General features: G+C 41.4%; 6 protein-coding genes across 8 annotated transcripts in view; 5 read left to right on the forward strand and 1 right to left on the reverse strand.

Annotated features, from left to right (window-relative positions):
• Positions 1 to 1,741: 1,741 nt before the first annotated feature.
• Positions 1,742 to 8,836, forward strand: LOC146374552 (placenta-specific protein 9-like). The gene is made up of 3 exons (XM_084948598.1): positions 1,742 to 2,039; positions 7,981 to 8,072; positions 8,410 to 8,836. The coding sequence occupies exons 1-3, from the start codon at positions 1,976 to 1,978 to the stop codon at positions 8,557 to 8,559; spliced, it is 306 nt and encodes a 101-aa protein (XP_084804724.1). The 5' UTR covers positions 1,742 to 1,975; the 3' UTR covers positions 8,560 to 8,836.
• An 84-nt stretch (positions 8,837 to 8,920) lies between these two features.
• stk32c (serine/threonine kinase 32C) lies at positions 8,921 to 105,808 on the reverse strand. Its single transcript, XM_084948596.1, has 12 exons — positions 104,764 to 105,808; positions 68,602 to 68,657; positions 45,636 to 45,787; positions 36,758 to 36,931; positions 28,370 to 28,407; positions 27,393 to 27,482; positions 26,878 to 26,981; positions 26,632 to 26,748; positions 22,162 to 22,287; positions 21,749 to 21,877; positions 18,006 to 18,073; positions 8,921 to 13,726 (listed from the first exon to the last, which is right to left on the reverse strand). The coding sequence occupies exons 1-12, from the start codon at positions 104,843 to 104,845 to the stop codon at positions 13,519 to 13,521; spliced, it is 1,344 nt and encodes a 447-aa protein (XP_084804722.1). The 5' UTR covers positions 104,846 to 105,808; the 3' UTR covers positions 8,921 to 13,518.
• LOC146374554 (uncharacterized) lies at positions 72,124 to 76,914 on the forward strand. Its single transcript, XM_084948594.1, has one exon. The coding sequence runs from the start codon at positions 72,415 to 72,417 to the stop codon at positions 76,309 to 76,311; it is 3,897 nt and encodes a 1,298-aa protein (XP_084804720.1). The 5' UTR covers positions 72,124 to 72,414; the 3' UTR covers positions 76,312 to 76,914.
• A 608-nt stretch (positions 105,809 to 106,416) lies between the features above and the next one.
• LOC146374555 (leucine-rich repeat-containing protein 27-like) lies at positions 106,417 to 114,117 on the forward strand. Its single transcript, XM_084948597.1, has 11 exons — positions 106,417 to 106,538; positions 106,690 to 106,985; positions 107,105 to 107,235; positions 107,661 to 107,719; positions 108,212 to 108,364; positions 109,136 to 109,331; positions 112,318 to 112,458; positions 112,553 to 112,658; positions 113,154 to 113,233; positions 113,710 to 113,830; positions 113,920 to 114,117. Exons 2-11 carry the CDS (start codon positions 106,773 to 106,775, stop codon positions 114,031 to 114,033), a joined length of 1,314 nt encoding a protein of 437 aa, XP_084804723.1. The 5' UTR covers positions 106,417 to 106,538; positions 106,690 to 106,772; the 3' UTR covers positions 114,034 to 114,117.
• Positions 114,118 to 114,556: 439 nt separating this feature from the next.
• pwwp2b (PWWP domain containing 2B) lies at positions 114,557 to 123,003 on the forward strand. The gene is made up of 3 exons (XM_084948595.1): positions 114,557 to 115,177; positions 117,329 to 119,057; positions 120,768 to 123,003. The coding sequence occupies exons 1-2, from the start codon at positions 115,038 to 115,040 to the stop codon at positions 119,055 to 119,057; spliced, it is 1,869 nt and encodes a 622-aa protein (XP_084804721.1). The 5' UTR covers positions 114,557 to 115,037; the 3' UTR covers positions 120,768 to 123,003.
• Positions 123,004 to 174,473: 51,470 nt separating this feature from the next.
• Positions 174,474 to 224,879, forward strand: part of inpp5a (inositol polyphosphate-5-phosphatase A) — a 156,235-nt gene continuing 105,829 nt past the window's right edge. Inside the window, exons 1-3 of one of the 3 annotated variants that reach the window (XM_084948699.1) lie at positions 174,475 to 174,735; positions 174,879 to 175,031; positions 218,574 to 218,615. In XM_084948699.1, the coding sequence (XP_084804825.1) occupies positions 174,954 to 175,031; positions 218,574 to 218,615 (120 nt within the window). In that variant the 5' untranslated portion in view covers positions 174,475 to 174,735; positions 174,879 to 174,953. Of the gene's footprint in view, positions 175,032 to 218,573; positions 218,616 to 224,879 lie in introns of all 3 variants that reach the window. The other 2 variants (XM_084948700.1, XM_084948698.1) reach the window with 2 other exon arrangements.

Consider the following 224,879-nt stretch of genomic DNA (forward strand, 5'->3'; position numbering starts at 1 on the left):
TGCTGTAGTTCATCTCCTTCAAGTTGTGCATTCACAGATGTTCAATTTAATTTTATTTTATTTATACAGCGCCAAATCACAACAACAGTCACCTCAAGGCGCTTTATACTGGAAGGTAGACCCTACAATAATACATACAGAGAACAACCCAACAATCATATGACCCCTATGAGCAAGCGCTTTGGTGACAGTGGGAAGGAAAAACTCCCTTTTAACAGGAAGAAACCTCCAGCAGAACCAGGCTCAGGGAGGGGCGGGGCCATCTGCTGCGACCGGTTGGGGTGAGAGAAGGAAGACAGGATAAAAGACAAAGTTCTTCTGCATACTTTGGTTGTAACAAGTAGTTATTTGAGTTACTGTTGCTTTCCTATTTGCTATTCTGTGATGCCAACGAGGCATTTTCACCCAGAGAACTTTTAACTCACTGGATATTTTTTTCCTTTTTGGACCTTTAAATCCTAGAGACGGTTGTGGGGAAATCACAGAAGATCAGAAGATATCAAAACACTTAGTCCTGTGTGTCTGCCACATTCAAAATCACTTTAATCACTTTCCTTCCATATTCTGATGCTCAGTTTGAACTTCAGTATGTTGTCTTGATCATCTCTAACAGCCTAAATGCACCGAGTTGCTGCCATGTGATTGGCTGTTAGCCCACCTGACGCTAATGGTCGATTATGTGTCCTTTTTGCTGAATAACAGCCTGCAGTGTCTTAGCAGTTGTCTCCTGAGCAATCCCAGCCCGTGCTGCCGTTGCGTTGGAAGACAAAATCAAATAAAGTCTTCATATATCCTTCTTTCTTCATGATTCCTTCAAACTTTGATGAGATTCCCAGTTCCAGAAACATTGAATAATCCCCACAGCCTAATACTCCCACCACAGTGTTTCATTGTGGGGACAGTGTTCTTCTGATTGTTCTTTCTCCAAACATAAACAGTTTCATCTCATCTGATGAAAGGGCATGCTTCCAGTATGAATACCCTTTCTCCAGGTTGTCCTTAGCACACTTTAGTCTGGCTTGAAGGCGTTTCTCTCGGTCTGTGTCTTCTTTGAGACTCCAATTCTTGACTTCCTGACTTGACTAAGTCGTTCACGAGTGTCTTAGCAGTTGTCATTAGACACGTCTCTCGCTAGTTTTCTTTCCAGTCTTTGAAATCTTTTGCTCCCTCTGCCAGGCTTCTTCTATACTGTGTGGCTCTCTTTGAATTTCTTGATGATATTTCTCACTCCACGTCTTGATGCTTGGAAATGCTGTGATAACTTTGTGTGTCTATCTCCTGCTTTGTGGGCATCACCAATTCTTTTATTAAGCCTAAACTGTGTTTTATTTTGGTGCTTTCTCATCTCAGAGCTCAAACCTTTGCTGAAGTTTTGGGTGTTTTTCTGAAATGATTCTGATATTTGTGCAAAAAGAAATCATTTATGCTTTCTAAAGAAAACTCGAATGCTTAGAAATACTGTGTTGAAAGTCCCTTGTTCTCTTAAAACAGCAGTTGGGAAAATTTGGTGGGGGGGTCTAATAATTTTGTCCTCATCTGTACCTAATAAAGTGGCTAGTTTGCTATCTTCCATATAAACAAAAACAACAAGCCACCACAGGTACTTTTTAGGATGAATGCCAGTAACTCAAAACTAAATACAACCTTGTTTAAAGGCTTGCCAGTGTGGAGCTGAAAAAGAGGAGTCCCCTCCCCAGACATCTCTCCCGCCCCTTCCCAGAATCTGAACTTTTTGTCCCGCTTCTAATGTTTTCATTAGGAAAGTGAGCTCAACCAAGTCAGGGAGGGAAGGATTAGAAAGCAAAGGACCGAACACAGAGAGGGAGAAGGGAAGAGCTTTATGGAAGCAGAAATCTTTGGCTTTTTATCCTAATTTTGAGTTAAAAGAGATTTCGGGGCTCTCACTTCTTTGTTTCTTTTCTCTCACACTCCTCACTCTTTGCCACCAGCTGCCCGCCAGGTTTCTGTCTTCATCATGAGCTGGACCTCCGGCTCCTCGATTGGACTCCTCCTCCTCCTGATTGGCTATGCCGCAGCAGGTAAGTGTGGTGTGTATCGTGGTGGAGGTGGGGGTCACAGGTCAAACAGGAAGAGTCAGAGAACGCAGAACAGAGATCAGCGTTTTGATTTGCTAAAACTGATTTATGGATCAGTTTAGTGGAGATACATCCGATCAACTCCATCCTACTACATGTTTGTAGCACAGTGCAATAGACTTTAGAGGTTTACAGATGTGTGTGCGTCTGTGTGTGTGTGTTTGTGTGTGCGTGCTCACATGAGCGCCAAACTGACATCATGCATGTTTGAGTGTGTTCGGGATTTTGCCAGCACATCTGTTACTAATTTAACTGCAGCTCTGGCTACACTTGAGCGAATACGTTGCGAGTATTTCTCAAACGATCACTTCATGTATCGTGTTCATCTGCCGCTTCAAACCAGCATTTCTGAGCTCTGCGTGTTCCAGTGTCACCGAAATCGAATGGAAATTCAGAAATATGTGGGACAATCCCTCAGAGCCAAATCTGTGTGTGACAGCCTCAGAGTGTGAATTACACTGACTTCATACTACAAGAATGGCCAACTGCAGGAAGCAAACAGAGTGAACGCACACAGACCACAGTTGATGTCATCTAAAAACTTCGTTTTTATTTCACACACTAAGTATGAAAAGATAATGGGGTCATAGAATAGTTATAGACTCGTGTGTTCGGTTTTCTTGAAAAAAAAAAAGAAAAGATGTAAATGCTACAAAAAGAAAAAGTAGTGAAAACAGTTGAACTGTCACAGAGCAAGAGGCAAAAGCAGTGGACGTGACAGTTGACTTGTAAGCACAGAAACCAGATGGCTTTTCTGATTAACTTAACACGCTGAAAATAGTTCAAGTTCGTTTGTTTTTACATGAAAGAATGGAAGCGTCAGTGAAAAGTGAAGTCAACTGAAATCAGCTGATTATATTCAAGCAAAGCAGGGGTAGTGCTGTCTTTAGTTATTTCACAGTCAGCTGAAAGTAGCATTCAGCTGACTGATGTGTCAACTAAACTGGAGTCACTGCATGCCACCAAAACAGCCACCCATCCATCCATCAGCCATCCATCCATCCATCCATCATCCATCCATCCATCCATCATCCATGCATCATCCAGCCAACTATCCATCCATCAAGCCAACCATCCATCCATCCATCATCCATGCATCATCCATCCATCCATCCATCATCCATCCATCCATCCATCCATCATCCATGCATCATCCACCCATCCATCCATCCATCCATCCAGCCAACCATCCATCCAGCAGCCAACCATCCATCCATCCATCCATCCATCCATCTAACAGGCATCCATCATCCATCCATCCATCAAGCCAACCATCCATCCAGCAGCCATCCATCCACACATCCATCCAGCATCTTGTATGCCCACACCACAACCTTCCACACCATTCAAGTCGTTGTGGTATGCATCGACCCGGCGTGTAGTTACACTTCTCAGGAGGTTCATGTCAGGTTACATAGAAGGCTGTTAAAATGGGGTTCTGGTTATGGTGTTTGTTACAAAGTAGATCTGACGCAGAAGTATAATTCACGTGTAAGCAGGGATGACCTCCCGCTTCCCAGCCACCTCCTCCAGCTCTTCTGGTGGGCTACCAAGACCAAGCCAGCCGAGAGATGTATTCTCTCCTGCTTCTGCTTCTAGGAGGCTTCCAGGAGGCTGTTTTACTCTGAGCCCTTTCCAAATGTCCAAGCTTCTCACTCTATATCTATTTGAGAGTACTACCACCCCAGAGGAAGTAATTTCATTCCTTCTGTCATTGCCAGAAGCTCGTGACCATGGGTAGAAGTAGAAATATGGGTCCACTGGTAAATCACCAACTGTGCTTTTATGCTCAGCTCTCTCTTTACTACAACAGACCAGTACTGCAGAAGGTTTTAAACTGAAAGGAGAAGGTAAAGTTACCCAACCAAAGTGTCATTTTGGATGTCAGCAGTGTGGAGTAAGGAGGAAAGGTCTGAAATGTCAGCTGACTCATAGCTTAAACTTTAAAAGTAATGCGGCTGTCGGTTAAACAGTGAGCTCTGACCTGTATTGACTTTTCAATTTTACACTCAGCTGAACTCCTGCTCTCCTATAGAGAGCCACGCAAAGCATCACGTACAAACACGCTCAACACACACACCGGGTCGTTGACCTTTGTCCTCAGCTGCAGCACGGTGCTGTGTTAGATCGTCATATCTGTGTTTGCTTTTCCTGTGGTGTGTTTTCTTGATGTGTGTTTACGTGTGCATGTGCATTTCTTAACCTCTTGGAAGAGCTCTGAAAGAGGAAAAACAGTCTTCAGCGAGATGGCCTGAAAGCACATGCCAACATAAACAGGAACAAATGCCTTCTTGCCGTTTGTTAACACAAGCTGGCGATTTCGCATCCGCCCCTTTTTATTGCATCTGCAAAAAAAGGCAGACTCAGTGGGCGCCACATACATCACAAACTTCAGCATGTAGCTCCCCGTTGCAAGTTTTACTCTAAAAGAGCAGGCTGCGCTGTGTACACGCTGACACTTAGATGGAAGCGCAGCTGTGGTTTGGAGGGATTTCAGCCCCCCTCACTCCCAACTAGATCCCTCCGTTTCTTCCCCCTGTTGTTTTTGATTTTGAAACCAGCAGCACATTCACTACAACAAAAGATTGTGGCTGTTGTGAGATGCAACAGCGAGAACCGCCACTTTGATAAATTCACATCTGGCTCTTTAGTGTAGATCCAGTGTAGGAAAACTTCATGTCTTTTGCAGACTTTTCATAATTCATCTGTCACTGTCAAATCAAAGCAGCGAGCTTTGCCAAGTCCTCATACACAAGAGTGAGTGCAACAAAACCCCCACTGCGGAGCACACACCGAGGCAGACATCTGCTTAGTCCGCTTGCTGGGAAGCCTGATGAATTTAATGTACCTTCCATCATCCATCGCTTTTTCTTGGCCCGATTCCTGCATGTACTGAACTTGGCACTCTCTGGACACCATAATGGTGCTTGTAAAAATGTTTCCATGAGAGGCTGTGGTAAAATCAGGGCAGCTTGATGTTCAGGTACAGCTGAACAAGGGAGTACAACTCTTTGTGTGTTGGCCACAAAAGAAAAAATGACTAATTGACCCCTAACTACAATACTTAGTTAGGGGTCAGGGTCAGCCAAACACTTCATAAAGATCACTAATTCTCAATAACTGCGCATGCTGTCAAGCCTTAGCCGTCTACATTCACACCAAGTGTTTCGTTGTTTCTAAATGAGAGTGACTTCACAGCTGCAAGCATTCAGCCAGCGGATGAGACAGTCACTTTATAAAGAATAAATACTATCAAGGGGAGCTTGGCCTGTCGCCGATAAGAAGACGTTAAAAAAAGAAGCAGAGAGCTGCAAGTGAACGGAAGCGTCCCCCAAATACCCGGGCTTCAAAGAGAAACAGATAATTGGAAACTTAAGTGTGAGAAGGGAAATGCCTGGGACAATGCATGTGGCCCTCTCTGGCCTGCTGAAGCGAATTAACACCAAGCATCACGACTGTCTCCTCAGCATACTAACTGTGGCCTTCAAGTATGCCTGATCAATCGGCTGCTGTTTAACTAAAGAGTCACATAATTCAAGAAAATATAAACTGTTAAAAGGAGCATTGCATTTGGAAACGAGCAGATAAGCAACATAAGCTAAAAGCACATTTCCTCTGGTTAGTTTTCTGCTCTACATTAAAGATGTACATCAGATGGCAAAGACTTGTTTCTTTATAAGGACATGTAACAATAATATGTACTTTGATATTTATTTGTTTTCTTTGCAAGCTAAAGTCAATCTGCACAGAAACCTTTTCAGTTTTAAAGACAAACTAAACCCAACGTGTAATTCTTGAGTTTGTTTACATGGAGTACTGTTATGTTTGCATGGCCAAACGCTGCATGCATTTAACATATAGATATAAAAGACACATTCAAGGGGCTTAGGGACACAGCACCGTAATGATTTCGTTGGTCAATAACTTAAAATCGCATTTATAGTACACATGATTCTGGATTCACATCAATCTGAAAGTTTTATCTGCAGGCTGATTATTTAACCTTCAGAATAATTCATTTATATTTGAAATATATTAATATTCTCTATAATATGAATGTTAACGGCACAGAAACAACACAAAAAATTAAAAACGAAAGGTTTCACATAGTTTTAGGAGTACTTGGCGTAGGGTTTAAGTCCCGTTTGTCAAAAACATCTTCAGCTTCACTAGAAAGAATTATCGTTTGTTACGCTGTATGTCTATGATATATAAGGACTTCAGTTCTAATTGGTCACCATGTTTTTAGTGTTTAGTCAAACAAAACTCTGTTGACTTTCGTGACTGTAGATGCATATACATTCATATGGTACGATCATTGTAGTAAGAAAACTTCAAACTACAGTCAGTTGTTTAGCTTAGCTTGATAGAAATAGTGGAAAACATAAGAAATAATTAAACTGGCTTTGTCTGAAGGTAAAAAAAAATCAGCCACAAGCTCCTCTAAAACCTCTCAGACAGAGCAGGAAATACATTTTCATCCTCAAACACTCAGTGAGACAAATGTAGAGATGATGATAGATGCAAGCTAGCTAGCACAGACGCCAGTTTGGGAGTGTTTTTTGTCCTTAGACTAATTCACCTCACCATGAACTCTTCTTCTTCTTCTCATATTTCCCTCCAGTCTTGTTGTCTTTTAACTCCTCTTCTCTCTCGGTTTTTGAAACAGTTTGACAAAGCCCCGAGCTGCCACTCAACCTAACAAACCCAGAGCCTTTTTGGTGGCATGGATGGAAAAAATATTAGCGGGTAGCCACAAAATTTTGCTTCACCACGAGTCAGTAATACATGAGAATGTGATAATGAAGTCCTGACCACAAGTTAATAAGGCACTGTGGCAACATCTTAGTAATGCATGGCCACAAGATACGAACTCTATTGTTTACCCACCCGTCAAGTACGGCTATTATCTCACAAAGCAGGAACGAACTGGATTTAATTGGATTTTGTTTTATTTCTGAATGATTATCAAGACCCATCAAGATTTTCATCAGACTGTTAACATTTCCCATGATGTGGTAAACTCCACAGGGTTTGCCAACAAAGGGTTTTAGGTTGGAAAATATTGTGTATAAAAAACACTTTGGACCCGTAGTTATGAGCAATGTTGACAGGAAGTGCCTTTATTTCTTATTTAGTGGTTACAATGATGTTAGAAACAAGAGGCAAGAGTTTGTACATTATTCTTCGTAAAGCTACAGTATGTTGGCAAGAATATTCAGTTTGAACCACACCCATGTGGTTATTATTTGAGGCTTGCTCTATTTTTTAAATGTATTCATGCTTTGGGGGGATAACAGCCCTATTAAGCCCAGAGTTGTAGGTAAATGGCAGATTTCATATCTTATGGCTATGCACTGCTAAGACACTGCCATGTTTAAATGATATGCTTCCCGTGCATAATTAAACTGTGACCAGCAGCTGCATGCCACCATGGTGGTCCTGTAAAAACATGCCTGCTTTTGCATGATCTTTGCATGCAGTTGCATTGTTCTAATTTACCTCCAATTCTGCATGAACACAGTGAGCCTAGGATTACACAACTCTGAGCTGATATAAAACAGATGAGTGATCCGTCTTTTAGTTCAGCTCTCCTAATCAGCTGGCTGCATTGTGGCGTGACAAGGCACTGATGTTAACTTCTATACCTCAGTAATAATGTGACCTCTCTCTTTAACATCCCATACTAGAGCAGTTCCTTTAGTGTGTGACTAAAGTTTTGTTAAGCTCACAGGAATAAATACATCTCCTTATTCTCGTCTCTCATACTGTGTTAAAATCAGCATATTATTAAAGCACGAGTACCTTTCATGATTCATTATTACATCTTGTTTGCTTATACTGTGCATCTGTAACACTGAGTATACATCTAATGTGTTTTCAGGTCCTGAGCCCCACCTTCTGCCTCGAGCGGTGCGTTCAAGCGCCTGTCAGGAGCACACGAATCTTCACCACCGCCTGGATGTAGTGGAGAAGGTGTAGTTTCTAATCCAACCTCACATTTAGGCCTCAGTGGTTTGAAACCATCAGGGTTTGGAAGCCCCTCCCTCCTTGGTTTTGACAGAATGAATGCCCAATATTCCTCAACATTTCCTTTTTCATAACTTTATTAATACACTAGTGATCAACTCCAGATCTCTACATCCAGCAAACCCCAGTCCTACTCAGACCTTACCTTGCGTTACCAGCTGTTTTGGGAAACTGTTTTATTCATTCAGATTCATTATTCATCAGTGGTGATTCTATTATTCATACTACAACTTATTAATGTATTATTTATTTGTCAACCACGCATTTCTCACGCTTCCTGCAGCAAGTGGAGGACACAGTTGAAAAGTTGGAGGTTGAGCTGGCTGCTCTTCTGGATGCCATTGAGGCCCCAAAGTGGCGCCACCTGATGGACAATGTGGGAAAGACGGCTGTGGACATCCTTGAAGATCCAGTGGAGAGAAGCCAGTCCTGAGCCAAGCAGACATCCATATAGGGTGGACTTTGAATTTTCTTGTTAAAGAGAAACTGTCTATGCATTTATTCTATATTTTTCCATATGAAGTTTGTATCATACAAAAAAAAAAAAAAAGAGGAAATGTTTTGAACAAAGCCAAGCCTCTGCATTATGTATACTTACAAATCCTGTGACAGCCTTGTCTCTATTCTAGTCAGTCCTAGATTCCTCTTCACTGTACACTGCTATTTAGAGATCAGTTCACCAGGGACGCCTCTGTTCACCCAGTACATGCCCCTGCTCTTCACTGCCCCCTACTGTCTGCAAACAAACTTTGCCATTAAAGCTGCATTTGGGTAAAAATGACACACACACCAAATTACTGGAAGGAGATTTATTTTCATTATCAAAGCGATTGAAGCAGCATGTTTTCTGAACACACGGAGCAGTTTCAGTTTCAGCAACAAGGCCTTTTACTGATTCCCTGTAAAAATCCTGCAGCACAAGAACATTATGCAAAGTAGGATCATAAGGGAGGAAACGAGTGGCATGGATCACATTTTTCTTCTTGATTTCTTTTCTCGACGGGGCACTGAGTTTCAAACTGTAACCACAGACTTAAGACACCTACAGAATCTCAAAAGAGTCGGTGAGAAAATGTTTGAGACATGCTGCTGCTGGTCAAACCCTATAGCACGATGGCTCGTTTTAAAACACAGAACATTAATACATGAAGAAATATGTCGGTAGGGTTTGCAAGCACGATCCAAGTAGGAATGATCACTGACATCAAGGAACGAAAGTCTAGATTAGTTTGGTGTAACTTTGAGAAAAGTTACGCCTAAATCAACTGTTAAAATCAAATATTTTCCATTTACATAATTAACACATTGTTCCACACACTCCTCAGGCCTACGGTGAGTCTGATGCTGTGCCGACAGTCTGAGAAATAACCACAAATGGAGACAATCAGTTTTGTTTTGTTTTTTTTCTTTTTTAATGCAGCAATTTCTGTATTGAGGTGAAGTGAAAACATGCCCCAGTTTCAAATCTTCATCTTCTGCTGCAGAGACAACAATGCAACACTTAATCCACAACAGACACACAGCTGCTGACCTCATTCCACTCACCATGAGGGTACGAGCCTGTATACTTGGAACAAAGCATTAAGACAACCTACAGGATGTCAAAAAGGTACTGCATATTATCTAAAATATCATGCCGTCCATGTAACACTGGGATTATACAATTTGTACAGCTTAAAGTAAACAGTCACGCAGGCCGGTTATACTCTGATTTTGGACTGTGTCGATAATCAGGTGAGCGTCGAGGTATGCTATTACCAAAAGCTTGTGCATGCACAAATCAGCCGGTAGGGCTCAAGCTCCAGGCTTTGGCAAAAAACAGGCTTATACTGTAAAGGTACATGCAAAAATAAAAGCACAGGGCTCAAGACTATTCAATTTCTCACACGTTTTGGCAGACTTGGAAGATAACATTTCATGTCTCTTTAAGAAAGCTTCTTAATCTAATCATAATGTAGTGTTTTAAAGAAACAGCTTACTTTTGGGAAACACACCTATTTGCTTTCCCTTTGGGAACAAGGTCAAAGCATCTGTCACGTTTGAGCGTCAACTGTACAGCTAGAGCTGGGGAACCGTTAGCCTAGCTTAACAGTGGAAGTTACGTAATTTTATCAACTTCCTACTTGTCTGAGTTTTATTGGAGGTTTAAAAATTCAACAAGCACTTAATAATAGATCCATTTTATTAAAAAAAAAACTTTATCAAGCAGTCAGCCTGCGTTTTGAAAGTATCAGCTATTAGGTTAGCTTAAAATTAGCTATGGTGACTACACAGCAGCCATTTTGACATAAAATGCTAAATAAACATAGGTCAACTTATCACATTAATTAAAGCTTTTCAAAGTTAAAATAACAGAACGTTCATTAATGTCATTTGTAGAACATGTTTACCTGGTATTTCATATTAAAAAGGCTGGTGTGAAAAGGCTGTAATCACAAGTCTCCGTATCCTAGCGTCTAATGTTAGCAAGCTAGCTAAGAGCAAACATGTCATAAGCCAAATATGATACTGTCTTTTGTCTCTTTTGCTAGAGGTTAATGCTATGTTCACATCATATCAGAGTTACTGTGAACACTGTAAATATTTTTCAACCCTGCATGTGCGAAACTGTAGTAAAACGACTCTGCTCCTAGAAAAAATATTCACTGTGAGCTAGGCTAACACATCGATCTGTCATATGAGACTAATAGTGAAGAAGCCCACACCTGAACTAATGAGCTATGTATTATTACAGTAGACTATACGGAGCTCTGTGTGCTTTATATTTCATGTTAGATTGATATTCAAGTTTCCATTTGAAACATGTCAACTGGTAACACTTTACTATCAAGTGACATTACTTGAATAAAATGTATCAGAGTTTGGCTTTTTTTCATAATTATGTTAGAACAATCTGTTACTAGGCAACTCTCACATTATAACACTGAAAGAACATTAACACAGAATTTATCAAGTTCTTATTTGTAGCTTTAAAAACAGAAAGACGTTACAAAGCTAGAGCTGCCCTGCCAGCAAAATCACAACTCTTGCCTGTCACATGACCATCAGCCCGAAATCAAACCATTGGTGGTTCAGCAGCCCAGTTAGTGGTGTAGCTACATGTGAACGTTTTATCCATCCTTTAAGGACCACTCATTCACTACATCTAGCTGTTTAACCAGCAGAGCACATTAACACTACATTAATATTTATATAAGAATTAATCACACAAGACAAATGCTAACTTCTAAGCTTTTACAGGTTTTGGTAAGGTGTTTTGCCCTGTGGCTACTCTTTATGTTAAGCTAGGCTAATCACTACCTGACTCTAGCTCTTTATTTAAAACAAAGACATGAGTATCGATCTTCCCCGGAAAGCCACTGGGCCTTAATTAATCCCCCTGTTGGGCACAAGAACAATTTTTTTTTTTTTTTTTAAATACAAAAGCTTCAGTCATCAAGTTGGTTAATAGCTGGGCATTAACTGTTTCTGTTGGCGGTTTAGGCAAAAGAAAGAGTGAAGCAAATATTGTAGCTAATACTGTTTTACCTGTTCATGTGATATTTCACTCATGTCCTCTAATTACACTGTGGAGGCTAGACCATTCGTTGACCGAGCAGAGTGGGAGTGCAGAGATGCACTTAGGCCAACACTGTTCTGTCTGCACCTCACAATTAACATTACAGCAGGCGATGGCACAAAATTAACTGAGTGTAACATTAAATTGTGGCTCCAACCCCCAAAGGTCAGTCAAAGCTGCCGGGGTAAACAGCTTTACTGGTGGAAATGCTGCATCAAGACAGCAAACAGGTGTATTTCCCAAGATGCATTACCTGAAATAGACAGTTTGCACATCATCACATTATGATTGTATAAATTACGATGTCTTCACTTGCAGAAATAACTGACTTTATGTTATCAGAGGGATAAAGAGACATACATTCACACACTCAAAGTTCCTTAGAAATGGTTGCAAATGGTAGAAAAGCTTTGGCATATATTGCCTACAAGTTGTGCCTGCACACTTGGAAAGAAGAGCGGGATGAAGTGGTGTGAAGCTTCACACAGCTCTTCCTTAAGTTTACACGTCGAGTTAGCAGTCCCACATAAAACTGTGGTCAGTTTAATTACCTACACTGTATGCTATTTACATGGTTTTTCAATTTGTTAGGCCTTCGGGTTTTTAAGGTGGTCTTTTGCTACATATTCTCAGACTGAGATTAACGGCGCCACCCTAAAATGTACCACTCTCACTACGACAATCAAAGAGTAGCTCATCTATGCAGTTTGACGTACCGACAGGGCACAGCTACCCCAAACCAACCTCTACAGGGAGATGATCTTTATCCTAAACTAAGCACTTAACAAGATGATGAAGTCTAGTAAAGCAAACAGAGCTTTCTTATAGATTTGTAAAGGATGCCATTGTTGGCAGTGAGCTGAGTTTCAGAACCCTCTTTGGGTCAGAGCTTGGTGCAGGGCTAAAATACTAAATCTTCGTAAGCATTTTGGACACAGTGACAAGCACAACTTTTCATTCTGATTGCTGGACTGATTTTAACTTCAGTACCTTCTCCTCCTAAAAAGGCCTGAAGGGGAAAAAAGAAAAAACAGCTAGCTGGTTAAGACTTAAAAGAGGAAAATCTGCCCTATAACGCATCCATGGCTACGGTGTGATTAACAAATACCAATCATCATCGACAGGCACAACTTTAAACAGGTTTACAACATGAAACCAGTCACACTGTCTTTGCTGACTGCAGACAGCCATCAACACTTACTGGAAATGTACCACAGGAAGGTGTTGCAACAAGAGGAAGGCGCTCCAGGAGGAAAAAAATGTTCCAAATTAGGGCACACATCACATGAAAGGGGGTAAGAGTGAACTGAAGACACAGGCAATAAAATAAACCGAGTGCCTTCGAGTGCTGAATAATTCAGTCGTCCCCCATCGGATCTGGAACAGGGATAATAAAGGGAGGCACCTCCACCAAAACCACTAACCTTATTCAAAAAGCCGTAGACTGCTATTGCTCGGGATGTCATCATGCTCGTGTGGCTCTCTGCTTATGGAACGACACCTCCTAGTAAGTGATACCTTATTATTTTGTCATGCTATACTGTAACATTGCATAGAAGTTGGAGCTTACTCTAGGGCGGTAGGTACAATAGGCAGGGACTCTCTGGGATTCCGCTTCATTCATGCCTTACCAAAAAGATGCTATGGGGGGCGGGGGGTGTAAATGAGGGGAACCATTATGGGAGCTGCTGCTGTGCGCCAAGTTGCCCCGCTGTCATTTTCCTCCGCTGTAGACTACGACATGAGAGAGAGGTGAGAAGATATCTGTTGGCATGGCACAAACACCGCAGCCGCCAGAGAGAGCTGCCATCGTCACTGTGAGGCGATGTGGCGCTAGCAGCTGCCGGGGGAGGAACACACTGAGCCGCACATGCTCAGTTTGGAGGCAGACTCGGGCGCCTGCTCGGGATCAGCTTCCGGTCCTGGTTCTGGCTCGTTCGCGTCCTCATCGGCGGCTCCGCTTTCTGCCTCTCCGTCCCCGTCGCCGCTAGCGTCATAATTCCCGGCCTCTGACTGACCCTCCTCCTGACGCTTTTTCAACCTGAGGAACACAGTGACTCCTGAATATGTGTGCATGTTTGCCAGGTGCACTTCTTTTTGTTCTTCTCTTTCCCTTCACTCTCCAATCGCCTGCTACAGGTGGCTGCCTCTAACCTGGACGTCTCTTCCTGTTCTAAGGTAGTTCTTCCTCCCCGCAGTCACCAAGTACCTGCTCAGAGGGGATACATCTTATAGTTTGAGTCTGTCTTTAATATTATTATCTCACTACACAAACCCATTCAAGATAAACTAACTGTGAACTGGCTCTATATAAATAAAACTAAATCACCACATTTATGATGGCAGCCGAGATATGCCCCCATGTTGTGTAATTAAATTATTTTTCCAAACTTTTGAGCTATGAAATCCTCAGAAAAATCGTCAAGAGGCCTTTAGACTTTACTATATAATGCACATCACTGCACATAATTCTAGACATTATGCCCTCTATTATAAATAGAAGTAACATGCCATTAATCAGACCAATAGGATATAATAAGACATTTGCCACAGAGGAGGACTGCAGTAACATTGCAGCGGCAGGACCTGGTCAATAATAAATGAGGCAATAATTTAGAGCAGCACTGAACCAATGTTGCTCACTTTACATACAAAGATACATTCTATGATAAATGGACTGTAAAGTAGTCATTTATGTTGTGCGGTGTGTATTCTGCAGATGTAAAGAAAACATTAGATGCATTATATTTAGCTACACTCTTAAAAAGCCTCCTGTCATCTCTGATTTACATAACCGAGCCATTTCATTACAGAAGCTTGGCTGTCGTAAAGGTCTGGAGTAATATGTAATGCTTTTCTTCCTATACCAGTAACTCTACACTGCATGCTCTCAGAGGATTAAATTAGCATTTGCTGTACCTGTTCACATATGGCAGCCCTTAACTTTCCGTATCTGACAGCGTTCCCACTGCAATCTTACGAGCATTTCCAGTGTCAGCCCCACATTCACCAAAGCAGTCGTGGTATAAGTAAAGGTGACAGTTTTTTTTTAAACTCATCATTATGACTGCAAACCTTTCAAGTGCAGATTTATTTTTATAGATCTGACTATCATCATGAATTGTTATTGTGCCGCCTTAGTTTTGAAAGTGCGTGTGGACACGTAGGGGGGAAAATACACTGATATCGCTGCAGCAACGTCTGACAGCAGGAGAAACTGGAGCAGTCAAAACAATCAGACGGGTCTTAAACAAACCTCCAGATTAGTCAAACAATCAGTATGCACAGTCAGAAATGTTTGATTGTGTGCTGTATCTGCAACGTAACAAACACAACGGAGGGGAAAAAGGTGGAAAAAATAAATGAAGTCGCCCATACAGAAAAGAAATGTAGTAAATATTTATGTATTATGTGTCTCATACAAGGTACATTCCTTATACTATCGTATGAAAGTGGCATCCTCAGCATTTTGATCATACAAGATATTACACTTGATCCAAATTGTTGTTGTTATTGATATATTTGGGAGGTTTTTACGGGTTTTAATATCGAGCAAATTGTTTACCTATCAATCTAACCTTATTTTCTTCTGAACAACACCTTGTTTGCTTATGCACAGCTCTCTTAAGATCCTGCCAAAGCATTTTAGTTGGTTTGAGGTCTGGGCCATAGTAACACCTTGATTCCTTTCTTTTTTAGCCATTCTGTTGTAAATTTGATGGTGCACTTAGCACCATTGTCATGTTGCATGACCCAGTTTCTGCCACGCTTTAGCTGACACGATGGTCTCATTTGACTCTAGAATACTTTGTTTTACAGAGCAGATCATGGTCGACTGTGAGGTATCCAGGTCCCATGGTTGCAAAAAAACTCCAAAAACCAAACTCAAATCATCACCCCTCCACCACCGTGCTTGGCCGTTGTTATAAGGAGTTTGAGCTGATGAGCTGGTTTGGGTTAGGCCAAACATGGCACTATCCATTATAGCCAAACATCTCCATTTTAGTCTTCTATGTTTAAAAGACATAATTACAGAAGTGTTGTAGTGCAGCGGTCCCCAACCTTTTTTGCGCCACGGACCGGTTTATGCCCGACAATATTTTCACGGACCGGCCTTTAAGGTGTCGCGGATAAATACAACAAAATAAAACTAGTACCGGTACCAAAAAAAAAGAAGATTTATTCATAACACACGTGAAAAGACCCAGGAAAACCGAGTTAACGATAAAAACGATAACAAAATAACGCTGAAAACCGATAGAAACCATGAAAACCATAGATTTCACACCTGAGCCTCAACTCTCGCGGCCTGGTACCAAACGACTCACGGACCGGTACCGGTCCGAGGCCCGGGGGTTGGGGACCGCTGTTGTAGTGTGTTCAGATGTAACTTTCCAAAGCAAACCTTTGCATCCAGTGAAATGAAGCTTTTTCCTGGCAACCCTTTTTAACAAACCATCCCTGCTCACTCGTTTTCTAATCGTACTGTCATGAAATGTAACATTTAACATTCTAACTGTTGCCTGTACAGTCTGAGATGCAGGTGTTTTGCAGTTTCGCTGAGCATTGCACGGAAGACTCCTTGAACGATTGTGGCATTGTCACATACGTGAATGCTCCAGACCTAAAGACAGGCGTCCATACTTGCTGATGCCCAATTAATCAAGTGCAGCAGCTACTTATACTCTTAATTCCTATGGAAGCAGTAAGGGTGTACAGTGGTCCCTCGCTATAACGCGGTTCATCTTTCGCGGCCTCGCTCTTTTGCACATTTTTTTGGTGCAATTTTGCATGCTTTTTTTTTTTTTTTTTTAACAGCACATTGTGTTCTGCGTCCTGATTGGCTGTAGACCATTGTCAATCAATCTCGTGCTGTATCTCCTGTACAGTACAGAATGTGTTCAGCTTGTCAAATTTACATAAATCTTCTATTGCTAGCAGTGTGACTGTGAAGTGCTGTACTGTATGTTTGTAAGTTTTCTCCCCAACAAACAACAATGCCGACGAAACGCTTTGCACCGTCAAAGTCACCTGCGGTAGCACCCAAAAGGTCAAGGAAGATGCTAACCATTGCACAAAAAGTTGGACTTGTGGACATGTTAAAGGAAGGTAGAAGTTACCATCTGAGTTACCCATCTGAGAAAAGTGTATAAAGTGTGTAGTGAGGGGTTTTACAGTCTTAAAAAAATCTGTAATAATTGTAAAAAATAAAGCTGGCTACTTCGCTGATTTCACCTATCACAGGTTTTTTTTTTTAACTTAACTCCAGCGATAAACGAGTGAACAATGTACTGAGCTTTTTATAGGACTGCAAAGAGTCCTTTGAAACTTTTTTCACACGACTGTTTATTTTCACAAGTCAGACATTGCGTAAGACTCTACTTTTTGTCCGTTTCCTACATGAATCTTATGAAATGAGCATGCAAAAAAATCTGCATGGGGAAAAATGTAAAAGGAGACACTTTCATGATTAAACAGTAAAGGCGTTTAAGTTTGATATAATATCTACAAGCATAGGTTGTGAGAAATTTGTATTTTTTTGCATTTTCCCCCAGATGTTTCTCAGCATCAGTAGCACCTTGGAAAACAAGAACCTTAACATATTTGAAACGATGTATTATTACAGGACTGAATGCTAGCATACTGGTTAATGCTGACACTTTAGAGCAGGAAGACAGCACCAGCTTTGGTCCTCCTGATCAACTGAGCCTCTTATATGTTCTCCCTGTGCCTGCACTGGTTCCTGATTGACATGATTGTGACATAACTGTTAAGCTGTTGATTCTAGCAAGGGAAACAAGGACAAGGACGAAGATGCTTTGCTACCTTAAACTGCTATATCATTTTAAAGTCTCAATTTGTCTTTTGTGCATGGATTTTATGCAATTTAATAAAAGAAACAGTAAAATGTGCTGACCTCTTGTCTCAGGGGTTTATGGGCAAAATATCTAGTTTTAACTGTAAATAAACTAATTTAGCTAAATTACTGCCGTTGGTTTTCTAAATATATGATTGCTGCCCCCCAAAAATAAGAGGTTGCGAGATAACTAAGATCAAAGACAAATGAACCCCTATGTTGCCTCACAATCTAAGAAAAGAAACATGAAAGAAGATTAAATTTAGCTCCAGCTGAGGATATCAATCCGATTGTTTAAAGGGCAAACAAGGCAAGTGGCAGGAATGTTTCTGTCCTTTGCATTCGTTCTAAAAGGATGACACTAATGGTAGCTAATTTCATTCTGGCTGCGTTGAATAAAAAAAAAGAAACCTCTGCTTTTAGCCCGTGTTATAGACGGTCTGCTGCTCTTCTGTTCTCTTACTTCTCTCGGTTGAAGATCATGAACTCTTGCTGCACCACTTCAAGGCACTCCTGTAGATAGTCGTTCTCCTGCAGGCAGATGACAGACAAAGCACACTCATCGTCACCTTACACATCGACCTCATCATCATCGGCATCATCAAGAACCGCAGATTAAAAAAAACACAAAACAAAACTTGACGTCAACTTCAATCTGTCAAGTGCGTGACCTCCCAGGGATATTCATCCTTCCCCCTCGTTGCTCTTTTAAACAAGTCATGAATTGTTTGTGAGCTCTCCTCAAATTGGATGTTTGGCCCAAGACGAAAATAGAAGCTCATATTTCCAAAAGCACTTGGGGCCATGACAACGGCACCGAAGGCTTCATAATTTAATAATCTCAGTAATAACGCAGTATGAGTACACGCAAGCGGGCACACACGCATGTATGTGCTCCACACACAGCGTCTCACAACCCTATTGTTAGAGGTGCACGCTCTTTGCACATGTTCATCAGCCCTGATAACATGTGACACACGCACACGCGCTGATGTCATGAGGAGCGTCTGATGGGTGCAGGCTGCTTTTCATAAATACAGAGAGGACGTCTCCCGTCTGTGGTAAATAATGTCTCAATCAAACATAACACCAAGGCAAAGAAACAGAGACTGCACTGCTGCAGTTACACTCTGATCCTGCCCACAGCACACACAAATCAGACAGCAGACCTCATCACGCATTAAGGCAAAATGAGGGGGACATTTATATCTTGCTTTGCTATTCATCTGCTACCTCAAAATCCTTTTGTTTTGCTGTAGTTGTTCGAACTGAAATTGAAATTGGTAACATTTAAACTGCAATAATTTTTCTTTTTTGGGGATTATTCATTTCATCCTTTTAACAGAACAGCCTATTAATTCAATTTTAACTGTACAGTGGAAAATCACAACAACAGCTCTTTATATTGTAAAGTGAGAAATAGAGAGAGGCTACGTTCACGCTGCAGGTCTTAATGCTCAATTCTGATTTTTTTGTCTGGTTGTTCACACTACAAATAAAACGTGACAGCAAACGCGCTCTAGTGTGAACGGTTCACGGCCCTCAAAGCGGCCCGCATGCGCAAAAGAAGACACGCAACGCGCTCTGTTTACGGAAGTAAAAATGGCGGCTACAGAGCTAGTAGGTGTTGTTGCAGCCGTCTATCGATTTCTGCACAGTCGTAACCGACAGAATTTTGACAAATTAATTAGAGAAAGAAGGACACTGAGAAAAAAGAGAGCAACAATGGCCGCCATGCTTTCCCGTTTGTCTTCTCCAGAGCTGATAATCGGCGTCCGTCTTATGTCAGTGACGTAAAAGACGGATTTAATGCGACATGAACATTCACACAGCAGTCGCTTTCTAAGACATCAGATATGTATCGGATTAAACCACATATGAAAGCGACCCAGGTCGGATTTGAAAATATCGGATTTGTGCCGTTCAAACTGTCATACCATGATCGGATATGGGTCGCATAGGGTCAAAAAAGTCGGATTTGATGCGCTTTCGCCTGCAGTGTGAACGTAGCCGAACAATCAAGTTAGTACTTGGTGACAGTGGAAAGAAAAAAATCAGTTTTAGCAGGAAGAACAGGCTCAGGTAGGGGGACGCAAACTGCCGAGACTCCAAAGATCAACAGCAAGTATTCAACGATATAGAAACTGTACTGTATTGCCTCTGTGAGCATGATTACACAGGTGTCTCACTTTATCCTTCTACTGTATCACAGAGCTAAGAGCACAGGTAATTCACTACAGCTGAGGAAAAAAAATGCCAGCTGGCTCACTGCCAATCTAAAAATATACAGTTTTGACAGGATGTGACAGAGCGGAGACAAAGGTGAGCCTGAGCTGCATTGTTATCCTGGAATGGCCCAGGCTCTTTATAAAAACTGTACCAATGAGTAATGCAGTGGGTAAAAATAATTTACACGACTCTTCTGGTGTTCCCTTCATAATCTTTCGCTTTTAGCAATGACAGTTAAGTCTGTCTGTAAGTATCTGGACAATCAAACACATTTTGTAATTTTGTTCAGTGAAATTCAGACTTTCACCTTTAATTAAAGGGTTATGAAAAAAAAAAAGCTTTGGATTAATTGTTTAGGAATTACAAGAATTCATATTTAGAGGCTCAAAAGTAAGCAGGTTACTGATGAGATGTTTCGTGCTCTGTTCTCTCATTATTTCATGAGCTGAAGCAGATGAACGATACGGAGCTGATTCCAAGTGTTGAACTTGGAAGCTACTTGGTAGTTTTTCACCCTCAAGGACCAAGCAAAAACGTCTCAAGGAGGCAGGCATTTAACTTTCATAGGCTACAACTGAGAGATGCTTTCATGAATGGAAAAACACGCGACTGATCACAATATGCAAAACCACCATTTACACTTGACAAGAAGGCCATTGGGTGACATCCATGGTTCTAGGCTTCATCCAAGTACTAAAAACAATCTTTGTATTTTCAATCTCTAAAAATAGAGACTGTGTATTCAAATGACTGTAATTCCTAAGCAGTTAATGCAATGCTTTTGTTAAACCCCTTTGATCTTAAGTTGAAAGTCTGCACAATCATACAAGGACTGTGATTCAAAGTCTACTGCAGTGCTGCACAAAGGCCACATTATAGAAGATGTGTAATTGTCCAAAAGTTAACAAAAACCTAACTGTACAAAGCAAAAACCACACTAATCTGCTGGAGGTAAGGCTACAAAGATCAAAATAACAGGTAAACAGCAAATCATATCGGTGCCTACGAGAAAATAACTCTTTTGAAGATGAAAAAACTAAAATTATCCCTTTGTATGATCAAAGAGAAGAGGCCTTTTAACAGATGCAGTGACAATTCCACCTTCATACTCGTGGCTCCAAAATCATCCTCCTCAACAGAACATAGTGCTTTTAATGCAGAGGTTATATAACTACTAAGAGGACTTCATCTCTTGTTACTAAATATGAAAGAAGATGGAGATCATTTTGCCTTTCTGAGGACTGGGATCCTTTTTATTATTTTTATTGACTTTTCTTTGGTTACAGTGTTTACCAGTTCTCCGGTTTTCACTATTCTTTAGATCAGGGAATAAAAAACATACACCTTGACACCTTTCTATCAGAACCAATCAGAGGCTTTCTGTAATTTGAGCTATGGTAGCTCGTCTGTTGGATTGGACCACGCGGGCCAACCATCGCTCCACCTGTCACAGTTCCTTCCTTGGGCCACTTTTGAGAGATACTGACCACTGCAGACTGGGAACACATGAGCTGTGGTTTTGGAGATGCTCTGACCCAGTTATCTAGCCATCATAATGTGGCTCTTGTCAAACTTAATTAAATCCTTGCACTTGTCCATTTTTCCTGCTTTTAACATCAACTTTGAGGACAAAATGTTCACTTGCTCCCTAATATGTCCCAGCTGCTAACAGGTGCCATGATGAACAGATAATCAGTGTTATCATGTCACAGGTTGTTATGCCTGATCATGTATATTTTAAGCATTATAATCAAATCAAAACTACCAGCAGCTACCAACACACTGCTTTAAAAAGTTTCTTTAGTGGTAGCGCTCACGACTCACTAAGAAGCACATTAATTGCAAACTAATGGTTTAGTTTGTGCCCTCTATGCATAAAAGTCAAAGCTGTTGGTATCAGAGGTATCACACTAAGTGTTGCTTTATGAGATAAAAGAACGGACACAGCAGCTCTGTGCAGAGCACCGTGTCACTTACAGACTGTGAATCCTTGCTGTTGTCTCGTGATCGGTTCTTTGCCAGCCTCTTTTTCTTCTTGTGAAGAGGACGTGACTCCAGGATCATCTCCTCCAGCTCGAAGGTGGGGTCGCAGTGCAGGCGACCTTTCTGTGTGAGCGAGATGCACGCGAGATAATTAGAAACAAACACAGGAGCAGCATCCATCGTAAATGGACCACAGAGTGCACACGGTCTGAGCATCAACAGGGAACAGCACACATGAATGCACTGACATGCAAGCAGGAATATAAGGTGAGTGCACTGCAAAGACGCTGCATGCCAGCGTGCATTATTTAGTTGCCAAAAATGCTCATTATGATCAGCAAGCATGAAGGAGTGCTTCAGTCTGTGTGTGTGAGAGAGAGCGAGGTATGTGATGGCTTTACACTAACATTGGGAACAAATCCAGCCTCCATTTTCTTCTCATACACAGCGTCCCAGTTGACGTCAGCGAGGTAGGGAGCAGTCTGCATGTCAGACAGGCTGGAGAAACGATGCTCTGGGTTCACTGTCAGTAGCTGGAAAGAAAAGACACACACAAGCACACACTTCATCAACATCACTTTCTGAGTAGCAACATCACCTTCGCAACTTCTCTCCTCGCTCACAGCCAGGCTGATCTCCATGGGAGGTGAAATAAAACCCTTACATGAGTTGTTTTTTCCCCTCCTTTCCTTTTTACCACCTGCCATCCCTTTTCATCTGCTATATCTTACTAATATGCTTGTATGTGTTGAACTCAATGATATGTTAAACCCGCAGGACTGTGAACCTTACATTGTTTTGGTAGAGTCAGTTATGAAGGTGCTGCCTTGTGTGAACGCAAGAGTTAAAAAAAAAAGACTATAAATAAAGATTATTAGCTTTAATAAAAATGATCAAACCCAAGAGGCTGGAAGTCTTGCATTAATAAAAGGAACAGATAAAATGGATCATCTCTTCAAAGGGAAGAGAAAATGGGAGCGGATATGAGGGTGAGCTTGAGCAACCATTCTCAATGTGACGAGCAGTTCATCTCACTTATCATTGGAGACCTATATTCATTTTTTTTCTCTGCTTATGACTTTAATAATATAAAGCAATATGATTCACAGGGCTGTGCAAATTTCCAAAGTCCACAAGAAACAAGACAAAACAACTTTGCACTTTAACCAGTCCAGTTTCAGAACATTGTATTTGCACCACAGTACAGACATCAACCAAAGTGCGAGTGCTTTGTCTAAACCAGGGGTTTCCAACTCCAGGCCTCGAGGTGTCCTGCAGGTTTTAGACGTGATCCATCACAGCTGATTTAAATGGCTAAATTACCTCCTCAACATGTCTTGAAGTTCTCCAGAGGTTTGGTTGTGAACTAGTCATTTGATTCAGGTGTGTTGACCCAAGGTGAGATCTAAAACCTGCAGGACACCTGATCTTGAGGCCTGGAGTTGGACACCCCTGGTCTAAATCCTTATGAAAACTCCTTATGGAGATTGGATTTTTGATGCTTTCCATGGAGGATTTGGAAAATCGTTTAAGAGATATAGGATGTGATTTTTGGTCACTATTCTAAAGCCGGAAACTAGTAACTGTTTTTCAGTTACAACAGCACGAAAGCTAAAATATTTTTTTTTAATAAACACGTATTCCCATTGAGTGTCCCAGTAAACGATGATAGCGTGCCAGCCTGCACACTACCAGGACCCTGTATAGGTTTCATTTTTGTGCCCCAACTATCTTTAACGTCTGCTGTCAAAACCTTTTGATCATGCATGTTTATCTAGCTAATAGCAATTGTTTGGCTTTCTGACATGCAGATACAGAAACCATGAAATCTGCTTTTTTGGTTTTGCGTTTTATCACTATACATTCTTATAATCTGTCTGTGTAGGTTTTCAGATGATGGTAGTGTAAGAGTCAAAGGCAGCTTCATTTCTTTTTGAAGAGCCCTCACCTCAAGTGGTTAAGACTATTCCTACAATCTTTCTTTCATTTATAAAAGTCTTTCATTTATAAAACGTCTGGTACTGACTCTTGGCTGGTGTCATTTTTTAGATTGGATGGTTGAAGCCTGAAGAAACACAATAAAGAGATATTGGCAATTTAACAGTTTATTCTTTTAACAAACGGGGGCTTGGATGGCTGGTCTCCAGCCTGGTCTCCAGCCTGGTCACACACTGCTGTGTGATGACATCCTATTCTTCATTTGTCACAAATCAGCCAATGTGGTTGTGTTAGTCACTCTGGCACAAACAGCACATCCAAACTGATCCCAGTGGGGTTGAGGTCAGGACTGCAGGCAGGTCATTCCATCCAAGTCAATGATAAGCCTCGCTCTGCGGAGAGTGTCGTCATCTTGGAGGATAGAGTTCGGTCCCAGACTGGGGAGATATGGGATTGCCACTGGCTGCAGAATCTCATCTTGAGACATCTCTGCATTGAGATTGTCTATAATAATGACAAGTCGCATTTTTCCAGTGAGGGAGACGCCGCCCACACCGTCACCGCACTGTCTCCACTAAAAACTGTTACCTTACTGTTACCAGCAATCAACACTGCAACATTTTGACCGTACGACCCAACAGGTGTAGAAAAACTCCCGACTCATCGATGAACAGGACCAATCAGGCCCCCCTACTGTCAGCACCCGGGGTACCAGGAGCTCTAAACAAGAGCCAACAGCAGAAAAAGCTGTTTGGCACTAGCAAGAGAAGGTTTGGCAAGTTTTTCATGGGCGCAACCCACATACTCAACTCTGCTGCTCAATCTACAAATGTGTTATTATTTATGGGGAAACAAACAGACTTCCAAACAATAAAAGAATTATTATTGCAAAAACAGAAATAATTGACCAAAACACTATTTTTCTTCCTTCTCTGTAGAAAACTAATAATTATGTTGCCACTACATTTGAACAGGAGGACGAATGCACCTTTTCTTAGAAATCCACCAACAGGAGGAATTGTTAATCAAATCTGACTCCAATCAGGTTGAATCAGAATTGTTGCACTGATCAGAACAGATGGACACCACACATGAATGGAGTCGCACAGTCCAGAGAGAAAAGAAGAGCTGGTGCTGATACAGTTGTGTTTTTAAATGGAATGCCATCTGCTTCATTTTTCACCTCGGGGGTAAAACGCTGGAGATGACAATGGGATGTGGTTTTTGTTGTTAGCTCGCTTCCTGCGCTTTATTTTCTTCTTCTTTTGGTCACAGGCTGATTCGGTTTTCTCCTGCAGGGCCAGTTAGCTCAGTCTCGGTGGAGTCCAGACACGGTAATCGATCAGCAGCAGAGCGGAAGAGACCGTCGCTCCGTCCAGAACACTCAGTCATTCAGACGCAGAGCACATGCACGCACTCCTGCTCTGCACTTACACTCTGACAAAGAGTATCCTCCTGAACAAGCCACAGCTTTCCTTCCCCACTCAAAAATCTTGTCTTCAAATAACTACAGAAATATCACCAGAGGGGAGGAGAGGACTAGTTTCCAGAACAGTTTTGCTTGCTTAGATGACAGCACGCTGATGCAAAGCAGAATAAGGTGGGTTTTTATTGCAAGGAAAGTTTGGAGCAGAATTATTAACATTTGATCCAGAGGGAGTTATCTCATCCAACTGGCACACTTTCACTTTTAAGAAAACATTTTCAGTCTCAATATTAGACTAAAACACTCGTTATGATAAGTTAGCACACAAAGATACACATGCACTGTTTCGTCTCTCACCCACACGCTCAGTTTCTGTGCTTTCATCCCATCTGTCATTTTCTTTCTCCATCCCTTCTTTGCCCTCGGGGTCTCGGATCATCCCCCCTCCCCACAACACTCACGCACACACAGAATACCTGCACTCTTTCTTAGGAAGACCATCTGCACTCAGGCAACATGGGTCAGAGTTAATCTGCCTTCACTTAATTAAAAACTGTAACTTTAGTTTCCTGGGACTGGCATTCACATTCCTAACCTTTCCATTTATCAGTTAGCTCATATACATTTTATTAAAATGTCCAAACCGAATGTTTATAGCTTCTCTCCTAAACCTTGGATGAAAGCGATGCATACTGACATAGTGAAAGAGATGTTGGCACAAACACCAGCTGGTAAAGAAGACGTGAACCTGATTAAAAACAAGCCATAAAATTAAGATTACAAGTTTTTGCTAGCAAGGCGAAGGCCTGAGCCAACTAAAAACACTGCTCTTTGCTAATAATGAGAGATAATGGACTCCTTGCTGAGAGCGATCAGTGAGCTTTGTCGTTACACTGTGGAAAACAACAGTTAGAGATTGCAATACAACCAAACGTTAGCGCAACTGTGTGCAACGAACGTGCGAACTCGCTGCTTTTGAAATGGTTGCTTCAAAGACGAGTCAGCGACCACTCGCAGTGAGCTCGCCGTCTTCAAGGCGACAGCAATAAGATGGACTCAGTCAAGTTACACACAATCATTTTGTGATAATACAGGAATTAGCAGTGATAAATCGGAAGTTACTGACTATGTATATAGAAATTCACATTAACTAATTTGATTTTCAGAGTCCAGACAGATCCTTGCAGATCTAGTAGTTGCTGCTGGATGGAGATTTAACTGAAAGATGACAGACGTTCAGAATACAATCAGATGACTTGAGTCCCTTATTCCAGCAGTCCCCAACCCCTATTTCAAAGAAATATTTACGCGTCACCATAGCGACCAGAGACCATTAAGGGGCAGAGAGGAGGGCGTTACTCTCAATGTTGGTGGCACATTTTAGGAGGACGTGTTACAAAATAACACAAATTTTTTGGACATCAAACTGGTCCGTGGTGCAAAAAAGGATGGGGACCTCTGACTGAAGTGTAAAAAAGTGGAAGTTAATAATGCCCCATCGTCCTCCACTCACCTTCCTCAATAGTGAAACCAGATCCTTGGGCCAGGTTGGGCTGTACTGGACACTGACGGTACTGAAGAGCTGAATCAGCGATTCCACCGAGTTACTGGCGTGGATGTCATACGGCCTCTAGCAGAGAGACAAGGTGACAAAAGGAGGAAAAGCAGCAAGTTGAGGAAGAGAAAGACGAGCGAATGAATGGAGGCGAGTTCGTTTTTGCAGCCCGATAACATAAAAACTGCAATTTCAATGTCTCACCCATCCGCGCAGCACTTCGAAGATCGTCACCCCTAGTGACCACCAGTCTACTTCAAAGGCGTAGCCCGTCCCTCCACTCACAAAAGACTGGAAGATCTCTGGGGCTGAAAGCACAGCAGAGAGACACTGAAGAAAAAGCTTGTATAATGACAGCCTGTGCATGGAGCATTCCTTTGCAAAAATGTCATAAGAAAAGCACATTTTTCCTCGGCAATCGCATAATACAATAGTGGAACATTTGCCTCCGATTTTCACAAATCAACAGGATGTTTAATTTCTTTGATATCATTTACACACGCCTGTTTAGTGATAATGAGAGCGTAAAAATGTATTCAGAAATTGAAGGAACAGCGTCTGGCACCTTCTAGCAAATAGTTCTGCGAGCTTTAACTAACCGAGACAGTTAAATGGTACAACTGAGCATTTAAAATGATAAAGAAAAGAATAACTTAATTACGCTAGGCCCCCTTTTCTTGTAGCTTTCTTTTTCATGCACAGTATAAATGTTTAGTTACCCATGTAGGGCTTGGTTCCAGCTAAGGCCGTGGCTCTCTCTCCGTCTTTTATTATTGTTGCTATGTTGAAGTCCGTCAGGTGAGCGTGACCTGAGGAAACACGAAAATCCATCAACATTTTCTAAATAAACGTCTGCGCTCACATCAAAAGGAAACATTTTCACATGTGACAAGAGAAGGAAACAAATGAGGACACAACGTTCCCTGTCAGTAAGCTGGAATGTGATATGTAAGGACAAAGTATCCTCATTATTTTGTGTGTCAGTCCGATGTCCCCGACTCCTCTGACCTTCTTGGGGTCGTTTCTGGGGTGTCGTACTCGTCGCAGCGGATTGGGAACGTCACTGCCGTCTTTAAGATTTATTTATTGTACAATTTCTGTTTTCCCCTGATGATCAAGCACTTTTCAAAATCCCTCCGTCAGCTTAAGCTGATAGAAGGATTTTGAGAAACACAAATGCACGACAGACATATTTATTGTATAGATAGGAGGAGAAGTACAAAACACAGACGCACACACACAGGGAGGTACAGACAGCATTAGAATCACATGGAGTCGAAAAAAGAAACACAGCTTAAAGTCATCCAATGTGATAAGATAGTTGGGCTCTAAAGCTGCTGAATACACTCCATCGATACGACACAGTCGGTGGGGGCTTTTCCTAACATTGCAGCTTTTAAATGACATGGAAATAGGAGGACCTGAGGAAAATGAATGTGTGCATATAGCAGGAATACATATAGTATAATCAGAATAAAACTCATTAAGAGCCACGTGACAAAATATATCAGGTATCTGACAATAAATACATAAATAAATAAATAAACAATGCACAAAGAATACTGTGATATGCCCTTCAGACAGGTCTGTGGTCTAAATGTGCTCTTATACAACTATGATACATACTGAAGGCCTAAAAGTCCTGTTTTGTTTTACATCCTGTCTTATAAACAGAGCAAACTGTTCACACCCTTACCTTGTTCATCCAATAGGATATTGTCTGGCTTGACATCTCTAAAAAAGACAAAGAATACGTACACATTAAAACATGTTGATGCAAATATTAGTAGAGGATATTACTTGCATTTTAGTAGCACATCACTGAGTTTCTGCTGTGTACAGGTAAACTGACCTACAGCTTTCTAAACCCCTATGGATAACATCACATAGACCTTCGGAGCACGTGGGTTATCGATGCCGCCTTTAAGCTTCTCCATTTGGATTTCTGTGGAAATTAAATGGAACCACTAGAGATTGGAAACATCTCCACATGTGGCTCTGGGGCTGCAGATTTGAGACCTCTGATCTAAGCTATCCAATGGCACCGCAGCTTCAATTTAAACAGCCTCTTATTTATTCCTGACTGATACAAAGGTGCTGATGTGATCATAGTTGCAATCATCAAGCAAGTCTGAAGTTATCTAATGATTCTGTGAGCAGTTCAGGAAGTTTTAAAGATTTCCTACTATAAATGTTGGAATGAATTAATCAGGGATAAATTAGCTGGAAAAACTCCATGATATAAGCTTGGCATGCGTCTCTTGCACAACTTGAGAATTTGAAAACAGCCTCTCTCATACATCTCTCTTAAAAAAGAGAGTCTATTTCATTGTGGCCCTGGTGGTAGCTATTCTAGTCTAAAAAGACCTGTAATCATGCCAGCTCCAGTCATGTGCTAGATTTTATACAGCCTGAAATCAGAACTGAGAGGACACCCAGTAGACCGAGCTCCCCTTTAGACCATTTTACTATGAGTAAGGTAATTATGGACTCCTCCCCCTCCGAATATGGCCGAAAACATTTGCCAACCCTGGCGTCATTAACAAAAACAAAAACTGCAGTGTTCATGCTAGAGTTGTTAAAATGTGCGTTTCAAAATGCACTTTATAAGTTGTTGTTATTAGTAAAAGTGCTCGTGCGTTTAAGCATTTGCTAACTGTCTAATCTGCTCCCATAACTCTCCATTAACAGCACCTCCCATCATCATAGTTTGTGGTCAAGTGGGAAAGACCAGGATTGGACGTGTACAGTATGTGTAGATGCTAAAGCGTGTGGGAGGTGTTTTGAAGGCTGATGCATGTGTGAATTACATGTTTGAACAACATGATTTGGACATCTGTGTCAACAAGCAGAAAATTCCTTCATTCCCTGCATTTCGGAGCGCGTGAGAGCACACTCATAACTGATCCCCGGGAGAGGTTTGTCCAGAGGGACTAACAGGTTTGTCTGCACATGCTTATTACACTGAGCACCCAAGCCCTGGACATATCCAGGAGCGCGCGCGCGCGCACACACACACACACACACACACACACACACACACACACACACACACACAGCTTGACATTTTCCAGCCCTTCAAACACTCCACGGGCAATTAACAGAGCGCGCACAGCTTATTTAATTATGCCATACATCATGCTGGTGTGGAGAATACACGCGGTCTACAGAGAGCATCTACATACCCCACAGGACACGTGTGTTCACGGTGACTGTGCAACTGACGCGAATATCTGCTAAAACTCGTAGAGGGGAGCGGAGGTGGTGGTGCTGCAGACTGATCCAGCAGAACAAAGCAGGAGGGAAATGCATGCATGTTCACAGGAGGAATCCCTGCCCCAGTGCCAGCTACAGCATCGTGCCACGCTGTTTGAAGTACAGAATTCACTTAATTTATTTTGCAGCAATCACAGAGACATCAGTCTAACATGAAGCTGCATGCCAAGTGATTTCTTATTTTGAACAGGAACAAAGCAATCCAGCGTGAGGTGATCTAACTTGCAGAGTGGATAAAAAAAGGAGAGAAGAGAGAAGGGATTCTCCAATTCTACTTCCTTTCTTCTCACAGGACTAATTTTACCTCCTCGGGCATGGTGGCAGCTGACTGTTGCTAGGAGACCAGAGGACCCCCCCCCCCCCTTTTTTTTTTTTTTTCTTCAGTTGGTGCAACAAAATAATTGTAGAGTATTCTCCTGTCAAAAACTTCCAGGGTAGAAGAAAACTGTTGTGCTGGAGGAGGGCACTGATACAAAGGGACTAGATTACGGCACACACACTTGAATCAATGGCAGAAAACACGACGTTAAGAAGAGGACGAACAAAACACTGAAGCATTTTTTAGCTACTATTTATAGCCACTTAAAATGTATGTGATGAAGATGCTTTGCCAACTATACAATGAGGGGAAAAACTCTGGCTTCACTTTCAGAAAACACTTGCCATCTCCGTGAGGCTGCCAGCAGAAGTGTAATGATGCATATCTACTGCAGACAGCCATGTCTGAGAACCTGAAGAGAGCCACAGATACATATCAAAGAAGCCGTACGCATACAGGAAGAGAATAGCACCGTCTCGCTTCACTTCGACACATGCCCAGAAACTGTTTTCTGAATATTTGCTGAGGAATGACAAAACACAGCTTGAGGGGTTACCTAGTCACTCGGAGCATTGAATATCTACTAGCAACTAAGTGACAGGTGTCAAGCAAATCCTAAACAAGGCTTTACTGCTATAAGGTAACCTGCCGAGACCAGAGAAAGCTGCATCAAACGTCAGCTTGTCAGTTTGAAACTTTTGACCCACTAGTTTTGTGTGCATCACAATGTATTAAAAATGAACTTTAGATTGCACGAGCAGGAGTTTTAAGCTCAGGCTCCGGCTTTAGCTGTATTGCACAGACCTGAAGGTGACAAACCTCTTTAGCTCTTAGTGAAAAAAGAAAATTCAATAGCAAATGTCAAACTATTCTTTTCCTTCCATATTCTTTTATGTTATTGTTAATTCTGCTCCTTAAAGGTGTTTTTATTTTTTTATCACGATGCCAAATATGTAAGTATGATGCACTGATACACTGAAGCATACAGTGTATCAGTGCATTTCAGCATTCAGACGCCTCACATTAATGCGCTACCTTTACTTTAAACCAAATCTTAGCACTAAAATGTTTATCATTTATGATTTGGGGGAATTGCTTTTTGTCCCCAAAAGGGAGGCAGGTCTGTACAGTGTGACTATATACACAGATTTATGTCCCCACAACATAAATAACACACACATACACACACAAACATGCATATGGACACACACAGTTGCTGGAAGAAGACATGCAGCCCACATAAGGTTTTGAATAAGGTTCAAACAGTTTTTCAGCCATCTGTGGCTCTAAATCTGCAGCCTGCAGGGATGCATCTCTTTCACTGACTGGACTGCACGCACGCTTACAGCTGCGCTCAGCATATCTGGACAAAGAGCTGTGTTTACTGAGTCCACTGTGGATGAAGGATGGGGACAATTACAGAGAAACCCATATGACCCATCCTTAGGTGTGCAAAGTAAATAAAAACAGCGACTTCAGCGCCTTAAAAAAGGTTATAATCTGAGCTCACACCAAGACTCGTGAGAAACTGAATATAAAATATATATTTGCTTGTGTATGGCTCATTTATGCTTGTTGTGTAGAATGTAAACTATGGTGTTTCACAAAAAAATAACAGAAAATGGCAACTTTAAAATGAGAGAAAAGACAGAGACTGCATCTGTGATATCAGCTGTCCATTTCTTTGGTTTTGGAGACCAGACATCACAGTCGCAGAGTAACTCTCACTGAAAATAAGAAATCACAGCATACTCCTGTTGCAGGGACACATAAAGCGGGCCTGGTTTAAAGCACAACCAGCTTTACTGCCCTTCTGGACACTAATGCTGAACATAACTTACAAAATAAGCACTCCACAGAATTTTAAACTAGCCATCAAAACTATAATATGACTATATCTGACAACAGAACTGGACTTTTGAAAGCTTTCAAACTGAGTAGCTCTCACAGTAAAAGCTAGCTTGGACCACGGCTTTAAATCTAAATCTAAGTATATAAATGTACACCATTCACTTTGTTTTAAGCCTTTCAGTCCCCAGATTCTCTAACGTGAAGGGTCTGGGTGGAAAATAAGGGGTTCAAAGCTCTGTATGACTCCACTTTATATCTCAGTCATAAAAGTAACGACTGAAATTTTAAATTTGATTTCTTTAACAAATGGGGGGCCAGGGTAATACAGCATAAAGTGGTTTTGAGTAACCTTGCTGCTATTGTTTGCACCAACTGTAAATGGGCGGCTGCTGTATCAATATGTTATACGTTATTAAATTTTAATTTCTCTTACAGGCCTCTGATAAAGTCAAAGCTGCACTAGGCTAAAACATAAAACAACGTATTGCAGAATTTGAAGATAGACATCCTGCAGCTCTTCACTGCTCCAGGCCTCTTATAACTTCAGGGGGATTTTTAACACATTCTTTTACATTAAAATGATCTTCTTTTATTGCAATACTAAATTCTACTTTGTGCATTGAATATTTCTCTCTTTGTACTGCTTAAAAACTCTCCTGATCTAGTCTTGAAAGAGCTGTGATGGTCAAAGGCTGCTTAATGGATTAGATTTTCTGAAGCCTGAAAACAGACCAGGGGATGTAGAGGAGTCTGGTTTCCCCTCAGACCACTTAAACTGCAACATGCTGAAAGTAATAATAGATTTAGTTTTTCGTTGGACCACAAAACCCTGTTTCCAATCTGTGCTAAAGGGCAACATATATTCTCGGCCATACTGTGGCCATGAATATATAAATACATCAGATCTTGTGCAAAGGTGCTTTTTGTTGTAAGGTAAAGACACGACAATAATACAGATAAAACTCCAACAATCAGACGACCCCCTATGAGTAATTACTTGGTGACAGTGGGAAAGAAAAACTCCCTTTTAACAGGAAGAGCCCTCCCTGAACCAGGGACAGGGAATACGATTCAAAACAGTAAGATCCAAGTGGAAGGAGATGAGGAAGATAAATGTTGGGTCAAAAATATCCATCCTCAAACAAATGAGTCACGTTTAAAACCTGGAGATCAACATATAATGCAAAGAAAGGGGCTGTGACTTTTTACGTTTAGCCTTTCAGAGCAGAAAACAACACTCACTGCTGTTTAAGAGCGATGTGAGGCTCGACTCCTCACATTCAAAAATAACTGGAAATACTGCTGCAAGGTGCAGAACCACAACACAATGAAACAAAACCTCTTGAATACTGAAAGTTACAGACACAACCTTGAGCTGATCTTCGGTGTTTTTTTACCACACAGGGGAAATTCTAGTTCGCTGTATCCAGTTAAGCTACGTGTTCTCGCTGGCTGGCCCTGCAGCATCTAATGTATTTGGAAAGCATTGCAAACGCGTCTTATGGGTGTATTTGGGAGTTTAATGCGTCTGTCTCTCTCGGGTAAACACGCTGTGAATCAAAACCTAGAAGGCATGACATCCAATGTCACACTGGAAATGAAATGTTTTTATTTTCTTCAAGGCAAAAACTGGAGTGTCTGGGACACTGGTCAATTTATTCTTCTTTCAGTTCAGAGGACAAAAAAAGCCGCATACAATAGTAAACAGCAGTATATAAAATATAGTCATAAGCATTTTTACAATGTCATATTTTTGTACCTCTGTACCTCACCACAGTGGATTATACATCAAACAATAACGATGTGATTGAAGTGCAGACTTTCTGCTTTTATTCAAGGGTTTTAAAAAAGGCACCAAATTAACTGTTTAGGAATTATAGCTGTTTTTATACACAGTCTCCCGTTTGTTTGTGGTTTCTGCCCGGTGCTGTGCTTTATAGCAGAGATGTCAAAGTCACTTTATATTGTGGGTCACATACAGCCCACTATGACCTAAAACTGGTGGGACCGGTGAAACTCCCCTTTCTGTCAGTGTAAAGTTTAGCTACACATTTATCCCCTGAGACATCTTAACATTCAATTTACCGTAATTGTCGGGCTATAAGCCGCTACTTTTTGCACAAGCTTTGAACCCTGCAGCTTTTAGTCAGGTGCGGCTTTTCTATGGATTGTCCATGATTTTTGTCATATCTTAAGACGATTTGTTTTGTTTGTTCCGCTGTTGTACGGCACTACGTTGCCTGGCGGAAGGATCGGGGTTCAAGAGTGGTATGTTGGTCACATGTCTGTCCACCAGGCAACGTAGTGCCGTACGAAGTAGCGCGAAAAACAAACTTCAAAGTAGCGCTACGCGTTCAGCTGGAGGCGTGGATGATGAGCGGCGATAAACTTGCGAAAAGCAAGTTATGCTCAACTCCACCGGTGGAATCTGACAGCGTGGAAAAGTGTGAAAACATCCACGATCACCAACGGATTTCGAAGGGCTGGACTGCTGCATGATGGAGAGGAGGACACCGCCACGGCCCTTCTGAGGGTGTTCGACTCTGACACTGACAACGAGGATTTGTTTGGTTTTGAAAGTGACAACGAAGGAAAGAAGCTGAGAGTGGATGACGAAGCCATCCTGAGCCTGTTCGTATCCGACACTGGAGAAGAGGACTTTGGTGGTTTTAGTGCGCAGGAAGAAGAGAAAGATGGTGGTGAATGACTGACTTTTCTTCTTGTTAAAGCCGTGTCGCTGCACCTGAGCCTAAAAGGTAGGCTGAATCTATTCTTCTGGTGTGCTGTAGGTTATTGTTATGTACTACATTTGTTACTCATTTATGAAGCACAGTACATGTTTTGTACTTGTAATTACTGGTACTTGTACATATACCTAAAAAGTTATGCAAATATGTACCCATAACTTGTTTTTCAAAATATTAATAAAAGGGATGTGTCTCCAAACAGCCGTCTCTTTCCTGACAATTCCCTTTGTGCATATTCTCTTACATATGATAAGTCAACATTGAAACACCTGCGGCTTTTAGTCAGGTGCGGCTAATGTATGTACAAAACAGGATTTTCCCCTGATTTTAGCTTGTGCGGCTAATATTCGGGTGCGCTTTGTAGTCCAGGAAATACGGTAATTTAATTCAATTTTATTTATATAGCACAAATTACCAACAGTAGTCACATTAAATTCCTTTATATTAAAACATATAATATAAAGTAATATAAGAAATCAAAGGCCATTTTTAAGAAATGTTGCTGTAATAATTGGATGAAATCTGTCAGAACGACTCTTTGGGCTCAAATTGTAAGAATTTTAAATTTATTTATTTTCCACTGTGGGAAAAAAATAAATGAAAAAAGCAGAAATAATAGATGGGGAAAGAGGATTTTTTTCCCCACACTGTCATTTAATTGTTTATCTATTACTTATCTACTTTGGTGTATCTTTATCAGTTGGAAAAGCTGTAACACTCATGAAAATACAGTTAAAAACTCTGCCCCCCTTCACATTTTCCAAAGCTGTCCAGTGCGAGTCCTCACTGGGCCAATTCTGGCCCCCAGGTCTTATGTTTGACACCTTTGCTCTATAGCAGAGGTGGAGAAGTCCAGGCCTGGTGTCCTGCAGGTTTTAGATCTCACCCTGGATCAACACACCTGAATCAAATGACTAGTTCATCACCAGGCCTCTGAGAACAAGACATGTTGAGGAGGTAGTTTAGCCATTTAAATCAGCTGTGTTGGATCAAGGACACATCTAAAACCTGCAGGACCCCGGCCCCTGAGGCCAGGAGTTCCTCACCCCTGCTCTATAGGGTTGGGATCAGGTGACTGACTTGGCCAGTGAATAATATCCAATTTCTTTGCCTCAAGAAACTCTTGGATTGCTTTTGCGGTATGCTTTGGGTCACCATCCATTTACACTGTGAAGCATCGTCCATCCGTGCTGCTTCTATCAGCAGTCACATTATCAATAAACATTAGTGAGCTGGTTCCACAGGCAGGCAGGCATACACGCCAGTGGAACCACACTGACTCCACAGTGTTTGATAGATAATGTGGTATGCGTCAGATCATGAGCTGTTCCATAATTCGTCATGGAATAATGAGGAAACAGACCTCATCTGGCTGTGGGACTGATTGAAAGTCAACTTTCCAAAAACATTTTGAGCCTCTGAAAACAGGAGACTTTGAATTCCTGAGCATTTAATTCAATACTTTTGTTCAACCCTCTGAATTAAAGTTGAAAGTCTGCACTTTAATCACATCCCACCTGTTTTAATTAAAATCTACTGCAAAACCACAAAATGTCTAATTTCCTAAATAATTATAGACCCAACTGTGCACACTTAGGCCTTTTTACTTGACTTTGTCTGCTGGACATATTTGCATTTCTCTATGCACATAGATATGTTTGTTATATCCACCTCCAAAACCTTTACTCCACTGCAATCTTGCAGTTCTATGCAGAAAAAAAAGGGTGCAGCTTTAACTTTGCTTTACGAAACAACCTTCAGAAGGGTTTGAAGGGCAAATTTATGAAAGCGTTTTCCATATAAAAGAACACTTCATGCCCTGTTTATAGCCATAGACTTTTCAACAGCTTGAAAGCTGCTGGAGGCCTTGAAATGAAATGAAAAGAAATACCTATGGATGATGTGCTGGCTCTGCAGGTAGTCCAGCGCCAGCGTCATCTCACAGAGGTAGAGTCTGACTGCGTCCTCGCTGAACTGGACGTTCTGCTGCAGGTGGTAGCGGAGGTCTCCTCCCAGCAGGAGGTCCACAACCATGAACATATCCTCCTCGTCCTGGAAAGAGTACCTGGGTGCAGTGGGATGAGACGGCCCTCAGTCACGGCCCAGTGTGGGAAAACACATGCTGCGCAAACAACCGCAAAGACTGAGCACACAAGACCGCAAACATGCTCAGTATGCTTTTCATGCAGGACACAGAGTGCGTTACGTGCAAATATTATCAGACACACGCATGCTGATGAGAAGCACGAAGGGTCGGCGGACGAATCTGCACAGAAGCAAATGCAAACATGCACAAATATGGCACATGCACACCTCACAGCCACAACATAATATCCATGCCAGCTGTCGGACAGAATGCAAAAACAGAGGACGTCACTGTCACATCAAAGCTCGACAATAACTTAGCTCGTGACCTCCTACACATTTTTTGTCAATCAGGCTTACTGGTCATGCACAACAAATTAAAACACAGCCTCTTAGTGATGCAGGTGGGGATTTGTAACAGTCCACTCCACAAATTCAGCTTGAAAACATTAAGCCACACCGGTGAACGCAAATGTTTTTGTACAACAGAATCTAATCTCTCATCTGAGAAAAATAAAAGCAGAATAATATCTTAATAGACCCGGAGAGGAGGGACAACACACCAATCCGTGGTGACTCCTTCCATCAAACTTGGCTTAATGTGGTTGCTGCTGAGCCAATTCTTTACTTTCCCATTAAAGTTCTGATGCTGTGGCGATACCATTTCTTTTTATAGCTCACAGGTTCCCTCTGTATCTTTGGGCTTGGCTGTGAACACTCATTGGGGGTGGGGGCATTCTGATTGCTCCTATTCAGGTGCAATTTCCTGCTGCTCCGTGAGAGAGAAAGGGAGTTTGCTGCAGAGGCTGAAATCATTCAATCTTATCCACAGAAGGAAAAACCCATTTGCAGAACTGCTGGCTTTTTCTCTTCTCCTTAAAACACCACACGATTAACTGATGAATCACCCTCGACAATCATGTGATAGGATAAATTAAATAAAAAAAAAAAAAAAAGGTGCTGCAGAACAGGGCAAAGAAAGTTTCCAATACACTTCCACACTTCCTCTTCTGTGCCACTGCAGCCTGCACTCAATAGGAAATGACAGCAGAGCCACCCTACATCATGCACAGTACACAAAGCTGCCCTGACCTGTTTAAGATTAAACTCCCCAAAACAAACAAAAAAACTAATATTGGTCTCATCAGATGGCCAGCCCTAGGATGTTGTTTGCTTTTGGCAGGCGTTCCACACTGTCACCTTTTTATCACCTCATTGTCACAGCCCGATTCCTCAAACCCAGTTGACACACGAGCGTCCGCTGAGGTGGCACTCGCTATCTCAGCGTACCACAAAACTTTCAGCTTCCCTCATCCACCGCTTAAATATCAGGGCTCCTGAGAGAGAGAGCGAGACTGCAGAGGCTTGGACTGCTTGTCATTCCCTTCCCCGCTTTCACTGAGGTGACACGGAGATGTCAGATACAGGCTGACAACTGGAGCATATGAAAAGCTCCAGCACTGACAAGCCTTGTCACCTTTAAGACTCTCACAAAGCACGGGATGGAGAAGAAACACAAACGGTTTTCTCTCTCTTTTTCTTTAAGGGGGCGGGGGGCTTTGCTCCAAATAAACACAGTGTGAAATCCACAAATTCGGCAGTTCTGACACTTTAAATAAAAGCTTCTCCTGCTGTGAAATATGATCTGAGCTACCCTGGAAAGGAAAGTGAGGTGTATTAGTTGAAGAGCACTTAGCTGAAGAGAGTATTTGAAGACATCCATCCTTCCAATTTCCTTTCTGGCACTTGCTCCGGTCTTGGTCGCAGTGGTGGCAGCTTAAGGGGTGAGGACGCGCCAGCCAAAGTGCCGATAGTGTTTGTGACTTTGCAAAAGGAAAATCCAAACAGGCGCGCCAGCTTTACAGAGCGATCGCCCTGCTGTAGAGAAGAGAGGAAACTATGCAGGGCTTGAATATTTCGCCTGCTTCATTCAACTACTTCTATTTATTTTTATGTGTCAAAACCGAGACTGCGTTAAAGGACAGAGTTTTGAAGTCGACTTGGGCGCCTTGAGCTAATCTTTTTGCACAAGATGCAGTCATTTGATCGAATGTTCACATTTGGGAACCTTTAACTCTTTCATATTTGTCTTGGAGACATTCACTGTAATATAGCTACGGTCAACATAATGTTTAACCACTAATCTCATTTTATGTGCTTCTGCTGCACTTGAGATGAGGATAATTTATTGAGTGCCGCTCTCCTAATGAGCACAGAGGAATTGCTGCACAAACCCTCGAGTATGAATGAATGCCTAGCAGTTATTTGGGAGAAGAGTCTAGGGAGAGCCGTGACTGTCCAAACCCACGAGGAAGGACATGCTGGAAATGGCCGGGACAGGACTAGGTTGCCACGATTGCGGGGACTAAGAGAAGGTTAGCCGGCTGGAAGGAGTACAAGGAACAGGCTGAAATAATCAGGCCACAATGACAAATGAGCCCGGGGAGGCAGGGAGGAGAGAGGGAAATAGAGAGACAGTGGAATGAGTTTTGAGGAAAAAGCTAAAGTGAGGCAAGAGCTTGTGATTCTGTTGGCTCTAACCGCTCTACAAAGTTTCGATGGCCTACATAAAGTTGATGATAGAGATGGCTCAAACTGGCCATGTGGCTCAGTCACAAGACTTTTGCATGATCCTTTGAGGATTCCAATGGTGTGAGTGAGCACTGCCTCCAACAACTCACCTTAAGACAAAACACCTCCACTGGCCTGCTTTCACAAGGCACACTTTAAATCCTATGCCCTAAAAAAAAAAAAGTTCTTCTTTAAGAGTAGTGTGTGTAGGGCACTTTGAACAAAAGCCCCAAGTCCTTTAGTGCTGGCAAGTCTAGGACGAAATAACCTTACCGACCGCAGTAAATGCTCATCATCCAGTTTTCTTTGGGTCACATTTGGCCTTGACTTATAACTTTGAGTCAGGTTGAGTCTGACTGCCTCAACTGAACCAAATGTCAACCTTATATGAGCCAGATGTCAGATGTGTTGTGTCATTTTGGTCAGATCTGGCCCACAGATGACTTGTCATTACCTACATCTAGTCCAGCTTATCACTTACAGTCAGATATAATTATTATACTTGTAGAAATCTATATTCAACCCGACCACATTACGGCAAGACCACAAAACACTCGGCAGAACTGAGGCATAAGTGCCAAAAGTATCCCAGAATAGGCCCAGATGTGTCTGAGTCTGCATATTGCCTGGAAGCATGCTTTATTAAATATGGCTCAGCCGCACCAGTGTGACCTAAGAGCAATCACTTTCAATACAAAGTGATTGCAGAGGACACCTGTGGGGAGGCAGCCTGCCTTCCAACAACCATGACCCCACTCAAACCGACTGTAGTCACACAGACTGGCGAAGGATTGCAGACACACTGCAATCAATCTGAGTCAGTCTATGCTGACAAGAACTTGTCTGTGAAGCGTCTCTTTGCAATAGGGGATTCAACTCAATTTGCTTGTATTCTGATTATATTCCTATATAAAAGCAGGGTTGCTGAGCACCCATGCAATTTTGCAGTTAATCTTATTGCTGTTTTCTTACTGTCTTGATGCGCCGAAGTCGCTTTGAAGAAAGAAACTGACTGCAAGTGGCTGCGAGCCTAGTCCCCATCTTCAAAGCAACCATTTCAAAGACAACAAGACTGTAAGCACGCGGTTGCAGCAGTCTCCGACCACTGCTGTTTCTCGTGTTACTGTAGCATTAGAGAAAAGATCTTGCAGTTCGTCTTTTATGATGATGATTTAAAGACTAAAGCCCCTCATAGGGCTTGTTATAACTGCTGACTGGAGGTGTAGAGGCTAATTTGTTCCATGGCCTCCCGAGGCCTTGTTCCATCCAGGTCTGCAATCAATATTCCTAATGGAGGCCGAACAGGAGAGAGCACATCCATCCTCGGAGCTGCTCTCGCTTGCTTTATATGACTCTGATGGAGGGAAGGATGGCATGAGGCAAAACACTTCACGCAGCTGCTCCAGATGACTCACCCTTGTTTTGATTTTTCAACCTTTTACATTCTTCGAGATGATCCCAAGAGAGTGTGGAAGCTCTTTGACAACAGTTGCCGTGATGTATGTCCATTTGGTCACTGGTGCATCTCCTTAAGGGAGAATTGGTTGGAGCATTAAAGGGAAAACCAAACATTTACTATGATGTACAGACCAGGGGTTCAAATTCCTTTCTGCACGCTACTGTTAGTTATTCTCTGCTTCAGGGTGGGGACCCCTGCACTCTGGGGTTTCCAACATTGCGAGTAAAAGAGGAAGTCGGCGTCTTCTCACGGTTTGCAAATCCTTACAAGGATTTATGTGGATTTGGAGTGTGCAGCAGATGATAGTTAATTTTTCCTCCTTTAAGGTAATCCATTCAGCGTACCCTTGACTCCTACACATCATTTCTATGCGGCGAGGGAATGGTCGCAGCAATTACCGTGGGCTGCAAACTTGACATCCGCCCAGCTTAAAGCAGCCTTCCCCCGGCTGATGGGATTCAGTGTGGGCTTTCAGAAGACCGCTTCTTAATGAATTTCTTGTGATGCTACGGACGGAGCGATTCAAAAGCACAGGAGAATTCAACGACGTCTCAATGAAAGCGAAACCTCCATTTCCTGACGCAGCGTGCCAGGCTATGTAGGTATCAGCTGGAGGAAACCTAACAAATCCTTATATTCTGCACATCTCTCTTTTTTTGACAAAACAACCTCCTGTCTTCATAATAATCCCCCTCCTCCTCTCTGTGTGATTGTGGAAGTCATCTTCATCTGACAGGCGTTTGGTGGATTTTCCTGCGTTTTTTTAAGACTATCTGTTTGGCTCCCTCCTGGCACAGTATCAATAAAAGCACTCCTGTGAAGCTTATCAAAACAGGCGTTTCTTGTAAGCTGGATCTGTTTGCGTGTTTGTTTTTTAAAAATAGGCATTTCCCAAAATGCCCTCAGTTGCTCTATCATATATGCATTAATAAAGTACCGAAGTGCCCAAATTCCAAGGACCAGAAATCGTATGGTTCTGTTTGATAAGCCTATGGATACCAGCAACTGTCTGATCAACCTACCCACACAGGGAACCAATTATTTGCTTAGCTATACAGTAAGATGGGAGACAGGAAGATGAGGCAGACGTCTCATTGGTCCTTTCTCATTACCTACCTGGCTGAGATGTTGCATCACGCAGCAGCTAAATGGAGCAGTTTATCCGATGCATACAGGTGCATCGCAAAACAATCCTGTCACGCACAGATGCTCACAAAGCATCTGGTAAACTGGGACAGAAATAAACTTGCGATAGAGACTCAAGCAGTAGATTGATTTGCTTTATGTGTCACTGTGTTCTCACATCCAGCTTTCAGGGAAATATCTGAACTTTCTTGTGATTAGACGTTTCCGTCAGTCCAGCATAAATCCAACTGCTTATTAAGGAAGGAACTAAACAAACCTGTATTTGAAGTGATCTTCTGAATACAGGTTTGCAAGAAAACACCTCTCTCGCTCTGTAAGCGTCAGAGACGTCTGCAAACCTGAACGCTTGAAAACATCAACGCAGCTGCTTAAGTTCAGGGTAACAGCTGCATCCAGACATATTTACACATATCTGCCTGTCATATCATCTAACAGCAATGGCAACAGCCTGTTGACAAAGTACTCCTGCCTTCTGGATCCCTCACTGTTACACCTTTGTTTGTCTGTCTGTTACTGCACTTAATCCAAAGTTAGACAAACTGAAACATTTCATGGCATTATTAGATTTCAACACATCACAAAAACAACTTAAAATGCTCAAACGGTAACACTGCATTCAAGAAGCTGTCATTCCCTATTGATTCAACCAACAGTCATCATTGGAACTTCTTTCCAAGAGTGACTTGACAAAAATAAGTCAGACGACTGTAATTTTATCTCATAAATGGGTCAGACCATATAACACATAACAGCTCTTTTTAAAGCAAGCGGAAATCATAGGTCAAGTGAAAGATCCTCCTCCTCCTTTAAAGATCTGACAACTTGTTGGCTCAAGACTTTAGTGTAAAAGTCTTGAGCCAACCCTCATATCTTCATATTTTGCTTCCAAGCCAGACTTTCTAAGCAATAGTTCTTCAGGCTTCCTGAAGGTCATTTTAAGTGTTTCACCATTTTTTCTAGCAACATTTTTATTTCTTCCTATTATTATTGTTTTGTTAATCCAATTAACACTGAGCTGTGAAGCATTTATTATAAAAAAAAAGACAGATGAACCACTGTTATGTCTACACATAACAGACAACTTGGCAAATAACCAATTTGAGACATGGTCTCAGTGAAATGTTGGCTGTCAAGAAGCCATTTTTAATGAAGAGAAACAGGGAGAAAAGACTGAGGTATGCCAAATTATACAAGGATTACTCTGATAGTCAGTGGCAACAGTTCTTATGGAGTGATGATTCAAAATTTGACATTTCTGGTTCAAACTGCTGTCAACATGTATGGAGCAGTGTCTACAGCCATGGTAAAACAGCGGAGGCTCTGTCGTGGTTTGGGCCTTCGTTTCGGCCTGTACCGTTTTCTCCAAAAGCTGATGAACGCAGAAAAATCCCATCAGATTTCGATCCACCATGTACCATCTGGAAAACATCTGACTGGCAACAGCTTTATTTTGCAGCATGACAATGATCCCAAACACACTGCTAATGCAGTAAAAGCATACCTGGAAACGCACACTGGAACTTTATCAGTCATAGATCGGCTGTTCCAGAGGATTCTGACAGAGAACGGAAACAAAAGGCGGCCAACATCCAAAGAAGAGCTTTGAATGTCCTTCGGGAAGCCTGGAAAACTATTCCCGAAGACTACTTAAAGAAATTAGAAGAGAGCTGCCTAAGAGAGTTCACGTGGTGTTTTAAAATAAAGGTGATGATAGGACCAAACTGTGCAAACTCTTTTTCCTCTTAATTGCCCCTTGGGGATAAATAAAGTCTCTCTGATTCTGATTCATTATATTTACATGCATTTCCATTTCCACGTTTCAATAAATCTGGACCCATTTCCAATTTTCCTCACAAAACAAAGAAATGGGGGGCGGCACGATGCTGTATTCTCCTCATTTAATGACTAATCCATTTATAAAACAGATAATGAGCGGCCTGAGCTAAGCAAGTCCAATTTCAGCAGCATGGCTCAGTTTTTTCAGCTTCATTAAAGCTACTCTCATTACATGTACTTTACAATTTACAGAGCACAGCTGAAAAGCACCAAAAATTCACATGTACGTTTTTTGTAACTGAGCAACAACATTTACATGTTTATTATTCAAATCGCTCGTCTCGATTTACAAACACTTTATTGTTTTTGGCATAATCACAAATGAATTCTCAACACATTTTATTGGAGCTATTAATGACTTCCCTGCAATTTTCACTAATGTTTCCAGTGGAACTCGTGTTTGAGTCTCAGGGTGTAGAGTAACTAAGACTAAAGCTCTTGATGATATTTTAATATGCGAGGAGAAGAGGCAGAAACTCCTCGCAGATGAAACACAAACCGTCCGCTTGCACGGATACCGCTGCAGGTCTGCAAAATCTGTTTGCAAAATCAGCCTCAACGTCCTAAAATAACACGTGTCAAAGATAATGGTCCAATTAGAATGAAGACTTATGGCGTTTTGAGTATAGGACCAATTATACTTGGAAACGAGAGGAACTGCTCGAGTATGAGTCTCTGTGTGCTCCCGGTGAGATGGACAGGCCATTTTTTTTGGAGCATCTCAAATGCAGAGAGAGGAGGTGTGAAACTTCTCAATCCCACGTAGCCACAAAGATACAGTTCAGCATGCTTGTCACTAATGGGTATTTAAAACAGTGCTGCTTGCAGAGAGAGAGTGAGGGTGAGCTGAGCAGCACAGCCAGAACTAGAAAACTAGAACACAGAAGGCTTTGGCAGCCATAAACTCCTGCAGGGAATTATAAAAAATAAACAGGCCTACTACTGTACGCTCATTAAAATGCCCTCAGTTTGTTGTAGTGAAGTAAGAGTATCTAGCAGGCAAATGCATTCCGCAGATTGATCTTAAATCATTCACAACTTGGTAAGGAATGAGCCCCGGACACGGCTTTGTCTCGCTCCGCGTAATCAATCCATCACGGAACGTGGGAATATTCTGGCAGCGATTGCTCGGAGACGACGAGCACGTGCACAACCGCTCTACCAATTACAGAGGAGCAAAGTGCTTTGTGTAATACGGCGTGAATGCCGTGCCAGGTCCCCAATTACATTTAGAAATGTGTCCCGCCCGGAGATGAGCATTGACTAATGAAAGCAGCCTCCACTCACCCACATATCATACTCGAGGGAAGAGTAAGGTCATTTCAAACCACAGTAATTATCAAATGTGTGCTTCATGGGCTCAGAGCCAAAATTAATATCCCAGAATATCTCTCCGCTATAAATTGTTTCTTAAGTTAATAGCTGTTGGTTTCTGAAGGAGAATTTGTTCAAGCTTTAATTAAACTTTTTTTTTTTTTTACCCACATGCAACACAAAACATTCAAAAAGAGTGCTTCTATTTAAAGGATGCGACAGATTTTTACAGCAAGCGTGCACACGTCTACTGGGAATCACTTGAGGGCGGACGCACGGAGCGCACAGACAGGCGAAGCAGGCAACCGACACAAACAGAGCCGACCACACTGAAAGTGTAAAAACAGAGGATAGTCACCAGAGATTTACTAAAAAAACATGTTCAATTTCCTGTAGGATCTCAAGCTCTCTAAAGACGTTTCGGACCTCATCTCTCTCTATGCACTGCTGTTTGTTCATGTACTTCATGGCGTACATCTTCTCGGTGTCCCTCTTTTGTACAATGCATACCTGCAGCAGGGAAAGGACAGAACAGAGGGAGGGAGGGGGGAAGGGAGAAGAGACAGAGAAACAAAATTGGGCACATTAGTACAAGATAATATAAATATTTAGCTGCTTTTCGTGCAGGTGTACAAATGCGGTCACGCTGCTGTGCGAATAAAATGTTTTCTAAACAGCCTACGGCATCATTCAGCTGCTGATTAATGCGATAACCTGAGTGGATGCCCTGCACTCATAAACAGAGCAGCTCAAATAAACTTCATTTTTGAAAACACGGGAGACAACAACAGAAAACACTTCCAAACAAATCACCTCATTATTTATTTAAACACTGATTACAGTTTTTTCTTTTTCTTATTAGGAAGTATCAGTGAAGGGTCAGGAACAGGACAGGACTCCAGAGGGGTCGCTACAATAACATTACAGTTTGCAGTCATTAAAAACAGATCACAGAACAAGTCCTGCTTAGCAGGTCACCGCTGGACTTTTATGTTTTCTGCCTGTTTTTTCCAGTTTCATCTTTGTATGAAACTCACTCCAGAAAGACTGATTTAAAGCTGGTGTGGAGAGAAGGAACACGTACAACATTCAATAACACACGTACCCATTACACGTGTGCTGTGTCATAGCAGACTTGAAGACAAGAAATCAGAATCAGTCCTTTTGATGTGGCTTTCTAGCCGTCTCCAAAGGATGGCGAGGGCTAATTTGCATGACTGTTGAGCAGGGATGCCACCAACGCGCGACACCGTCAGTAAAATGCTTAAATGAGCCAGAGGGTGAATACACATTTACAGTAGCTTCTGCAAAAATATCGCCTTTCTTCAAACCGAATTCTTCTATATCACACAAAAATATGCTAACTTGGCAGCTCACCCAAGTAATAGGCGACTTGTTTTAGCATCTTTCTTAAAAAATGCTTTTATTTTGTCATCTAAAAAAAAAAAAAAGACATGATATCCAATTGTATAATTCCCTTGCTTTTATTCTGAAAGCTCAATGGTGGCTAACCAGCTACCCAATGCCCTTCCCATCTCGTGGTTTCCCTACTGGCTGGCTCATTGGTCAGGTTGGTGAACTACTTCTCTACATCATTTAGTTTTTTAGCTTCAGGCTCCCTTTATCCAGAACTTCCAGCAGGTGGAGAGCTGCTTCATGTGCTACAAAAAGGAACAAACACGGTAAAGTTGGATTAAATCCATTATTTGAGAGGAGCCAGTTCTGCTGAAAGCCTCCTCACCCCACTGTCACGATCTTTACACATAAAAACTGAATTAATTAATTGGAATGTGGGTACTGCAGCTAGATTTCTATTAGAGACCGTCGTCTTGGTTTTGTTTATCTGGGTTTCAACAAATGTGTGTGTGTGGATGACAAAAAGACCCGGCACAGGGAGAGTATCACAGTGGCAGCAGGTCAGCAGGAACACCATTACTCATCCTTGTAACACATTTAAAAGATGCCAGCCTTGTTTTAAAGCCAAGGAAGGGGCCGGGGTGGAATATGATTACCGACCACCTACATTTAAAAATGTCCTCTGGTTTTCCTCCTTAACTGGATTTCTTCCAACAACATGGCATCTTGTGTGCATGCTAACACAGTGAATGTGAAACTTAGAAAAACCACATAAATCTCAGCATCAGTCACTGTCCAACTACCTAAAGAACAAAATCTAAGCAGCTGTTTTGGCCACCGCTGCACTGACTGTAACATTTGCCAACCCCGTGAAGCATTTAATGCTAACCCCCCCTCCCTATTTCTGTTATAGACACTCAGCCATTGCTGGATTGAATTGTCCACCAAGGATCTTCTCGCAGGTCTGCTCGTTACAGTCAGATCCACACAGATGGCTGTTACATAGCACTCTGGCCCTGATGCACTGCAAAAAAAACCACCCTTCACAGCATTTTTCTTATTTTTTCAGTCTTAGAAAACAGAGGGGAAAAAAATGCCAGAGGGAAGAGAAACTATCCCTCGCCTCCATCCAGATGGATGTTTGTGCAGCTGTGCATGCTGCAACACTTTTCACAAATATGATGATACCGTCCTGAAATGAGTTACCGAGCCCTTCGCTGCTATGTTTAAATTATGTTTGCATTACAAACAAATAAAGAGGCTTCAAGAAGCTACATACTTCTGCCAATGAAATAAGGGTTTTTCCTCTTGATTTGCTGGGAAAAAATGATTTCAAGACTGAACACCAAGCTTAATGAGGTGTTAAAATAGACATTATGTGAACAGTGACAGGAGGAAAGCCATTACTGTGTAAAACATCATCTACTTAATTGTACTCATGGTTTCCCCTGGAGCACAGAGCTCTAATGTGTGCCAGGTCTGACTCGCTGCCTCTCCATTTTCTTCCATGTGGATCTTCAAGTTCACCCCCCGCCTCCCCCCCTCCCATCACGCTCACCAGCTCATCTTGTCCCATTTTGTCCCTCTGTGGGGGGATACTCCCACTAGGTTTATATCTGGGACTCTCCACCATTTGACCTTAGAACCGAAGAAGCTTCTCGGATGAGAGGTGAAACGTCTTCAAGTAAACTTAAAGAAGTCCAGACGCTTTTCTTTGCAAGCTCCTTTGACTACGATGACCTGGATGACTGAGAACCTTCACAGACATATCACCAGCTCATCGTAGCTAACATTCATCAAACCCTTTCTTCGCCTCCTGTTTGTTTGCCAAGTCTGCTGTTATTGTTAAAACTGTAGGTATATTACTGCACACCAATGTGGAATACAATAACATCAATTTCAGGACAGTATTTTAATGACTCGCACAAACATGATTTATTAAGTTTACTACGGTTTGTGTCACAAAATTTATTCAGTGATGCAAATTTTAAAGTTATTTAATTTTATTTCGTTTTGTACCTGATGTTGGTTTAATAGAACATAATTAAACAGACAGTATAAAGGCAGCCACATTTCGTTTTGAGAAAGCCGTTTCAAAAATGGAATCTTACTTATTAAAGTAGAAAAGATCAACATCACTGGAGAATAGAAACTAGATGTTTGTGTTTCCCCTCGACTCCACAGTGTAGTTACTTAAAAGCCGTTCTATCCTTTTCGTAGGTTTTTAGAGATAAAAGCGGGATTTTCAGATGCGCTTCAACGATTCTTTCTTCAAACAAGAAGCACAATACATTTTTAGAGATACTCTAGACTTCCTATAAGTGTTATTAAAGAAAGTGCTGCTTCTTCTCTTCCCCCCCCAAACGGTCCCCCATCCGCAACTCCTGCACAACATGGCTTTGTGTTCAATACCGATCATGTAAACAATACAGAGAAGTTCAGTTTAGCGTAGAAAAGGGAAAAAAAACACTTTACAGAATAAAGCAAAATACATTTTAATATCGCTTCACCTGATTCAGTTACATATCGAAAACGAGTGGGAAGAAGTGCACGCGTATTTAATCTGACCCCTTCGACATCAATCGGTTATCAATCAATATTTATTCAGCTTCCTTACTGATATAATCTGCAGAAATAATAATGATTTCTAATATAACATATACACCACATTATACAAGATATCATCATGTTTATGTGATGATGTGATCTGATTCAATCTGATGTGATGACTTACCCAAAAACAAGTGTTCTCATTAGTGGTTTACATATTCCAAGCGAAGCATGTCGAATGATTAAAATTATCAGTAAATGTGAAATCTTGAGGTCTGAAGTCTTTTGACTGAGAGAACAGTAAAGATGATGAATGGCTGTACACAGCATGTGCTCAGTTAATGACAGCGCTGATTAAGAAACGTGTGCTTTACATTTTTTCACTGGTCTTGCTGGATGTGCACTCTAAAAGCACATGAAAAGCAAAAAATAAAATAATACTGTAACTCCTTCTCTTTCAGCTCCTTCCAGTTTCTGTGTTTATCATATTTGTGGGATGTGATGCGCTTGGAGACTGTTTTTGCTGCTGTGATGCAACATTTCAAATGTAAGTGGTCTGACTGAAATCTGTTCTCATGTTCAGGGTTGAAAGGTCACCAAAGCAAAGCAAGTGAAATCTGAGAAATGTTCAGTTTCTGTTTACATTTTTTACTTTAACAATATTTCTACGGCACATTAGGACCACAAGGTTTACAGTTTTGGGTTCATGTATAATCCATCTGCAAAGAGAGCCGACGGAGGCACAGGGGGAGCTGAAGGTTATAAATAGTGTCAGACTTTATACATGAAAAATCAGTTTGCATGGATGTTTTCCTCATCGCGCTTTTCTGTGCTGACCATATTCTGTTACCCTGCATTGCACAAAGCTACTTTGAAATGTATTTATTGGTGATTGTGTGTCAGTATCGTAGAATGTAAAAACACAACATTTCCAAACCAATCAGATATCAAATTGTCAGTCATCTTCCACTAACCTCGTGTTATCTGGAATCCTCAGGAGCTGGTCAGCGGAGTGAAATGATGACTTTTAAAAAGGATTTATTCATTTATTCATAGAGTGTATTAGCAATTCAATGCATTAGACCAGTTTAGTATGGAGCAGAAAAAAGTGACAATTTGGAGACGAGAGGTGTGAGGTGGAATGTTTTGCAAGCTATTTGCATATGAATGGAGACGTTTTCACCTAGAATTAAATCAGTCGAGATGGAAGATCCCCGCAATTGCAGAGTGTGGGACTGAGGTGCCATAAAGAGATACCTTCTGAGACAAGTTCTCTCAGAGCAGTCGTGGACACTCATATGTTCCTAATTATTCTGTAACATTATCTCTAAAAGGCTAACGGTCGGTGTGAGTCAGCCTATCGTTCACACTGCTGGCCAGGCTCTCGTTAAATTCTAATTTAGGAACACCTGCTAGTCAGATTGCTTTGAATATTTGTCAGAGATAAAGGTCAGTTTGTTTTCAAACAAGCAGGGCGGAAGAGGGGCAAATCTGAGGATGGTGCCAGATCTGTCCGCTGGCTGGCCAGCTGGCTAATAAATTGGCACAGCGGCCACGTCAGGCTCTGGACTGACCAGCCTCCAGCCAGCAAGAGTCATCCAAAAACAAAAAAAAGAGAAAGAAAGAAAAGAACAGTGCTGCCTAATAAATGAGTTAAAAGTCCCAGGAAATGTTACTTCAGCATAAACAAAATGATCAGGAAACTTTAGAAAGCATTTCGTGCACACATTTAAAATTAAATATCTATTTAATCTGCTTCAGTGGCACTGCCTGGACCGACAGCAGCTGGCTGGAAAATGGCAACATGTTTCCCAGCCTTATTTAAACTTCCTAAAACTGAAAAAGTAACAGAAACATGCCTGTGGATCCTTTACCAAAACTACCATAGTGGAGAGTTTTTGGAAGCTTTTACTTTTATCTCAGACACAGTTTTGGAAGACATGTTGCTGGGTTTTTGATGATGCCGTTCGGCTAAATCTATCGACGTTCAGATAAAATGATAAAAATCTGTATTAAAAGTGCCTTTGGGGTTGCTCCCTACAGCAGCAGTCACATAATTGACTTCCCCAAACACTATGGCTCTTAGTCCCAGTCTGCTACTTCCAACTAACTCTAGAGAGTCTAGAGTTTAATTTTTAAATTCAATCTATTACGTTTTCTGTAGTTACTGTCTAAAAAAAATGCACTGTTACTATGTTGAATGTTCATATCAAACATGTATAATGAAGTTAGTGGACGCACGAGCAATTGCCAGTGGTTGGAAACTGTGGAACAACTGAATTTAATGAACATAAAAACAATAAAAACCAAGATTACACGGAAAAAAGAAAGAAGCTTTAACTGACCTCAGGTCAGCAGGTAGCTTTAAAAAACAAAAACAAACAACAGGGCCGCAGTGAAAACACCCTCAGATCGGATTCAGTGATCAGTCAAATGATCTGAAAGCGGCACTGGTGACCTTACTAATATGATTGTAAAAACTGAGCGGTCCAAAATAGTCCCGAGGTTCCTGACTTGCTTGTGTTTCAGTGAACGAGATGATAAACATGAATACGTCTTCTGTCTTTGACTTTGTGGATCAACAACAAATATTTCCATCTCATTTCTGTTCCGTTCTAAAAACTTTCAAGAGATCCAACAGCCAACGCAGCTTCTTAATTTGTGAACAGTGGGTAAGATCAACTGTGTATGAATGATATATGATGATTCCTCATGATAGTACCAAGTGGCAGCATGTAAAGATTAAAAAGTAATGGACCTAGGACAGATCCTTAGGGACCACCTGATTAAATTTTGTGCAGATCTAAAACTTTAGGTATGATGAAAACCATTCACGAACTTGACCTTTTAATCCAATTGAATAAAGGTCATGATGTATTTTATTTTCTTTAAAAACAAACCAAAATTCCCATCAGCAGGAATTGTACTTTACAACAAACATCACGAACAGTGAGTAAATAGAGTTTATAAGCAGCGAGTATTTACTGAGGAAATCTCTGTCAGTGGAAAACGCTACGAGCTATATGAGCTTTCGGATACACAGACAATTTGTGTTAATTCACTGGGATTTGTCAACATGGAAAACTGTTCTAAATTGTGTTTCCTTTGAGCCCAGCAAGTTATGGGAGTGACAAATAGCCAACTGCATTTACTGATCGCAAACATACAGAAACAGTCCGAGTGTTATTGAATTCAGCAGTGCAGCTATGAGACCGCTTTAGTCTCGTGCACCAGGGGATTTGAAGGGTAGTGTTAATGAGCAAACAAAAAAAAGGCTGTTCATATGGGCTCTGTCCAGGGTTTAGACTGCTCCAGATTTCATGTCTCCAAGCAGCGGGAAGGACGGCGGCGCTGGCTCTGGGTGAGATGCTGTCACAACGCTGGCTGTAATCTCTGACCACCAGCTGCACATAGCACCTGTTTATCTCTCCTACAGAGCGCTTTTTAGAGGTGGCCAGACGAGCGCACAGACACACACAATAAGCATTAATTCAGGGACCACGCCGTTTCTCCGTATATTTCTCTATGTGCTGTTAGAAGCTATTGGACGCAGGGGGAATCTAAAGGCAAGGAGTAGCGCCACAGATGAGAGCACCTGCCTGTCTCTGCCTCACAGAATCCATGCTTTGCATCACAACAGCTCAGATGCTCACTTTTAATAGTTTTGAGCTCTGGAGCATGAAACCAACTTTGTTTTTTTGTGTGTGTGTTTTTGCAGCACAATCATTATTTAATAAGGACGAAGAGAGGCGAATGACACTAATAACAAGGAGCTTGGCGGGCTGCTTCCTGGAGTTGATCTCCGTAGGGTCAGCCAGGGGCGCCTGGCAAGCAAAGAGACACGTACCTACGACTGAAGAGCACATGAAAACATCCAACAGTCTAAATAAAGGCAGCTCAGTTATTCACCCATATGTTCTAGAAACTTGAGGATCCTTAATGAGGCGATACGAGCAGCAATTACAGATTAACAGTGGGGCTTCTGAAGGGAGCAGCTACATGTAAACTCTGATTTAAAACCAGAAGTAATCCATTTAAAAAAAAAAAAAAAAAAAAGCAACATAAATTCATTCATTTTTCAGCAGAGTGCACATTGCACAGAGCCAAGTGAAAGAGAAGAGATTATTCAAGGATGCTGTAATTAATATTGCCGTAGAAGAAAAGGCCAGCGCAGCAGCTGCTGTGTATTACAGTGTCTCAAGCGTTCAAATGTGAACGAAACCACGATTCAGGTTTCTATTTAAACAACGCAGCCTACCTAAATTTGCTGGAAAAAAATTCCACTGGGACTCAATGTGACCTATCTGCTGGTACGACCCATCTACTGCAGATCATGAGACTAATTATATATTCCACTGAGATGATCTATCCAGCTCTAACCTCAGCTGCCGAACGGGTGGAGGATGTTAATTCAGGAGGTCACTGGATAATGATTCCACGGGGCGCTGGAGAATTCACAGTAAAAAAAAAGAAAAAAAGATTCAGTCTCTGGAGTGAAAAGCGCTGGATTTAGTTGAGCTAAGGAGGGGGAAAGGTTTCTGAATGTAACCTAGCACGTCTCCACTCATTTTTAAAGGAGGTAAATACAAAAAAAAAAGTCCAGTGGTATTAAAGAGCTGAGTACACCATGGGAAGCTTTTTCAATTCCCTTATTCCTTATTAACTTAATAAAGAATTATGAAAGAAGATGAGTGGAAAACACTGAAGACTGACAGGTCTATTGGCAAGAGCCTCAAACGATGCTTAAAATAGCAAATCAGGAAGTTCATTACTATCTTTTAATAATGTGTGTCATCCATCACCGAGAAGAGATCGCATCACATGTAGTACCATTACTCATGGCTTTTACAATATATATATATTAGACATCACAGTAAGGCAGAGCGCCTTAATAATAAGTTTAAGGAGTTTAAGAGCCTTGCTGAAGGACACACAATTGAATCTAAAGCATGACTGAGGTTGTAAAGCCTGGCACCAGTGTCCCCAGGCATTACAAGATGATTTATGGTGGCCATAAACTTTATATAAAAGATGGACGTATCTTCAGGGTCTGAAAAGTGAAGCCAGTGCGGAATTACCTTAAACTTGGGCCAAGTCCTGTTGCAAAACGAGCTCTATGTTAAGACAGACCTCTGCTCTCTTGTTCTCGGACCTCAGAAAATGCTCTCTTGATGAGTTTATGGTCTCAGTCGCTATTTGGAGGTCATGATGTTCATTTTGTAAACTATCATCAATAAGGGTGATAAAGCAGATGCTTTATAAGACGCTAAATGCTTTCAGTTAGCATCATAAAATCGTACACGCTGCATTAAAGTATAAGAGTAAAAGTAATTCAGAGTGGTTGGCTCTCATATTGGCACTGGCGATGGTTTTATTATGTTTAAATATGCTTCATACGCCCAGACCCATGAATTCATATCAACTTAAGAGCTTGAACTAAAAACAAACTGTAGAAAATTTATTCTTGTTGTTTTATAGTTCACCATCTGTTGTAGATGACACCGCTAACTGCAAATGGGAGACAATCTCTCAAAACATATATTTTTACCATTTTATGGAAAGATTCTTTTATGCATTATACTGAACTGAAGTATAATGCAGAGTGCTCATTAGGACAAACAGCAGAAAACTAAACTTGCTGGAAAGAACAATTTAAAAAGCAAAAGACACATTTAATAAGGGCTGAATTCTATTCAGTTTCAGGTCCTTGTACTGCACATGCTGGCTCAATGCACTTCTATTAGTAGAGCAATGAAACTAATCTTTGTAACCCACAAATATACTGTATATTATTCAGATTGACTGATTGGTTACTGGGAAAGTTATGGCCCTCCACAACAGTCCCAGTTGTGGAAGGTCACTAAGCCAACTCGTTTCTGCACAATATTCACTTCTATTTCTTTATAAGCTTAGTTTTGCAGCCCTCCACAACAGTCCTAGTTTCTCATGTGGCCATTTGGGAAAATTAATTGCCAACGGCTGGATCAAGAACCACGGATGACCTTTTAGTGTAGGATAGCAATAATAACATTATTAAACCCTAATAATAAGATACGAGGTCTTGAGACAGACTACCACTCTTTCACCTTTTTTTGTATCAACTAATATATTGATGAAATCACAGTCCTGTAACATTTCAGAGGAGACTGACCTGCAGCCACTCTCTCTGTGATTTTGCAGGCTAAAACTCTGAGTTTATATCTCAGTATATAAATCCAAATCTGCCTTCTTCCACTCTAAATCTTTCATATGTTAAAAAAAAAAAAAAAAAAAGAAAAGAAAAGAAAAAATACTGATCTAGCTCTGCACCCCAACCATCTGCCTCAGCCTCCGGCTCTTTTCTACCCAGGCCTCCCTCTGGTTAATCTCAGTGTTACGCACTCCTTGAACACATGCACTTATTAAATGCTTATTAGCTGAACATATCACTTGGTAACAAAAAAGCCCTTTCATGTCGCGCTTCAAAGCAGAGCGTCCCTGTTAAATCCCACTGATGGCTGTATGTTGTTTACCTTACCGATCCACCTTCCTCCTCCGCCTCGTCCTCTCCACTGTTCTGCTATAGTTAGCAGTCCTATCAATTGCTGTCAGAAGGCCTAAAGCTCCAGGGACTACAAGGCTTGCAGCGAGGAGAAAAAGGTTGGGTGTTAAATTTAGTGGGCTCAGTCAGGAAGCTGCAGATTTTGTGTTTTCTAGGTCAGGTAAGTGCCAAGTCAGCCAGAAGCCTCTAACTGAGACACACGGGTGAAACATGGACAGAGAGGGAAACATGGACAGAGAGGGACACTGGTCCAGAGAGGGATGACGGGGGGGAAGAGAAGGAGGGCAGCCCGTGTCTTTTCTATTAAGTTCTCCAGAAATGTACTGTATGTTAAGGGCTGTGCATTCTCCATTGCCTCAGGTTAACGTTCAGCTCATGCCTGTTGTTGGTAAGAATGATTTAGAAAGACGTGCCTAAGTAAAGGGTAACCCGGAAACGTGCAAATGCGCCCACTCCCTTGCACCAAACACGCTCCTCTCACCCACGTTTCATTCTGGTAAAAGTGCTTTGAGTGAGTCGAGAGAGGAAAACACAGTTTCAGGGTCGGATAAACATGTCATCCTGGGAGAAGAAAGAATAATTTGCACTTTCATTTGGTTCATTCCACTGGATGTCTCCTGCTCCACAGCGGCTGCTGTCAGCCTGCAGGAAATGAACGTGTTTACTGAGCTCGGCCATCCATTTGCTCAGCTGCGGGAAGACGGCAGGCATGACCATTAATACCGGACTTCTCTGAGGCTTAGCTGTGCAAAATGAAGCTATGTGATACAAGCAAAAAAGAAAAAGAAAAGAAAAAGGGATACATTTTCTTCTCTAGTATAAGAACAGTCTCAAGTACAGATATAAATACATATAAATGATGGCACTTGCCCTGGTGGGTTCCAGAGCGTGGGGGTGCCTACTGGGGTCAGCGGGGGAGCTGGCCCCAGGGAGGGGCCGCTTGCCCCTCCCTTTCTTCCCTCCCCATCCTCAGCTGCCTCCCTATTCCCGCTCTACCACACCCACCCACACACGCAGGGCTTGGGGTGCAGGTATGTCACCAGGGTGCAGGGGAGGCACTCCCCCTCTGTCCCCTTCTGGCCGCCTGTGCCTCAATCTTATTCTGCAACCTAGACATCCACATTACTCACACTCTCACATAACACATACATATAGGGCCTTGGGGGTGGGCACGTTTTACAGCATCCAGAGGATGGTCGTTGTACTCCAACCCACCTCTGGCGCTGGTGCCCTACCCTCAATTTTAAATGCATTTAGACACTAAGGGTTTTCGGGAGGAGCCGTGCTGCTCTCTGAGAGGAAGCTAGTACCATGCTCTCCTGAGTTTTAAATGCACTTTAGAACAGCACACAGCAACACTACATATGAGCGGGCGTAGGGAGGTTTGAGGTCGTCACTCACCCCGGTTCTGTTAGCCGTCAGGGCTGGGGGGCTGGGAGGAGGTGCTGGCCGTCAGACTGGGGTCTGGGATGCGGGGCCTCCCTGCTACTGCAGATAAGGAGGTGGTCCGCTTGCCTCCACCCCAGAGAGAAGGGTTACATCTCCTGGGTCTAGGTGCGGCTTGCCCCTCTGGGGGCGGGGGTACCTGGACCTGGGATATAGAGTATGTTTGGGGAGTGCGACTGTCTGTGCAGTGTCTATTTGTGTCTGTCTACACGTTGGGTGAGTGCCGAGTATTTGGTTGTGCATATGGGGGTGGGAATGCACGTCTGTGTCCGCGTGTGCCTGTTTGTCTGTGTCTATATGTCAGGTTGGGTCTTAGACTCAACCTCTCTGGGAACATCTCAGGCCCTCTAAAGTACGGAGGCCTATCTCCCCTCACCACACTCCCTGCCGGTGGCTGATGCCCTCAGACGTTGGTGTGTTGGTGGTCCTTGTCATCTGGGGCTGGGCGCTCATGCATGTACCGGCTCACTCCTGGTGGCCGATTGGCGGGGCCGGGCGCCTGTGGCCCGGCTGGGCTCCTTCCGGGGGGTGGGATGCCCTCAGGCCTCTGGCCTCTGGGCCTGAAGCTCGGTCCTCTCTGGCACAGCTGGCTGCCGGCGGAGCCCGCGGGCACGCCACTGCAACCCCCTCTGGCCTCTGCTCCGTAGCTGCGGGGTGACCTCTCCTTTGGGGCTCTACTCAGCTCTTCCCAGGAGGGTGGCACGGTTCCCCCCCCTTTGGTGGTCCTCCTCGGGTCCTTGTACTCTGGGGCCTCTGGATATCTGGGGCCTGGATCTCCTCCATACCTGCTTCATACCCTGGTGGACGGGGCTATGGCTCCCCACACTCCCTAGCAGATCGTTACATGGAGAAACCTTTGGAATACAAGCATGCTGATCCACACAGGTATGCACACAGGTGTACACACGGGTGTTCACAGACGCGGACTACACCTTTCGTGGCTGCTGCCTCAAAGCACATTGTGCGCTGTCTATCTTGCATGCTGCACAATATCGTTTATTATTTAGTATCTACTGTTATCTACTGCTAGCTAGTTTATTGTGATGGTGCTGTTTTTATTATGTTGCTCTTTGTTGTTTGCTTTCTCTTCTGTTTTTTTTTCTCCATACAGGTGATCCAGGTGTTTTGTTTGTTTGTTTGTTTGTTTTTTCCTTTCTTCCCCCCTTCTCACCGTCTCTGCTCCCCTTTGGTTTTCTTTCTCTCCCTCTCTTTCTTTCATTCTTTCTCCCTGTCCTATCCCCCAGTCACGTCTGTCCCGTTTGTAGCAACCGAAAAGAAAAGAAATTCATAATTATAATAAAGGTCAATCAAATGGACCAATATGGCAAGGCCATGATGATCCACTTGGTAAAATAAATCCGCTTGGCATCTTTCTTGGCCTTAAGACAACAATTCTGATGGCTAAAGATCCAAACGGGGCACAAAAAAAAAAAAAAAAAAAAAGATGGCACTTGCAGCACAAGCACACCTGCATAAAAACACATTATTCTAGCAGACTGAGAGCGCTTCGCTCTCCAAAGGAAATGATTTGCTTTAGGCATCATTTACAAAACTCTACAGAAATGTATTAACTTTTCAACATGCAGTGCTATCTTCGAAAGCCCTATTTGTCTGACTAACACTTCAAAAGTTCAGTTCATCGTTTAAGGGCACGTTCTGCATATCTGACTAGCTCGAGTCAGTGAACTTTTGGCACTGTGGCTACAGTGACAGTAGATAAAGGATGTATGTGACCAGTCAACCAGTTGGTTTCACTACTTTTTTTCAGTCCCATTTATCATTTAGGAATAAACCGACATATTGGTTGAATGTTGGTATCGGTCACAACTGGCTGTGTTGACTGATATCTTCATATCAACATATAAGATGGAATTGACTGCAACTGACTGATATTTATCAAGTGTGTCACATCAAGTTTCTGGTGGCCAAACCTTTAAAAAATCTGATGAACAAAGATGAAAATAACAATGCAGATTAGGCTGAGCCTATCGTCCATCGTTTTTACAAGGACGATTTATTTATTTATTTGCCCATGAGTAAGTTTGCTAATAATGATGGAGCTAATAGAAGCAGTCAACAGAAAAAATAATAATAGGAGCGCTGTTTTAACAGCAGCCTTTTTCATCTGCGAGCAAATGCACCCACCTCACAGTGCGCCCAAATGTAGCGCTTCATTTACTCAAACTCACAACAGAAAGAAAAAAAGGCAGTAGCCTATGTTCAGAAAAAAGCATTTGTACATGGACAGATAAAATGCTCATGCAAGTTAGTCGTGCTGGCACTATACGTCTGCATAAGCGGCACACCACTTTGGTTACATCCTTAGGTTTCATCCGGTTTAAAGCCAAAGAAATCCCAAACTGGCAACTTTATTTTTTTTTTTTTGCAAGTAGTTCGTCCATGTTTGGACTTCTTCTGTGTTGTAAATGCATGAATAAGTCCGTGCATGATTACATTGCTCCGCCCATCAAAAGGTCTTGTTTATTTTTGGACTGACGATTGTCAGTTGGAATATTTTTATATCGCCCAACCCTAATATATGCCCTATTTTACTAATGTACAGACCAGCTAACTGTTGGTTCTAAGATGTTCTGAAGCGCTGACAGACAGCAGCCGCTGCCTCTTTGTGACAGGAAATTGCAAACAAGCAAATCAGTGTGGTTCTATAGTGATTTAATGTAGAAAGATTAAAGTATTGTTGACTGCCAAACTAATTAATCTTTCAGTTCTCGTCATGAGCCATATCCATGGGACTGCTATGACAGAATAAATGTAACAAAGAAATGAAAGCACAAGATTTTACAGAAACACAGACAAAAGCTGTGGATGCATTTAATCTGGATTTGTCATATTAAAGTGAAACACCGGTTGTCCTCTCAGAAACGAGAGAGGAAAAAATAAAAGAGGATCTGTGCTGAATGCACTAAACTAAGAAACACTTTACATACACAATGATAAACTAATACAAAAATTCTAAAGACACACTTGCCTGTCTGTGCTTTCCTCTAGTTTATATAAAACAGACGTTTGAAGCCGTTCGTGTATGAAGGTGAGGAAATGCAAGGACCACATAATGAGGATTACATGCATCAAAGAAGGTAATGGAGACCAAAGATGCACAAAAAGGGCCTGAAGGCTCATCTCCACTATAGGTTTACTGAAGCTGTTTGAGGTGTAGCTGAGTGCTCCATTAAGAGTGGAAATATCTCATACATATTCATCAACATGATATAACTCGCAGTTTGCCATCTGCTATCTTGTTATATATCACAAAAACAAGAAACATACACTTTATATAAAACATGGACGTAGCCATCGTGATGTCATCCACTGTTAAGTCCCCTTATAAGCCTGAAGCTTGGCCATACCCTGAGTAACTGTCCTTCCTGGCTTTTCTAATGATGACCTTTAGTTACAAAATGTACTTCATATTTTATTCATCATGACCTGAAACTAGTGACTGAGCCCATAAACTCATCGGGAAAATGTGGACAGGGCAAGAGAGCTGAAGGCAGTTTCCAAAAGACTTCTCTAGTCCTTTGCAACCAGAGAAGTTCCCCTCTGCAGGGAGTTTGAAATAAATAAATAAATAAATACAGGCACTTAATTTTTCATTCTCGGCAGCTACGTCCGTACGAACATATTTGGTGGAGTTCACACTTGACATTTTGGCCATGTCAGTTTGGAGCTGATGCCACTGTTCAGGAAATTTAAATATCAATTAAGCCAGCAGTCACTATCCGGTCTTTAAGTGACGACGTATGAACCCTGCTTTCGGGTCCAAACTACTCTGCGTTTATTAAGGCTGTTGTGTTTTTAACATTTTTTAATGCTTTGTATCTTGCTGTATTTAATCTGAACAAGCCCCTAAAAAGAAGTCAGTGATCACTGTTGGCCTTTCTCTGTTTTTATTACCGCTGTTCATCGGCAGCACATTTTAAAGCTCAGTTTTTAAAACCTTACGATGTAACTACAGCAGACCATGCAGCAGTACATTAATGACTAACCTCGTATTGCGGATGGATTATCTTGATTATCTCAGTTGTTCTCCTGACTGAAGTTTGGTCCGTTTACAGCATCCTGCCATGAGATTGCATTTGTCCCTAACCATCAGGAACCGTCTTGTTAACTTTTATCAAGGGGAAAAAAGTTCATTGTGCTCATATGTTTATATTATGCTAACCATAGCTGTGTAGCTAGCCAACATTATATACCAGCTAGCCCAACTTCAGTAACCCTACAAACGTCACTACTGTTTAGTTTTCTGTCTTCATTTATGTTGGAAGTGATAGCAGAGCTGTAATTTTTAATTTTTGAGAAATCCCTCAGTCAGAACATGGTGTATATCTTTAGATGAAAACCAGCGAGCTAACTCCCTGCTAACTCCTATTATAAACTTCATAAATTCTGTTTTCATGGATGCCTGGATGTTAAACTTAATTGTTACACCTGAAAAAGCAGCCACACCGATCACTTGATTAAAGATGAAAGAATTTAGACAGCTTTTAACGCTCAGTGATGCCGCAGTGTTCGTTTGACTTTGGGATGTGAAGCGAAGTTTGGACCCTGAAACGACCAATGATGTCAGACTTAAAGACCAGATTAAGTTTGGGCAAGCCCGTAACTGAAAAAAAACCCAAACAAACAAACAACAAAAAAAGGGTGCTTTTCAATGGTTTTCCACTCATACCACTGCCAAAAATAATGGATTAATCCTGAAAAGTCAATAAAGGAATGCTTTTGTTATTATGAAAGTAATACCAACAATAATCCAGCAAAGGAGAATTTGGACTTTTATTAGATGTAAAACTGATCGCTGTTTTCACTGAGAATGTGCGATATACCTAGTTTGCTACCTTTGTTAACTACAGGTATTTGACATCATCATAATCCTGACTGGTCACAGCTCCAGTCCTCTCTCTAGCTGAGGTGTCCTTCTCTGGGCAAAAGTAACTTAGTTCCACATTCATTCCCTTGTGAGACCGACCGCTGACTGACCCGTCAGTATTACAGCTTTCACAAAGGCATTGATTGATTGATTTGTGTCGGTAAGCCCTGCCTACGTTAACTGGCAGGCTTTCTGCTCTTACTACAGCACATAAGCAGTATGCAAACATCATGCTGGCAGACTTGTTATTTCATTCTTATTTCCAAGCTGACAAAGACAAATAGCCTTTAGGATGATGACTAACCACTACATTTGACAAATGGGACACAGCATCAGCTAATGCAGCTGCCGTGCTGCCAACTTCCCCCCCAAAATAAAGAGCAGTACAGAGTTACTCTGTTACACTAAACTCTGTGGCGAACAACTCAACAGTTTTGCAATGACGACACAAAGTATCAGTTCATATCTTATCAACTGTTGGCCCAGGTACTGGTAGTTAGGAATAAGCAGTTAGTCAACTCTAAATATGGAAAGTTTTAAATCAATTTCAGACCACTTTGCTCTGGTAAATGTGGTTGAGCGCATCCAAAGACTAAGAAAATCAACCCCCATAACTCCTTTAACTACAAAGTCAGCTTCACACCCTTCCTTTGGATGGTTTTCTTACTTAATTTTGTCATACTGAAGGCACTCACACCTAAAAATGTCAATTTATAGTATCTTCAAAGGTTGCAAAGACATAAATATCTTAAAGACTCTTATCTTTCCTGAGGTCCAGCCTGAGGGCACGGCATCGCTGATCAAAGGACACAAAGTTTGCAGGCAGACGGAAAAACTTATCTGACCTTTTAAAGTCAAATGAGAATTATTTGATCGCAGATTCTTATCAGTTTTAATCAGAAAATGTAACCTTATCTTAAGAAAAACGCTGGCTACCGTCACAGTTTTGAAATCCATTCTCCATGCTTCTGCACAGATATCAAAAAAATGTGGAGGTGGAACAAAGCTCTCTCTCCTGTTTGCAGAAGGTACATAATGATGCTGTACATGAGAATACTGATACTTGTGTTATTCTCTGGGGAAGAGTGGTTGGAATGATAATGAAGAAAACCAAGAATTTAACCCTATTATTAGTAGAAATGCAGCAATACCCAGAATACCCTGATGATTAATACGTCTATGTACGAAGGCACACTTTGGCAAAGTTGGACGCTGATGAAATAAGATTCAGGCTCCAGCGGAGAATTTAGAGGTCATGACAGCTTTCTGGCTCGCAGCAATGCTGCCATTCTCATTTTCTACCCTATATGTTATATTTTGTTGGCAGGAATGTTAATATTAACGCCTCCAAATGGCCTATTTTTTCTTTTTTGGATTTCACAATCTGCTGGTCCATTTCTTGTAGATAAAAAAAATATGGTTGAAATCATACCGTTGAAATAAATAAACCAGGGAACATCAAGCTCTCTGCGTGGTATGTTAAAGCAGCTATTCCAACCATATGGCCCCGTCTTCTTCTTCTTTATGTTGCTGTGCAGTGTAGGTTTACTTGGTGAAACCTATAGAGGTGTAGGGTAACGGAAGAGCGCGCATTTCTAGGCTAATTGGTTGCCGAGGGCTATGCTGTGGCTGAGCTGCAAGATGAACTCTGCAAAACCAACTTTCATCTAAGTAAAGATGAGAGTTGGTTTTGAGAGGTGCAAAGAAGGGAGGGATGAGAAGTAAAAAGCAGCTACTGTCAGTCTTTAGAGACAGGAGGACTGATTGGCTGTCTGGGAGCCCAACGGAGGTTTAAAAATACAGAAAAAAGTTGAAAACGTTGAAGGCTTGATCACCTCCTGACCTTTCCATAGATATGATGAGTGTCACAGCCTCTTGTGGTGTCCGTTTCCCTCATCTCCATCTCGTTTTTACTCCCACTCATTTCCAGCAGCTGTCTCTGTTCGTCTGCCTTCCCATTTCCATCCTAATGAGGCTTTATTCCCACTGAAGCATCTGCACGGCACAGGGAAAGAAGACGCAGGAACCGCCGGCTGAGTTCATCCACAGCTTCTGACCTTCCCTGTCTCTCTCCATCCACCTCTGTTCTATCTGTTTAGATGTTTACCTGTCCATGTGACTGTTGACATTAGGAAGCTGTCACTAAACTGCTGTCACTGCCAATGACTGTCATGTCCCCCTCGAGTGTTAGCCCCCCCCCAGAGCTCTAAAGCACAGGCTTTAATAAGCCCAGCAAGAGAAATGCCAGCTTCCTATGCAGCCTGAGCTGAGAACATTGGAGTGACAAAGAAGAGGGGGGCGAAAGTCTGATGCACACAGGGAAAAGTTAGAGAGGAAAAGAGAGAGCAGGAAATTATTCTTACTCTTAGGACGTATATGGCCCAACAGGCCTAGCAGTCATGATACAGATGAGCTACATCCTCCTGGAAAGCAGCTACCATTACAGTCTCCCCCATCTGCTGGAAGGCAGACGCTTCAAAACAGAGTGAGAAGTAAAGAGAGACGGCAGGAATTCAAACAAAATTAATGCCATATTTTATCTTTAATAATCCTATATATTGCTTTACCAAAACAGCTTGTTTTTGTGTTTTTTTAAAACTACCATCTCTCTTAAACCAACTTGAATTGAATAGTGAGCACAGCCACTAGGCATTATGTAACAAAATGCCAGGGATGGGAGGGAGGGAGACGGTACCTGCACTGACGTTTAAAAAGAAGGAATAGGAGGAGGAGGGGGGATGGAGGTGGTGGAGCACTCCAATAGGGGGAAAACAGAGCTTTGAGTAAAGCTCAGTCCAAAGGACTTTCCTAATGATTTCCCTGTAACATTAGTCCTCGAGGACCCCGTCGCAGCAGACTACTGTGAGCGGCACCAGACAGTTAATGAGACAAAAACAAGACGCTCTTACAGCCAGGAGGCTGCTTCCAGATGAAGCCTGATTAATTTAATTGATTATCTGTGAATAAGTCTTGAGCCTCTCCTCAGTTCTTTATATTTTGCCTGTACTGAGCCAGATGTTCTTCTTGAGCAACATTTCTTTAGACTTTCTGAAGGTTATTTAAAGTTTTTCTTTGGACATTGACAGCTTTTTCACCCATTTTCAGTCAAGTCCTTGTACTGATCACTTCCAGAGCAAAATGTTTGGTTTCCTTTTGAAAACCACTTACAAAGCACACAACTTAGCAAAGAACCAATTTTAAATTGTATTGTTAGTGATTTTGTTACTAGCACCCTGTCACAAAACACACCATTTCTTCCCATTTCTTTGGAGTGGACAAGTAGGGCACAGAAAAAAAGGGGACAGGCCGAAAAATCTATGTACAGCAGAGGAACAGTACTTGAAAGTCATAGCAAACACCTGACACAGGACCTGAAAGATGCACCTGGTCCTTCAGTTGATCCATCTAGTGTTCACCAAAGCCTCATCTCATGGTATCAGTGAAGGGTGGCTGTCAAGAAGCCATCATCAAGGAAGGGAAACAGGGAGAAAAGGCTGAGGGATGCCAAATTACACAAGAACTGGACTGAAATCAGTGGCAGCAGGTTTTATGGAGAGATGAATCAAAATTTGACATTTCTGGTTCAAATTGCTGGTAATATGTCTACAACCGCCTGTAAAGCTCTGTACTGTACAGCTCTGTCATAGTTTGGGTCTGCATTTCAGCCAGGGTGTTGGGGATTTTGTCAAAATTGATGGAATTATGAACTCAGAAAAGTACCACCAGACTTTGATGCACCATGCAATACCATCTGGAAAGCGTCTGACTGGCAGCAGCTTACTAAACACAACAAAACACCATCATTCATGGACTGATCTGAGCCGTGTGGGATCATCTTGGCAGAGAATAGAACAAAAAGGCAGCTAATATCGAAAGAAGAGCTCTGAATGTCCTTAAAGAAGCCCGGAGAACTATTCCTGAAGACTACTTAAAGGAATTCCAAAGAAAGGTGCCTAAAAGAGCTCAGGGTGTGCTGAAGATAAAGATGCTCATACCTAATAGTGACTCTCAAGCTCATTAGCTCATTATGTAAACTCTGTTTTTGCCTTTTATAGTGTATTTTCATGTACGATTTCCAAATTTAAACTGATGCACCCATTTCCCATTACCCAGCAAGTTAAAAAGAAATAAGGTGTGGCTCAAACTTTTGCACAGTCCTATATTTCACACCTATAAAATGTTTTGGCATCTGATAAACCTTTAAAAGCACTGACCTGCTACTCCAACTATCTAACTGTTTTAAACAACACGCACTTACCAGCAGTTGTGTTGCGTTTTTGTCAGGTTAGCGGCTCAGACCTAAAACAGCCCTACATTATCTCTAATTCAGTTCTGGACCCAAGCTTTTATTTGTACTCCTGTACTCAGGCACAAATTAGACTTTTCAGGTACAAACTGTAACACCCAAACCCACGCTGTCATTATGCCAGGATCAGTTTACATTTTCAGACTGCAGTTGTAGCAGCGGCTACGCTCGGAGAATTTTGATGCAGGATCTTTGGCTGCCAGCAGGCATGCCTCCCTGTGCATTTTTTTTTTTTTTTTAAACTGATGACTGAAGGTAAAGGTTTCACCACACATCTGTCAGCTGTCAATTAGGACACTTTAAGTCACAGAGTGTGATATGAGTCCTTGCGGTGCTTAGTCAGGGGCAGAGTACGTCTTCTGTAGTAAGAGTCAAAGTGGTGTCTGCACAGCTTTTAAGCTAGATAACACAAGGAGGAGCTCTTATAAAACAAGAGTGAGACTGAGAGGCCTGCTGCAAGAAGATACACACCCAAGTGCTGAGATTGTAAAGATGAAAAGTGAGCAGAGGAAAATGAGCGTTTCAGGAGAAGGACGCGGTTTCCTCTTTTTCCCCTCTGGCAGCCTCACAGCAGGGAGTTATGAGGTAGCCCCAACCTACCTCACATCTCCCCGCTGTGCAAGAACGAGCTCAGCAACACACGCATCCTCTCTCTTTCTCGAGTGCATATGTGCACATCTACAGTGCTGCATGCCGATGAACCCATTTTCTTGGAGCACCTACACAAGCTGCAATATACAGATCATGTTTCACAGCGCTACAGCGAGAGGCAAACACCTCCCTCTGTTTGTGCTTCATCCTAGCTTCTCCCTTCTCTTCCCAACCACACACACCAACACCTTTCTCTTGTGAATTTTATTTTAATCCTTAACATAAAGACAACTATAAATTAGGATATCCAAACCTGTTTTATTACCTCCTACACCTCCCCCACTTAAGTGTGTTCAACAGGAAGCTAAAGATTGGTGCTTTTAAAGTGTTCAAAAAACAGCAGGAGCTCGGTGTGAGGCCACAGTGGGCCAAAAAACACACACAAGATGACCTCCAGCAAGGACAAAATGTATCTGGATGTCTCTGTGAGCATCTGTCTCACTGTGTAAATGTAGCACAGTGTGTGTGCATGGCTGGGGAGAGATGCAGCACAGCTGAAAGCCAGCGCTCAGACGAGGACCCGGTGCATCGTCCGTGTCTCATCTCAGCCAGTTTACTTACAAACTCTTTAAGTTTGAATTTTAAAGCCGACAATGTGAATGAAACTTATTTACATGTGGCGTTCATCTCAAAGAAACTAGAGTGAGTGTAAATTGTTATTCTAAAAAAATAATGCTTCCCGGCTTACTGCGGATCCACTTCAGTATCATAAGGGAAGTGACAGCAGCTCGAGGGAACAAAGCAATAAGTAAAAATTAACATAAATTCACATGGTAATGTATTCAGCATTGGGCAATGACTTACAGAGGGACATGTTTTTAGAGGGAAAAAGTGTTTTTTGTAGAGAGCAAAGAATTTGCACAGGCGTGCACAGACACAAGTATAATGAACAAATATTAGCAGTATTTGGGATTTAAAATGAAGATAAACTATTCCAATCTCTGGAGCCCCAATTGTGTATCTCACACACACACGTCCGCCCGCCCGCCTGCATGACCGCCCGCACACACACACAGTCCTGAATTCATTACTGAAGTCTCATCCAGACGTTCAATTGGTACACAAAGGAATTCTTCAGCAGGAAGCAAAAAAAAAAGGCCCACAAGTTAATCCAAAATGACTGTTTTATCAACAATGGCCACCAACGGTGATATTGGCACCTGTGACAAGGTTGAAAAGAACTGTGGGTAATTTGGTTTCACAAAATGCAGCGTGCACACGCACACGCCAAGTTCTCCTCCTGCCTCTATTCAGCCCAACCGCGCGATGACAAATAGAGCCACAGAATTGTGCTACTCTGTAATTAAATTGAGACGTGGGGTCAAAATTCCCAACAGATTGAGTGAGATGAAATATAAATTGGCTCTCCTCTAACTGACTTTATAGAAATAATTACACAAGCTGCATTTATAACTGTTATTAAATGAGCAAAAAAAAGGACGGCTCTGTTAAGCAGCATACGAGAACTAAAGTGTAATCCCAGCACATTTAGCTTAGTTTGCTCGGATTCTTTAGAGATGACGACTGTGGTGGGTGATTAAGGGCAAAGAATATACAAGTCGCATGAAAAATGGAGACCACATTACCTTTCCAAAGCTCCCCTTCCCGATGGCCCGCAGTATCTGGAAGTGGTCAAAGTTTACTGTGGAGAAAACGAGAAGCAGTTAGTGAGAACGTGTCAGTTTGAGTTGAGCTATAAAACAGGGAACATGACATGTACAGCACTGTGCAAAAGTCTTGAACCATCCCTCATTTCTTTATTTGCTTCCAGGGATCCGGACTTCCCTATAATCTTTAAAGTGGTATTAAGGAATAGCTCTCCAGGCTTTTTAAAGTGTTTCTGATTTTTAATCCAGGGCTTGTATTTGACCAGTTTTTGTCTGTTAAGACCCTTCACACTAATCTCTGAAACATTCAAACACAAACACACACCTAAATCATGGAAAGGACCAGAAAACTTAACAAAGAACCAATTTTAAATTGTATCTTTACACATTTACTTGCAGCCTATTGCAAAAAAACAAAACCCCACATAATTTGTTCCCACTTCTTTAGTTGAAGAATGCAGTTAATAACACCGTTAACACAGACTGACCTGGCAAAATATGAAAAAAAAAAATGAGGGGGTGGTTCAAGACTTTTGCTCGGTACTGTATGAGAAATGGAAATTCAGACTCTCTGTGCACTTCAATAAAATTTGACACGCTTCCATAAGTTTTATGATCGACTTTTACAAGATCAAATTTGAGCAAGTAAAGACATTTCACATGAAGACCACAGGCAGGAGAGTTGTGTTTCAGAAAGACATCCAGCTCAGAGCGCTGACTCATTCATCTTAGGTTTTTTTTCCTATTTCAGTATGCATAGTAACACAGCCAGATGTTTTCATTCATTGCCACTGGAGCAGATGCATGTGTGTGTTCTGCAGTGATTGAATCTTTCTGTACGCAACTTAAAATGAGTCCTGAAGGACATGGTTGGATGGAAGTGGTGAGGAAGAATGTCATGTTTTTTCCTCTGTAATAAATAAACAAAATAATAAGCACAAATATTTTTGTTTTCCAAATATATTATTTATGAGCGCTGAACATGTGATCAAGATTAGATGATAAATACAAGATTAATTTCACTATTCTGGTGTATTTCTACTTAACACCTACCTGACTCATTTTTGAATTAAATTAATGCAACACGCGAGACTAATATTTGTAATCAGATCTTAATTTATGCAATTTTAATTCCAAATTATCCATCATAGACCCCAGAAAAAGCATAAATAAAAAGAACACCCAATCCATGATGTTAAAAAAGCCTTGATCATTAATAGCAAGTCTTTTTAATATTAACCAATATGAGTAAAGTTAGCTTAAAGGCAAAAAAAGCCAAAACCCTTGTTTTTCAGGTACAGGAGAAAAAGAGGGACTCTGTGTAAGATAAAGAAGCATTTTTTTGAACTGTGAATTGTGCAAAGCTACTGTAGTAGAGTCCAAGAATAAGAATATCATGTTGGAAATTAACATGAGGATGATCAAAACGCATTTCCTCCAACAAATACATACTATAGAGAGCAGAGCTGCTTCAACATTAACCCCCCCCCCCCAAAAAAAAAAACGTCTTTGGCTGAGCACAAACACAAGCGCTCAGGAATCAGATTAACCAACAACAGACAACAGCCAAGATTTGTTTCAACAACTCAGAGTAAAGAGTAATTAGCCAACACTGTGTAACTGTTGGCCAGTAAAATCAACAGTTGCTAACTTTCACATTCAGCAGCTCATTACGACACTTAAAATCAATCTAATTAAGACATTTAAATGTTGGTTGTATTTTCCTTCCCGATGCATGTGACAGGTTAAGACTTACATCTCCAAATGTAGTGGAACTGATTTGAACCAGAGGACTCAGCCACACTGTTACTATGTACTGCATAAACATGTTTACCAATGAAGGTAAACCAGATGCTGTCCTGACTGTGTGACTAAATTCTGTGCTTAAAGCATCAAATTAATTTAATATGATTAACTTGCTATAAGAGGTTTTAACTCCACGTGTGACTTTTTCTGGGTTCATAAACCTTTTTCAGGGTCAAATTCAAGCACTTTGTAACCATGTTCAATGTCCATTTTCAAACTTGGCCAGCACAAAAAAGGATGCATATTTCACTTCGCATCACCTCAGTAAGACCATGTCAAAGGCCAAATTAATAAGTCTTCTCATCAGATCTTGATGCTTCTTTCTTGTGTGACACAAAAAATAGGAGGAGACAGATCTTGGCCTGTCTTGTTTTTTAAGTTGATTCATTCAAAACTAACTGTAAGATGCTTAACTACATTGCAGTCTGTGTTGCTGAAGTCCTAAATTAATCACTTTTAAAGTGTTTGTGCTAATAACATCATGTACAGTAAGACAGGCACATAGAACAGCACTGACTGGGAGAAGCTTTGAACAGATGACATACTCAGTTCAATTCAACATATAAGACTTGAAGAATGCACAAGCATCTTTCAAAAACCTATTTAATCTAACATCTGTGATATTATTATATACAATTATAATGTATTGTTCACCTCCCTTAAATAAACAGGCAGCCTTAAGGTATGAAATATTCATTTGTCTACTGTTTCAGTGGCTGATAGTGTCCCACAGGCCTTAATGTGAGTTTGAGGCAATTATGTTTAAGTTGTTTAACGATAAACAGATTTTGAATGAAAGCGAGGGAACTTCGGTAGCATAAAAAAGTCTATATTCTTTGTGTCCATATGGATCAGCCATATTACCATTATTTCCCCCTAAGGTTGCCAAAAGCACCAAGTTAAAACTTGAAAAAACTGCAGCAATACACAAAAATATAATCAATATTCTATTTATTCGGTGACAACGCCGCTTTTAGCCTTCAACCAGAAAGCCTTAAGTTGGCTAGTTAAGCATCGGGCTAACGTTTAAAGCGTTCACTTTGGGGAAGTAACTCGCAATACTGCTACTGCTGTGTAATCTTGGTTAAATTCACAGCATATTCCATAAATTACCCTGCAATAACTAACTGTTATAATAGCGGCACCGTATTGCATCACACTGAGTACATTTCAATCATTTATCCCGGAGTTTGCTAGCTAGCAAAATAATAAAAACAATTTCAAAAATTAGCATGTGTAACGTACACACTCGAGAAAATTATTTACTAGTACTTACGCAAACTCCCCCATTGTGAAAACGTACAAATCCATCTTGCAGACTCCTTGTATTTTTCATTTTCCAGCAAACAGTCATTAAAACGGCCTCCAGGCACGTTAGTGCGCTCACCCCCGACTGTTCGGGGAGGGAGGGGGGTCACACATTGAAGAGACAACGTGCAGAGCTACAAGGCAGCCCAGGCAGAGAAATTTTGGTTTTAGACTTCTGTATCTGATAAGAAAACTATTCAAAATCAGATAGTGATTTATGGTGAATGAAATACGGTTACAGTTTCACGAAGTTTTAAGCACCAAATCCGAAATCCACGCACTACGATATTAAACTCCAAGATTCTTCATTACTTTATACAGAAAAGCTGGATATGGTATGCAGAAAAAACAACAACAACAAAACAAATACAAATAAACGAAAAAGAGTTTTGTAACTGTCAGTTTCCTTTTAAAATTCTTAGTGTGAACAACGTTACACAAACAACCACGTGTGTGCGCATGCGCGCACATATTAGAACGCTTTGATTCCACGTGACGCGGTAACTTTGCTTTGATCCTTTCTGACGTGGCAACTTTGCTTTGATCCTTTCTCACGTGGCAACTTTGCTTTGATCCCAAAACACATAAATAGGAGCGCTCACCTATTATACTTTATCGCTTAACGGACATTGACCTGACAGCAACGAAAACCCTTTTGAGAAGTTTTGAGAGCATTTTATGACAGAAACCAAAACAAGTTCAGTTTTGTTTCTCACCAATTCACAAAACAAGCAGACACGTTACACCATGTCAGCCAACCCATCCTTTGGCTCGGATGAGCTTGAAATAAGTCGTGGATCAGAAAAATTCAACTGCAGTTTCCAAAACTCAGTTGAATTTCCACAAAAAGAAGACGTCAACACCTCAGCAAACCCATCTTCCTCTGAAGATGATTCTGAAATATCATCTTCCTCTGAAGGTGATCTTGAAATACCTGAAGGGACCATTTTGGGAGATCACCACGTGGTAGAGGCTTTCCTTGGGGAAGGAGGCTTTGGTGTTGTGACCAAATGTCGCAATACAAAAAACAACCAAACTGTGGCTATCAAAGTCAACAAGGGCGACCCTAAAATTCAGCAACAGGCAAAACTGGAAATTTTCATCCTGGAGCAGCTGCGACGCTTGGATCCAGACAGGTGCAACATTGTTGAATGGAATGGCTATTTCCTCGATGGAGAGCGCATTTGCTTAAATTTTGAACTCCTCGACCAAAGCCTGTGGGACTACATAGGGGACCGGAATAACCAGGGTCTCCCAATAAGAGAACTCAGTCCCATTTTGCATCAGCTCGCAAATGCTCTGTTCCACCTGGGTTCAGTGGGAATAGTGCATGCTGACCTCAAATCTGGAAACATAATGGTTGTGAATCGCCATGAGTCTCCCGTCAAAGTCAAACTTATAGACTTTGGCCTCGCACGTCCCGCTTCTGCACTGATTCCTGGTCGCCGTGCGGGGACGGTTGGTTTTTGTGCACCCGAGGTTATGCTTGGCATTCCATGTGATAAAGCAATTGACATGTGGGCTCTGGGGCTGGTAGCTGTGGAGCTTGCTACAGGGGTGCCTCTCTATCCTGGGGAAGACAATTATGATGTTTTGAGATTCATAACTGAAACCCAGGGTCAGCTACCAGATCATCTTCTAGATTCTGGCTTGTACACTGATTGGTATTTCATCGAGGATAACTACAACGAACAGCGCTGGACATTTAAGACCAAAGAACAATTTCAATGCCAGACAAATTATCAATCCAAGGAAACTCGATATATAAAACTTAAGTGTCTCGATGACCTTGAAAAACCAATGAAGGTTAGGCGAGGACCTGAAAATGGCCAACAATTACTTGTCAGGCTAATCAAACAGATGTTGGCCTTGGATGCAAATCAGCGCATAAAACCCTCGGAGGTTTTGAAGCATCCCTTTTTCAACACTGGCCTCTCAGGGAGAGCCCCCTGCACTGACATGAATAGCACAGGGGGAGAAAACCTTGTGCTCTCTCAGCAGCCTTCAAGCTGGGAAAGTCATGGATCGCAGAAATTCAACTGCAGTTTCCAAAACTCAGTTGAATTTCCTCAAAAAGGACACGTCAACACCTCAGCAAACCCATCTTCCTCTGAAGATGATGTTGAAATATCATCTTCCTCTGAAGATGATGTTGAAATATCATCTTCCTCTGAAGATGATGTTGAAATATCATCTTCCTCTGAAGATGATTCTGAAATATCATCTTCCTCTGAAGGTGATCTTGAAATACCTGAAGGGACCATTTTGGGAGATCACCACGTGGTAGAGGCTTTCCTTGGGGAAGGAGGCTTTGGTGTTGTGACCAAATGTCGCAATACAAAAAACAACCAAACTGTGGCTATCAAAGTCAACAAGGGCGACCCTAAAATTCAGCAACAGGCAAAACTGGAAATTTTCATCCTGGAGCAGCTGCGACGCTTGGATCCAGACAGGTGCAACATTGTTGAATGGAACGGCTATTTCCTCGATGGAGAGCGCATTTGCTTAAATTTTGAACTCCTCGACCAAAGCCTGTGGGACTACATAGGGGACCGGAATAACCAGGGTCTCCCAATAAGAGAACTCAGTCCCATTTTGCATCAGCTCGCAAATGCTCTGTTCCACCTGGGTTCTGTGGGAATCGTGCATGCTGACCTCAAATCTGGAAACATAATGGTTGTGAATCGCCATGAGTCTCCCGTCAAAGTCAAACTTATAGACTTTGGCCTCGCACGTCCCGCTTCTGCACTGATTCCTGGTCGCCGTGCGGGGACGGTTGGTTTTTGTGCACCCGAGGTTATGCTTGGCATTCCATGTGATAAAGCAATTGACATGTGGGCTCTGGGGCTGGTAGCTGTGGAGCTTGCTACAGGGGTGCCTCTCTATCCTGGGGAAGACAATTATGATGTTTTGAGATTCATAACTGAAACCCAGGGTCAGCTACCAGATCATCTTCTAGATTCTGGCTTGTACACTGATTGGTATTTCATCGAGGATAACTACAACGAACAGCGCTGGACATTTAAGACCAAAGAACAATTTCAATGCCAGACAAATTATCAATCCAAGGAAACTCGATATATAAAACTTAAGTGTCTCGATGACCTTGAAAAACCAATGAAGGTTAGGCGAGGACCTGAAAATGGCCAACAATTACTTGTCAGGCTAATCAAACAGATGTTGGCCTTGGATGCAAATCAGCGCATAAAACCCTCGGAGGTTTTGAAGCATCCCTTTTTCAACACTGGCCTCTCAGGGAGAGCCCCCTGCACTGACATGAATAGCACAGGGGGAGAAAACCTTGTGCTCTCTCAGCAGCCTTCAAGCTGGGAAAGTCATGGATCGCAGAAATTCAACTGCAGTTTCCAAAACTCAGTTGAATTTCCTCAAAAAGGACACGTCAACACCTCAGCAAACCCATCTTCCTCTGAAGATGATGTTGAAATATCATCTTCCTCTGAAGATGATGTTGAAATATCATCTTCCTCTGAAGATGATTCTGAAATATCATCTTCCTCTGAAGATGATTCTGAAATATCATCTTCCTCTGAAGGTGATCTTGAAATACCTGAAGGGACCATTTTGGGAGATCACCACGTGGTAGAGGCTTTCCTTGGGGAAGGAGGCTTTGGTGTTGTGACCAAATGTCGCAATACAAAAAACAACCAAACTGTGGCTATCAAAGTCAACAAGGGCGACCCTAAAATTCAGCAACAGGCAAAACTGGAAATTTTCATCCTGGAGCAGCTGCGACGCTTGGATCCAAACAGGTGCAACATTGTTGAATGGAACGGCTATTTCCTCGATGGAGAGCGCATTTGCTTAAATTTTGAACTCCTCGACCAAAGCCTGTGGGACTACATAGGGGACCGGAATAACCAGGGTCTCCCAATAAGAGAACTCAGTCCCATTTTGCATCAGCTCGCAAATGCTCTGTTCCACCTGGGTTCTGTGGGAATCGTGCATGCTGACCTCAAATCTGGAAACATAATGGTTGTGAATCGCCATGAGTCTCCCGTCAAAGTCAAACTTATAGACTTTGGCCTCGCACGTCCCGCTTCTGCACTGATTCCTGGTCGCCGTGCGGGGACGGTTGGTTTTTGTGCACCCGAGGCTATGCTTGGCATTCCATGTGATAAAGCAATTGACATGTGGGCTCTGGGGCTGGTAGCTGTGGAGCTTGCTACAGGGGTGCCTCTCTATCCTGGGGAAGACAATTATGATGTTTTGAGATTCATAACTGAAACCCAGGGTCAGCTACCAGATCATCTTCTAGATTCTGGCTTGTACACTGATTGGTATTTCATCGAGGATAACTACAACGACCAGCGCTGGACATTTAAGACCAAAGAACAATTTCAATGCCAGACAGGTTATCAATCCAAGGAAACTCGATATATAAAACTTAAGTGTCTCGATGACCTTGAAAAACCAATGAAGGTTAGGCGAGGACCTGAAAATGGCCAACAATTACTTGTCAGGCTAATCAAACAGATGTTGGCCTTGGATGCAAATCAGCGCATAACACCCTCGGAGGTTTTGAAGCATCCCTTTTTTCAACCCTGGCCTCTCTAGCAGACCATCCTGCACCGACATGAATAGCACAGGGGTATAAAAACCTTGTGCTTTCTCAGCAATCATCTGATTGTCTGGGTGTCCAAAACTCTAGGGAAGCTAGCAATTCTTGTGAACAAAAGCCCAAAGTAATAACAACAACAAAAACAACCAATGAATATGGTCTTAAACTTAGGCACAATTGGGCTTAAAATCCATTCACTAATCACTCCATATTCAAAGCGGAGCAGCAGTCAACTTACCATCACATCAGTCCTTCAATCAGACCTACAACAAATGTCTTCCTTCTCTCACCCCAACCGGTCGCAGCAGATGGCCGCCCCTCCCTGAGCCTGGTTCTGCTGGAGGTTTCTTCCTTTCAAAAGGGAGTTTTTCCTCCCCACTGTCGCCAAAGTGCTTGCTCATAGGGGGTCATATGATTGTTGGGTTCTCTGTATGTATTATTGTACCATACAATAATACCATCTACCACACAATAATACATACAGCCTTGAAGTGACTGATGGTGTGATTTGCTGCTATATCAATAAAATTGAATTGAATTGAATTCAAGATGAATTTGGAACTAATTGGAAATAAACTGGATATTAATTAATTAATTTGAGCATCAAATAATTGTTGTTTGTAATTCTTTATAAATATAGTGCTACTCTTCTACTGTTTAAATTGCTACTGTTTAAAACTGACTCGTTTATTCATTCACTTGAGCATAAAAACACACAGACACACACACACACATATACCAGTCAGTGCTTACATACTAGGTCTTTGCCCTACTTTTTCATGCTCACTGGTACAAATGCCTGTTACTAGAGCTAAATGCTATCAGTGTACTCTCACAGTTATCGAACTGTACAAATGCATACAAAATAACGCTCACGTAAACATAACTGTGCACTAGTTTGCCCTTATTGCTGCAGTTTGTTTTAAATCACTTTGAATAAAGCTCAGCTTCTCTCAAGCTCTCTCTTTCACACACACACACACACACACACACACAAAACCTGTCAGTCAAACCTGTTTTGAAGATGAATAGGTGTGCCACTTTCTTCTGTCCATATTCCAAACTTAAAGTCTGAATCGCTCCTCCTCTTTCTAGGTTCTAACAATATCTCTTCTTAAGATCTTGATTAAGACCAGAGTAAACTAAATGGATGAATGGAAACTAGGAACAATGTTTGGAGAGTAAAGTATCTCTTATTTTAAGCCTCATCTATTTAAACAATGTGGTGTCTGTTTTGTAAATCATCAGCTTTTTACAGCTGAGAGGAAACAGTCAGCTGGAGGTTTCAGAAAGAGTCATCCCTACAGCTGCAACCCCCAATACCAGTATACCTGGGACTTCTGATCCTCTCCAGATACACAGGGAAGTACCTGATGCAGCTCATTTTGGTACTGCAATCACCAAGCATTTAGAAAATCTATTAGAGGATAATAAAGTATTTTCATATTCTTGACCAAGCAGAAAAACATATTTTAGCATATAAATTAGCACTCTCTTCTAAACAAGTCCTTCAGCATGCTGATGTTAAAAATATAATAAAAGGCATATATCAAATTGTTAAAAGTACTAATTACAGTGTATTTTAATTGTTTCTAGTACTTTAATTCAAGCGTATCACTGCATTGAGAAATGGGTGGTTATCTGTTGGATAATGGGATTAAGCAGTGTTTTTGTTGACGTTCATAAAAGATAAAATATGTAAAACAATTAATAATGAACGATGTTTAAACACTTTACGAAAGAGAAAAAAATATCCAGCTGCAACTATAGCATGCATCAGCTCAGTAGTTGAGATCACAGCTCACTGCGAGGAAAGTCTTTATGCTGGTACACAAATAAGCCTCGAAACTTCAACTAAACTGTCACTGCGAGGCAGAGCTGTGGTGGTAATAAGGACAATGTCAAGCACAATGAAACCTCTGCACAAGCATTTTCCTGACAGGAACAGATCCATTATTACTATTATTATAAGATTATTTCATGTATCACAGATTATCATCACATATTATTGTTACTTCCTACATCCACCTATGAAAGTACTAAAGAAGAAGCTGAAGGCTCCAAGATAAGCTCTTTGTCTATAGAAAGGATGTAGCCCTGAATTTATGAGACAGGTAAAGATACCAAAATACAAAAACAGATACAAAAAACTGCACGAAAATGTAAATGTAACATATATATAAAATATATTTAAAAAAATAACAAAGTAAATAAACATAAAGATTTATAAAAATATGTACAAAAAAACAAAATATGTAGCCAAAATACCAAAACCACAGAACAAAAGAGAAATACGCGCTTTTCTAAACACTGTACACTGCCAGGTTTCCTGTTCAAGGTTAACCCTGCATGTGCAGACTCCAGCTGTGGTAATGTGGGCGGATGAAGATGGTCACTGATGGACCTCCACCCCTGCCTTCTGGTCATCTGTGTTACTGATTAAGACTTACCTCTGCTCTGCGCATGTGCATGTGTGTGTGTGCATGTGTAACAGCAGGCGTGATGCCAACTCATGCAGCTTCTCCTTATAAGTCACTCAGCACCCTCTCCGTGTAGACAAAGAGCAATAATGGGAGAAAAAAGACACAGACTGGACTCCTCCAGGCAGACCCATTGCTAACCAGCCTCTGAGTGCTGAATGAGAAGGCAGGCCCCCGCCATGCCAGGTGATTTCAAAGACAAGGGTGTGTTTTCTGTAGTTTGTCTGGGAGACAGTCTGATACGCTCCCTCTGTACATAGCTAATCCCCTCATATGGCACGGCTCAGACTGCACCTCAGGGCCAAAACACAGAGGCACTATAGCATGAATGTAGCTCTGTGCAATATTAAAAAGGATAAAGAAAATGAAATAAAAATTAAATCTAGCGCAGTGTTTTCATAGATTCACCAGGTCTTTCTCCCAGCGAGAGCGATGATTCAGCTTCTCATCTGGGTCCTGTGCCAGTATAGCATATATTAGCAGATGGATAAACAGGTTTGGAAATCCCTTCCCCGTACTAAGGTTTGTGACATCAGAAGTGAGGAGGCTGTCTGGCAATTTTTGTGCCTTTACCAAAGTGACGTTCCAATATTCACACCTGCTCCAGGCCTGCAGAGGTGACAAAGTAAGTTGTGCTTGAGCTTTTCTTTCGAGGTCTCTTCTTTGATTCTCAAACTTTTTCCTCCACACACATTCACGTGGCAACATAATGAGTGGCTTCCAGAAGAGACTCGCCCTTTCAAACTAATGATTCATCAATAATGTTTAGCCAGAATTGAAGCATCTCAATACACAGCATGTCTGTGCTCTGGCACTCCTTGAGTCAAAAGATCTAACAGCTCCAACCAGATGTTTTGGCTGTGCTCCAGTTGTTGTTTGTTGGGTAAAAACTGGTTACTTAAAGTTCATTATGAGTTTGTTTTGTTTTGTAGTTTTAATTGGCATGTTTATCTCTGTTTACTTCATACAGCTCATATCTTCTTAATAATAGTATGCAGGTTGAACGCCACAACTGGTTGTCTTAAGGTTGACTTAAAATAAAGAATAGAAACCAAACTGTGAATGTTGGGAGTTAAATTAACTTTAAGGTGATGGGCTGATGACCAAAGCACATCATAGTTTGGAACCATTTGCATGTGTATATGTTAGTATGACTGTATGGTTGATTTGAAAATGTAAAGTTATTTTTAACGTGTGGCTTTTATTCAAACTCTGAAGCACTTTGTAACTCTGCGTTTGGATTTGCTCTACAAATAAGGGTCCATCAAGTTATGAATCCATCAGCGCATCCATGATTCCTATATCACCTTCCAGAGGTGCTCTATCAGACTGAGATCTGCTGACGACAGTGGCCATTAGATACTGAACTCACTGTCATGTTTAGGAAAACAGTTTAAGATGATCTAAGATTTGTGACACGGCACGCTGTTCTGCTGGAATCAGCCATGAGAGGAGAGGTACACTGTTCTCATAAAGAGATGGACATGTTCAGCATGTTAATACTAGTATTATTGCTACTCAGTTGGTGCTAAGGGGCCCAAAATGTGCCAAGAAAATACCCCCCACACAGTGACACCACCACCGCTAGTCTGCACAGCTGACATAAGGCAGGATGGATCCATCCTTTCATGCTATTTATGCCAAATTGTGACCCAATTATCTGCATGTCAGAGCAGAAATCGAGACTCATCAGACCAGGCAACATTTTTCCAATCTTCTCATGTCAAATTTTGAGAACTGTAGCTTCAGTTTCCTGTTCTTAGCTGACCGGCGTGGCACATGGTGTGGTCTTCTGCTGCTGTAACGCATCTGCTTCAAGGTTCAACATGTTGTGCAAGATGCTCTTCTGCATTCTTTGGTTGTAACAAATGGTTGTATGAGCTACGGTTGCCTTCCTATCTGCCATTTTTCTCTGACCTTTGACATCAATAAGGCAGTTTTCCCAAGAGAACTGCCGTTCACTGGATATTTTCTCTTTTTGTCACCGAAAAGTCAACAGATCAGCAGTTTCTGAAATACTCAGTCAGCGCAGCATCAACAGCTATGCCACCTTTCTCCCCTATTCTGATGCTTGGTTTAAACTTCATCATGTCTACATGCCTAAATACACCAAGTTGCTCCCATGTGATTGGCTGATTAGATATTTGTCTTAACAAGCAGCTCCGTACATGTATCTAACAAAGTGGCTGGTAAATTTACCTTGTGTTATGGCTCCACACTAGTAAACTTGGTCTTTTTTCCAATTTAACATCAGTCAAAAAATATGAAGGGTTATGAAAAGATTAAATCAACTGTGAACTTCTCCTCACAGGGTTCATGCTTTCACCGAAGACTTGAGTAAACGCTGAATCTGCCTCCAATAAAAGGAGGCCAACCTTCACACAGCACTGAGACACGCTGCTGGCGTGATGTGTCAGATGCTATTCACAAATGAAACCTAACAAATATTCATTCAGCATCTTAAGAAATGATTTTACGCAGTTCACCATGACACAATCAAAATCATCCACCTCCACTGTTTTTCTTTTTAAGTTTGTTTTTTGGTAACCATCGATCTATGTACCCAGTATCACAGCACTTCCTCGAAGTATGAGTCACTGGGTAATGGGAAACGAAACAAAAGTCCCCCCTCCTCCTCCTTTTATCCAGCCTGGTGAAAGGAGCTGCTCTTTAGATAAAGGGGTAAAGGACTACAGGCCTTGTTCCATGCTGAGGGGGTAATTATTGTGGACATAGCCATTCCTGTAACCATCCCTTCATGCACAAGGCTGAGAGAAAAGAATTGTAGAAGCTATATAGGTCACTGAGGCTTTAAATCACAACATATAGTGGACCACCACTAAGCTGGCTAAGGTAAAGTGCCTGCAGTTCAGTCAATAAATGGCTATAGTATAAATATCCACCTTAACATACATCAGGGAGCTTTTTATTTACTTGTGAAATGTAATCAAATTCTGTGTAACCAGCTATTCTAATGTGATTTTAATGAAAGTACTTTCGTACTACTCACAGTGAGTGTCCTGCACTTTTGTATGGACTCTTCAAGTGTTTGATTTCTACACAGCTCCCTCAGCGGGTGTTGAAGCAGATGATTAAAGGACAGAGGACATCCATTCATTAAACAAACAAGGGAACTCTTCATGGTACATCCACACGACACAAGAAAGGCTTCAATTACCTTCGTCTACTCTATGATGACGCTTGGGAAAATTATCTTAAAATCGATAGAAAACTGCTGGTTGTATTTTCAATTTGTGCCACGTCACAAGTGGTACTCCAGAGAAACAAGCAAGATGATGGTGAATGAGGCTGGTTTCTTTTTTTAAAGTATCTGCAGCAAACAGCATGCTGCCTCTATCTACCGCACTCAGTTTTCACTGGACGCTGCACAAAAGACAACGGTCTTAGTGAATGTTAGTGAATGGAATTACTATGGAGGTAATGGGAGAATGACAACATCTATTCCTCCTATGGGGGCTGTAAGCTCCTGAAACACAAGGATAATATGCTGAGCAGGCTCCACAGGGGTCCTCGATGGGGGGATTGGCTCCTGTGGAGGTGTTGATGTTGGCATAAAACCCATGTCAGGTGACAGAGAAAGTGAGAGTGTGTGGTTGTGTGTGTGGTCATATATACTACCATGCAAATCTTTGGGATAGTTTTCCATCTCTCATGGAAAGTCATATTTTTATTAATGAGATGAAACGTGACTAGAAAAATCAACAAGAATTTCATTAGGTTTTTCTGCAAAAATCTCACTTTATATTCTGTAGTGCTTATATTTTGAACATTTCAGCTGCTCCCTTGTTACAAGGAAATCACCACAGCAGATAGCGCCACATGTTTGATTTGGCAAAGTTTTATTTTGTACTGCTTGCACATGTTTTGCAAATTTGCCTTTGTACACTATCACAGTGGGTTTTAATTCAACGCCTGTTTTGCATGAACTGATTAGGAATTGGAGCCATTTTCATACAAAGTCCAGAATTTTCAGATGGGATGTCAGTTTCACGGGAAGGTGAGGCCTCCGGCATCGTCATTTCCAGACAAATTAAGCAGGTAAATGTAGTTGCTCGGCAAACTCTTAAAAACTCTCAAGTGTTTCCTAAATTATTAATCTGATACATTTCAAAAAAGAAAGAAAGTACTGCCAATGAAAGAGAAGCTACCCGTGAAAAGAAAGGCTAGATTAATCTAAAAGCCTGGAAAAAAATATTATTTGAACAGATGAAACCAAGAAAAACTTGTACTGCAATTGAGGGATGAGTCTGGAGGAGGGAAAACAGGTCATGATCTGTCAAAGACGGTGGATGAAATGCTATGGCATGAGCACATATGGCTGCCAGTCTTAGTTTATCACTAGTGTTTTTTGATGATGTGGCTGCTGATAGAAGTAGCAGGATGAAGGGTTTGCATGTACAAAAATGGCTGTAATTCTCTAAACAGTTAATGTAGCACTTTTGTTAAAACCCTGGAGTTAAAGCTGAAAGCCTGCACATCAATCACATCCTAATTGTTTGATCTCAAATTCACTGTCTGTACGTACGGAGGCAAAATACCAAAAAATGCGTCACTGTCCAAATACTTATGGACCTAACTGCATATATGACAAAATAAGAAGCAGCATTATAGAAGCACTTTAAGATGCAGATTTTGAGTTTAATGTCACAGTTAAACAGCATAACCCAGCTTCCACCACCTGTTAGCGGTGCACCTAATATAACTCTAAACTCTGCTAATGGATGTTTTTGGCAAATGCACCCTGACTCTGCTTTTATGCATCTAAGCTTGAAGCAGACATTTTCTAACGCCGTTTTCTTTCCTTGTTTTCATCTTAGCCCGAGCTGTGATAGTGCTCCATCACCTCAAGCTATATAAGGAGAAAATGAATATGATTTCAGCCTCCAGAACCAGAGCTGCTCCATATAGCTCATCTCAGTCCAGAAACACCATCTAATCATCCGTCAGCGTGTCTTTGCCTTTCCGTCACTAATGATAACATTCAGAGAAACGCTGTATCGCTTACTACTCTGCAACACGGAGCGTGGATCTGTTCTCGCACCTTTGTTGCTCCGGAGCAACTTCAAAACAAAAATGAACAAAAAAAAAAATCCAATAACCTTGATGGTAGTAGCTCGGGGAGCTTCATACAAGCTCATGAAAAACTCCACTTGTTTCTATGATGGTTGCACTCAATAGAATCAACTGTAACACAGAGGATGATTAAAGCAAAAACAGGGAAGGTGAAAAAGGTAAAAACGAGGAGGGCACCTTCCTGACCATGATGAAAAATACATTATGCAATTAGATCATTAACCTTGCTAATAACACACCGGGAGATAATGAGTTAGAGAGACAACTTTCAAAGCCATTTTCTTTAACTAGGGTTTTATTAAAGGAAAATCCAAAGCAAACTGAAGCTCAGTTAAATGCATAGTTTGTATTTAACACAGGAGAGGAGGAGGAATATGCTGAGGCATGCAAACATTTCAGTAATATATAAGAGCTAATATGACTTTAATGTGCAGCACAAAGGTTTTATAGTCATATTTGGACATTAATTATAAATCCTGAGATAATGTAATCTTCATCAGAGGTTCTTTATTCTTTATTAATCACCATCACAGCTGCTGCTCCCTGCATGAAAGAAAGAAAGAAAAAGTTGTTGAGAGAAGGAGTGGTGGCCATCGATCCAGAGTGATGAATTATGAGTTCCACTCATATGTAAGTAACCACAGATAAGAGAGCTTTGACAGAATCAAGTATAAACAGATGCTGGGGGCTGTTTATCATGAGGGACGCAAGTTTGTGTTATTTATGAAATATTCTCTACTTGAGAAACATCAGCTGGGCTGGTTTACGGCGCTGTAGTTTCATCCTGGCATAGAAGTGTATTTAAAATGTTAAAAATGGGAAGAACTCCCTTGTTTTAGTCAAAAATTCCTTTTGTTTCACGTCTGTAATTACGAAAATGTTGAAGAAATGATTATCTCCTCTAACCTTACACCTTACAAATGTAAATAAAAGCTGAATGCAATGAATTGTGAAGGTAGAACATAGAAGACCTATCAAATGTTTAAACTGAGACAATGTATCATTTTAACAAAACAATGAGGTCATTCTCGGCTAAAGAGAAGAGGGACCATCCAGTTTGTTATCAGCACTCAGCTCAAAAGCCTACATCTCGGTTGGTGTGGACATGCCTATTAATGCCTAAGGAACTGACAGCTTGCACCATCAGTGCTGAACAATATCTACAGGTTTTAGAGCAACCGGTCAGGGAAGGGCCCTAACTTTTTTTTTTTTTTTTTTTGTTAGTGCCATCAAATCATTTTTTTTTTGCCATCAATTACTTTTTAAAAGACTGTTCAGACCTTTCCCCCCCCTGCTCCGTACAGGGAATAAATGTTTTTTAAAAAGAAAGAAAAAAAACATTGGTATCAACTTTGGTCAAAATGGGTATTCTAAAAATCTGTATCAGTATCCACTACAATTTCACAACTACTGCATTCCTTGAGTAGATACATTCATCTGCACATATAAACACGAGATCTCATCTTCTACTATGAGGCCTCAGATTTCACCACGACTTCCCCAAAGAGGATATACCAAAGTGGAAGAGAATTATCACATAATCAATAAACTGGACTGTGATACTGTTCGACTATCATGGATCCAGCTGGGGTAGAATAATACCAAGAACTGTGAAGGAGGGGAAGCACTACACTAATGGGGATGCAACATAATATTGATGATATCAGTAAAACTTGAATATATGAACACCAATGAAGGAAGATCTCAGGGATTTACAGTGGTCAGAGTGATCGCCAACAGCCTGGCGATCGAGCTTTTCAGAATGTTTGCCCATTAATTCATCGAATCGCTGCTATCAAATATTATCAGATTCAAATTTAATTGAATTAGCCTTACTATAGTTTCACGATAAAACTGTGGAGAAGACTATCCAACTCTAGACTCATCTATGTACCGCCACTTAATGCAAAGATGCTGAGCTGGTAATACTAGAGCTCACTAAGAGTCAGTCATTTAGAATCTGTATCAGGAGGCATCATTCCCTTTCTAAACTACTACTTATTAGTTATTTAGGATAACTAGGGTTGGGGTCGGAGTTGGGTAGTTGCCTGTTTTTGTGGGCGTTTTGTTGCTAATTGTTGCTCACAAACTCTTAGGATTGGGAATGTTGTTCATTAAAAGCCTTTTAAACATCCCACATTACATAGTATTGAGGAATGCTCTCACCAGGATTTAATACCAATTTCTCATTTAGGATACCATTGTGTTTGTAATCAAGCAGGAAAACTCATAGCGGTGATTCACGTTGTGATAAATGACTGCCCAGTTTGCGTGCCGATGTACCAGACATGCTCTCTGCTTAATAATGCAATACACTGATGGAAAGTTTGCAGTTGCCCCGGGGTTCGTGCAAACAAATAAATCAAAATGGGAAAATGAGTTGTGAAATATCTGTAATAATGAACAAATATCAAGGTACGGCCGAGTCCCTTTAAGGATGTAAAGCAGCTCGCTGCAGAAAGTGAACCCTGAAATGTTAATACAGAGCGCATTTAGAGTACGACCCAGCCATCAAATCACACTGAGTGAATGCACGCTGTGTGGACAAGCCCATTGGAGTGGGATCAAAAAACCTCCTAGCATCGATCCCTTCCTGTTACGTCTTTTGAGAATATGCTTCTGCTCCTAATCCAATCCTATGCTGTCTGCTCTGTGCTATGTTATCAGTGCATGTACAAGCCATTTCTCAGTGCTTTGCAGACAGGTTTCCATTTGCATAGACGGTGCACAGAACCAATATGCCATATCCTTGGAAGGTTTATTGCATCTGCAGCACGCACTGTTGGATGACGAGGGCTACATGCTTTGTGCGACTTGTCATTGTGGTAGAAGAATCAGAGTGTGAGTGCATGTGACTCTTCGCTGTGCATGTGACACTACACAGCGCAACCAAGTAAGACCTGCTTGCTTCACAGCAGCTTCTTCTCCCGCATGATTACTGAATATTTTATGGCAGTAGTAAGCCATATTTCACGGTCTGAAGTAGTAGAAGCTGCTGCTGGGACAACCCTACACTCTTTGATATTGAGCATCAAATTGAATGGAATTGAGAGGCCACAGGAGAAGACTGTACTACACAATTTCAGCACATTTTGAATCCAGGATTTCTCGAGCGATCTTGATCTTCCACTGATTTTCTTTGATCTTTATTGATGGGACTCTTTTGAACAGCAGAGGAAAAGCTGCATGTTGTGAAAGGGCGATCGTTAAAGTTTGCTGCACGATTCATTTCAAGGAGTTCCAGTTATTAGACCGTGCTCAAAAGACGCCTTTGCATAACTTGAAGCGTATTTGGTAGTCTGTGAGAAATATGGGTCACAGATACATTACTTGTTTATACAGATGAGACTACCGCCTCTGAAAGGAGCTCCTTAAAGCTCTGTGTTTTCCTGTTTACTTAGGAGACTTGTATGCAGCAAAAGTTTACTCTAAAACTACTGACACAAAAAGCAAGTGATCGCCTCCTTCAATTTCAAACTGACACGACAGGGAAGTGCATCCGCAGCCTGCTGAAGGCCACATTTGATGAATCTGTTTACTTAAATCACTATCATCACTGAGCAGCCATCATCATCATCATTTTCTCCTTGTACACTGGAGTGCTAATACAGCCTAATTGGAGGCTCTCTAAACAGAGCACCTTATGAATATTCACAAGCACAAAGGAGCTCATTGTCTTCGCAGGCGTGACAATTTTAACCATGGGTCTCAACTGATAATTGGACAAGGATATGGAGGTACATGCAGAGGGCGTGTCCGTGCAACCATGCACTTAATGGCCGCGTTAAGTCGATACTCATACTGTGGGTATGAGTATCGTTTGCTTATCATTTGAGTCTCCTCACATGTGCATTAATTTGTCATGCTTTTCTGATCTTCATCTGCTGAACAGCTTTTATGACAACACAAAAGAGTCACACTGCTAGAAAATGAATGCAGCCATTAAGGCTTTTTTTTTTTTTTTATAGCTCTGTGCGTATGCACGCCTCGCTAATGTGATGAACCTCTATTCAAAAACAACTCCTAGAGCATGTGACTCACACACCATACCTAGTTCCTAAGGTTACTCATCAAATTAAAATGGAATTGACCAGCTGGTACACTAAAGAAGATCAATGGAGGGAAAGGTCAGGGATGTGCCTGTCAACTGCCAAAGTTTCACTAAGTGTTTCATTATCAGCTGCTAGGAACTACTGTTTCCCTGCCTAAGCAGACATGCCCGCTTCCTTCTACATCCATTATTCACCTCCTACATTCTTCTCCCTGACTGGAGAGACTGGTCCGTACATCTGGTGTACCACGTCTACCTCCTGAATGTGTCCAGACTTCTGTTCGTTCTGTTTCTCCTTTTTTTTTTTTTTGCTTTCTTTGATTGCCTTCACGTGAATGAGGCAATTACTCCGAAACCTGCGCATCTTATTCACATTTTCCTCTGAAGAGGGAAAAATACAATAATCTGGTAAATTGTTTCTGTCTAGCCTGCTTTTTGCAGAACAGTCCAATCAATATCCCGTTTACCAGTAGGGATGCTGTGATTCAAGTTTTTCTCCATTGATTTTGACTGTGGAAAGTTTGAAAGTGACATCAGTGTTTCCCACAGATTTATGGGCTATTTGTGGTATTAGTGGGGGACGGGTGCCAAGAAAAATGTACACACTTCCCTAAATGAGTTATTTAAATGTCTGCAGATATTTTATCTGCCTAACAATTTATGACAATAATAACTGAACAAACGGATCAGCTGCCGCTCTAGTAAGTTTTGTTGGTGGAGACAGTCTCCAGTGTTGGACTGTTTGTTGGAAGTACTGGTTCTGGCCTGTAGCCTCAGAAGTGTCATTTAAATATGACCGCAAAAGAAAGTCCATCAAAAGAAAGAAGAATAAATTTACTCAAATCTGTGAAGGACAGTCGGAGAGAAAAAAAATTATACTTTTTAAAAAAGAAAATTTTAATTACAGCAAATTAATAAAATCTTGGACAACTTGAGCAAAAACCACGCAGGGAACAATCGCTACAAATAGTTACAGCGTACAGAACAAGACAGAAAACTGTATTTAACCTGCAGCCAGCAAATTAGGTCACTGTTCTGTACCGATACAGATCCAGCTCTATTATCAAAGACAATGCAGTGATAATGCAACTGTAGCATTTAGGCTACTTCTCTTATACAAAGGTGCATCTACAAGAGTATACTTTGAATGTGATATGAAGAACTCGCACAGATGTCGAGTAAATCTTTGTAAACAGAGAGCCATGCTGCAGAGAATGAAAAAGGAGATGTGAATTTGGACTCACTGCAGGAGGCTGTATCATACATCTTACGGCAGTCAAGACGAAGAGGGTGCAAGATGAGAACACTTCAGATGATAATTCTGCACTGCAGCATGGGGACTCTCGCATGCACGGCACTGTCACAAAGAAACATCATCTGGACCGTGTGAAAACTTCTGAGGTTACCATGGCAATCAAGCCTTTTGTGTGTGTGTGTGTGTGTGAGTATGTGTGTGTGTGTGTCTGTTACGTTACGGTGGTGGCACATCATGTAGTCCCTGCATTGGCATAATTAATTCTGTGTGATTCACAACTCCTGGGCCAGAATCTACACGTTGTGCATTCATCTCGTCTTCTCTCATTAATAAAACACAGGGAAGGCATTGTGTTAGGTTTACCATCTATATCCAATAATTATGATTATCTGGAGCCAGACCACAAATATAGATTGTCTACACTTTAAGTCAATGTTAGTGTTCTCCTGCAGCATGGAGTCAAGTTTCTACTGTGAAAGGAAAATGGATTTACTGAAAAGCCCTGCATGACTCCTCAAAGGTCATCAGGCCAAAGCAGCATCATGAAACCAGGTAGGCCTCTGTATAACCGCTTAAAGTGAAGTTACTGCAAAACTACAACCACTGCTTCTACAGCTGGATGCCTTTTAAAGCTTAAACTATTCTATAAACGACATTATTGGGATTTTCTGAAGTTCTTTGAGTTCTGAAAACCATGAAGGACAAGCATTTTTACAGAAATTTGCAGATGGATTAATAATGAAAACACTCAGTTTTAACCTTGACATTTAAAAACAACAACAAAAAAAACTAGATAATTCAGGTTCTATTAAGTGACTCACATAAAATGTTACTGTGGTTGAGATTCTTTGTATTGCGACTGAGCAATAAGGAAACCAGCATTTCTTAGCAAAGGTTCTCTTGCATCACAATCCTAAGAGTAAGACTTGCTACCCAACAGCCCCTGGAGCAATGCATTAAGGCAGTTATTTATCACAAGTTCCCGTACAATAATCAGGGAGACATGAAAACATGTTCAGAATAACCATTCAAATCAATAGTTAGGGGATTTAGTCCCAAATAAAGGTTTAAAATGCTTCATTTAGGATAAAAATCACAGCAGGTTGTAGTTCTGACATGTATTATTAATATCTCTAGCTGATTCTCCCAAAGCACTGAACAAATGCCATGCCAATTATATAAGCAATTTACAATTACGCCTCAGACCAGCAGTAGTGAAAATGATCGCTAAAGCCGCATTCACGCAGGCCTAAAGACCGTCAGAGACCCCATGGTAACCACCAGTCGCAGAATTCACACTTTTTGATAGCAACCGGTGGTTCACGGTTTAGAAAGTAATTCACTACACTAGTTGCTACATCAATTCTGCATTACTCTGTAAAACAAAACCCATTGTCACTTACCAGTTAACAATATAAACCTGGGACTTTGTGATTGCCGAAGAGTATAGTAACATGTTATACCTGCACTTGTTAGTGGAGGGCCACTGACTAGTCTTTACGCATTGGGGTTGCTGCACTACAGTTGCTTTAGTTGCTAGTAGGTTGCTCGAGTCACATACTTATTGGCAAAGCTGGAGAATGTTTTCTGGCAAATCAGCATCTTCCATGCAAACTGCCACTGCAGAAATCTAGTGACCTAGCAAGTAACCAAGTAAGCACAATGTGGATTTAGTGCAGCACCCTGATTACAACAGATTTTAGGGTATTTCACAGATGAAAGTGTCATGAGCCTCTACTATATGAACCTCAGCAGTGACATTATAACTAGCGTTACATTGTCAGAGGAGCAATATGACTAGGTCACGTTTGCCTGTGTGGCTGCTGATTGGCTCCTTAGGGCCAGGGATCGTTGACACAACATAAATCGCCAACTTTCTCCTCTTATTTGTAACTGATCTGGATATGTTAACACCAACTTCATTATTAAAAAAATACTTTTTTTCTTAGTATTTTTACATAACACTTCAGGAAATGTTAAACTTGCCTACACTTTTGAGAGAGTTTCCCCTATATTGTTAACACTTTACAAAAGCTGATGCGTGAGTCAGTGTGTAGACAGCTGCTCCCTGCTTCTTGTAACCAGTCCCTATTAAGAGCCATGTCTCAACAGCCAACCCCAATCACCATCTCCGTGCTTTTTCAGTGGGACCTAGTTTCACAAACCACTGGGCCGTGACACATTGTGGTGAAGAAATGGACCGCGCTCTGGGGTTAAAATGCCATACTAACCTTTCGACTGTTAGCAGAGGGATACATTAGAGATCTATTTAAAGCACAGTGGGAAATGGAATGTAGTGGAGGGATAGGAAGAGGAAGAGCAGTCACAAAGAGCCTCTAAGATAAAGGACAAAAAAATGAGATATGTACTATAAATAGAGCTCTATACTGTCCAGCAGTGTGATTTTTTTAAGGTAGAGGTACTGATGTAGGAAAAAAGATAACTACACTCTTTACTTTTATCCCCTGAAAGGTGAAAAGTACACAAAGGGCTGAAAAACGCATGTTCAATTCCTATGCCATCTGTCCTCACATTAACACATAAATGTATGTGCTTCAGTGGGATGGTGTGATTTCAGGAACTATTTAATATGCAGACATATGTTGCCTGCATGTATTAACTTAAAGAAAGAACCCGTATAAGTATAACTTACAGTGAAACAACAGAAGGCAATGAGATCTTATAAACGAAAGAAAGAAAAGAAACAGCCAAGCACAGACCAACTAATGCCAAACGGTGCTTGAGGTGACTCGTGACATGCATAGCGCCGTATTTAAGGACACGGACACTGTGGCCCAGTTTTTTAGTTTTTTTTTCACCTTAGCAGCTCTGATTTGAGGTTGCGGCACGACACTTCATGCTTTGCCCCAGATACACCTGACTTCTGTAAGTCTTTACAGGTATATAGGACAGAGCTGTGTATTCAGTTCAACAGTCAGGTGTGCACTCACGTGATGCCCAAACCAGATTTTCTAACTTCAAATAAACGCCTACACCTGTAAGTAGCACTGTGGCTGTTTATGCAAACCTCTGATTTGTGAAGTGAAGCAGGTTTGTTTGCATAAATCCTCCCCCTGGGGTATGTGGGGCAGCTGGAAGGGAGGAGCCTGTGTCAGATTTAATAGTGTCACAATTCGGTGAGAATGAGAAAAGGGATGTGTGTTTTTGGGTGCCACTATAGCAAATCGGTAAATCTGCATGTGTGGAAACAAGCACTAGTAAATGAGAAACGTATTAATTAGGGATAAGAGATTAAGGGAAATATGGTTAAATATGTGGATCAGTGAAGGAGAAACCTGATTTTCAGCCATGTGTTGTGTAAAAGTGTTTCTTAGTGAGCTTTTATAAGAGCACGTGGCATGACAGACTTAAGACACGCAAAGTACTGCTTTGTGCAGCTGGATGAAAGGGAAGATTATTATGTTTAGTGTCCAAAATAATTAAACCCAAAGCCCTTGGGCTTGGGCTTTGGGTTGGGAAGAAATCTGATTACTGACAAACTGCATGTAAACCTGGGTTTTAGAGACATAAACAACTTCTGATTTTCTGCCTTACCCCAATTTCCCTCAGTAAGTGTATTATGTGTATGCATGCAGTGTGACAAACTCTCTGCCAACACAACTGATCCCAAAACAGCAACACAAAGAAGAAGAGTGACTCTGGGTGGTTTGACAACAAAGAGGCCCACCAAACCACCATGCCCATCCTGTCCCTTGTCAGTGATATTAAAAACGGTGTCACTTTCTCTGATCTCAATCAGCTACCTAAAAAACTCAGTCTGTAAGAAACAGGTTGCCTTCTCAGACTTTGTAAAACATGCTGACAATGAATTGATGAGGTTTATACTTCTGTTAAAACTCTTTCCTCCACAATAGCCTTTATGTTGTACTAATCTTGTAATATCTCATTGTAGTGGTGGCAGTATTATTTGGCTTTTAAAGTTGTATTCATCTTTAATACACAGAAAAATCCTGATTTCTTGAGCACCAATGGCTTTCAGGTTTCACCAAAACAAGGATCTTTCCAAACCTTAATCAAAGTGCTTTTGGTGTCGAAACCCAGCCACAGACAGGACTGAATGCTAACGCTGGTGTCTGTCTTCAGCAGTTGTGTCCTCTGTACCACAACCACTTCCTGCCAAGAGTTTAGCAGATGGTTTATGTTTTTAGATTTCTAGGGTTTGAAATAAGCAATGGCATGATGGCCCCAGTAAAAAGGGTTATTTTAGGCGAGCTGACAGGCCAGTAACTGGCCCGTTTGGTGTGCTTCCACCAATCACAGCTACAAGCTGACCTATGAAGCAAACTGGCTTAAGCAGCTCTCCCTAATCAATTATTTCACATTAAGTAAAATAATTTTTCACACACACTGAACAAAATAATGGATTCATTCAATTTGAAGACAAAAACAAATGGTCTTTTTTATTTAAGCAGATTTCTTTGAATTTGAATTACCATCCAAAATGAAAAAAGCAAACAAATAAATGTGAACTGAACTAAATGCACCACAGTCTGGAAAAAAGTGAGCTTTTATGGAGATGCAAACGTAATGAAAAGGAACGTGCCAGAAGGCAAAACGAGTCAGTGATTACAAGACAGAACACAGCACAATAATCATCAGATCTTAAATATCCTGGTTTAACAACTACTGGAGGCCAAAATTGTAACTGAAATTGAAATTTAATTAATTGCATATCAGAAATAAAGGACTCAAGTGAAAGTGTTTCACTTGCATTTGTGAATAAATTTGTTTTTCATGCATGCAGACAAACTTCAAATGTTGCCATTTCTAAATTTACTGCACAACTATGAAATTCAAATTCACCATGCACAGTAAACACATCGTTAAACATCACAAAACCAAATTAATTAGTTCCAGAGAGCTGATCCATACAGCTCCTTTATGCCTTTTGTCCTGTCCTCCTGCCCTCAAACCCTTCTCGGCACTTGGCTGCCCCTCCCAGAGCCTGGTTCTGTCTGAGGTTTCTTCCTGTTAAAATCTTAAGTCTCATATAAGACATCAGTGAAAGCGAAGCTCAAACTCTGGAACAAAGATTATACAGTGGATTTCAGTAGATTCCCAGCTGTGTGTATTCTCACTGAACCTCTGTGTTCAATCTATTATTTTCTGCATTTTCGTACAACTCTGTATTGTTAATGGCCTTAGGCACATTTTCATAGTTTTTACCACTTAGGAAACATCCTTTTCCAAAGTGTACATGTCTGCTAAGTTGTTTTCACTCTCTGGAATATCAGTACTGGGGTGTTTTTCAAGCACTGCAGCATCAACAGTTTCCTCTGCGGTGGTCTCTGGATCATCCTGAGGCAAGTTTCTAAATAGTTTTCAGCTAAACAGTTTCAAATACTCGAGTAGTTTTTAAACTCTACCACATTACATTGCACTGCAGTAAATATGTATATGTATATAATAAGGTACTTTTATTTGTTTCATTACTATGAGCTACAATGTCATTAATGAGGACACATGATGACATTTCCACAACAAAACGTGATTTCTGATGTTCTGATTTGCCTTTTGCATATTTCTCACACTGAAATGTTGCATATCATCAAAGCATTCTGATATTATACAATGATAACCTGAGGAAACAGAAAATGCAGTTTTTAAATGGTTATTTCAATTATTACAGGAAGAAATGCTATGTTTTTCTGAGATGTGCAAGCCCAGGGTTCCTGCTGGGTCTGTGGATGTCAAAAAAAGCTTACTGCCGTGAGGACTGTGTGCGCCTGAGGCTGGGACATCTGCTGAACTGGACTTAGTGTGACGTATTACTCCTTGTGCACTTAGGACAGACAGTGAAAATGTAGTGTGATGCTTAAAGAAGATTCAGAAGCTTAACTGCACTAATGTGGATTTAGATTTTTAGGTATTTGTATGGTGTGTAGCAGAATAACTGATGGAAAGTTATTCTCTGCTATAACAAATATCTCCTGACCTATTCATGAGCAGGGGTTAGAAATTCTGAAACCAAGCCAGGAAACAACAATTTTACCACAGTTCATGCTTTTTTTTCTGCACTCTGATACTCATGTGTCCACAAGGCTGATAAAAGGTGATCGCTGAGGTAACGAGTAATGTTGGATGTCTGATTTTATGTTATTTTCTGCTGTTCATGATGATGATGCTGTTCATGATGATGATGCTGTTCATGATGATGATGCTGATGATGATATAAAAAAACAAACAAAAAAAAAACAAAAAAAACAAGATGGTAAGTTTGTTGTTCCCAAGTGCAGTTGTTAGTAGAGCTGATCACCCATTGTAATCATGGCCAAAATAGGAAACTATAATGGTCAAAGCTAACAGATGAGAGCGCTTGAAATGGAAACATTAACAGTGAGCACAAAAGTCACAGCAGCAACCTCTGCATGATAAAACTGGATTGTGAAAATTAATATGGTAATCGTTTTGTCAAAAAATGTTAAATGATATCATCTTAGGCCAAGATGAAATGAATGCCACTGGCACTGACATTTCTACCGTGAAACAGGCTGCGTCTGTGCTTTTGAACTTCATATGGAGCTTTTTAAAAAAGCCTTTCAAAAACGGCTTTAATCAAAAATATTTCAAGTCACTGAAAGATGAGCTTTACTGATCTCACAAAAGTATTTAAGATGCTTTGCCAAGTTGGTGCTACTGGTCACGAGTTCAGCTACTGGTGAAGGGCAGGAGCTGTTCTCCTGTCTGTCTGCAGCACTAATGTTTGAAGTTGTGTGTCATCTGGAGGAGGCGACGATGTCGGCATCAGTAGTGTTGCAAATGAGTATTTAAGTAAGGTTATCAGTTTTTTCACAGGTCTACTGAGGACATATGCTGCCTACTGTAATGACAAAGAAATTGAAAGGTACTATAAGTATGAATTCTGCTAAAATCCCTACCAGCCATCATTAAACTACCAAAACAATAAAGCTTTTTGCTACCAACTACCAAGCATCCAAGCTGGAAGGGGTATGTGTTGCTGTGAGATCAGAGCCACTGTACAAACAGGAGTAGCATGCAAAGTCAAAGATAGCTACAGCCATCAAAAAGCTCCAAGTGGAAATCCTTCAAAGAAAACAAAAATGAGATCCTGTCTTAGTTCCAATAGTCAAATCAAGCAGAGCTTTTGCTTGAAATGTGATCTAGCTACATTATAATGGATGAAATGTGATAATAACCATTTTAGCTGGAAAATATCTACCTCTTTCTAAAAATCAAGGAGCCATTGAGTTTTGAGTGTTAAATCTTCCACGGTTATTCTTGCAAACTGCATTTGTGCCTCAACAGAATGAAAAGCTTTACAAGCACAGCAACAGCAATGGAGGCACTTCATGAACAGTCGGCAACCCCCTGCTGTTGTTGTTGGGATTTTTTTAAAGTACTTAACAAAAAGGAAAACACGTACACACTTTAAGAGTTTTTTTGCACACATCCAACCACTTTTCCTCCTTAAAACAATGGAAATACACCTGACATAGAAACAATGCTCAGATTATCGGAAAACTGGTTTTAATTGGTTTCCATGGGCAATAACAGTTGAGCTGGCTGCTAAACAGTATGCTGGAACTTAGTCGCTGCACAGATGCCTCACAACACACACAGTCAAATACAGCACACACACACACACACACACACACTGTCTAAGTAATGAATTAAATAATGGGATTACAAACTACAGAGAGTTTACATCAGTCAGTCTGTCAGGCGACTTGTGTCGACTTTGTGATTTGCGATTTGGTGTGCGGTTGCATGAGCAAGGGCACCGTGGAAATGTACTTAGAGTTTCAATAAGGTTTCCCCCAGAATTGGGCAGGAGAGTCCCGTTTCTGTCCCGTCTTTCATGAATTTAGCACAGCAATCGAAGCGGTGGGAATGAGCTGAATATTGAGCTGAAGTCAAATATTGAACTCCACAGACTCCTGCAAGGGTGCCCAGAGGTAACACTTTCTTGACTTTATTAGATGCTCCTTTTATCAATTCTCGTCTTTCATCTCCCTGTGACAAAGAAGAGCGACTTCGGGGTCAACAACACAGCTCTGTGTACTCGCTCTCCTCGTACAGGTCGGGAAAGAGCAAATTCAGTGTTTAAAAAGACAGAGAAGAAAAACAGAACGAAAAGACAAAACTGTCAGCCGCTTTGACAGCCCGTTGCGTTCCTCTTGTCCTAATCCGTCCTCCCCGCACAGACACATACACACACCTCGACAAGGAAGAGAGACCTTTATTCCCCCTCTTGCCACCTCAGCATCAAGCTGAGCTCATCTCTTTGATGACTCCTTGGCTCAGGCAACCGGGCTGCTACAACTGTCATCGCCTGCGCATCACCTGAAGCAAACAAGATTACATAAGACCAGAGCGAGGGACAAAACAAGGCTGCTTTTATGAGCCCGTCTCCAGCAAAGAGGTCTCATCTTTAATGAAAAAGCAACCGTCTGGGAAAAGGTGACATGTAACGTTACAGTATGAGCTTAGAAATCCTTCTTGGTGGAGCCTACTTTGGTAAAAGTGCAAGTGTCAATAAATGAGAGCTGAATTCCAGATATCGTTCATGCCGGCTCATTGTTAACAGCGTCCCGGCCTGTCGAGACGATTAAAGACGCCAAAGCTACTGCTAAACGTATTAGTAACACCAGCAATTTTCCTACTATGACGAGTCAAAACGCTGCGAAAAAGGTCGACTGAGAGCTGTCAACGCGAACAGCAGGTGCAGACAGCCGCACGTAAAAACATTGTTAGATGTGACACGCACAAGCAGTCTGTCATTGTTAACATAAGTGGAGCCAGCTATACAACTGCAACTAAAAACACAGAAAACAAACAATCAAAATAATAATAATTTATATTTATGTGTATATTTATGTGTGTGTGTGTGTGTGTGTGTGTGTGTGTGTGTGTGTGTGTGTGTATATATATATATATATATATATATATATATATATATATATATATATATATCTCACCACATCTTAATGTGACAGATTCTATTCATATAGTGTAATAATCTAATCACGTAATGGAAATAAATGTGGTCTAAATTGGTCATTTTTTTTTCTACACTGAATGGACAAAATACTGGGCTGTGTGTACATTACACCCACAGAAGCTTTTATGGCATCCCATCCTAAATCCACAGTTATCAATATGGAGCTGGTTCCCCATTGCAATAGCAGCTCTCACTCTTCTTGGAAAGTCTTTATACAAGATTTCCGAGTGCGTTTGTGGGAATTTTTGTCCATTCATCCAGATAGCATTTGCGAGGTCAGACGATGATGTAGGCTTGGCTTGCGATCTCTAGTGTTAGTTACTTTACCAAACTCATCAAACCGTGTCTTTACTCTGGAACAGAGTCATCCTGCATCGGCCGTGAATGCCATGAAGGCCCTGGAACACAGTTATTATGCTGATGTTAATGCCGGGTTTAGTAATAGGCAATTATTAATTCAGAGAGAGAGCTGGCGACTTACCATCAGTGCTCTGTACCTTTACATGGTCTGACACTTTGTAGCTGAGCTGCTGTGGTTCCTGAATGCACTCGACTAATTTTTAGAGATCAGCTTCAAGAAATTAATCAAGTGTAATATTATTCCACTAAACCTAATTTTTTGTTCAGGAATTCGTGGATAACAGCAGTTTTATATTTTTTATATTTATTTTATGGAGCTTGCACTCTCTGCTGGATTAACCATTACAGATACATAAAAAATTATTTTGGGAATTACCAGTAGTGTTAATTTAGGGCAGCTGTGGCATAAACCCTTACACAAGGTGGTGGTGGTGTGATGAATTTGTTAAACACTGCAAGTACTAGTTTGTGACAAATAAATAGCAGAGCTGTGAGGCTCTTGCAACAGAGTCTTGCAGACTGCTGATGGTAATGCTCGCTCTGCAGCCTCAGTGAGTTCTGATTAGATTAACCATCCAACTGCAATCCAAGATGCTGGAGTTTGAGTCCATCTAAGCCTGGGACAAGACATTCACTGGAATGTAAATGTAAATGAGATGCAGGACAGCCACAGCAAGGAAAAACAGTGAAAAGCTAGTCAGCTGCGACTGGACTTTCAAAATAAGAGCAAGGCGATTGTTGATAAGTAAACTTATGTTAGATGGCATCATTCTCTCAGGATTTATTTATTTTTTTTGTTTTTAAATAAATGCTACAATGAGTTATGTTGGCACCTGTGTGATCCCTTCATTCCACGTTCCTTGTGAATACATAGTAGTAGTTTGGAAATAAACTGATGTATGCATTTAATGATGGCCAGCAAAAAGAGATTAATTCAATCTGAATACTACATGCTGAACAATGTCCGTGCTCAGCAGTCAGAAGACACTGCAATATGACCAGGACAGTCTTCCCACATCTTGCGTAACTTACTGCTGAGGCCAATTACAGTGGACTGCCACTGTGGCAAGAGGCCAGTAGCTGCAGGCAGCCATGAAGTTGAGTGGAATAAAAAGACAGTGAGAGAAATTGAGAGTCTGCAACAGAGATGAAACAAAGTGAGCGCCTCAGTATTCAGCGCAAATAATCAGCCATCCCTCCCTGCATCTATCTTTATCCTAAACCAAATCTGCTTTCAGTGCCTCGTGCATTTATCCTTGATGGAAAAAGAAGCTACAGACATGCGAGCGTGCACACACACACACACGCGTGCACACAAAAAAAAGTTCAGTGTCCACAGAAGTGGAAATTTGCCGGTGGCTTTACATGAATGATCAAACGGATACAACAATATAACACCACCACAAACAGACAACACAATTAACAGCATGTTCTGCAGTCATAATCACGAACGCAGTTTAAAGACTTTGTAGACGCTCCGGAGCGAAAATAACAAGTTCACCAACTCCGTGCTGACGCTGAACTGAAACAGGCATTTGCCAGTTCTGCACTTTCTCCCCCGAGTACTGTAGCGCATTCACAACAAGTGTCCTCTTTCAAAGCTACTCAGACTAGTTGAATGCTCCCAGTTCACAGGAGGACTTGGAGAGAGTGAATTGAGTCGTTGTCTAGAGCAGCGGTCCCCAACCCCCGGGCCTCGGACCGGTACCGGTCCGTGAGTCGTTTGGTACCGGGCCGCGAGAGTTGAGGCTCAGGTGTGAAATGTATAGTTTTCAGGGTTTTTTATCGGTTTTCAGCGTTATTTTGTTATCGTTTTTATCGTTTACTGGGTTTTCCTGGGTCTTTTCACGTGTGTTATGAATAAATTTTTTTTTTTTTTCGGTACCGGTACTAGTTTTATTTTGTTGTATTTATCCGCGACACCTTAAAGGCCGGTCCGTGAAAATATTGTCGGGCATAAACTGGTCCGTGGCGCAAAAAAGGTTGGGGACCGCTGGTCTAGAGCCTGGCCAGCTGTCAGCTCCTACTGACTCAACAACTTTTAGAGCAATTACCCATTCTTGATGCTGTTGTTCAGCTATTATTGTTTCAAACTGATTTAATTGACTTAAAATCTTTAATATTTCCATGGTGTAGTGGGTAACACATTCACCTAATACAAAAATATCTCTAGTAAAAACCTGCCAAATCAAATATGTGGAGTTATCTGCTGTGGTGACAATTGTGAATAAGGATTCAGCCAAAAGTAGCTTATTTTACTTAAAGTCTTTGTTTTTCTGATAAACAATGGCTTCAAACTGTCATATTTGGATTCTGAATAACTGACACATTTTTTTTTAAATCCAGTAAACAATACAAAAAAATATAACACCAGCATGTTTGTGTGACTGTCTACGTCTAGGCTAAATCTAAAGCTGTGATTTTAATGCTTGAGGTGTTGCAGTTTTTTCCAAATGCAGACTTTACTTAGCCAAGCCGCCCAGTTATATTAATTCAATTCAGTTCAATTTTATTTATAGTGTCAAAACACAACAACAGTCATCTCAAGGTGCTTTATATTGTAAATAAATACCCTAAAATAATAGAGAGAAAACCCCGACAATCAGACCACCCCCTGTGTGCAAAAACTCTGAGAGAGTGGGAAAGAAAAACTCCCCTTTAACAGGAAGAAACCTTGAGCAGAACCAACCTGCAGCCATCTGCTGTGAATTTGGGTATTATTGGGTACCCAAATATATTCAACAACTCCTTTGAGTACTTTTACTTTATGTTTTCATCTCTCCAAAACAACTTTCAGCAATCAGTTTACATCTTATTACATCCCATTTTGAAAGTTCAGTAGCTGTTAAACCAGTTAGTCCCAAACATTCAACAGGATCTGAGAGACTCCACTGTCTTGGGCTATTTATAGCGATGATGTTCAGCTGGCTGGAGAGACACTCTAAGCAGACCCTGCAGGAGGAGGTGAGGAGTACCGCCTCGCCCAGCTTACCAAAGATGAAGAGCACGAGGACTACCAGCTACATTTCAGCTACAGTGGAGCCGGCATTCAACCAGAGCATGAGAGACTCACTGAAGAGAGAGCTCATGAAACTGCTCAGTTATTTATGGTTGATTTAAAAAAGCATGTGCACCTCCTTTCATGGCACACTTTCACACACATCTCCACAGAATATAAATCTGTGAGAAATCCTTTGTCTGAGGCAGGCTCAGCAATTCCCCAAGCTTTATGCCAAGCAGCGATAACTGGGCTGAGGGCGGTATCAATCTTCTCATCTAACTCTTGGCAAGAAACCAAATTATTGCCATTTTCCAAAATGTCAAACTTTTACTTTACAACTTCACGAGCCTAGCAGATTGGCAAGGACAAGTTTCAAATTTAACAAGTTCTGCATGCTCATGAATAAGAAAGACTGCTCTCAAATGGTGATAAAATGCATGATTAAATGTCTGATGGAGCAGACTCCATCACCATTTCTCCAAACATCGACTTCTCTTATTTTTTCCTCACACTCTCTGCTGTTGTTAAAGAGCATTCGAGCGAGTTGCAAACTAGCAGGATGTGCACCTCAATCAATTCCACAGGCTCCCTTTGCTAATCAAACTACCTGCCAGAAAAGCCCTTCTGGCAGCTACGCTTCGACATCAACCTGACCGCCTGATTATGTTTGCAGCCTTCTGAGCCAAAAGCTGCTCTAATATTACTGCCTAATGTATGCCATATGCTGTTTTCCAAGAAGCCAAAGGGATACTGTTTCTAAGAGACCTGACAGGCAGCAAGAGACATCTAGAGCCTAAGTCAGCATCTAGAAGGCAGCGCATCTTTTGCTCCGTTTGTTATCGAGGCTCAGGGTAAAAAAAAGAGAGCCAGCTGCTTCACGAAGGCGGTGCCGAATCAGCGCTCCGCAAATGTTCAAGGTGATCAGTTTCACATTAACAGTTGTCTCTCTTTAATGCATATGTGCCCTCCACCCACGATGCCTACTGCTCCCTTTGTGCTCAGCAGACGAGTATTTTCATTGCTGCATGAAAAGCGAGCGCGCTCTCAAGCAGATCCCCGTAATGACAACATTGCATAATTAACATCGAATGCATCTTTGCCACCTAAGATCAGGCCTCGGTCTACGCTTCTACGCATAATCACAGCGGTGGTGACAAAGCCGGTGATTAAGACCACAGTTGATGGTGGCGGTGATACTCCACCAACTGAATTTTTCACTGCTGGTGTTTTGTAGGTCAAGCCTAAGTGACACCTGCGTTACACTGATGATGGGAGGATAAAGACGAAGCTGATCTCTAGTTTTTCCCCCTTTTTTCACACTCGGCATAAACAAATCACACATTAACACAGCGACACAGTCTTGAAGAGGCTCTGACCTCAGCCTTAAAGTTTCCCTTTAATCGCACAGAAAAGCTAAAGAAAGCCAAATGTGCACAGCCCGCTCAAGAACATCTCTCCTGGCTTTGATTAACTGCTGCGAGTGCGAATGCCGTAGGGCCACTCCAGTAACCACTCCCCTTGATAGTGATCTGAACTACAGCTGGACACTTTTCCTAAAGGCAAGAGCTGTAGACTTAATTGGGTTACCCTTGTGTGCAAAAGGGGAGTACTAACACACACATACACACACACAGAGCATATGACCATATCCCTGCAGTGAAATGACCTCATTTACTCAAGTTTTCCGGCCAAATAGTTCTGCAGCAACAGTGGATTTTTTCCCCCCTCCTGCAGTCCATCATCAGAGATTCAGCAATCCAGTGCTGAGCTTATTGGGCTCACTTCCAAGAGGCTTATATCCCCATACACTGACAAGACATTACTTAACATTACTTTCCACGCATGACACTATAATCTTGTCTTGATTATGCAATTAGTTCTCCGTCTTTGAACACACAATATTTTCAAAGAGCTCGTTCAGGCATTAAAGTGTTTCCCCGCAGCGTGAGCATGGAGGTATATACTGCGCTTCAGTGGCAAGAGCTGCGTTTTTTGGGGTGGGGGGGGGGGGGGGGGGTTGTGCTTTGAGGACTGTGGCTTTAGCGAGACAACGGACTCTCCAAATCTGACGTTCTCGCCTTTTGCCTTTATGATCTCGCCGCATATAGCTACAGACACGCGTCTCCCTCTCCCCGCCTCTCCAACGTTAACGTCTGCCCTTTGAAATGGACGATGAAGAGGAAAAGGTGGAGGTATAAGGAGAGAGACGGAGAGATGCAGCTGGAAAATAAATGCAAGTTAAGGGCCAGGTCAGCGTAAAATACTAAAGCGCATACATTTGGTCTGAGATTTGAATTTTTACAGCTTCATATCGAGTTCGGTGAATGTGCATTTTCATTTTTTTTGACACTGGTGCTAAAATATAAAGACATTTGTTTAAATCTGTAGGTTTGTTTTGTTTTTTTCAAGTGGGCGTTATGATTGTTGGAATCCTAGTGAGGGATTTTATTAAGGTCTGACATTTTTCTTTGATGATCATAGTGGACAAACTTCCACACTAAGGATGCCACTCTAGACCAGTGCTGAAGTTAAAGGTGATGAAATGACATACGGCTTAATGTCTTAAATAACTGTAACTGTTCTTAACTTGTATTCAGAGTGAAAATTAATTACCCAAAAAAGAAAAAAAAAAGCGAAAATGACACGGGAAAAAAGACAATTCAGAAGAATCTGATTAGTATTTCATTATTTAAAAGTTCCACGCCAAATATCGCGATAATACAATTTAAGCGAGGTTAAAACGCCGACACTGTGAGCTATAAACAACAAACACAGATAGCCCACAATATTAAAAGAGTGAAACGCCCAGTCCAAGTTATAGTTTGATAGTACTGGTAAGATTCATTTCACCTGCTCGGGGTCTTTCCATGTACTCAGCATCAGGTCATGTGATGAAAATGTACATTTAATCATTATTATTATTTTTATTATTGTCATGATTATTGTTGCTGCTGCCTCCTGTAGTAGAAAGTTTGACTTCAAGCCTTGAAAATTTCCCACATGAACACTGTCTGTTCCCGTGAGCGGCCAAACTCCGTCTAAACTCCTTTGACAGCGTTTAATTTCCTAACAGGAACTTTGATAACTGAGCCTGTGCACTGTGCCAAGCGGAGGGATACCGTGAAAAAAATGCCATCGTAAGTGAAACATACACAATAATAAGTTCCAAAGTTGTTAGTGCCACTATTTGCTAGAGATTTGGTGACACCTTTGCCTTCACTTACCATCTTCCTTTTCGTCAAAAACGGGTCTCTTTGAAGAACTGTTGGCTCCCATCCTCTTCTTCCACTTGCCCCAGTGAAACATTGATGCTCAGCTTGCATTCCTCGCCTTCTTGGAAGAGAAACTACAGCTCTGTGTCGGACACCCTCCTCCTTAAAAGACAGTAACAACAGCCGTGCATTTCAGCCGAGACGTGTCCGTTATTTCGTTTTATTTCTCCCGTATTTGGTCTGCCGACAATTTGACCAGCGCGAGTTGAAGTCCTCAGAAGGAAGCGGAAAGCAAAGTGCAGCGCTTGCCGACGGACAGGGATGATATTTAGAGCTAACACTGTTTGCTAAGTTGGACGTTTGGGCTGGAATAAACACTCGGTGCTCGTAGTGTTCAGTTGCCTTGCGCAGCCAGACCGACGGACTCGTGTTTGATGGGGCTTGAAGAGTACAGACTGCGCGGAGAGGCACTCAGTTGGAGAAGCCCTAACCGGAAGTGTGTCAGTTAACTGTAAAAAATAAAAGCTCAAAAGGACTTTTCAATCGCCTCAAAATTATTAGACGGTGTATTTATGGTTTTATAATCCTCACTTATTTTGTTTTAATTTAGTGTTTTATTTTTTCTTTTAAATTGGAATTAGTTTCAGTTAGTTTTCAAGTAAGTTTAATTATTTTCCGTTATTTTTATTTTTATTGTTTTTTCCCAGTCTAAATAAACATAAGCACAAATATACATTTGTTATCTCATTTAGGTAGATTTCTAAGTACATTAAATCATTTCACTTATCTTTATTCTTTTCGGGGGGTTAAGTTTCTACTTTTATTTGAGATAAACACATTTTCACACCCATTTTTTCTTTTATGTAGTTTATTATAATTAGCCAGAATAATAATGTAGTAATGGTAGTGTCAAATCCCTCTAATTTGAGATTTTAAATTGCATACAGAAACTGAAGTGGCATTAATACATAAAAATTATTCATCCAGTTCGACTCAGCAAATTTAGATCGCAAGTGTAGGTAAATGTGGCACAATGGCCATCAAAAGTAGCCTACTGAACAAAATCTCGATTAAAAAAATTAATTTATACGTTAATAATGGGATACCACTTGATTTTTGCCGCTTGTCCATTAGACTTTTATATTGAAAGCAATAACCGGAAACTACTAATTAGTATCCTCACTAACTTGACTCTTGAGAGAGTAGTGTGACAGTTGTTAGCTAGTGAGTATAGTCGACGTAACTCTGTATCACGGACTGTCGTGCAAGTCAATACATTAGGAGCGGTGTGTGGACGTAAAGCCAGGATGGCTCAGGACAGAGTGGAGGCTTCCCGGCTCGCGTTCACAACAGAGGGAAGCCGTGTTTATCCTGCCGCCCAAATGAACCTCAGTGAATTATTCCACAATCTCATTAGAAAATGGATGGGTGGAGTCGGTTCACTGACTGGGGAACGGGATTAACACGTTATCTACACAGTGTGCACATTAGATCATTTGCTCTTCTTTTTTTCTCTGCATATAATAAAGTATATAAACATTTAACTTAAAAAATATACAAAAATTTTACTGAAGAAATATCAAGTTAGTCGCCTTGTTCTTGTTTTGCACGTGGACAGCTGCCAGCTTGTGTTGACCACGTTGCTATGGTTACAGCGTCAGGTCGCGAGACGTGTCTAAAAGTTAGCATAACATTTTTCAGTTTCGTAGTTTTTACCGACCTATAAAGTGTTTGTTTTTAGATAACACTGAGCCGTGTTCACATTGGTAGTAGTGCAGAAATAGCAGGTAAGCTAACACAGTTATTGAACAGTTACATAATGGTGGGCTAATGTTGTCCTTTGGTTAGTTAGTTAGTTAGTTAGTTAGTTTAGCTCGTACCCAAGTTAGACGACGTCTCTTCATTTATTTAAAACTTGGACGGTTTTGTCTTTTACAGACAAACAACGAGAAATTTCTCTGCCAAAAAGACACTCGTGTATTTTGAGTATACCAGTAAAGCGTCTAGGCTTCCTTTGTGCAATGACTTCCCCGGAGAAAGAGGCTGAGCTTCCTGGTGCGCAGCTTAGCTTTGTCTTTGGGAGCAGTGTTGTCAGAGCGCCGATCCCCCGCACTCCTCCCGAGGATGCCGATCCACAGGAGCCCGCTGAATGTTATTCAACAGAGACGCTATGTCTGAGCAGATCTCAGCTGAAACATGTTCCAGACAGTCCTTTGAGAAATAGCAAGCTAAAGGTCAGTGTGGACTCTAAACACACACCAGCTACATGATGTATGCTCCAGTGGCTTTCACGCAGAAGAAAAAACGTTTCTACCACTGCATCATTACTAACTGCTCCCTCTGTCATCTTCAGTATTTGAGTCTTGAAGGCAACCAGATATGCAGTATTCCAGGCTCCGTGTTTATCAGCTTGCCCAACCTACTGTGGTTAGATCTCAGGAAAAACCTAATTGAGTCACTCCCACCTGAAATTGGCTTGCACAGGTACTGTATGCAACATTTAAAAAAACAAAAAAATTATAGACCAGTCTAATGTGCACGTGTTCATTTGAACTTATCTGGACAACTTTGATCTTACAATTTACTCTTAAACCAAGGCATAGGCCTCTATGGGACTATAAGAATGTCATGTTTTAGAACATTTTCTGATCACTGTTAACATTTCAAAGCTATTAACATAAGTTGAACACTTTATGATAAGCACACAAGTGCTACAGTTGTAAATCTAAATGTAGCAAAATGAGATTCCCAGGCCCTAAAAAGCATTTCAGGATATTTATACAATATGACTGTAGAGTGGCCTGTACACTTTCCTCCTGTCTGTGTATTCAAGTTTAAGAGCAAAGATGCTTTCTGACGAAGGCCTAACCCCTTCAAACATTTCATAATCTGTCTTTTTATGGATGTAGGTGCTTGAAAACACTGCTCTTAGAAGGGAATCCTATCTCTGAACTTCCACCTGAACTGGGTGAGTAGTCCCTCCTTATCAAAAAAAGTTGTAATTTTCAGAAAGGAAGTTATACATATTGACATGTGAATTACATGTATGCAGTAACTACAGAATTTTAAAGGGGACCTGTTTTGCTTGTTTAAAGCTACGCAGTTTAATTCCTTGGACTCCACTAGTGTTGTTTTGCATGATTCACAGTTCAAAGTAATCATTATTTATTTTACACTGGGTCACTGAACAGCTCTTTGTTGATCATTTGTCCTAAATAAACAGGTTATTTATTTATTTTTATTTTTTTTGTGTGTGTGTCATCGTCCACTTACACTCAAAGAATAAGTATTTCAATGAACATAAAAATTCATGGACATAAAAATGCATGGACATGACAGAAAATAAAGACACACATAATGGATCTCTTTTAACAGGTAGCTGGTACATTATGAGCAATGTAAGCCTCTTCATTATTCAGTGTACGTCTTTATGAATGAGTCATTATTTGCCTTTTTGCAGGAAATGTGATTACCCTCAAAGGTCTGAACCTAAGGGACTGCCCAATCCACTTTCCTCCACAAGAGATTGTGCAGCAGGGACTCCAGTCCATCCTCCAGTACCTGAGGAGTGCTCTGGCTCACCGGCCAGTCAGCGCAAGGAAGACCCCTCCAGGTGAGTCAAAGGCACTTTACCTTTGAACAACACAAGCAGCATGCACGTGCATCCTAGCCATCTGCTCTTTTTGTCAAAGGCAGGACAGCGCGCTCACAAAAATAGCTCCTTGCCCTGGTACCGCTTCTCTAGTGTGACTCCTGTTCCCTTGGAGACGGCGCGTGCAGCTCAGCCGACTCCCCACCACCACCACCATCATCATGCGCCTCCTCCCTTTTCACTGTTCCAGCTCTGTAATATTTTTAGCCCGATGGAAATGATCGATAACCTGTTGGCTCTAATCAGGAGCTCTCTGTCACTAAGCCCTGTCTGGAGATAATCACTGTGAGAAGGCTGAAACAGGAGAGGCTGCTGCTACTGCACAATAAGCAGAGACAGAACCCTCAATCAAATTATTTATCTCCCTGCTTACAAGGTTATTAACAAAGATAGGGTCCCGAGTTTCAGATGTAAATCTCTTCTCATTTAATTGGCCAAGAGAAGGAGTGTAGTGGGTTTGAATTTCCGCGTTGTATTGTTATCCACCTTTAGCTGTGTTAAAACTGAACATTTATTCTTGTTAGAAGTTACTTTACTATAAAATGAGTAAAAATTTGTTGGTTACATTCTCCTCCACATTCCACACAGATATTTAAAGGAGTGGATTTACCTGTGTGAATTAGCTTCTTAAATGCCTCCTGCCAGCCTCTGCAGCTGCAGACAGCATCGAATGTTGCAATATCTGTTGCCCTCACACTGCACTAGTAGCTGCCATTGTTGTTTCATTCCTAGAGTTGCCAGCAGTGGAGAAACTCCAGCTGTTAGAGCTGAGGGGTATGGAAGAGCAGGAAGAGTCAGGGGATGTGGAGGAGCTGCAGAGGTTCAAGGAACTCAAGCATCAGTTGATCCTACTGGACAGAGCTGAACTGGGCTCAATACCACAACGTGATAAAAACCTAAACACCAAACTTCTACTTTCTGGCAGGAGGTAAGAAAAGATGTTTGGGTGGGAAAAAATGCCCCATAATGACACAGAGAAAAAATGTGCTTGAAATTCTTGCAAATTTATTTAAAATAAAGAAATGAAAATGTAAATAAGTATTACCGGCCTTTTCTCAAAACTTTGTTGAAGAACCTTTTGTAGCGATTACATCCTCAAGTCTTTTTAGTATGATGCTGAAAGCTTGGTACACCTATTTTTGGGAAGTTTCCCCCATTATTCTTTGCACTCTCTCAGGCTCTATCAGAGTGGATCAGGTTGGATGGGGAGCGTCAGTGCACAGTAATTTTCAGATTGCTATAAAGATGTTCAATCAGGTTTGAGTTTGGTCTGTGGCTTGGCCACTCAAAGGCACTCAAGGAGTGGTCCTGAAGTGGTCCTTTGTTATCTTGGCTCTGTGCTTAGGTTCGTTGTCCTCATGGAAGATGAACCTTCGCCCCCAGGTTGTCTTCAAGGATGTCTCTGTAGATTACTGCATTCATCTTTCCCTTGACCCTGACTAGTCTCCCATATTCTGATGCTGAAAAACATTCCCGCAGCACGATGCTGCCACGACCACACGTCACTGTAGGGATGGTATTGGCCAGTTGATGATCACTGCCTGGTTTCCTCTAGAAATCATGTTTGACATTGAGGCCAAAGAGTTCAGTACCAGTTGTTGTTTTGTTTCTCTTGGTCTGAGAGTCCTTCATGTGCCTTTCAGCAAACTCCAAGTGGGCTGTCATGTGCCTTTTACTGAGGAGTGGCGTCTGTCTGGCCACTCTAGCATGATTCTCCTCTCTCCACAGAGCAATACTGGAGCTCTGTCAGAGTAGCCTCCCTGACTAAGGCTCTTCTACCCTGATAGCTCAGATTGGCCAGGTGGCCAGCTCTAGGAAGAGTCCTGGTGGTTCCAAACCTTCCATTTACAGATGATGTTGGCAACTATTCTCACTGGAACCTTCAATGCTGCACACATTTTTATGGACCCTTCCACACATCTGTACCTCAATACAATCCCGTCATGGCCTATAGACAGTTCCTTGGTACTGGGTATGGCTTGGTTTGTGCTTTGACATGCACTGTCAGTTATGGGACCTTGCACAGACAGGTGTGTGCCTTTCCAAATCATGTCCAAACGACTGACTTTACCACAGGTGGACTCCAGCTGTAGAAGCATCTGACAGATGAGCAGTGTAAACAGGGTGCACCTGAGCTCGATGTTGACTGTCATGGCAAAGCCTGTGAATACTTATGTGTATGTTATATTTGTGTGGGTTTTTTTTTTAATACATTCGCAAGAATTTGAAGAAAATGTTTTTCACTTTGTCATTATGGAGTATTGTATGTAGAATGTTGTGGTGGAAAATTAATTAAATTAATTTTGGAATAAGGCTGTAACATGAAAACATGTTGAACAAGGCTGTAAATCTTTCTGGGTGCATTGTATGTGCTTATTTATTTTCTTTCAAAGAGTTAGCGGAGAAGGTCGGTACCTGTGTAAGATTTGTAAATGACCTATGAGGCTAGAGCCAACAGAGAGTTTCTTCTAGCAAAGAGCAAGAAACAGACGGAATCACAATGGTTCTCTCCAAAGGTTTAAATCTCGGCCTTCCACAATTAGCTCATGAACTAATTGCTAGAAATTCACATTTTCTGGTTATTTACTCTTAAATATATCTTGGATTAGTTCTGTAGAAGTCATATACTCTGTCCAGGGAGCACCGTGCCTCTTGAAAGCTGGGATAGGTTTCAGAGATGTCTCTCTTGGCTCTTAAGCCCTATAACCTTCTGCATTCTTCTCTGGTTGCACGATAATAGTCACATACAACCGGCTTGTAAAATAGCTTATTGTCTCATTACGCTATAGTTTTTAAACAGATATAATATGATAACTAGTGGACTTTGGTGCTGCTGCTCCATGTATTAGTGCAGGACATTGCTAACTTAGCTGTTTCCAGTCTTTATACTACTCCTGATGTTAACTGGCTGATGTGTTCATCCATGTATCCATGTAATGAATCCATTAGGCACATTTCTCTTTCTATGTTTATTCTCAGACTGAACTCAAGTAGCCTTTTATCATTCGCAACTCAAAGTAATCCTTGTTTATCTTAGTTTATCCTCTGAAAACAAAACTTTTTTAGCTCTCTCCTCCCTCCCTTTTCTTCTAATTGGCTGCTCCCCAAAAACAGCCATGCCCACTCAATGACATCAGAGTAGAAAAACGTCCTGAAACAGATTGTTCAGAACAGTCTGGTTCACAGGAATGAATTACATATGCACTGACCTCATTATTTGAAAATTTGGCCATGTTTAAAATGAACATCTACCACTTAAACAGTTTAATAAAACATACCAGGGTTCAATTTAATTGTCAAATAAGACAGGAGTATTGATATTTCCCTCCAACTCCATACACTAGAAACTAAACACATGCAAAATGTCACACTGTTGTTTCATAAGAGGGATGAAACATATGCATTGGACATGCATTTGCTAAATATTTTCATTGGGATTTTAAAACTTCACGCATCTAATTAATTGTACTTTTGTTTCTGTATAATGTACCCAGATAGCAAATATCTGTTGGGGCCAAGTCATTTTCACCTATTCAATTATCAAAGGTAAAATTTAAATCTGAATTATTATGGTCAATACTGAGTTTTTTTTAACGAGATTATTCATAGACTTTGGAAACAGTTGAGCTGGAAACCTAATGTGAAGTTGAGGCTTTAAGGGAGCAACTGCTGTAAAACTGAGAGCATCTTTAATAATCACTTAATCTCAGTTACCATTATAACATTATTTTACTCCTTGACCCTCCGTGGAGTGGAGGGCACAGTTTGTGGCCGTGTGCTTTGTAAAATTATGGCAAAACAACTTTTTAATATCATTCTCTGTGGAGGAAACCAGGTGATAAAAATCTAAGCTGAGAGCCCAGAGCTCAGACGAGCCATAAATATGAAGCAGTTTGTTTGAATTTATTCTTCAGAAAAAAGACAGCCACCAAGGCCGGCATGATTCCCCAGCTCCCCCTTTTTGACTCGCCTCCTTGGAAGAGGCCAGAGGAAAGGAAGCAGGCTGCAATGAAGGAGTTGAACGAGAAGAAGGCTATTCTCGAGCAGAAGAGAAAGTGAGCAGATTTCGGCCTGGAGAACAAGAGTTGTTTTGTTTTTTTTTTGTCTCTGATCTGTTACAGAGTGTATTGTTATCTGACTCTCCTGTAGAAGCCAAGTGTCTCTTCAGAAGTGCTGCACACAAGCCAGAATCTCACAAGACAAGAAAATGTCTGAGCACAAAGAGAAGAAGCATGAAAGACAAAAAAGGCGTGAGGTTTGTGTGTGCTTGGGTTTTCAGCTGTCATCCTGCCCACCACCAGAGGGCAGTAGAGCACCACCTCTGACACACTGGTTAAAGGAGAGAGGCATAGATATATTGCCATTAAATGAATCATTTTGATGTGAGTGAATGGGTTTTCAGACAGTAGCACCACCATGGTGGTGATGAGACAGCAACAGTTTCCACTGGTGGTAATGGAGCATGCTGGAGGAGCCATCAGTGCTGATATACACAGGGAGACACATTATAAATCTATCATTTGACTTTCAGCTCCATTTTCATACATATATATAGTGGAGAAAGGGTGCCCATTATGTTTGCATGGGATCAGCCCGACATAAGGGAAAATTTATTGTAAGGAAAAAAGTATTTTTTTCTTTTTTTTAACTGAACACAGTGCAGCCACAGGCTACATCTTTGTAGGATGCATTGCAAGAGTTGTATCGCTTCACAGGTAAATGTAACAAGTACTTCCTTACCCTGTTTCAGGAAGCAGAAGTAGATTCAAAACCTGGTTTTGAGGACAGCAGTGGTGCTTCTCAGACATCTGGCGGGTGTGAAGGGGACAGGTAATGACAAGCTCTGGGTCTGCTGTTAGTTCTGCCAGTATACCTCTAAGCTTTAACAGTGACTGCATTTGTCTCTGTGAAGAGTACTTGTCCTACTTGTGGTTTAAACTTATAATCATCTCATCAATGAGCCTAACGAGAACTCCACAAGTACCCACTAAATGGCATTTTGCATGGTTTAGCTGATGCGAGTTCTGCTACTAAAGATGTAAAGCTAGAGACACCTAGTGGACAAAGAAAGACTGCACACATTATAGAACATAAGCAGATTTCTTTGTTCCTTTTAAACAATGTTATGTCTTTGCAAAAACAGATAAACCAGATAAGACAGTGCCACTTTTCTTATTTTATTTTTACTGATACAAGGAAACAGAGAAAGTAACCCTTTGGGTTATATCTGTAAAGGCTATAATACTTAAACACCTGTATAGTGTTGTATATATAGATTTTGACCTTTGAACTGCATGGCCCTAAAGATCGGCCCGGGACCTGGAACGGCAGATTTGTGCCCGTGCCGAGAAGATACAGGAAAGGTGCAGGAATCCCAGGGGCACAGCAAGCGAGCAGATGGCAGCAGCGATGGAAGATGTGGAAGAGGTCTGACCTATAATTCTCCATTCATTGTGCAACTCATTATATAGGTTAATATAGATTATTGATCTAAACTCCACTTTTCTGACTGACAGATGAGGAAGTTACAGATGCGGCTCCTGGAGAGGAAGAGAACTCAAGGACGAGATCTTGAAAAAACTTTCATGATCTTTACTGGGGACACCTGGCCTGGTTTCCTTGATAAGTGACAGAGACTACACACCTGCTGTTTGAGTTTTTGTGATATTTAATTGATATGGAAATAAATCAATAAAGCGACTAAATCCCTTTGACTCATATTGTGTTGCACAAGTCTATAAGGTAAACATTTCAAATCCTAACTTGGCAAGGGAGTGTTTGGAAAGTTTCCAGTTCACAGCTGGTGTGTTTCTATTTTTCTTTTAACTTCTGCAAGATGCTCTCTCCACTAAGCAAAGTAATCATGTTAACTTTAACTTACATAAAAGAAATACTTTATTGTGTCAAAATAAGCTTTTCAATTGTTAAAAGCGTTATTGGCTCACCGGGCATGTATTACCTACATGTAGAGTAAATTAAGCCAGTCTTAAAATAGATCATTTTAAAGGGGAACTCGACGTTTTTAGTTCCAAATACATAATAATATCCTCATTAATGTAATTTACAACAAGATACATTAAAGTAAAGTGGCAGGTTTTTGTCAAATAGCACATTAAATGTTTTATTTATTTGTGTGCGTGTGTGTGACATTATATATAATCGTTGTCAGCTGGCTCTGCGTCTTGTGATTATTATTTAATTGCCATTTTTGTCATCGTCAGTTTTAATTTTTGATTACATGTTATTTTAAAATGCTTGTATGCGTTTTCGGTTTTCATGTGTAATTGTGGTATTTGTTTTGAAGACGGACGCCATAAACCTGCCGCTGAGTTTAAAAGAGGGAAAAAAAAGCGAAAAGTGCCGTGGTAATGAATGGCATCAAGCAGTACAAAGTGAGACAGAGAAAGGGTAGGCCTTGTCTTGAGAGATTTTCTGCTCCTGTAGCACAGAGAGCGTGATGTCAGCGGTGGCAGTACTGTTGTAATTGACTTGGTGGGGGTGATGGCGTCATTTTATGCCCTGGTGTAGCCTCCTGCTCCAATAGCGAAGGGGAGACGGATCTTTGGCCGACGCGACCGTGGCTCCCTTGGCCGGGATCGAGCACCGCCGAGCCGGACAACTCACCCCGGGAAACATGGAGGCTGTGGCCGAGGAGCTGCGGGCCGGCTCTCGGGTACCTGTCACTATCGATCAAATAGTTAACGATACACTGGTGGTGACGCTGACCTATCGAGAAAGGATCTACACGGGGATTTTACTCGATTGCAACAAAAAGTGAGCACTATTTTTTCTAAACTTCTTTTATATATTATCGTCTAAAAATTATTTGCTAAATACTGCTAACGGCTAATTTACCTTGGATGCTAAGTCAAAGCTAACTATTAGCGACCTAGGCCTTTATACAAAAGGCTTGCAGGTTATTGTAGCTGACAAGGTGGCTATCTGCTAGCTTCCCGGCTAATGTTAAAGTGATGTCATTTTTGCCTATAATAAGACGGCGAAATACTCGATTTTACGATGGAGGAAAACTATATAAAGGCATTAGCCCAGCCTGTCGAGACTGTTAGTGACTTCTGTTGAAAAATATCTACTGTCAGTGGGTTCAGCTATAGCTTATTGTTAGCCTAATCAAGGGAAGAGCAGCTAAAGCGAATCCAGTAAAATAGCCAGGCCTTAGCTACACACTATTTATTGTGTCAGTTTTATTATCATGCAATTGTACAGAAATGTGAATGTGCACTAGTTTTGTAGGCAAATGTCTGAGTACAGTAAGCTGAAATTTATTCAAAGGCAGCAACATTATAACCTGTCATTTCTGACCAGCAGAAACAATAGAAAATTATTAAAATACATTTGAATGATCACAACTGTGTCTCATTTTCAGTAAATCAAGCTTTGGTCTTATCTGTGTCCATTTTAGCCTCTGACAAAGCAAAACAAAAAAAAAATGGGGCTATTGATAGAAAGCACAGTCTGTTCAAAAGAGAACCATGCAAGTATAATTTGACATGTACCAGTGTCATGTCTTATCAGGCCCTCTTGTTGTGTGTCACATGTATAAGCCTTGTGTTCCTCCTGGTGCTGTGCACCTTAAAAGCCACTGGCTTTAGGCTATTTATAGACGAGCAGAATCAGAACCTGACCAGCTTTTCCCCTTAGTATGCTTAGATGGTTTTTCGTGCAAGAGCTCATGCTGTACTGAAAATAACCCACCCAAATGGGAAAAGGTCGGCCTTGGAATAACTTAAAATAGGCCTATATTTTAGGCCTTGTCACTGACAAAATTTGACTAATTCCTCCTTTTCAGCTCATGGCAATACACTTCCTGTCATTGTCCGATGCAAACAGATTGTTGCATTATTTTTTTTAATCTTATTGTCTAGCCCTATCATTCTGACAGATCTTCACCACAGCATGAAAAGACAACAGTGTGGTGAATCATGCCTGGCCATATTCTGCGTCCTTGTACTGCGCTTAACTATTACTGTGTGTTCCCTACTACATACAGCCTTGTTTGTGCTGCGTCAATCAGAGTAAAGAGTGATATTCAACAGCTATACGGGCGCATATTTTGTTATGGGAGCCTAAAGCTAAGAGGAACAAGCCTCACCAGGAGACTATTATTTGGAGATGCCTGCCAACTACTTCTCTTGGGGAGGAAAGCAGGCTCCCCAAATGTGCACTAATTAATAATCTTGCCGCACATAAGCCCCAAGTAGACACGGATGCAAAAACAAACTGAAATCTCCTGGCTCCTTCCCTACCTCTCTGAATCCCGAGTGATTCATGGGATTGTTTTTGTTCAGTCAGATGTTGGGGAGGAGGGGGTGGTCTCGGGCATCCTGTAGTCTCTTTGTCTGTTGTCTCCTGACTAAGGCAGCACAGCTATGTTACTGTTGCTTGCCAGCCACCTCTCAAAGACTTTCTTGGCAGTTAGGACCTCACTGGACATGTTTGCTGATCCCAGTGTGTTTTAAAAAAAGCACACACACACGCAAAAATCACATTAAAGTCACTTAGGGAAAATTCAGCAGCACTGTTGCTTCTGTGGCCTGAGGCTGAGGCACAGATAACTGTCTGTCTGCTTGCACAACAAACCCCAACCCCCACATGTTAAGAACCTTCAGCACCCAGGTGACAGGGAGAGTGACATCAATGTCTCGCGTCAAAGTAAAACCAAAACTAATTGTATATGTTGTTGTTTTTTTCGACAATGTGAACAGTTTTGGCTGTTCTTTTATTGTTTCAGTGCTGTCCTACTTGCCTCAGGTTGTGTCACATGTTGAGGCATATTGTTCTAATGGAGGGGATTGTTGAAGTAAAAATTCTCAGGGTTTAGCACGACTGTATCATCTTTGCTGTATAAAGCTTAACAAGATCCACAGCTATTTATACACTGTTTCTTTTTTCTCTCGTTTATTTTAGGACCGGGCTATTTTGTCTACCAGATTTCACAACAAAACTCGGGGACTGCCAAGAATCTAAACCTGCTTCTGAAATCCAAGAAGTTCTGAGCGAGGACTCGGTTTCCAAATCTCCCAGCCAGGTTTCACACAGACCAAAGGATGAAAACACTCTCCCTGAAAGCAGCATACCTACACCTCCTCTACCCTGCCCCGTTCCCACACCAGTGCCAGCTGGACAGACTCCTTATCCTCCTTATTTTGAAGGAGCCCCCTTCCCCCAGCCCTTATGGGTGCGCCACACCTACAGCCAATGGGTACCTCAACCCCCTCCACGACCAATCAAGAGAAAGAAGAGGCGAACGCGAGAGCCCGGCCGTATGACCATAAGTACTATCCGTCTGCGGCCTCGGCAGGTACTGTGTGAAAAGTGCAAGAACACGCTAAATAGTGACGAGGACAGCAAAGATGGCATGAGCAACACCAAGACCTCTAGAAAAGAAAATTCACTACAAAGTGACGATGACGGCTACGACAAGGATACTCCTAATAAGTTGTCGAGAAAAGAGGACACAGTCACAGCCAAGGACACTAAAAGACGGGAAAATGGCACCAGCCTTGATAGTAAGCGTCTCAGAAAGGACAAAAGGTGCGAGGCTGATGGGGAGAAGTACCCTGGAACTGATGTTATTCCACACAGTCCCGTCATAAAGATCTCCTACAGCACTCCACAGGGCAAGGGGGAGGTTATGAAGATCCCGGCGCGAGTCCACGGTTCAGTCAAACCATTCTGCCCCAAACAGCTGGTGCAGAATGGCGTGGGGGAAAACGACAAGGCAACTTCTGATGCCACCAAGGAACAGCGGCACATTCTAGATGCCACAAGGTCTGGCCTCACTGTGTCCATTCCCAAACTCAAACTAACAAGACCTTTTGCAAATGTAGGTCAGGACACACCTTCTCCAAAGATCCGTTTGAGACCCCCTCAGAGGGACACTGAGGAGAGCGTGGTTGAGTATGATGCGGAACTTGTTGGAGACACCAGGAGACGGAGCCCTAGGGGGCCCGGGCCGTGCCTCCCACACTCTGAAGACTCAGGAGAAGGCAAGAACTCTCTGGAATTGTGGTCAGGGAGTTCAGGTGAGGAGGCAGATCGTGGCCACAACGACCTCACCCTTCTCATTAACTTCCGTAAGCGTAAAGCGGATTCTTCTAGTTTGTCGGTGTGCAGTAGCGACAGCCTGGACGAGTCAAAGTCCTTCAGCTCGGACGGCACCTCACCAGAGCTGTGCGATCTGGCGCCTGGTGAAGACCTCTCTGTAACCTCATCTTCTGTACCTTCACGGGACGACTGCAAGACGGTGCCGCCTCTCACAGTGCGGCTTCACACCCGCAGCATGACAAAGTGTGTGACAGAAGAAGGTCACGCCATAGCGGTGGGTGACATCGTGTGGGGGAAAATCCACGGCTTCCCCTGGTGGCCTGCACGCGTCCTGAGCATCAGCGGCACTCGCAAGCAGGAGACAGCCAGTTGCGAGGCCCAGTGGCCCCAAGCCAAGGTGGCGTGGTTCGGTTCACCCACAACCTCCCAGCTTTCTGTTGCCAAACTGTCGCCCTTCAGAGAGCTCTTCAGGTCCCGCTTCAACCGGAAGAAGAAAGGGATGTACCGGAGAGCTATCCTGGAGGCAGCCAAGGCCGTGGGTCACATGAGCCCGGAGATTACGTCACTGCTTTCTCACTGCGACACGTAGGTGAGTTCGTAGCACTTACATGTGCCTGTATCACTTCTATAATTATGTTGGGCAAAGGGGTATACTATAAACATAGAATATTACTGAAATTTTTTCAAACAATGTCTACATGGTAGATGAAGGAAACGCTTTAAGTGAACCTAAGAGGATAATACAAGCAGCCAGTTGGTGTTGTCGTTGTGTGCTCCCCCCACAAAAAAACAAAGCAAAAAAACAAGGCCCACACAAACACACGGACCAACACCAACTGGCTGCTTGTATTTTAGATTGTATTTTATTTTATGTTTTTTAGATAACAAAAAAAAAACTCGGTCTAGTCGTCAGTGGCCCAACTGGTAGTTTTAATCACAATGATTGACTATGAGAAACAAGTCTGACTCAGCAAGAACAAATGTTGGGAAAATTGCAGCACAGAGCTGGTGCGGATGAGCAAGAGCTGCCAGTGTAGAAATGTTGGCTGTGCAGACACAATACGAGCTGCATGCATGAGTCAGTTGATTGACAGTAAGTCGGCATGTTTCTCAGTTTTTGGCATTTTCTGTTTTGTTTTGGGGTTTTTTTTTGTTTTGTTTTGTTTTTGTTTTTGTTTTTTTTATATGAACCTTTTCTTTCTTAAACTATTAGAAATTGAGTAACTTTGATATTTGCATTGATTCTATGATTTGACACCCCCCCCAAAAAAGCGCACACACCAGAAAGAATGTATAGCTAAGCTAAAAGTGTATGTTTTTAATTTATTTCAATTGTGTCCCTCTTGATTGTATATATTTCTCCTGTTTGCTATTTATTCCTTTATATTTTATGCTGGAGCAGTTGGTATAGAGCCCCACAATTTTGTAGTACAAGTGCAATGACAATTGTTAAATATTCCCTGTGCCTCTCCGGCTTTATTCACCAGCTCTTCCCTCAAATATCTGTGAAACCTGTAATTTGATGAGCATGTTAAACTTTTGGGCAGAATGCTGAGCTAAAAGAAAAAGAGCTTGTGCTCCAACCCGCTCTAGTACCAAACACTTTGAGCTGTGTCGTGCCAGCCTCGCTGCATTCACGTCCTGAAACAGGTGCTGTGTTTGAGGCAGCAGAGCAAACATTAACACAAGCTCTAATGAAGGCACAGGCTGTGCGGCTGCCTGTCAACAGGGATGGTTTGTTTAAAAGGCTCATTTCAGAAAAGGACTCGCATCAGGCTGTACTGCTTCAATTCAAGCAATCGGAGTGCATGACCATAAGTTGTTTCTTTTTTTTAAAGTCATCTCTTATTTGGTTGTTGTCCAAGTGTGGTGACCTAGCCTGGGTAGCCAAGCAGCAGGTTCCTCAACATACACTCAAATGTTAAATATTGTCTTTGAGTGATAGAAGGGGCAAACAGACCATTTCCAACCCCACTGTTTACTCTGTTACGAGCACAGCAGCCAAGAGGGAATTGATTATAGCAGAGGATAAACAGTAAGGGGTTAAGGCAAGCCTATATTTGGTGCCTTTTCCAGACCTCATAAAGGAAGCGTTTTTCTTCCTCTGTCAGCTACACAGCGGTTTGAAAAGTAGTTTTCACATCAATTTTCACATGACTGATATAACATGTTGAGCATAACACCAAACGCACTGCTGATTCTTGCAGACTCAGTTAAAAATTACCTGCACCGGATGCATGACCTGCCTTGTTTGCTCATTGTCTATCCCCCTTTTGCCTCTCTCTCTTTTTTTGCATAGAGCCTGAGGACTGAAGACAAGTCTCCGAGGTTTTTCTGAATTCTCAGACTATGTCATCAAGACCCAGGAGGGAGTACGTGTGGTTGCCACGGCTACTATTTATACACCCTCTCATTTTTTTTTTTTTTTTTTTTTTTTTTTTTTTTTTTTTCTCACAAGGCTGGTGGAAAATGGCCGCCAAGGTGGAGTGTTCTTGAGACCGGATAAGGGAGCAAAAAATATAAAGGCCTGGCATCTCATGGTCTTCTATGAACTATAAACTATTCCTCCTTTTTTTTTTTCTTTCCTAGATTTAATCATATTTCAATAGAGCCGAATAACAACACTACAAGGACCTGAATGTATTTATTGTCTGTAATGTTTTATTATGATCCAGTAAGTTCACCCTTTCTACTACAGTCTCGCAAAAACCTCCCAATCTGCTGCTGTCATTATCGCGGGCCTTGCCGCCGCCGTCGTTTGGCTCCAAGGTTCCCCTCCTTCAGCCAAGAAGGCTCCCCCCTCCTCTTCATCCCTCGGACACAAGTTTAAAAAAGAAAAAAGTCTTACCCCAAAACCTCTTTTCCTCTGAAAATGTGAACAGCTCCATCCAGAGACAGTAGTGACTGTTTCCAGCTAGCGATCACAGTGTTTCATCCTCGTAGCCTTCCGCGACATTAGTTGGATTTGTGGATGTATTTATACTGAACTCTGTTCCTCTCCTGATTCATGTCGTGTCTCTTTTCCACTTCATTTTCTAACGTTACGAGTGTCATGTCTGCATACTCTACCCCCCCCCAACGCTTTTTTTTTTTTTTTTTTTTTTTTCCCTGAGAACCATTATTAATTATTTAAAAGCGTCACGTTTAAGAAAAAAAAAGCACTTTATCTGTACCTTGGTGGCCTGCTGTAAGCTCACTGTCTGAAACACTATTGCGAGATACAGCCCTGTTAGGCTGCAGGGGAATTCAAAAGTCTTTGTGGTTGACTATCCATGGCCTTGGAGATACAAAACAACTTTTTTTTTTTTTTTTTTTGTCTTTTTAGTCGTACAATTTCGGGGACACCAGACACAGATGGTTGTGTACACTGTATTCTCGCATTTTGACTTGGGTGCGTTTCTCTCTCACTACAAAAAAAAAATCTCCATGTTTTAACATTTCCACTGGATAAACATGGACGAACAAGCGCGTCAAAAGTCCCCTATGCATTATCAGTTAAAGCTTTATGAGTGACTTTGGGAGAAGAAGAAAAAATAACATGCTGTAAGAATACTGTGAATTCAACTGCTGAGTGTGCTGAAGATAAAAGGAAAAAAACCTGCTTGCTACTAGTTGGAGCAGTTATATTGAGACATCAGGCAAAAGCAGACCGACTGCGCCGCTGACCTTTAGTGACCTTTTGTGTTGAAAGCAGCACAGTTGGATTTAGAGGGGAAGGGAGGGAAAGGCGAGGCAGCCCTGTCGGTGTTTAAAAACGTAACTTAACGTTGCGCGCAGTCACACTCAGCAGACCGGTCCGTCTGCTTTCTGTCCGCCTGGAAACTGTTCGTTCCCATCGAGGCTTGCTGTCAGCGAAGCGTATTTTTAAAGGGGAGCAGTTTAATGCACTCTTCTTTCTTTTTTCTTTTTTGATAATCTGCAGTTTGACGGTTTGTAGTCAAGCGCAGCTAGGTCCCAGGCAGCCTTACAGTTTAAGAGTCTATACGTACGTATGCCTGAGAGGGGAAGTGGTCGACAGGATTTTTTCCCCACATATGAGCAACATGGCTGTCTACTGTTGCCCACGTTGGTCAATAATATTAGCTACTTTTTTTTTTTTTTTTTTTTTTACATGTACTGTACATAAAATAAAATATACAAGCAATACTTGTCACTTTGTCATTGATGATCAAAAGGGCTCCTGTTTTTGTGGTACCTCATGTTAGTGCAGTCCATTAATTGACTTCAGAAGTGCAGGAGTGACGTCTGATGATATTGTAGCAATATTATCAGAGTTATTTCAGCTTGAGGCTTGAAATTTTAGACAAAATTCCTTTGATCTGATAAGTGTTTTGTGGGAAAGTGTGTGACTCTTAAGTCGGATGCTAGAGTCTTTTTATATCTCGCGGGATTGGTCCTATATTTCAGTCCTTTGTTGTTGTTTTTTGTTTTGTTTTAAGCTGGCTCAAATCCAGTGTGCATCAACCAGCTTGTTGTCTCGAGGAAAAAAACACAAAGTTCAATAAAAGTGTTTAAGTTTTTATTGATTTATAAAATGATTTGCTTTCAGTTTGTTACAAAGTGGAGTCCAAAAAGGCACCGATGAAGTTAAACGTGCACAGAGGCAGAGACTAAATTTCAATATAACCTCCTGCAGGGTTCACGCAGATTTCCTTATTATGAAAAGCCGAATCGATGATTTGTCTTAACACGTATTAAACAGAACCAGCGGGTTTCCGTCATGTTCTTTCGTCCAATTTCACACCTCCTGAGAGGCCTGCTAGTAATTTGATCTTTTCCTTTAAAGCTCAGTTTTGTGGGTTGAAGGAACTGTGCAGTTTATTCATTTAGTTCAGCAAAGTTGAAATTTTGCAGCAGTCTGAAAATTAAGAATACATTTAATAAGTAATGACTAATCAACACAGTTCCTATATGAACTTTCATGGTGCATATACTGCTAGTATGTGAAGGGCAAAAGGTGAATGTATTGCTTCTGTTCTATATAGTAATATATTCATCAGCACAACTGTAACCAGTATACAGTGAATAGGAAGCAGAAGTAAGTGGATGGATGGGTTATGGCTTCTATCCACTGGCATCCATTGTTCAGTGTGTCAGATTTACATGTTTAAAAGAATAGCTTGACATTGTGTGAAATCAGAAGATTCATAACTACATTTATGTCCAGCTGCTGCTCTTAATATTTCTGAGCTGTCAGCCTCAATAAGGCCTCAGTTCTGTTTCAGGTTGTAACTCGACAGCCTATCTGTAGATTCCTCGGTGGTCTCTGCTCAGGTTTGGCAACACCTTGCGCTGCTAAAATTGGTTTTACAGCCTTTGGTTTGTTCTTGTTTTTCTCCTTGCGTAACATAGGAGTAATTTCAAACCCCTGAAAATAAACTGAGGCTTGTGTAAGGTTTGAGTGGAAAGACATGTAATGCCTGGATGGTTAAACTTTAAACACTGTCTTATTGTTCTCACTGTACGATAGGCTCTCTCTGCGCTGTCCTCAGTCTTCCTTCCTGTCTGCCCTCCTCAGTTATTATCATATGATGCCTGTTTAATTTAGAGCCTCAATGTCATAAATAGGAGGATTTAAGTATGTTTGTTGCATAACTAGTGCGGGCGGGTCACCTCACATTGACCAGCCTATCTCCTGATCAGATCATTTTACTATAGAGGATCAGCTGTACATGTCCCTTCCCCCCCACGCCTGCTCTTATTTCATACCTCTAAACTTGCTGTGTCTAATGCCAAACATTTCATAACTCTATTCCCTGGGACCTAAGCACCCTCCAAGTAAACTCACTGACTGAACAAGAAGAGGCCAGAAAAAAATGGTGGGAGGTATGAAACGTCAATTCCAGAAGCAGACTGATGGGTGTTAAAGGTCATTAGCTGCCACGAGACGGCAAATTGCACAAGTGCCTGACAGAGTCCCACAGATCTGCTTTTGACCAGGATTTTGACTCGTACCTGTTCCTTTAAATATACAGTTAATGGACATTTGAATTACTTTATCATATCGACCACAGTCCACTACCCCGTTTGTATTTGTAACTCTAAAAATCACAAAGTAATGCATCATATCCTGTTGGGGGATGTTGTTCAGTCCCCCATGCACTGACCCAGTTGGCTGCTGGTGATAGATGAGGGGTTTTTTTTTTTTTTTTTGGTTTTTTTTTGAGGCGTTGTGAAAATCAAACCAATATTTGGTAATTTGTGAGTTTCAGAGACCCCTCTCTCAGCTCCATATTTAAAAGTTGACATCAGTCTCACCTGACAATGAACAGTCCATTTACCTTTGTAATATATTTTATAGAAAATGTATATTGCAACATTTCTTAATGAACATACGGTTAGGTCCATTGCTATTTGGAAAATGAAAAGTTTATTCTATTTGTTTTTTGTTTAAAAAAAATAACAAGAAATGGATTTTAAATCAGGCAAAATGGTTTGAGGGAATTATTGTAAAAGTAATTGGACTAACAAGAGGTTTCATGACCAGTTGAGGACTGGTCCCCCATTATTTTTATTCTAAAGTCAGCAGGTAAAGGTGATTCCGTTCAGTTGATTACCAGTGTAGAGCTATTTGGTTGCTTTTTACTGATGCAAGTGAAGGAACACATCATTAGGCTGGGGATAAAAAAAAAACAAAAAAACCCTAAAACCCAGGACGGTTCAAATCTACAGTCTGGTACATTCTTGAAAAGCTACAGAATGATCGCAGAATTATTTCCATGGTTAAGGAAAACAATATCCAGCCAAGTCAAGAACTCTCTCGTGCTATTATCAAAGTCTACAATCAAGAGACCGTTTCATGAATGGAAATGCAGAGGGGTTTCAGCAAGGTGGAAATCGGAGGTTAAGAACAAGATTAGAGTTGCCAGAAAACATCAAAAAGAGCCTGCAGAGTTCTGAAATGGAAACAGCTAGGGTTAGTTACAGCTATGTTTCTGTTAAATTAAATTAAGGAATTGAATTGAAGCTGAAAGCCTTAATTTCACTCACAAATCCACTGAGTTGGTGTAAACAGGCAACATTACAGAAACTGTGCCATTATAGTGTTTCTCACTTTCTGTCTGACATTCAGTGAGATCGCTCGCTGCTGTTGTCATGCAAAAACAAAAGGTTGGTTGATAATCAAAATCCATCGATTTCTTTGTTTAGCAACATGAAACAAAAACATAGAACCCCTAAAACAGAACCCATAAAACCCTTTACCCAAAACCACGTGGCCTTTCCTCTGTTTATTATAGCTGCGGCATCTCTGCTGGCTTTTCAAGTTTGTCTTAAGTCTGCTTTTTCCTGCAGGCAGGTCTGAGGCTGCCTTTGGCTCAGTGGCAGTTGCTTATTGTTGAACTCTGTGCAGGTGAGGCACTAGCGACAAATGCATGCAGGCATTTTTCTGAGCCTTAACTACACACACATTTCTCTCTGCAAAACGTGTCTAACAAAGATGTGTGTGTTTGCCAGGTGGAACCTGCAGGCAGAGCAGCAGTGACCACTGTGGAGAGATTTGACAGGGTGGGGGTGGTTTTCATTGATGTGCAGCCAATATCGCCTTTCAGTGTGGATCACATAGATCTGAATGGGAATATATCTCCTCTAATATATTCACAATTAGCAGTTTGGCATGCATCTTCCAATATTATAGGAATCCTTTTTCTCCAGGATTTGACTGTTCAGGAAAATCCATGTATATAAACACATCCAACATGCCTAACCAGAGTTAAAACTGTACCTGTGGCCCTGAGAACTCAAAGGAAAAACAAAAGCAATCAGCACAAACGTGCATGTGTGCAACTTTGCACATGGGCATCTAACCCTAACTCAACCAGATAAAGAACTGCTCCGCAGCAGTAATGAACATGCCTGATAATGCATGTGATTCATACCATTACTCACGCCCTGATGACTAATCAGAGTACACATGCTGTGTGAGCATGTGTACTCTGTGTACTTGCTGACATGCAACAAATAACTGCAGTAGTGCTAGATGTTAAAATAGCTCCTGTTTAATGCTTATTTGGGTGCTAATCTTTAGTATTTGCATGTTTCTATATTTGATTGTCACTTTTGAGTTCGAAGTATATTCTTGTCATGCCGTCTATGTTGTCTGATTTAGTGAATGCTTTTCTGTCACACCTTTTTAATGTCAAGCTGTGTTAAAAAGCACACAATTACGCAATTTTACAGGCTTAGGTTATGAAGGTGTGACTGCCCTAACCACTGCGTTTAATGCCTGTTTTTCACTAACCAGCATTAGTAATTCAGTTTTCACTGTGATATATATTGCTAACCGAGCTAGCCAGCTATGGTTAGGTTAGCTGATAACCCACCACACCCCCTGACCCTCCTCCCCTCTTGTCCATATGTGGTCATACTTTATTTCAAAAAGACAAAATGGCCAAAGTGCCAGACTCAAAGCTTCAAAACAATAGACCATAAATCAGTGGGATACATAGTGGTCCGTCTTTATTCTGCAGTTTGAGTGTATTTAAGGTCAGACTGAGTGGCTCCATAGTGTGTAGTAGTTTACACATTCACCCAAGAAGTGCTAGGTCACAAGCCTCTCTAGGGTTGCACCGAGACCGATATCAAGAATATTCAGTTTCATTTATATAGTCAAAGATGTACAAGACCGTAGTGCGCCCTGTGGCCCTTTATGATCAGAGTGTTGGCCGGCCACCACAAAGCACGAACAGACCCTTCACACAATGGAAATGCGAATGCTGTGATGGTGCCTGGGCCTGACACGATGGGACCACGTCATGAACACCGACATCCGAAAGCGGCTGGGCATCGCGCCAATCACGGAGAAGATGCAAGGAGCGCGACTGCAATGGTATGGGCACGTGGTCAGAAGTGACGAAAACTCGGTGGCAAGAAGCACTGCGACTCAGCCCCCAAGGCCGGCAGACCAAAAAGGCGATGGATGAACCGAGTCAAAGACGAGGTGAAGAAGATCAGTGTCAACCTGAATGACGCCCTTGATCATTCTGAATGGAGGCGGCCTTGCAGAAAAGCGAACCCCGCAGAGCGGGAAAAACGCTAGGAGAAAGAAGTTTCGTTTATATAGTTAGAGTTATGACGAGAAAACCCCAACAATCAAATGTCTCCCCCTACACCCATGAGCAAACACTTGGCGACAGTGGGAAGGAAAAACTACTTGTACCAGATAGAAACCTCTGGCTGAACCACACTCAGGGAGGTGCAACCACCGGTTGGGGGTGAGTGGAGGGAGAAATGACAAAATCTGCCAAATCAAACGTACGTAAGGTCAGACTGAATGTTAAGCCTGAAATTGTTGTGGTCCAATCAATGAGCACTCGAATAAGCATTAAACAGCAGTAAAGAGTGTCAGAAGTAAAGCCAGATGGGCCCACTGAGTCCTCACTCCTTGGCTGCAGATTGTTTTTCATTTTTAATGTATTTCAAATTCCAGAAGAGGTATCTTACTGTTCAATGCATTTGAAGATGATTATAATCCAAGAATCTGTTGGGACCACAGCTGGTGTCAATGCATCGCAAATTGGTATCAAACGTCTTTACATCCTTGTGCACATTTACATATCTCTGAAGCAGCACTCTGTGTATTTCTAGAGTCTATTGTGAACTATCCTGTGTGATACAATAGCAGGTTTAACATAACCCCAGGACCTCATCTCTATTCAGATGGAGCATGGCAGCACACGGGCACATGAGCCTCAGTCATCTCCCTGTGCTGACTGCACAGATGAAATAGGCTAATTGCATTTAGAATTGCTTATTATGTTCCAAGCAGTTTCGCAACCAGAGCAGTTGGGAACAGCGTTCCCCCTGTTATTATGGAAACACGTATACCTATACACATGTGTGTGCTTACACAACAAATGCTGCCTCTCAGTAATCCTCTGTATTTCCTAGACTTTACATAAAACTGCACAATCCATCTACATGTGCCATTTTACCACAGCCTATTTGAAACCCAGCTTTAGATCCTGATTTCCTCCTTTGACTAGCGTGAGCCAACAGTGAGCACATGCTTGTGCACAGAGTGATCTCCAATCGCATCATTTTTGCCCTCCGTGCACTCATTCCCAGTTTGTGGAACGGTGTGCTGCTCATTCATGGATCAGTGCGACGTAAATCTGGGACAAAAAAAAAAAAAAAAAGCAAGGCACATGGCAGTGGGATGCTGGGTGCAATTACTGCTAATGATATGCCTCCATGCAAGCTGTGGCCATAATTAACTTTGGAGAAAGGCTGGCCTGTCAGAGCTGTGTGTGAGGGGATGTTCGCAGGAGCAGACCCAGAACTTAGAGGCAAGCCTAAGAAAGCAAACCTGCTTTGACATTGTTCAGACAACATGTCTGCTACCGCAGATTAGGCACGCTGGGTGGTCTCGTGCTCGGTAACATGATGCGGATGTTAATGGAATTGTCCTCTGGAACTTAGTGAAAACTTGGGCTTACTCAGGAGAGATTGTGGCAAGGCGTGGTCAGCAAGGAGCAGTGGAAGTGGATGTTGTCTAACGTAGATATCCTTGACAGCAAACAAGGGGGGGTAAAGTAAAAGCAGTCCTTATACTACTACCACTAAAACAAAAATCATGCTAAGGCTTCCATAGAAAGGGGACCTATGAAACAATCCATATGTATTTTACCTTCCCTTGGACTGATTACACAAATAAAAAGTCGACATTTTATGTAACACAGAACACACCTTTCCTCTCAGCACAGATGCAGATGTGTTCTTCTAAATTTACACCCTTGAAAAAATGATAACCATCCTGCCTGACATGTCTTCGGTGTTTATTTGACACGTCCCACCTGTCCCTGGTGCTGCGAGGCAAATGGCATGGTGGTTTCAAAAACAGGCCTTGGCACGTCTCCAGAGCAATGCACAGGAGAGCTGTCGCCTCCTTTGTCCTTGATGCCCCGGAGTCATTTCTCACTTCTGTCATCCGTATCGATGGCCCGGAAAGTTTGCTGGCCAGGCTTTTTTCCCCCCTCTACCTTCTTTAAATTGAGTCGTTTTTATTGATCCAGCTTAATCATTTGGGCTTTGATCATTTCAGTGTCTTATTTGCATTCGGTAGCAGCTTGCCCCTCACTCCGTCCCCCCACTCAGACCTCCTGCTCTGCCTTCAATAAATGGAATAATAAACCGCACATATGGGTCATTTTCTACAATTTATTTGTGCTCATTTAACTCAAAGGTGAAAGGGAGGATTGAAATTTCAGTGCTGGCTATGAAAGTGATTAACATTTTCTTTAACAATAGCACCGTTACGCAATTTTTGAATTTCTCTCAGCTTGCGGTTGCCAGATATGCAGCCTTTCCCAAAACTTGCCTAATGCCGTTCCAGGAAGACACTAGATACATTACTCAAGGATCTGGGTGCGGTTCCACTTGATGATTTCCATTACAGCCCGAGGGTCAAACCGTGCGACCTGGGTAATCACAGCTCAGGCCTTGGCAGGAAGCGGCCGTCACTTATGATGGACTTTAAACAGCGGTGTCACGTCTCCCTCCCGTTCCGTCAGGCGCACAGGGTTTCCTCAAATATTAACACAGGCAGACAGACTGAGTAAACACCAGGACTTCTTTTGTCAAGGCCTCTTTTTTTAAATTTCAGGTTCACCCAGTTCGCGGCCGTGAGCACGCATGACTTCTTCACTGAGTCTTCCAGGATACGGCCGGGGCTCTGCTCAGCCATGGGCAGCAGCTCCAGGCCTCCCTGAGCAGCTGTCGACGGGCTCCAGAGACAGAAAGGAAGGGAGAGGGAGTTGCCCTGCCCCCAACTTCACCAGCCTGCCTTCTCTCACTGCAGGGAACTAAAAGAGGGGGATGGGCATTCATACAGAGAGATAAAACATGGAGAAATCCTGAAGCATACTTTAGCATCTCTACATAATTCTGCTTAAAGGACGTTGACTTAATTATTAATCACAATCATCCCGATGATTCACATGTCTTGTTCCCTGCACTCGGCCTTGTGTTTTTCCCGTCTGGCCTTGTCTGTCTTTCCTTTCTCAACCTCCTGTTAATCACCTCCTCCATTGTCCTCAGACTGTACTGGTTTTCTGTACTGAAACCACAGCCGGGCAAACATCCTCAGGGGGCTTAAACCACTGGCGTGCCAGTGTCACCATAGGAAGGAAGAGAGTCTGTGGCATCTGTGTGAAAAACAAAATGACAGGATAATCTAGACTATACGATGACTAATGATTGCATAACAGCCCTCTGGGGGCAGCTGAGAATGCTTTATCAAGGAAATGCAGCTAAAAATATAGAACAGTGAAAAGGTCACGCCTGATTCACGAATAGCTAAAGCTGCATCTTAAATGTTAAAAGCATTGGGCGTGAGCGGCGTGCAACCTGAGTGGTAGCAAGCACAAGCTCGGACTTCTGATCACACATTTGTTGGGTTTAATCAGTACGCTTTGCCATTTGAAGTCAGAAATCTGAGTCTGATTTGTTGCTTTAGACCTCTTTCGGAAAGTGTTTTTTATTTGCTGTTGGTGCAAAAAGACTCAACGTTTTTTAAAATGAAGGAGGAATGAGATGCAGTTGTAGTTATGACTCATGTTAGACGTCTCACGCCTGCAACAGACGAGATTAATCATTATTGCCGTTACACAGTGCAAAGAAATTTAGACTGGCATCTTCCCTATGCCCGTTAGAAAAGAACAAATAGTTTAAAAACATCCATTCATTCATCCAGACGTCCCTCTCCCGAGCCTACTCCTCCAGCTTGTCCGGGGGAACACCAAGGCTTTCCAAGGCCAGCCAAGATATATAATCTCTCCAGCGTGTCCTGAGTCTTCCCCGGGGCCTCCTCCAGGTGGAACATGCTCAGAACACCTAATCCAAGAGGCGCCCAGGAGGCATCCTCATCAGATTCCCGAACCACCTCAACTGGCTCCTTTCGATGTGGAGGAGCAGCGCCTCTACTCTCAGCCCCTCCTGAGTCCAGCCACCCTTTGGAGGAAGCTCATTTCTGCCAATTGTATCCGCGATCTCGTTCTTTCGGTCACTACCCACAGCTTGCGACCACAGGTGAGGGTAGGGACGTAGATCGACCGGTAAATTGAGAGCTTCGCTTTTACGCTCAGCTCTCTCTTCACCACAACAGAGCGTCAGCATCACTGCAGCCGTAGCACCAATCCATCTGCCGATCTCCCGCTCCCTTCTCCTGTCACTCCTACACAAGACCCCGAGATACTTAAAGTCCTCCACTTGGGTCTGAAACTCGTCCCTGACCCTGAGAGGGCACTCCACCTTTTTCAAGCTGAGGACCAAACCTCAGATTTGGAGGTGCTGATCCTCATTCCCACCAAGCTGGAGGCCATCACCCAACGAAGCCAACAGAACCACATCATCCGCGAAAAGCAGAGATGAGAGTGATTAGATAGGGTGCAATAGCGGTCATGAAAGTTGTTATCAGTGCAAGTTAGTTAGTGTGAGAGGGGATGGAGGCCACAGCTCGGGGGGAAAAAGCTGTTCCTCGGTATATTAAAACTGAATAACTGGGGCACTTACTGAGCATCTGTACCACAGCAAATACAGAACACAATGTGAGTGTGGATAGGGGGGAAACAAGTTTCTAATTACAATAACTTGCCATTTATCAGTACTATAAGATAAGGGAAAGGGCATTATGCAGAGTCAAGTTAATAGAATGAATGATTATGTCCTCTCGCTGTAAAATCAGTAACCTAGTTGTAATGTAACGCTTCTGTTAGAGGTGGTTCAAGGGTCCAGTGTAAGATCTAGCTAAAGGTCAGAACTAACACTGTGGTCTACAGTGAAATTAAATAGCACTTACAATGTATATGTGACAGTGATTACTGAGGTAATTCTTCTGTTTTGTTTTTCTGATCGTCCACATGTAGAAAAAGTCATTCCAAAGCACTCTGGTCTAGTGTTTCTGTCTTTTATGTCCATATGTAGCATAATAATACAAAATATGTTTTGAAGAAGTCATTGTGATACTGAGAACTCTGTTTTTTTAAACCCAGATGGAAATTTTCTGCCTGTGTTTTGCACAGTAAGTAAAAGTTGTCCCTTTTTCAGCACTGGAACACCATCATGTGAGCGAGCGTGCTCTGCAAACAGGAAATTCAACGAGACACCGAATCTACCACACCCCAGTGTTTGCTAAATAAAACTCTCCTGCCTCCCAAGAGCCAGAACACGGTCACATCAGTGGTCACAGAACTCGTCATTAGGTCCGACTGACTGACTGGCAGAAAATAATATGCACTGCCGTTAATCTTTGCATGCGCTTTTCCTCTCCCCGACCCCCTCCATCTCATTTGAGTCCTCTGAGATTTTTTTCCAGCCCCGTTTGGTCAATACCTTTGCTCATCAGTTTGCTTTACGGACACGTCAGCTCAAAGCGTACCGTTCCCATCAGCCTCACTTGAGTTTTGCGTGACGCTTTATCATGCAAATCAAGGGTGTTGTCATGTCAGGACATCAAATGCTTCCTTTCTGTTTGTCAGATGGCGCTGGCGTCTTCTGCAGCAGAGGTGCAGAGGCAGCAGAGAATTAGAGTTAGAAACCTTTTGTTGCCATTATACAGTTTATATCCGCATACATAGCAGAGCAGGTAAAACTAAGAAGATTTGCACAGTAATTATAAAAAGCAATTAAAACTGCTAAATATGATAGAAGTGAGGTAACAAATCACAGCCATGCTAGGGAGTAGCATGGCCGCTGAGTGACTTTACCAGTAATAGACAACACTGCACGAAGTTTCTAGTAATATGAGATCAATGTTGCTCATTAAGGGAGTATTGCATTTTTCTGGGATATTGCACAAGCCAGAAATTGCTGGTGTGTTGATGATCACACACTCCCTCGTCTCTGTCTTAGTGCTGCTCCTGTATCACACTGTGATGCAATATGTCAGCAGTAAAGGGTCACCAGCAGCTTTTAACCCAGCTTGTTCTTCCTGAGCACTTAGGAAGTGAAGTCACTGCTGTGCCTATGTAGTGACCGCTGAGGTCACAGTCCAGGATAGGTCAGCGGAGGTGAAGGTACCCAGGAATTCGAGGGCTTGAACCCTCTCCATATAATTGCAATTGATGTAGCGAGAGGCCGGGGTTTCGCTGTTCTACCTGAAGGCAAAGATGATTTCTTTTCTCTTCAGTGTGAGGTTGTTTGTTGAACTTCAGGCTGACACTTTCAGGATTTCTTCTCTGTAGGCAGACTCATCCCCTTCTGCTGATGAGTACAGTGGCCATGGTGTCATTTGAAATTTGATGATGGTGTTACTGGGATGGCCCGAGTTGCTGTCATGGGTGTAAAGGCCAATAGCAGTGGATTCAGCACACAGCCTTGCAAAGAACACATTCTCAGTTAGTGTCACTGTCTGAGGGTGATTTGTGAGAAAGTCCTTTTTCCAGGTTGGATCATCTCTGATCCACTCAGGGTAAAAAATTCTGGATGGATAATTCTGGATATATATTTGACCAGAATTGATATTCATTTAAATTAGTTGGTTTCCTGGCACTGATGTGGTGTTTAAGCAGATTCCACAATATTTTGATTGGGTTGAGGTTGGTGCTTTGGGCAGGTCATCCCAGAAGCCAGCTTGCTTTGGTTTTAAGACGTGTTTAAGATCATTGTTCTGTTGAAATACGCAACTGTGTCCATGTTTCAACCGTCTATCTGTTGAACCGATGTGAATTTGAAGCATTTGGAGTCTTTTCTCTTTATTATCTCATTATTCCACACACTTTTGTGCAATGCATCAGTACCACTGGCTAAATATCTCATTTGTCTGACCATAAAACTTTTCTCCACAGGCCATTTGGCTTGTCCACATGGGCAGCTGCAAATTTCAGTCGAGCTTAAAGGTGTCGATTTTGGAGCAGGGTCTACTTTCTTGGTTGGAACTCTCTCAGTCCATAGCGATATAAAACTGACTTTACTGTGGACACAAATTGAGTTTTACTGGTGTTTTACTGGAGTTTTACTGTTAGGATTCCAGTAGTTTCCAGTTCATGGCAGACTTGAGCCTTGGTGGTCCCATCCTAACTAATTTTCTTTCATCAGATAGTGACATTTTGTGTCTCCTTCCAGAACATCCATGACTTGTACTTACATACAGTTTGAACTGATGAGTCTACAGTTGTTTAGAAGAAATGGCTGCAAGAGACCTTCACAGCTTATGTTAATAAATAAACTGAGTTCCTTTGACTTTTTCATTATGTTGAGTATTGGTCAATCCAATGAATGCTGTCAAGTAAATCCTGTTTACGCTGGAAAATCTAAATTAAATTCAACCTTGTGCATCCAATTGTTTTTTTCTAAAGCCATTGAAGATGCATGCTGTGCATTCATTTGAGCCTGGAAAAGAACAGTTTTCCAGTCTACAAAAACCATGCTCATGGCCCTCACATGAAAGCTTTGCCTGTAGCAATTGCAGCTACATGGGCTGCAGACTTCAGACAGGGTGGGATGAAGGCCTGCGACAGAGTAGTTGAATATACTGGTGAAGACATGTGACGACTGGTCTGCACACGCTTTTAGAACCTTGCCTGGAATCCTGTCAGACCCGTCTTCGTGTATTTGTAGTTTTAGTGTGTGGGCTCTGGAGTCTTGGGTAGGGATGGGTATCGTTTAGGTTTTATCCGATACCAGTACCAAACCGGTACTTTTGAAACGGTGCCGGTGCTTAAGCGGTGCTTGAACCGGTGCTTAAAGAATGGAGAACACTCATGTTTAGCTGTTTTTTTGTAAAAAGATAACAATGTTAGCCTTTTCTGCAGCTATAGGGCATATATGGTATCACTCTTGGCTGGAAGCAGTGCTTAAACAATGGAAAAAACACCAATTTTGTCTAAAAACCTCTCATGTTTAGCTGTTTCCCACTTTTTCTTTGGTCATTTTAGCCTTTTTGGCCAGGGTGAAGGGAGTATCTGCCATCAAACAAGAAGACAGCCGCATGTAACTACGACGGTGTTTGCTAGTTCACCTTACATGCATTAATGTAATAACGTGGTTAGCCTACTCAACGTAAATTACACACGAACAACATTAAGCTACTCGCCCAGAGAAGAACGGTGGCTGCTGCTGCCATCATCATCCGTCATCATTTCTGCTACACTGGCAGGGCTAGGGGCCAGGACTTTACTCTTCGGGTTCTTGGGGGATGTTGCTAACTCCGGGTCCGATAACAGGCACCACACCCGCAGTAGATGTGCACGGTGTGAGGTCTCGCATTTCTCAGCTTTTAACAAAATGCTATGCGTCGCCAGGTGTTTCATCAGATTCGAGGTGTTACCTCCTTTGCACAGTATCACCTTAAAGCACTTGTTGCAGGCTGCTGAGTTTGCATCTTTTGCTGTGAAGTACAGCCAGACTTTTGACCGCTTCACCTTGGGCATTTTTAATCTATAGCTCTGCTCTAAAAGAACATACATACCTGGGCCCGCCTACTACGCTTGCAAAGGTAAAACGATTGGCTAGAATCCAAAGTGTATGACATCTCAGGGAAAAAAAGCACCGAAATGTGCGCTGCTTTTCGGTCTGGTTACTACCGTTTATGTCAGAACCGGATACCGGTACCCATCCCTAGTCTCGGGGGGATTACCGTTATCGAGTTTCAATAAGGGCAGTTTTTATTTTCGTGAAGGAGTCGCTCTCATGACTCATCGAGTGACACCACTGACTAGTCAATCATTGGCATCCAGTCTGTGGCAAACCAGTCAAGTTGAGTAGGTACTAGTAGGAAAGAGCTGAATGTGTACAAAGAAGCAATTTACTTCCTCTACCAGTGTGCCGCCCCAACTTCCCAAGTCCACAAATGTTGTATTGCAGCCCCTGTACTCAGCAATATCCTGTATTCCCTGCCACACTCACCGAGGGTCTTGTTCTCCAGAGGGGTGGGAGGGTGATCACAAGTTTGTCAGCCAGGAGGCCATAATTGGTGTCCCATGTAAAGGCGCTTTATTTTTTTAAAAACGTTTTTTAGGTTTTTACTGGCTCATATCATGGGTTAGGTTTTTTACTTGTTGCTTGCTGGTTAGGCTCTAAAAACAAACTGATTAAAACTGACAGATGATTGTGATTCTCATCACATTCCTCCTGATCACTGAAAAACAAAGCTTACCCAGTGCATTTAAGGTTACGTCCACACTAATGCGGTTTGAAAACACATCGTTTTCTCTCCGTTTTGGCCTCCCGTCCACACTGAGAAGGCGTTTTCCTCAAGGAAAAACGCAGCGTTTTGGAAACACTCTCGAAAACGAATACATTTCAAAAAGGAGCTGCCCCGGCGCAGTGTGGACACTCGAAAATGCAGACTTTCTAAACGATGAGCATTTTAGTCATGTGATGCAGTCATGTGACCAATTAAACAAAGATAGCGGAGGGCTTTATACAGCAGTTGTTTTGATTGCTCTCAATTTTGACAGCCCTAAAAAAAAGATTAATATCAGTTTGTACATGTTCCAGATAGCTTTTCTTCAAATTCTTTAATTCTCACTCGCTTTGCGCATGTGCAGGACTGGAACGTAAGCGTTTTGGGCCATTTCAATGTGGACGCACAACTTTGTGAAAACGACTGAAAACGCTAGTGTGGGCGCGGAGCGTTTTCAGTCGAAAACACCGTTTTCAAATCTATCCGGGCTAGTGTGGACGTAGCCTAAATGTGACGCCCAGGGGTACATTAGTGTGTCAGTATGTGAGAAACAGGGAGTGAGGCACTGTGCTCAAAGCACCTGCGCCCATGGACACCTTTGGTACACCAGCAACAGTATTTGACACCGTGGGAAGGACAAATTTGCTTTCAGTTTGCTGGTTTAAGCTTTTAAGCCTCTGTATATTCTAATTTAAATACTACGGTACATGATATATGGCTTTAACTATATTCTACGAGCGTCACAGCTATTACTTTGTTGGTTTTACTGGCTGTCAGGCACGCCTATGAATAGGCAAGAGCAGCCAATGACAGAAATATGATCACAATTCCTTTGTGAAATGATCTGACCTCCTCTGTTTGTGTCATTTTATAATGAGGCACACCTAACCCGGCTGTTTATGCAGCCTAATAAAACCCCAAAGGCTCATTTGTAAATATATTTTAACCGCATTTGATTATAAATTCACCAGCTGCTGGGTGCAGGGTAACTCATGATTAAAGTCTGTGCGCCAATCAAATTACCCTCTAGAAAGCTGTGCCAGCGCTGAAACGGGCTGACACATATTAGACAGAAATGCGTGAGAAGGTGTCGTGTACGTTGTGGGTTGAGGGTGGTGGATTTCTTTCTTTTTTTTGCACGCAGCATGATCAGCATTGTAATAATATCTCTCCATCGTTCATCTGTCATTTTTCTGGTCCATGGTCACACATTCCTTGCATGTGCTAGTATTTACAGCATTGCTTATCTGCTGGTATCTCTTTCTGTTTGGCTTTTCAAAGTTTATCCTTCAATAGTTGTGTGCCCTCAGGCTGCTCTAGTCCTACTTTATCTGTCGATTATTTTGAACCACAGCGTGTTGCCAACATCAAAAGCATCTGGCACCATAGAAAAGGACATTCCAAGATCATCGACTCACCCGCAGTGAGTCAGGCACACACACACACACACACACACACACACACACACACACAGAATGTTCTCAGTGAACTGTACAGATTGAGGGTTGGAGTTTAGCTTAAGGATGTTACATCAGGAACGGTTTCTGTCTGCGATTGCGCAACGTGATAATGCGATACCTGACAATGGAGCTGGTGTCTGTAAAGAATGGATTAGATAACATACGTGTGTACAGTCTGGGTGTGTGTTAGAGCCTATAACAGTTTTATCTGTGATTCAGTAACGTGGCGCTGTGATTGATGCTAGCTTAAATGTGCAAAAACAGAAACAGCAGTGTGTGCTGTGGGTGTAGATTTTTCATATCTAGCATTGAGACTGAACTCGTGTCCTTTGTGAGTGCATCGGTGTGTGTGCAGCCCAGCCCCGCAGCTATGCTGATCCCATCTGTGAACTCTGCCTCCTCACAGCTTGATACCAGCACCACCTCCATTGTCTCACTAATCCAGGACTGTTAACATTGCAGCGCCACAACAGGCGCTTACTGGAGCTCCGGATGGCTCTTAAAAACTCTCTCCACTAAACAGACTGCAATCTAATTAACATGGCCAGGGGTTCAGGATTGGTGGGGGCGTATTTGTATGTGTGTGTGTGGGTGTAAGGTTAACAGGATCCACCGGGATAAACTGCCTTTCGATTATCGGGTAAGCCTGTGCTGCTACAGGTGTTAAAATGAAAATGGCTGCAGTCAGGATCGACTGCATTAATGTGTAATATCAGTCACTGATTCAGGTGGCCCACAGCTTCTTTGTATGATCTCATTGACTGTCAGATTGATGCTTTGATGTGTGATGAATGACAGGAAACAGCACCACCAAATGAGACCTCAAGTATGAGAGTGTTGGTGTGAAAATCCCACCCTCAATCAGTCCCTGTTATCCAGGTAATGATAGTGATCTTATACTTGATCGGGCCACATTATTAAAGAAAACCCATCATTAGATCGCCTTTAGTGAATTTAAGAATGACAGAGTAGAGCTACTTTCAGCTTATTCACAAGCATTCGCCACAGCGTGTGGCGTGTTTGGTTTGGCAGATTTTCACACTGGATGTCCGTCCCAGAATCAAACTGGGAAGCTAGATGTGTAAACCACTACACAACCGAGCCACCAAGGATTACAGACTACACTTCAATTCATTTTGCAATAAAGGGTTGTAATCTCAGGGTTTACTGGCTCGGCCAAACCTTTACTGGTCAGATGTGTAACTAGACTGGCCATTTGGAATGACATTTATACAGTGCTTTTCTGTTTCCACTGAGCAATCGAAGCTAAGCTGCAGGCTACATTTAATAATACATTCATACAGCGCCTTAATATAGTTTAAGCACTAGATATCCTGGCTGGACTCACAGCCACTGTTTACAAAACAATGTATAAGCAGTGGCTGTGAATTTCTGTATTTGTGGACTGCAACAGATTGGCATGTTGTTAGCTTGTAGCCAGCTATTGTTGTGTAGCCGGCTTGTTGTTAGCTATCCAGAGACATGTCTGATCTGCTGACAATTAGTAACTGCGACAATATCGGGAATAAACAAGCATGTTTATGCACGTTTGAGCCCTGACTTGAGTTTACAAGATGAGGCTTGAGGTGAGGAGGAAGTGCTGGAGGAGGTGAAAGATGAGTGTCAGGGACCAAGCAGTAAAGCATAAAGGACACAGGTGTTTAATTCAAAAAGGGGTTTTATTGACCCAAAAGTATGAAAAGATATTTAACGAAGCCAAAACTTAAACAGGCAGACCAATAAAAGAGGTCAACTCAATAGACTAAACTCGAGATACCCCCCACAGCAATGAAGCATGTGGTTTCATCCGATTAGGCTGTAGTGGTACTTCAGCTCTCCCAGCCCTTTGCCACACCTTTTGCCAGACAGGAGGAGAAGCCAAACCCCAGGTAACTCAAACAAAGAAAGATGCATTAATATAACATAAAACAGAAATTTGAACTTGCAGTGTTAATATGTGTGCACGCCATATAAACATTGGAAGGTGTGATGTTCTGACTTGTATTTCTGACTAAACTAAAGTGAATCAGCTGGTGGTGAGGTGTGGAGCTCACCATGTGTGGCTTGCCATCACAATGAGAATAAGATAATGACAATAAACATCTACAAATGTGCAAGATTTTAAGGGATTGCATATCTGCCGTGTCCATTTTAAATGCTCCGGCCAAAGCAGAAAACTAATTAAGCCAGTTAATTTGAATAAGTCCCTATCTAAGAATAATGAAACCTTACATTTGACATATTTAGTTCATATTTTGGAGGACAGATTGGAGCCTCTTGGGCACGATGTTGAGATGTTTTGCATTTCTTTGAGCAGATGATGCTTTTCAGCTGTTATTTCCTGGAGGGCTTTTTTTGTTGCGCTGCCTTCCGCTTTAACATACTCCCATCATCTTTGATTTAAATCATATTAGGGAACATGCCCTTTCAGATCACAGCTATCTCTGTTTTCTTCTTTAAAGCTCTCATGTGATTGTTGCTGTAGGGTCAAACTTGTTGAGACTTAAAGTCATCTTTTCATCCAGTATGAGATTTATTTATATAAATCCCACATTTTGCCTTCATGTGCTCCATGTTTCACGGTGGGCTCTATGCACACTCTTTAGCAGACTGGTGCTAGTACCAGTTATGGCAGTGCTAGCTCCTACATGACCATCACAAACTTTATGGTGTGCAAGAACCCTTTGAAAGAACTGGGATCGGAGTATTGTTTTAATCTGGTTCTAATTTGACCCCTTCAGCTCTTGGCTATTTTTACTTCGGCCTCAAACATCTCCAAACTAAACAACTTTAAGCTCTTTGCTCAGGAGACACTTGGCTGAGCTTTCACAAAGAGTAAATCTGTCCGTCGTCAGATAGAGATCTGAGAAATGGCAGGAAAAGGTCTTATCAAATCAAAATTTAAAAATAGAGAGCCTCTTCAGAATTATAACACAACAGCACTGAAGCATCCAGTCCAGTCTCACGAGGTCTAGGTGGACCGCTTATCTAAAACCTGCATGAACAAAAAGACTGTTTGCAGCAAACAAAAGAGCTTCAGTCTATACATAAGGAAATCATTAACATTTGGACTAGTCTGTGTGTGTGTGTGTTTTGTTCCATCCTTTGCATGGCTTCATATCACACTGGGAGAGTTTCACAAGCTGACTGTTTCGTCTGTTCGAGTCTTTTATTTAGAAAATTGACCAGAGCCTGTTTCAATAAGACGGTGTTTGACTGTGGCTTAGATAAACCAAATGGTCGGACTGCAGATAAATCCAATAATCCATCTGCTGCACGAATCAGCTTAATCATTGACTCTTAAGGTGGACTTCCATACAACAAATTCTGAGAATATTAAGAAGAATGGCTGACCAGGCGTATTGAACACCTCTGCTCTGTGTACTGCGACAGAAAGTCTCTTTGAAAGAATTCAGAGGTAATGAGGACATTTCATAAGGAAAATTCAGCAAAGTGTAAGATTTAAAAAAAGGGTTACAACTCAGGTTTTTACAGGAATAAAGAAATAATTATACTGCATGTACATGTTAGTGGTGCGTAAGTAATTTTAAATAATGCATAATTTCCTGGTTATTTAGAGGGAAAACAAACAATACTTCACGTTTTTACATCATAAGTATGCTGATTGTTTTAGGGCCTGAGCCGTATTATCGAGTGCTTTAACCTTGCCTAACGTCCAGATATTTTACAGGAAAGCAGACCGTATCTAACTATGGTGTAACTCATTGTAAGTAGTGCGCAATTACCTGGTAATTTTGCAGAAAAACTGTATTTTTCCATCTTACATCAACAGCATGCTATAATTTTTTTTACATCGATCTTTAATATTCATTATGTTGATGTGCACGATGGATTTCTATTACTGGCTTGTCCTTTTTTACTTGCACTGTTCTTAAAATTATGGCAGTGAGTGTGACGCTTGTCTCTTTTCCATATTATGGTCCACACCTGGAAAAGTACAGAATATGTTAGAAGTTTGCGGGTTTTTTATGCAGTACTTAAAATTACTTATGTACTATTTAAGTTTACTTACAGTTTAATTTCTTTTTTACTTCCTGTAAAAATCTTTCTTATTCTAGTGTACCTAACTTCATGTATTTGTATGTAAATGTAATTACACTGCAATTTTAAATAATGCTAATGCTAATGCTAACATTCCATTCAATTACAGGGAAATTGCCTTGAGTTGCGTGACGTATTATAAAGTGTTACTGTTTCTTTTCCTTGTTAAACAGCTCAGTTTACATAATCTATGAGCAAAACTGAAACTGGTCATAGTTTGGATTAGATAACACAAATAGCCACACTTCAGGTTGATGTTTAAAGCCATCTTATTGCACAACACCCTTCAAACCCTGACTGTTGTAAGTGTGACTATAGTACAGCTAACGGGTAAATTAAGACTAGCCAGCCGCTCAGCTGTATCCAGGCAGAAAATGTACGTCGAGAACCTGAAGAGGGTACATGGAAAAATCAACAGGATGAAGCTGGCTAATGACTGAATGATACAGTTTAAGAGGACGTTGCTGACACCCTTTCAACAAAATCTGTAACATGAAGATGTAATAAATGTTTTTGGGTTTTTTTGTAGTAATTCACGAGTCAGGAGGTTTCTCTTTGTTGTTGGGTGTCACTGATTGTCACAGTGTTATCATCATGCCTCAGGCTTAGTTGGCCTGAGGGTAAGGTCTCTCTCTTTTTTAAAAAAATTAGTCACCCTTTACCCTGCATGCCGGTCTAAAGCACTTGAAAACATTCCCAGATTTGTAGGATATTTTTAGCAAAACGGGAGCAGAGAGCTGCTTCTGGGAGGCTTTCAAAATACAATGTAATACATCTGCAATGCATCTGGTAGAATCACAAGGGCCTGTTTGAGTGAGTTCAATCAGCTCTAGCATCTGCGTCGGCCTTACACTTCCTTCTAAATAAGGTCAGATTAGAGGGAACTTCAATTAGATCAAGTGTACAGTCCATACTTTTCTCACAGTTGCAAACCATGTTGAGTCAGTGTGTCAGTCTAAATTAGTGCACAGCTAAAACGATAGCTTCCTGCATTTTGGCAGGAAGCTGCAGTTTTGATTCTCACAAAGGTCAACACTGTCCAAAAGCACAAACTGGCCTGTCATTAGGCTGGACAGGTTTACTTAACTCTCACGTCTCGTCATTATTAATATAAAAAAGTCCCTAAAGCCCTCGAGGTTTATAGTACTTCTGCAGCCTTGGTGCAGATTTATTTATTTATTTTTTAATTACATAATAAGGCAAAGTACAAGCAGCCATGTATTTACCTCCGGCACTTTAAGGTCTCAACTCAGCTTTCTGCAAGAAAAGAAACTGGATCTTTGCTCAGACTGTGGTTAAGCCAAGGAGCTTACTTTCTTATTGTAAGTCAAAGCAGCTGAGTTTGCATAGCTTCCACCTCCTGTGGCCTGGGAACTGTTGATTCTTCAATATTTCCGTGTGTGTGTGTGTGTATCTGCGCGCGCATGTGGTTGTCAGCTCAAAATCATGCAGAGTAAATGCGTGCATCCTGAAGGCAAGAGAGCTTTCTTTATACACTCCCTGCCCCCTCCCCCAATATCTGACATTCTTTGGCCTTGTATGGCAGATCAGCATCAGATGTTGCTCCTAAGGAGAAGAATAACGACAGCTCGGTAAGTCTTCTGTGCACCACCGCCCTCCCCGCAGCGGGTAAAAGAAGCAGCTCAACTTATTCCACAACTGTAGCTAAATATCCAGCCTCCACAGCTGGAAAAGCATGCCGACATCTACACTGGGGACTGTGGTAAACCCTTTGAAAAGTTCTGCATGCTTTCACTGGGATAATACCTGACATGAAGAAATGATAAATGTGCAGAAGAAAGCACAAGTTTAAGCTTTCCTCCTTACTCTCTCGTTGTCTTTCTCTCCCTACAGTATGCTGATGAGTCAGTGTTTCGGGCTTGATTGCGGGCAGTTTTTCCCGGAAATGCCAACATGCGTGTTCATACCCATAGCTGCACAGTCATTATCTCTGCCTGTCCATGTGAAAAACACAGAGATTTTAAACAGAGATCAGTATCACTCATCAAGGAGTCTCTTTCACAAGGGTGAAAATCAACATGAACGAAGTGTACCTTGCTGATAACGATTGCCATTTTTATCTGTAATTGCTGCTTTGAGCTTTGGGATGTCAGATGAGGTTCAGTTAGTGCTTTTCACTCAGTCTGGTGCTTTTCAGGAAACGTTTACAGTGATTTTTGAACTGTGACCTGAGTGGATTAAAGAAAAACATACACTATTGAGCCAAAAAATTACAGTGAGGTGTTTGTTATATGCTGTATTTGGTTTCCTCCAAACATGATGCAGGCCAAAAAACTCACCTTTGGTCTCATCTGTCCAAAGAACATTGTTCCAGAAGTCCTATGGTTTGTTCATACAGAGCTTTGCAAAGATAAGCTGTGCCGCCATGTTCTCTTAAGAGGAAATAGGCTTTCTCCTCGCCACCCTTCTAAACAAGTCATACTTCTTCAGTCTTTTTTCTCACTTAATGATGATTTGGTAATCCAGTGTGTTCAATTAGCGGCTAATAGTTCATACTCACCCTCTTAATTCTTATAGAGTCCTGTGAAAGCTTTCTCTTTTACATTACTTTTCCTACAAATTCTGCACATTCATGTCCAGATATCAGGATACAGGATGCTACTTTCTTGGAGACAATGATCAAAACAGAGCCTTCGAAATACTCATTTCTTCAGAAAATTTGTGCATGCAATTTGTTGATTTGGTAGCTTGGTTGAAATGCACAACCCACTATTTTGTTTTATTAATTTGAGTGTGACGGCCCCTGGGCTCTGCGCTGTGGCAGACACACTCGAATTAAGCTACCACATTTTACTTTCTAAGCTCATCTGTGTTCTGCTAGTTTACATGTTGATGACTAATTCTCACCTTGAATATGAATTTTTACATTCTAGCGATACATCTTTAAATTAAAAAAAAATAAAGGATTGTTTGAATATTCATGGAAGCCATACCATTTGGAAGCTAACAAATTCACGGGAATTAATCAAGGTTAAATGTTTCCCAGTAGCGTGCACATGTATGAAAACCTGAAGAGGAAAATTCACTGTTGGAGGCCAGTGAAACACACAAAGGGAAGTCTCTTTCATCTCTAATGGCTGAAGGACGGCGGTGAAATCCAGCAGAGACATCGCCCATTTCTCACTCAGAATTACCTCGGGCCATGGCGGTATCTAAGTGACACCTCACTGCCTGACAGGTTTTCCACTCATCTCATTGACAGCTCCAGCCCCCAGAAGAGTGACTCACACACGCACACGCACATTTTATCGGCAGGGAAGAAATCGATGGCTGTCGCTGACAGCACAGAGCACTTGGCGCTGCATATCAGCTACAGCCGTCTTTCACATGTTTAAATGAATCCAGCAGAATGCACGCACTGTATCTTTGATTCACCCTTAATCAGAGCAGCAATTAATTACCCCCCAATTAAATCCGGAGCAATCTGTGTTTAATTCGATAGCAGATCTGAATTAATTACCATCATTGCTTCCCTCTACAGCTGAGGTGAAATGGAATATCTTAATGAAATTCACCCCCCGGTGCACAGGCTGCTCTTCTCAACGCACACAAGAATGTGCAAACGAATGCTCATGCAACAGCAAACATACCATATGCATGCACCTGGTGATTGTGAGCTTATTCGGGGTCTGAATCACTTCTGGACTGAATCAGAGTCAGAGTGGAATTTTATAGGACAGGATGGTGAACAAAGGGGGAAAAATGAAGCAGCAACATCCTGAAGAACCAAGTCAGTTTTTCTCTGTTTTGTAGCCAGTCTTTCATTATTAACACCGTCAGTTATATACATGGTAAGCGTGATTTAAGAATGGAAGGATTAAACATTTTGAAGGGAGTGCTGTTGTTTTTTTAAATATGCCAGTGCCCCCTTTAACCTTCAGATGGGCACGTACATGCTTTCTTAAACACACACTTCCTAGGTGAGTGACTCCTTTTTCCACCAGCTTCTTGTTTATTTTCTAGCCATGTCCTTATGCATGAAGGTCAGTGACCATGTTACAGGAGATATTCTCACTGTGTTTTCCTTCAGCCTCACTCAGACCCAACAATGTTTGAGCACTGCTCAAAGGGTGGCTGTGGCTACAATGTAGCTTGCCATCACCAGTGTGTGAATGTGTAAAGCACTTTGGGGTCCTTAGGGACTAAATAAAGCGCTATACAAATACAGGCCATTTACTAATTTCTGTAGAAATACAGAGGCTGTGGAGTCATTTTAGACAGGAAAGAATCGTGACTGTACCCTTTCCTGCTGAGGATAAAAGCCAGATATTAGTGTATGTTAGCAGGGTTCTGTTGTTCGGCGAGCCTCAAAATTGCTATAGTTGCTGGAACGGTTCAGGCTTTAACGTTAGTCTAAGCTAAGAAGGAACTTAATTTAAAGTGAAATTATCCCATCTTATGGGAACTATTGTTCCCTAAATGTAAAGAAACATGCAGTGTAGTGCTGGGCAGTTAAAACAAGCAAACATTCCTGTGGCGTTTTAGTTTACACTCACAACAATAAAGTCTGCTTAAATAAAAGTTGATTACAGGCAAGACAGGACAAGTTTATTTATAATAGCACCTTTCAAACACCGCAGTCATTCAAGGAGCTTTACAAGATAAAATGAAAACACAAAAACAAGAAGCACTCCAGGAGCGCAAACCTCCGCCCAGGCAGCTCATTCTTACTTTTGAGGGATAGTATTATTTTTTTCTATATAAATATTATGTAGGAGTAGATAATGAATAAAAGATACTGATAAATAAATAAGTGGACATAAATAACTTGAGTGTATTATAAAATGTTATACTACAGTATGTTTCTAACTAACTAGGCACCTTGTGCTCTTTCTCTCAACACATTTTTGGGGGGTAACTTGGAAAAAAAGATGTGAAATCAGGTAAAATGTGACTCGTTATTTGGATGCAAACTATAATGTGACATTTAGAATCCCCATATACTTGCATCATTGCCTAAATGTTGTCAGTACAAACAATACAACATAGTTTTAAATAGCTTTATATAGCATTATCACTTTGACCTTCGTGACGGAGAGCTCAGCGGTCAAATGTGATATATGTTAAATCTTTATATGGTGTTTTCCATATGTTGGTTATACTCACTACACTTGTAAGAGTCATAAGTTCAAAGTTATACAACTTTTTTGTTGATTTTCAACCAAAAGCTATTATGTTATTGTTGACCTTAAAGACTTTGTATGTCGATGTGAGCCAACTGTTAATGTAAACATGAGGTATCGTATTTACAGACAGAATAAGGACATGCATGCAGGCGAAAGCTACCAGAAACACCTCCTTGGTGTAGGAAATAAAAGAAGAAAAAAAGAAAAAAAAGGCAGAAATAATAGAAATAACACAGCTCATCTAAAATACACTTCTGCGATGTAGTTGTTGATCTCACTTTCTATGAACCCACCACCAAATTTTACAATTTAAAATGTCATTAAAACAGAATCCAATGTTTTAATGACAATCATGCCATTTTTATGAAGCCATTATGGAACTAGGTTGGCAACTCTGCTCTTATCTGACAGACACTTATATCAATTATAAAACTAAATGCACATCACTATCACCTCTAAATGCAAGCATAGTCAGTTTGTTCATTTGAGCGAGCTGTTTTTATAAACAACCCAGACGTAGAGCTACATTTGGGGCCACAAAGGTTATTCCTGTGACACCTGAGGGCCCCCAACACAATAAAACCTCAATTCATGGGCAGTTATCAGCCAACATCCTCTGTGCTGTTCACTAAATTGCTTTTGATTATTACTATGATTATGATTATTATTATTAGTAGTAGTAGTAGTATATCAGGAAAAAATTCAGTTCAATAGTGGTGACCATTTGTGTAATTACAGCAACTTTTAACATCATAAAAATGTCTTGCTACAGTGTTACAAGGCTACTTGTTGCCATGTTTTGATTTAGTATTCATTAAGTTTGAATCCTGACTTTGAATAACAATAAACTTGACAAGAATCATATTTGTATTTGCTGTAAACTCATTCCTTCTTTCTATATTATTGTGAGTAAGGTTTACCCTTTAAGACGGGCCAAAACAACCCTACCCCGAGTCTGTCTGTCCTTGTGACAGTGAAAAAAATTGGCACACGACTCTTTGCATTCCTTTGAAAAACTTGTACATCCTTGTCTCCTAATTAATTAAGGAGCTAAGTAGCACAGAGCTGCTGCTAATCAAATGCACTTGATTATCTGATCATCAGCAAGTGTGGCCATTTCTATTAAAGCAGATGATTTGAGAGTTTTCTCGTCTGGAGCATTCGGGTTCATGCTGCACAATACATCTACCCGGCAAATTCACCCCAATTTTAGACCACACAATGTTTAGAGAAAACCCAAGAACTACATCTCATACTCCACAGGCCTCAGTTAGCATGCTAAATGTTAAATGTTCAGGACAGTACATTTAGAAAAAGACTGAACAAATATGCCTTGTAGGAAGGGTTGCCAAAAGAAAGTCTGAACATGGCAGCATGTTTTAGGTTTGCAAACAACCACAAAACTTCTAGAATAAGGTCCTTTTGGACAGACGAGACCAAAGAAGCGATATCTGACCCAAACCAAATACAGCATATTAGCACAAAATGATACCAACTGTCAAGCACGGTGGTGTAGGAGGGATGATCTGAGCTTGTTTTACAGTCACAGGGTACCTTACAGTCACTCAGTCAACCATGAACTTCTCTGTACACAAAAGTGGAGTCAAATGTGAGGCTTACAGTCAAAGTTTGAGAGAGCTGTGCATAAGTGAATGCCTGCAAATTTCAATGAATGGAAGTAATGATTTAAAGAAATGTGGGCCAGAATTCATCTACGGTGATGTGAGAGGCTGATAAAGTCACACAGAAAAGAATGACTTCAAGTTATTTCAGCTAAAGGTAGTCTTACAAGCTACAGGCTATTGAATCAGCTGTTGACACTTCATTTGCCTGTGTTTAGTTGTTGTTGTGCCACATTTACAGCTCTTTCTTGCGTCATAAATGAATATAAAATATAAAATATATGTGTTCAAGGAAAGCAGGTATAAACCAGCATCCACAACAACATTTCATATCAGAAAATCTCAATATGAACTATAACTGTGGCTCTAGTATCCTCACCTACTCGTGTACTGTAGTTTTTGATTAACCTTCCAGGCTTCTTTCTTCTTTTTACACATTATCGTTTTACAAAGCACAAAGACTGTAAGTAATGGGTTACACACACACATCCCGTTTTTAACCCATGCTAGGTGTGGCATGAGGTGTCTCAGAGTTTGCGGGAAGCATGCCGTGACTAATAGACTGTGACTGTGTCATCGTGGCCATCCGTGAAATAGTGGCTCAACCTGTGGCTGAGACAGGATGAACTGTTGCATAGTAACCAGGATAATTTTATTCAGTGAAAGAAACGTCTTTAAATTCCTGAAGTTTATGAGTTTCACCGTAAAGGTTCTCGCTTACTGAATACTGACCTCAGGCTTCAGCAACATGCACTAAGTTATTGAAAAAGAGGATTTAGTGTCTGTTTAAAAGCCGTGTTGAATCATGCTGTGAGTCACAGTTTATTCTTTATTCTATTAGTTTGCACTGCATCATACAGAACAATACAGTGGTAGGCACAGGACAGGAGTGGTCTACGCTGGCAGTCCCACAGAACATTTACAGCCTTGGGTGGAGGCGTTTATCACCTAATAAAACTGCACTGATTCCTTTTCAATTAAAGATTAACCTCTGTGTTATCAAAGGCTAATCTCAATACTTGAAGCCTCTAAATCAGGTTATTCTGTGATGCTATTTTTTAGTATGTTTTCTCCAATGGAAAAAATAAAAATGCAGGCGTGACCAAATATTTTTCATAAGGTAATAAAAGCTCCTCGTATAATATTACAAGATCCAGCTGTGGTCACATTAAGGATGTATGACAGAAACAGGAAAGATATTCAGTTTTTAATAAAATGCCAAGACCCATATGGTCCAACCCTGAATAACTATGTTGTGAAACACAGCAGTGCTGTATGCAGCTCAGGGTTTGACTCATCCTGTAATAAAAATACCACATCTGCTTTCTTAAAGCTGCCCGACAACTCTATCTGTGCTTTCTCACCACCACTGTCAAGGGTTGCAGGATTAGGACCCAAATGCAGACTCTGAAACAGACAGAATAACTAAAAGTGAGTCCTTTATTAAAGCTGGTGAAAAATCCACAGAATACAAAAGTCCACAGGCAAAGGAAACCAGAATTTAAAACAGACAGACCACAGTGGATGGAAAACAGATGCTCTGTCAAGAAGTAAAAGGAAAGAGAGGGCTTAAATACTCTCGCTGACAGAGCTGAAAGTGAGCTTATTAAGAGCTAATTAAGTAAAATGACAAAGGAAGTGAAACTAGACACTAAATACAACTATACAAGGGAACAAGGTTACCTTCACTCAGGGAACACTGGAAGACAAACAGGCAAAACTAATGGAGGGACAAAAAGGAAATAGAGAAATAACAGATAATAAACTCCACAATATAATCAGTAGCTTAAACTAACATGGACTAAGTGTTCAGCATCTAAAGGAATATCATGGAGCAAAGCTTTAAGTTGAATAAAGAACTCATAAAGACCTCAAACAAGGAAACTACAAATTCAAAACTCCACATGGCAACAACTGCTTCCTCACTGCAAATGTGTCGATGTACCACCCTCTCATCTATTTAATTCATTTCAGTTATTTTATTTATATACCCCAACAATCAGGTGACCCCCTCTGAGGGAGCACTTGGTAACAGTGGGAAGAAAAAACTCTCTTTTAACAGGAAGAAATCTCAGGAGCAACCAGGCTCAGAAAAAGAGAGTAAAGAACATCCTTTATATTGTCTGATTTCATGAGAAACATCATTTGAGAGTTTTATTCAGCAGAACTTGAAAGTAGAGAAAACTCTGTGATTTCTGGGGTCAGAGAGTAAAGCGGTCTGTGGCCATTTTCCCATAAACTTTCACACAATTGTTTTGAAAGCAGAGGAGTTGCCCCCTGCTGGCGATTAGAAAGATTACAGGTTTAAGGCACCTCCACATCACACCCAGAAGTGATGTCGATTTTGTGTGTATATATATATATATATATATATAGCTTCTAAAAAATTTTTTTTTTAACTATTACTGTTTTTTTCCTGCTGGCCACAAGATAAAAAAGATGATTTTGACTTTTTTTTTGTCAATTTACTTAACAAGGATGAAACTTTGTAATGCTTGCTCCACAATCCTCAATCTGAACGGTATAAACAACTCAAGCATAAGAATTATAACTGTATACTTTTATTGTGGGTGTTTGTCAAAGAATGAATGATCACAAGCTGCACTGCTTTGACTGGCACAAACACTGCTGGTGGTGATGCCCACTAAACATAATCATGTTAATCGTTTTTATGACTACAAACTCGAGCAAGTGTCACATCCACAGCCACATCCGCTTGTTTTGGCGTTTGACTGCACACCTTCACTTTTCTTAGTCACACATTTGCTGCTAACTGTTCATTGCTGCAGTCTAGTTGCACTGCACTTCCCAAATGTCATCTGTCAGTCAAACTAAATGTGTGCACTGTGACATTTTCCTTTCTTTGGATTTTCTTTGGAGAAGGTACGAACTTCTCAAGTCGCTGGATTTTTTTGTTTTTCTTTGCCTCCGGCACCGATCAAGGCTTATGTTCATCCAGCCTTTTTTGTGTGTTTGCGTTTCCACTTATGATTTTCCTATTTCGTTGCTGTGAATAGCTGCAGAGTTGCAAAGTGAGCGCCTTTATTTGCTGCTCCTGAATTCCTTCTTGATATGCAGATATTTCCGCTTCCATTGACAAGTCTCCAGGTTTGGAAGGACAGCAGGTTATGGTGAGAGGTAATGATGTGGAAAGCCGTGCTGGAGGAAGTGGCGAGGGCGAGAGGGGGCCGTGACAGCTGTCACGCAGTAACAAACGCCTCCCTCTGTGAATGGACACTCAGAGATGAGGAGTGGGTGGGGGTGGGTGAGGAGGATGGGGTGGTGTGTGCGTTGGGGTTGGGGTAGGGGGGCTCCTTCACTGCACAGCTGCCACAGACCTGTCACTCAGGATGTTATCTCGCCCCTCCTCTGGTCTGGATAATGGGCTTCTGGTCAGTGTGGGCATTAGCCACACATCTCTGCAGTGACTCCTGGACACCAGCCATTACTTCTCAGTGATGCCCCTCAAAAGCTGTTTAAGTTACCATGAATCATACTTCCTGAAAGAACTTCTCAGTCCTTACTAACGAGTGAATAATTTTTAACCGCACAGTGGTCCATTTGTCTTGACTTTAGGTTCACAAGGACAGCTAATAGTAGACTGACTGAATTCAATCAATACAATCAATGCATGTAGTGGCGCAGTTGCACCCAATTAAATGAAAGTCTTCACAGCAAACCACAGGTCTTTCATCAGCCAGTGGATGGTTCTGAGTAGGTCCAACACTGCCACCCAGTGGTACCACAGGGACAACTGACAGGTTTAATATTTAACTCGATCAGTCAACTTCAAAAGCACATGAGCACACTGTGCACAGCACTAAACATGAGTTTAGTGTGATAATTAGCGCGACATTAAAACCAGCTCACAGCACTGGCCTCGCCGTCACAGCACAGTTCTGCTGGGAAATGTTGGGTCTTGGCGTTACTTTGACACGTACCACGCAGTTCAAATACTTTCATAGCACCGCCACAGAAGTGGCACTCTCCAGCTCCCACCAGTGTGTCCCACCACAAAAACCCAAAGGTGTTTGAAATACTTAGATCCCAATTTTCAGAAGCCAATCTGCAAATTACAGGAGAGCAAAAAACCCACTGCCTGCCTGATGCTGATGCTTTGCTTTACTTGGATATCAAACCTGAGACTTTCCTCACCAGATGTGTTATCTGCAGGAATATTTTTCACTTTGAACTAACCCTTTTTTGAGTTTTGCACGTGCAAGACATCCACGTAACAGTCCAGTCTTTAGATTAACAACTATAGTTAACTCACATGGTAAATAGGAGCTGTGTACACTGACTCTGACTCAAGTCAAATATGTGAATAAGAGTTTTCACAGGGCATTCTGCAGTCATCTAAAATAATAAGTACACCGAATGATTCAGCAGCTTGTGGAACAACATTAGCAGCAATAACATGAAGCATTAGTTTTCTGAATGACTTTATTAATATTTTACATCATTGTAGAGGAGACTCGGCGCACTCTTCTTTACAGTTTTGCTTCTGTTCAGTGATGTTGGTGGACATTCGTTTATGCACAGCTCTCTACAGGTGCAGCCACTGCAACACTTTCACTCCTTTGAGCTATTCTGCTCTAGATTTGCTGCTGTGCCTGGGATCAGTGTTGTGCTATGTGACCAGTTACTAAAAGATGCTGTGTTTTTTTTCCCCTTCTTTTAATTCAGTGCTCATTTTAAAGTTGAGTCCTTCAACGTGTGGAGGGGTAACAAAATAGGAGAAAAAGTAAACACTTGGTGAAACATCACTTTAGTATCATAACACTAAAAAGCCAAATTTTACTTTCACTAAAGGCCTTCAGCATGATATATATATATATATATATATATATATATATAAGCCTTTCACAGCATCCACTCACAAGTAGCAGCAGACATAAATATGTGTTGAAATCTGCACTGCTCAAGAAATTGAAGGAACATTATTTAATCAGAATTTAGCATTAGGTCAGTTAAACTTCTGGGATATTGATCTGGAGCTGCTTTGGTGTTAGTGAAATTATTAACAGGTGCAGAAGAGGGACCACAGTGAGACAACCCCAAAACAGAAATGGTTTCACAGGTGGAGTTTACTGACATTTATCTCTCTCTTCATCTTTTCTGTTTGTTTCTCCAGTTTTGCTTTTGGATAGATTCCTGGACCCTGCAGAGGTTGCACAGCTGGTCCAGCTCCTCCAGGATAGCAAATCAATACGTGCCACTGCCAGAAGGTTTGCTGTGTTTCCAAGCACAGTCTGAAGAACATGGAGGAGATTCCAGGAGACAGTTACTCTAGGAGAGCTGGACAGGGCCATGGAAGGTCTTTAACCCATCAGCAGGACTCGTATCTGCTCCTTTGTGCAAGGACGAACAGGATGAGCCCTGCCAGAGCTACAAAATGACCTCCAGCAGGTCACTGGTGTGAATGTTTCTGACCAAACAATCAAAAAGAGACTTCACGAGGATGGCCTGAGGGCTATCCTCACTGCCCAGCACCGTAAAGCCCAGCTGGCATTTGCAATAGAATACCAGCATCAGCAGGTCCACCACCGCTGTGCTGTGCTTTTCACAGATGAGATCAGGTTCACCCTGAGCACGTGTGACAGACGTGCAGGGGTCTGGAGAAGCTGAAGATAATGTTAGAACATCACGGTTCATTGTTGGGTCAGAGAGACACACAGACCTCTGAAGGTTACAATGAACTAGTCCGCTGGATCATTTTTTCACTTTAAATTCAGCCCTCTCTCAGTTGATCACTTTCATTCCCATCAAATGATGTGGCATCTTTTGTTCCTAGCACAATATCCATATCAGAATAGTTGTTCCAGCGTGATTCCCCCCAAAGAGATCTGATGTGTTTACAAAGTCTTCCTTTAATATTTTTTGAGCAAACAACATTTTAAAGAAAGCTGATATACTGTGTAATATTTAAATAAAACAATAGTGAGGTTATTCACAATTCTTTCACACAATATATAATTGAAAAACGTGAAAAAACTGGGACATTTTATTCGACAAGGGCTCAATGATGCTCTTGTTTTTAAAGTAGGTTTATCAGTTGTTCCCTGATTTCAGCTGCTCTTGAAGTCCTCCATTTTTGATATTGTTCACATCATAATGTGACAAATATATATGAATAAATGACAGGTTTGCACTGCAATCCAGATTAGCACCTGAGGTCGCGCTGTTCAGAATGCCCGAGGGCCTGAAGATCACAGCTGTTAGTTAAATGTTCAGCCTCGTCTCTTGCATACAGAGACGGCTCTGTTTAAAGGTTGGATTACAAATATCATCAGTGTAGGAAGATAATCAGACCTCATGTGGATTCGTGCTCTTTTCCCCTATATAGCCTGCTTAACAGTGAACGACAGAATCATTTGGAATCGGGGGGAATTCTCCCACACCTTGTAAAGAGCCTTGATCTCTACCGCCATCTGCTGGGAGTAGACAAGAATGCAAGCATCAGCTTTGTTTTAAGCCTGTGTACCTCTTGCCTTACCTTTCCCGATTCTGTGGTAATATAATGGACAGTTTCAGCTCCTCCTCTCAATGCCCAGTTGTGCAGCGAGGGGCAGCCCAAAGTACATTTGCAATTTCCATTTCTGCTGAATAGTTTATATTAGCAACCTTTTCACACAAGCAACTCCCAAAATGTCCTTGGAAAGCAAACACCTGTTGGTCACAGCGTGGAAGTGTGATCTTTTCCAGTTGGGCCGAGGCCACCGGTTGATGTCAATTAAGCCCCGCTCTGCCGGGACATTTACATAAGGCTCTGGAGAGCAGCACAGAGCATGGTTTGTTTCCCGTTTTGGCAGCAGCCGTTTCCTAGGAACACACAGGCCTTTTTTTCAGCACCTTCAGGAGCTTTGTGTTTGACAAGCAGCATAAAAAAAGGGCCTAATCCCAGCGGTTTATATTTAGTACAGTTGTCTCATTACAAGTCTGAATCACGGGGTTGTTTGCTTGACATATTGCCAATTTTGGTTTGAATTAATGCTGGAATGAGTAAGAAAGGTGAACTTGGCCCTGAGAGCAACCCCCTCTGTGTTTTGGATGGGCTGCTCTTGCTAAACGGCAGTTGTTTTAGTGAGGTGAATGGCCCCGAGCCTGTGACGCAGAAGTACTTATGAGTAGACACTATTTAGGGAGGGGAGAAAAGCATGCCTTTAACACAGCGGCTTTGTGACATAAGCCATCATCGCAATTATGATGTTACGAGTAAAAGCGAGGCGTGAGATGACACTGTGAAACTTACTGCGTGACATATTTCGCCCTGTTGAGGAATATCAAAGATCTGGTTTGGCAAGTGCTTCCAGCTTGGCCGGGAGAAGAGAAGAGATTCAGTTTCATGTTTGATCTTTCATCAAGGGTAAAAAGATCACTCGAAAATATTTATTGGTTTCTTCAATAACAAATGGTTCCCGAGGGCTCGTGCAGAGAGATCGCCTGGATATGTCAGAGGGAAAATGATCATTTAAAGCCCCGTTATGTCCATTTTGGCCAAACATACAAAGACAATGCTGTGATATCATCCTGTGGTGAACATGTTGGTAAACCTTTTATTGCCACATAACTTCAGCTCGTTATGCACTCTCCTTTGAGCTCTGTTTTGGTCTCCTCCAGTTCCTAAAGAGAATGTCTGGTTGCTGCTAGCAGTTTTGGGAACTACTGCGAGGTCACTTGGAACTATTTACTTCAAAGACATTTTGGTGTTTTTTTTTTCCAGTTTCCAGCTAATAGATGATGAAATAACTGGTAAGTGGTTGATAAAGCAATTCCACTTCTTGTTTTTGTCTCGCTTTCTTGTAATCACGTTTCACAGCCTTGATGTATCTTAGCACATGGCGGCACGGCGGTGCTGTGGTTAGCACTGTTACCTCACAGTTTGAAACCACCATCAGGACGGCAGCCTTTCTGTCTGGAGACTGCCTTGGCTCTCCCTGGGTACTCCAGCTTCTCACTACAGTCCAGAGACATGCAGTTAGTGGGGTTAGATTAACTGGTGTTTCTAATTTGGCTGTAGGGGTAAAATGTTGTTTTTGTGTGTTAGCCCAGCGACACCCTGCCTCTTTATGATGCTGAACTGGATAAGCACAATGAAATGGGTGCACTGACATTTCTCTGCTGTATGGAGGACCCCTATATTTTCATAGTTTTGACCACTTAACCTATACTTGGGTCTAGACCAATCACAGTAAGGCTACATCACCTTGAGTTCCTTTGGCTCTAAGTGTGGAGTCCTAGTTCTAACTCTCTGCAGTTAGTGTACACTTTGATAATCAAAACTTTGCCACTGATGCAGATGAAATGCAGATGTCATGAGTACAAAGAGAGAAATAAAACAGGAAGCAAAACCAAAACAACAGGATGAAGGACACAAAAACGTCCTGCAGAGTGGAGACTACACTATGTCCATTGATTGCTACAAGCAGCACCTTTCAAATAGCACAAATAGTTTGAACCTCTGCTAATATGAAATATTATATTTCGATTTTAAAGCTCTAAAAAGTTTATATCTCAGGACTCTTTTTTATCTGCTTTTCTGCCCTGAAGTAGCTACAAACCTTCTAATACAGCTGCATCTTTTCAGAATATATCTATCTAGTTTGAAGCTACATATTTAGAATCCAGAGCAATGTGCCAGAGCAGGGAGACGTATATCAATCAGTCCCGCTTTAAACTAAAAATGATTTAGGCCATCTTTCAGGCCTCTTTCAGAAAATAACTGACCTTTGTCCCAGCAGAATAACATGCTCCAAATTAATTGCTTAGGGAAGATAAATTGGTATGGGGCGATATTATAATGCACCCACTGGGAGCTCCAAAATAGGCTCATCGCAGTGGGATCCACTCTGGCCAAGAGGAGGTGGAGAAATATGCCAGGGCACAGTCCAGGCAGGATATAAAAAAACCAGAAGAAAAATAAATTGAAAAAGCTAATTTTATGTACTGACCCAACTGAAATAATGTGAGAGGGTTACTTGAAGCCACCCCCAGCTAGCTTTTCTGCCCTGTATGTTCTTATGTTCAGAACGTGGCCGTGTTTTCCCCACATTTCAGTCTATTCACTTACTCACACTTGGCTTTACAAGTGAGGATGTACAGGATGAAATGAGGGGACACAAATAAAACAAATGATATAAGCTTTCAGATGCTCCCTTATTCACAAGGGGTCACCACAGCGGGTAGCTCCGCATGTTTGATTTGGCAGATTCTCACGCCAGATGACCTTTCTGACACAACTGGGAGGAAGATCCAAGAATCTGCTTAATATCATGTTTTCTATTTTAATTATATGTACTTTCCCCAGTAAACACTCACTGGTCATTTCATTAGGTATACCTATTCAACTTCTTGTTATTGCAAATCTCCAATCAGCCCATTACAAAGCAAATCAAGTCATGTAGAGATGGTCAAGAGAAGCTGCTGAAGTTCAAACGAGTATCAGAATGCTGATTTAAGTGACTTTGAGCGTGCCATGTTTGTTGGTAACAGATGGGCTGGTGTGAGTATTTCAGGAACTGCTGATCTGGTGGGATTTTCCCACACAAACATCTCTAGAGTTTGCAGAGAATAATCAAAAAATATCCCATGAGCAGCAGTTTTCTGGGTGAAAATAACAACAATAACTCAAATAAGCAGCCAAACCATGCGGAAGAGCATCTCATAATGCACAACATGTCCAGCCTCTAAGCACATGGCCTACAGCAGCAGAAGACCACATACTGCTCCTGTCAGCTAAGAACAGGAAACTCAGGCTACAACTCGCACATACACATCAAAATTGGACATGAAAAGATTGAAAAGTGGTTGCTTGGTTTGATGAGTCTTGATGATGTCAGGGATATTTTTTTGGCCCACTTTGGGCCCCTTTCTAGGGCTAGGCATCACTTAAACACCACAGCCTACCTGCGTATTACCGTTGACCATGTCTATCTCTATATGACCACACTGTACTCATCTTTCTATACCTGCTTCCAGCAAGTTAATGCACCATATCTCAAAACTTAGGTTATCCCAAACTGGTCTCTTGAACCTGACAATGAGTTCACGGCTCCACAGTCACCAGACGGATGTGTGCTGTCACATTATGCTATCACATCAATATGGAGCAAAATCTTAAGGAATGTTTCCAACACATTATTGAATCTACATCACAAAGATTTAAGGCAGTTGTAAAGTCAAAAGGCGGTCCACTCCAGTACTAGCAACCTAATACTTATGCACCTAATGAATTAGTGCATATTGGGATAGGGTGCAAAGCTGTATGGAACAAAAACATGATGACACAATACAATTAAATGCTAAACTTTCTTTTCTACATAATAACTGTCAAAGAGTTAAATGATAGAATCCATCAGTAGGGTCTTTTGTCCCCTTGGGTAACTTTTTTTCATTATGCATGTAACTGAATCCATTGTGCATTTTAGAAATATCAATTATTGCAATTTTAAAGCTGCTTTGATCCGTGTTTTTACATTGTTGCTGTATTTTTTCCCTCTCTCTGTGCCCTTAATACTTATTTTCAGCAGCACGCAGCTATTTACACTAAAACGTCTGACAAACTCACTCTACTTTACCTACCCAGCACCACACAGCAGCCTGACAAAGTTAGGTAGTGAATGCAATACATTAAAATGTCATTTATTTATTTTGCTCCAGTCACAGATTACACCAAAGAGGAGTCAGTGTAGTCTTGTTGCTCTCTGATTTAAACTCTTATTGATCTGGATACAAGAGGCAAAGCAAAAAGATCCTATATATCCTGTCTGTGGTTAAATTATTTGTTATTAATGACTGTATTTAAGTACAGCTTACACACTGTTTACTATCCTAGAATAACAGATAATCAGTTGCCGTTTGACCCTGCTGTTAACCTGGAACTCTTTTGGCTTGTCAAGTGGCCAAACCAGGTGAGATGAACTGGAATGGTTGGAATTCATAGTTTGTTTTGTCTATGACGAAACACAATAAAAAATACACAGAACATATACTTACGTAGCGTAGTGTTCTATTGTGTGTGTTTTTTTATCCATTTCTGATGAAGCTTCAATAAACTGATCAATTGCATTAAAATAAATAAATTGGGTGGTTATTACATTTACAAGAATCTAACTTAATTAAATTAATTAAATCAGCTACGATCTGCATGAAATTCAACAACTCAATTTATTGTTATTGAGATGACGTGATAAAATGCCATAAGAGTGGTTAGTTGCCTGGACACGTGAAATTCACAAGATCACACGAGATTTCAGACCACAGGAAAATCAGCTCGGTGGTGCGGTGGTTAGCTCTGTTACCTCACAGCAAGAAGGGCCTGAGCATCAGGTAGTATGAATAGTATGCATAGTAGGCCCCGACCTGATGCACCATCAGGCCGCGGCCTTTCTGTGTGGAGTTTGCATGTTTGAGTAGGTTCTCTCCTTGTACTCCAGCTTTCTTCGGTTTCTTCAGTTTGGATTCGGGAGACAGACACTATCTCTACTTTTAAGATTCGGCTTAAAACTTTCCTTTTTGCTAAAGCATATAGTTAGTTCTGGACCAGGTGACCCTGAATCCTCCCTTAGTTATGCTGCAATAGACGTAGGCTGCCGAGTTTTTCCTTTCCAGTCACCTTTCTCACTCAGTATGTGTTAATAGACCTCTCTGCATTGAATCATATCTGTTATTAATCTCTGTCTCTCTTCCACAGCATGTCTTTATCCTGTCTTCCTTCTCTCACCCCAACCGGTCGCAGCAGATGGCCGCCCCTCTCTGAGCCTGGTTCTGCTGGAGGTTTCTTCCTGTTAAAAGGGAGTTTTTCCTTCCCACTGTCGCCAAAGTGATTGTTCATAGGGGGTCATGTGATTGTTCATAGGGGGTCATATGATTGTTGGGTTTTTCTCTGTATCTATTATTGTACGATGTACTGTACAATATAAAGTGCCTTGAGGCGACTGCTGTTGTGATTTGGCGCTGTATAAATAAAATTGAATTGAATTCTGCAGTCCAAAGGCAGATAGTGGGGTTAGGTCAGACTTTAGAGTTGTAGGTGTACCCTGCCTCTCAGCCCATGACATCCCCCCATAACCCTGATAAAGATAGGAGATGGAGCGACAACTATGTGAAAGTTGTTATAAATTAAACATTTATGTTAGACTTAACTCTTTAAATGAACTCTTTATATGAACTTCAAATAATCATGGAAAAGATTAATAAATGGTTTTCTATCAGCATTTTTGTTGGACTAATGTAATTTGCATGGGTTGGATCACCTCAGTTAAATTAACTAGTAAATAAGTTGAATCATCATTAATTCATTAATTAAGTTGGTCCAACTCCAAGTACATTAAGTATCAGGTGCATCCCGTGGGTCCTATGTGGTTGCTGGATTTCTTCCTATTAGTTAAGGATTTCTTAAGGCATAAGGATTCCGCACAGTACTTCACGTTCATATCCTCATCTATGGCCACAAGTTCTGGACAGGGACCAAAAGAATGTAAGCAGCACAAATGAGCTTCCTCTGGGCTCTTCTGTAGAAACGGGGTGAAGAGTTTGGTCCTTCTGAAGGCAATCAGAGTAGAACGACTACTTCTCCGCATCAGAAAGAGCCAACTAAGGTGGTTCAAGCATCTGGACACCTTAGAGGAGGCCAAGGACAGAGTCAAAAGAATATGTGAGAAGTTGATGAGAAAACAAACTTCCTTGTAACGCAGATGAAGGGATATTAATTTTTGCAAACTCTCCCCAATAAATGTCATTACTCCCAATAAATGTACTTACAATTATTGAGTACAATCAAACATTTGGTGACAGATATTCTTAAAAGTTGGCAGCAGTGTGTTCAGTGTTTTGTTTTTTAATTTTTCACTCATTTGAGTTTTTCAAATACTTTTGCATAAAGCTTACAGGCTTAGTTATAACATGTAAATGAACTTTATCCCCAGTCAATACAAATTATGGTTCGGTAAATGAAACATATAACAGGCTTGCTCAAACAACCCGAGAGCACTGTAGTCAGATGTTTTATGCAAATCATATGGAAATATATCAGAGAGACATAAACTGTCCCAGGAATGAGTCAGAGATAACGCCGCATACACACTCAATCTCTGCGTCCCTCTCTGTCTCTGGCACAACCCCCCCCTCCACCACCACCACCAAATGAAACAGCTTTCTCATGCTAAATTCCCATAGTCACAAAGCAGACTCTCTTGGGATACATAGATACAGTGTGCATGACTGCTTTCAAAGTCCATCTGGAGATAAAACGTCATGTCGATTGAGTGTTAATCCATTATTACAAGGCCCTGCTCCTTTAGAGACATGTAAAAAAAACACTGATTATTTCCAGGTTTGCCTATTTTTAGATACGTGAATTGAAGCCGCAGAGAGCTCAGGGTCAAAGTGCGCATACTTGCTTGCAGTCTGGAATTCCAACATAATTTTTTCCATTACCCAGAGCGCAGAAGGAGGGGCTTTTGGCCGGCGCGTAGAACTTCTTTATCAGCAACGGGCAAAACACACGCACACAAATTTTTATTAACCCCTCCTTACATTCTCCCCTTGGGGTAAACCTGCCTGGAGCTAACGTGGTGTAGTATTTACTGACCCTCATGGAGCACATTACCTGTGCTGTTATCTTTGTGCACACAGATCTCCACACATATTTGTTCTGTTATTTTTATGCCCATTTCTACTCGTTGACTAGCTGTGAGAAAACTGCTGCAAACTTTAGCAGAAATAGTCCGATAGAGCATGATGACAACTGGCTCTTTCATGTATTAGCAGAAATACTTTTGAAGGGACGGTCTTCTGAAGGATGCTCCATGGCTTACTGGTTAACATATTCCCCTTACATGTGAAAGATCCCTGATTAAATACAGGGAGGAGATGTAAACCCAGACTTAAAGAGTCACAAGCTAGCGTAACCAAGCGCCAGTCCCAGGCCCACACAAATGGGAGGGTTGCAGTGGGAAGGCCATCTGGTGTAAAATGTAATGATCCCTTGGGAAATAAGAGAGCAGCTGAAAGTACCGTCACTTTTTTCACAACATAATTTAGTCCCTTACAACCCACTAAAGAAAGAAATTTAAGTGTTGTGGCTACAGTGAGTCTACCATAAAAACATTTATTGGTAGAAATGGAGCCTCTGGTGCTACAAGTCTGACTCTGCAAATGTTTGAGATTTCCCTCAGCCTTTACATCTCTCCGGCTCCTGGGAACAAAATGAGCCTGCTCTTTGCATGTGCAGTGTGTTAGCAACAGCAGATGCTGGTTTGTGACCTGAGTACAGTTTGTATTTTGTTTACTCTTGTCCTTTCATGCATTTAAAATGAAAGTGACGTTCATATTTCCACACTTTGGAAGTTAGAATGAGGAAGGTAGCAACACTTACCAGCTTTTGAGGGTTTTGGTTTTTTTTTTTTTTGCTACTCTTGAATTTAATAATAAAACTGAATCCTTAGTGTAATGGAATTATGGGGGGGAAAAGGCTTTCAACTATAAACAGTATAAAGCATGGACGTACTTACTGTTATGTCATCCACTGGTCACCATCTTGGTTTTAAAAAACTGGATGTGCCAAACAGGGCTAGGTCTGACTGTGAAACCCGCTCACTCACTGGCTAACAACTTGTCAGTCACAAATCGTTACCGATGATCGTGGATAATTCTCATTTAACAAGGAGGATTATACGTGGCTGATACCATAAACTGAGCAGGAAAGACTTCATCGAGGTCAAGTTAGGAAGCCATTTTCCCATATATCTCTGTGGAGGTTCCTCAAATGATGCCACATGCACACTCCTCGACTCACTAGGGAAAAATATGTAAGTCCCAAAGGGTTGGCGAATGGTTGCTGGAGATTTTGGTGTTGCTGGGTGTGATGGCATCAGCCACACAGGGGTAAATTAGTCCATTTTTTACTTTATTAATTTGCTTTGCAGTTTTCTTCATTAATCATTTGGTTAAACCTAACACTGGTATTATGAGGCGCGCACATAGTAACATTGTGTGGTTTTTCTAAAATGTTTTGTTATATTAATTATGTTTCTCTTTCTTTGAGTTACCTGGGTTTGGGCGGTGGCTGTTTCCTGTCTGGGCAAAAGGCGTGGCTGAGGACTCTGGGAACAAAATGCCTGCTCAGCAGGACTAACCATGGGCTTACCAGGAGCAGGGGTGTTTTAGGTTTAGTTAGGTTATTCTGTGCTTAGTTAATATTAGTGTGTGTTTTTGTTTTCCCCCTATTGTGTTCAAATGGTTTGGCCAAATCATTATAAAAGCTACCCTCATGTGTCTTTGTAATTAGGTCAGTTTGTGAGTTAAGTTGTGTCTCACTTTGTTTTGTTTAAGTTTCTGGAAATTCCTTTTTGTAGAGTTATATTTAGTTGACCTCTTTTATGGGCCTGCTAAGTATGTTTTTGAATTTTGTTAATTTTGGACTTTTTGAGGGTTAAAATAAAGAAAACCCTTTTTGAAGATATTTTTTTTCCTGTGTCCTCTTTGCTTTGGCTGCTTGGTCCCTCACAATTGGTGGCAGCAGTGGGATCTGCCAGTTGAGGACACAGTTTTTTTTTCTTTGAGGTTTTTTCACCCCCAGAAAAAAAGAAAAATGCATCGGGGAGGAAAGGTGGAAAAGAAGAAAGGAGTAACTGTTCAGAAGGAAGCTGATGCTGAGGAGGAAATTGGAGTCTCTGAAATGGTTGAGAGCACTGAGGTTGAAGAAAGGGAGCCATCTCTGTCAGATCTGATGTCAATATTGCAAGCTCATATGGGTCAACAGGAGGCTCGGGAAGCAAGGCAAGAAGAGGTAACTGCACGACAAGAACAAAAATTCAAAGCATTGCAACATCAATTTCAGCTTTTACAGTTAGAGGTGCAGTCCCGGACATCACCAGTACCAGAGCTACCATTACCTACCACAGAGTCACCAGAGTCAAGGGAGCTACCTCACATTTCTAGTTCTCCTCAAGCTCAAGCTGAATCCAGTCAGTCATTATCAGGTCAGTTTTCATTGCATGAACCCAGACTGGAAAAGTTGACTGATAGTGATGATATTGAGCATTTTTTGACTACATTTGAACGCATTGCCTTAGCATATCGTTGGGAAAAAACAGACTGGGTTTTTCGATTAATACCACTGCTAACGGGCAAGGCAAGAGGGGCATACGTTCATATGGATATTGATGACTCTCTCAGCTATGACAAAGTTAAAGCTGCAATTTTGTCCAAGTATGATGTTAACCCTGAGACCTACAGGCAGCGATTCCGTTCACTGGAAGTCAGGCTTGATGAGAACCCTAAGGAGTTGTATGCTCGACTTAAAGATCTGTACGGGAAATGGATTCAGCCAAAAGGTAAAACGAACCAAGAAATTGGTGAAATAATCATCCTTGAACAATATTTGAGAATGTTGTCCCCTGAGCTACAGGTTTGGATTCGAGAGCACAATCCGTCTTCTGCAGTGAAGGCAGCTGAGCTGGCAGAAGTGTTTGTAGCTGCCAGGAGGAAAGGGCAACCTTGGACCTGTAATGCAAATAAAATGCCAAAGGAAGGCCCCAAATCAGCCCAGATGTATCATCAAAGGCCATTGTCAGCAGATAAAACTCCTGTGGATGAGAACCAGTTTGCTGGCAGACCATTAAAAAATTCAAAAAAGATCTTTTGTTACCTCTGTGGGTTAGAGGGCCACACAAAGCCAATGTGCCCAAAAACCTCAGCTAAGATGGTTCAAATGTGTTTCATGCCACGTCCACATGCTGAACAGGGGCTCCAGTGTGACCAGACTGTTAAAATGATAAAAATTGAAGCTAATGGAACAACTTTAAGAGCTTTACTTGATTCTGGTAGTTCTCGTACGTTGATACACAGAGATTTTGTGCCCCCCAATATTGTCCGTGTTAGTGACACCATCCCCATTTGTTGTGTGCACGGAGATGAGAAGATGTACTCAACAGCTGACATGTACATTAAAGTGAATGGACAGACTTACCTTTTAAATGTTGGGGTGGTTGATAACCTGCCTTATTCAGCTATTCTGGGACGAGATTTTCCAGTGCTTTTTGATTTGTTGGAGTTAGACCAGAATCATCAATGCAATGTGGCTGTTACTAGAGCCCAAGCTCAAAACTAGTGAAACCTCAGTTTTCAGTGCCTTGCCATTTTTTTTTTTAATGAGGAATGGGAAGTTGCACCTGGGAAGCCTTGGAAAAGTCGCAGACAGAGGAGACAGGAGAAGTTCCAGCATACTATAGTACACCCAGAAATGCATACTGACCCAGACTTGCCTTTAGGACTTCAAATTCCTGGCAATATAATAGAGTTGCAAAAAACTGATCCTAGTTTAGCTTCCTGTTTTCAGCAAGCGATAGACAAGGACCAAGTAGAGGAGGCAGGCATTAACAAAAGTGACTATGTCTTGCAAAATGGCATACTTTACCATCAGGTGGGCTCACTTCTGAAGCTAGTGGTCCCCCAAGAAGTTAGAGAAACAGTGCTTAATCTGGGACACTCTATTCCTTGGGCTGGCCACCTTGGTAAGCACAAAACCACAGCTCGTATTAAACAACATTTTTTCTGGCCTGGCCTCCATAGAGATGTAGCCTACTTCTGTAAGAGCTGTCCTCAGTGCCAGATGACATTCTCCAAAGTCCCTTCCAAAGCTCCACTCCAACCACTGCCTATTATTGGTACCCCATTTGAGCGCCTCGGAATGGATATTGTTGGACCCGTTGAAAAGAGTAAGTCAGGGAATCGCTATATGCTTGTAATCACTGATTATGCAACTAAATATCCAGAGGTCTTCCCACTGAAATCCATCAAGGCAAAATCAGTAGCTTTCTGCCTTTCTGCCTTGTACAGCTCTTCGCAAGAGTAGGGTTCCCACAGGAAATACTGACTGATCAGGGGAGTAACTTTATGTCCAACTTACTAAAACAGGTGTACAAGCTGCTGGGCATTAGAAGCCTGAGGACCACCCCATACCATCCTCAGACTGATGGGCTAACAGAACGGTTCAATCAGACTCTGAAGCAGATGCTCCGGAAGGTGGTAGATAAGAATGGTGCTGATTGGGATCAGTGGCTTCCTTATCTTCTCTTTGCCTACAGGGAAGTGCCACAAGCCTCCACTGGTTTCTCTCCGTTCGAACTTTTGTATGGGTATGAGGTACAAGGACCTCTAGCCCTGTTAAGAAACATCTGGGAGGGAGGCAAGGAAAAGATGGACTCTGTTAACATTGTTTCCTATGTTGTGCAGATGAGGGAGCAACTGCAGAAAATGAGTGAGCTTGCTCAGTCAAATATGACCAAAATCCAGCAGAAGCAGAAGTTTTGGTATGACCGAGCAGCTCGTCAGAGGTCTTTTAGTCCTGGACAAAAGGTGTTGGTGCTCCTCCCCACTGACAACAACAAGCTATTGGCTAAGTGGCAAGGGCCCTTTGAGGTTCAGAAGAAATTGGGGTCCACTACTTACCAAGTGTTCATTGCTGGAAAGCCACGCTCCAGCAGGGTTCTGCACATAAATCTTTTGAAGGAATGGGCGCAGCGCCCTGAAAAGACAGCAGAGGTGATGCTCATAAGGGGTGTGCCAGAGGAAGAAGAGGTTGGTGAGCAATACTTGCCTTCTGCTGATGTGGTAGATTTTGACCTTAGTCATCTGCCAGATGATAAACAGCTTCAGGTGAGAGCTGCATGTAACTCTGAGGTGCTTCAAGTGAATCCTGGCCGAACAGATATTGTTGAGCATGACATTGTCATTAAAGAGGGCGTCTCAGTAAAGCGTTTGAGCTACAGGATCCCTGAACGTCTGCTGATATCCCTGAAGAAGGAAATTGACCTCATGTTGTCCTTGGGTATCATCGAGCCATCAAAGAGTGAGTGGTGTAATCCGGTGGTCCTGGTGCCAAAGAAGGATGAAAGCATGAGGTTCTGTATAGACTTCAGGTACCTAAACTCAGTATCACTGTTTGATTCATACCCCACGCCACGCATTGATGATTTGCTGGAACGGCTGGGGAAGGCAAAGTACTTGACCACACTTGACCTGTGCAAGGGATATTGGCAGGTGCCACTCACGGAGCGATCAAAGAAGTTGACTGCCTTTCGAACACCTTGGGGTCTCTTCCAATTTACAGTGATGCCATTCGGGCTGCATGGGGCTCCAGCAACCTTTCAGAGATTAATGGACCAAGTACTATGTGGTTTCTCAGATTTTGCATCTGCATATCTTGATGATATTGTCATCTACAGCACCACATGGGAGGAACACTTGGAACATCTGCATGCTGTCTTCGACCGTCTTGGCGCTGCTGGGTTGACCGTGAACCCCTCTAAGTGTGTTTTTGCCTCTGCTGAGACTGCGTACCTGGGCCATGTGATCGGGAATGGGGTGATCAAGCCTCAAGTCAGTAAGATCCAAGCCATTGAGTCTTGTCCTCTCCCACAGACAAGGAAGCAACTAAGATCCTTTTTGGGCATGGCAGGCTTTTATCGTCGGTTCATACCACGATTCTCCACCAGGGCAGCTCCACTAACGGACTTGATAGGCATCAAGTGTCCTAATCAGATTAACTGGACAGAGGAGGCTATAGCAGCTTTCAAGGACATCAGTCAATCACTGAGTAGTGAACCAGTTTTGTACAGTCCAGACTTTAATGAGCCCTTTTTCCTTCAAACTGATGCATCTCATAGGGGTCTGGGAGCAGTGCTACTTCAAGGTTTGGAAGGAGAACGTCATCCTGTTGCTTATATCAGCCGAAAGCTGTTCCCAAGAGAGGTTCGGTATTCAACAGTGGAAAAGGAGGTCCTTGCCATCAAGTGGGCCCTTGATTCCTTCAGGTACTACCTTCTTGGAAGAGAATTCACTCTGGAGACGGATCACAGTGCACTTCAGTGGATGGAAAAGATGAAAGATAAGAACGGAAGGATCACAAGATGGTACCTTGCTCTGCAACCTTTCCGGTTTGTCATCAAGCACATTCCTGGGAAGAACAACGTTACCGCCGACTTCCTCTCTCGCTGGTACAGCGAGAGTCCTGAAGAGGGGGTGTGTGTGATGGCATCAGCCACACAGGGGTAAATTAGTCCATTTTTTACTTTATTAATTTGCTTTGCAGTTTTCTTCATTAATCATTTGGTTAAACCTAACACTGGTATTATGAGGCGCGCACATAGTAACATTGTGTGGTTTTTCTAAAATGTTTTGTTATATTATGTTTCTCTTTCTTTGAGTTACCTGGGTTTGGGCGGTGGCTGTTTCCTGTCTGGGCAAAAGGCGTGGCTGAGGACTCTGGGAACAAAATGCCTGCTTAGCAGGACTAACCATGGGCTTACCAGGAGCAGGGGTGTTTTAGGTTTAGTTAGGTTATTCTGTGCTTAGTTAATATTAGTGTGTGTGTTTTTGTTTCCCCCCTATTGTGTTCAAATGGTTTGGCCAAATCATTATAAAAGCTACCCTCATGTGTCTTTGTAATTAGGTCAGTTTGTGAGTTAAGTTGTGTCTCACTTTGTTTTGTTTAAGTTTCTGGAAATTCCTTTTTGTAGAGTTATATTTAGTTGACCTCTTTTATGGGCCTGCTAAGTATGTTTTTGAATTTTGTTAATTTTGGACTTTTTGAGGGTTAAAATAAAGAAAACCCTTTTTGAAGAGATTTTTTTTGCCTGTGTCCTCTTTGCTTTGGCTGCTTGGTCCCTCACACTGGGTGAAATCAGTCGCAAAGATGGTGCATCAAAAACCTTCATGTGTTTGTGTTGTTCCTTAGCAGACTGCTGTGGTTGCTGCAACTACTTTTTAACCATTATACCAAAACATGAAAAAGTGCAAGTCAACATCTTTGATGCTACTATGGGCAACTTTGGCAATCTCTTAGCAATCAAAGCAATCATAAGGAGGTTTCTGCCAACCTGTTGGGAAATACACATTTTTCCCTCACAGTCAGTGGTTTCCAGATGGTTGTGGACCAATCTCTAGCCCTTTAACGTGTCAAAAATGGCAGACAAGTTAACATTATGTGATTGCAAAACCTCAATAGGATTGGTCGTTTTTTTTGGAACTACTGCTATTGCCAACCACAGAAGTGGCCACTTCTGCATTGGAATTTATTTTTCCAGCCTGAAAGCTATGTCCATCTGTCTATAATTGTGATGCATCAATGCTAGCATGTTCTGGCTGGCTAGTATGTCAGTGGTGAGCTCACAGGCTAATGTAATTTGCTAGTTCCACAAAAATCAAAAAGCTTCTTATAGCATTGGCCTAATTTGTCATATCATAATAAACCTGCTTAGCTCTGCTTGTAGGAAGATTTTCACTTAATTTTCCTGTTCTACAGCTTTCTACCTTGGTTTGTCTCCTTTTTTCTTTTTCTTCTACCTATTAAGGGAGCCACTAACTTTTTTTTTTTTTTAAAGCTTTGTGTTCTTTAAGGCTTCCCCTGATTTAAAAAACAAAAAAAAAACAAAAAAAAAACTATTAACTTTCAGTCAACCAAGCCCAGCATTACGTCTTCTAAACACATACTGGAGAAAAAATGAACTTTATGATAAACATTAGCCAGTCAGACTGTGAATGTTCCAGCAGCCGACATAGTTTAAATGCCCAAAATGCTACTTAGCTGTCTGCAGTAGTGTGGTTACATTTTTGTGCAAAAGTTCGGATTGTTTTCAAGGGTGCTCTGAGCCATTTTTAATTAAAGCGCGCACACACACACACACACACACACTTCAGAATACGCACACACACAATAACACTGGAACTAATTTCTTCCTTTTGATTGTTATCATTATCCTTCTGTGTCTGAATGACTGATTATGGTTATTTTGTGGCATATCATGTTCACGAATACAGAACATGGCGAGACTCCATAAAAATAAACATACAATCATGCAAGTAAATGACAACAGGGGAATCGCAAAAGCACACACACGACAGACACACACACACACACCCACGCACTCTCCCATGCCAAACACAGCTGTGAGCTCTCTCGTTTTGGCAATAACCTCTCTCCTCTCTTTTAAAGACCATTAGTGATCCGTGACCACGGTCCCCCTTCCCAAACACACAGCCACACTAGCTTGATGCTGTTAACATAATAACTTATGAGCCATCCTTTCGTCATTTGAGGATTGCCCCAGTTCCCTTGTGTCATCTCTGCACAGCTAGATGCTCAGTAATTACAATCAGATGCAACATAGCATTGTATGTGAATTTTTAGCTTACTCAGTGAGGTTAGATCTTACTCTACTACTTCTTAGAGAACAGGAGCTCATTGAGCTGTTATCCAGCATGTCATGTGCCTGCTCTAAGCTGTTGACCTCAAACTACCTTTGAGTAGGGTGGGCTATTTATGGTCCTGGGCTCCCTCAAACCCATCAGGGGAGATCACATCATGCTGCGTGAAAAGAAAGCGTGTAATTAATACATGATGATCTGTGAGTGATGCAAAGGAGTCTGCTTTCTGTGTTTCTGCCAGATGTTTCAGAAGCTAAAAGGTGACAGAAAGAATTTCTCTGTCTCCAAATTTGGATGATGAATTGAGCTGCCAGCCTGGTGCGTGCAAACACGCGTGCACGACCCTGTCATCTACACTAATTTTGTTTGACTTTTGCTTACTTGAATTGGGGGGTGCTTTTCAACCCAAAGTAGCAGTCATAAGTGACTTTTCAGGAGAGCTAATGCTGTATGAATGCCAATATGTGGTCAACAAACAGTTTTTTTGTGATTCCAGGGAGGAAAAAAGCAAACTAATATAAACTGTTCTCATTCACAAAAATCTGTTACATGTGAGTTGGGCTGTATGTCTAGGATCCAGTGATACACACTGATCTGGTCTGCAGTCTGTTAATGTGAAATTTTCCAAACTCTTTCTGCCAAAACCCAAATAGGAAATCTTTAGATCAAAGAGTGAGTATCCGCATTTGGCAAGGGTTGTCTCTGTTTGTGGAAAGATCACACACACAATGGAAAGAGTAATTATAGTTTCAATTGTGTAGCACAACATGTTAGAACATGACAGGTTAGAAAAAAATTTGCTGCCTGACTGTGGCTGCTAGCAGAGCAGAGTACACTTAATGTTGCATGTTTAATTACAGTCAAGCAAACTACAAATAACAGTTATTTAGATTGTTTACTTAAAATCATTCACTTTAATGGTCTTGATTTCAACTTCAAGACCAGTTTTCTGTCATGTATTATACAAGAAACCATGCTCCATATGCTCAGCTTAGAGACCTATGATCAAAGATAATAATCATCATCATCATTGTCATCTCCTTCTTCTTTTAGCTGCTCTCTTTAGGTACAGGTATACACATACCTGTACAGATATAGGTATTTAAACTCATCCGCCTGCACTACTTCTACTCCTTCCAACTTCACCTTTCCACCTGTCCCCTTCTCATTCGTATACATGTGTTGCTGCTTCTAATGATTTTCATCAGTCTTCTCTCCACTGTATACCTCCACCTGCTCCATGCTCTCACTACAGATCACTATGTCATCTGCAAACATCATAGCCGAGAGACTCCTGCCAGACCTCATCTGTCAACCAGCACATCACCACTGCTAAGGTTGAAGACAACCACAAATGTTGATATTAGCAATGAATAACTATAGCATTATTTTAGCATAATTTTTGGAGTGACTATATTTAAATGAGACGGTGGAGTGATTAGTTATCAAATTAGCATCGATAATCTGATTAAAAATGCTCCAAAGGACATCACGGCACAAACATGGTCAAGAGGGTGGGTTCAGTAACTTGGTTTAATTTGCGTTTTTGCCCTCTAGTGGCCAAAAATCTCTCAAAGTTACTTTAAACTTATTTATATCTATGAGTATATTATTGCCACCCAACAGTTAAAATTTTAATTCTGTTAGATTGCCATGTTGTGTGTTCTTGTTGTCCAACTCTTAGTTTATTAGGCATCGCAAACTCTTTTTAGAGAGTAAACTGCCAGCAGCTGTTTCAAACAGGCTTGACTGGCCTCATGAACCAGTGCAACTCTAGCCTGTGAAGCTGTGATGAACTAAGTAGGCTATGTGTTTGCAAATGTGCCAATGAAGTTTTTTTTAATGATATTATGATACAGCAACTAAAAAAATAACTCTGCAGATTAGAAGTAGCAATGAAAACTCCAACAATATACTGCATGTTAATGGCTCTGTTAGTTACATGTTAGTTACACCTGGTTCATGGTTTGTGAGTAGCCTGACATGCCTGAACCTTCCTCATCCTCTCTGCCAAAAAGGAAATGCATGCCTAGTTCAGGATGATTGGAGTCAAATGTTACATCACAGTCAGGGAGTTGTATGGTAAGATCATTGAAAAAGCAGTTTCTCAACAGCTCAGTTACTTCTTAAAACAGAATAACTGCTATGATGCCTTCCAGTCAGGTTTTAGACAGAACCACAGCACTGAAACCGCTCTGACCAAAGTGTTTAATGACATATGTCTGAATACAGACAGTGGAAAAATGTCAGTCTTAGTTTTGCTGGATCTCAGTGCAGCATTTGATACAGTTGACCACAACATATTACTCAAACGACTGGTGAACTGGGCAGGTCTTTCAGGAACTGTACTAAACTGGTTCAAAACATACTTAGAAAACAGGAAATACTTTGTATCAATACGTAACTTCACATCTGAGCAGACAAGTATCACATGTGGAGTTCCCCAAGGTTCCATCTTGGGACCCCTTCTATTTAACATTTACATGCTCCCACTTTCACAGATTATAAAGAACAACAAAATAAACTATCATAGCTATGCAGATGACACACAAATATATATCACAATGTCACCAGGAGACCGAGGCCCTGTACAGGCTGTTGGTAAATGCATTGAGGAAATTAATGACTGGTTGTGCCACAATTTTCTCCAGCTAAACAAAAACAAAACTGAAGTAATAGTCTTTGGTGCCAAAGAAAAACGATTACAGGTCATCAGAGAACTTCAATCTATACACCTAAAAACCACAAACCAGGCGAGAAATTTGGGTGTAGTGATGGATGCAGACCTAAACTTAGAAAACCCATTAAGACAATAACAAAATCAGCTTACTATCACCTCAAGAATATTTCAAGGATAAAAGTTCTGATGTCTCAACAGGACCTGGAAAAACTAGTCCATGCATTCATCTTTAGTAGGCTTGATTAGTGTAACAGCATCTTTACAGGTCTACCTAAAAAATCAGTCAGACATCTACAGCTCGTTCAGAACTCTGCTGCTCGAGTCCTCACTAAGACCAAAAAAGTGGACCACATCAGTCCAGCTCTGAGGTCTTTACACTGGCTGCCTGTCCGTCAGAGGATAGACTTTAAAGTTCTGATGCTGGTCTATAAAGCTCTGAATGGTCCAGATCCCCTCAGGAACAACAATGGTTAAAAAAAAGAAACAAAACAAAAAGGGAGTTTTTCTAAATTGCAGTAAATTATACAAAAAGCATATCAGGACAAAGTCAGAAAGACAAACACTCGCTCAGAGATAGACCAGTTTAGTCCGATAATGGGTGCAGTGACGTTAGAAGGCAGAGCGGTAGTGTTTTCTGTGCGCTGGCCCTTTAAAACGCGCCGTGTTTTCATTGGTAAGGTGACGTCAGAGCACTGAAGGACTCCAGCCTATCCTCTCTAAACAGTGAAGGCAATGGTCCTGGCAAAGCGTCCTGCCTTAGGAGGGAGACTTTTACACTGCACAAAAGCCAGGGAAACACTCGTCGCTGGAATGAACCAGAGCCCTCCTGCACTCGCCGTGGATTAAAACCGAAACTTTTACGATGGCTCTGAACGTGAAAAAGTAGCGCGAGAAGCAGCACGCTAAACCGCCACCGCCGCCACCACCACCAACGGACCTTCTACTGCAAAGCAACTCCTAGTAGATGTACGGCCACTGCTGAAAAATATGCTCCAGCCAAGCAGCCTCAACCCGGGCTCCAGTCGCAAATTCGCAGTGTTTTAACCAGTTTCGTGAAACATTCACGGGCCTCTTCTTCACGTTGTTGTTGTTGTTGTTGTTTTTTAAAGGTTCTTACCTTTAAAGTCCGCTATACAAGTCCACAACCCACCTGAGAGAGAGAGAGAGAAATAAGAGAGAGAATTATGGCAGGGAAGCTGACAGCAGCGCAAGGCACAGGAATACTGCTGGTGACAGCCAACGTTGGATCCCTGTTCGAGGATGTGAGTTTCCCCATTGATAAACACAGTCTGTCAGTGCTGTCTCTTCACACCAATGCTTAGTTCTAGCTTCGTTATTTCTCCCGCCACACAGTCAACTCCGTGTCTTTTATCATGCTAAATAATATCAAAGCTGGTCACGACTCGTGTATGTGTCAAGTCGCGTGCGGTAGCTTAAACAGCTACTGTACCGTTATACCGGGGGGCCTCTGACAACCTTAAAAACACACCGTACACCCGTCTGTCTTTACGGGTTACGTGTTCAACATATGCAGTGACCCACTTTTTCTCTCATGTTTCTTGCCTGCTGTGTATGCACGGCGGCGGGAAGATAACCCGTAGCTTGTTATTACTGTAGTATTGCCACTGACTGTAACTTGAGCTAATCAGGGATGCAGTAGCTGTTTACTATTTGAAGACTCACCCTCTAGGCTGATGTGAAGCAGTCTGTGTGCATCACAGTCAGTAAAAACCAAACATGCATTCTGTCTGTATCAGAACTGTATTTTTTTATTATTATTTTTTAGTTGATGTGATACAGAGTGTATGAAATAGTCGTTATTCAGCTTTAAAAGAAACAAGTGCAGCAGCAACTGATGTTTTGCTCCTTTTCTCCATTCATGTCAAATGTGTCCTGCAGCCAGTGTTATGAATAACAGAGATGTTAGGAGAGCAGGCAGCATTCAGATATCCACTCTTGACAGTGCCACATGCATATGTCAAGACAGCAGAGACGTCTTATGTCTAAAATAGGTGTGTCAGGCCTTATTAGGCGTGCCAGTTGAAGTTGTTGAATGACATCTGTTTTGTCATTATTATGTAATTATCTTTCACTTGGTCTACGAAAGTAGTCTGGTACCTGCTGGCACCAAGTTGAGGGGCAAACACTTTTCTGTCACTTTCAGTGTTGTGTCAGCATTGAGTACCCCCTCTTCTTCTTCTCTCACTCTTGTGAAGTTCCGATCCACAACATAAGGAAAGAGTTATCTCTCTGCCTGGAGTAAGCCTATAAATCGCTTGCCACCACTCACAAGCACCAAGCTTTGGGTGTCCTGTGCTATTTTTCTGGCTTTTTTTCCTTACTAAACTCCTCTGAATTGAAATGTAATATCCATGTTTCCTGCTTTGAGTGGGTGTGCAGGTCATGCATAAGGCAATCTATAGTCTCTGATGTGGCATCCTTATGATGAATATGTGGGCTAAATGAAGTCTTTGTTGACTGTTTTTAATACGGTTTCCACTTTTAGTCTGTTTTAAATCGCGTGCTAGGAAATGCAGCCTGACACTAATTTGCCAAGATGCAATATAAATTGTGTCAGGCCTTCAGAATATGCATGTATAGTACGATATCATCTAACTGAGTCTTGTCTTGAAATGGCAGATGCACTGCTACTGTAATGTTGCAAACATTACAAATATAAACCCATCACTAACAGATGTAACTAGGGCTGCCACAAACGATTATTTTGATAGTCGACTAGTCACCGATTATTTTTGCGATTAGTCGACTAATCAGATCATCATCCATTGGACATAAAACGTACAGCTTATTGCACCAGCAGCATCTGCTCTTATATAACTATCATTAGCTTACAGCTTTAAGTGTTTAAGGTATGTGCTAACTAAAAATAAAGACAAGATGACAGTTTCTTACATTTTAATGAAATTTGCAGATTGTTTCGGTGAAGTTTAATAAACTCCTTGCTATCTAAAATATAACAGGACACCGGAGTATATTCTCTACCATCTCACACTTCTGATAATCAGCTGTCTGCTTGACGTTTATTCAGCTGTGTAAAAACTATAACTTTAATCTCAGCCAAACCGATTTACTCAGGAACAAATAAAATACTAAAAAAAGGCCAAACAATAACATTGTTAAGTTATCTTAGTGACTTATATATGTTTAACCTGAGTAGTGAAAGACGGCGGTGGGTTTGAAAGCGATTTGCCAGGAGTCCGGTGTTCTCACGGCTCTAGTGAGTCTTGCCCCCGGCTAGCTATCGAGCTAGTGGGTAACAGACGTCTCCGAAAACGTCGGAGCGCTTTTGAAAATATGTGGTGTCTTGATAAACTGAGCAGATATTTGAGGTTTACTCAGCTACATTCTCGCCTGAAAATATGTTAAACGTTTATTTTGTGACCCAGAAAGAATAATAAGAGTAATATTAAAACTAACTAGCTGCCGCCATTGACTATGTGCACGTTAGCATATGCTACTTCCGGTGCGGAAACTCCTGTGGGGAGCTTTGTTTCCGGTGTCCTATTCGCGCCCGGTTTACGGTCCAAAACAAGTTAAGCAAATGAATGAATCAAGCGGCGATTTACATTTCTATAGATGTCTTGGGCATTTACCCAATATATCTGTAAATGATGTTCATCGACTTGTCAATATTTTTTCCCCGCGCCTCAGAGCAAAAGAGAAAATGGATTCAAATGTTATATTTCTCAGCTGTCCCTCGTTTATCGCTGGTGTTATGTTCTAAAAATAACCAGCGATAGGTGAAATCAAGTAGCCAATTTTATTTTTTGACGGTGCAAAACGTTTCGTGGACATCGTGGACATACAGTACTGCACTTCAGAGTCACACTGCTAGCGATCGATGCAGCGATTCTGTACTGTACAGGAGAGACGTCACGGAGGAGATCGTCTGCAGCGATCCAGACGCAGGACACAATGTGACGTAAAAAAAATAAGCATGCAAACTTGCACTAAAAAATCTGCGAAACAGCGAGGTGAAAGGTGAACCGCGTTATTAGCGAGGGACCGCTGTAATTTTTAAGGTAAGTCACAACATACCCTTCGTAAATACTAATGTATAGAAACCCTTACCAGCAATCATTCATTTTTGTGTGGCTTTTTTCACGGTTTGTTAACATGCTGTGTAGGTGTGTACTTGACTAGCTGATATCGACATAATGGGGGAAACATCTGGTTTGACTATTCTTCACCTGTACTTTGAATGATGAACATTTGCCTGTTTAAATCATAAGACCAGTCACTATACAGAGATGTGCTTCTGAATGTGGACGATGTGTCTTCTGCTGCAGTAATGCAGTTCTGCTTGTGTTGAGTGATGTAAACAACTGATCGATCTAAACTCTTTAAACGTCAAAATTGATCATTAGATTTTTTTATGACACAACAGTGGTGAGTGTTCCCACCTTCTCCTCTTTGTAACTTAACGCGATCTTTCCGTTTTCGAGTTTTGGACATGATTTTGGAGTATATCTTAGCAGTAGCGATTGGCCGCAAAGTAAAGCTACCGGAAATGTACAACCCCACATCCGGTCTCAAACCAGGAAGTTAGCATTTTCTTGTGCACAGGGTCAATTGTTGGAAACTGAGCTGGGCTGCGCTATGAATTCTGGGACAGAGCTACTTCTTCTTCTTCGGGGTTTAACGGCAGCTGGCATCCTTGTACATGCAGTGCTGCCATCTTCTGTTTCAGTCCGTTATTACACTCTTAAATCCTACTACTTATTCCTGTGTCTTTCAGGATCTTACAAAGCTTCAAACGACGCCTCGACTATTAAATCAGTCGTCGAAGATTCTGATAGTCGACGTAATCGTGACTAGTCGACTAATCGTGGCAGCCCTAGATGTAACATGTAGTTGTGGTGTGATTTTAGCACGGAGAGCTAATCTGCAAGTATTGGTTGATATGCTGATTGTTTTTCTTTTCTTTTGGTAGATTAAAATTATAGGTGAAAGGCTTAAAAATAAGAACTAGATGACCGTGGATAGTTGACAAGATTTGCTCAGTAAGGTGAGCTGATGGCAGCTGTTAGATCACGTCCTATTATGCCTGTGGGGAACCATATGAAAGGAAGCCTATGTCGCATTATTTTATTAGTCTTTCTGTCTAGTGCACAGTGGAGATGATCAAGGCAAAAACCCATATATGTGTAGTTACTATTATCATCATTATCGTTATTATTACTGTTATATTGTTATTATTGCCGTTAAGACAAATGTGGACCCTAGAAACCTCAATGTTTTATGTTCTTGTATATAAAGACAAACAAACCTAAAAATTTATATTCTGTTATCGATTCAGATCAGTTTGTTCCTATGGCCCAATCACATGTGATGGTTCAAAAGGGCTTGACGGGTGCATATATATAGACATACACATATTTTTTCAAAAAGGAGGGAAATGATGTCCTGAACTAGAAAAATGGTTTCTGACACTTACAGGCACGTGAGAATGTGCTGATAATTAGCTGAACATCAGCTTAGGTCGCAATCGGCCTCGCTGGTTACCATTGCCTGAAATGCCAATAGTAATGCATTTACTCATGGCGCTTTTATCTGTTGAGTCACATCAGTTCGCGCGAGCTAGAAGACTCTATTTTGTCTTAAGACAGTATAGTTTAGAGTGAGGAAAAAAGTGGGGCTAAATAACAGAAATACAAAAACAGTATAAAGCAGGACCTGCTATAAGCCTCATTTTTATTGTAAACAAACCGGTGTTGCTGTAATGCTGCTAACATTATGTTATATGGTCATCAGTCATTTTCAGACATCAACTTTTGGACAGTGCAGTCTTTCTCACATGCATCACAGAAGGAAACGGTCCACTTCAGCCATGCTCGCAGTACTGGAAATGCTCTGTGTGGTTTAGGCGAGGAAGTTGCCCGAGTAGGGGTGCAGGATGCAGTGCAATAGCCCGCTCGCTAGCGGTGAATGCTGTACTATTTGCTGTACCTGTATTATTTGCATATTGGTACAATGTGACGTCACACTTTTTACTTGGGGAGCCGGCAGGCTGAATATCTACTAAGATCCACTCCGACTGCAGGTAATATTTCAGTCCTTGCGTGCACCTCTGTGCTGTCTGCAGTGCATGTGTGAAAACGGCTCAAAACACCTGCCTACAGCCGCAGTCCCATTGACAAGACTTCAAATGAATTTGAATCATTTTGATCTTGACATTTTACATCGAACAGGAACTTAAAAGTGTTTGGCTTTTTTTCAAAGCATCTAACAGTATTCATTTGGGTCTCGCGCTCACAGTTTAAACCCATTCTCGTGGTCCATGCGATTAAAACCAGTGTTTTCTTGGTCAGCCTCGGTGTGTAATTAAGCTGATGCGATAACTGTAGTTATCAGTTATTGTTTGATAAGCATTACAGAATCGTCCTCGAGCTCAAGCCATTCGCTGTCGGCCTTGTGAACCATGCTCAGTGAATCCAATTATGGGAGAAAACACTGGTTTGTCCTGTGTTTAAAACGACCATCAAGGTTTACCCTTCATCTGTCTTTTGTTTTCTCACACGCTCGCTTTTGTGGCTCTAAGGAAGCATCCCTCCCCCCGTGGTCTGATTGCCCTTTGACTTTTGTTGTGAATTGACCCCAGCACCAGATACAACAGGACTCTGAAGTCTTTCTTCTTATTATTTATGTCCATTCAGTCCCGTGCTGATCCCTGTCCCGTGTCTGTTTCAGTCAGGTATTTTTTTTCATTAGCATCGTAAAGCAGTAAAGTAAAGTGCAGTATTGAGGTTTCTGTCACTGCAGCTCAAATGCTGGCTTCCTGTGTAACAAATTTTCTTAATTGATCTCAATAATATATTGATACATGTTGAACTTGAGCATATTAAACTACTACCAGAAAAGGAAGCTATCATTACCGTATACGGGACCTGTTCTCTCCGGGCTAGGTTTTTATAAACTCTTCCCTTCCTGTAGCCACAGTGTGAAAACACAGTAGGTGTCCCATGGGTCCTGCTGGATTCCTGAGCCACCCTGTTTTGCATAATTAAGCACAGATGGAGATTAATGATCCCACTGAAGTGTAAGCTTGGTGAAGACAGGATAAAGGGGGAAAATAAATGAACTAATTGGTAATTAGTTTTCTAATTCAGGTGGAACAAGTCAAACTGTAGAAGATGCTGTAGCTGCACTAGTTTGGACCAATTCACACTTTATGCTTTTCTCTTTGCACCTTAGAAATAGGTGCCATTGTGTCTGAAAGGGTTGATGATTGGTTAGAATTAGTTAAGTGCCAGAGCTGAGCTCAATTATCATTGGGTAATCATGTTCAGAATACCCTGGAGTGTTTAGTCTCAGTCTGTTAAAGGAGGACACTGTGCTGGCCAGACTTTGTTGTCATCAAATTATCCCGCTGTGACCTCTCGCAGCCCTGGTTTTTAATTTGAGAGGGCAGACGTTTACTCCTTGTTGGGTAAAAGAAAGAATAACAGCAGCAAACTATTTCCAGAACATAACTCAGGGTTTTTTTTCTGGCTCAGAATCTACTTTTGGAGGATAACTACACGTGTAGACATGATCAATCCCAATTGTTGCCATTTTAACCCCTTATGACATTAAAAAAAATTAAACATATTGTGTGTAGGGGAAGTCTAAGGAGTAAAATACATGCACTTATTTTGCAGGGAAAATTTTGGGATTAAATGGGTTAAGCACTGAATTTTTTTCCCTTTATTTTTGGCCATTTGATAAACCAAAATAAATGCTACGCTTGCGTAAGTGAGCCTGTAGACAGTATAAAACATGGTTTGAGCTTCTATTTCAGTAGTTCTGCCCAAATATGCATTAGACATGAAGAGTGCTACATAATATCACAAAAATGCAGTTGTTGAGCAATTTTCACAACCACAATATAGGCGCAAACAGCTTTAACTTTGAAGACAATCTATATGAATTTCCGGTTTCCGTCACACTTTTAAAAATTTAATCTACTTCTGGGCTAACATTATAAATTACAGGCAGCTGTGGAGGTCTCTAGGAGGCTATTGGAGCAGCAACTTCTTTGCACCCAACAGCCAGAAACCTCCAGGAACCACTGGCAACCATTTGGGGAGGTCGGGGTGGTCATATCATTTCCCATTTGGCGGACAACTCAACGTGTTTCAAGATGGAGGATTGTCCGCAGTACAAAACTGCACACTCAATAGCATCACTAGTCGTTAGCCAATGAGCATGCAGTTTCAGGGTCAAGCCTGCCTCTCAATAAAGAATAGTTAAGTTTGTCTTTCCTAAAAAGAAATAACAGCAGCAGTCCACTTTTATCAGTGTTTTAGTGAAAAAAATCCAATATTATGTCCTAATGTAATATTTGGACATTAGCTGAACAGGGCTGTCTTTCTTTAATCTTTGTTGCTGTGGATGTTTCAATTTGACCTACAGCTCAACACGGAGCCCGATCGCCTCCTGTGTAGACACTGACTGGGGCTCCGAGCCTGCTGCTCAGCTAACGCACTCCTCCTGCCACGCCTTCTGTGTTGACATGGTGTGTAATCGTGCTGCTTAAAAAAAGTGAGAGAATGAAAAGGTTTCCGTTACGGTTCGGAGGAAACAATGTAGGTGTGACTTGAGTGTCCTTATCCAGTATTTAATCTCTGGTTTAAACTGAAAGTAATAGTAACTGAGAGATCATATCATGACTTCTGAAGATTTGTCCTTGGAGAGCTCCCTGTGATTACGCTAAATGATTAAAATCTGACAAACAGATGCCAATTTTTCAGCTACCTTACATGTAGGGCAGAGTTGTTACTGTACTTTACTACTACTACTATTGGCTCATCTTACTGTAGTTTTCATTCAGTTGAAATCCGCTCTGTTTTTGATGACATATACATCTTTTGTTTACTCAGCCAATATAACCATATGGTGAAGCAATAAATTACTATGAATGTCCCCTTTTGTGGATTCTGTCTTCCAACTTCTTTTTCATCTCGTCTCTTGTTTCTCTCTGTATCTGTCCTGTCCACTGACAGACAGCTCATTAGCTCAGGCTTTCACAGCTTGGATCCCACTGAGCTGGCATATTTACACCACTAAAAATGGAACAGAGCAGGAAAAAAAAAGCACCTGCCTCAAACCAAGAGGCTAGCTGCCAGTATTTTCAGTAACTATTACATTAAATGTCTGGTGTGGTGAGGAAGTATTTTTTGTTGTTACCCCACACAACCTCTGCGTCTCATTAGAGGTGAGAAGCAAAGTGGTTAAAAATGCATTTTTCCTTCTGAACAAGCGATGATTTTGCTGCAGCCCGCATAGACCCTGGAAGCTAAATATAGCTGCCAGTCACATGGCAGATGCTAGTGAATTCCCAAACTGAATAATGTAGTTGTGCGTTCATGGTGTGTATTTATAGTGTTGGCAATAGTAGTGCGAATGTGTGATCCCAGACGTGATGCAGTGTTGATAAGAGATGGAAGAGGAGGAAACTAACGATGTAGGATGGCGGGTTTTCTTCTTAATATCGGATCCTTTTTGGCGTAACCCGTGTTTTACCGAGGAGCTCAACGGCCCAGGACTGTGACTAAATACTTCAGCTGACTGCTTTATTTTTTCGCGTTTCTTCCGCTGCCAAAGTCTGTCCCAGTGTGTTGCTGCAGGAGTGGAAAAGTTTATGAAAGAAAGATCAGATGATGCTATTTTGGTGTTCTCCCTGCGCTGCCCTGCTCCATCCTGTCATAACATGGAATTAGAATTTCAAAAAGGAAAAGATGTTGGAAGAAAGGCTGAAAGATGGCACCAAAAGGGAACAGCAGCCCAGACTTTCAAGTACCACATTTCTCTTATAGCACCAGTCATTGGTAAATGTGCATCTTAATACTAGTTATAGAGCATCCATTGTTGTTTGACAGTTAAAACTTTACGATGAGAGTGCAATTTCTTCTTTTCAGTGCTACTATAAGAAACATCCTTTTTTGGGGGGTGCAAAAGCAGATGCTTTTGTTGCAAATTACACTTTGGTGGTAGTGACAATGTAGAGGGGTTTCGTGAGCCTGGTATCAGCAGAGAACCATAACACAATAAATGAGTGTTTTGCATGTTGTGAAATTTTACGTAATATTTGCATTAAAGCCTCGTTTCAGAAGTGGAAAAAGTTGCTGCACAACAGACTGAAAAGGTATATTAGACATGCACGTTTGCCAGCCTGACCCGTTGAGGTCTGATCACTCGGACCACATTAAGAGGTGGTCTGAGCAACATATGGCCACATTCTTTCAGCACTGTGTGCTCGCTCACTCAGCTGACGTCTCACCTGCTAGTGAAAATCAGTGTATTTGTTTTTTACGCTAAGGCAAGAAAAACTAAGGCTCTTTAAGTGGATTGGGCTGCTTTTGTGGTTTAATAGGCCTGGATTGGACTCCGGACAGGTTGCTACTGAGTTAAGAAGGTACGGATGGAATTTCAGGAATCTGGCATTTGTTTTTTGTTTTTTTTGCTAGAAAGAGTAATGTATTCCACAAGTTTGGAACAGGGAAGTAAGATGTGGACACCCATTCTGATGCCAGCGAACCTGTCGCTGTCTGCACGTTATCAGATCAGCTGAGGCGCGTGTGAATTTCTGGTATGAGCGCTAATAAACGATATGCCCATTTTGGTTTCCTTTGCACAGCCAGTCAATGCCAAGATGGAATGTTTGCCAGTCTCACCGCCTTGTTTCAACCTATCACTGTTACAGTGGGAATAATAAGGGAGTTGTGATCTGATTTTTTTTGTGTGTTATTCTTTGATGCACACAGTTCTAACGGTTTCTTTTATTTTTGGTGCTTTGTTTGAATTTATTTTAGGAAACCACAAGATTTAATTAAAACTACTTTGGTGTGGTTTTTGGGGGGGATAGGGGTGTTGTGGAATTTCCACTGATCCCCTGAAAAGTCTTAAATGTGGTGAAAGTAAAATATATTATTAGTAGCATTGCAGTCTTCAGTTTTATTTCGGGTGCCTTCTCTGCTTTTAGAAAGAGGTTTGAGACAAAGATGACCATATTTGGGAGATTCGCTGTTGATGATGTCATGCGGCTTAAGCAGTAGAAAAAACTCCCAGAAACCAGTCTGAAGCCTGAGTTTTGGACCACAGGGAGTTCTTGGCCATATGCAGATGTCATTATTTGAAGCTTTGCCTGTTTAATAAAAACCCTAAACACTATAACCACATATGACAGAAATTAATGCGTCTAAAGCAACAGTTTTGAACAATTAAATAAACCAGCTAGTCAGTAAATCTGCCCCAAACTCTGATTGTATGAAAGTTCAGATGAAATTCTGACTGTGTCATATTGAATTTATGGAGCTTCTTCAGCTAAATAATGAGCTAGATAGTGGTTATTTTTAGTTTTCAGATAATAAAGTCTTCTTTTTGCTGTTTAATACCAGGTTTGGGTACCTGAGCAGGCAAGTCAGTTCAGGCCCAAATCAGTAAAAGTCTACATATGATCGTGTTGCTCATGTGGGGAACATGCTGTTTCCACCTAGTTTGCCTGAACAACAGGCAAACTAGACAGTAGAGTTTATATTGGGGTTCTCTTGGGGGAAATGATGCACTCACAGCTAGGGCTGCACGATTTTGCATAAAATGAGAATCACGATTTTTTTGCTTAGAATTGAGATCACGATTCTCTCACGATTTTCTTTTCCAGTATAAATATTTATTGCGCTTATTAACTGCACATCAACTTCGTAACAGTTGAGACTGAACATAAAAACAATAAACATAAAAACAACAAATGTCTCACATTTTGTCGTTGCCGCAAAATGTTGCACTGCTTGAAATTCCGTCTCCACCGTTGCTCGACACTGCGTGTATAGAGCAGGTAGTGCAACAATAGAAAAATAGTTGCGGGACTGTGTAGCGTTTGTCTAGGGTGTTGATCATTTTCCTAAATCCCTCGTTTTGCACAGTGTTGATGGGAGCCATATCTTTGGTCAGGTGATAAGTAATAGCCTCCGTAATTTCTTTGTGCCTGTGGAAGTTCGACGGGTATAGGGAAGCGCTGTATAAGGTTCCCGTTATTGATGTTTGGGTGGTTGACCGGGACGGATTTTCTCCAGTCACTTTCTCGTCATCCCTGACGTGCTCTCCGTTGTTTTTTCCCTGCCAATATTAGCAGCCAGCTTCTGTATCACGTGGTATAAGGCTCCGCCCTTGTCATTGTCATGGAAGAGTAAGCGCTTGTTTTCATGCAGATTACGTCCCGGATCAAAATGCGGTACAATCGTCGTCTTTTTTTTTTTTTTCTAAATCGTTGTCATTTGGAAATGAGATTGCACATAAGTATGAATCGAGATCGCGATTTTCTAACGATTAATTGTGCAGCCCTACTCACAGCCATATATATGAATCCAGATACAGGCTCTCGGTAACACATACCAGGAGACAGGGATTTTACAGTGGCTTGAGATGGCCACTTTTTTTTTCTCCTTGAGGTCATTGACCCTACTCAGGAGGATTTGATAATGGTTTTGTGAAAAGACCCAGACAAAGAATGGCCAGGTCCCACTGGGCCCAGATAAGGGATAAGGGTGGGAGTGTTGATGCGGTGCAAAGGAAGTTTGGGTTTACTCCAAGAAACATAATTATCCCAGCTGGGAAAGCAAGTGAGGGGACAGCTCCCCACCCAGCCCCTTGATGAGTCTAAAGACTCATTCATAAGATTCCCAGAAGATACAAGAGTGATGGCTCATGAAACTCCACTCAGGATTACAGTAGGTTATGTGCAATGGGAGGAAAAAAGATCAATAATGTCAGATCCCAAGAACAGGAGACTTTCGATTTAGTGCAAAATTTCTATCAAGTCGCTGTGCAAGTCTTATTTTTGCTGACCTTAGAAACCACACAATGTGTTAAACGTTTGTAAGCCAACAGGTTTATATTAAGCATAAGGTAAAAAGTAAACAAAATTTAGAGAGGTTCTTATTAGCTAACTAGTTTATGATATTTACATGGTGAGATAACCGGGTTCTTTTAGCAAGCTGGGTTAGAGGGTTGGTAAGCTGGGTCATGTCCCACATAAAGTGTCCAGATGTGCTTCTTCTGCACATATTGACATTTTTCTGCAAAAGTAGTTTGATAAATAGTTTGGTTTTGCTGAGTTGGCGTGTTAAACTGTGGGTTAGATGACAGAAGGCATTTTATAACTACTACTAACTATTACTACAACTACTGCTCGCTTAATAGACAAAACAGAATGATCAGTGATGGAAAAAAATTGTTGTAGCATTAGTTCATTTTCCAAAGCAGCTCCATGTCCAGACTTGTCTGCCTGTCGAGATATTGTGTCAGAGGATGTACTTTGCATATTTAGATAGTAACTCTGAGGTTTATTTCTTTCTTCATGTAAGTGAAGGTCATTGCCCAATAATAGAGATACTAAAAGCTGGCACTGATTGCAGGTTTTGTATAATGTTGCATGGTAAAGTGGTAAAGTTAGTTGCTAATCTGCGGTATGACCTTCTGTTCAGCGTCAGCCTTAATAGTGCGTTTATCCAATTGAAAGAACATCTCACTTTCCTTTATTGACAACTTGTGATGCAGATACAGCAGCTTTGGCTTTATTTGTTCAGACTTCGAGATAGCTGTCTCTGAGAAGCAACACAAAGAAGATGACTTGTCCTTGTGCAGATTGAAGTTTGAATGCTAATTCACAGGGGCTGACAACTGTGAACTAACTGACACCTTTAATAAGAGCTTGACTACAAAAAATGGATAAAAAAGTAGTTAGCTTGTCTGTTTTGATGTTTTCTGTGGAGTTAATGAAAACGTGTTTGCATCATTTTGACAAGGCCAGTGCTGGCGTGCAAGAAGGCCAACAAATGAGAGTAGGAAATGCAGTCCAAGTAAGGTGTTGTGCGAAAGTCATCTGCCACCTCGTATTTCTGTACGCTGTGTTAGACAAGTGGGAAATAGGTGCAGCAGATTATTGAAACTTGTGCAGATTATTAAGATTATTAGTTATTTTTCCCATTCTTTGTCAAGATGATCCCAGATTGCTGATAGTGTTCCATTGTATGTTTTTGTATCCTTTTACTACATTGGCAATGTGTTTGGAGTTATTGTCTGAAAGATCCCACATTCCTTTTGTTGTCCTCCACTTGTCCAGTTTCCTCAAGTATTTCAAGGACACACTGTACATCATGCTGAGATGTGCCAAGTTTTTGGCTAAAAACTCCCTGGGAATCAATTGTTGGTAGAAAAATACTATTTTATGCCTGTCAAACTGTGTTATTTTTTCATAATTTCAGATAAAGAAATGGAAGCAAATTTTGTTTTTTTGACAGACTTCTAGTAACAAAGTGCCTAAAGTTGTCTTTTATGCATATGGACACACTGGTTCTTCCCTTAAATTAGGTGTCTTTTTTATATTTGAATTATTCATAGGCCAGTGTTAAGTGGCATAAAAACAAAGACACTAAGAAAACATTCTTCTGATAAAAGCAACCAATATTCAAAGTAAAACTGAAAGACTCTCAGAAAGCCTGGAGGTCTGGCAGTGAGGGGGACACAAGACTTTTGCACAGTACTGTATATAACACATAAAGTACCAATTTGATGATTTCTTAGAAAGCTCATATGAGCATCTCCTTGTTTTGCATGTGATATTAGACATCAAACTTTTAACATCAGCACACGTGGGTTTCAGTGGAACCTCTTTCTCCTCTTTCTCACCTGCTGTCTGTAAGTTGATAAAGGTGTTGCACACAGGGGATTCTGTCCATGCACCACGTGAACGGTTTCTTTTTTCTGTTGATGTGGTCGGAAAGTTCACAGCTCCTTGCTGACTCGCCGACCGTACGCATTGTGTAGCAAACTGGGATCTTCTACACTCGATAAACATAAACCCAGAGCCAGGATTTTCTCAACATTTGTATTTGTGCACTAAAAATGTAGCAGAGTTTGCTGTAAGAGGTTTACGTTTCCAACAGCTTGCTGTGAACATGTTGGTGTTTATACCTGGAGTTGTGCGTGCAGTTTATGTTCAGTATTTTAGCTCGCGTCAGTGGTGTTTATCAAAGGAATTTGGCTGACTTTCATCTTGTAAACCCAAAGAGTGTGTTTTAAAGAGCTTGCTTAGCAACAGCAGGCCTTCTGTCCACTTATGCTTTTATCTATGATCCACATCCACTTCACTTACATGAAACTTTTACACTTACTGTTTGTTATAGTCAAACACTCACAGCAACACATACTCACGTGTTTCTCTTCCCTGCTGCGTTTTCTCTAGGCTGTCGCGTCTGCTGAGGGAGACATACAAACTGAATGATTACAGAAGTGCTCATACCTCTTTTGTCACCACAGAAGCCAAGCGTCTTGAATAAAAGAGCTGTGGTAAAGGTTGAAAGGCAGGACCTGGAGTTTAGTCTGTCCTCCCCTGCCCTGCTCCACATCACCAGAAGCTGCAGGGTTAGGTTTAGAAATGGGATGCATGAAAATTGTGTGTTGGTCACAGAAAAGCTTTGGAGTGGATTCTTTTTTTTTACATACCCTGTCTGATTATATTATAGGGTTAGTAGTACTTCATTTGGATTTTCATTTTTTAAACAAAAATTATGTTCATTGAACTCTGTTTTTGTCATTACAACTTCTAATGTCTTCAAAAACAATTATGTCCTTGCCTCATCTTGTAATTTAACTGCAGCAAGCTACAAAATTAAGGCCTGTATCGTGTATTGTTTAAATGATTTCAAAGGTCAGTTGAATGTGTTGACTCTTTATAAGCCACCGCAGGATAGTCTGTCGGCCTGCAATAAAACGTCAAGCAGTGAATGACTGCTGCCTGTCGTGACGATGATGGTGATAACCAAACTGTGAAGCTGCGGCTGCTAAAATTGGTTTGAAGGAGGTTGCTGCTGCACACACTGATGAGTAAAAAGTAGGTTAAACGTTGTGATGTGAAAGATATTTGTAGTTCACTTTATTAGAAGTTACCTGACATTTTTTTAATTAGGATTTCTTTATCTACTCATTTTGTTTTGTTTTTTTGATGGCATCTTTGCCATCAAGATAGGTGAGCTCAATACCCCATCTCGTATTTTTGATATAAATATAAAGTTAGGACTGGAAACTAGAGGAAACTGTCAATATGTATATATAAAGACAGCCCTCTTGCCTGGGTGAAGGGATATTTAAACAAAGGCCCCTTCAGAAAGCCACATGGTCATGATTATCAAAATCAGAGTTTATTTTATATTGAATAAATACCCGAATTCAGACTTCCCCATCTTGGACGACCACAGCTCCTGTGAGCTCAGAGTATTGTCACATGAACTATTTCTCAGCTCAAAGCAGATATCCTGAGCCAAAAGCATAACTGCAGCCATAAACTGCAGAAAAAGACAGTGGATTGGAGTATCTCCTACCGAAATGCCGGCACCTTTTGTCAGGCGGGGTGGCGTGGACACCCAGCTTTGTGAACACGATAACTCAAGAACAAGAGAATGTAGGACTTTTAATTTGATACCATAGATGCATCTGCTAAAAATCTCAGGCGAGCGTTGGTGGTTTGATCCCTGGCTGCTCAAGTCTGCAGTTTGCATGCATAAGTATCCTTAGGAACATGCAGAACCCCAAGTTGCTCACTGACATTTTTAAAGAAGCAGCTGAGTTACTGGAAGGACAACCACAACAGCAACCAGGTCAGTGAGTCAGTTGATAGCAAAACCTTAATACACGAAGTGACTGCATTAAAAATAAGAACAAAATGATTTAGTGAGCCGAGCAAATAGCAGACTATGTCATTGTGTTGAAAAGATAAAAATATTAATAAAAAAGTGTTAAAGTTTGCCAAAAGGGTAGCTAGTGATGTGCCTGTCTAGCTTACCAAAATAAAGTCTAAGTCAGGGAAATGACTTAGCACTGTTTCTTTAAGTAACATTTGTTCCTGCGTTATTGGTTATTTAAGGGCATAATGTTTAAAGTACACTACTTAGAGCCCTAACTTTCGTACTATTCTGATGCATATTCACAGCTTTTGGAAACAATATTTGTTCATAGTATGTCTGCAGATCTTCCTGTGCAGATATGCTTAATGAAGCCGTGCACGTTTGACAGAAACGTAAAGTTTGGACTCGTGAGCTTTAATGCCTCGTCTCTCCTTGTGTCTACATGCTTTACATTGACTGCGCACAGTAAAAAAAAAAGCCTCACCAGCTGGGTTGTGCTTCTTCTCACTCGCTCTATGCCCTACAGAGACCTCTCCACTCACCATTTCCCTTTATCCTTTTCCCCCCATATAAAACCAAGTGCACATTCCCAGCAGGACAGCTGTTTATTTAACCCAAAGCCTTTGATGGGAGAGCTCATGTTCTCTGATCCATGTACAGTTCGTGGGTGAATATTTCCCTGTTAAGGCCATTGTTTTTTTTTCTCCTATGGTACAAGTACAAACTTGTCTGGCCTGCTCAAGTCATTAAGCGGGGCCTGGTACTAACTATGCTTATGACCGTACTCTTCCTCCAGACTCTTAGTTCTTTAGGATTTCCTGCTCTGGAGACATACTGTAATGCAGAGCACCTGGATGCTGTTACTGTATGCTGTGCTTTCTATAAATATCAGCTATGATTGGGTCACACACATACATTTGAATGAAAATGCCTGTTCATGCATGAGTCAGAGTATTGCGTCGGTTAAAAGTGGATCTTCTGCCACTCACAACTGTGTCTGGTTTGCCTCAACAACTTGCTTGGCCATAATGGAACACTGCCTCCCAGTGAACATCAGTATCTGGCTGCTTGACATCCTCTGCTTCCCATTTAAGGCAAGACAAGAAGTACACTGATAGCACAATAATACACAGTGACGCTAATATGCACTCGTTACTTACTCTCCATCTCTACTGACGTAGCTTCTTTTACATTTCATCTTTCAAACAGGTTTATCTTTGCATCATTTGACTCTGGGCGTTTGAAGACACGGCACAATGAAATATATAGCTTTTGTGGTTTTTGCCTGGTCAGTTGTCGTGCTGCATCCAGAACCTTCATGTTATTTCCTTCCCTCACATGTAAATGGAGAGCCAGCTGCAGAGGAGGATGGCATTGAGCGTTACTCCTCGGAAAGCTGCTGTGGTGTCGGGAGCTTGGCGTCTGCTTTAATTACTGCATCATTAGTCCTCCCACTCTCAGCCTCACTTCTGCAGGAAAAAAGAAGACCCTCAATTACTGTAGACCTGCATGCATTATTTGTTGACATTAGTGAACGTCACAATATTACTGTATATATAAAACTCAGACATTCTTTTCCAGAAAATACTAATAGATAAACTAATAGATTATTAGATCATCTATTTGTTAATTATTATTTGGTTATTGTTGTTTTTTGTTTTTGTTTTTATCTCCAAACAGCATTACAGTCTGTTATAATCAGTTTTCTGTCTGTCTAATGGCTGTTAATGTAGAGGGATATTTAAAACAAAGTCTTCTCTTCTTTTTTTAGATTTCTTTGCATTGAAGTCACTGTTGCCACTGTGACTGATACAGAATCCTGATTTTATTTTTGTATTGATCAGTAATCCTTTTGTACAGAAAGGTGCAAATAATTGGATGATGGGGTATTTGCAGAGTAGTTAGCAACTTAAAGGTAAGAGACAGTCCCAGCTGCCGCAGGGTGAGAGGTGGGGTGCAACCAGGGCAGGTCCCCAGTTTGTGGCAGGGTTAATGCAGAGAGAGAGACAACCATCCACATTCACATTTACACCTATGACAAATTTAGAATAACCAGTTAAGAGAGCATGCAAACTCCACACAGAAAGGTCCTGGTGGATTCGAACTCAGGACATTCTTGCAATGGTGCTAAACACTGTCCCGCCATGCTGCCCATCCATAAAGATATAACACCAAAGTTAAGAAAAGTCTAAACTAATCTGTTATTTCACTACATGTTACTGTCAAATGTTACTGCCAGATGAACTACTTTAACTGATTTATGAGCCCAGCAGTGTTACCTATCTCAGGTCTAAGAAAGGTTATTCACACTGTGGAATTCAGACATTACATTATTTATATTATTTATTCCCGTGCTTTTCTTTTTCATGAGGTTTTCATACAGTAATAGTCATCCTAAAGCAATAATGAAATAACATTAGATGTGACACAGGATGCAGCATTTATCACACTAATAGTGGTCACACAGCTGAAAGCAGGATCATCTGCAGCTCTGTGCTGATGTTTCTGAGCTGTGAAGGACTAAGCTGGAGTGTGACCACTCCCTGCAGATTTCCCCTTTGTTTCAAAAAATGGTCACGGGGGCTTTTCCAGTTTTCCATGTGTGCCTGTTTGTGTTGCTTTTGTGTGTGTGTGTGTGTGTGTGTGTGTGTGTGTGTGTGTGGTCCCCCCGCACTGCCTTATCACTCCCGACCTTTCCACAGGGTTATCACTTGGTCTTCCACTACCGACAGTAAAGTTTCCACTGCGGACAGCTCGAACAATACAGACCCTCCCTCATCTCCCCACCACTTCTGCTCTCCTCTGGAAGATATATATAGACCTCGGCAACCACAAACATATCTTTGTCTGAGACATCCTATTATTATTTCTTGTCTTGAGTCTCGAATGTCACAAAGATTTCCTCCTGCAGCAACAACGGGGAGAAGTTAATAAAGAAGTAAAAACAATCAAGCAAGGATTAAAGTCTTATTGGACTCTAAATAAAGCTGCTTGTGCAGTTTTTATGGCAGTTCTCTCTGTGATGCATTTTAAATTGAGCTTTATTTCAGTAGCAGCACTTGAATCTACACCTCTGCTTTATCAGAGGGCCATCACCTGCTTCAGTGGGCTTCACTGATAGAAGAAAGATTTGCCACTGGAACATTAAAGAGGTGTTTGTAACATGGATGTGAGCAGCACTGAATTGACAGGTCACAGATTTAAAAAAAAAAAAAAAAGACTAGACAGTCAACCGCACACATACTTGTGTGAAAGGTTCTCCTGGCTGTTTGCCTGCTGCCTGTCAACACTTGCTGGCTTGTAGACAGGCATCTCTCAGGCTCTACGGGACAGGCCAGGTCTTAGGTGCAAGTTCACGTAGCAGCTGAACAGATGGTACCGTCTCCACCTTGCCTGCTTCACAGATTTTTATTACCCAATTTGGCCAGCAAGAGGCTGGTTAGAAAGGGCGACAAATGCCTGCTAAAAAAGGAATACATTTATTCACCTGCTAATGCTGCTCAATTAAGATAAGATAAGATAAGATAAGATAAAACTTTATTAATCCCTCGGGTGGGTTCCTCTGGGAAATTCGGTTCCAAATAAGCACAGCACCGACAGAAGTTATAGAGTTACAGAATATTATATATATATATATATATATATATATATATATATATATATATATATATATATATATATATATATATACACACACATATATAAATACAAAGACATATATAGATAAAAATATACAAAGGGGATAAATAGAATAAATAGGAATAAAATAAAAATAAAAATACAAGTGGATTGCACATTTCAAGTATGGAGTCTATTGCACCGTTGACTATTAACAAAAAGTATTGCACAAAGGTAATTGCACAGTGAGGTGAAGAGGCACTACAGCTTAGTTGTTCCCCCCTCCTTTGTCCTCCTGTTTCCCCTCCCTCTCCCCTCCAGAGAGGAGTTAAACAGTCTGATGGCGTGTGGGACAAAGGAGTTTTTAAGTCTGTTGGTTCTTGTCTTGGGGAGAAGCAACCTGTCACTGAACAGGCTCTTCTGGTTGTTTATGGCCGTGTGCAGAGGATGCCCAGCATTGTCCATAATGTCCAGTAGTTTCTTTAGTGTCCTTTTCTCTGCCACTGTCACCAGAGTGTCCAGCTTCATGCCGACCACAGAGCCAGCCTTCCTGATCAGTTTTTCCAGCCTGGATGAGTCCTTCTTTGCTGTGCTGCTCCCCCATCACACCACAGCTTCGAAAAGTACTCCAGCAACCACCGACTGGTAAAACATCCTCAGGAGCTTCCTGCAGATGTTAAAAGACCTCAGCCTCCTGAGGAAGTACAGTCGGCTTTGGGCTTTTTTATACAGGTGCTCTGTGTTGCATGACCAGTCCAGTTTGTTGTCCACCCACAGCCCGAGGTACTTGTACTTGTTGACCACCTCCACCTCCTCCCCCTCTATCTGAACCGGCAGTGGACCTGCTCTGGACCTCCCAAAGTCCACAACCAGTTCCTTAGTCTTTGAGGTGTTGAGTTGCAGGTGGTTTGTGTGACTCCATGCGACAAAGTTTCTCACCAGACTTCTGTACTCCTCTTCCTGATCATACCAGATACACCCCATGATGGCTGTGTCGTCTGCAAACTTATGAATGTGGCATAATTCAGAGTTGTAGCAGAAGTCAGAGGTGTACAGGGTGAAGAGAAGTGGGGACAGCACAGTTCCCTGTGGTGCTCCTGTGCTGCTGACCACAGTGTCAGACGTGATGTCCTTCAGCCTGACGTACTGTGGCCTGTCGGTGAGGTAGTCGGAGATCCAAGCGACCAGGCAGGGGTCCACCTCCATCCTGTTCAGTTTTTCCTGAAGCAGACAGGGCCGGATGGTATTAAAGGCACTGGAAAAGTCAAGAAACAGGATCCTGACCGTGCCTTTTCCCCCATCCAGGTGTGAGTGGGCTCTATGCAGGAGGTACAGGATGGCATCCTCCACTCCGACACCCGCCTTGTAGGCGAACTGTAGTGGGTCCTGGGCATGTTGTACCTGTGGTCGGAGGAGGTTGAGGAAGAGCCGCTCTAGAGTCTTCATAAGATGTGACGTCAGTGCCACCGGTCGGAAGTCATTCAGCTCACTGGGCCGGTTCCATAAAATTGAGATTTTATGGGTATGTGCTTTAGCTATAGCACAGGTGGAAACCTTTTTAAATCTTGTAAATAAAACTTTGAATGTATGTTTCTTTCCAAAGTCTGCTCAGCGTGTCAGTTGGGATACTGAAAAACATTCCACTGATGGCAGAAAAAAAAAGAAAAAACACTGCTCGTATCATATAAACTTGTCCAATGGATATAAAATTGTCTAACACAGAAGAGCGCATGGGTTTACAAGGGCTGGCATCAGTTTGGTGATTTTGTCTTGTAACACATTGTTAAAACACTTTCCCTGGCTTGCTCTGCATGTGGCCTATCATTCTGATCTTTATATGTGCAGCAGCTCTAGAACAATAATATTTTACAGGCAGTGTGCTTTGACCCTTACACCTCTAGCTTAGTTCTGTGTCTAGTTAAAGTCGTTTGTCGCACTCGTCATTATCTGCGTAACTAGCTGATGTTATTGGCAGAGTGTAGCTTTTTTGGCCTAATAAAGCACCTGTGTTGATACTGTAGCTCTATCTAGGCTATATGGTTTTAAGGACACAGTTTTGGGGCAACAGTGCTCACAGAGAAATGAGCAGAGGGATTTTTAAGCTCCTCCGCCCTGCTGTCATGAATAGCAGCATCTCTAGTCACCAGCAGACCTTTGTTTACTCACTGACTCTTTTATTACCCTAAAACAGGCATCGGGCTACTTTAAGACCATAGTTTTGTACTGGTCTGTTAGTGCCACCGTCACTCTGAGAGGCAAGATTTACTTAACAACCTTCAAGGAGTGCAAACAAAAGTTGTTGTTTGATTTTTTTTTTTGGACATTCTGTTATATTAATAATAAGTTGATTAGTCATACAGGTAAGTTGATAATGATGAGAGGAGCAGTATAAGAGACGTGAAAGAAACTTGTTTTTTGCATTTCATGCCTGCGCAAATGTATCCGCAGACACTAACAATGAGAGGTGACAGCCAAAGCCAGTGTTTTATCTGATTGGCTGCTGACAGAGGTAAAGTAGTGCCTTGAAGGGACACTTAAGAAGATAGCTTCCCGGGAATGCCTCTCTTTTGGAGAAGATAATTGTCCTCTACAGCAGCGGTCCCCAACCTTTTTTGCGCCACGGACCGGTTTATGCCCGACAATATTTTCATGGACCGGCCTTTAAGGTGTCGCGGATAAATACAACAAAATAAAACTAGTACCGGTACCGAAAAAAAGAAAATTTATTCATAACACACGTGAAAAGACCCAGGAAAACCCAGTAAATGATAAAAACGATAACAAAATAACGCTGAAAACCGATAAAAACCCTGAAAACCATACATTTCACACCTGAACCTCAACTCTCGCGGCCCGGTACCAAACGACTCACGGACCGGTACCGGTCCGAGGCCCGGGGGTTGGGGACCGCTGCTCTACAGTATAAACAATGGCCTCTAATTCTTAATTGGGTTTATTAGGAACTGTGTATTGTATTATTCTGGATTAGTCTTACTAAGAACAATGCGCATATTTATAGTTAATCTAGGCACTGGAGTGGATCTGTATTAGTCCCAGGATCATATTTGATATTTTGGGGCAAGTGTTGTTGACATGAATTTTTAAGGCGTTAAATACTCACATATAAATATACTTGATAATATTCTTATGATGTACTGTATTCTAATATTTAATAAATTCTAACACTTAATTCAATCTTCTTCACCTTGTTTGAACTGAAGCCATTAGTAGAAATTAAACCAGATTAATTAAGTGTCACACTAGAGGAGCAGGGCCATAGCTATTCTTACTGTTCTCTAGCACCTAATGTTATTGTGATTAGTGTGCGCTTAGTCATTCATTGATTGTGTTAAGAGCTTCATTTTTGCTCACTGCACTGCAGCGGGGGTGAAATGACACTTGGCTGTAGGGTCAGTGTGAGAAACAGTCTAAAAATATTGGCTCTATAGTCTAAACCCTCCAATATCAGAGATTAAGGGGGCTTCTGTGCGTGTATGTGTGTGCACCTAGTGTGTTTTTTTTTTTTGTGTGTGTGCCTTAAACTCACGTCCACTGAGGTGAAATGTACGCGGTCAGTTTTAGTCACATAATGTCCTGTGTATGTGACTCAGTGGAGATCTGTGCCACAGGCTGTGTGAGGTGGCTAAAACGGTTTTATTTTGTTAGCGATAACAGTCCTTGTGTCTAGCCAAAAGCTATTTGTGAGTTTGTATGAACTTGGCATCTGGAGCACAGAGATTACATGGAACTTTGTCTCTCAATTCCTGTTTACACATCTCTCATGATGACCAGTGTACACTCCTCATCCTGTCTGACTGTGCACACATTTTCATCTCATATTAATATATGTCTGCATTCTGCTGGAAGGCCACCAGAGAACGATGGGACCGAGCGCTAGACATGATTAGATATATTAGATGACGAATGGGACCAGGCTTAGGTAAACAGGAAACCGAGTGGTTGAATCTGTAAAACTGATGAGGTGTTTTGTGCTGTCTGATGGGCGATGCAGCCTGAAAAGCAACAGGGGCAACACAGAACGCCTTGTAATGGTGAATCATTTTAAAGATAGGAATAGAAATGAGCCAGGTCAGGATGCAGGTTTTGCAGCCTGCTGTTCCTGGGAACTTGTTTGCCATTGTTCAGGTGAACATTGTTGTCTTTGCATGTTCACATCACAGCTCCCACTCATCTATACGATCCAGGAATATGTGTGTCAGGGTCATACCTTTCTTGGAAAGCGAACATTTCTCAATAGTATGCAAAATGTGAGTACTCTTAATACTCTTGGGATTAGAGTAAATTGGATTGAAAGAAAAATGTAGTGTAGAAAACAGCAGTTATTTGTATTCAGATTTTACAGGAAATACTGGCTTGAGTCTTGTTCTGAAGGCTGTGATAGTGGCACAGCTCTGTTAACAGTATTGTTGGTTGAGTGTTTTCCTATATATAGATTTTGGTGTGGAGCTCAGGCATATTAATGCCCACCAAACTGTATTTGGCTGTTGCAGCAGTGTTTTACATACATTGATTTTTTTTGTCATGGTACCCCTCAATATCTTCTTTAAAGCTACTGATTTTGGTTTTTTACTATTTGAAATGTTATATTTTAAATTGATTGCGGAACACCGATTTCACTCATTATCCTTTTCTCACTCCTTAAAACAGCTCCTTCTGTCTGAACACGATATGTGAATAACAGGAAGGATTGGAGCCTTTATAGACTGATTCTGTCAGCTACGTTAGAACATATATTAGAATACTGATACATTTAGCAAATAGCTAATATATATATATATATATATATATATATATATATATATATATATATATATATATATATATATATTATATATCTCCACACACATGCACCCCGTCTACCAGTAGCTGGTGTTTTGTGCCTCTGGTATACTTGCCAATTCCTTTCTGTGCCCCACTCATGTATGTGCCGTTCCATGTTAGCCACCATGATGCCTGACAGGAGCTTCCATGTGGTACTGAGGCAGGTTATTAGCCGGTAGTTGGTTGGTGAACCTTCAGAGGGTCTTTGTCGACTGTCCGGCCTCCGGTTAGCCATTGTGGGTGTCCCTCATCGACTGGCAGCTGGTTCATTTGTACTGCCAGACACTCACGGAGTGCAGTCAGGTTCTTCAGCCAGTAGGCGTGAAGACAACACCATGTCGGGGGCCTGGTGCCTTCCTGGTGGAACACTGAGCTACTAGTTGTTTCGTCGTTATTCTGGATGCCGGTATGCTAAACCAAATATAAACAGTACCGTGGAAATGCCTATGTGAGGCTCTCATTGTAACTTTAGTGCAGATACAATGTTGCAGGTGAAAGCAGACCTACAGATTGTAATGTAGGCTATTCCAGCAAGACAGCACCAGACAATGCTTAACCTTGTTCATATACAGTACATTATATGATTAAGCCAATGTTAAATTTTCACTGTAATTACAGATATATACCAAACAACTTATTAGTATTCATAATGTCACTATTGTTTTTTTCCAGCTTCCAGCTCAGGTTTGGTAGGCCACTGGGTTTGCAGTACACTGAAAAAGCTTAACAGAGATGGAGATAAGTTTATATTTTTACAGCTGACCTTGTGTCAAAACTCAAGCCACGTGTGAGTTGACTCTGCATGTAAAAATATGTGTGAAAAGCCCAAATGAGCGAGGCCTTACATTCTTCTGCACAACAGTGCCCTTGCTTTCATGGCAGGACTTTTCTTCATCATGAGAGTTTCGTAACTGGGCAAAGATGCTTACCTTCTCTTTTCCTACTTTCCCATCTCATCCTGTTTTTCAAATGACCTCTAAAAAAGTTATTAAGTCCTCAAGCTGCCACATGTATGACACACTTAAAATATTCTTTTCAATGTAGGCTAACCTCATGACTTTCCCAACATCTGCTCTGTCATGTCAGTTCAGAAGAAAGTTTTGAAATTGAATTATGAAACAAATTGTGTCATATAAACTGTTACCACTAATTTCCAACAAAAAAAGAAGAAGAAATAATAAAGTGAATTTTATGAACCTTCCTTGCAGGCACCTCACCCAGGGATGGGCTTAGATAAATAACAGATCATGTGTTTTGAGTGTATCCAACTGAGGGCCCATAAGAGGGGGGATCCCTCTAGGGTGTCAGCAGTTCACTCTGTGATGTTGAAGGCGAATGGAAACCTCTTAAAATATCAACGGGAGGGGCCACAGAGAATATGAAATTCAGGAAGTCAGAAGAGGTGAAACTAAAGGAGAATACAGTTCAATTACAGGGCAGTGGAGAACACTGTTATTCACCACCACCCATATCCTAACACAGGTTTCAGAAACATGCGTTTCAGCTCTGTTAACAGATGGTCAAACATCTTTAACAAGTGTGTCGTGTGTCCAAAATCATTGTCTGGCCTGGGTTTTAACCATTGAGAACTGTTGTGGTGTTTCTGACGCATGACTCATTCACTGGGTCTGGTTGAGGTCTGGGCCCAGGCGCTGTGTTGTGGAAACCCAGATCCCTCTCTGCTGTTTATTTTGGAAGTTTGGTTTTCTGGCACCGGGTGAAGATCAGTGCCCAGAGGAGCTGCTTAAATGAGAGGACTGCTCGGGAGGTACAGTCTTCATTTGGACATATTTTGGACTTGTTTTTTGTCGAAAGAGCGGGGGAGAGTCTGCTGTGTCCCATTTTGGGCTTTGCCTGACGAACTGTGATGGATTTAACCTATTTTTGTATGACACGGATCTCCATGTTGATCTTTCTGCTCTAGATAGTATACAGTGACAGAAAGGATTGTTGTGGGGCGTCTGAGACATTTTAATGGGGTCCTGGTGGAAATGGAAAATGACCCTTCCGAGCTCCCCTCTCTTGCCAGTTGCTCACTCTTTTTCCCTCCCCTTCCTTTTTTTCCCTTTCCTCACTCTCTCTCGCTCTCTCTGTCTCTTTCTCTCACACACTCCCAGCAGGAAGAACCCAATTATAGAGATATCGGGCCCATGCTGAAAACGTGATAGCCTGTGAAATGTCTTCGGCGTCACACAGAGACAATGTTTGTCCTGCCCCAGTGCAAACAGGATGCTGTGTGCAGGAGAGCGCCACGAGATAAGAACAGAGAGGGAAACGCTAAGAAAAAAAAGAAAAGAAAAAAAAGGCAACCCAAGAAGGCAGAGGACAGCATTTGCAGTAAGGAAAAAACAGCTATGAGACAGGTGATCCGGAGATGGTCTGACCCGGCAGAGGCAGAAGAAGAGAGCAGCAGTACAGTTACAGTATCAGCGGAATGGGGCAAATCTTGTACAGGAAGTAGAAGTGTATAGCCCGCCACCTGAAGGAAACACAATTTGTACTATAGACATTGTTTTCTCTCTCTCCTCCTCCACCTACTCCTAACCATTTCCTGTTGCTTCCCTTCTAGAGACGTTTACATAATGACTTCACTTAACAACAAAATCATTGGTTAATTTGTGTGACACCTCAGAATGTGATCACACGCTCTGCACACAGCCCGCTGACAGGGTCGTGCCTGTTCTAATTGTAATCACATGCTATCCTCACACAGAAATGGATTACAGGACCATTATGTCCTCTTTTCTCCCCACTAAGCCAGAGATTATAATCACATTCCTGGTGCTTATCTGCTGAGCATGTTTTTTTTTTTTGCCATAAAACTGACATAAAGATACTAATTCAGGATTAAAATGTGGGTCGTGGCATTTTCAGGGCAGGAGTTTAAAAAATAGTTTTATTTCTTGTCACAATTTTACTGGTTTGAGTTTGTATTTCCAGCAGCCAAAGCCTCCAAATACTCTGGAGATATGCTGAGCTGTAACTTGGGTAGATAATCTTTAATTTTATTTGTTTGATTAGGAATCTTGTGGATGTTTAAAGAAGACTTCATGTGCAATAAACTACTGTGCTACATCCTGGCAATGCAGTGTACATAAACACGCACAGGTCAAATTATCGATCTTGCTTACAAGGGATGAAATGACATCTATATTTAGCTAATACAGAGCTATTGGTCTAAAGAAACTAAAGGGTTTGATGAGGTAGTGCTGTGCTGTGGCATTTGTCTGTCTTTTAATTTTTCATTTTTTTCCCCAGCTCTCAGCGTCAACACCAAAATTCTCCCTTTTGTTAGTTTCACTGAATCAATAGCAGTAATGGTTCCTGACACCAAGGCACAACATCCAGGATCGATATCCAAATCAGTCTTTGACTTTTACCCTTTTCACATGAACATGTGCGCACAGCTGGAAGACAGAAAAAAGGGGAAAAAAGCACTCTCCTTCCTCATCAAACATTTATGCATGGATGCCTCTAGAGGTAGCAACCATGCGAGTGACTTTTCAAAGATCAGGAAAGTAGAGCGGGTTTCTTTTTCATGATGAATCTGTGACAGCCTAATTCTTGCCATCTCTCTTTCTTCCGTTGCTGAATTATGCATGTATTTCTAAGTATGGCCTTTTTTTGCAGACTGGATCCTTGTTGTTCAAAGTGCACTATAGATCTCATCAGTTCTTGCAAATGCTTTGAATTATGATAGACAGAAATGAGAAATGGTGTAGTTACATTCCATGCTTACTGGTGTCTTTGTTCGTGAATATTAAATGATAAACTTGGATCTCTTAATAATGGTGATCGCCCTGGGTAATCGAAAGGTGGCTTTGGGCTGTGTCTTCAGATAAGGTAGGGCAGATAAGGTAAAGCCAGCTGTGGTAGTGTTTGAGGTTGAGCTTTAACCTTCTGAGGTCTGTTAACCCTAACCCGAATTTTTTTTGGTGACAAGCAAAAGGTACTTCTATGGAAAGAAAATAAATAGATTTTCATTCATGTCAAGTTAGTGTTTTTCTTTGCTACCTTTTTACCAAGACATTTTTAAAAAAATAACAAAAATGACATGATAGCATTGGTTATGGTTAAATTTTATGATAAGTTAGTGCTCAGAGGGTTAAAAGTCTTAGTCGGTCCAACTAGTGTTTCTAGTGTTATATGCTGAACCATTAATGGCCTGTGGACAGTTACATTGTCATTCAATGTTGACAGAGTGGTAAACAACAGCAAAAAAAAGAAATAAAGAAAAACAAAAGAAAACAACAACAACATTATCATGTTAAACATTTAAATTGGCCCAGAATATCGACAGGTAAACTCCACATCTGAATCCTAAAGATACCGGGCCTATAGTGACAGCATGGAGAAGTGGTGCAAACTGTAAGATCTGTCTGTGAGTGACTGCGTGTCACCACTTCCTGCTTTTTTTTTTCTTCTTCCCCAGCTGACCAATCAAAAGTCAGTCAAGTAATATCTCTTTTGTTGACGAAGTGAGCAGTCATTGCAACCCTACACATTTGCCTCCTTAATTTTTGAGATTTCGTCAGAGCGTAAATTCCAGCCTGACCAGGCAAACGCGTAATTCGATCATGATTAGTGTGTCCCCAGTGGCACAGTTCTGGATTTTTAAGGCTGTCAGGGATTTCCTGCTCCTGGTCACACGTGTCCGTATCTAAAATAAGCACTCCTGGAAGTTAATACTTATGCAACTGTTGGAGCTTTCAGGAAAAAAAAGCACGATGAAGCTGACACGTTTTCTCCAGATGTCTTCATTAGAATCCCGATGAGTCAAGATGAATGTGGTGCTGGAGCTCTGACCTTTCAAGGCTTTTCTTCATAAAAATACATGAAGTTGTGCCAAAAACCTCAGTTCGACTGAACTCTGACCTCGAAATGCTGAAATAACTTTTCTAAGATGACAAGTTAGTGTTCTTCACACCAACATTTTATGAATAATGGCAGTGTAGTGGAATAATAAATAAGCAGAGAATCAAGAGGAGTGGATATGTTTCGTATGCGGCATTTTAAAGACTCCAGAACGATCTTGGGAAAAAGTTCTTTTTGGAACAGCGGCATGATAATGTGCATCATAAATATTCTGAATGTATATATTTCCCTGATAATGTGACTTATTGTGGAGTTTAGCTACCTTCTGTACTCCAGCAGGAACATGGCTCTGCCTTAGCTTTTAAATCCAGTGGAATTAATTTTTTGTACCTCAAACAATAAGAATTCCTTCCAGTTCGAACTTAGTGACTTCAGCAGTCCATTGTTTGTCCAGAAATACTCAACTCAGTACGTTTATTTCATCCCCTTCCTTCAAACAATAACCTTTTGCTTGAGGCTATTGTTTGAGGGGAGAAGATATTCTACTTAGAGAGACAGTAACCAGGCCTGTGCCGTGTTTTATTAGATCTATCAATTATTGATGCCATGTGGAACGTTGTTTGATTCTCCAGGAAAGTGTCTGGTGCTTGTTAAAGTTTTTATTTCTTTTCCAGAGAGGTTACTTTCAGATGTGGATGCTTTCTAGCACGACCACAGCCTCGCCCTACTAATGAGCTCTCTCTCGGAAAAGGAAAAAGAAATATTAGACCTTCTCTTATAGACCCTGGAGCAACTGATGTGGATATTTGACCTATTTGAATTAGAATCACTGTCATTTTGCTTTATGAACTAATTTAGTTGCGGTGGTTTTATTATTATTTTATTGGTTTGTGACGTTTAAAGTCTGGAAAAAGATTCTGAAAGAACGAAATGTCGTTAACGGTGGAATCACTCCTCTGTCATTTCCATTGGGAGGAATTTTGCTGTGAAAGACAGATTTCCTATGTAGTGTGTCATTTACTTTACACTTAAAATAAGAAAAGTCACCACATTTTGCTCATTTGCAGTGTATTGTTTGTATTATATTAGGGTCCTGTGTTATTGTAGGGTCTTCACCTTTATAAAGCACCTAAACGCGAGGTTGTTGTGGTTTGGCGCTATATTAATAAAACTGAATTGAATTGAATTGTAATATATCGTTGTTTTCGGCTCTATTAGAATAGCTTTGGATGATTCATAGTTCAAAAATATATAAATATGAAAAGAAATCATGTGATATAACTACACACGCCCCGGGCAGTTTTCTTCTTCTTAGTATGTTGGTGAAACTGAATCATTCTGAATCCGCTTGTGCGATCTGTATACTATCCCCACACTGCCACATCCCCATTTCTCTGCATCAGGAATGTTTACCTCAAGGTGAAATGGAGAAAGTGGTGATGATGTTGTAAGAGAGCAGCCATTTTTTACACCGTAAGTTATATAAAAATATATATAGGACTAACAGACCATAAGAAAAAAAGAAGAAGACAAATAGAGGACAAGAAGCAGCTGATCTGTCAGCAAAAAAATGAGAAACTTAAAGCATTTATTGAAACCTTCTCTATCATCTGTGGGATGAAAGAGATGACATCCAAGAAGGATGGAAGTCATTTCTGATGAATGGTTAGAATATGGTTTAAAAGAAAAGATGAAGCCTGTACTTTTTTAGTTAAATAACATGGAAAGTATTTTGTGTACTTCAATGGGGTGTCACAGGGTCCCCAGGAAAAAAAATTGTAAATGTAAAATAATAAAATAAATATTCTTCTGTAGCAATAACAAAGTATAACATAAATTATTCAGTAGCAATTACACAAGAATATTGAGTAATGTCCCTGCCTACAATTAAACACATTCACTTACTGAAAATTGGGGGCATCTGCTGTGGCAAATGGGTGCAAGCCTTTGACCACAAACTTAGTCACTGCTCGGTGACATTCGTCTATCCTGGCCTGAAAAGAGACGCTACCGGTAGACTGCAGCGAGAACTGCCAGCATCTGAGCCAGACTCTGTCTGTTTCTCTCATCATGGTCACCTAAATGCACAGTAATGGCAGGTTTTGTAATAAGGCAGATCGCGCTAACATAATATGCACTGTTAGTTGATTATTTACCTGCCGCATTAACGGGAGAGGAAGTGCAAACGTTACCGCTGCTGCTGGGTTGAGATTCACGAGTCCGGAGCGGAATTAAAAACACGACATTCATTTAAGGTTATTGTGTGTTTTGTGAGCAAATGCTTTTGCATATTTGTAGTCTTTCCTCCCTTAAATGAAATATCTACTTTGCAAGTATTGCAAGTTGCCCTGGTGTCATCCCCAAACTTTTGAACGTTTGAGCTGCTTAGGCGCCGTGTTTCCTGTCAGGTAAATGACGCTCCGCAACGTGGTGACGTCATTCGGGGCGACTGGAATCGATAAGGGAATCGTTTGCAAAAATGGCAAACAATTCCAAGGAATTGAAACAGTTTGAATCGGTTCTCAACAAGAACCGGTTTTCGATACCCATCCCTAACTGGAGCAGTATATATGAGAGAAAATAATGAAAAGCCTGTAAATAACTGATTTTAGCCTTGTATGAAAATAACATGCTGACCTTTGTTTCTCAGTATATACACGGAACGCCAGGGCTGACCCTTAGGCGCACCTTGGCTGTGATGTAAAAAGCTTCTTATCTTTATAGGTAATGGCGTTTTTATTTTTTTATTAGGTCCAAAGAAAGCTAAACATATGGCACACCACCCAAGATTAAAGCAGTCAAAGATTTAAAGTCCAGAAAAAGTAGTTGGTGGGAGTTTATTGTTCATTGTTATTCTTTATGAGGCCAGTATCAGATGCTGTTTGAGCATCAGTCGCTTTCAGCTCTAATCACTGGTGGCTGAAAGTGAAGAAGCCAAAGAGATAACACAGCAGGCCTTCATCGTGTGGATAGTCTTTATCTTTGCTCGCTGGTGACTCAAAATTACAGTGCAGTGGGTCTGGGTAGCATCTAAAGCAGCAGACACGCCCTTCCTCCCTCTCTGTGATCACTAACTGTATTTCCCTGTTATTCTGCCACACTTCTTTTATAAACAAGCACACACATAGAAACAGGCTTTCCTGGAACACATTTTATGAGTCATAGATTCCCTTGGGCTGTTAAGATCATTGTGGAAAGAAATAAAAGCATATGCACTCAGCTAAAATGGCCTAACATAATTGTTTTGTATCGCTAACAACTATTAGAAAGCTATACTGTATTACCACTTTAGGCTGGCATGAAGGATGGGTTTAAAGAGAGCGCGCTCAGACTCGGTGTTGTGCTTTATGCTTCCATGGTGAAGGAAACCAGTTTAACATATTTAATATAATCTGAAATATTCATTTTGAACTTTGAGTTTTCTTTATCTTTGGCTTCCATGTTAGCCTAACGTGTTAGTGCACATGTATTGAGACAAAAATATTGTTTAGTTTGCTAAAATGTTGGAAAAATATGAATTTCTGGGACAATACTGAGAACTGATTGAGTACCAGTATTGTGTTAATTGACTGAATGACTTTAGACTGTGAAATGGCCAGTCTAAGCACACAGCCAAGATTTGAGGAGAAAACTGCAAACTGTTTACACTCCACCTCTCACGTTAGTGGGAGAGTGACAGATAAATTCTGTCTGGAGTGTCACTGTAAGTGGCTTCTTGACAAGCTGGTTATTATAAGGGTTTTTTGTGTGTGTGATAAACAAGCCAAACCTTCAAACACATATGATTACTTTGGCTGTGTAAACACAGAAATAAAAAACATTTCTATAATAATTATTTTGAAATAGGAAGGTTCATCTTATTACCCACACTGTCGCCACAGCAGATAGAAGCATTTGATTTGGCACAGATTTAATGTCAGATACCTTTCCTGATGCAACCCTGCCATTTACCAAGAACTGGGAGGAGCTCTAGGAGTAAATTAACGTGTGACCCGCTGCGAGTGGGTTTGGGTATTCTCTTTGTACCGAACCAGGGAGCATTTGCAAACAAGGCAAACAGGTTAACTATGAATCCACCAAAAGCATTTATTATGATAGTAGTGTATAATGTCACTTTGGTTGCTTTTTATTCTTGGGATGTCTTTGTTTTAAATAATCCTGAGGTGGTTTAATTTATTAAAGACACATTGCAAAGCTTGTGTAATTAATTCTTGTAATTTGTGATTATAGAACCAAAGCTTACTCAAATTACAACCTATAAGGTTATAATTGAATCTTTAATATGACCCTGACCAACCTTTCAAGTGGATACAAGTATGAATGACACACTTGACACAATGCTGAATCACACAGCTCTTTCATTTGTGTTTTCTTGGGAAAATTACAGTTCATTCAAGGTTATTGTTTGTCACTTCTCACTAAAGAGGTATTCAAGTGGCATCCAGTAGCTGCATACATCACTTGTTCAAGGGAGTTTACTGTATGTGTTGAGTAACACATGGCAGAGGTGTGAGTGGGAGAGCGCACACTATTTAGATCGTAGCAGAGCTCTGTCAGATTTCTGCTCTGACACCTTCTGCGGCACCTGAGAGTTATACAGCAAAAAGCTTTTTTCAGGGCAATTAAAACGTCCTTGATTTTTTTTCCTCTTCACAGTGAAGACTAAATCATTTATTAAAGGAAATGGAAAGCTAATATGGTTCATACGGTATAAGGTCCATGCTGTAGTCTGCATTGCATGCAGAGATTTTACACACCTACGTCTGAGTGTTTGCTGTGCAGTCACACTCAGCAGACTGTATTCTTCAACCTAGGTGTGTGTGCTGTTGAATGGTATTGTTACTGTGCGCTGTGCTCTCAGGCAGTGGGGAAAAGACTTTCCAACCACATGGTGGTTGCCCTGAGTGCTGTAATTTCCTGTTTTCTAATGACATTTGATCTAGACAAATCCCAGCTGATTACAATGGATGTGTGTACATTTGCATCAATACTCTAATAGCAGTTTACGTATCCCTAACTAAGGTTGAAGAAGTCACCCCCCCCCCACACACACACACACACAAATACAATAAAATATGCTTTCTCCAGAATATTTTCATAGCAGTGATGAAATTATTCAATTATTCAGTCATCCTCTGTATTGGATTATTTCTATTTAGGGTCAAGGTGGGCTGGAATTTATCCAGAAGAAAATAGAGTTTAATGACAGCTTAAGATCAAATAACAACTAAACAGAAACAAACATTATAGTGCCAGTGTATGCTTTATAAATGAAAAAGGTAATCAGACAAAACTTTCAGAAATATAAAAGTAGAGCTCTTAGTCAAGCTTTTGTTCTCAGTGCAAGTCATCGTGAAAATCCAGTGCAGATAAATCAATGAAATAAAATGCCATTTTATAAGAGATGAAGAGGAAAAGCCACTCAGGATCTAATCTTCATTTATTTTAAAGGTCAGTGGACAGGTGGGACACCAGACACATCTGATTAAAAAAAATATCCTTTAATGTTTTTTATTTTTCTCCAAAATAAGGTTTTTAAAAGCTTCTAAAAGCGTCATCCACCAATGTCCAAACTTTAAGGGACAAGAGAGGCAACATTTTCCAAAAAACCCCTGAAATAAGTCCAATTGTTCTTCATTATGAATGTCTTCATATCAGAAATTACGATTCTCAAGACCTGAAAAAAAAAGATTCTCCCATGTATGTAAATATAAACTCTTTCATAAAAAATATTTTAAATAACTGACATGGGTAAGCTGAAGTTTAAAATGTGAACGTGTTGTTTTAGTGTGTGTTGACGACGCACACTTAAATGTTAGGATGGTTGTTTAGTAACCTGTGAACGTTACTAATTTGTTATATAAGCGTAAACATTTATATAACACCAACCATTGCAAGCGTTTAAGCCTACTGAGCATAGCTGACTTCACAACGGCATTGCCGGCTGTCTCCAACACAATTCTGATGTGTTTCAGGATAACAATGCAAAGTACTACCGTACCGACTCTTACTGGCTTTCTTATCAATGAGTTGTGGTTGAAACTACTGTAAATATCTTCCATGTGTAGTTTTGTCCTGTGCTTGTGGGTGGCCTTCTTTTTCTTTTTCACCACAGAAGAAGAAGAATAGTTGTAGGCATGTGCTGCCCCTGTCAGTTCTGGAAGAACTACCCCGGTACATATGCTGCCTGTTGTGCCTACAGTACTAAGAAACCAAGTACAGTCTTGTTTTAGGAATTTTGAAATCAAAATGTATTACTGTTCTTGTGGCATCCCCGTTCTTCATACTAGTCTCCATCCCAGGGTGCAAAAGATGCAAAAGACATGGCTGGTGCAGATAATGCCTGCATATCTGTCGAATGTCATATCAGCACATAAGATGGCTTATTCCGATGTATCGTGTTTTAGAAATTTGAGGTTTCACTCTTGATTTTGCTCCCTCCTATTCTACAGTGTTTTAACTGCAGTCGGTCAGTAAGAGAGCTGATACGTCCAGAAGTTTATGTTTGTGTGACAACACTGAGTTGTACGTGAATTTGCCTTTAGCAAATTATCCGTAAATGTAGCTTAAATTTGCACAACATTTGGGTGAAACCTTGCCTTTAGAGAGAGAGAAAGAAGAGAGTTCAAGTGGAAACGCAGCACAGTCAAAGCCATTCATAGTGTTGTGCTTGTTTGTACACAAGAATGACGCAAATAAAGTAGCTGTGTGATCTGAAAAGAATTGAAGAGTTCAGATTCTGCATGCGTCATCATTTAATCAATTATGAGCAGCCCGGCGCTGATACAAAACGCCAGTTGAGGCTGACGCGCTTCCTTCCTCTGTACCTGCACTGTACTTCCATACCTTCTCATCTCAAAGGATGAAGACGTCTCTCTAGAGCTGGCCCACGATCTAATTTAACATTTCAGTGTGGGTTTGCTCTAATTAGTTCCATAATGAGCTTCTTTGATGTGGTGTTATATAAAATACTGAGGGGACACGCCTTTGCGTCATCGGGCCTCCACAGAGCTCCCACGAAGGAGAGTTGTTCGGGAGTGTGACATCGCCTGCAGACTGTTGAAGGATGCGAGGCCAGCCAATCGGCAGATTCCCCTGCTGATTCTCCAGCTGCTCTGCTTCCTCAGATCCCCTCGATCAGTCAAGGGCCTCCATCTAGCAGGGTATTTTTAGTGAGCGGCCTGCTCCCCTGAAAGCCAATAACCTCCTTTTAAGCAGCCTGTCAACACTCGCATACAAGCTGCCAATGCACAACGAGCCTTGCCACAAGGGTTGGAAAAAACAAGGCTTTGACGTGAGAGGCCTCTCTTCTTGCCCACTGATGTACATCTTAACTTTCTGTGGTTATTAATTGGGTCATTTGCTTTGGATAGAAGGAAATGAAACCCTGTTCCTAGGAACTTGCGCATGCTGTAGTTTATTTAGGTAATAAATAAATAAATCAAAGTGGAGAATTGATCCTCTTTGAAGAGCATTTGTTTCTGTGAGCTGCAGTTGTTTGCTGCAGCCTTCCTGGTAGTAAAATCTGTCACTGATTTATTCATTCATTTATTTTGCATGGCAAATTAGGTGGTTATAATCTGAAAAAAAGGGATCCATTCCTTCTTATCATTGACTCGTTCATGGTTTGTTGACTCAAATGGGACACGGATGGTTGATTGCGCGCTTGAAAATGTCAATTTTATGAAAAACCCCGTGAGAATGGCAGGCGACTGTATCTTAGACCAGAGGATTTCAGAAAAAGTACTGATTTGCTACAATGGAGCATCTTCACTGTAAAAGCTTGTTTCTGCATTTTAGTTGTGCAGTTTTTGTATTTTATGGGATTGCAAGAGACAGAATGAGACACCGAGGTTTCGTTGGTAGATCCTACACATCCCTTGTTGCAGTTCAGTAGCATCTCTGCCTAGAGCTTCCCTGCATGGTCGATTCCCACGTATTTGCAGCTCTGAGCTTGAAGCACATGGAGGAAAGAAGCTGATAATCAGGTTGACAGAGCTCTTTCAGAGCCACACAGACTGCTATACAGCTGGATGAGTGGTGTTCCTGACAATTTTCTTTATACTGTACACAAACACACTTGATTATCTTATCTTAGGACTATCTTTCTTATAGTGTTAAGTTTTTTCAATAGTTGTGACCACATAACACCTAATTTGACCACTGCATACTAGTAATAATTTGGAATTTTTTATGTTACCAATTCATTAACAATACAGTGTAAAATGTCTTTTTATTTTAAAACAGCAGTTTCATCGTTTTTTCCACAAGTCAGCAGACATATTCATATATAAGAATGAATCCTGAATAGAAATTTAAGGAAGACCACCATCTTTGTTCTGCCTCTCCTCCTAAAAAGACCAATCAACAAAGAAACATCAAACATACTGGCCAATAGTCTTATTCCATTGATGCATGCACATGGTAAATGTTGATGACTGTTGCATCTGTATTGTGGCTATACTTTATATCATGATAAAGTTATAGGTAAGTGTACTTGGTTTACGGTATCCTAACATAAATTAGCACGCTGATTGTTCAGTGCTGTGAAGGTAAGAAGCAGAGACGCTGTTTGTGCCAGCACTCTGGGGTGAGCGTTAAGGAAGCTGTAATGTTGTGAAACTGTGTGCTTGTGTTGTAAAAGCTTGACTTTTAGATGAAAGTTTAGGAAGTAAGCTATACATGCGGTTTCTTGGTTTCCACTGAACTTAAAGTGAATTACGACTGTTGCCGTAATGTAGCAGGGCAAAGGTAATGTCTTGGTCAGTGATGAGGCCCTCAAACTGATGATCATTTAGACCTCTGGCTTGGGCAGATAACTGCTCTCATTAAGGGAGTGTTGTTGCAAAACGAAGTGAAAAGTAGACCCTTTTAGTGAATCGTTTTTGACTCGCAGTCCATATATTTAGTTGAGGTTTATGTGTATTTGTGTTACAAGCAAAGCTGTAAAGAGTCATACTGTTCCTTGGTTTGTAAGTTGTACCTCCCGTGTTTTTTTTTCTGTGGTAGACCTGTGCGTGTCTGGTATTAGTGCCAGGTGTAACCAAGCAACCGTTGCTTTTTTAAGACTCCTCATCTTCGCTCTCTTCTTTTCAATTACAGAGGTTGCAAGCAACAGGGAGAAGATCCTTTTTTTTAATTGCTGTTTTCTTCCCCCCATGCCAGTCTGGTTGTAGAAAGTCAGAGCCTATTGGGGATGGCAACTGTTGAGAAGGATGAGGCAGGAAATAACAGACAGCTGAGCCACGAGCTTGGCCAAACTTAGTATTCAGTAGGCCTTAATGAAAATAATAACACTGCGGCTGAAAATGAGGCCAAGAGAAAACATCACAGGGATTACTGGGAGTGTAAAGAGTGGGCTGTGAAGGAGGAAACTCATGTGGTGACCATGTGTTCCCAGCAGATCACCATGGGGGTCTAACTGGACCGGCCTTGACGTAATTTCCCCACAGTTGCAGTTTAAACAGCCTGCTTTTATATGAAGCTGTGCTGGTTAATTCTAGCCAAAGAATGCGTGTGTGTGTGTACGCGCATGTTTCAGGTGACGATCCTCAAGATTCTGTAGAAGACTGAAGGCCGTGACCTTTGCTACAACAGCAGAGCTTCATGTTACTGTTTTAACAAATCCATAAGTACCAATGCAAGAGCGGTGTGGCCACAGTCAATGTATATATTACATGCTGATGACATTCCTGCTAGTATACTGTAAGTCTTTGTCAGCATGATCTAGAGTGAGTTAGCCTCCCCTCTGATTAACCACTTCCTGTGAGTAGAGATCACCACACTTTACTCTTCAATTTCTGCAAAATGATACACCTTGCAGCCTTTGGTAGAGAAATGCAAGCATTTTATTTTAGTTTTATTTTTTAGTGCAGCCGCCCTTTTTATTTATTTAGGTCAGCATCACTTCAGTGGAAACACGCACTCACCAAAAAACATCTGGTGGGGTCTAGTCATGCCGATAGTTTTGCTTTTGTCTTGCTTGTGCAGTCTGAGTTTGTTTTCTGATTGCTGTATCCTGCTTTATTCACTCCAGTTCAGTGTTATTTCTATAGTGTCGTTTCACTTCAGTAGTAAAGCAAAGAGTTTGCAGTATTATTAAGGCAAACCCAGTGATTTTTTTTGAAGATACACTGTGTAGAAAAGACAAAAAAGCATGAAGAAACATCTAAAAGAGCTAGGAGGTTCATGAAGGTCAGCTTTGTGCTTCTTCCATTTGGGGTAAGGGTATAAGAAGAGCACAAACACTATAAAAAAGCCCAAACAATGTGACATGAATTAGGGAACGTCCATTAGCAGCCTGGCCCCAGCTTTTCAGCATCTCATAGAGAGCAAGTGTCCAAATTTGTAATGTTTCACATAAGTTTGTAGAAGTGCTTTCATTACTTTTAATGTCAGTGATTTCAATTTAATTTATTTAGGAATGTCATTGTGTCAACAGTGAAAGGACGAAGACGTCAACAGTTCTGTAGTTTGGGCGGTAATTTGTCTTGTCTCTTCACTTTTCAGATGTCAGTGTGACACCACATTTTCTATCAGCATGCCCAGCCAGAGTGCTTTGCATGGTATTTGTTCAATTCAAAGATTGGTTATTTGCAATCTGCAAATATCTTGTCACAAGATACTCAGCCTACAGCCAGTGCCCAAAAGAAGTACTGTGATAGTGTCCTACTTTAAAGAAGAAGCGATAGGCCTCAAGTTTTTAGATTTCACTATCATATCGAAATGAAAAGGAAAATGAGGGTACACCCGGTCATACTGAAAGTCCCCTTTCTGTTTTTGTTTTTTTTTAAATCTGTACCACTCGAGTGCAAACGGTGTTCATGTGATGAAGTAGAGAAGATTTAGCCCAATCTTTTGTCATGGCTCCAACGCAGTTTTGCTCCATTATCACTTATATCACTCAACAGTTTTACACTGTTGACAAACCTATGAAAAAGTACACTGTTAAACAGTGATTTCCACTTAAAACCCAGGCAGAGTCTCTTAGTTCCCCACGCGGTCTGAAAAGTAGGCCATCGACTGAGAAAACAGAGGCATGGGCAAAAAACACAGAGGAGGTGGAGAGAACTAAGATAGTGAAAGCACCAGTGGAGGAAGAGGTGGTGTACATGGAGGAGAGGCTGGGGATGGAGTGGGTTTATTTTTACCTCTTTGCCTGTATAGCCCCACGTTCTAATTAACTGCAAATTAACTTTTGATACGAGGAGGGCGGACGGCAGAGTGCCGAGGCTACAGATATAGACTCAGTTTGTCCTCCCTTTCCTTTTACTATTAGCCCACTTTCTCTCCAGGGCTCGGGCCTCCGAGGAACTACCGGTCCTCCTCTGAGCTGTCCTTGCAAGGCAGACATCTGTTCCCCAGAACCACCACACATCTCTGCTGCACATCAGAGTGCTCTAGAAAACCTCTGGATGGATATCTACATGACCGAGCGCTTGTTGCTGGTTGATCTAGGACGTGTATTTCCCAAATAAGATGCCTTCAAACTCCTTTATAAATCAGGTGGCGGTACCTTTGTATTGCCTTATTACCATGGTGACCCCTACGTGCAAAGTCCTCACTCAGAAAGATTTTTTAGAGAGATTAAATTCACCGCCGATGCATTCTCTTTGTTACTGAGTGTCTGAGCGATATGAGTGTGAACACAGGAAACCTTTGAAATTGCAGTAAGTGCAGCTAACAGTGGTCCTGTGAGAAACAACCAATGGAAAGAGCCAAAAATATCAGCACGTATCATCAAGAGCTGTCATGTTACTGCATGACGCCGTCACCTAAGGGCACTGAGATCTGAACTTGAGAAAAAGGTTTTAATCCTCACAGCAGCCTTAAGATGGTAAGCTGGCAAATAATTTGAACCTTTCTGTTCGTCTGTGCCTGTCTCTGCCTTGCTCTCTTTTTCTCTTCCTCCATCCATGTGACTAATGACAAGGTCCACTGCTCATGTCCTTATATAGACCTATGCTCTGTCTGATCTGGCTGAGGCCAGGATGATGGTGCACATACACACACACTTAGTAAGTTCTGAGACATTTAGGTGCCCTTGGAAATGTCATCAGGGATACGCGTTTGATCCAGTAATTAGTCAGTTAGTACTTTGCAAGTGTATCATTGCTTGCTTAAATATTCAGGAAATCATACCATTTCTGGAATGAACTATTTGCTTGCATTGCGTTATTGGTTTTGTTTCTCAAAGTTTGAGCCCAGTCACACAAGCCCAAGAGACTGGTCGATGTCTGCCTGGCAACCACCGGTCTCTAGGGAAAAATAATTATTTCTGACCGCTTGCTGCGGTTGTTAGCAATTGCTGTGAAATTGATTACTAACTCCCAGTCATGCAGGCCTAAGCACCAGTTAGTGACCCCACGGTGACCACGGTTGCTACGAAAAAATGTGTATTCCCCCACTGGTTGGTGGTTTGCGGAGGTTGCTGGGAGTCTCAAGGTGAAATTGGTTATTAACAGGTATACAGTGGTGCATCAAAAACCTTCCTGTGGTTGCTGAGGTCGCCCGATAAGATGCCAGCTTGTTTGCTTGAGACTGATGGCCTTCAGTGTAAAAATTGGTAAAGAATAACTTTGCTTTGAAGGTGAACATTCTCTGTTTCACTGCTGCTCTGATGTTAGTTAGTAAATGTTTGCAGACAAGTCTGCATCTTCCATGCAAACGAAGGGTGATCGCATCAATCTGTCATGAACCACAACTTGTATGGAGGTCCAGCACCTTTTTTGGTTGATCTTGCAGCCACTCACCAACTGGTGTTGGTAATAGAGAGGTTGCAATACAGAGGTTGCTAGGGGTTGCTGACAGGTCTTTAAGCCTATGTGACTGATGGCTTAGATGAGGAAGTTAATGTCTCTCTTACGATGGCTGTGTAAAATAGCTAAACAAGTTAGTTAGCTTAGCTTGGAACCTGTAAGCAAGTCTCCAGTGCCTTTCTGGAAGCGGTTTGCCAAGTTGAAGACTCGTATGTTCAATTCAGTTATTTTAAAGCATTATTTGAATGAAACTTAACCTCACTGTTCCCTGGGAACCTTCATGTCACAAGTCTACTCCTACCATCATCTTTGCTGTTGCAGAATTCTCTTTCAGGAATCTTTCAGTGTCGTGTTTCTCATATAATGTATCTGCAATAGCTAGACTAAGTTTAGCTATTTGCTATCAATACCTCTGCAGTCCTGTTTATACAAAGGTTGTTAATTTGTGGTTTTCTGACGGCTTCTTGGCAGGTAACAGTCAGAGTTACAGTGAAGTTGCCAGGAAATCTTCACGTTAGCCGAAGATGTTGTTTATCTAAGTACTGGATGAATGGGATAAACTGTTAGGCTGAAAATATTTACCTCGCACCCCACAAAGTGACTCGTTCACACAGTTGTACCTATATCAATTAAACAAACACTGTTAGAGGCTAGCTAGCCTTAATGCTCAGCGGAAGATCTTCTAAACTATAGTAGCCTTTTTGTTGAACTATTATCTAAAACAAAAAGATGTCGCTGTGCTGCTGTTTTGGGAAGTTGGCATTGGTGTGTCTTGATTTTTAGTAAGAACAAAGTTAAGAGAAGCTGCATTATTTTATTTTGTTTCGCCCAGTAACAGCATGTAGATATGATTTCAGTTATTCAGATATAAACCTCTCTCCGAGCCCTCATGCCATCCAAGCTCACATCACCTACTTCTGTAATATGTTAGGGCTTTGTTACAGATACCAACGGAGCCAGCAGATCTCTTGTGTATTCTTATTATAGACTAGTCTTGTTAGGAAAAACTCCTCAACAACACACACACACACACACACACACACACACAGAGCCGTTCATCAGACCTAGTTATCGACATAGGGAGATCTCTCCATAAATGGTAGACTGCCCAGGGCCCTGTTTCTGTTTCCACTGCACAAACCAAATGAAGTCCAGGTCTGCGAATAGCCTTTTAAAGTGGAAGACAGAGAGAATGACAGATAGAGGCAGAGCAAAGGGAGGTGAGAAAAAGAAGAAGCGCGAGAGGTTTGTCGATGATCTGTCAGGATTTTTGACCCTGAGAGAAAGATGCTGTAAGTGGATTAAAGCAGGGTCCTCTCAGTGCATGCACTGCATCTTTTACACATATAATGAATTTGGTGTTGGGGATCTTTCCACGCCTGTAAAAGAAAAACTTTTAGTTTATAGTTAAGACAACAGAAGTAAGCAGTTGATTATTGACACGGATACGCTGGTTTGTTTCAGTGTAACCTTTATGGTGAAAGAGCTGGGGTTTGATTGGATATTAGTAAATCCAAATCAAGTGATAAATCTGCTCATTCAACGTGTGCATCATTGAGTTTAGATATGTAATCTTCGGATTTCATAACATGTACATACTTGAATATAAATATGTAAATATAAAGCATAAGTTAATGTCATTGTGAAATGCGGCATACTCATGATGAGTACTCGGCTCATCTTTACCTTATTTTTCATGTGCGATTGTATTGCAGTCATTTCACCTTGTTGGTTGATGTACTACATACATAGTCTGCTTGTGGTTTGTCTGTGACCTGCAACACTGCACTGTCTTTGAAAACATCATCAGAAGAGCACATTGAGTTTATTTAAACTCAGCTGACCTGTAGTATTTTTTATTTAACTGGGGAAGGAAACGATAAAAAAGGTCAAAGGTTTGGCAAGACGCTTTATGAAAATGCTGAGCAGGAACCAGATCCAAAAGTGAATGGCTCTTCTCATCTAGTGCACAGACAAGTGAAACGACACCAACTAGTATTATTGTTATTTTGAGATAAAGTATTACGCATTTAGCGTTGGTATTAAAGTATTATGTTGCTAACTCTTTGTCTTTTTTTTCTGTTTCCAGCTTGAAAATCTACAGAAGACATGGCTGAGGGAGTTTTACCAGGTAAGAGAAATCAAATATTTGATGCATTTAATCCACTGAGTAACTCGGGCTTAACCGTTGACTGTTGGAAACACCATCAGCATGCCTACAGGTTTCAGAATGCCCCACATGGCCTAAACCCTCCCGTACAATAATGAGTTAAACTCATAAATAAAACAGACTAGTTCACAAAAGCTCTTTTTCTCCCCTAAAAACACACAAAGTGGATTACAGTATAGCAGAACAGTCGACGCACTGTTACCATCACGTGTGTTTCTATAGCTTCAATTGCTCTCATGTGACAATCACCACAAACTTTAAGGATAGTCTGGGATTTTTCTCTTAAGCTGAAGCTATAGATCAAGTCAAATGAAGTCATGTGCTTCGTATGGCTGCTGTCTAGAAATCTAGCTTTAATCTGCTTTAACTCATGATACTATTTTATCTTTATTAAAAGTTTCAATGAACCTTTAAACCTCTTTTTTTAAAATCGTACAGGTTAAAGTTAGTTTAAGCTCTAGGGTTATTTTCACTCTCTAATTGTATTGTTTTTTTTCGCGCTCAGTCATGTTTCATATCTTACCTTTTCATCTACATAGGAACCCCTGACTAACCACAACTCTTTCCACTGGGTTAAGGGAAATGAGGCAGCTAGACCTCTTAGCTGCTGTCTGAAAGAGAGCAGAGAGGGACACATGCAGTTTCGCTGTTACCATAATTCTGCACACAATCAATGTATTTTACACATCAAAAGGGTAAAAATAATGCTCAAATACATTTTCCAATCTCTTTTTATTAAAGCGCTAAATATATGCTCATACAGGGCAGTAAACTTTCCAGACTTATGATTCAGACGAGCAGTTTTCAGCTTAGTGAGTTAGTGTGTGCCTCTGGGATGGAGTTCTTGTAAAATATCCAGATTTCCAAGCGGAAGAAAGCTAACCTAAGTAAGGTGTTAGGTAGGGTTTTCCACCAGAGTTCTTCTACATGCTGAATGTTGGAACGGATTCCTTAAATGTTGCCAAAAGCAAACACAATAGAAAGATCGGCTCATTTGTGTACAACACAAAAATAGAAAGATTGGCTCATCGCTCTGAGAAATGTGATTTCCTAACAGATTGGAGGGACATGTTACAAACATTTCAGTCTCTGTTGGACCAAGCATAATTTGAGAGGGATACAAGATACCTTTGCTATTGAATTTCTTTTGTATATACAGGGAGTGCAGAATTATTAGGCAAGTTGTATTTTTGAGGAATAATTTTATTATTGAACAACAACCATGTTCTCAATGAACCCAAAAAACTCATTAATATCAAAGCTGAATGTTTTTGGAAGTAGTTTTTAGTTTGTTTTCAGTTTTAGCTATTTTAGGGGGATATCTGTGTGTGCAGGTGACTATTACTGTGCATAATTATTAGGCAACTTAACAAAAAACAAATATATACCCATTTCAATGATTTATTTTTACCAGTGAAACCAATATAACATCTCCACATTCACAAATATACATTTCTGACATTCAAAAACAAAACAAAAACAAATCAGCGACCAATATAGCCACCTTTCTTTGCAAGGACACTCAAAAGCCTGCCATCCATGGATTCTGTCAGTGTTTTGATCTGTTCACCATCAACATTGCGTGCAGCAGCAACCACAGCCTCCCAGACACTGTTCAGAGAGGTGTACTGTTTTCCCTCCTTGTAAATCTCACATTTGATGATGGACCACAGGTTCTCAATGGGGTTCAGATCAGGTGAACAAGGAGGCCATGTCATTAGTTTTTCTTCTTTTATACCCTTTCTTGCCAGCCACGCTGTGGAGTACTTGGACGCGTGTGATGGAGCATTGTCCTGCATGAAAATCATGTTTTTCTTGAAGGATGCAGACTTCTTCCTGTACCACTGCTTGAAGAAGGTGTCTTCCAGAAACTGGCAGTAGGACTGGGAGTTGAGCTTGACTCCATCCTCAACCCGAAAAGGCCCCACAAGCTCATCTTTGATGATACCAGCCCAAACCAGTACTCCACCTCCACCTTGCTGGCGTCTGAGTCGGACTGGAGCTCTCTGCCCTTTACCAATCCAGCCACGGGCCCATCCATCTGGCCCATCAAGACTCACTCTCATTTCATCAGTCCATAAAACCTTAGAAAAATCAGTCTTGAGATATTTCTTGGCCCAGTCTTGACGTTTCAGCTTGTGTGTCTTGTTCAGTGGTGGTCGTCTTTCAGCCTTTCTTACCTTGGCCATGTCTCTGAGTATTGCACACCTTGTGCTTTTGGGCACTCCAGTGATGTTGCAGCTCTGAAATATGGCCAAACTGGTGGCAAGTGGCATCTTGGCAGCTGCACGCTTGACCTTTCTCAGTTCATGGGCAGTTATTTTGCGCCTTGGTTTTTCCACACGTTTCTTGCGACCCTGTTGACTATTTTGAATGAAACGCTTGATTGTTCGATGATCACGCTTCAGAAGCTTTGCAAGACTGCTGCATCCCTCTGCAAGATATCTCACTATTTTTGACTTTTCTGAGCCTGTCAAGTCCTTCTTTTGACCCATTTTGCCAAAGGAAAGGATGTTGCCTAATAATTATGCACACCTGATATAGGGTGTTGATGTCATTAGACCACACCCCTTCTCATTACAGAGATGCACATCACCTAATATGCTTAATTGGTAGTAGGCTTTCAAGCCTATACAGCTTGGAGTAAGACAACATGCATGAAGAGGATGATGTGGACAAAATACTCATTTGCCTAATAATTCTGCACTCCCTGTAATTAATCTGTGAAAACATCACACAGGATGTTCTCTCATTTGTAGTGCAATGTGTAACATGATTGTGAGCCTTTCTACCAAACCTGCCCTCATAAATATTAAAAAAAAGCATAAGAATATAGCATCTTTGGAAATATAAATAATAAATAATAATAATATTGAAAAATATATATCATATATCCTTATACTCGGAGAGAGAAGATTTCATGCTTGAGAAAATAAAATGATGGTATCAAGCAATCAAAGTCAGATCTGGTGAAACTTGATTAATGTACAGACACGATGAGACAAAATGAAAGTTAGATAGAAACTAAAGAAGACAAATAACAAAAACAAAAAACCCCACCCTGAATCACTTCTAGGAAGAAAGTGAAGAGGATGATACAGAGAATTGAAATAGATCAATTTCCATATTTATCAGCAGGGATGGCCGTAATTGAGCAATTCTTGTAATGTTACTCAACACTGCTTTCAGGCTGAATGGCCCATAATGATTTGTGCTCCGGCCACGGGGGTGCTACAGCCATCAATATCTGTAATCTGATGCAGTACCAATGTGTGAGGTGTCCAGCCGGTGAGGCCAAGGATCCTGCCATGCCTGTGTAGAGGTCAATTACGTGTACAACACAAAAATAGACAAAGCTCTGATTGTATAGGTGAGAAAAAGTTTTGTTTTTCCTAATGGGTAGAAGGTGATGTGAGGTTACTCATCAGTAGGAGCAGTTTTCCAGTCGCCTACAATGACTGCGTGTGAAACAGACGTTCATTTTTCATGAAACCAAATTCCTGCACTGCGAGTTTACTCGTGGATGAATGAACAGCTGTACACTGGTATGATGACTTTGGAAAATGTTCTCTTTGAGCTCTTTGAGGCCTTTGAGTTTTAAGATTTCAAGATTTTCTTTTTTCTACTTTTTAAAAAAAAGTGTTTAGAAAACACTGTCAGCACTTATAAGAGAATATAGGTGTATTGAACAATGCTATTGAAGTAAGTAATCGAACTCAGGCTGCTTCACTTCTTTACACTGATAAGAAGGATCTTTATTCCAGGACGTTGCATCATCTTGTTTGTCTACACCACATTCATAATAGAAGCCTTAACAGGAACTTGGTACATAACCACTGTGACCCCACCCATTTGCTTGAAGACTAGCATTTTTAATGCCTAGATTTTAACACTGTAGTGGTCACTGTTGAGGTTATTTGGAGTTAGAATATAGATGAGGGTGGAGTTAATAGTTAATGCTAATAAACTTTGTAATGCTACAGTCAGTTGCACATTGCGTACTTGTGATCAACTTGTGCAACAACTTGTGATCTTGTGATGTCTGAAGTAGTTGTTTCAAAGACAGGGGACCGGGTCTGTGACCACTTGCAGTCAGTTTCTGTCTTCAAAGCGTCTTTTGTGTGTTAAGTTAAAACAGCATTAAGATGGAAACAGTTTGAGATTTAATGGGGTCAAGCTAACAGTTACACGCAATGTTTTTGTGATAATGGGATGATTAACTGTGATAAATGAGCAAAAATGTAAAATCTGAAATAAAGAGACAAGACAGAACCTCCTACAACTCATAAATTGAACATTCATAAATTCTGTTGCTGCAGGACGGCTCTGCAGCCTTGCTTTTAAATTGAAACATAACCAAAATATATCCAATTGAGTCAAGTCCCCTGTTGCAAAGAGACGTTTTGTGCTCATTGAGTCAGATTGATTGGAACATGTTCCAGTCATTGACCAATCTGCCTGACTGATTTCTGTCAACCCATGTTCAATTGCGATTGTCTGGAGATGCGGATGCCTGTTATTTTGTGCTATGGTAGCATACAGTTTAAATACTGTAATGTAGGGATGGGTACCGGTATCCGGTGCCATGATGGCACGGTTCTGACATAAACGGTAGTAACCAGACCGAAAAGCAGCGCACATTTCGGTGCTTTATTTCGGTGCTTATTTTTCCTGAGAGGTGATACACTTTGAATTCTAGCCAATCATTTTACGTTTCCGAGGATAGTAGGCGGGTCCAGGTACGTACGTTCTTTTAGAGCAGAGCTACAGATTAAAAATGCCCAAGGCGAAGCGGTCAAAAGTCTGGCTGTACTTCACAGCAAAATATGCAAACTCAGCAGCCTGCAACAAGTGCTTTAAGCTGATACTGTGATACTGTCAAAGGAAGTAACACCTCAAATCCGATGAAACACCTGGCGACGCATAGCGGTTTTTTTTAAAGCCAAAAAATGCGCCGTATTTGATAGCTTGCTGCGAGACCTCACACCGAGCGCATCTACTGCGGGTGTGGTGCCTGTTATCGGACCCGGAGTTAGCAACATCCCCCAAAAACCCGAAGAGGGGAGTCCTGGCCCCTAGCCCTGCCAGTGTAGCAGAAATGATGACTGATGATGATGGCAGCAGCAGCCGTTCTTCTCTGCGTGAGTAGCTTAATGTTGTTCGTGTGTAATTTACGTTGAGTAGGCTAACCACGTTATTAAATTAATGCATGTAAGGTGAACTAGCAAACACCGTCGTACAGCTGTCTTCTTGTTTGATGGCAGATACTCCCTTCACCCTGGCCAAAAAGGCTAAAATGACCAAAGAAAAAGTGGAAAACAGTTAAACATGAGAGGTTTTTGGACAAAATTTGTGTTTTTTCCATTGTTTAAGCACTGCTTCCAGCCAAGAGTGATACCATATATGCCCTATAGCTGCAGAAAAGGCTAACATTGTTATCTTTTTACAAAAAAAACAGCTGAACATGAGAGGTTTTTGGACCAATTTTGTGTTCTCCATTCTTTAAGCACCGGTTTGAGCACCGTTTAAGCACCGGCACCGTTTCAAAAGTACCGGTTTGGCACCGGTATCGGATAAAACCTAAACGATACCCATCCCTACTGTAATGTTCTTGGGTGGCCCGGTAGTAAAGTTAACCACATAGAAATGTAGGTTTTTTCTTTGTCACATAATTGTATTTGCTCCAAAAGACAATGACACCACAGATCCAGTTTGAGCTAGTTGATGTTATAGCTCAACACAGACTCAGCTAAATTATTAATTTGATACAATTTAAACAAGTGAGAAGTTATAAAAGAGAAGAGCTAGTTTTATGTAGCAGGCTTTGGGGACTGACTCGCTTTCAGTCAATCTCTCGCAGTGCTTCTGCTTTGGCTTAGTATTTCAGCCACTGAAGGTTGCTCTTTCTTGCTCCATGTAGGTGCCATTAACTTCCAACACCAAAACAGTGAAGCTGCTGGCTCTTTGTGTCCTCTTTTATAGCAGAGATGACTTCTATCCCAAAAATGTCATCCTCGGTTCCTGTGCAAAGAACATACACATATGCAGGCAGTATATACTGGATTTCCCTGCAAGGTTCTACAGTGGAAAGTGGCCTAATGTGATATTTTTTAAGATCTTTTTTTACATGCTGATAAATAAATGAAGAGAACTTGATATGCTGCATGATGGATGGATGTTTTGACTAAGCTCTTTACTATGCTGGTTGGCTCCTTTTGCATACAT

The sequence above is a fragment of the Perissodus microlepis genome, chromosome 13 (assembly GCF_051167445.1).
Source record: "Perissodus microlepis isolate ML-2025 ecotype Zambia chromosome 13, ASM5116744v1, whole genome shotgun sequence".
NCBI classification, from domain to species: Eukaryota; Metazoa; Chordata; class Actinopteri; order Cichliformes; family Cichlidae; genus Perissodus; species Perissodus microlepis.

Excerpts from the sequence above, each read along its gene's own strand:
- stk32c (XM_084948596.1), bottom strand. The coding sequence starts at position 104,845 with ATGTTTCACTGGGGCAAGTGGAAGAAGAGGATGGGAGCCAACAGTTCT. Across the intron at positions 26,749-26,877 it reads TCGAAGTGCTGCGCGGATGG|AGGCCGTATGACATCCACGC; the intron begins GTGAGACATTGA and ends TCTCTCTGCTAG. Across the intron at positions 18,074-21,748 it reads ACAGCAAGGATTCACAGTCT|GAGAACGACTATCTACAGGA; the intron begins GTAAGTGACACG and ends ATCTGCCTGCAG.
- pwwp2b (XM_084948595.1), top strand. The coding sequence starts at position 115,038 with ATGGAGGCTGTGGCCGAGGAGCTGCGGGCCGGCTCTCGGGTACCTGTC. Across the intron at positions 115,178-117,328 it reads TTACTCGATTGCAACAAAAA|GACCGGGCTATTTTGTCTAC; the intron begins GTGAGCACTATT and ends CGTTTATTTTAG.
- LOC146374555 (XM_084948597.1), top strand. The coding sequence starts at position 106,773 with ATGACTTCCCCGGAGAAAGAGGCTGAGCTTCCTGGTGCGCAGCTTAGC. Across the intron at positions 106,986-107,104 it reads TGAGAAATAGCAAGCTAAAG|TATTTGAGTCTTGAAGGCAA; the intron begins GTCAGTGTGGAC and ends TGTCATCTTCAG. Across the intron at positions 107,720-108,211 it reads TGAACTTCCACCTGAACTGG|GAAATGTGATTACCCTCAAA; the intron begins GTGAGTAGTCCC and ends GCCTTTTTGCAG.
- LOC146374554 (XM_084948594.1), top strand. The coding sequence starts at position 72,415 with ATGACAGAAACCAAAACAAGTTCAGTTTTGTTTCTCACCAATTCACAA.
- LOC146374552 (XM_084948598.1), top strand. The coding sequence starts at position 1,976 with ATGAGCTGGACCTCCGGCTCCTCGATTGGACTCCTCCTCCTCCTGATT. Across the intron at positions 2,040-7,980 it reads GATTGGCTATGCCGCAGCAG|GTCCTGAGCCCCACCTTCTG; the intron begins GTAAGTGTGGTG and ends ATGTGTTTTCAG. Across the intron at positions 8,073-8,409 it reads GCCTGGATGTAGTGGAGAAG|CAAGTGGAGGACACAGTTGA; the intron begins GTGTAGTTTCTA and ends CGCTTCCTGCAG.